The sequence below is a fragment of the Pelodiscus sinensis genome, chromosome 5 (genome assembly GCF_049634645.1).
Source record: "Pelodiscus sinensis isolate JC-2024 chromosome 5, ASM4963464v1, whole genome shotgun sequence".
NCBI classification, from domain to species: domain Eukaryota; kingdom Metazoa; phylum Chordata; order Testudines; family Trionychidae; genus Pelodiscus; species Pelodiscus sinensis.
In genome coordinates, this window is record NC_134715.1 from 51,972,501 (window position 1) to 52,238,507 (window position 266,007).

The following is a 266,007-nucleotide window of genomic DNA, read 5'->3' on the forward strand; positions in this document are numbered from 1 at the left end:
TTTCCCTTTTATGATCTTTCCAAAGACTTCAGAGAAACGTGTCCTGCTTTGCTGAGCAGTTTGCGCTTCCAGCACACCACCACATGCTTCGTCTGAGGCCCTTTCCTGAGATGTTTTCTCTCTCTCTCTCTCTCTGTGTCCTTATCCTCTGAGTACATCTTAGCTACACTCTGCAAACAGACAAATCTACACACAAACCCACCTAGCATGCATGTTACACTTAGGGCTCAAAGCCAGACCCAAAGGGTTATTCATCATTTGGAACAATCCACAGGAAATGTTGACACTGCTGTTAACCTTTCTTCTGCTATTCACTAGGGTTTGTTTTGTCAACAGCCAGCCACTGTTTTGGAGGGAGGGATGTTGCCACAAAAAAGGGGCAAATACAGAATAAATCAAAGCATCTCTTTCTCTGGTGTTAATGGAATAGCTAGATCCAGGCCCCTGTAGCTAGGGTCAGGCACCACAAAGCCCTTATCTACCTGCCCCACCCTGCTATCCAGTGTGCTAAGGTCCTGCCATTAGCTCAGCACAGAGAGGCTTGCTTGACAAGTCTCCCGCCAAATGCAAATGACATCAAGGTCACCACTGGAGCCATCCAATTTTGTGGCATGGCCACACTGGATGGAGTAGGAGGACAGGGTCTAGCAGTTAGGAATGGTATCAGAGGCATCAGTTTCCATTCTTGGTCCTGCTACTCCCTTGCTGTGTGACCTCAGACAATTTTTCTAAAGTCTTTGGGGTTCAATTTTCTCCTGCATAGCAAGCCAATCACTTTGTAGATGGAGGAAAAGAAAATGCTTTGAGAACAGCACATGGAAGATATTCCAGAGGACTCATTCTCAAGGTGGGTGAATTGATGTTAGCCAGCTACTAAAAGCCACATTTTCAAAGAAGTTGGCCTAGAAGCCATGCACAAAGGTGTAACCACAGTTGTGCAGAAACTCATTGCCAGGGAGCACAAGTGAGGTAAAGGAACAAGCTGAAAATTTGCATGTGCATATACTTGACTAGTGTGCCTATGTATCTGACATGAATGTGCAACTGTGACATCTGCAATCATTTTTGCATGGGCATTTTTTAATCTTTGCCATTAACTTGTGGAAAGCCTTTTTTATTGATGTTTTCTGTGGGAAGTCCCATTTGGTTATCTTTGCCTTTGGCATGGGATTTTCTTTTTAAGGGGAACGATAAGGGAACAAGTAGGCAACATGTAACAACAGGGACAAAGTGCCTTGCATTTTTATTTATATAAAAGTGTCTTTATTTTTATCTAATAAAGACATCAAAAGACTTTAAGTGTCAAAATTGAGAAATCTGAGAAAATCAAAAACAAGCCAGATGGTGGTTGAAGGTCTAGTAAAAGGTCTGGTTTAGCAACAATTAAAACATTTTATAGCAGCAGCGCTTTCAATGCTGTCACAATTAATACCAATTCTTTTCATGGTGCTAAAGAGCAATTCACTTTCCTGCTTTATTTTGGTGAGTGAAATGGAATGTAAAGTGGCAAATAAGACTTGCACTGGAGTCTTTACTCAGCTAAAGTTAACTCTAGTAAAAAACAAGGAGCCTTTAAAAAGGCTTACAGATTTCTCTGGGCATAAGCTTTTTTGGGTAACGATCTCTTTGCCCACAAACAGGGGAACTGACAGCTTCTCTGGGCCCCTGGTCAAGGTGTGTGTATGGGGTCCAGCTTCTGTGCTCATAGAAGGGGCAGGGTCTCTGGTGGAAGGGGTGTGGCACCCACAGCCCTCAGGATGGCAGTGTGCGCTGTGTGGTGATCCAGCAGTGATTTAAAGGGCCCCAGGCTCTGGGCTCCACCACTGCAGCAGTAGCCCCCTTATCGCCCCCTCCCATCAGTGGGCCTGCCCATAAAAGCTTATGCTCAAATAAATCTCTTAGGTTACGGCTACACTGTAGCCTTCTTCTGGAAAAGCTTATGCAAATGAGGCAAAGCATGGACTATCACTGCACTTCATTTGCATAATTAATTAGCAGCCACATTTTGCCCAAGAGGCTTTTGTGCAAAAAGGAGCTGTGTAGATGGCTCCTTTTAACGTAAACCCCCCCTCTTGCGCAAGAGCCGTTCTTCCTCATTTTTTCAGGAAAAATGGCTCTTGCTCAAGAGGGGGGTTTTGTGCAAAACCAGCTGCTAATTAATTATGCAAATAAAGCGTGACGATATTCCATGCTGTGCTTCATTTGCATAAGCTTTTCCAGAAGAAGGCTACAGTATAACCATAGCTTTAAGGTGCCACAGGATTCCTCGTTTTTGAAAATACAGGCTAACATGGCTACCCCTCTGATCTTTATCCTTAGTGAGTTTCTTAGGCCTGGTCTATCCTAGAAAGCTAGGTCAGTATAATTATTGCCCGGGCATGTGAAAATCCACACCCCAGAGTGATATAGTTATGCCGACCTGACCTGTGTCCATGTGTAGGCAGCACTAGATTGACAGGAAAATGCCCTACCTACTTGGAGAAAGGGCTTACCTAAGGCAAGTGGAGAACACCTTTCATCATCACATGTGCACACTGAAATGCTAAAGTGGTGTACCTGCAGTGGTGTAGACAAGCCCTTACTTATAGTGATTAGAACAACATATCTAGTCAAACGGGGCATGAAATTAAACTAATCAAGAAATTCAAAGGTTTAATGTAGCAATATAGCATGGGCTGCCTTTTTAATGGAGGCAAGTTTCACCCCAAATTAAGAGGAGACTTCTTTGGGGAATGGAGAAGACATTATAGGGATCATCCTTTTTATGGCATTTAAATTAGGTATCTCAGTCTTAATTCCAAAATTAACTTTATTTTTGGATTGTTCTTTAGCTTTTCATCTCTAAGAAAATAGATGATCCCTTCCTGTTTACTGTTTTTGAATAGGTATTTAAAAATATTGTAGTAGATATGGTTGGTGCCTTCACTCTTTGAATCTTTCAAGTTTCTTACATTGAAATGCCTTCTGTTAAGCAAAATAAGAGCCTTTATGGTTATTCCTCAACAAGAATGGAAGTCTTCATGAACAGGAGGCCAGACAAACACAAAAGGAATTTTGTGATGGTGCTTACTATTAGTTTCTCAATATTTGACAAATATACATCCTTCGCTATTTAACTTTGAATATCCTTGAATAGTTTCAGGAAGACCAGCCAACCTTTTAAATTTAACAAAAATATGTATTGGATCATTCTATTATTTTTTCCTCCAAGATTTTAGAAGTGAATTTGGTAGATTAAACCCCCCAGCAATTAAAAGTCCTCTATTTATCAGCCTAACAAGTATGGCATGGGGAGAACCAGATCACCAAATTGACCTGAAAGGATTACATTATGAAGACAGCTGGAAAGTTCACACTCTCTTGCTCATGGGATTCAAGGTTTTTCAGTCAAGACAGCCAACAAGGGCAAGTGGCACTTTTGTGGTATGGACACTTTCTCTCTAGGAACTGATATCACCATTTCATTTCACATGGATCATCATCGATTCATCGATAAGACTTGACACTAAGACTAGGTCTACATTAGGGTATACGTTTGAATTAAGATATGGAACTCCAGCTACGTTAATTGCATAGCTGGATTTGAAGTATCTTACATTGAATTTTGGCACCGTCCACACCACTTTTCCTTCTACTTCTCTTACTCCTCGTAGAAGCAGGTCTACTGGCATTGATGGGAGTGCCATCTCAGTTCAAATTAATGTGTCTTCACTAGACATGCTCATTCAAACAACGAAAGATGAACTGCAGCAGCTTTGATCTTCTCTGTAGTGCAAATATGGCCTTAGGTACTAGGCTACCTTTGAACAAATGACCTAGATGTGAAAGATACCTTAGCTCATTACCAATCTGTCGAGCGATCCAGTCCTCCTTTGAACTAGCTGCCTTCAATCCAGATATTGAACAAGAAACAATTGGAGAATAAGAGCCATGACAATATAGAAATTCAGTAATTATCACAAGAACTTTTTTCAATAGCAGAAAACTTAGCCCCATTATCTATTACCCACCATTATCTATTAACTCTTATTTTTCAAAATTAACTTTTTCAACACCCTTTAATGAATCTAGACAATTGAAGATGCTCTGATACCACAGTGGTGAGCCTGGTACAAGCACCTACAAGCATAGACTCCTAATATGGCAATTAGAAGTTACTGGCAAGATTTTACTACACTACAAGGTTTTTGTGCAAAAATGGCTGTTTTTGCGCAAAAACTGGCAGAGCATCCACACCTCAAGCACATTTTTGCCCAAGCAAATTGACAGAACAGAGGGCTTTTGCCGGTAGAGTTATTCCTCTCCCCACGAGGAATAACTCCTTTTTGTGCTACATCTCTTGCGCCAAAAGGCAGATGTGGACGCTCCAGAAGGTTTTTTGTGCAAGAAACCCCTATTGGGAAAAACACAGGTGCTCTGATGGCCATTCTGTGAATAGCCATCAGAGCTGTCTTGCGCAAGAGCGTCCATGCACTGTGGATGTTCTCTAGCGCAAAAGAACATCTCTTCTGCGATGAGGTCTGGAAGCACTTTTGCACAAGAAGTTTTTGCGCAAGAACTCTTCCGCAAAAGGCTTCTTGCACAAAAACCCTGCAGTGTAGACAAAGCCAAACAGTTGGTTATAAGCAGCAATTTATAAGTCACAATTAAACAACTGATATTCTACACAATACTCATGGATGTATTATTTTGATTGTTACTGTATTCTCTCAAAAATTGTCTCATTTTGAACACTTTGGTCCAGACACTATCATATTATGGCATATAGAACTATATTACTTTTTTTTTTTTTTTGCAAAACCCATCATTTACAGGACAGACATGTGTTTTATTTAAGGAAAACATGTCCAAATTTCAATAGCTGTGCATTTTGAAGCCCCATTTTACTTGTATTGCAGACTGCAGTCATAGAAGGTCAGTAACTTATAAAAGAAGCAGTACTGAAGAGGAAAGAAAAAAATGCGTCACAGATAAACAACATTCTACTTAGCTATGACACTCTTATAAGCATTTTGGATACATTTACAGCAATGGGCTATTGAAAATACATCTTGTATTGTTTCAAATGCACATTTTAAATTTTTCTTGTTTTTACTGTGTTTTTGTACTGATTTTTCTTTAAGAGTCAAAAGTCTCTCTCTTCTACTTCCCCTTTCTCACTTCCTTCCTGGGTCTTTCATATCATCTGCCTAAGGTGCTAATTAGCCTCTTAGTTCTGCTCAGCCCATCCCTATCCATCTTTTAGCCATAGTTCTTCTTAAAGAGGTCTGCTCTAGAGTTAATTAATTAGAGTTGCAGTGACCAGAGTGCTAACTCTGCTGCTGTTGCCCAGCACTCTGACATACTTACCCTATTTAATGCTATTTAGGATCCAGAAGCTGTAGTATGAATATAGACACTAAACACAACAAATTTTGTATGGTGCAACAGATATTTCCTTTCTGTAATGAACATTTTGCTGCTTCTCTCAGGAGTGTCTTATATGCAGGAGAAGCCACTTTGTTAAAACAACAAATAAAGTGCTTGTCTTCATCATGTTAACATTCTGAGTTTGCTCATTTAAATCATAACGACAATGAGAGTTTTACTTAAGTGGAATGTCACTCAGATCTACTGAATAACAGGACACATGGTGAAATCCTGATCGAATTTCCTTTCTCACATAATCAACAAACTTAACCTGGCCTGTTTATAATGACCTCTATAATCATTCAATAGCAATGAATACACCTTATTCTATGTAAATGGACAAATGTTTACTGCCCATTTACCCACACATATACTCCTATTTGGGGCTACAAGCAAATTTTCTCTGCCACATATGCTAAATAGCACTCAGGGATAACTGGACTTCTTTTCTACCCTTGAAACAGATCATCCTTTGAACTTCAAGAACAGTTGACCCAGTTTGCAAAGTGGGTATATTTTCCACCTGTGACAAATTTAATCTTTGCTCAATACTGTTCATGTTATGTAAAGGAAAACAGAACTAATTTACTTCCAACTGGCATTCTGAAAGATCTAAAGGAAATAAACATCTCAAAGCATGAATAAAATCAGCAACATGATAATTAACCTAATGTACTCTCAAAACCAGTACTCTGCTGTGACAAATACACTGCGTACTGCTTTCTTTGAACCAGCTAAAGAGACTAAGCCCTTGATTCTGCAAAGCACTAAAGTGCATGCTTCAGCACTTTGCTGGGTCAGGGCCTGAATATGAGCAAGTAGAATGGATCAGAAATTGAGAAGTACTTTATTTTAACATATTAATCACTGGTTAAGCTGGGAGATATTTAATATCCTTGTATGTTTGGTTTTGGTGTGGAGGAACTCATGTTCCGGGACATAAAAAGTCATATTGCCATATGGCCTTGGCAACTTTCTATAAGCAAAAAGAACTTCTGATGTCCTTTAAGTCAGATTTGTGCAATTCCAGCAGGATCACATTATCATGACAGCCCTGTATATTGTGTTGCCAGGTTGCATAACACAGAAAACATCCTGATACTGAAAACACTGGGCAAAAAAATTGCAAATTAGTCACATAAAGCTATGTTTTAATACTGCTGTGTGGAACTGTAGCTGGCCAGAGTAAGTCTCAGGTCCGACACTGGGCTCTCAAGGTACAAAATACGCCAAACAGGTATCTATCAAACACAAGTAGTTTATTTCCTGACAGCTAACAACTGTGCCCCATAAATGGAAGAACAACATAACAAAGAAGCGGCATATCTTATATCCCTTCCTGCAAACCTGAGACCCCGGGTAGACTGCGGACGAAGTGGGAGGTTGTCTCAGCTTCTGATGCGCCGGTACCCAAAGCCCATCAGTGAAGTCCGATTTGCTAGGCTCCGAGGCAGCCTTAAATACAGTTTTCCTGCCTTGTTTGGCAGTTTGGACATTTCCAGGGGTTACTCATTAGTGCTGATGTAGGGCTTAGCTGTTAGTTATCGACCTGGTTCTGATCTGGATCTTCTTGTTCTTTGGCCCTGTTTATGTGATCAGTACGTTAGGGTAAACAGAATTATTTATGCGTTCTTGCTCTTTACCCTTATCTTTACTTGTTCTTGCTATACTGGCAACAATGCTTATTTTAAGTGGCGTATGTTCCCAAAGACTTGCTTCTGGCTCATCAGATATAGGGAAAAGGGAAAGGGGGGAAAGAATGCAGGCCTCACCACCCCTAAGCTAACATGTACAAAGTTCTTCCACAATTGACCACTACAGGAACCCATGATATGTTGGATTGTGTGTGATATTGGGGCATTTTTGCTAAATAGTGTTAGGGCTAATTCATTACTGAACAATATATTACATGATTTGTATCTTGATCATTTAGCAGTACAAACGTAAATGTTGTATAAATAATACTACTCCCTGTTGTGGAGGCAATCAGTTTACTTCCAGAGAAGAAAATTCTGAGGGAGCCTCATATGAATGAAATTAGGTTAACAAAGTATTAGGTGTTAGTTGAACACTGATTGTGTACTTCTGAAGTACAGACCTACTAACCAAGCTAGAGCTGAAGAGTAAGGTCCAGGCTTTTAAAGAGCACAGTCTGGTAGGGGGCATTTGGCTGGTCTCACTGTATGCAGAAATTAATGTCATTTGTGGCTCAAACATTTTCATTTTTTCAGAGAACATTATGTAACTTTGGGGAACAAACTAATCTTATGCCAAAATTTGAATAGAATTCATGCATCACAATAATATTTATTTCAGATTCATATGACACCTACAATCAGTATGTATGTATGTAAGGTTAACAAATGAAGGAAGGCTACAGCAGTGGATAGTAAAAATTCCTCGTGATTTTTATAGCCTGACAAAAATTAGAGAGACACACATCACTTTGGTAGGTACTGAAGGCTGTATCAATACAATCCCAATCTTGTTTCAATAGTTTCAGACATCGGAAACCTGTGGAAAAATGGGAGTTCTTTGGTAAGCAGGTGAATGTTTCTCATGGAGATATCACCTACCTTTGGCTAACCGAGATGTCAGGAAGTCACAGATTTGGCATCATGCTCAGAGATCTTCCTGTATTATGCATGTGATTACACATGACACCCTTTAAGGCCGGTCACATGATATATGATGTTTCTCAGTTTCTTTAGAATCTAAGCTTAATTAAAAGAAATGAGTAAGAGAGGACAGCCTGAGCAAACGAATGAGCAAAAGGGAATGGATGAGAGGAAAAGACAAAGGGAGGAACAGAGAGCATGAATGGGAATGATGACAGACAAAGCGAATTAATGGAAAAGGAGAAAGAGAGCAGAGGAGGTGAGTCAGTAGTTTTAGACTTGCTCTGTCTTTCAAAGACATTTCAGTACTCTCCATGGCATGACTGGGCATCTCTAGAGGTTGTGGGTGACTAAAATAACACTCCATTTGCACAGGACAAATAACAGCTTCCTGAACACATTAAATCAAAAAGGTAAACAGACAGTGATGCTGCAGACTGAAGAGTGGGGCATTATTTGAACTAAATACTGTGTGATATCAGAAAGAGTTAAACAAGTAGAATGACATACTTCTGAAAACTTTCCCCAGAAAATGATTGGTGAAAAAACAGTCAAGATCATTGAGATTACTTCCAAAGAAATATGTGGCTGTCACTCAGGGATATGAAAAAGCAGGTAGAATTAAATAAGGTAGAATTAGATAAGAACATAAGAATGGCCATAGTGGGTCAGACCAAAGGTCCAGCTAGACCAGTCTCCTGTCTTCTGACAGTGGTCAATACCAGATGCCCCACAGAGAGGGACCACAACAGGTAATTATCACATGTTTTCTCTCCTGTCATCCATTTCTGGACAAACAGGCTAAGTACACCATTCCTACCCATCCTGGCAAATACCCATTGATGGACCTAACCTTCATGAATCTATCTAGCTCTTTTTTTAACCCTGTTAAAGTCCTAGTCTTCACAACATCCTCCAGCAAGGAGTTCCACAGGTTGATTGTGGGCTGACTGAAGAAAAACTTCCTTTTGTTTGCTTTAAACCTGCTGCCTATTAATTTCATTTGGTGACCCCAAATGAAGTTTAAAGTTATCCTATAAAATATGAACTATGCAAGAGACTTCATCACCAGGCACAATAATTCATTCTGCATATTTATTTTTCATACAAATGGAAAACAATGCATGTATAGAAATATAAAATTGTACTGGATACAAATAGTAGAAACTAGTTGTGTAAAGATATATGCAGCGTTGGTAAGTTTCACTATTTTACTGCAAAACTCAACTTTTGAGGCTGTTCTGAAAGCTGTAGCTCTGAAGTCAAGAAGTTACAAGAAAATCTCAGTTGACATTTTAAAAGTAAGTTTTTAGTTCTTATGGTTGCGGGGAAGAGGGGGGGAGAAGCTTTAAAATGTCAGGCTTAGAAACTAGAAGGGGAAAGAACAAAGACCCAGTATCTATTAAAATAATCTCATGGGATTTTAGAAAAACTCTTAATTTTTTGGACCTTGGATGATTTTTTTTAACATTTGAGATAGCATTACTGTATATGCCAAGTGAGTTAAAGGCACTTTCAAGGTTTTGTCCACCATAAGTTTCTGTCATGCTATTATAGCAGTAGAAAAGGTTTTAATGCAGTCAGGTTAAGAGAGCTGATGATTTCCCCAGGATGATGGAAATCTCATATGTCACAGATTGCTCTATGCCACCTCTGCAGGATGCAGTGAGATGGCTCTGACGATCTCCAGATGCTGTGTTTTGGCCCTAAGTCTGCTCTGAACCATGATTGGGACAGGCCTGCTATGGAAATAACCCTGTGAGTAGGCAACTGGAAGTATCTTTTTTATAACTCTTATGGTCAGTAGCACCCAGAGTTCACTATGTCCACCTGAGGATGTAGGTTTAGGATTTATATACTCATTCACTTGCTGAAGATCACTATTTAGTCTCAACATCTTTTTCTTTTTAATTAAAAATAGCTAACTTCATTCTCACTCTTGAAGATATTTCAGTCTTGAAGATATTTTACTGGTGTTTTGGGAAACGCAATACTGACTTGGAGCATCTGATGATTAGACTAAGCACAGCAGATTTCAAAGAAAGTTGTATTGTCTTGCTGCTAGAATCTATACCAGAGCAGTCAGTGATGTGGTACAAGCAAGTCTTGGTGAATAAGGCCAAAACACTCCTGTTCACATTTTTAAACTAACCAGTGTTAGTCACATTCACACCTGTTTTGTGTTGGCTTTTCATAAACCTTGAAGCCAGCCAATTTACTGGCACACGGAGTTCCATGTCTTTACCAGACTTGAAGTCTTATTTCAATTCAGAACATAAAAACTAAAGACATTGCTGCTACAGAGCTTAGAATCTGGAGTTGGAAACACAAGTCATAGATCACTGATCTACCCATATTATAAACATAGAGTAGAGTAGTCTATTGTAATTGTTGCTTGGAGCCTTTCATATGTCTGCAGGGGCAAAGTGAGAGAGGCCGGTGCCTTGCTATGTAGCTGGGCTGCATACTGGGGTAGACTCCTCCCCTTTGCAGGACATAGCAGACTGTGGAATAATCTCTGATTAACTGCCTAACCCATTATTCAGCAAAAGTCTGGGTCCCTGGCCATGCAGCCTTCATTCACTCTAGTGAGTGTATATGAAGTCCTCATGACTTTAGCAGACTTAGTCAAGTTATTACTCACCAATATAGATAGTTAGACCTTGCACAGCTAGTTAGGTCTCTACCAGAGGGCCTATAAACTCAGGCTTTGTTACAGTTGTGGTATGTGGTAGGGTAGTTGTGTGTCCTCCTCTAAAGAAACCCTGATACAGCTCCATGTTTTTTTAACCACAGGGTCTATCAGCCCAGATGTCCCAACTTGTTTCAGCTGTGAGCTAAAGCACAAAGAAGGAGGGCATCCTTAAGATTCTTAGGTTCCAAACTACACAAGCACTTTATTCTTTAACAATCACCATGGCCTTGAATTTGAAAGTGCATGAGAGTATCTCCTGATAGACACATGGGCTTATTCCCTGCAGCCAATCAAACTCTGAGAAGCTAAAATAATATGTTTACAATATAAAACCCTAGAAAATGGTCAAAGTGACCTCTGTCCTTAAGAGACAAAGGAAATCATACACTGTTGGGAGACATCTCTACAGGCCTTTCTGTGAACCAATCCAATTCTAAGAAACTTCATCTTTAAAAAATTGCATATAATGAAATAAGACAATACTAGGCTTTGCTGAATTAGACAGGCAGCTACACAGAGGCTGGAGAGATTCATTACAAATAGTAGGGAGAAGCTGGATGATTTAGAAGATTAATTATTTGTGTGGACTGATGCCACACAAGACAGAATTTTTCACTTCCAGGGAACTGATCCTGCAAAGCAGTGAGTGACAATTGTGAGGTATCACACACTCTCAACTCTCATTTACTTCAGGACCAGGTTTTAGATCAGTAGTTCAGATATGATGTCAGGCAGCAGTGCCTGAAAAAGATTACAATCTGACAGTTTGCCATTTCTGCGAAACAAACTGATAGCCCCACTTTTGACCCTAGTGAACAAATGCCTACAACACCAAAAACTTACTACTTAAGGAGTAGTTAGCAGTTTAGAAGATCAGGGACTTTATCCAGACACTGAACTACCCTCTCTCTTGTGGCGATAAACCCCCCTTCTGGCCAAGATTGAGACACATAGGATTAGAATCTTGTACTTTCACCATCCACAAAGTGGGAAGCAAATGGAAGAGAATTCGGGGATTAAGCAGTAGACTTTCACTTAAAGGCACACTAGTGCCCTAACCAATGGTAGCTGCATCTCCACTGAACCCTTTCCATTTGAAAGTTCATTTGGTGAGAATTCATTCTTGCCTTATATATTGTATCACTGAAACACTGTATTACAAATATAAATAAAGAAATCAATCTTCTAATTACTAAATGCCCATGAAATCTTTTACAATCACTCTTTGGAAGAACAGTGACATTAACCGAAGACTTTCCTCGAAAACATTATTATTTCATCTTCAAACACAACACAAACCTTTCTATCAATCCATCAAAAGGCCAACACATGGAAGTATAAAGATATATTCAAAACAGATGCAGAACTGTAAATATATTTTATATTCTCCTCTTATTGTTTGTGTTAGGAATCTATGGAAATGCTTAAATGGATCTCATGACTAGGGGAAGTCTTTAATGAATATCAGTTGTGGCAGCTGATGTGTTTTGACCATGGAGTGTAATGGTATGAATCTTACCTCTCAAATAGTGTGGACAGTGAATATAATCTATGCTTTGCATTTTATTTACAAATAAGATAATGCAGTTTCTTCCACTTGCTTCCTAGTAGTAACATAAAAATGATATTAATATTAATAACCATCTAATCTATCACTGGATAATTATGTATAATTCTACCACTACATGTATAGTGGACTACATTGAGATGAATGAATTCCTTCCAGAAGAGAATGACCTTTCAATGACTCAAACAGTAATTTTAAAAATGGCTTTATAGGTAAGCGGTGAAATATTGTATACATCTTAATTTAGAGTTTACTATTTATTAACTCTCAGAACATTTTATATTTTTAAATGACAAACAGAATGATTTCAAACACAAATTTTCCTCCTAGCTATGAGCTATTGTTATTTAATGTAAGATGCCATTTGTTTGAGCCACAAAGAATCTTATTTAAAAACTTATTCAACAAAGTGGAATCATTTCCAGGTCTTACATTACATAACCAAACTTGCTTTTAAAGATAAAAATGTTGTAATCTCAAAGAAATTGTCTCCCAATAGTTTTGGTTGGTCTTATTTTTGAAACTATTTTGCATAGCTAGAAGCTATGGGCCAAACTCAGCTCTACATAAGGAAAGTAAATTTCATTGAAGTCAACTGTTTCTGAATGTTCTTGACATATTGCAGCTGCAGGTGTCTTTACGATATGCACTTTAATTATCATGGATTTTATTTCCTGATCTTGATGTTTAGGGGAGTGTGCATTAGGGGTGTTCTGGAAGGAGTTGGATCGAGGTTTAGAGTGATAACTAGAAAGAGCTGAGAATGTCTGATTTTTAAGGGTGTATCTACACAGTAGGACCTAACTCAAAATAAGCTATGCAAATTGAGCTACGTAAATTGAGTAATTTATTTCGAAATAGCTTATTTCAAAATTAGGAGTATCTACACAGCACTTATTTTGAAATAGAGCACTCGTTCTCTGACTTTTCTTACTCCTTGTACAATGAGGGTTACAGGAGTCAGAGTAAGAAGTCCTCCAGCTTGAAAGTATTTCAACATTATTTCAAAATAACTGCCTGCTGTGTAGAGGCGGACTAAGCTATTTTGAAATAATGCTAGTTATTTCAAAATAATGTTGCTGTGTAGATGTACCCTAAATGGAGAAGTCTTCAGTGAGACTGCAGCTTGTTGCCTTCCCTTTTAGGTAAGGGAATGAGAGACAGAGGCTCCATTATAATAATCTGAGCTATGATTTTATCATATATGATAATCAGGCTCACAGTTGGTCAATGCTTAAATGGGAGATCACTAAAGAAAACCTTGATGTTGAAGGAGTTGGTAATTCAGTGAGAGACCATACTTCCAAACTGTGTTGAACCAATGCTCCAGCAGAGTGACAGTGGGAGCTGTTTTTTTAGCAGTGTCTTTTTTCTATTGGCATGTCTACACCGCAAGGCAAAACTCAAATTAAACTATGCAACTTCCACTACATCAATTGCATAGCTAAAGTCAAAATAGCTTATGTTGGCTTTTTGGCACTGTCTATACCGGGGTGGCCAATCCGTTCCAGATGAAGAGCCACAATAGCAGAGGAGACAGCATGAAGGGCCAGGGCAAAGTTGTTGAGCAAAAAACCAAAACCAAACAAAAAACCCCACTCTGCTGGGGGAAAATAGGTGCTGGTACATCCGTCCCAGGGCATGGCTTTTTTTGGTTAACTTTTCCCCAGTTCTTCATGCTGTCTCCACTGCTATTGTGGCTCACAAAAAAGCACTAGGAAGGGGTGAAAGGTGCAAGCTCTGGGAGGGAATTTGGGTGCAGGAGGAAGTAGAGAAGAGGATGCTGGCTCAGGGAAGAGGCTCCAAGCTGGAGAGCGCTGGGGTCAGGTGGAGGGTCGGGGTGCTGAGCAAGCTGTAAGCTTGTGGCTGTGAGGGTGCAGGAGTTTGGGCTGGGGGTGCATGAGGAGCTCAGGGCAGGGAGGCTGGGAGTATGATGGGCTCAGGACACAGATCTGCAGTGTGTGGATAGTGCAGGAGTGTTGTGGCAGAATATTGGGGATGTGGGGGTGCAGGAGTTTGGGGATGTGAGAGGCTCAGGACATGGGGTTCCAGCATATGATAGGCTCAGGTTTCGGGTCGGGGGTGGTGGTGCAGGAGTGTTACGATGCTGCAGCCAGATGGGGGCTTAGCCCCAATGGGGGCTTGTTGGCCAGGATTCATTTTTAAATAAATAAAATATTATGTCAAACACAAAATGTTTCAGTGTTTATTTATAAGGGGGCAGGGAAGCTGTTTTGAGTCAGGGATCACTAACCCACAGAAAAGTCAGTTGGGGTCACACAAGTGAGATGCAAAAAACAACTGCTCCAAAACCTCACTAATGTGGCCCCATCTGTGTTGTTGGGGGCAGGGACAGGGTGCTGGGGCAGGGTACTCATGGGGGGGGGGGTCTGGCCAGGAGGAGGGGACAGAGACAGCTGGGGCCAGTACCTGGGGATCCCGGGTCTCAGGAAGTATACTGGTTGCTCTTCCCCTCACCTTCCCCATGCACCCCCCTTTAACCCAATTCTCCCCCTCCCCAGAGCCAGGCACACACACACACACACACACACACCCACCCACCCTCTAACACAATCCCCCTCCCCTTCCCCAGAGCCAGGCACCCTCCCATCCAATCTCCCCCTCCCCCCGAGCCAGGCACCGCCCCCCATCTATACCAATCCCCTCCCCCACCCTGCTCTAACCTAATTCTCGGGTTCCGGAGCCACTGCTGCTGCTACAGCCGCATGTCTACCTCCAGGCGCTGGGGCGTGTGCACTGAGCAGCCGGCACGCTGTGCGCACCCCCCCAAACCCTGTCCCCAGAGCCAGACACCTCTCCTCCCCGCTGCTATCACGTGCAAGCTGAGACGCTGTGTATGACCCGGCCTGCATGTGCAGGATATGATGTAGTGCGCTGGGCATGAGCGGAACAATGCGGGCCGTGAGTGTGCATGCAGCTCACAGCAGTCCAGCTGTGACAGCAGCTGACCTGAGCGGCTCCGGGTTCCGTCCCGGTTCCATCAGGAGCTGTGGGTTGGCCACCCTGGTCTACACAGTAGGAAGTTGAAGGAAAAGTGTTCTTCCTTCGGCTTCCCTTGCTTGTCATGAAATGAGGGTTACAGGAGTCAAGAATAAGAAGTCCTCCTGCTCAATATCATTTAGAAATAATGGCTTGCTGTGTAGTTGTACCCTATGAGACTTTAATCTGAGTCCTGACCATTACCTGTAGATATCATATACCTCATGGTACTGTTTACAGAAGTAGGGGTGTTCATCCCAGAAACCTGACCACATTTCACTGTTTATTTGACCTAGAAAATTGAGTCTTCATATCCCCTACTAAGAAAAAAAAAAGAAAAAAAATCTCTGAATTAGTGCTACAGAGTATGATGAGTGATTGCATTCTATCCATATAGGTGGTTGCATTTCACTAGTGGGTTAATTTATCTCTGTGTATATGAAATCTTAGAGCATCTTGAGTCATTTGAAAATCATTACATATATAACATTATGGAATAATAAAATCATTATTTTAATTCAAATTGAAATGGGTAAAAAGCACTGCTAAAAAGTTATTTTCTCATAGATTGAATGCACAATCATTTTGTTATGAACACCTATAAAAGGTGACATCTAGTAACTAGTGTAGAATCATAGCATCATAGAATCCTAGAACTGGAAGGGTCCTCAAGAGGTCATTAAGTCCAGTCGCCTGCCCTCATGGCAGGATCGAGCACTGTCTACATCCTCCCTGACAGGTGTCTGATTAACCTGCTCTTAAATATCTCCAGTGATGGAGATTCCACAACCTCCCTGGGAAATTTATGCCAGTGTTTAAACACCCTGACAGTTAGGAAGTTTTTCCTAATGTCCAACCTAAGCCTCCCTTGCTGCAATTTAAGCCCATTGCTTCTTGTCCTATCATCAGAGCCGAAGGACAACAATTTTTCTCCCTCCTTCTTGTAACACCTGTTTAGATACTTGAAAACTGCTATCATGTCCCTCTGTCTTCTCTTCTCTAAACTAAACAAGTCCAATTCTTTCAGCCTTCCCTCATAATAGGTCATGTTTTCTAGACCTTTAATTATTTTTGTTGCTCTTTTCTGGACCTTCTACAATTTCTCCACATCTTTCTTGAAATGTGGTGTCCAGGACTGGACACAATACTCAAACTGAGGTCTAATCAGCGCAGAGTAGAGTGGAAGAATGACTTCTCGTGTAGTGATGCTTATGGATGCTAATTCACAAACTTAAATGCTAAAGTTTGGGAGGTAGAAATAAAATCACATTCAGTTACAATAGCAAAGTATATCATGTTTTATAATCCTTAACATTTCTCCAAGCTACATATTAAGAAAAACAGCAGTGTCAAGTGTACTCTCAATAGTCTGTTTTTTAAAGTATGAGTCAGTACAAATTAAAATGCTTCACGTCTTAGGATAATCCTGCTAACAACAGAATCTGGTATTTGGAAATCACATTTTCCACTGCTCATCTACTTACAAAGTTGCAGTGATTGAGAGCTATAAATAACAATTTTCAGATTAAATTAAAGTAATTTTCATCTATAATCTATAAATGTATTTTGCTTTTCTGATATTTTCTATGTCTCAATAATATTTATATTGAAATGTAAGATGTGAACTCTGTGGAAACCAGTTCACTTTTGCTTTAAAGTATAACAGTATTATTATTTAGCATTTTAATGTATAATTCTGTGGGATTTGTTGCCATTTATTAAATAGATTTATGAGACTATATGCATATATTTATGTAGGAACATTCCTATACAACTTTTCAGACCTCTGAAATGTATTCTTTTCAGACCTTCAAAATATATTCAGATTTTAAAATGAACATTGCTGTAACAAACTTTATGCTTACAGTAAAGATTTCTATGTAAAGAATTAAAATCTGTGTCAGATGTATTGTACGTGTGTTGAATATATTCATCCTGATCCAAAATGTGCAAATGGAGTTAGAAATGGTGTATGTTTTGCATAGCCATAATAGAAATGAATCCTATGATCAGATGTTCTTAACCAGTTACACATATTGCAGCCCAAAAGATAACCAGTGGATAGTTATTGATATGGCTAAGGATCTCAGTTTCACAGGATTTTCATAAAAACTGGCCAAAATACATAATGGAGCCTCCTTCAGACTCCGAACCTGGAAGCCTTTGTTGTTAAAGAAAAAATAATTAAATTATTTGAACTCATAAACCTTTGTTTATTTAGATCTAGAATAACTGGTATTCTGAAGATGTGATATATGATAGACTGCATCATTTATTTCAAATAAAACTCAAAGGGCCCTCAACAAGCCAACGTTTCTGTTCTTTCTACATTTCTCAGAAGGATGGCATCAATCATTTACCCTCCTAGTTTCTATTCAGGCTCAGTGTTACAGCAGCCCTGAAAATGACCACGAAGAACTGTGGAAACCGACTGATGTTTGCCTGCTAGGGATCATGAGTGGAATCTATTGACAAGAATTCAACCAACTTGAATTAGAATAACATTCTCCCCTCAAACTTTACTGTACTAAAGACATCAGAGTTTTAGATTACTAGTTAGCTAAAATCAGTCTCAATGGATTTTAGTTTGATTACAAGAACAAGCATAGGGTGCACTTTAAAAAGGTGTCTTGTGTAACTTTGAACATACCAAACAGAGGTTTTCAATGTGACAAAACATTTTCCATGTTAACTATACCCCTTTCACTGTTACGTTGGGTTTTTGTTTTAATAGGAATGGTAAACAGCACTTCAAATGCTTTTTTTTATACAGGGCTTTCAAGAGAATTTAGTAGCTATGCTTAACCACAGCTTACAGAAACCTTGTTGTGGCTGAAGCTGGTTAGAGCCAAACTGTATTATAACCTAGATCTAAACCACACTATAGTGCACCAACCAGGTTGGATCTATTCTAACCATGTTAAACCCCAGTTAAGCCACAGCTGTTAAACACTTTTGTTAAATTCAGTTGAAGGCCTTGTGTAAAAAGAGTCAAAATCTGAGAGACTTGCAGAAAATGCTAGATTTTAATGTACATGTAGCATATATGTTTAGAGGCTGATCTTACAAGGTGCTGAGCCTCCTCAACTCCCTTGCCCGTTGACTTCAATGGGAGTTAAACCTGCTCAGCATCTCGCAGGAGATACATTGTAGGACAAATTATGTAATAGGTAAATATAGCAATTTGCCTTTATCATGCAACTGTTCCTTTTGTATTTTATTTCAACAATGCTAGGGAGTTAAGATAAAAAACTTTATGACACATACTGAACCTGATACCAGTTATACAAAGACCTACGGTTGTTGGCCCCTTGTACTGAAACTCTGTGCTCCTTTTAAAATTACACACTGAAACTCCAAAAGTTTTTCTGTGTTTTCTAACAAGGATCTTCTTGACTTTATCAAACAGGTTGAGAACTTATTGTCCGGTGAGCTGGAATTCTCTGTAATGAGAAATAGCAAATTTTATTTCCAGAAATTTCATGTAGTGCAAGTTTGGGATTTTTCTTTCTAGACTTAGCAGTTTGTTTATGGATTTGTTTCTTCCTCAAGAGGTTTACACCCCTAAAATGGAAGGAAATTAACTGATCAGCAATGAAAAATCAATTGGATGCTAACAGCAAAATAGTGGGAATTTATGTCTTTGTGGAAAGTCAGAATAAACTGTTCCCTTTAACATCATTGTGATTTTTTGGACAGCAAGCACAGCAAATATGGGCCTGTTGACTGATGCTTTACTGTTATATTAAGGAAAGGAAAAATACCAGCTTGCCAAGAATTAATAGAAAAGATATTTGCAAGAATTAAAATAAGCAATGCTTATTTTTAGCACTGCACTAACAATAGCAAGTAACAGATACTTGAGTTAGCCAAATATAAAGTATCAGCTAAAAAGACATAAGTAAATAAAATATTTGATTATGTAGCTGGAAAGTGAGGAAATATATTAAATATATGAAAAGAGGAAATAATACAAATGAAATGGTAAAAAAGTTGCACATAAAACTGTCAAGCTATAAGCAAATAACAGAACCAGACAGTATCCAAATCAGACTATAACTAGCTTCAAGGCATTCTCCAGATTGAAGTAACATGCTGAATAACAATTGCTTAATAAACTCAATCAACCTGAGTTATCTGAGGTCTTTTTAATTATTAAATAAATTCAAAACCATAACACATATTTACTATCAATTCTTATCAATTAACTATTAATTATTAGGTAACAGGCCTATGGAGTTTACAATGGGGGCAAATACTGTACCCGAGAGCTTCTTGAACTGGGGTCTGCAGACATATTTCATTGGTTTCCAAAACATTACTTGTGTCTTTAGCGAGCTCTGTTAAGAGAAATGTAAATTAATGCTTTAGACAGATGACTCAACATAGTAGCATTTAAGCAAATCTGAAGGTTTCTGTGAAAATTCTACCATACAGTATTTAATAATAAGGAATAGAAATTCAGATTGTAACAAGATAGCATGCACATCACTACATGGAAATACAGGAAATGCAGAAGTATTTCCCCCTCAAACCAAAGAGTTAATGCACCAATCTCCTTAGTAGGATAATAACAAAGTTCAGAGAAATTGAGTCCCATCTCCATGTCAGTGCAAGGTTTGGAATTGACTGAAATCAGACAGAACAGCACCTCTGACTCAATAAAATGAAACATTCAGCATATATGCTTTTAGTCACTGTCTCTTTCTATTAGCACTATATTCATATCTGTTTGGAACTAAAATGGAAATAATTAAATTTATGAAAAAAATTATACAATTGAACAAAACCAGATCTAGCCCCACTTTGCACCAACTGTATGTCCATCCCAATATTATTGAGACAATTCAGTTATTTCAGTTAAAACTTCCTCCGATAGACTGGGCTGAAGTTATCAGTTCAACTTCTTTCGGCAGCAGGCTGGAAATAAGTAAGCACAAGGGAATTCTAACTGGGTATCAGGGAGCCTAGCTTCACTGCCTTACACATCACCTCTGAATTTGACCTTGCAAGTGCTGAGTCCCATAAGCAGCAGATAAGACTGCATTGTAGCATGATGCCAATAAAGGTTGGGATACATCAAGATACAGTGTTTTATGTTGGCATAGCAGCCCCACTGATTTCACTAGAATCATGATGTTGTACAATTAGTAACAGAGTAGTGGCATGTGTGCATGTCTGTGTATGTGCAAAAGCATGTGTGTGTCTATAGCTATCTTTATCTATTTATCTGCTATAGATACATATCTACAATAGTGGTGGAGATACCAACATGATAAATGATGGAATTATGTGATAAATTGCATTTTTGTATACCTTGAGCCTTTGTCTGCACTTGTTCATTAATCTATTTCTGCCACTCTAACACTCCAAACTTTGGAGAAGCTTCAAAATACCACCAAAAACTTTAGAACAGCCTGCCACAAATATTTTTATTTCCCAACAGCTTATTCTTTTAAACTGTGAAATGAACAAGTAACATGGTCAAGGTCTTAAAGTGTATTTTGTGACCTATTAAGGCAAGAAATAGAAGCTCTATATTATTGGAAAGCCAGGGAATCCCACTGACATAAAACTACTGTTTCTATTCCTTGGTAGTTTTGAAATATTAGATATTTAAACTGTGAAATATTAGGTATGAAAAAAGCGATTTTAGAAAAAAATTAGCTTTTTCTTTTGTCCTGAAAGCCTATACAGGTCAACTGCTGAGACTTGGTCAGTCCCCCGTACAAGTGGAGGGATAAGAAATCTGGCACTATTAAACTTTTGAAATACTTTTGAAAATTGTGTTTAGAGAGTGTTTTTTCCACCTGTAAAATATGTAACATATGCGGAGACACTGATAGTGGGGGTTGGGCTGAATGTTTTACTGACTCTTCTAAGGTATAATCTTCTACACAACTTAGCCATGGCTTTCCAATTTGTGAACGAGACCCTTTCATACTTATGCCAATAAAACATTTATATTGCACCATAGCATCATGGACTCTTTCAGTCATTTTTGTGTCTGTGTATAAATATGGATAAATATAGATGGACAGACATGTATTTGTATGTACTGTATGTTCATATGTAATTTATATTCTATATATAAGGCCCTTTGTTTTCAGATTTTATTGATTTTTACCTAAAATATTCTGGGTTTTACAAAAGTTACTTGGTGTTTTGGGGTTTTTTTTGGTTATGTATTTTCACCTAAGTTTGTACCACTTAAGTACCTGAAAATACTGACTAGGGAAATATTTTTATGTTAACATTAAATTAGTTTAAATGTAAATGTGAGGCTGCCTGTGAAAGTAAGTTAATATACTGGAAGATAAACACACATGAATGTCAGTATTTGTTTGCTAGCATTTGAGTTCCATAAAAAAGAAATGCCAGAACTCCCTGGATCAGATTTTCCATTCCAGAAGGACAATGGCCTCTTGGTAACCAGATGCTTTTTTAGTCCTTCCATCCTCCAGTGTTAGCCTCACTATTTCTCAAAAAACTGTGAAGTTATTCGTTTGGACTGATTTTCATTCATTTTTAAATGTTTGTAATAACACCAATAGATTTCCAGGAAACAGTAATCAAAATTAAAAAAATCTGGAAAAAGAGGTGTCTCTGATATACGATAAGATGTTTCTAGAGTATTATAATTGCTTCTTCATTGGCAATTATAAGTATTGGGAAAATTTTCAGAGTATCTAAGCTATTCAGTTCCCTTTGTCCTCTATGGAAACTGCTAAGTGACGAACACTTCAGAATTAATTACTTAATTGAATATCTAAATTGAATAGGATCTGAGCTCTTTTGAAAATATGGCTCTCTATTTGTCTGGCACCACTAGTGTGCATGGAATTTCATAAACATAGGTGAAGTTCTGGCCCCACTGAAGTCAATGGTAAAACTCCAGTTAATTTCAGCATTGACAAGAGTTTCCCAAACTCCATAAGCTTAGAGCCTTTTAATGAAAATGATACGCATAGCATCTTTTTTTTAAACTGCATACTGTGCAGGGCAGCAAAGCTTGCTCTTTATGGTAACTAGCTAACTAAAAATGAAATGAGAATTTTTAACAGCTCTATTGTCCGATGCAGGAATTCCTCTCTCTCTCTCTCTCTCTCTCTCACTCACTCACTCACTCACTTTGTGGAGACAGGGAAGGAAAAGGAGAAAGCACTATTTAAAATGAATTTTAAGCAAATGTTTTCATTTCAGTAGACTTGTTTGTAGTTCTGCTTATAAATAGAGAAGCAAACCAAAACAAACCCCAAATCAAAAAAGCAAGCCGAAAGCAATCCACAATCTGGACTATATTGGAAAGAAAATACATGGCGGTTACCTGCATTTTGGTAGCTTTTGCTATTAGTTTACATAAAGTGCTGAAAATATTCAAGTACAATATATCAAAGAAAAAAACAATGGTGCTATTTTATTACACACACACACACACACACACTTGTACAACAAAATGTATACGTGTTGTGTGTGTGTGTGTGTATATATATATATATACACACATTTATCTATAGCTATATATGAAAACAGCAGATGTTCCAATTGTTTATACCTGAATTCTTACCACATTGCTGCATGTTATACTTACAAAACAATAAAATAAGTCACTATACTGCATTTCTATTATATATGATTTTATTTGACAAAATATATTCTGTATAATTTGACTCAGTATTAGCAAATATGGCATTTGCTGTCAGCTATATATGTATTATAGGCTGCTCATTAAGCTCTTTATAGATTTACCCATGATAGGCTGTAGTTTGTATATCATCAAATTGGTTTAACCCAAATGATGAGCTAATACCCATTAATTTTATCTAAAAATTACATGCCATTTGAAAGTTCATGAAGCTGTTCTTAGTTACATGCTGTAAAATGTTAAAGGGAAATAAAAATATTATATCAAATAATGCCACAATTAGCAAACTACATGTGTCCTTCACTTGCAAAATATTTTCCATTTGTTCAATCCAAAAAAATGACATTTAACTGAAAGCTTTCTTTTTTAAAAGCAGATTTGTCCTCCTCTTTTAGCTATGTATTCTGAGTGATATACTTAAAATAGAAGCAGTTGTACTTGGGGGTTTTATGAATATAAAGATTCATGAATTTGTATAATTTGGGCATGCAAAGCATTTTTATCAGGCACATTCTATTCAGAGTAAGCAGTAAACCGTATATAAGGGTTGTGTCAAAGTTTACTCAATAGGGCCCTTGGTAGCTAATGTAACATTTCTCTAACAAATCAAAGGTATTGTTCCATGTGCACATGAATATACAGTAGCCATTACCTTAAATTTAAAACTCACTTTGAATAGCAAATACACTGTAAGGATATGAAGGCCATATTGTATCAGTGGAGTCTGCTGAGATTTTCCTCCTATGGCTTTGCCTTGTTGAAATATATGTTTCAGTTGAAAGCTAAAGGGATTACTTTTGAATAGTCATCACAAAGGTTGATTATATTCGTATATCATTTAGCTGGACCCTGCAGGCTATTATTCCATTAGCTATGCTAGCCCTGCACTGTCAAAAAGTTGATCATACAATATAAAAATGCTGTACATTCTCTTAAGCTATGTGAAGTGATTGAGAACAAGAGAGCAGTCTGATAAGAGCAGTGTACCCCTTATGCTGAAGATAAAAGGCATTTAAAATAAATTACTGCAAAATGGAGGATAACTTGTCATGTTTGAAATAAATACGAGTCTGTTTATTATTTTAAACTGGTGCAATGTAACTTTTACTAGGTTAATCATACCAGTGAAACAATATGTAGTTATGAAACTGTTTTAAGTGTATTGTTTTTAATCTTACAAAAACATATAGTTGATTAGAGGAGTTGTACTGTAAATAATTTGGTATTGATCTAAGTATTTGTACAAAATTGTGTTTTCAGAGAAAAATGTTTGCTGATTAGGGTGTCTCTCTCTCTCTCATATATACATAGACACACTTTCATTGCTTAATACAAAAGGAGATTTTTATGTGCAGAGTTTTCATTTTGTGGATACTTTAATTTTATTGTACACTATACCTGAACATCACATGAGACTGAAAGCATCTTACTGTTCTGACAGACAGCATAATCATGGAGTCTCTCTAGGTTGTAACACAGGCAAATGTTACCATTGGGGAAACAATACAAATGAGCCAGGTTAGTGAATCACAGTATTTATTAATTAAGCATAGGTGTTTTTAAGAACCACATATGAGAAAGATGAATTCTGAACATCAGAGATATTATGTAGTGGGATAAGGAGATGGGAAATTACCCACTTTTATTTAGAATTAGTTTGTGGCTGAGTCTTTACTTTAATACTGTCAACTGTAGACCTGCCTGTGCATATTCCAGGCTTGGTGAGCAGACACAAAAAGAGAAACATCGGAGTCAGCTCCGTTAACTTAGCCTTCAGATCCTCCTAGGCCAATTTGTTACAAATAGAAATAAATAAAATAAATACATAAATACAAGACTCTTAGGGCTGCTGGCCTAGTTAGGAGGGAGTCACCTTTTCTTTCATTAGACAAAGTTGTTTAATTTAGCTTGTAAAAGGGCTTTATTTGGTTCTCTTTTGAGCTTATATATTATATAGGGCAATGAATGAGTCTTTATGAGCACAGATGGGAGCTCTAAACGAATTACAGCAGGTATACTGTACAGGTAGGTTTATTTGATTAAAGGCTTAATGGTTGGGGCAAGTTTATGAATTGGAAACAGGATTTATTTTATGTTCTGTTATATGGAGAGACATTTGGGACCATGAAAACAGTAAGGAAAGCACAATTTTTTTATTAGGAGGGAAGACCTAATGGGCTACAAATTTGTCCCTCTTTGATAACTTCCATTCCTCACTTATGCACAGCCCACAGTCACCAGACACAGTTCTGTCTTCCAGACATCAGACTTTTGTGCAACCTTGAACTTGTTTCAGATTCGATAGCTTCCAATCCTATAATCATAATGAAAACTACACATTTGTGTAGCATATAATAACATAACACCAATTGAATACTCAATTCTGAATGGGCTCTCCCTGAACATAGGTTGGATTGTTGGTTATAGATGGACAAAGAAAGGAAAGTATCAGGTAAGAACAAAACACTACCGTCTCCTTTAGGTATGTGGAAATTACACAGGATAGTAAATATAAATGAATGTTAGTGATATAAACAACCATTGGTGCTCAAAAACACTGAAAACTATCTGGTTCCTCTCCAGGGAAACTGGTTCTCCCACAAAAAAGTAACCAGTATACCTGCTGTTTTCCTAGCTTCCTCACACTTCACCCAAATTATTCTCCTAAAATTTGAATACAGCATCTTATCTGTGGTTAGTCCACTTCACTCCCTCCTCAAGTTTGGGAGAATTTTTCAGATGTGGTAATTTGAAAATTTCCTATTATTTCATTATTTCAACATTTTCAAGCAGCCTAAACAGCTTGAAAGTCAGCTAAACCAGTTGGTTGGGGTCTCTCCATTATGTAAGGACATTGTGTATCACTTTGACACACCCCTCTCCTAAAGGCAGAAGGAGAGCAAGAGAGCATGGCTGGTAGGGATGTAAAGGGTTAACCGGTTACCTGGTAAACATTCATCTTACTGGCATGCAGGTTAACCAGTTAACTGGTTAAACATATAATTTAACTGGTTAACATTTTAACCAGGATTCTACATCTCTAATGGCTGGAATGCGCTTAATCTCCCCAGATGGCAAAACAGTCCCTTGGGGTTGTTTCTACCTAGCACAACTTAGTAAGGTGTTCAAAAAGGTGGCATAAGCCACTTTTGCTCCATCCCTGAGCACAGCTTGATCACAGCTGAAGATTTAGCCCAAATCAGAAAGATGCTTTAAAATAACATTTTTAAAAATAACTTTACTCAAGGAAGTCTTAATTCTGAAGAGATTTTTCTTCAAATTTTGAAGATACTTAATTTTTTTCATATTAATATAGGTTGCACTTATCTGGTGCTGGACTCTCTGGGGGGAGAGCTGGTTTGGTGGCTGGGGGGCAGAAAGCCCATCCGGAGTCAGTAGCGGAGTCAGGTAGTGTGATGGTATGCTGTCACTGGGGCTGGCAGCTAGGAGGGGTGCTCAGCCAGGAGTCTGGGCCTCCTTTGGTCCAGCACAGGGCCATCTGGAACCCATCAGGTCCAAAGGATGCTGAGCCAAGGAGGTCCAGATGGTACAAAAGTATAGATGGCATATACAGATTTTTTACAAATGCATTAATTATGTGTACATATTTTATGAAATGTGAATAAAATATATCCATTCCATGAAGAGCCAGAGAAGCAGCAAGAACCAACCATCTCACAGGCTGTATTTTGCCCACATCTTCTTTAGTCATTACTAAATCTTTTAACATTTGCTGTTGCTGAAATGTAATTTATTACAACCTTGATTTTCAAATGTAGTGACAGATCATCCTGATTCAACATAAATGTCCTTTATTTTAGCTTTTTTTTGTTTTTTGTTTTTGTTTTTTTTTGTTTCTTTTGGTAAGTCTCATTGTGAGTTTCCTATTCTGGAAAAATTATGCTATCATTGTTTTCTAAAATGTGGCCCTGCAGTTTCCTAGCATCAAAAGGCCTGCCTATTCTTCTACCAATATAAGTACTTCTGCCTTTTTGAGAAGTACACTTCTTCCTTTCAATATCTCCAGTGACTACTTTGCCTAGTGGCTTCCAAACATTTTGCCATCTAGGTATTTGAAGAACACTATCAATTAATGTTTTGCTTGGGAATTTGTCTTCTGAGATCTTAATCAAAGTTATCTTTTGGGTTTAGAAATGGAAGCCATGGCTGAATTTTCCCACCAGACAGTGAGCTTAGACCCAATGCTCTTAATTACACCTGGCATTGCAGCATCTACTTTTAAAAAGACAGGTAGGTCCTTAGTTTAGCATACTGGTACAACAGATAATTTGGGGATTTGTCTATTTAGGCTTTGGGATTTAATGGGGTTGTTCTTACATATCATGGTTGAGGTACTTTGGTGGAACTGTGTGAGAAAACTTACATTGTTACAGCCCATCTTTTCTCTTTCTGTGGATAAAAGAGAGCACTCCAGTCAATTCAGACCTTTTTATGAGAAGCACATTCACATAAAAAAGATTACACTGAAAAATGGAAATGGATGTTCTGTTTATTAGCAGTCAGCATGTGACTTGTCAGCTACTTTAGGATGTTACAGAAATTTTTATTTTGCAGATTGATGTTACAGCTACTTTAGGATGTAAGAGAGAGTTTTAAGAACATTTAAGCAAATTATAAAATTGAAAAATAAATGCTTTGTTAAAAATGTCCTCAGCTGGAGTGATATAGCCAGCCCTGCTTCCTGCCGGCCGGTCACCTCTCCCCCTCGATCTCCCCGAGCCAGCCCCACTGCCCCCAGCTTCCCCCACCAGCCCTGCTTCCTGCTGGCTGGTCCTTCCCTCAATCTCCCCCGGCCAGCCCTGCTGCCCCTGACTCCCCCCCCCTCCAATCTCCCCCGGCCAGCCCTGCTGTCCCCAACCACCCCCGCCAGCCCTGCTTCTTGCCGGCTGGTTCCCCCCCTCCCCCATCTGAGATCAAGTGTATCCGGAATTTTTTTTGAAGCCACCTGGTAACCCTAGTAGAGCTCTGTGGATTGCTTTAGTGCAAGGCCAAACCAATATACTCAGTAATATCAACAGCAGTATCTCTTACTTGCATCTTAAGCAATCACATAAACTCAGTATGCAAAAAGGGAGCAAGGTGGGTCACAAGCAGCCTGACTATCAATACAGAAGTGAGCTAGCAAGCTTGAAAAGGTTTATTTGCCTGACTCCAAATCTCTCTGGTGAACTGCTTGCTGGGTCTCTATTTAATTCTTAATCATTGCTTCTCTATTTAATTTCTGACTGCTTTGGAGACCAGTTGTAATGTAGCAGCTAAAAAAATATCCACATGTACTCATGGGCCTCCCTGAAGACCACTAACTTGACATGTAGGCCATGACAGCTGAGCTTGGACTAGTAAGAAACCTAATCCAGGGTTTCCATCATGTCAGCTGTTGCCTTTATTTCATTACACTTCAGCTCAGCCTCTAATGGATTCAGCTTCATAAAGTCAGAAAAAGAGGAAAAGAAAGCAATTTATTCATGTTTCACTAGAGCTCACTGAAGACATGAAATTTCTCTAAAAATGCAAATCATTTTGTGCCACACAAGTGAGACTGGGCAGCTAAAGCTCTTAGAGGAAGGCTCTTTCCCAGGGCTAATGTTTTTATACCCAGTGATTGAATAAATCGATTCCTTTATTATAACATCTCCTTCACGCTCCCCTTTTCCTCTAGAAGAATGTAATCAAGGGTACTAAAGCACTATTTTTTACCATTAAGACAATTGATTATGCTTGTTAATTTTGTTTTTAATTCCAGACATATCAAAATAAACACCATAAACACATGTAGCAGAAATCAATATAGATCCATTCAGCTCAGGTTAATAAAAGGAAGGATTTAGTAAGAATCCAAGATATAAAATGCTAATGTACAAACTAAGCCTTTACTTATGTAACATGCCTTTATCCATGGTCAGTATAAAAACTATTTCAGAAGCGCAGAAATGGTATACTCGTGCTGCATCAAAAACGCCCCTCTATGACCCCTTTACTGAGATAGCCGAGGTATTTAATGTGAACATATGTTTTTAAAAGATTTCTTGTCTTATGTCCAGTCATTCTTGTTAATTCCTGGGACAACATACTGCAGATGGTTTTATTTATGTTATATGAAGCAAAAATTACATTTAACAAGTGTGAGGCTGGTCATAAAAAATAAATAAAACTACACTCTTAAAAGCCAGGAAATCACCAAGTGAGGCTATCAATCATCCTTACAGAACAAGGTGAGGAAATGTGAAATAAAACATACACATCTACACACAGACATTCCTAAAATGCCACTCAGAATAGCTCTTGGCCATTACTTCACATACTCTATGGATATCCTTCAGCAACATAATCTTTCTTGCCTAAGGGGAAGTTTCACTTTTGACGAGGTGCATTTTTTTTGCCATCCACCTCTATTGTCATAATAATAAAATGAGATCTTTTGAAGGTATTTTTAAGTTTCTGTTTATGGAGGAGTGGGAAGCAAAGGCAATTTCAATTTGTTGTTTCAATTTAATCTCAGAGGCTACGTCTACACTGTACATTTATTTCGGAATAAGCTATAATAGCAGCCCATCTACACTGCAGGGAAGCTTCAAAATTAGTCTAAGACAGGCTTCCCTAATGTAGATGTGCTATTTCAATTTACAGTCCCAGGAGACACTGGGGAGGAATAACTTAGAATGGCCCTGGTGAGGGTCTATTTTGAAATAGCAGAAGTGGAGCATCTACACAGCTCCTGTTTCAAAATAACTATTTTGGAATATTCAGTGGGTAGCCAAGTTAGTCTGTACAGAAAAAACAACACATGGTCTGGTAGCACTTCAAAGACTAACAAAACATGTAGATGGTATCATGAATATTCGTGGGCACAGCCCACTTCTTCAGATGACCGGAGTTTTGAGTTTAGGATGTGCAGACCCAAAATAAATGGGGGGGAGGGGGAGAGATTAGGAGGAAAAAAAGAAGGGGGATAGGACACAGGGAGCTAGAGGGAATCAGTAAGTATCTGAAGATTGGGTAGTTAAAACAAATCAGATAAGAATCAAAGTCAATAGATAGTATCCTTGCTGACATAGGAGTCTACACAAAGAGTTATTTGTATCTTCAATGAGTGTTAAGTTGATAGTTACCCAACCACCCTTCATCACGATTGAGACCATTAGCATGTGAACTGAATTTGCGGATGAACTCTTAATTCCAATGTTTCTCTGTGTATCTTGCTAATAGAACTGGTTTCTGACAAGACAGCCACTTGAAGATCTTTTAAACAGTGATTTGGAAGATTAAAGTCTTATCCAATAGTTTTCTGTATGTTTCCTTTACGTATATCTGATTTGTGTCCATTGATTCCTTCCCTCAGAGACTGTCCAGTTTGTCCAATATATATAGCAGTGGGGCATTGCTGGCATTTGATGGCATAGATTAAATTACTGGATGTGCAGTCAAATGACCTTTTGATTTGGTAGCTTATGTTGCTGACTCCAGTGATGAATTTGCTAGTATAGATATGTGGGCAGAGTTGGCATCATATTTGGTTACAGAGCTGGTTCCTGGATGCTTATGATGTGGTTGTGTGGCATGGTTACCGGAAATAATTCGTTTCAGGTTGAGGGGCTGTCTATAAGAGAGAATAGGCTTTTCTCCCAAAGCCTCTGAGAGTGAGGGATCATTTTCCAAGATGGGTGGTAGATTGTGTACAATGCGCTAGAGGAGTCTGAGTTGTGGACAATAGGTAATAACAAGTGGAGTTCTGTTATTTTCTCTTTTGGGTCTGTCTTGAAGTAGCTCATGTCTGGGTACTTTTTTGGCTCTGTCAATTTGTTTTTTCACTTCTCCAGAGGGGTATTTCAGTTAGGAATGCTCCATAAAGATTCTGTAAGTGATTGTCTCTGTTTGTGGGGTCGGAGCAAATCTGGTGGTATCTTAGGGCTTGGCTGTATACAACAAGACTGAGAAATGTGTCTGGGATGGAAGCTGGAGGCATGAAGGTAAGTGTAGTGGTTGGTGGGTTTCTGGTATAGGGTGGTGAAAATTTGTCCATTATTTAACTGTACTGTAGTGTCCAGGAAATGGATTTCTCATGTGGACTGGTCCAGGCTGAGGTTGATGGTGGGGTGGAAGTTGTTGAAATCCTTGTGAAATTCTTCAAGAGTCTCCTTCCCGTGGGTTCATATGATGAAGATGTGATCGATGTATCGTAAGTAAAGTAGGGGTATTAGGGGGTGAGAGCTGAGGAAATGTTGTTCAAGGTCAGCCATAAAAATGTTGGCATATTTTGATGCCATGAGAGTGTCCATGGCTGTGCTGCTGACTTGGAGATAGAAATTGTCTCTGAATTGGAAGTAGTTGTGGGTGAGGATAAAGTTGCAGAGCTCTGTAATCAGAGCTGTGCAGTGTTGTTATCGGGGATCATGTTCCTGATGGCCTGTAATCCATCTTCATGTGGAATGTTGGTGTAGAGGGCTTCTACATCCATGGTGGCCAGGATGGTATTTTCAGAAAGATTACTGATGTTTTGAAGTTTCCTCAGGAAGTCAGTGGTGTCGCAGAGGTAGCTAGGAGTGCTGGTGGAATAGGGTCTGAGGAGGGAGTTGATATAGCCAGATAATCCTGTGGTGAGTGTGCCAATGCTTGAGATGATGGGCCGTCCAGGATTACCAGGTTTGTGTATTTAGGGTAGCAGATAGAAAGTTCCTGGTCGGGGATTGGCAGGGGTAGGGAGGTTGTTAGTGTAAATTTGTTCCTGAGCAGCATCAGGGAGCTTCATGAGTATTTTTTTTCATGGTTTTCTGGTATTCCTTAGTTGGGTCACAGGAGAGAGGCCTGTAGAATCTGATACTGGTGAGTCGTCTGTTTGCCTCCTGTTCATAATCTGTTCTGTTCATGATCACTACAGTGCCTCCTTTGTCGGCCTCTTTGATTATGATGTTAGGATTGGTTTTGAGGCTGTTGATAGCATTGCGTTCTGCGTGGCTGAGGTTTTATATTATACGTTGTTGTTTGCTGATAATGTCAGCTCAAGTGCATTTGCGGAAGCAGTCAATGTAGAAATCAAGACTTTCGTTACATCCGTTGGTGAGGGTCCACATAGAAGCCTTCTTCTTGTGGGATTGGCGGGGGGAAGCAGTGAGGTCAGTATGTTGTATATCGGTGTGTTGGAAATATTCTTTCAGGCGGAGGCGGCGAAAACAGGATTCCAGATCCCCACAGAACTGAATCATATTTGTGGGTATGGTGGGGCAGAAGGAAAGTCTGCGGGGCAGGACAGATTCTTCTGCTGGGCTGAGAGAGTGATTAGATAGGTTGATGATGTTGGGTGAGTCGAAAGTATCTGTAATGAGAGATCCTGAGGCATATAGCAGTTTGGATAGTTTTTTGCCATTTTTCCTCTGAAGGGAGATGAAGGGATATAGTCATTATTCTTCACAGAATGAGGTTTACAGACATCTGAATTAGCCTCCTGTTATTTTGAAATTATTTTGAAATAATGCTATTGCTGTGTAGATGCTCACATTATTATTTCGGAATAACAACCATTATTCTGAAATAACTTTGCTATGTAGACACACCCAGAGAGACAGGGACTGAATTAGGGGATTGAAGTTGTACTCCATTTAGTCACACAACTAGTAGATACTGAATTTTAGGGTCAAATTTTGCTCCTAGTTAAATCTGTGCTTATCTGGGTTAATTCCATTAATGCTAATGGAGTTCAAATTGACAAGGGTGTAATAGTAGATTTTGTCCTATAATTATTATGAGAGGCTTCATTATTAAGAGTACTAACTGAAAATACTAGATAACATAAAATCATACTATCCCATTTGTAGTAAGTTTGAAGAAAATATTTTTGAATCAATTTAAGTAAGTCTAATCAACAGGAATCTGGGTCAAGACATTTCTAAATTCATTTTCGGTGACAGGAAGACGACAAGTTAGTGCTTCACTCTTTCTTAATTAGAATATGGCTAGGATGCAAACCATTAAGGTTATGGCAAATTCAAACCAGATTATATTGTCAAAAATGTAAAACAGAAAGCAATCTTTTATGACAATAGCTGTTTTGTCCTTGCTATTATAGGTTAGACCTCCCTGGTCCAGCTCCTTCGGGACCTGATCAGCCCCAAAGGAGAGAATTTGCTGAACCGGGGTGGTCAGCCCCTCTGCTGATGGACTCCGATAGGTTCAACCTGTATTATAATAGTTTTTCAGTTAGGGCTCTTTCTTTCATCACCCAGCATCTTTCATTCTACTTGATCCTGCAGTGAAGGATTTGTAACTAAGTATTAAAGATGAAAAGTGCAAATAGAAAAAGTGCAAGTGCTGTTTTATTACTAAATGACATTTTAAACAATACTGCTATCAATGAAATGTCAGATGGGGATAGCAGATAGAAACTTGAGAGACTAATGTTGTTTAAATAATAAATATTTGTGATAATTAACAAAAGTGGCAAAAGAAAGTATTAGACTATTAACAATGTAAAGAAAGATATACTTGATAATCTTCTGTACTGTAAGAGCTTTTCTTTAAAATTTATCATTGATTCAAGCAACAAATAAAATGCAATAAAATACAATAGCTGTAGTAAAACTACGTTTGTTTTAAGATGTAATTTTTCAGAAAAAAAGATATTGAAAGAAGAGCTTAAACATATCAAGTACACAGAAAATATATGCTAGGAGAATAAATTCCCTTAGTATCTTTTCTAGTAAGAGTACTAACTTAGGCTATGTCTACACTACAAAATTAATTCGAACTAACGAACGTTAGTTCGAATTAACTTTGATAGGCACTACACTAGCGCTCCGCTAGTTCGAACTTAATTTGAACTAGCGGAGCGCTTAGTTCGAACTAGGTAAACCTCATTCTACGAGGACTAAGCCTAGTTTGAACTTACTAGTTCGAATTAAAGGGTGTGTAGCCCCTTAATTCAAACTAGTGGGAGGCTAGCCCTCCCCAGCTTTCCCTGGTGGCCACTCTGGCCAACACCAGGGAAACTCTATTGCCCCCCTCCCGGCCCCGGAGCCCTTAAAGGGGCACGGGCTGGCTACGGTGCCCGTGCCAGGTGCAAGCCTGCCAGCACCCAGCTAGCAGACCCTGCACCTGGCACGGCTCGAGCCAGCCATCCGATGCCCCCCAGCCCTCCCCCTCTTCCCGGGACAAGGCTGGCGGCTCCAGGGAGCTTGCCCGGGACCGCAAGAGGCGGGCACCCGCCTGGTCTAGTGCGGACATCGTGGACCTCGTCCACGACCTCCGCACTAGGCACAGGAAAGTGGCCATCTAGGGCAGGCTAGCTGCCAGCCTGGCCACCCTGGAGCAGGTTTGCATGGAAATCAAGGTGGTCCACTGAGACCCCCGACCCTGAGCCCTGCCGACAGCGGCCAACCCTAGGGACCCTGGAGGGGATGGACCGATGACAGTGACCAAGCCATTTGTCTCGTGCCATCCCTCTCCAGCCTTACACAAACTTTGGGCAGGGACACCACTGCTACCCCCTGGCTAATACCACTCCATGGACCCAACCTCCATGACTTTATCTCACTTCTCTTTAAACTCTGTTCTAGTTCTAGCCTTCACAGCCTCCTGCAGCAAGGAGTTCCACAGGTTGACTCTTTGCTTTGTGAAGAACAACTTTCTGTTACCAGTTTGAAGCCTGCTACCCATTCCTTTCCTTTGGTGTCCTCTAGTCCTTCTATTATAGGAACTAATGAAGAACTTTTCTTGATGCACTCTCTCCATCCCACTCATGCTTTTATAGACCTCTATCCTATCCCCCCTCAGTCTCCTCTTTTCTAAACTGAAAAGTCCCAAACTGAAAAGTCCCAGTCTCTTTAGCCTCTCTTCATATGGGACCTCTTCCAAACCTCTGATCATTTTAGTTGCCTTCCCCTCTCCCACCCTCTCTCTTCCCCTCTCCCACCTCCTTTTCCCAGTCTCCCCGAGTTTTGTTCAATAAAGAGAGATTCTATTTTTGACCACACGTTTTCTTTATTTTGTACATCAGGAAGGGGGGCTAGGGAAGGGTAAGTGGAAGGAGGTGAGGGAGGAATGGGGTACGAGCCCCTGATGGGGAGGACTGGACTGGCTCTGTGGGCTTCTGGGGGTGGAAGTTCTCCTGCAGCCCCCCCAATTTCCCCCTCTCCCCAGATGGCAGCCTGCGGCAAGTGCAGCCGGTCTGATGGCCGAGTGCTGTGATGTGCCCAGTGTGGGCACTCAGGGCACTCCAAGACAGGACTGCTTTGCAAGCGGGGCACCCCTGAGAACTGTCTGTCCGGGGTGGGGGTAGGGTCCCTTTAAGCACAGCCCTTGGCAGCAGCTCCACGCTCTAAGTCCTCATCTGATGCCCTGCCGGCACTGCTTCCGGCCATCCTTAACCCCGGTTCAGGGTCCACTTAATGTGGACATGCTAGTTCAAATTAGCAAAACGCTAATTCGAACTAGTTTTTTAGTCTGGATGCGTTAGTTCGAATTAGCTTAGTTCGAATTAGCGCTGTAGTGTAGACATACCCTCCCTTTGTAGCTGGACTTCACAAGAGATGTAAGTCCAAAAGACCTGAGTATATTTACACCCTATATGCCTTAGTCAGTGCTGTTACAAGCTATGAACCAAAGCCAGGAAAAACTGTCACACACATATAAGGAAAATTTACTCACAGAGATCATCACCAAATGTTCACATGTAACTAAAGTTATTTACATCTCATAGTTATGGAAAATTTCTCACCAATAATTTCCTTTCTGCTCAGCATCTCTTACATTTGCTGACAGGTGAGTTACTCCAAAGGTGTGAAAATATTTGTATAACAATATTAACAAATACACCTGAGGTAATGAACTAATTATGCATGGTAGACAAAATTGCTATACAGTATCTGACTTTTGGCTTATGAGCCATCTAGCGTAGGTGGAATTGTGAGAAGCTACTGCTAAAAAAGAGAAAATTTCTGTTGTATCCAGTGTATTCTAGAATTCTGGCCTTCTGGGAAGTAGTGAGCAGTAAATAGATGTAGGGAGAGTTATGCAAGAAGTCAATAGGAGAAAAAGAAAGATTTGATGAACAGGCACAATGCCGACACTGAAGTCTGAAGTTTGAAGGAATGACATGTCAAGGCTTGCAACATCAGCAGCAGGTCCAATTTGGGGAAGATGTAACTAACTACTCTAAGGGCATGTCTATATAGTAGAGCAAAACTCAAAATAAGCTATGCAATTTGAACCATGCTAATTGCGTAGCGTAAGTTGAAATAGCTTATTTCAACTTTTGATGCTGTCTACACAGCAGTTATTTAGTCATATAATGAAGGTTACAGGAGTCAGAGTAAGAAGTCCTCCAGCTCAACCTTATTTCGACATTACGTCAAAATAACTGCTTGCAGTGTAGATGCAGACTATGTTATTTCGGAATCATAGCAGTTACTCTGAAATACCGCTGCAGTGTAGACATAGCTTAATAGTCTGAGCACTGGCCTGGCTAGCTGGACTGCTCTAAGAAAGTTGAGGATTTTCTATCAGGGAGCCTGTGGAGCCTGCAAACAGAAAACTACTAAGCTATGGAGATGGGCTGAAGACCTTTTTCGATGCCTTCTTGGAGAAAATTCAAATTTTCTGGATTTCTGGGATTGAGATGTGATGATGGCACCAGCTGCTGAGTCTGAATCAGAGAGTGACAAGGAGTCCTGTGGCACCTTATAGACTAACGGATGTATTGGAGCAGAATCAGAGAGAGAGGAATACACGTATCAACATTATCATAGAGACAAAAGCAAAGTCTTGATGACTTTGGAGTATAGGTTCAGCATACTAGTGTCTCCCTCGCAACAGCTGGGCTGTTCACTGAAGCCACTTTGGCCTGGATGGAGAAAAGAACCTTGCAAGAGAAGGTCCAGTTACCACAGAAGCTGAAGCAGAGACTGCAATTACAGCTCTATCAGATCTGAAAACCATGGTCTCTTTGACCAAGGAGGAGTTACTGTTACCTTTGCCTGCTTCTACTTCACTTTTTGGATCACCTTCTCTATGAGTGGGGAGGGTAAGCGTAATGGAGGTCCTACAGTCATCTGCATGATAAGACATATGTCCCTAGGGATCTGGAATCTGTCTCCCAGGTAAAATATTTGGTATCTTTGCATTCATATGATTTATGAACAGGGAGGGAGTCTGAATTTTGCACAACTAGATGATCTTCTCAGTCAAGTGCCACTTAGGGTTGCCAGGTGTCCGGTTTTCCCCTGGACAGTCCGGTTATCGGATCTTCTGTCCAGTGTTTTTCTTGGACGGAAGGCCAGCAGGGACATTTTTCCCCTGCCACAACTGGCGAGGGGAGAGGGGAGCATGGGAATTTAAAAGCGCAGCGACCTTTTTTTTTTTTCCTTCTGCTCAACGAGTTTGGTCTTCTGGTTTTTTTCCCCCCCACCATGTTCGAGATTTTTTGTGAAAGTATCTGGCAACCGTAGTGCCACTTGGAGTTGTTGAGGAAATGGGGAATGCCACAAAGTCTTTCCAATACAACTTAATCCCCCACACTTGCTCTCTTCAGTCAGTGGAACCACTCCTGTGAGGATGTGTAGCACCAACAGTAGGAAGGTAGCATGGCTATCAGCCACCACAGCAATTACTGTTCTGACTATAAGGCAACCTAATATAGGTCAACTTATCTTTGTGGTGTTGACAAAGACTTAAAAGAAGGTAATGAATCTCCCTGAGTGTTAGGTTGACTATGTTCAGTTTTATGAGTCCTCTTTCTCAGGATATACAGAATGATTTCTTCTTCTTGGAGAAGAGTCAGGCTCACAGTGATGTGATCCCAGCATCAGGTGCTGCTTCAAGCATAAGTCTCTAGCCATCTGCATCCTCATTTTGAAGGACTTGCACCTAGAACACTGTCTTTTAATATGCTCTGACCCAAGCACAACAAACAAGTATGGGGATTGCTATTGGAGATAGCTATCCCACATGAAGGATAGCGCTTGAAACCTAGTGAAGGTATTATTACAGGTAAAAACAAATTATACAGTTAACTAATCTAATAGTAAGGGTACTGCCACTAAGTATAACTATTAACTATATACAAAAAATGAAGAAAAAACACTCCAAGTTACAAGAAAAGCCTAAGATAACTACCTCACAGAATGCTCTGACTCCAGCCCAGGGAGGTGAGAATGAGCAGAAGGGGAGATACTTCTCTTAATAGCTTAATGGCTTGAGAACTTAATAGTTTGAGAACCAATATCCAGATGATGACAGACTTTGTTTTGCATCAGATTGTACTTTATGGGATAGTTAGAGTTAGGAGACTAGATAAAGAATGGACGAGGTGTATCAAGGAAGCATTTCTGGCTCATTAACTTCTTCATCTACACTACAGGTTGGATCTCCCTGGTCAAGCACCCTTGGGACCCAATCAGTCCCAGATGAGGGATTATGCTGGACTAGGGGTGGTCATTTTTGGCTCCCCCAACCGCCAGCCCCCTCCAGCCCTGGCCCAACTGCTGCCCTCCCAGCTGGCTCTCCATTCTCACTGGCTTCACTACCCTGTCATCCCCTGCTGTCCTACCCAGGCAGGCCCGCCACCTCTGCTTGTTGGGCTCTCACTGCCACACCAGGCAGCCCTGCTGTCTCTGTGGGCTGGATTCCCACTGCAGAACCTGACTCCTATTACTAGATGTTGGAGAGGGTTGTATTGAAAAGCGTGAATGTTTAATTTTGCTAAATTCAAAGATGTAACTCATAAATCTTTAGGAGAGGTGCCTGAGTCAAGTGAGAATAAAAACTAAGTGCCAGGGTATCTCCACTCTTCCCCTATGCATGTAAAGGGAATCTTTCCAGACAGACCTTGCCTTTCCCCCATAGAAAAGTCAGCTGCTTCCACAGCACTTTCTCCTCAACACTGGGCCCCATGGAGGTGACACCATGGATACAAGAGTTTCAGAGGGGTAGCTGTGTTAGTCTGTAATAGAAAAAACTTAAAACAATGAATAGTCCTGCAGCACCTTGGTATCATGAGCTTTCATGAGCACAACCCACTTCTTCAGATGAATGGAGTTTAAGGAGTTCAAGTTCCAAATAAATAACAGAGAAAGAGGGAGTGGAAAGGGAAAGGAAAATGTCTGCACAGGGAAGGAGGATAGAGATTGGATAGGCCAGAGAGGAAGGGGGGATAGAAGAAAACGGTCATCTTCCCAGCCATTCACAGACTCCACAGAAAAAATAATACAGCCTGTTATTTCCCTCTGATTCCAATATCCACCCCAACACCATTCTGAGGGCAGCTACCATGGTTCCATTGAGCCACACTGTTGGAAATGTGGGAGCTGGTGTGGCAGTATGGACAGCCATGGGACCTGTCAAGTTTGAGGACAGCCTTGCACATTGTTCTCCATGGAAAGGAGATGCAAGCCCACTCTGGTTTCAGTGGAACAGACAGATCAGTAGATTTCCTTCCCAATCTCTCTCACAGATTCTACCACAGACGGGGACAGTGTAGGCCTGATTAAGAGCCCAGAAAATGGAATATAAACTAAAAAGGAAATATAAACTAGCTATAAAATAATTATTTATGTGAACCTAATTACCATGTAGGTCCGAAGCTTACATCACCTGGGTTTTATTTCTCAAATATTTTCTGTATCAAATGTAACTTCATTATTCTAAAAACATTTTTTCCAGTCATGATATGAACTACTCCATGGTTCAGGAACAAAGTACAGACTTGTTGCTCAACATGTGTAACAGTGCCCTTTGATTTTTTTTTTTTTTGCATTTGTAATAATGCTGTGACTACTGGTGTTCACAAATATTTTATTTATAAAAACTATTCTCCCTCAGGGCTGGTGCACATGATCTACAAGCTGAAGGCTAGCTTGTAAACGCCACTCTCTCTAAGAGATGGCTTCTGTTTTTAACATCAATGGTTGGTCTGGGAGTTTCAACACAGTAACTAGCAGTTTGCTCCCAATCTCAGTACATAAAGCAGAGGATCTCTCTTCAAATAGCTGTCCCATACCCTGTCCTTTGGGGAAAATGACAACATTGTGCTAGATCAATGTCCAGCCCTTCTATGACTGTTCTATCATGCTCTACCTGTTGCATGAAACAAATCTGACATTGCACATTAGCATAACGAAGAAAAACAATAAAGTTTTAGGAATGAAATTTAAAATGAGCAATCATTACACTAAAAAAACAGGTGGAATACTGTTATTTCCCTATAATTCTTGAAAGAAAGCCAGCTAAGCAATATTGCCTTGAAAATATAAAGATTAATTTGATGTTTTTATATAAACAAACTGAGAGACCAAAGAGACAATAATACAAACTTTTTAGTAGCATTTAAGACAGATGTGATTGCACCAGACTTCATACAACCGAAAGCCTGATGAGTTCTTATGCAGATTTTTAATTTGAGCCCATCTCTAGAGTTCGTGCTTCATTGTTACAATGGTATAAAATGTCATATTTTTCTGTAAATTATTTTTTCAAGGCATAACCACTTAGGGCTACTTGTTACTCATGCTGTTTAGTTAAACACACAAACTATAAAAGAACCTACATAGTATGGAGAACTCTCAGTTGCTCTGCCACCCTCCCTCCCCCTGCCAAAGACAGTGTATGGCAAAGATCACATAGATCTCTACCCAGAATGTGAAGTTAGGAGGCAGAATTTTCCTTTTCCAAGCTAAATGATTCACACCAAAGATGAACAAGTACAGGTTGAAACTCTCTTAACCGGGACTCTGGTCTGGCAACAGGCGTTGTCCGGCAGGACCATGGATGTTCCAGGACCAGGGAGTCCCACTGGAGGGCAAGTGCCTGGGAGCCCTGCAGGTTGGCAGGGCAGCAGGGCTTCCTGGCAGCTCTGTGGGAACCCCTCACACAACTGTGAGAGCCTGGCACAGACTCTGGGAGCCTCTACAACATCTAGCATATTATACTTACAGAAACCTATGTTTCGATGCACATGGAAAGCAAGTCTGAAGATCATATATTTCTCTATTTTGAGAAAGAGAGAGAGATGGGCTGGAAATATGCAGAAAGGTGTTCAAAAGAAGTGTACAGTAATATACCGTACAGCACATCAGATATGAGTTCTGACTGAAACATCAATGGGAATGACAGGCAGCCTTAGCTCTTCATAAACCGCATATTTCAGTGAGCTGTGCTGTGTACTGCTAATGTACAGAGCGTGAATAAGCTGAATTGTCCCACCTCAAGAACCATGTTGAGTATGCAGTAGAGGTAAGTATTACTACCAGATCAGCACATCATTCACTAGTCCCTGGAAGGGCTTCCTTTTTAAAGTACTGTTCAATTTCCCACAGTCCCAGACCCAAAGATGCCATAAACACAACACATCCCATGCTGGTCTTGCCATCTCTGATACAAAATGGCAGTTGCTTGTCATGGCCAGCAAAACAAACAAAAAACCCAGACACCCCCAAATAGTAAAATACAGCTGAAACCTGTATGTGATCACCAAACAAGAGCAATATGGGTAGCAGTATCTTGTGTTGAAAGTTTTGAGTTAAGTTTCCTCATTCTTTGAGGATAGCTTACCATGCCAGGGGTGGCCCTCATAAATGTACCCTCTTGAGCAGAGATTTGGCCATTTTGAAACTTCCAACTTTAAAATTGAAATTAGACATATATATTTCTATTTAGACATCTAAATAAAAGTGGCCTTCCTTTTAAAGGTTCTGAGTACCTGTAGCTCTCATGAATGTCAGTAGAAACTGGGGTGCCTCTGAATATTAGGCCATTTACATTTAGGTACCTATCATAGCCACTGAAATATGAACATGTTGATCTGTATTTATGACTAAAGTGCTAGTATTTTGATGCAACCCTTGCATCGTCAAGTATATATTTATATTAAATTAAAATTTTCTAGAACCAATATATTCAAGTAAGCTTTCCACTCAGATTTTGTTCACCACGTGCCTAATCGGTGTTGAAATAAGAATTGCACAGAACATCCATGGATGATATTATATGAGGGGTGTGTGTGTGGGAGGCAAAGCTGCCTTATATTCCTTGGGGTAGGATCTGGGAGTTGCAAGAGACTTTATTTGTATGTTAGCCCTAAACAGGCTTGGTTTTATTTTATTTTTTTTATAGATTTGTGTCTGTTGTTCCTCTTTCACCTAATCTATTTTTGGTATAGTGTAGTATACATAATTTAAATAACCAGGGAATGTCTCTGGGCTCAAAACTACTTGCTGGCTTATATTAGCTAATTAATGGTGATTTATCTGAGTTACTAATTTGAGTTCAGTCAATTGCCTTTAGGATTTTTGTGAACGTTCTAAGAATTTTGACTATAATTATGTTTAGTTGATGGGCAGTCTACTTAAAATACTTCTTTTTTTAAAAAAAGATTTGCCTGCCAGCTGATTTTTGTTTCTTTTTACTATGCCACACAAGTGACCTTGGTTGTTTTCTAGTTCAGATCATGTATTCAGGTAGTCTGTTTACTCTGCTACTCAATTTTATCTTTGTCTACCTCTCATTTTCTCTCTTCTATTAGGGTTTATTTGCCTAGCTTCAAAACAATGACTGATTGAAAAATTGTACTGATCTTGAACCCACAGAGCTTAATCATTTTCACAAAAACTAATATAGCAGATTCATTTTAGCCAAACTTCTCTGTCATGCTGGCCTGATTCCCAGAACCTGAAAGAGTGAATTTAATGGTGGTACAATGTCTTGGGTAGGAATATAATAGAAACCTCTCAGCAGTATATCTATTGGATCAGTGTAATTTCTTTTTTCTCTATTGGTCTCAATGTCTCTTAAGGCAATCTACTCTGCAGACAGCAAGGAAGTTAGCCTTCTCTTTCACTGTGATCCCAATGCTACTTATACTAAACAAAGAATCAACTCCCTAGATAAAGTATACTGTTAAATACATAATCCTTGAGGAAAGTTTACTCTATTAACAAGTGTATTCTTTTGCTGCTCATTTAAGAGAATACTGTAGATTTTAGTTTGTTGCTCAGAAAATACATTTAAATTTGATTAATTATCGTTGCTTTTTACTTTTGTGTCCAAGAAAATATCTCTAAAAATAAGACAGGAGTCTCTAAAAATCAGGCCACATTCATTAAATCATTCAATCAGGCCTACATATGGATTTAAGTGTCTAACTGCAGACACCCATATTCAGAAGGTTTTCTATGAGTTCTGGTTTTGGTAAAGGATCTATCTATAGTGTGCCTGTCAGTCTGTGAGTTCATCTGTCTGTTTGTTCAAAAACTCCTACTAAACTGCAAGAGCTAGGACCACCAAATTTGGGTTGGCAGCTTCCTTTTATCCTAACTTAAAGCAAGGTCAGGGTTTGGTTCTGCCAGGAAAATGGGACTGTTTTTCGTAACATGGAAAGGGAGGGGGTTAATCAAAGGACAGCAGTTCTGCAAAGTGACCACTGGGGGCAACTGGGAATGGGGGTCCACATGGCCCCCGCAGCCCTAGCTCACTGGGAAGAGCTGCCACCAGACCAGTGCTACCCATCCCAGAATGTTTGGCCCTGGTAAGCTTCCCCAACCTTACAGTCCCCCTGCCCTGAATCCTACATTTCCCACCTCCTGCCCTGATCCCCCCCACCTACTGTCCACAGCTCCTTTACACTGAATCCTGTGCTCTGAGCCCCCAGCCCTTGCCCTAATTCCAGCACACACTATCTCCTGCCCTTGGCCCCCCAAACTCCTGCCTTGACTTCTGCACCCCCCAGCCCCTGCCCAGAGCCCCAGACACCAAACCTTATGCCGAGCCTCAGCCCCTGCCCTTTCTCCTGCATCCCCATTTTCCTATCCAGAGCCCCCTCCACCTACAAGCCTCTGCCCTCACTCCAGGACCCTTACCCTACCCCCTGAGCTCCCTTCCACCTTTGAGACCCCTTGTCTTGAGCTCCCAATACCCCTCCCTGACATAGTCATTTAAATACATTATGTTCACATTTTCCTTTTAATCCCATCCCAACAAAAAAAAAATCCCCCATCCCCCATTACTATGGTTAAGGAGACGAGCAACACCCGGTAAATCTGCAGTAAATAAATAAATACTAATCCCGTGTGGCAGCTCCATCTTTAGATATCAAGGTATTTTATAAAGAAACGTGTTGTTATCTTAATCTAACAGATAGAAAAACAGAGGCACAGAGAGGAGAGGTGACTTGCCCAAAATCACACAGCAAGTTAGTGGCAGAAGCAAGACCTGAAATTACATAATAATCTTAACTTGCTTAAAAATGTTTTATCCCTTACGGTAGTAGCAAAAAGTTTTATCCCTCATGGTGGCAGCAAAAAGTTGAAAACGTAACCTAAAGATACCCAAAACGATAAGATTAGAAAATGTGATGGCAAATAAGAATCCAAATTAATTTTATTTTCAAAATATCATGATTTTTAAGATGGACAATATCATGACTTTTGGGACCTGACTCAAGATTTTTGAATGTTTGTGTTTGAAAATACTGGAGCTCCTTCTTCATAGTCCTCTCTGTCACTCTCAGGATACGTCTTAATTGACCAAACAATTGGTTTTTTGTTTTGTTTTCTTTTTGTTTAAACAGCAAGATGACTAACATGGATTTGTTAGCTTACTATAAAATCCTAGGTACTGGGGCAGAAGTTGTTTTTGGTGAGGTCAGCAGCAATGAATCTTCCCACTCACAGATGAACCAGCAAAACTACACCATGAAAAATACTACAGAGCCTTGTCTTCACTAGGGTTCTTACAGCGAGAAAGTTAACACATGCATTCGTTCATTATCTGACTAAAAACTTACATTTTTGGCAGTAAGGACAAAGCCTTTGTCTCTCTTCATTCCTCTAGAGTCTTTGATCTCCTAATCCCCTCTGCCCTTCATGTTCTGGTCTCTCGGATCTCTGCTCATCATTGCTATACACCACTGTATAATCTCCAGTCATAACTCTAAAACAACTAGAACCTCATTCTCCATTTTTGGCAAAATGTCTATTCAGTTGTGAAACGCAATTTTAGGAAATCTGATGGTCTCATTATAGATCAGTGCATAAGTGAGGTTCAGCAAGTTCAACAGGCGTATTTAATTACAACCATACAAATCCAACACATACTTTAGAGTAATCTCTGTGGATCTCAGACTTATAAAATTTTATAACTCATAAAAGCTCTGAAATAGAAAATGAAAAGTCCTCTTATTCACCTCATCCTAAGTTTAAGTATTCTATGATTTAGATTGATTGATCAAAGGCAGCAAGCAACTGAGTTTTGCTTAGGACATTTATGGTAAGAAATACAATGTGCAGTTATTGTACTGATAACTTCCTGATGTGTTTACTTACCTGACAAGTAAAAAACCTAACCCTTTCAGTAGCTAATTGACAGAAAAGAAGCAGCAGAAACTAAAAGACTGTGAGATACTGTATACAACATGTCATTTTCTTTTAGTCATCATCACCAGTACTAGAGAACTGAACATGGAAATCATATACAATGACCTCCAAGACTGCTGCACAAACACTATACATGCAGAAATACAATTTTTCAATGTGCATCTTTATTCAAGCATGGAAGATGAATGTTTACATGTACAGTTCCTATTTAAATTTGTTCTAGAACATTACACTAACTATTGAGGTTAAATGGCATATAGCTAGTGAGAAGAGACACTTAACACATAGTTGCCTGGGATTAATTTAACTACATCTCCACCACAATTGGCAAAATGAGGGAACCTGGATTCAGAATAGAGAAAAGGAATGGAGCCAAACTGCCCATCTACAGAATTTAATAAAGCCATACACTAAGACTGGTAATTTTGAACACAGGATGCACCTTAGAAATTAACTATCTGGCATTAGAACTTATTAATCACTATATTTCAAGAGACCTTTTTTATGAGAAAACACACTTCAATTCATAGAGACTGTCTTGTGCAAGGTACTTATTAAAAACAGCATATCCCTGTAGCCCAGAGGGCTGACAGCTTCCTCCAAAGCTGTAATGCTGCTCTAAGCTAACCTCCAGGGGCTAGTCAAGAGTGATACAGCCTTCATCCTCTCCCATGAAGGCTGAATGTATCATACCCACAACACTCTCAACCACAGCTATCCTGAGAAATGTTATTTCTGAGATGGCAATTGAACATAAGTTCTGAGCCTAGCTGCAGTTTGCTAACCATAAAAAAATTCACCCATCATTTTAAAAAACGGCATCATTTTTATGACAGAATGAACCCATTGATTCAATGAATACGAGAACCCTTTTTTCCTCATGTTCAGACACAGGTATCATTTGCTTCCATTACATCATTTGTACTTGACTTTTTATCTCCAGACGATAAAAATATTACAAAGAAATAAGACAGCTAGACCCTGAGTCTTGTGAGTGAGTACAGGAATGCTTGGAGACAGCATTGAAGACAAAAATGTACTGAACAAATTCAGTTCAAACAGGCTGCTAATATCCTGAGGTACCACTAGAGCTTTTTTGTTGTTGTTGTCTGTTGAAGTGGCATAAAAGCTGTAGAGATTTTTCCCCCCAAAGACGATCTTTCTCTAGTTTACTAGATACACTGTTTTACTTTGCATGAACATCCTCTTTGACATTAAGTTCAGGCTTTAGGCAAGCATCACTTATCTCTCTTTATAACAATTCTCATATTTGACTCTGTCATATTGATTATGTCAGATTCTAACCAACTACCAACATTGTACAGGACAAAACATACAAAGAATTGAAATGATTTCAGGAAGTGTTTGGGAAATATTGAATTCTATATTTTTAAATCTTAAAGTACAACTAGTATATTCTTATTTCATGTTTCAACTAGCGTGAATTTCAGAATGTTCAAATACTTGCTAACTATAAAGGCAAATAAACATGGAAAATATTTAAATAATTTCTGTTTTAATTGAAATAATAAGAAAACAAATGTTTTTAAATTTACATTTTTTTTTGCAATTGCTTCATTTCTTGTACACAATCCTTCCCTATTGTGTGGAGACAGAAAAACAATGTAAAATGATAGGATTTGTACAAGACGTATTTTACTTTTAAAATACTGATATCTAATTTCAGAATAAAAATGCATAGAACTCTGTGGCAAACTGGAAAAGTATGGTATAGCAATATACAAAAATCTGGGTTTTTTTAAACTGAAAAAGCCCTTCTCAATTTTGAACGGTCTTATTTTAAAAAAATCACTATGCAAATTATATGATATAAAATAATTTAACATAGGGTTTAATGAAGGAATCTCATTGTGTATAAAAATGAAGACTCAGAAGCCAATGAAAATGTGTATTTCAGTTACAGTATGCGATCTTCCGGTAGGTGCCTAGTATCAGAAGCTCCTGGGAATCGTATACAATATTATACTGGTAGATTTTACTTTCATGTTATGAACTAGTTTAGAAATAATCATCATGCAGAGCATTAAAACATATGGGAAAAAATACAAAGACAAGGCTAACTTGCAGCAATAGTACAGCAGGGAAGTTTCTTGAAGTTAACAAAGGACCACACTGGAATATAAGAAAAACTAATTTTCATCTCTAAACTACCGTTAATCTCAACTGACCTGACCTTTAAACAGGGTCAGTGTGCCATTTATCCATTGTTTAGTCATTGAAATGACTTGTACTAGAGCTCTTTCCTGGATTCGGTCCAATAGTCAGATTTGATACCATTATCAGAATACTAAGTATGCTCTGCCTACTCTATAGTTGGGGGACTTGAATAATTCCTGACGGCACACCCTTTGAACATGTGCAGGACTCTATAATGGGAGGGACAGATGGACGGACGGACACACACACACACACACACACACACACACACACACACACCCTCAAGTGCTCATATAAGCAATGAGAAACCATTCATCTGAGAATTCCTGAGCAATATGCTGAATCACTGTATTTCCCGGGAGTTCATACATACTTGGGACACTACTAGTTGCCTTCAGACCCAGGCAGAGACCAAGGGTTTTGCAGTTACAGTGTCCTACTCTGTCCTCCCTTTGGACAGGTTTTGCACCACTGAAGCCTGCAGACCAGGTTCCAATGATAGGCAATGAATCAAATCATTACATTCATCTTTTGGGTTTTTTTTTGTATATTTGTAATTGAAAATATCTGTATTTACAAAAAAAGAGTGCTACTAAGGCTGCGTCTATCTTATAGTGGCACAGCTGTAACAATGCACCTGAGCCTGCTGTAAGATCTCTCGTGTAACTGCCCTATGCCACTGACATAATTAAACCACTGCTCAGAAGTGGTGGCAGATACATCCATGGGAGAAGCTCTCTCACTGACGAAGTGCTGTGCACACTACCCCAATGCTGGAGAAACTCATGTGACTCAGGGTGTGTGTATGTGTTTTCATAGCCTGAGTGACTTAAGTTTTTCCAACGGAAGTGGCCGTGTAGATACAACTTAGTTGGTCAAAAGGGTGAAGTTCATAAAACTATGATGTAGAAAGCCAGCATTAGGCTCTCATTATTTAAGCCCTGAGTGAGACTGTGCTAGAAGGGATTGGGGAGTAGCAGCATAAAGGGATTTCTGCATTCCTTGCACACTGTGAAGGAGAGCTCTGTGGAAAAGGGTGGAAAAGGGAAGGACTGAGGGCTGGACCTGGAGAGAGGTGAAAGGATCTGCAATAATGTATATTCAGTGCATGTAGCATGGAGAGGCTGGTTTGCTATTCCAGCCATAAACTGGAGCAGCAACCATTTGGGGGAGGGGAAGGCTGCACAACAGCCTTGTACACTGCTTGCAGGTGGCAACAGTGACTTTCACACTTCTAATCTCTGTAGTTATCACTCACACGAAACCTGATTACATGGGCTGTATGTAAGCTAAATACATTTCATCCATGTTGAAAAAATGTGTAAAGTATACTGTAAATACAGTCTGTCAGTGTCAGTCATTGGGGGAATTGCAACCATTTCCCCCCATATAGTTGAATACTTTCCTTCCTACTTGCATCAACTATTTATTATTACATCTATCCTTTACACAGAGATTTTCCTCAGTAAATTTCAGTGCACTATAGAAAGGAGGTAAGAATTGTAACTCTCATTTTACAGCTGAGGAAACTGAGGCATAGACAAGTGAAGTGACTTGCTGAAGGGCACCCAGAAAGTGTGGCCAAGCCAGAAATAAGCTCAGTCCAGACCCAGTTCTCGATCTACCATGTAATACTCTTTTCTTAGTGGCACCTCAAGTCCAAGTTTTCCAGATTAAAGTGTGCACAGAATGCTGTTGCCTGCCTTTTCACTTGTATAGAAAAACAAAACTGTATTCACCTCCCAGGTAACTTGACCATTCCTTCTTACATATTAGGATGCAATTTAAAATGGTATTTTGGGTTCAATTATTGTATCAACTGCATGCTCAATTCCCTTTGACTTACATGATGGAATAAGTGGGTCATGGTATTATAAACTATCATGTATTTACTAGCCTATTATGTTATGTCTGTGTATCGGTCTGTCTATTTCTCTTACTGTTCTCACAAGACTTTTTTCCTCCATTTATATAACCTCAACACTATTGGTGTGAAAGCCATCTGTAGTCAGAGAGTTGTTGTTAACGGTGCTAAATCCTGCTGGAAAGGGATAACAAGTGGAGTTCCGCAAGGGTCTGTTTTGGGACCCGTACTGTTCAATATCTTCATCAATGACGTAGATATTCGGATAGAGAGTACGCTTATTAAGTTTGCAGATGATACCAAACTGGGTGGGGTTGCAACTTCTTTGGAGGATAGGGACATAATTCAAAATGACCTTAGCAAGTTAGAGAAATGGTCAGAGGTAAACAGGATGAGGTTTAATAAAGAGAAATGCAAAGTGCTCCACTTAGGAAGGAACAATCAGTTCCATACATACAAGATGGGAAGCGACTGTCTAGGAAGGAGCATGGCAGAAAGGGATCTAGGGGTCATCGTGGACCACAAGTTGAATATGAGTCAACAGTGTGATGCTGTTGCAAAAAAAGCAAATATGATTCTAGGTTGTATCAACAGGTGTGTTGTAAGCAAAACTCGTGAAATCACTCTGCCGCTCTACTCTGCACTAGTTAGGCCTCAGCTGGAGTACTGTGTCCAGTTCTGGGCGCCACATTTCAAGAAAGATGTGGAGAAATTGGAAAGGGTACAGAGAAGAGCGACAAGAATGATTAAAGGTTTAGAGAACATGACCTATAAAGCCAGGCTTCATGAACTGGGCTTGTTTAGTTAGGAAAAAAGAAGATTAAGGGGGGACATGATAGCGGTTTTCAAATATCTAAAAGGGTGTCACAAGGAGGAAGGAGAAAATTTGTTCCTCTTGGTTTCTAAGGACAGGACAAGGAGTAATGGGCTTAAAGTGCAGCAGGGGAGGTTTAGATTGGACATTAGGAAAAAATTCCTAACTGTCAGGGTGGTCAAATATTGGAATAAATTGCCAAGGGAGGTGGTGGAATCTCCCTCTCTGGAGATATTTAAGAACAGGTTAGACAGACATCTGTCAGGGATGGTGTAGACGGAGCTTGGTCCTGCCTTGAGGGCGGGGGGCTGGACTCGATGACCTCTCGAGGTCCCTTCCAGTCCTATTATTCTATGATTCTATGAAAAATACTTCCTGTGTCTCACCTTTCACTTATTTGACAACATAACTGTTTCCTAGGTCTATGTGTGCTAATGTCTCCATTTACTCTGATTATTATTTATCCCTGAAAAATCAGTTCATACTTGACTTAATGTGGAAAATGTTATAAAATAAAGTCTTATTGTATATTGGTAATTCAGAATAGATCTACTGTTTTTGGCTGTGCCTACATGTGCATTTCCCCCTCTACAATATCCTGTTGTTGTAGCTCTTCCAGAAGAAGCATTGGTGGAAGTCCTAGTGCAGGTAGATGTTAATGACCCCATTGTTTTAATCTAAGCATTATCTAATATTGGTAAGATCTGACCTAGGTGACATAAAGGTAAAAACACTTCCAGCTGCCAACACATTGTCTAAAACTAGTCATTTTACCATTTCTACGGCTGGAAGAACCCATCCAGTGGAAAACTTTAGGTTAGTATGGACAAAGTCACAATGACACCAAAATAAAATATATCTGGCGTAACAATCCTTATTTGGCAAGATTTTACAAATGCACTGTTTGTATCTTCTTCACCAAGATGAAGTATAGTAATTAAATCCCAGAAACTATTTTTTCTGCTCCAACGTATGTATGAAGAAAAACAGTAAGGAAGGAGGAAGCAGAAAGAAAGGTTTGAACGTCATAAAACTGATTTAACACATTGATTGTTGAAAGCACCCAGTGAGTTTGAAAGATTAATTACTTACAGAATAAGGGTCCAATCCTTTGACCTTGATTTCGGAGGAATTATTCAGATTATGGGAATTTACAGTTAGGAATGAGCAAGGTTACAGATGAGCCTGTTTAAATTTATTGGATAACACTTTTATGCTAATACAAATAGGATAGAAAAGTTTTTGTGCACAATTAAGATGTAACATGAAATGATGAAGAAAGTCTTCAAAAGTATTATTTGTGTCATTGTTTATATCAAGCCAGAACAAATACTTTACAAACTAAACAGTCTGTAATGGTTCCAAGAGAGAAAAGAGGGAGAGAGAAAAAAAAGAAAGCAGATTATATTTTAAAATCAAGAAAAAGACAGCTGCTGACAAAAAAAGGTGTTTGCTTTGTACTGAACACACATTCTATGCAAGTAAAATTCTCAATGTATTATTACAAACTGAAAATCTGACCTGATTTCATAAACCCAGTAAAAGCAAAACAAAGGAAAGGATGATGTTTGTGGGCTTTTTTCTCCAGCACAAGCTGAGCTCTGAAACTGTGATGGAAATATTAGAGCTGTTGTGCCTGAAAAAACGCAGTGATCATTTCATTCTTCCTGTCTTTTAATGCTCCAGGGTTTTGGAGACGAATAGGAGCAATAAGTTCACTTTGCAGAATTAATGCTGTAATTCTTTATCATAAGAGTAGAGCATTACCTCAATCTGATTTTTCTACAAAATGGTTCAAAGTCTATTTTTAATGATGGCCCTAATTTGTTAACACCTTTTAAATTATTAATCCCTTTTATATTCAAGTAGTTATTGCATGTCATAACAATGTATCTATGCAGGGAAATTTAATAGTATTTTCTGCATGTCAAGAAAAGGCTTGTTCGGCAAAATGCTATTAAAACTGATAATGAGCTAAATATTTGCCATAGCAAACACTAAAATTACTATATCAATCAACATTGGGTTCTTATTCAATAAATAAAATGTAACTTATTAACTTTGCCTAATTTTAGGCAGGAAAATGCTGATTTTCAGGCACATCTTGTCTTTTACTTTATATCTTTATAATCTAAGTAACTATATTTTGCTACCCAATTTAACTATTGTTTGTAACCAGATTCAGTAACAAGCTCCCTAGTCCTCTTTGAATGCACCTATATTATTAGATCCTGACCTTGATTTCTGCTGCACTGAATTTAGACTACATTTTAAAAAACACACATACATTAAAGCAAAGTGATGGGAAATTTTCTTGAAGGTTCACTTCACTCTCTCTCTCTCTCTCTCTCTCTCTCTCTCTCTCTCTCACACACACACACACACACACGGAATGGAATTTATAAAAGCATGATGTAAAATAAAACCTTGTATTGCAAAGTTCTAACTCTTCACATTTCCAGCTTCTCTATGGATTTTTGTACATGGCAGGATACTTGTATTGATAATGATAGTCTATGAAGACAATTTGCAAAATGTGAAAACTGTGCGCTAGCATCTCAATTTGACTTCTGATTTTCAGACACAGGCACAGGGATGAAGGCGTTTCCCTTTTCTAAGCATCCAGAGGAATGCATAAATCTGAATGCTGATTTAACACTTAACACAGTCTCCAGGAACCAGTCAGGCAACCTCCATTTCTGAATAGTGCAAATAAGCTGTTGTGCTTTACTGCATAAGATAAGAGGCTTGTCTTAACAGAATCTGCTGCTCTGATGTGTTCGTGCATATGTGGCTGCATCAGTTGCTTTTGTCACAGAAAATTATAGTATGATTAAGAGGGATCAAGTTGCACCCTCTAGAGGTTAAATTCAGTTGTGGAAGAAGTGGGCACAATTCCGAATCACATCAATCTCACCTCAGCCTGCTTACACCTGTGTTAAATTTGGCCTTAGAACTCCACTTACTAAAAGAAATGACCATAAATGTTCAGTAGCAGGGCACTAAATAGGTCCCTGCATGGGGGTCCTAATGGGAAATGTTACAAAAGGAACATGGGTATGAAAACACCCTGTATATCATTATTGTGTTGGAGTAAATAAATAATGGGATTTTATTTTGCACTGTTCAAAATAAGGGCCACATTCTCCTTCCCCTGGAATCTAAAGGGAAGGTCATATTGCTTTCAATGAAACTGGGTGGAACCGTAAACACAGTTATTCTAGGGAAAACAATGGATCCAAATGACACGTGCCTCCAGTGATGAGAAAAAAAGCTTGTGTATATTCAATAATATTGTGCACAGGTGAACTTTTTAAAAAACAGTTTATCCTTAAAAACTATTTGATGTAATGCTGTAGAGATAATTTAAAATGTGTTCGCAGACTTAAATGTCAGTGAAACAAGATAAGGCTGCCTATAAAGGTTCTTGGTGTTGCATTTATTAATAGGTTTAAACTTTCTTGTTGGCATAGTTCCTCACATTTTAATGAATGTTCTACCTACTTCTCCATGCCATTTCAGATGCTAGTACCCTACACTGCTGTGCAATAAAGCATTCAGATAGTAGAATACTGATATTTTTAAAATTAGGTAGAAGAGCTGTATTAAGCTATTTCCCATTTAATTACATGAAAAGGGGACTAAAGAATGACATAACTCCTTATAGAATAATCCTGCTGAGTGTCTCATTATTACAGTTTTCAAGAAAAAATGGCCATTTAATGGAGACAAATATTTCTGTTGAACAAGATTTTATTCTTCATGGCAATTATTTTTATTAGTAGCATGGATTCTGAAATGGAACCACCTTCCCCTTTCAAAAAACATGTGACTGCACTGGATACACAGGTAATGGCCAGGACTGTTTTATAGTTTATTTAGATTAACGGCATTGGCCCAATTTTTTAGTTACTAGGATTTCATATACAATTGCTGTTGTTCTCTACAAAATATGTGGGCCAAGAGGGGAGCAACTCTCTTTTTATTTCATTCTGGTAATTGTGCTTAGGAATAATTATTTTTCATTCATCTTACAAAGCAAGGTTCCATACAGCATACATTATAGCTTCACTACAAGGCAGCAGACGGTATGTTAGTGTTATAATTAGACTCCTCCCCTAAAGTCCACCAGAATCCCAAGAGTTATAGATGAATATGGGAAAGCAAGTATAAGAAAACTTGAATGGAGCCAGATAGAATAGGAGAAAAGGAAAAATTACAAAATAAACAAATACCAATGAATAATTTTCCCTTGTTGCATTCCCATTTCTTCCACTTCTAGTATAAGATTCCATATAACAAAAGGAAAGGGAAGCAGAGATGGAAGTAACATTGAATATAAGAAGATATGTTTCCTTCAGTGCAGCTTGGAGAACTCGAATGCCCAAAATCAACCTTGTAATAGGATATTAGTCTAGACAGCAACAAGGGATAAAAAAAATGAAGTTTCAAGCACTATGTAGCTGATAGAGCCAATCCAAAAATCTGAACAGATTTGTGGATTTTTTTTTACAATTTTTTGTGCAGCTGGTCAAAAGTTATTGGGTCAAAAAGCCTGAACTTTTTCTCTGTAGTTGGTCAACACCTTTGTCACCAAAATTGTGTAGTTTCTTTTTCTTTTAAAAGTAATTTGCAATGAAAATTTTCATCTAAAATATTAATTGATTGTTTAAAAACCAGCTTGACTAGCAGTCCTACATGAACCAACTGTTAATATATCAGGTTGGTATTATAACATCTCTGAATAGCCATAGAAGGGTGTATGGGGTGTACTTTTTCACCTCTTTGTAGTGCATTGGAGGACACAGTCTTTCAAGCTATCAGATATCCACCACTGTACTCTTAACCTTTTGTTTTATCCATGGAGACTGACAGATTTTAAGATGAAAAATCTCAGTCTAGCCTAAATAAAATGAAATAGTCTTCTTAATATCTAGACTATGATGTTCATTATACAGGACACAGAAGTGATAAGGCCAGGAAAAAAGTATTTATTTTCTTTACCTAAATCTGATTGCTTGTGCTGCAATCACTCATCAAACAGAGAACTCAGTGCTGACACCCAGCTCTACACCCTCAGGGTATGTCTACACTACCACCCTAGTTCCAACTAGGGTGGTAATGTAGGCAACTGGAGTTGCAAATGAAGCCCAGGATTTGAATTTCCCGGGCTTCATTTGCATAAAGCCGGGCGCCGCCATTTTTAAATGTCCGCTAGTGCGGACTCCGTGCCGTGTGTACGAGGAGTAATGGTAGTTCGGACTAGGAAGCCTAGTCCGAACTACCTAGTCCGTGCCGTGTGTAGCCGCGCAGCACGGAGTCTACACTAGCGGACATTTAAAAATGGCGGCGCCCGGCTTTATGCAAATGAAGCTCGGGAAATTCAAATCCCGGGCTTCAGTTGCAACTCCTGTTGCCTACACTACCACCCTAGTTCGAACTAGGGTGGTAGTGTAGACATACCCTCAGAGACAATTGGTTGAGAATTTTAATAGCTTTAGAAGCACTGATGACCCAAGTGCTGCTGCAGATACTTCAAGAGAACTAATCCAAAATGCGGGCAAAATACGAATAATTGACAAAAAACACATAATTTTGAACACAATAGACAAAAACAATAACAAAAGGTTGCTGCCTCTCAATTGGTGGATAGCAACATAACGAGACATAAAAATAATCACTTAAGGAGAAAAAAAAATATCCTCTTTCTCAAGAAAGGATCCATCCTTTAATTGACCTGAGATTAATGACTGGTTCTCTGAGACTGGCAGTAATCAGAATATTGTGATTTTTGGTCTAGGGGACCATCTATTAAAATGGAAAACTTGCCTAGGTGGCAAGAAGGACTGGAGTACCCAAGGGGACTGTGACTCTAAAGTTAGGTTGTTAAAGTTCCTGAGGAGTTTACACGTGATGCTTCGTTGGTGACATTTCATATAGAATTCATCATCAGTTTGAGACTTGTATCTTGCTTCTCACTAATCTGCCCTGAGGTTGATATACTCTTGAGCCACTCCAGACAGCTTGACATCATGATACATAATTTAATTCAGGACAGCTAGGACATTCATACAATTGATCATTTTGGTAGGAAATAACAGTGATTCTGCCAAATTCATATTCTGTTAGGCCAACAGCCTCTTTATTTAAATCTCTCCTGAAACCTCACTTATTCCTTGAATATTCAAAAATTAGTATACATTCACTTTAATGCCTTTATTTTTATAAGCATTTAGAAATAAAAGTTAACCCACTCTGATGCTAAACTCAGTAGTGTGTAACAGTATAGCTATAAAGTGAAGTTACTCACCTTGGTGCAGTAACTGTCGTTCTTCAAAATGGTCCCCGTGGGTACTCCACAGTAGATGCTGGGCTTGCCCCGGTGCCGCAGATCAGAGACTCTTCAGTAGCAGTACTCGGCCGGACCACACATACATGGCAGTGTCTTGCGGCGTTCGCGCTCTTTTCTGTGCTCGCGCGGTCCGGCCCCCTCCAGTTTCTCGAGGCTGCCTCAGACTCTGCAAACAGGAGAAAGGAAGAGAGACACCAAAGCGGGGAGGAGGGAGGGCAGTGGAGCACACACGGGGACCATCTCGAAGAACGACAGTTACTGCACTGAGGAGAGTAACTTCACTTTCTTCTTCGAGTGGCGTCCCCGTGGGTGCCCCACAGTAGGTGACTGAGCAACAGTACCCTCATGAGCCGGAACGTGGGATACGGAGTCCCTGTTTGTCCACTGATGAGAGCATCACTGATGCCACTGCAGCGTCTGAGAACCATTTTTGTTGGATTGTGTAGCGTTTAACAAAGGTATCGTGTGAAGGCCAAGTGGCTGCCCAGCAAATGTCTTTCAGAGAAATGCCCTTGAGGAAGGCTGTTGACACTGCCATTGCTTGTGTAGAATGTGTTCGGGGTTGTGTTGGAAGTGGTAAACCCTTGATGGCATAAGACTGTGTTATGCACATGGTTATGAGTTTAGAAATATGCTGAAATGATAAAGGTTGCCCCTTAGTTTTGTTGGCTAGAGAGATGATTAGGTGGTTGGTTTTCCTAAAACATCTTGTGTGATCTATATAAAAGGCAAGGGTTCTACGAATGTCCAGTATATGGAGAGTCATTTCACGTGGTGAGGAGTGAGGCTGAGGGTAAAAGGACAGCAGGATAATAGGTTCGTTGATGTGAAAGGATGAACAAACTTTTGGTATAAATGCTGGATGAGGCCTTAGGACTACCCCATTTTTACTGAAGATTGTGTACGGCGGTGTTGCCATTAGTGCTGATAGCTCACTGATTCTGTGTGCTGATGTAATTGCGAGAAGGAAGGCTAGTTTCATGATTAAGGCGTGCAAAGGTATGGTTGCTATTGGTTCAAATGGCGATGTGGTTAAGGCACTCAGAACAACGTCCAAATTCCATACTGAGGAAACAGGTTTATGAGGGGGACTTATGTTCAAAAGGCCTTTCATGAATCTCTTGGTAGTTGGGTAGGCGAAAAGGGAGGTGCCCTTGATAGACTGTCTAAAGGCCGAAATCGCCGCTAAATGAACTCTGAGAGAAGCTGATGCTAGGCCTGTGATGTTTTAGATGTAGCAGGTAGTTGAGGACACGGAGGCAAAGGTCACCATTTTGAAATGTTGTTTCCGTAAGAACTTGTTCAAGTTCCGGAGATCTAATATTGGTCGCCATCCGTCAGACTTCTTCTGAGTGAGAAAATAACGGGAATAGAATTCCCTTCCTATGAATTCTTCCGGGACTGATTCTATTGCACCAGTGGAGAGGAGGTGGTTGACTTCAGTGCGTAGCAGGGTCTCGTGAGATGGGTCCCTGAAGAGGGATGGGGTGGGAGAGGAGGAGGAGGGGATGGTGACGCAGGGTATGGAGTATCATGATTGGATTATTTCTAACAGCCATTTGTCAGTGGTGATTGAGGCCCATTGGTGGTAAAAGGGTCTCAGTCGGTGGTGATATTGGTGACTGTGGTGACTTTTGCCGATATTTGCGTTTGCGTACCCTCAACCGAGGTGTCAAACCTGCTGTTTGGTATTCTGAGTGCGATTCCTCTGGTTTCGACTCCTCTGTGGTCTTTGTCTATTGCGTTGATGGCCCTTTGTTGGTTCTGCCATTGGTGTCGGATGTAAGGGTAGTCATAGCGTCACTGGTATGGAGGATAACGTCAACGCTGTATGGAGGGGTATACATACCCAACGTGCAAAGTGTTGTGCGAGAGTCCTTGGATGAGTGTAGCACGGTATCAGTCTTTTCAGAAAACAGCTTGTCTCTGTCGAAGGGCAAATCCTCGACTTTAGTTTGGAGATCTTTGGGAACTGCGGCTGATTGAAGCTAAGAATCTCATCTCACCACAAGCGCTGTGGCGGTGGATCTCACTGCCGTGTCTGTCATGTCCATTGCTATTTGTAGGGCAGTTCTGGCTGATGTATAGCCTTCCTGGATGACTGATCGAAGTACGAGTCGCTTTGCTTCTGGTAAATGGTCTAGCAAGGGTGTTTGTTTTGTGAAGTTATTGAAGATATGGTTAGAAAGGTATCCGGAGCATGAGATATGGTTAGATATGGCTATCCAGAGCATGAGCGTCGCGGATGTATACAGCTTCCTACTAAGTCATTTCATGTCTTTATCGGTGGTATTTCTATATTGTGGAGCTTTTGATATTTGGTGTGCAGAATCCACCACTAAGGAATTTGATTGGGGATGGGTAAAAAGGAACTCCATCCCCTTAAGTGGCACAAAATATTTCCTATCTGCCTTTTTGCTAGTCGGTGGTGCAGAGGCTGGAGTCTGCCATATCTCGTCAGCAATCTCAAGTATAGCCTCATCAAGTGGTATGGCTATTTTTGCTCTGTGTTGAGGCTGAAGGTTTTTGAGGAGGAAATGTTGCTTTTCCTTTATTTCATCTAGGTGAATTTCCTGGCTTATGACTACTCTCTTGAAGAGCCCCTGGAATTGATGAAGGTCGTCAGGTGGGGACCTGTCTCCTGAGATTACAGCCTCATCCAGGGATGAAGAGGAGCAGTCCATGGGGAAAACTTCCTGCGGTCGGTCTTCCATGGTGGAAAGTGGCGTGTCATCAGGTTCCGATGGTTGACGTTGAGGAGATGTGGGTTGGCCCATTGGAGTGGGAGGGGCCAGAGTTGGGGCCTGTCTGGTTGATATGCAGTCTCAGCATGACCTTCCACAAGTCCTAGACCTGTAATAGTATGAGTGTCGACTGGGTGAGTATCGATGATAGTGTTCAATGCGATAGTAAAGTCTTTCAAGTGGCAATCATCGATCAGAATAAGTGTATTCGGGGTTGTTCCCAATGAGATGAACAGACTGAGTGGGGTGAATGACAGTGAGCATATGAGGCTCTAGATGAGGTTAGAGACACAGAATAGCGACTGTGGTGATGATGATGCTGATGACTCGTGGCAGCTGCTAAGAATGGTGAAGGGAGCCTTTGCCTTGGAGAGTGTGGGGATAGGTGCCGGCGTGCATCATGTAGTGTGGGGGACTGCGGTACCGGAGGAGACGGTGATAGTGAAAAAATCAACAACCAGGAGTATGAACGGCTTTGGTGCCGATGAGGACCTGGTGCAGTGCCAACCGCATTGGTGCTGCCCACGTGCAGAGGGGCTGTGTCGCTGAGCTCGATGCCGTATTGCGCACTGCAGCCGTGGTTGGCACCGATGGTGTGGTTGGGGCTGCCGGTGCCGATGATGCTCTCAGCGTGGATTTCCTCGGTGCCGAGGACATGGCTGGTGCCAACATAGATCTTGGTGCTGGTGTCATTTTCAATGGTTTCTTTGTTTACGGCATCACTGGAGCCTTCGGGCGCGATTTTGAAGTGACGGACGTCCTGGGCTTATCTCCCAAACTGACTCTTCTCTGTGAGGTAACGGGAAGAGATCTTGTAGGTGATGCCCTGTGCCTCAAAGACGTTGTTGTGGTAGGGGAAGAAGCCCTACACTTCTGAAGCTGCCCTGAGGAGGCTGCATGTCCAGTGGTTTCTGATTGAAGCGCTTTGTCAAACAAAACCATGCGGAGCCTCATCTCTCTGTCCCATCTGGCCGTCACAGTCAGTTTTATGCAATGTGGGGGTATTTTTGAGGGACATGGGTCTCTCCCAGACAGTGAATGCAGGAGGAATGGCCATCTGAGGCAGGCATTGCCTCTCGGCAAGTGTCGCATTTTTTACAACCCAAGGGGGATGGCATTTCATCAAAATATTAAACTGTTTTGTTTTGTTTTTAAGACGAAGAAGCTAACTAGTTAGGCTTTATAAACTACGTACACTACTAACTATAGGAAACTTGAGGGAAGATATAAAAACGGGATTAAAACTTGGTTATCAATAGGGGAAAAAACCTTTATTTTTTTTATTAGGGGGATAATGAGAGGGATATTCAGGAGCGAGGGAGAAGAAACCAGGGACACCACTGGACAAATTGGAGAAATGGTCTGAGGTAAACAGGAAGAAGTTTAATAAAGACAAATGTAAAGTGCTCCACTTAGGAAGGAACAATCAGTTTCACACAGACAGAATGGGAAGCGACTGTCTAGGAAGGAGTACGGCAGAAAGGGATCTAGGGGTTATAGTGGACCACAAGATGAATATGAGTCAGCAGTGTGATGCTGTTGCAAAAAAGCTAACATGATTCTGGGATGCATTAACAGGTTTGTTGCGAGCAAGACACAAGAAGTCATTCTTCCGCTCTACTCTGCACTGGTTAGGCCTCAGTTGGAGTATTGTGTCCAGTTCTGGACACCGCATTTCAAGAAAGATGTGGAGAAATTGGAGAGGGTCCAGAGAAGAGCAACGAGAATGATTAAAGGTCTAGAGAAGGCTGAAAGAATTGGGTTTGTTTAGTTTAGAAAAGAGAAGACTGAGGGGGGACATGATAGCCGTTTTCTGGTATGTAAAAGGGTGTCATAAGGAGGAGGGAGAAAACTTGTTCATCTTGCCCTCTGAGGATAGAACAAGAAGCAATGGGCTTAAACTGCAGCAAGGGAGGTTTAGGTTGGACATTAGGAAAAAGTTCCTAACTGTCAGGGTAGTCAAACACTGGAATAAATTGCCCAGGGAGGTTGTGGAATCCCCATCCCTGGAGATATTTAAGAGTAGGTTAGACAAATGTCTATCAGGGATGGTCTAGACAGTATTTGGTCCTGCCATGGGAGCAGGGGACTGGGCTTGATGACCTCTTGAGGTCCCTTCCAGTCCTACTATTCTATGATTCTATGATTCCTACCCCCTGGCTAATAGCCTTTTATGGACCTAACCTCCATGAAATTATCTAGCTTCTCTTTAAACTCTGTTATAGTTCTAGCCTTCACATCCTCCTCTGGCAAGTAGTTCCACAGGTTGACTATGCGTTGTGTGAAGAACTTTTGCTTATTAGTTTTAAACCTGCTACCCATTAATTTAATTTGGTGTCCTCTAGCCCTTATATTATGGGGGGAAGAAGTAAGAGGAAGAAGGTTGAGGGGACCAGTTCACTCTGTCTGCAGCCTGAGAAAGTTGAGAGGAACTGGCAGGGGCCGGACCATGTGAGCACAGAAAAAAGCACGAATGTCAAGAGACGCTGCCACGCACGTGCGGTCCGGCCGAGTACTGCTACTGAAGTGTCTCTGATTTGCGGCGCCGGGGCGAGCCAAGCACCTACTGTGGAGCACCCACGGGAACTCTACTTGAAGAAGAACCCTCAGTCTTTCTCTTTGATGTCCCTAATGTTACCCTCCTTTCTACATTTAGATTATAAGATCTTAGGCTCGCGTTTTGCTTTTACTTCTGTGTGGTGCCTGCCACACATTTGGGTACAATAAAATAGTAAACAACATTGCACATTGGTTAGTTCTTCTTAGAAAGGCCAGCTTATACAGATATTTTTACAGCATATCTCAAAATTCCTTTATTCATGTTTGTATTGTTCATTCTAGGCCAGCACATTTCAGGGTGACTGCTAAACAGTTGAGATGATTTGCCAAGGTGATTCGGGGTATCGCCAAATTAACCCCATAGGCTTTGGCACTCAGAATTGGTAAAGTTGCCAGTTGTTCATCCTAGTTCCCTTAGCCTGCCTTAGATTCTCCTACTGGAAGACTGCACTGGCATCTAGTCAAAGTAAGACTGAATTCATAAGCCTGTATTAAAATGAACCATTCAAAATCTGAATGCTACTTAATAAGAAGAGCATTTCTAGGTAAGAAACTTTAATTTGGCTTTGACTGTCCTATGCAAACATTACTTTATGATGTTAAGATCTCAGCTCTAATTCTCTCTCTCTCCGCCTCTCAGGTTACTATATTGACAGTCTAAATAGCTTGGATTTTTGCATCTGCTGTGATTTAGCTCATTTTAGTTTTCTTCATCATATAATTATATTTCCTAATTTTCACAGTTATACTGAAGACAGCAGCAAAATAGCAGTAATTTTGTCAAGACTATCATTAATGTTCATCAAAGCAAACCTCAGAACATAACAGTAGGAGGTGGCTGGATAAATGGTTGCAGTTGCGTGAAACATTTACACTTTGCTAGAAGGATGCAACTTTTTCTTTATAATGCAGACCTTGCTAACCTGTTTTATTTTTGTCACCTCAAAGCTAGACTATAGTAGTGTGCTCTTCAAGAGGCTGCCTATTCAGACTACCCAATAGTTGAAGCAAAATGAGGCTTCCTATTTTCTGGCCAGTGCATAATCTATCTAATCTATCTCCTCCTCCCTCACTCCCTCCCTTCTTCCCTCCATCCACAACAATATTCCTAGAGCTGAACGGTTGATTGAGCTTACAGGTGGAGTTCAAAGGTCTGGTTTTAATACAGTAAAGCCTAGAATGGTTTGGGCCACAGTTACCTGAGATATCATCTTTTTCCCCACATCATATTGCCACAGTTGGCTATCAGCAGAGCCACATGAGCTGGACTTTCCTTGCTATAAATGAGAGGGCTGCTGGCAGGGTGCTGCTCTCTCTGTAGAGTCTCTTTGCTCTAGAATTTGCTTCCCTCCTTGAGTCAGCTGAATGTAGATTTGTTAACCTTCTGCCTTACTGCAAAACCCATCTGTTTTCACAGGCACTTATGGTGGTTTGTGGGCTTTGTAAAATAGGGGCACTGGTGCTTGAAAAATGATTTAGGAGGAGACAGATTATATGAGCTAGTAAGATGTTTTTAGTAATTGTGAGAGTGTCTATTCATTAGGAAGCAAGTTTCCAATTACAAATGCTTCAAATACTATAATGAAAAATTTAGATTTCCTAAATGTATTTTAAATTTTGGGTGATGACTTGAGCTCTGGATTAGTTCCAAGGAAATAAAATAAGTATCAGTGACAAATGTTTAGTCTTTCTTTTACTAGTAAGATCAAATGGTGAATTTACATTAAATTCAAATTATTACAAACTTATTTGCTAGTATTAACTTGAAACTTAATAGACTTGACATATTTAACATGACTAATTAGGGCGAGGTTGATAACATACTGGGCAACTATGTTTTGGGGGAAAGGAAAAATTGGATAACATAATCATAAACTAACAGCTGGATCCCACACTACAGTCACTCAATCTTTTTATCAGATTCCACTCACTTATCTTCAGGTCCTTATTCATTTTTTTACTGTTACAATGACAGAGGTTTGGCTGAATTAAGAATCTGAGGATTTGGCCTTATATACATCAAATAAGGCAGGCATATTTAGGGATACAGGGCAGCAACTAAACAGATAAGAGATTCATATAGCAAGTTGCACAACACGGCTGTGTCTAGACTGGCCACTTGAATTTCTGCAAGAACACTGATTTCCTACTGTCTGAAATCAGTGCTTCTTGCGGAAATGCTATGCTGCTCCCATTCGGGCAAAAGTCCTTTTGTGCAAAGCTTTTGCGCAAAAGGGCCAGTGTAGACAGCTCAGATATGTTTTGCGCAAAAGCGCATCTACATTGGCACGGACTCTTTTCCGCAAAAAGTGCTTTTGTGGAAAAGCTTCCGTGCCAATCTAGACGCTCTTTTCCACAAATGCTTTTAACGGAAAACTTTTCCGTTAAAAGCATTTGCGGAAAATCATGCCAGTCTAGACATAGCCCACAAGTATCCTTTCATGTACAAAAATCCATAGAGAAGCTAGAAATAGTATGGTCAAGAAAACAAGAAAACTCCTCTTACAAATGCTATAATATTATTTATGTCCAGGAAGAAGAGACAGGATCATAGTTTTTAAAGTCTCTTACAGAGAACCACACATGAGTAGCCTTGTGCAGTCTGCATCTGCCTCAAAAGGCGGATGGGCAAAATTAACCCATTTGAAACTGTGATTCCTAGGAGCCCAGATATTCCTAAACTGATAATCAGAGTACTGTGAACTCAAAGGGTACTTTTAGGAAGTGGAGGAGGCTGGAGTATGGAAAAGAAATATTTTTCCCGTGACCCTTTTTGCTCTAGGATTCCCTTCCAGCACTATTCCAAAATACATATACTTTAGCCAAGGAGGGTTATCTACAGAGCCTGTCAAATGAGTTGCTTAAGAATGACATAAGACGAACTTGTAGTGTGTGGTATGCATGATTCCATAATGTTCCTAGCTTCAGTTGTTTTTAGAACGCAAGGGACAAGCTTGAAACCTACATGCAGATCCTGTGTGTGGCAGTCAGCTCAAATGGTAAACTTTAAAGTATAATTCCCAAAAATATGAGTAGGAAATAATTCTGCTTAAATTGAGAAAAATAATATTCTGACTAAGCACTTCCTATAAATAAACTACCATTAATGCTGTATATTTTGAAGGTATAACTTTGGATCAGTGTTCAAAAGACCCAATGAAAGTCTCAATACTTGACTACAATAAAATAGGTATTTTACTGAAGTAGAAAAAATAATAGGAAAATAAGACTTGCTTCATTTTTTGATGTAAAGGTTAAAATAGATTAATCACTGACTCTTTCCATTTGTCAATTTCTGACAGCTGTCAATACAAGGATTTGATTTATTTATCCAAGCATCACAAATACTACATTAGTATCTTCAGAGAAAGATCTTGACTGTGAAATCTGCAGTTTCACTGCCCCAACTCAATTACTGCATTCTTGAACTGCAATGTATTCATTTGTGGGCACTGAGGCAGCCAGTGGGAGGGTATTGATTGGAGTATAATGTCATGTGTAGCAGTGAGAGTAAGATGAAAAGTGTTTTCTGCTTAATGGGTTGGTATTAAGTAGGTGGGAATGGTTTCTAATTAGCCAACAATTGCTATGTTTCCCAGTTTCCCCCCTTTCCCTCCTCTGGTTGGTCACCAGCTGCCAATCTCTCTCTCTCTCTTTTTGTGTAGCATTCATTGCTCACCGCAGTGAAAGCCTTTGTTTAAAAAAGAGGGCTCCCAGGGTCTCAGCTGCTGGGGTACAGCTTGCTGCCTGCCATGAGTAGCAACTGTCAGTTTATTTTATCTCAACCTTTTCATCATTCTGCTGAAACTGGTCGAGTGAAACCACCTGAGAGACCTGAGGATTCAGTACCTACAAGTCATTAGCCAGGACTGCTCAGTCTCTCCCCACACAGCAAGTCAACTGAATACTGCCTAAAATATAGTCCACTTTAACCCCATGTATTCCTATGGACATGTAAGAACTCTGTGTGCATCTTTCTGCTTCAGAAGCTTTGTTGACAAAAGATCATTCCTTTAATGTACTAGTAATAAGATTAGCAAGTAATGTATTTTCCAGTGTTTCTCAATATCAGTGCTCAAAGTAAGCTCCTCTGAAGTGTAAAATGTAACACTGAAAAAACATATTTATCCAAAACTCTTTTATCTGAAACTCCCTGATATCTGAATCTAAGTTATGTCCCCCTAGCATGAATCTCATACTCAGTAACTCCCACCAAGTAGTCAATCCCCTACTCATTTGAATGGTTTTGAGAATATATCTTGGATAGAAGGAGTTGGACAGTACATACATTATACAGACACTGGGTCAAATTCTGTTCTATTACATCCATGCAATCCAATTGAAATCAACTGAATTTATTTTATATATTTGTACTTCCCTTTATTGTACAGGTGTTTTATATATTTGTACTTCCCTTTATTGTACAAGTATATACTGTTTACGTACACGCATGATTATAGCTATATATGCAATACATTCCCAATAAACGTATCTATATTGTGGTTGTGAGGGAGAAAAATGCTTTTATGTATTTATTTTACCACAAAAAGTGAATCTACATGAGTCAAACCTCAAAATAACCAAATTGAAAACTCTTTTCTGTAATCATAACTGACCTACTGCTGTCATAATAATTTTTACTAGCACGGGGAAGTTTCACTTGCTCCCTTATATACACAGTGCTTTCCTGCCAATTCTATGCTTGGAAAAGGGCAAGAAAACAGTTAAAATCTAGTGTTTCAATCTGTTGATTGACCTGGGCTCCAGGAGATGTTTCATATTACCATATTTATTTGTTTTGAATGTAATACAGAATGTATATATTTTCCTATTTATTTCACACTATCTATGAGAATATATTAAATGAACTAAATATCCAAACAAAACAAGCTGACAGGATATCAATATGCAATATCTAACTAAACCTAGTTAAGAAAATATGCATGTGCTGTGATCTCAAATGTGAAGCCACAAAGCCAGAACTGGTAGAAGTCACTATTAGAGATTATCTGCTCCATATATAGAGCAACCTTCATAATGCTGTTGAGCAGGCTGAATACAGAGCTAGAGCTGTTGATTCCACAACATACATCTTGAAGTTGAAATTTCCCACATATAATGAAAGAAAAATAGAGAGATGCAGCATTAGGGATGGGTAGGAGTGGAAGAGATCAGAAGCAGCACAAAGTAACATTCAGTCATCTCTTTTCTCCACTTCTATGGAGTCCTGACATAAAATTTTGCTGATTGTTTTGATTTTTCTTAATATTGGAATATGATGAGGTATTTTTAAAACTTGGCCTGGGTGCTGTTCCTGTGCAGTTTTGTGTGTGCAAATAACTGTGGGGACAAATACTGTCATTTAGATTTTTCAAACGTAATTGGTAGATGCAGAGTTAGACCTTGTCTACACTAGAAAATTAAACTTGTTTGACTGCGTTGCTTAGGGATGTGAATTTTTCACATCTGTGAATGGTGTAAATAAGCCAACCTAAAAAGACTGCTAGATTGATAGAAGAATTCTTCTGGTGACCTAGGCTTTGTCTACACTTATTGGAAGACTGGTGGGGATCAATCACCTGAGGGTCAATTTAGTGGGTCTAATAAAGACATTCTAAATTGACCATGGACTACACTCTCATAGACTCCAGTACTCCACTGGATTGAGAAGCATAAAAGGAATCAATGGGAGAGTTTATCCCATCAACCCCCCCGCAGTGGAGACACCATGGTAATTCAATCTAAGGTACATCGACTACAGGTACACTATTCATGTAGCTGGATTTTCATACCTCATTTCAACATTGACTCCAGTATAGACCTGGGTTCTAGTTATGGCAATATAGTAGTAGAGTTGTTATACTGTAGCTTTTCAAATATAGACAGCCCTCACGTGTCTAAAGGGAAACACTGGTGCCCCTAGGAATTGAAGATGAAAAACTGCATATGAAGAATTGCATGCTCAGCCATGAAGGTCCAGTGTCTTTATGTACAGTGTTTTGACCTAAGTAACGCTGAGTACTTGCATTTTCCTTTTTCTTCAGGGAGAGTTGCAGGTGCTCAATACCACTGAAGATTAGGTCCTACTTTACTTAGAACCTCTTTGAATAATTTCAGTAATTATTGTAGTTTGGGAATTACACAAGATAACAAAATTCATATGATAATAATTTCATTACATATTGTTACAAATGGGGAGGAATAAAAAGTATACTGTTCAGACTATTACGACGCATCTTTCTAGATTAAATCATCCCCTTCCCCACACTCTACTGTGTGATTATTTAATAACCTCTTTGTTGTAGTTTAAATGTGCCCAGCAGATATGACATATTTCTGAAACTTTCCTTGTAAAAAAGGTGTAACCATACATTCTGAATTCTCTCCTTAATTGCAATTTATCTCCCTTTCCATTTTCTATATAAAACACTAGAGTTCACATTTTCCACATTTAATATTTTATACTTTTCAATTAAATACTTTGTCTTTTTCACACTTTTATTCTTAGATTCCTTTGTCTTTCTTTACATTTGCTCTATCTACAATTTTTTCCTCATATGGGGCTCTTCTTCAGTCCATACAATACAATGAAATTTCTCACCTGATTCAGTCCTGTAGGACATGACTGAGAACTCTGTCTTGCAAATTTTTCCTCACATGTAATCTTTACCTACATGACAAGTTTCTAATTCAGTGGGAGTAAAATTGAGAAGAAATGGGTCCTCTGTAAATAAACTATACTAAGATTATTTTCTTTGACCTCTTCTTCTTTCAAATCACACCATCAAAATCACATACTTAATAGAAAATAAATAATAATAATAATAATAATAATACCCTTACTACAGAATAGGGAAGACAGAAAGCAATACATTAATTATAATAAAAGATGCAACGATTTATAAATTAATAGTTTTAGAGCTGTACTCTGCTCTTACTTATACAAAGCACACCTTTCATATTTTGTAGTTTCAGTCAAACAGATGCCAGAAAACAAAGGCACTGATCCTGTAGGTGATAGCCTGCAGGCAGACTGCTGCACTAATATGAAGCCCCACTGACTTTCAATAGGGCTCCATGAAAACACAATATAGTCTGTCTGCACTCTACTATCTATTGTAGGAGAGGAACCTAAATGTTCAAAACAATGAAATTCTGTTACACAAGAACAACAACAGTTAATTGATACTATGGTTACATTCCGCTTAAGCGTTAAAAATGGGGGATGTTTTGTATCAAAGATAACACTACATGCTTAAAAAAGTGAATGGGAATAAAGATGAGCCTGGGGGCACAATCATCTACTTAAGCATGCATTTGGATTTTCAACATAATTAGTCATCTAATTGCATACCGAAACTTAGTCAATCCATTTGTGCAGCTAATTAAAGATTTATTTAAATACTACTTTAATGTTTTATTTGCAACTTTAATAAAATAAAATTACGGGAATTTTGTATGATTTTAAAACTAATTTGAATTTTTCTTATGTACCCTGCATTTTACATTTTTACAAAATTTCGAAGATACAGGTAACAGTGCCAAAAATCATAACACAAAATACACACAGAAAAATGACAGTGCTGCACTTGATTCTTAAAGAACTTAGCTACATTACTACCAGCACAAATGAATGTGCAATCAGATGTATAAATTGGAGGTAATTAGCCGTTTGTATGTACAATTACTAGATTTAATTTCACAACTGTAATGAACTGCAAACACACAGTGAGGCCTTGATTCAGCAAGGTATTCAGGAATATATCTAAACAAGCCCTTGAATAGTCCTATGGACTTGAGTGAGACTACTTGGGAGCTTACAGTAAGAACTTGTCTAGATAGGGATTTCACAGGAAAACTTCAAAATAAAGTCCTTGTGACCTAATCAGAGAAACAGTTCCCTGTTTCTACTTTTTCCAGAGTACAGAACCCAGAAGGAGAAAGGGGGCCAAGAGAGTGGAGATGAAAAAAAGCAGGAGAGGGTGAAGAGGCTCCTCCAACGCTGGGGAGAGTACGGAAAGAAGAACAAAAAAGAATCCCTACAGAGGTGGGTGGGTGAACAGAGAGATGGAAGCAACTGCAAGGAAGAAGTGGAGAATGGGAGAAGGGGTGAGGAAGAACAATGAATAGGGAGAGAGGAAGAGAGAGAAGATTCTTAAGAAGCAAGGAAGATAAAAGGTGGGAGAGGGTTATAAAAGGGGAGGACCGGAGAAAGGGAGGGAGACAAGAAAAAGGATGAAAGCTCAGTCAGGTGGGGGAGAACGCAAGAGAGATTAGATAATGAAGAATTGTCAGTGGCAGGAGTGAAATCCTATTTCAAGGGATGGTGGTGTTAGGGAGAAAACAGAGAAATTCACAAAATGCTCAGTATGCTCTTGGTAAATTAACACAGAGAGAGAATGAGGTTTCATAAATGGAGTCACCTTTTACAAGAAGTCTTCAATTATCTTTAAAAAGCATACTTATCTTTCTTAAAGAGGCTCATTCTGTAGCTGGACTTGGACAAAGTATATGAACTTGTTATTTCCAACCTATGGACACTTAACAGAAATGGTATTTGACACTTAGAAAATATACGTACAAAACCAGATATAAACAGGAATGTAAGTTCTGTATCTAAACTAGTTATTATACTGCACAGAAACTTTGGGTAAAGAACACAGAAAGGCTTTTTTTTCCATGGAGACACTGGCGGACACCACTTTGAAAGTGGGTTTATCTTTCAAAGGCTTATGTAGACACTGCCCTCGATAAGCCTAGGGATGTGTCTACATTGGCATGATTTTGCGCAAAAGCATTTGCTTTTGCGCAAAAACATGCTGCCTGTCTACACTGTCTGGGAATTCTTTCGCAAGAACACTGACCTTCTAATGTGTGAAATCGGTGCTTCTTGCGCAAGAACTATGATGCTCCCACTCAGGAATAAGCCCTCTTGCGCAATTGTTCTTGCGCAAGAGGCCAGTGTAGACAGGCAACATGAATTTCTTGCGCAAGAAAGCCTGATGGCTAAAATGGCCATCAGAGCCTTCTTGCACAAGAGAGTGTCTACACTGGCAAGGATGCTTTTGCGCAAAAGCACATCTCTTGCGCAAAAGCACATGACAGTGTAGACGCTCTCTTATGCAAATACTTTAACACAAAAACTCTTGCGTTAAAAGTATTAGCACAAAATCTTGCCAATGTAGACGTAGCCTAAAGGTATAAGGAGACCTGGAAGGAGTCTCTGAAATAACACGGGAAGCTCTTTTTCTGTGATGCGGGACAGTAGGCGTATAAGAAAGAAGAGAATTTGGGAGAGAAAGAATAAGGCATTATTGACTATTGCAAAGGAGTGTTTCCATATTAAACTAAAGGGACCTCAAAAGGACTTAGTCTTTGGAACCAAATATGTGGACAGTTTTTGGTTCACATATGCAGGGAACTAGTTTTTGATGGAAGTGCTGACAATAATAAAATATGAAAAAGTTCTGATGCACTGTAGTTTGAACATCTCTTCCAACAGCATTGCCACAAGAAAGAGCAGATCTTCCTTGTTCAGAAAACCATTTTCTACTTACCCAGAAAGCTTCTCTGAGAACACATGGTTGGAGATCACTGATGTTCAGCACACTGCCTCTCTAAATAAATTTATTGTGAGATTTGAGTGAGAAGTTGCTCTAAAGTATGCAGGAAAACATGCATATCTGCTCTTTGGTCAGGAAGGGTTTTATATGGATAAGAAGAACACTCACAGTGACATTAGGTAGGATAAAAATAAATTGTTATAAAAGTATATAAAACAATCATGTTTCAACACATGAACCAACTATAACTTACAAAGATTAAAAGGAAACTTCCTCAATGGGTAGTTATTCCATAATTGCACATTACAAGGTTCTTTGTATCTTCCTCTAATTGGTATGGTAATTCCTACGTTTATTAATGCTTATAGCAGTCAAAGAGAGCATTTCACAATGTATTTGCTATAGAGGAGCAGTATACCGAATATCAATGATTCCCAGCTGTGCTCTCTCAGATAAGCTTTCTAGAATAGCAGAAAACAGTTCCCTGCACCAGTCATCCCGCTCTTTCATGTGGTAGAGTTGTTGGAAGTCATGTTCAAACAATATCATCAGAGTCTGTATCCTCCTCTGCTGCTTAGTTGGCACTTCTGTCCTCTCTGACTATGCTTGCATTTAACCAGCATCTCATCCTCCACTCTCTCCCCATACCTGCTTCTTTCTGTTGTCTCTCCAGTCATAATTCTACCATCTAAACTACATCTATTTCTGTACAATTTTATTAAAAAGAAGGAACATGATCTTCTCCACAGGATTCAAGCAAACCCATGCAAGTTTATTTTGATTAAGGCTCCCTCATATGCCTTGTTACTTTTCCCTTTGTCAAAGCAGGCTGTATTTCACTTAGTTTGTAGTATATGTGTTTAATATTTTTATATTGGATCACATCTGTGTATACAAATATTAATTAACAGGTTGAGATTTTTGAATTGAAAAGCAAGGTCTGCTAAAATGCAGCAAGTATCAGTGTACTAATACACATGATGAGCAGGAAAAAGATTCTTTGCCCCTTCTCCTCCTTCACCCTAGTCACTCCCTAATATTCATTTCCTTTCACTGAAAGCACAGTGAATTGCATGTGGGGTTGCAAGGAAGTGCTTGACCAAATACTGAATTTAAAGCAATTCAGTTTATTCTGAAACAAGGGGCGAGTATCTATCGATGTAGGTGACTTAGTAACAAGAATAGCAGCACTGGTATTTTCTTGCAATTACATGTTGTTTTGGAAGGAGAAGGGCAAAAGACTTTAAAGGATTGAAGATATTAAAGAAAAATCTAAATGTATCAGGAGTCGAGTGGTCACCGCATACAGGTGATGGAATTTCTTAAAAGTCTAAATAATTTTTAGAAAGGTCTAAAAAATTTGGTGGTAATCCTTGCAATAATGCTTCATATCTGCAATAGCCATGACACCAATTGGCACACCTTTTGCAGTGGTTTTCTGGAAAGTGGGGTTCATGCTACAACAATATTTTTGAAATGAAAGAGAAGAGGTAAGCAGCTGCCTTCCTAACAGACACTAGTAATTCGTAAGGTGATGAATTGGAATCACTCTGCCTTCAAGCCTTTTAATTCTTCCTACTGATTTTTCTGAACTGATATATTTTGACATTCATAACTATGCTATTTTTTGTCCAGAAGTAAGCAGTCAACTGGATTTTCCAAATCTACAAGTCCCTTAGAAATGTATAGAAGCTGTCCTTTGACTTCCAATGGGAGAAACTGAAGTATTTGAATTCCTGTTAGGAACATGTGGAATAATAATCCAGTCTTTGGTGGCTCTGGCATAGGGACATCATGAGAGTTCAGTATTTGGTCAGGTACTTTCTTGTAACCCAACAGCACAAGCCACCGTATGAATGTATCATTTCACTATCAATGAGATTTTTTTCAGAAAGCTGAACACAAAGTTGTACCCATCTCTAACGTCCTTTCTAATTCCCTTTATTTCTGACCACAGTTGAGCTACATTAATAAAAATCTTGTACCGTCTCAATTTCTAGAATACCTTGTTCTAATATAAAATCATAATGCATGGAACCATTGATTTCAATGGCCATCTCATTAGGCCCTATATTGCATTATAAACAAACTATCCAAAATACACAGTACTGAAGATCTCTGTCTTTCTCTCCAGGATTGTCCAGAGTATTCAAAAAATCCATACTGTTTTGTAGCTTATAATCACTATGCACTTTTCTTAGTTCTGACTTCAGATTTATCATTGTATATTTCTTAATAATGAATAGAGAAGAAACCATTTAATAGACCGTTTTTGTCTGTTCAAGTCAATCCAGTTGACAATTCATCTAGTTATGTACTTTTAATGACATTTACTTTATTGCATGCTACTTCACGCAGTTTAGTACTCTGTCAAAAGTTCTGTGTTAAAAGAATATATGAAGGTTAGGCATTCAGATCAGACATTGTCAAGTTAAGTCTGCATGTGCAACCTTAAATATGCTTCCTGTACATATTGCTTACAATATAATTTTGAAATAAGAAACTAATTCTCAAATGTACATGCAAGACACTCAGCAAATAAGGCAATGCTCATGCAGTCTCTCAACCAAATCACTATGTACCATACAAGAGGTGTATTTTAAAATGAACACCTTCAAAAAGGTATCGTAAATAAAATAGGACTTTTATGTATTGGACTTCTGGAATGGCTCATTATCTACTTTCACGATGCACAGAGATTGATTTTTCCTCATTCACTAAAACTCTTCAGTATATTTTTACCTACATAGATAACTTATGTGGAAAAGCAATGTACTTTTCCTCCTCTCTGAGTTAAATGATCACTATTAACAGAGATAAATATTTACCATGCATATGCAATGTGCGATTTATAAGGCACATTACTTAGGCAAATCAAAACCAATTTTCACAAAACACTCATATTTCTGATGGTGTGTTCTGGGGCATAATGGTTTTATTAGCACTCATTTGAGAGGATGACCATAATTTACTAATGGAAGGAAAGATGAAATTTGAAATGTTAGACGTATTCCTAGAAGAAATGAATTAGTATACTTTAGAGAAGGCTAGATGGCTAAAGATGCAAATTCTGTTCAGTTTATCACATGGTTATATAAATTAGTCCATTGTTGTCTAAATAAAGGAATTTACTACATTAATAATATCATCACATAACAGTACATAAACTACATGATGGCATGGTGGACTATTTACATACAGGTTTCATCACAGCTCATTTGGGATGAACATTGACCTTCATATTTTACTTGTGGCTTTGCCATTCATAAGTAATGAAGTCATTCAAAATGAATTTCAAAGCCATGAATTACTTATGTTGACAACCCCAAATGAAGTCCAATGAAATTCTTATACCACATTATATCAGCTATTTTAAATAAATATTTTAGAGAAAAACTGTCTTACAGGTTGGAACTCCCTAGTCTTGCACCCTTGGGACCTGAGCCATCCCAGACTAGGGAATTTGCCAGACCAGGGGAGGTCAGTGCTCCCCTGTTGGCTGCTGTGCTCCCGGGCTGCTCTCCCTTGGGCTCCCTGCCCTGCTGTTGGCCCTGCTAATGCGGATCTGGCATGGGCTCCCCCTCCTGCTTCCCGAACACTGCCCCAAGGTCTCTTGGAGTTGTCAGTCAGGACAGCCTGGCTGCTGCTGGCCACACTGTCACATGGTGTTCCTGGGCTGGAGTTACCCAGCCGCCGCCAGCCCCACTTCCTCCATGGCAGGATCGCCCGGCCACACTGTGTCGCAAGTAGGGCTGGCCCTGCTGCTAACTGGGAACTCCTTCAGTTTCCCCAGCTAGGGCCACCCACCTCTGCCAGCTCTACTTCAGCTGCTCGTTCCATGGCCAGGGCTGCCCAATCTAGCCTCGCTGCCATTAAGGGTATCCTGGGGTTCCAAGCCAGGACTGCCTGGCTGCCGCTGGTCCTGCCGCTGGTGTGGGGGAGGGGGAGAGAAAGAGGGGCATTCCAGCTGGGCTGCCTGCCACCAGAAGCCCTGCTGCAGCTAGGGTTCCCCCAGCCAGGATTCCTCAGTCACCTAGCCCAGCTGACACCAAGGGTTCCTTCCTTGGCCGGGGTGGGAGCTTCCCCGGTTGCTGCCTGGTCCAGCCACTGCTGGCCCAGCTAAGGCTCTCCAGCCCCACATTCTCTCACTGGTTCCCACTTCCACCTCTGCGGCTCTTTGGTCCAGCAACATCCGTGGCCCTGCTGGACCACGGATGTTGCCAGATCAGAGAATCCCAGATTTTGAAGGTTCACCAGTAGAGCTGTTTCAAAGTATTATTAATAAGTTTGTTACTTTCTGTGTTCCTCATTTATTAAAAATAAAAAGTTACTATACTGGGATTTCAAGCATAAAGGCAGTTCAGTTTAGCAAAGTTATAGGTGACTGAAAAGAAATGTCTTTGGGGGTAGCTGTGTTAGTCTGTATCTTTAAAAACAACAAGTAGTCCTGTGGCACCTGAGCCCTTGTCTACGCCAAGGAGTTATTTCGAAATAACAAAGTGGAGCGTCCACACTACCAGGCCTGCTATTTCAAAATAAGGGGCTGGTTATTTTGAAATAACAACTCCTGCTTTCCATGAGGAATAACGCTTATTTCAGAATAGTTATTTCAAAATAATATTAGTGCGGCTGCTCCTCTGCTGCTATTTCGAAATAATTACTCCAGAGTCATTCAAAGTAATTATTCCCCAGTGCTTCCTGAGGCTCTAAGTTGAAGTAGTGCATCCACAATAAGGGAGCCTACCTCAGACTAATTTTGAGGCTTCCATGTAGTGTGGAAATGCTATTTCGAAACAGTTATTTCATGAGTTATTATTTCGAATTAATTTTCTAGTGTAGACATGAGAGATTAATATATAGGATTATGAGCTCTCATAGGTAGGTTTTACCCATGAAAGTTTCACTCACAATCCTATTTGTTAGTCTCTAAAGTGCTACAGGACTACTCATTCTTTGAAAAGAAATGGTTACTCAACTTTTTCTGTAACTATTGTTCTTTGAGAACATCAACCAAAAAGCCACTTTCATAGAAAGCTGTAATAGAAAACGCATTTCCAGTGACTCAAAGGAGGCTCCACCAACTTTGCTAGAACAAAATTTAAGTTGCCCTGTGACACCAGGCTATATATCTGTGGACAGAATCTGTCCAAACCCCTCAGAAAGCTGATGGATAGAGAACTGGAGTAAAGAGAAAGATCGTCCACTAAAGGGTGGAAAACTTAGATAGCTGCTAGATGGACTCTGTGGAACTAGTCATTAACCCTTGTTTCAGAAACAAAAGAGTCTGGCATATATAGGAAACGTCTTTCTGTCTGGATCAAATGGAAATATTTTTCATTTAGCAAGGTATGTAGTCCTAGTTGAAGGCTTTCACTATTTAGAATTTTAGATGAACATTCAGTAAACCCTTAAAACCGCCTCTTTCTAAGAGAGTCACCCCTGAAGCATTCAGTCTGGAGGTTGGGATGAAGGAAGCAGCTATGATCCTGGTAGATCACATCTATGTCTCAAAGAAGTGGGCAGGAATGGAATTTGAGGGAAGTCATATGGCAGTCATATCTTTCTTTATCCTGATAGCGGGAAGGGATATGTCAATGAACCTAGACTGTTGACCACTTGCGAACACAAATGATAATATTTTTATTTTTTCCTGTTGCAAATAGATCCACTTGAAGAGTCCTGTCAGCTGGAAAATGGACTGGTCACATCTGGACGAAGACACCACTTACGGTGAATGATCCGCTTAGGTGACCTGACAATGCAATCCAAATCTCTAGAATGTAAGCAGCTTTTAGAACTGGCAACACCAAAATTTCAAAGGAGAATCTCCCCTTCACATAATTCCACTGACTGAGACCACTTGTTTGTTTACATAGAACAGGGCAGCTATGTTGTTTGTGAGCACCAACAGAATCTACTCATACATATATTCAAAGAAAGCCATGCAAGTCAAATTAATGGCTTGAAACTCCCTCACATTTTTATTGAGCTTTAAATGTTGGCTAGACAAAAGACTTTGTGTCTGTAAAGGTACATTAGCTCTCTAATGTAGAGCTGACACTTCTATAATAGGATAGATATCTGTTGAGGAGGAGCAAAGGGAACATCCATGAAAACATTTGAAGGTTCTATCCATCAATACAGGGAGGACAAGACCTGAGTAGGCACTTGAACCACCATGTCCATAAGATGATGTCTTGCTGAATTATAGTCTTCTGAAGTACAGCCTGCATGCTGTACCACGTAAGTGCATTCCATAATGTGCCTTGGAAGTATGACACAATTTCACACGTTATTGACAGGGTGTGCCTTTAGATCTGGAGCAATGGCTTGCATTGTTTGAAATCTCAACCCTGGCATGAAAGTTTTGGCCTTTGTAGAATCCAGAACTGTCTCAATAAATTCTATTTTCTGAACAGGAGTCAGGGGAGATTTCTCCATAGTAATTAAGAACCTCAGTGTATTGGAGGTAGACTGTATAGTGGTCACACTGCACATTACCAGAGACCTGTACTGATCTCTTACTAGCCAGTAATCTAGGAAATTACATGGACTCCTGACTATTGGAGGAATGCTGCTACCTCAAACACAAAAGACTCTATCAGCAGACATGTAAGTCTGGCTCCCCTGCCTTTCTTTGAGTGGGGTTTGAAACCACATTTGTCATTCACATGCTCCTTCCCCAGATACTTCAGGCTGCTGGGATTCTGATTACTCATTGGCATAGATTTGTTAAATAAGTGACAGGACCTCAAACTGAGAGAATAAGACCCAAGTTTGGTACCAGTACCCAAATGAGAACCAGTGAATCCAAGATGCTAACTACTAATCTAAACTTGATTTTATATCCAAAATTATGAACAAAACCCCCAAACAAGCCTTAAACTAACAGAACAGATATTATTTATGCTTAAGAGAATAGGACTGGAAAATGCAAGGACAGCAACTCCAACAACCATCACAGAACTCAAGTGGTGGCTTCATTCTTTTTAACTTTGCACAGTGACATAAGCTAGTGAGGTACAAGCAGCATGAGTGACCTCGTGGATATTGTTGATGGAAAAGCTCCAACAACTTTTCATGAATTGTGTGCACAACTACAGTGGAACAGATAAGTACAGTTACTTGAAAAAAAAGTCTGAGGGAAAGTTTTGGGCAGTTTTACTCATAGCACAGGTACCAGGGTTCACCTATAATTAATTCTGTTCAAAAGTACTTATTGAAATTACGACTTTCAAAACATTCTAAAAAGTAGCACTACAAATCTACTCGTTTCCCATTTGTTAGAAAGGATCAGAAATGCTCAGATGTTAATCTCATAAGTCCAAAATGGTAAGAATTAAAGAAATAGACAAGAACACGAAGTTACGACCATTTCATGACTTCAGAGGACCTATGCTTACTCCAACAGAGGATCTGGCCTATATGCTTCACAGTAGATTGCATCTTTCAATTTTTAAAAATTCTAGAAAGTTAAAATCTGATTATTAAAACTAAGCAGAGTGTAATGATTATGTTATTGATCTTCAAGGAAGTTGCTACAGCTTTTTTCAGAAATCATAATATAAACCCAAGTTATTTCTTTAAAGCTGGAAATGGAAAATAGCACCATTGAAACAGATTAGTAGAATGGGAAGCACTCTTATCATTTGCTTAGTTTACTGTGAAAGATATAAAAATGAGTGAGGATAGCTGGAGAGTCAATGGTTTATATTACCTAGAGACTAACATGATCTATGTGACATCTACTTAGACCACTGCTGCTTTTTGAACTAATGGTATGCTTAGAGGTCTCTGAAGTGAGCATAACTGCATGGCTTTTACAGCTTGTCTATTTCACGTATTTGATGTCTGTTTTAAAATCACATTTATCCTTTCTACAAGACAAGATGGAAAAGGCAAATCAGGAAATTCCATACTAGTCAGATCTTCTCAGGGTTGCAGCATAAGCAGTTTATTTGAAAGGCTATATTGCTATCTGTAGATATCTTTGGTTAGTGTTATACCAGCAGCTTTCCTTTCTCATAAACAAAAAAAGGGCAAATGGCCATGGATTCAATCAGTTCTCTAACTGTTCTCTAACTGTGTCCCAGAGAGAGCTGTGATATTGAAGTCTGAATATGAAAATGTAAGCATATATTATTTATTCATTTTCTGCTAAGAATTCAATTGGATTCCTTCACGTTTGCTGAGGCATCATTTTTTGTCCAACTCATACAAAGTTTTCATTATTTCAGAGTACAGCCTTTAATTGTAATTATTGTTCTTTTGGAGTCTGGAGTCTTTTGTTCAAGTCTGGAGATTACTTCTTAGAAGATCTGAGAAATATTGTATCCTTAGTCATCCTCATTTCTATCATGATACAAGATAATGGTAGTTGTAGCACCTTGCTCACTGAAGTTATTGCAGTAGAAAGAAGACTATATGTTTAATTGGAATCAATCAGCTGGTAATGGAGGAGATTATTGTCATTTGGTGGGCAATCACCGGGCTAATACATTGCTGAATAATGGGAAGATATAGGATTGGGAGGAAAAGAAAGTAAAAGGGCAACTCAGAAGGTAAACTGGGTGGAGGAGCGGAGAGTTCCTGTCAAAGTAGGATGCAAAATCATACAGGGTGTGGTGGATGCAGCAGTCATGTGTTAACCAAGGTGTTCCATAGAAGGTTAACTGCAGTGGCAACAGAATGAGGAGATAACAATCCACTGTGTACACGGGAAAAATAATATTTATGTCCTGGCAATCATTCCATTGGAAAGGGAAGGTAAATTTTACATGGCAGATAGTGGACGTGGTAAATTTGTTGTCATATGCAGTGATGAACAGGAACTGAGTGGACTCAAAACAACAGGGTCTGTGTAAGGAAATGTCAATGGTAGGCCCTCCAGGTAATCTTGCAGATGTACTATAATGATTCTAGACAACAAGCTCAGAGGGAAAACACACTGGAGGGCTTGAGAGACAGAGAGAGGGGGAAGTGGATCCATGTGATGGGGTAAATCACACACTTGACATGAGAGAAATTAATTAGACCAGGGAGGCCCAATCAGCAAATTAAGCAGCAAACAAAAGAGATGTAAGCTATGCAGAGAGCCTTGATTAGAAAGTACCTCATCTGTGAGGAAGCATGCAGGGTTTTTTACAAAAGCTGGAAGTTAGCAATAGTGTAGAATGGCTGCAAGAGTGATGGGGCCAGGGAGGCAGGCTTGTGGAATGTCTGATGCTGCTTCAGCAGAAAGACTTTGAAGGACTCTGCCCTGGAAGAGGAAACCACTTCGTCACCTAGTCAGAAGGCTGAATCATGAAGAGAAAGTTGCAGGCCCTGGAGTGAGAGAGAAACTGCAGGGTGAGAAAGTGACAAATGCAGGAAGGGATATTGCCGTGGTAGAGCTAATCCCAAGAACAGCCAGAAGGAGGCACTGTCAATTGGGGAGTATTGTGCCCTACCACCATCCAAGAGAAAGATCTAGCACAGGAGGGCTGTTACCGACAATTAGTGGCAATTGGCATAGTAATAGAAGGATACAAAACTGGGAGGAACAGTAAGTAAAGAGAGATCTCAGATGGAGAAGAGACAGATGTATGAAAGATTCCTCTGGCTGTATACCTGTACCATGTTCTACCATATCTAAGGATTAAGGTATTGTGGAGTAATACACAGAAGGATTAAGGACTGTGGTGTAAGAAAAAACAGACTGTGTGTCCGTGAATTGCAGACTACTAAAACAGACTAAGCGCAGTGCTTCTCACAAGTTAGTGTGAGCAGTAACTCTCCAGAGTTATATCTTGAGCTTTAACATGGGATCAGAAGTTGATCGGTGTGTCTTTTTGCTGCCATCCTATATCAAATAACTTCTTATACATGCCTTTGTTAAAGGTTGGGTTCTGGATCATATTAAATAATTTTCTTAGTGTTTAGGTCAGAAATTAAGCCTAGATAAGCAAAGAATATTGACACACTAATGAAGGAAATATGTATCTGTTCTTAGACATTCTTATTGTCCACAACAACTTTGATTTTACTCATTAACTTTGAAGAAAGTTCATCATCTTGTTAGGTTCTTGAAATGACCAATCAAGAAAATGAATATTGGTTGAAAGGTATAGAGGACAGGGAAGGGCAACCTGGAAATTCTTGAGATTAAATGTTATATTCCGTGAACAACCCAACTATTAAGTTCACTGAAGAATACAAAAGCTACTAATTTTAGCTATAGTTATGCATACAGAGAAGTTGGAAATAGAAACTACTGTTGCTTTTAAAGGGGTTGTTACATTCCTACTTCCTTGTATTGTATTTCTATGTGGATAAGGAAGGCCACTAAATGATAGCTTAATTCTCTTATTCTCAATTGCCTGAAAATAGTCTTGCAGATCTGTGTGCAACAGTAACTAAAAGATACTATCTTATCAGCACAGAAGAAAATTCCAAAATAACAGAGTGACAACTGAAATTTCATCATAGGATGCACAGATATTATTATTAGATGATGGGATGATTATCAATGCTTGAAACAGAAAGCTAGTGAGTATTAATACTGAATTCATGCCAAAACTATACTTTGCCAGACAAAGATATTCAAAAATGTAATGCCAGCACCATATATTAATTTGGCATCCAAAATGCAGAGAATGCTACAGATTGTGCTGACAGTATGACATGATGTTTTCTTGGATGTAGTCTGGGTATCATGAGAATAAGCTTGGAGACACTAATGAGAAAAAGAATACTGCCCTGGAAGAGCTGCTAAATATGCAATAGTCACAGGATGCCTGGAGCTTGCTGGAACTATAGTGGTAATTTTGACATTAAAGCAGCCACGTTAAATTGGCCAGAGAAGCTTTAAGGCAAGGGATTCAAGAAGGCAGAAGTTGTTTCTCTTACCACACTTGTAAAGGAGTTTTCAAATCATATTCTGTTTGTCTGCCTGAAAGCATGTTATTAGTGGGTGCTTGAGAAGTGGCAATGAAAGGCTCACACAAAACAAACTTGTATTATTTAAAGATATCATTGGGAAATCCTCAAAGAAGATAAAAAATGGTGTTTGACATGTACATGATCATAGTGGATACAGAGATACAGAGTCTCTAATTCACTTGGATAGCAGAGTCAATTACCCCTTGACCATTTTCTCAAATGGATGTCAGAGTATTGTAAAAGGAGCCACTAACATAGATATGTGCCTCTGGAAGATTCTTCTACACTGCAGTATTCCTCCAGAGATCACTTACACCAGCTCTATGCTCATATTTTGTTGGTTGTATATGCAAAGTGTCTGCTTTGCACTTCAGTGTCTGTTCCCTGACATGCTATTAGCACCAAGTTTACATTTAGGAAGGAAGAGGGTCTCAAGCCAGAACACAGATCTGAAGTTCAGAGCCCCTCAAAACCAAGTTATGGTTCAATAAACACAATGTACAGGTTCCCATACTATAAAATGATTGGCTGTCACTTTTAGTTGACTCTTAAAAGAAACTAAAACAAGACCTGACATTTTTAGGTAAATAGTTTCAAACTGAGTTGTTGGGGAAGACAAGGTATTCATGTTGCTATTGTGAATGATAATTATGGAATTCTTCCTCTACCTTTCTTGTAGTTGACTTCCTGCATTCCATTGGAAACTGTCCCATTTTGTCACATCATCAAAAAGACAGATTAAGAGGTGCCAAGATACTTACTCTCAGAAGGAATAAGTTTGGATCTCCCTGGGGAATCTGACCCTACCTGTAAGATTGAAGGAAATGTAGCCGTGTTAGTCTGGGGTAGCTGAAGCAAAATGCAGGACATTTGTCCTGCATTTTGTAAGATTGAAGGCCTGGTGACAGAGAAAACAAGCAAGCAAGCTGGTTCTAATGGCATGGTCAGGATATTGGAAGACCAGAATTGTACAAACTCTCACTGATGTTAAGCAAATACTTTTTTTCTGCTTTTCTCTAGACGTGTGGAAATATATGCAGTTGAGGGAAGGAAAATAACTGGTCATGATTTATGTCTAGAGGAAACATAAAATCAGTGAGTCTGGATGCCTACCAGCTGCTACCAATCCCAAGGACATTTGAAGTTATAGAATCTATATGAAAATGCATAATTGTTTCCCACAGTGTATTGTCTTGTAGCTAAGCAGATCCACACTGGAGCTCTACCTGATTCCTGTCTTCAAAAAGCACTTGAGCTGAATGCAAAGTTTTTAGACTGTCTGCAGGAAGCTAGCTTTCCCATGTCACTTGAAAGTTAACGAAGTTATGAAGGATGCTCCAATCCCACAGGACTCTCTTCATAATACAATTTGTCAGAATCCTACCCCAAATGATTGAAATAATACACTACTCTGGAGATATACATCTGAGTTTATTCTGTCTTATCTGAATATACCGAGTTGTTAATCAATTACCAAGTACATAAACATAGCTCTTAATGCCAGGCACACTGCACTAAGTTACTGATACAAACTCTGGGTTTCTCTCTCTTTACACAAACTATTAATATAAATATATCCTACAAAATTCTCCAGTCATCCTAAGTGCTTATCATCATTTCTGGAGAGGTTTAGGGAAAAAAATCCTGAAGAATGTTTGAAGACACTATCTGTCAGATGAGGGAGTCTTGCACTTTATGATGATCAACTGCTGAGTTCTGGTTTGCAATTTGCACTTAAGACTGTAAGTTTCTCATTACCTGCATGTGTAATGGATTCTCATGAATGCAAGAAGCCATGCAACCTCAACAAAATTACTCTATCCTTCCCTCCACTAGCCCTGCATGATTGTAAATATATATAAGTAATATTTCTTTGAATGTTTAATATTTCTTTTGTACTTGAAGGGCAGTAACCACTGAAGCATACCCATGCTGTCCAACCAGTTCTGAACTAGCCACTCTCAACTGGCCAAATAGCCACATTGTTCAAGCCAACTAGCCACACTCAACCAGTCAAATACCTACATGTGGCTAGTGTGTTGGACGCCATGGCTCTACACCAGTCCCTGTGAGTGTTAATTTCTATGTCTGGGCAAAGATGGATTTTATTGATTCCTAAACAGGGAAAAGACTGTGTGTAGTGAACAAAATGTGGAAGAATGCCTCTCAGGCTGAAAACACTACCCTAGTCCTGTGAACTCATGAAAGAGGCTACCAGTGTCATCATACAAAAATTGAATCGTGAAACAAACCTGTTCAGTACAGAACAAACACCCTTCTGGAATCAGAAATGTTCTAATATAATCAGTGCCCTGAGCATTCTGCAATTCCATAGAATTTGCAGCAAAATCTACTACTTGCTCTCTCCTGGCCATATAATTGTGCTATAAGATCTAAGCTTTCACTCTAAAGCCCCCCTGCATCTAGCTCACATAGTTGAATATATAATTTTGATCCAAGTGTAAATAGATAGTTTCCTCTTTGGATCTGTAGACATCCTTAAGATAGCTCAGAAGTATGAACTGCCTTAGTCAACTCAATGAAATGTGGAACCCATACGTAATAATTGTTAACGCTTTCACTGAGCAGGAATATCCAATTGTCTCACAACAATTCTCAGTTGCCTCTTATGTTGTCCCGGGTATCATCACCTAACTGTCTCCAAAACCTTTAGCAAAAATACAAAAACAAACAAAAAAAGACCCCTAACCAACTATTTTATAGGAAATTTTCAGTAGAAACTACATTTAGTTGTCCTAATTCTATTAAAGGGAAAAAAAGAGGGCAAACAAGAGAATACAGGCACATCTTTTGCCTATGGGAGTAAAAAAGAAATCGAGGCATTTTCTGTTAAAAATAGCACTTTTGCAGATCCAAACATTTAATGCAAAGGAGTATTATGCACTTTGCCACAACTGTCATTCCTTCCTAGATTGTTTTAAGTGCAAATTCTCTCAGGCATGTGAATTTGCCAAACAAATTCTTTCCTAAAAATATGTAGTAGGTTTATCCTCAGTACAATATAGTAAGATTACATGAATGCTTTAAAGAAATAATAAGGAACAGCTAATACTGTATTAACATTTTTCTTTTTATTAAAGAAGACAGGAGGAAATAAGAAAAACCAAAGAAAATTTAAAAGTGAAGGAAAGATCTGCTCCTTTCACTCACGTTTATGCTATCTGATAAAAGAAATTATACTAGGGAAATGTCAAAAAGCTTTTTTTTTTTTTTTAGTTTCTTTAGTCTAGTGATATCTGTGCCATGGGCACACATGCCAAAAATGTGCTTGAATGCCCAGGATTATGTCCATCATGCTACTGAGAAAGTATTTCTTACTCTCAATAGGAAAGTTTATATTAACCTTGTTCTTGTAAATACAGGCTACAGGAGAAGATTAAGTTTCAGTTCATCATCATTTGATTAAACTGACACATCACTTGTTTTCCTGTTATTGTGATGATTTGAAAAACAACATTCTGCATGTTAGAGTACATCTAAACCATATTCCTTTATCGAAATTAGACGTAAATTAGACATATTGAAATTGTAAATGAAGCCGGGATTTGAATTTCCCATGCTTCATTTACATAATGGTGGCCACGGCTTTTTTTCGAAAAGGGTTACAGGATCTTTCAAAACGGGGCATTTCTGTTGAAAAATCCCCGTCTTGACCGCATTTTTTTTTAAAACGGCTTTTCGAAAAAAAGCCGCTGCCACCATTATGTAAATGAAGCGTGAAAAATTAAAATCCCGGCTTCATTTACAATTTTTTGATATGTCTAATTTACATCCCTTTATTTAAAAAGGGATGTAGTTTAGATGTACCTTTAGAGTTAGCATTTGAAATAGATTTACACTATTTGTTTCTTTTCTATGTATACTTCAAACCTCTTTTAATTATTATTATTTTTTAAAATAAGTGCACAATGAAGTGAATCGAACCTCCATATGGAAGCAGGGTAATCCAACAAGATTTAAGCTCAGCAAATAATTGTATAAAATTCTACAAGAAAAATGACTTAACCATTAAGGACAATGCAGCACTAATGCGTTTCATAACCAATGTCTTACCAACTGTAAAAGGGTCATTGCACATGTCACTTCTGTTCTCCTTCCATGCCAGCAGGTACTCAATGTTGACGTGATCTGCAGATTCTGTACGACTGTTAACTGCCACCATCATGTTATGAGCTTTTGCAATGCCGTAATAAACCTTTGTTTCATCCACCAAGGGCAACTCAGTCAGAGTGTTTGCTGCCTCAAAAGCCTGACTGAAATATTCACAAGCTTTGTAATAGTTCCCCTAATAAGAAAGAGAAAAGTGAAAATGTTTTTACATTTTTTAACTAGAACATCTTTAAACTAGTGCTCAGTACTTCCCCCCTTCATAATCCTAAAGAAACCATATCTGTTCTTCCATCCCCAGAATGATTCACTCTGCGATCTTGGAAAACTCACACCTCTCTTCCTCAGTTTCTTAATCTGTAAAATGCAGAAAATATTACTTACTAGTTTCTCTGGGGAACTGTATTAGTCCCTACGCATATAGGATTTTGAACATGTAAACTTCTATATAAATGGTGAGTACAGTTTCTAATTATAGCTGAGCTACTCAGTAACAGTAACCAGAAATTCAATACATTCATCATCTTAGGGAGAAGCAAGATAAAATCTAGCATGGTGACCCTAAAAATTAGAAACAAGGAATTTTTTAAAAAACAAGGAAGTTAGTCAAAACTTCTAAAGTCAAAAGTATAGAAATTAAATGTTTTAGAAATAAGGCATTAATAATAGTATGTAAGAATGCATGCACTTCACCAAATAAAACAAAAACAAAGGGAAACAGGAGGGCAAGATGTAAAATCCTATCGGTAAACTGCAAGGTTAAAGGGGTTATTCAAGCCATAGATTTCCTCTGGAAAATGGAAATCTAGCATTAGTGAAGCCAATATAAAGGAGCATAAACTACAACAGGCAAAATGTAAGAAGAAATTAGAAACGCTAAGGTGGAATTTGAAGAGAAAATAGCTAAAAGGAATAAAAACATAAGAAGTAATTCTTTAAATACATCAGAAGCAGAAATACTGTGAGGGAATCCATGGATCTGTACCACAGGAGAGTAAAGAGAGCAATTAAATAAATAAAGATCTTGTTGAGAAGGTAAATGATTTCTCTGCATGTGTCTTCACCACAAAGTGGGTTGGGGAGATACTACACTGGAGTTATTCTTTTCTGGTAATAAAGATGAACTACACTTTGAGATGGAGGTGTCTAAAGAAGAAATGCCGGAGTAAGCTGACAATTTAAAAGGTAATAAATCACCAGCCCACAAGGTATATACCACAGAGTTAGTTCAGGAACCTGAAACTGAAGTGGCTGAGTTGCCAACAAATATATGGAATCTCTCATAAAAATAAGATACTATGGCTACATCTACATTGGCAAGATTTTGCGCAAATACTCTTTAATGCAAGAGTTTTTGCGTTAGAGTATTTGTGCAAGAGAGTGTCTACACTGGCATGTGCTTTTGCACAAGAGGTGTGCTTTTGTGCAAAAGCATCCTTGCCAGTGTAGACGCTCTCTTGCGCAAGAAAGCTCCGATGGCCATTTTAACCATCAGGCTTTCTTGTGCAAGAAATTCATGTTGCCTGTCCACACTGGCCTCTTGCACAAGAACAGTTGCACAAGAGGACTTAATCCTGAGCGGGAGCATCATAGTTCTTGTGCAAGAAGCACCGATTTCTTACATTAGAAAGTCAGTGTTCTTGCGCAAGAACGCGAGGCCAGTGTAGACAGGCAGCAAGTTTTTGCACAAAAGCGGCTGCTTTTGCGCAAAATCTTGCCAATGTAGACACAGCCTATAAAAGTGGGTAGCAAATGGTGCACCTATAGTTTCAAAACCTCGGGTGCCACAATTTTGTATTACCATCAGTGTTTAATGTGTCTGTTTAGTTATCAGGAAAAGGGAGTGAGTAATAAGGTGGCAAATATACAAAGGATATAAAGTTATTTAGGTTAGTCAAGAACTTGGAAGACTGCGAGGAACTTCAGAAGGATCTACCCAAAGTATGCAGATGGGCAGCATGATTGCAAATGCAATTCAATGTTGAAAAATAAAGTAATGCACATTGGAGTATATAATTTAAATTACTTGTAACACTTCTTGGGTTATAAATTAAGTGTAAAAGCTCAGGAAAAAGACACAGGTATCCAAATGGACATCGTAGTGAAGACATCTGCTCAATATGCAGTAACCTTAAAAACTTAAATATAATATACTAACAGATTGACCCAATATTGCTCAGATCTTTAACTCAATTTTTTTTTGGAAAATAAAAGAAAAATGTTCAAGCTTCACTGAAATGATTGCATTTTTCAAAAACACAGTGTTATTTTTATGAAGTAAATTTCAGTAACTTATTTTAATGGGAATTCCATCAAATGTATTTTTTTTTATCCCTACCCCATTTTTATTATTTGGTATATTTTAACAAAAAAGGCAATAGTCAATTTAGTTTCTAATAACACTGTCTTCTAATTTTAAAACTTACATTGATTTAGCTATGCCAAAACAGAGCACTACTCTATGGGTACGTCTAGACAACATGCCTCTGGTGCCAGAGGCATATAGATTAGGCTACCAGGCATAGGAAAATGAAGCGGTGATTTAAATAATCGCCGCTTCATTTAAATTTACAGGGATGCCGCGCTGAGCCGATCAGTTGTTTGTTGGCTCAGCGCGGTAGTCCTGGGATGAGGCATACCTGGGTGGTCGACAAATGCCTTTGATGTCGACACCTGCGCGTCCAGACTACCGCGCTGAGCCGACAAACAACTGATCGGCTCAGCGCGGCAGCCCTGTAAATTTAAATGAAGCGGCGATTATTTAAATCGCCGCTTCATTTTCCTATGCCTGGTAGCCTAATCTACATGCCTCTGGCGCCAGAGGCATGTAGTCTAGACTTACCCTATATTTCTCCATTATCTCTTTTTTGTAAGGCTGATTGAGAAGCAATTCTATAGCAGGTTCATCCTATTTTTCTGGCTCATATTGTTTCACTCTCTTTCAACATTCACTCAGTTATGTCGATTTTGAGGACTGTACTTGCTTTGGAGATTCCATCTGTTTTCTGTTTGGTTTTATGAGAAGCAATCCCACTCTAGGCACATCCCATTTTCCTAGCATAACCAAACCCTTACCTTGCTTTAAATTATGTTAAGAGGAAGCTGTATACCCACTGTGGTGGTCCTAGCTCTTACCATTTAGGGGGCATTCTTGATCAGATACACAAACTCTTTCAAATGTATAGTAGATTAATAAAAAACAAACAAAATGTTAGGATGCATAAATAATGAGATGGACAAGAATATTGAAAATATTTTAATGCCATTATATAAATAAAAGGTAATGGCTTCATTTGGATTACTATATTTATTTCTATTTACTCCATTGCAAGCAAGCAAGGAAGCAAGCAAGCAAACAAACAAAAAAAACAAACAAAAAACCCCCAGAAGTAATAAATAAGGTTCAAAGATATATCACAAGAATGACTAGGACAATGGAAAAACTAACTTGTGAAAAGAGAGTGAAAAAACTGAACTGCCTACATTACACAGGAGATAAGTTAGGACATGATAAAAGTACACTTAGCAACAAATGGTACAGAAAAATATATTGAGAAGATTCTCTCTCATAATACTAAAAACCAAGGAGGTATTTGATACAACTGAAAGGCATCAAATTCAAAATTAATTAAAAGACACTTTTTTCACATAGTACACAGGTAGCCTGTGAAACTCACTGCCATAGGATACCATGGAGTCCAAAAGTTTAAGATTAAAAAAAGATGGACATTAATATAAATAACAAGAAATTCCCAAGTTATTATAATAAATATTTTAAAAATAGACAAATGTTTTGGAAGGGACATAAATGATCAAGTGTCAGGGTATAAGCCAAATTTTAAATGGTGGAGTGAGAATGAAACCTTCCCTGGGGGCAAATTATCATGTAACTGCCTATTATAGGCTTTTTGTGTCTTCCTCTAAAGCAGCTGAAACTGACCACTCACAGAGAACACTTATTAGACGGACAACTGGTCTGACCCAGTATGACAATTCCGATGTTTCTATTATTAGCAGTCATAGTGGATCAGTTTTCATTCCTCAAACCTCTGTGGAATTCTGCAGCCCTTGTTGGCTACATCCTTTCTGGCAAAAAAGTCTTTTCAGAGATGTCAGCTGCTTGACCTCTTTACTTTTAATGTGACTAAGTCTCTTATGAAGATTTCAAGACCCCTGTACAACTGTGGAGCCTGTTCTTCCTGGTGGGAAGAAGCCATGGGCTAGGATATTATTTTATTTTATGCATTGTAGCCAGACAGACCAACCCCCCCATATCATCCATCTTATTTGCCTCTCTGAAGCATACAGGGCAGAGAAGGAGCAGTAAAATCAGCATAGTCTATGCTGGCTCATCTGATCCTGAGAAGCTGAAAACATAGATATGAGGAGAGAGAGAACGATTAAGGCAATCAGCATAGCCATTAAGCTTTAATCTGCTTTGATGCAAGATCAGGATATGCGAGTGTGCCCGGCTGGCACCCATGTTGATACGAACACAAAGTCCCTGGGAGAGGAATCCCCCAATGAGAAAAGAATGCCCAGTACTTCCAATTTAGTTATCTCTCTTACAAGAGTAAATTAAGTTCACAACACCCTTGTAAGAACTAGTCTCACAAAAAACAGACCAGCCCCATTTGGCATGACAGATAAGAAAGAGAAATACGTGACCCCATGAGTATAAAGGTGGTACAGCAGCACACTCTTTTGAGTGTCATTCTACCCTCTACCTGCTGGTCGGGTTAGGTGTTTGACCTCCCGAGGTTCTATGGGGACGCCCACCTCGTATTTTCGTCTTTCCTAGGAATTGAGGGACCGGCCCTGGCCTGACATTCTGGAGTCGAGCGGCACAGAAGGGGGTAAAAATTGTACCTGGATGTGGTCCTCTGTCTTAAGTGTACACATAGAAAGAGTAAGCTGTTACTTGGTACCATTATTTCTATTTTTCTATCTTTATCTTCTTTATAACCATTTTTAAGATCTATATTTTGTTAGTAGTTAAGAAATAGAGCAATAGCCATTGTAACCATATGATTTATAAGCTTCCTCAATAAACCTGTAACTGTTTAAGTTTTAACCTGACTCCTTCAGTTGCTGTAACAGAGCCAGGCACAATTTAAAAAGAACTTCAGCCGGTCATTAGGGACAGATATAGGGAGAGCTTGGGCGTTTGGATTTGTGTCACACCCAGGTGGCAGAATCCACTGGGGCACCTTTCAGTCTTTCCCCAAGGCTGCCCGCTGCGAAGGAATTACAAATTCTAGCAGCTAAAATCTAAAGTGTAATAAGCTCTCCCTATAAACTCTGGGGCATCTGTCAGCCTGTTGGCTGCCCTCTGCGACGGGACCCCGGTCCTAGCAGTAAAGTCACAGACAAACTATTTTTCGGGGCGCCCTCCAGACTCCTAGGCTGCCCACTGCAATGAGACTTTGTGTCTCAGCAGTTGAAGACTTGGGTGTAACATACATGCACACACTGCCCTGACTGTCGGCCGACATGCATACAAAAATTCATGAGCATGGTCAGCATTATAAAAAAGGAAAAGTGTATTTTTGATGTTAAATATGCAGCTTAATGAGATGTGATTTAAAAACCACAATCACTAGAAAAAATCTTTCAGTGATAGAAATAGCAACCAGACTTGCATAATAGAGAAAACAGTTCTTTTTATTTACACAATCCCAAACTATTTTCCTGTGGATAGTCCTTTTCCTCAATTTTTGTTGCAACTAACCAGAATTTAGAATAATCTAAAACAGCTTGTTCAGTCTTGCAAAATTAATCAGTCTTATATCTGTGCTAAGAGCTAACACTAACACAAGGCTACATGTTATTCGATGTAGTCCAATAAAATAGAATCTTGTTTCCTATCAAGTAGAAAAATAATTTGCTATTTATGTTCAAGTAGTATGATTTCCAAAACTAAATAGTAATGACAATAACGGTAACACGAAAAGTAGCATATCACTTAAAATTGACCAGATGAAGTAAAGAACTCTGCAGAGCAGAAGCACGATTTTTCTTTAGTATTTTTAATTTCAATAGGTATATGCTGCTGGAGACACATACACTGAGTTTTAGAAAGACAGTTTGAAGAGACATGTCATTTAGTATCTGAGTGTAATAACTCTCACTATACACATTTTTAGTTTTGAATAAATATTGTCATATTTTTAAAATAATATGTTTTACAAAAATCTCCAATATTTAAAAGTCATATTCTTTCTCTGCATTTTTTTCTTTTTATGGTATCATGGTTCAGTGCTCAGACTGCAACAAATTCTGATATCACAAACAGGACTTAAGGAGAACATGTTGGAGAAGGCTAGTTCTTAGAGAAAATCACTTTGTATGCAGTTGGTAATCAGCAATGATAGCAGAGTAACAGTATAAAATGTAAATTACAGTTAACCAGAGTCTGAGTTCACTTGCCTGAATTGTGTAGAAGAAATATTTAACTATATTGTTGACACAAACCTATTTTATTGTGACTTCCATATCCATTAAACTACAATAAACATAACTTTTAAATATATTTCTTGTATAACTTGCAAATTCTTTGGCTTTCAAGGTCATTTTTATAAAGGCAGAGTCTTCTACATTTGCTTTAAGGAACAAATCTTTAAGTGAGAATATCATAATAGTAAAGTCCCAGGTTAATTCAAAGATTACACCATAGACTTTGTTTCACCACTTAAGCAATTCCACAGGACAGTAACCTTCGCATTGGGAATTCAGTACAAAATAAAACATAAAAGTAAGGATGCATTTGGGGTTACAGTTTCTAAAGTGAGCATGCAACCTATACAATAAATTAAGAGAACGTTAATCTGGTTGCCAAATCGAGCACTTGAAAGTTAGGAAATGCAAAATGTATGGTTGCTTCATAGCCATAAAGCTCCTCCATTTTTTTCAGTAATATGGTAACCTCAGCTCAAAAATGCTCATAATAATTCAAAATTTCACTTCCAATATTTATATAGAATTTACTCATGGTGAAAGTGTCTTTGTATCTTTCCAATTTTCCAACTAGCCGGGCTGAACAAAGATGAGTACAATTTTCTATTATTACTCATTATTTCAACTTGATTCCATGTATCATTTAAACTTAAAAATATTTTAAAAACGGCTGGTATCAAATACTCCCTCCCCCTCACCCCGAATGCTGTTTTGTGTTTTATCTGTCCCTGCAGGGGCAGATGTATTACCAGAGGTTTTATCACATGGAAAGAAAGTTAGTACTTTCATTTGGAGTTTCAGCAGAGAAGGAAAGTTTTGCATATCAGGTCTAGTTCAAAAATGCTGTCCGGGAAATATATTAAATCAGCATATTTCATAGGTACCTCACTCTTAGATTGTCTAGCACACTCTATTTCTGGGGTGCACAGACTGAATCAAGGCCATCAAGTACAATGTGTATGTGTGTGCATGTGAGCTGTGTGTGTGGGAAAAGATTTTGCACTATTGACTTGTTCTCCTGAGAAGACTTTTTGCTACTGGAAGACACTTCCTGAATTATGCTGGCAGAGCCCACATAGCAAATCAGGCTGAAACATTTAAATCTTCAGTGTAGTATATTATAATTTTTATTTGTCCATTTGTTTTCAAAGTATAGTAGTTATTCTGCATAGTAGCATGGTAATATATGTTTGTGATTTAATAGTTAATTTGTATAGACATGCCCAAGCTACATATTTGGATCCAGACTATTGACAGAATTGAAAGATAGGAGTTGTTTGGATTTGGAGTTTTGGTTTGACTCATTACAGAATTATACACTTAGGCTGTGTCCAGACTCAGGGTTTTTTTCAAAAAAGTAGCCTTTTTTTAAAAAAAAACTTCACCTGCGTCTAGACTGCAGCCGCGTTCTTTCAAAATTAAATCGAAAGAACGCGGCTTTTCTTTCGACGGCGGTAAACCTAATTCCACGAGGAAGAACGCCTTTTTTCGAAAGTGCTCTTTCGAAAAAAGGCGTTCTTGAAAGCAAACAGGGCTTTTTAGAAAGAGAGCATCCAGACTCACTTGCTGCTTTCTTTTGAAAAAGCAGCTTGCTTTTTCGAAAGTTCTGCATGCAGTCTAGACGCTCTCTTTCGAAAGAGGCTTTTTCAAAAATATCTTTCGAAAAATCCTCTTTTGAAAGAGGCTTGCAGTCTAGACATAGCCTTATTGGAAAATGTGGATCTGGGTTTAGGAACACATATTAACCTTATCCCCAAAGTGTTCAAGTTAGGCAGTCCAGTTAACATCCATTCCTAGGCTATGTCTAGACTATACTGATCTATTGGACTACATTGATCTATTGCAATTTACATACTTTTTCCGATTTTTTTTTTCCCAGAAGAGGCTTTTCCAAAATTTGGCTCCTTTACACTGGACCAAATTTCAGAAAAGCCTCCACTTTCAGATGAACCCTTCTTCTGCATAGAAGGAGGAAGACAGTGCTTCCAAAAGAGCGCGTCTGCTCTTCCGCAAAAAAAAAAAAAAAAAAAAAAAAACGGAAGAGCAGACGTGTTTCCTGGACACGGCGGAGTTTTTACAGGATGCTATCCCAGAAAAATTCCATAGCATAGACATAGTGCTAGTAACTTGGCAATATAGGAAAAATTCCTATATCAATCAATACCTTCATCAGATTCTGATGGGACATTCTCTCATATAAGAACACAGATTTTGACCCTGAATTACAATCAACTCTATAGGGTCATCACTGTAACTAATACTTACTCTTTCATTGTAAATATCTCCAAGGAATATGCATGCATCCACGAGACTCTGGTTTAGATGAGCACTCTTGGAAACTGTCACAAACTTTTCCAAGTACTCAATAGCCTCAGTCACTTTTCCCTGGCTAAAACAAATGACAAAGGTTGCAATTAATTTTTTATCAAGGTTGTTTCTTCATACATTGTAACAGACTATAGTTGAGAATCTGTCATTGGTTCCCATTACATTATTTTGAAGTAGTCTAGAAACTGTATTTGCTAATTTGGTTTGTGGTGAAATTTGGAACATGGTTCTGTCCTCATTTGAACATCTGCTGTCTCCATGGAAGCTTGCAGGGCAGTGATAGACTGAGGTTTCTGAGCTACAAGTGACTCTTTACTGTTTCTCCTGCAGCACTTGATATTAAAACACTGTGTGATTTAATTATTAACCAATCAAAGTTATTAACCAATCAGAATGTTTTTTTTACAATGTAGCTGACAAGATAATTATATGTGGTCATTTTGCTGTGAGAATTAGAAAGAGAGAGAAAGAAATTGAATGAAATAATACATTCATATTACTATGTCTCTTTGGGGTAATATTGACCACTAATTTGGCTCCTGAACCACTGAGGTCTAAGTATCCCTTCAGTAGGGTATATAACTGCAAGAGGCAGCATTCGATCCTCTGTACACAAAAAGAAAACAATCTTTTAAATCAATTTCCAATATATAGCTGAATTATATTTAGTACCAAGAATGAAAAAAAATTGCTAATTCTTTATTTTCAATGCTTTTTGGAGTTTCCAGTACTCTAAAATAATGTTTTATTTACTCAGCATCTCGTCAGACATTTTTTGTAGCTATGTCAGACCTTATCTAGGAATGAAACTGAAAGTCCGTGCCAAGGCAGGAGACTAAGCATATTCATTTGTCAGTAAGAATTTTGTTTTTGTATTTTTCTGCCCCCATGACTCAGGGATGCCACTTTTTGCTTTAGAATCCTTTTTCTTCTTGAATAGCAGCAGCAGCAGCAATATAATGAGACTGTACATCACAGAACTAATAGCCTCCTTCAGGATGTAGTGATGTTGTGTGCCTGCACAGGTAAAGGGCTGCTGCAGTCAAACAGGCTAAGCTATAAACTGTGGATTGAAGGTGTTACCGTCAGTTCCCATTGAAACTCAGGATACTTGAAGTTACTTCCAATATAGAAAGAAAATGGGCTAATGAATTTGACAATAATATTTGCACATATGATTTTTAATAAAGCTGGCCATGTTAACAATATAATGTCTCTGCCCTCTAGGCCAGATGCTCAAGTCTGCCTGAGAGTGAAGCACTACACACTTTTTCTCTTTAAAGCTGAGTGTCACTGCAGCTGACCTCAATATAAGCCAAGAACCTGAGTCTCTAATGTATAGTGCAGCATGTTATATGTCAAGTCACTGAGCCAGCCAAAATACATCTAGTCCTATTTCAGTAACTCACAAATTTAGGTTTCTGTGATGAAGAATAGTGATGTATCTTCATACCATATTAAAACACTTTTAAATTATATTCTTGCAACAAATGACTGACTGAGGCTTATTTAAACTAACACTTTTAATATAAACCATATTAGGAATGTGTTTCCAGAATTTCATGGTGTTATGTCTGCTAGGATCACTTAATTGGATTATGCAAACAGAGTAATCAGAACAATGAAGTTCCTGCCACTGAACAGGAAAAACAGTGAAGCCTTGATGCAAATCTAAATATTGTTTGACCACATCTAGATATATGGAGTTAGTTGCACTATTGCAGTAGGCTGCCAAAGCATTCTAAATTTCAACAGGGTGATTAAAATGTTCAGTGTTATGTTACAGTAAAACACATGCTTTTAAATGTGTAAAATTCTATTTATCAAAATCATTAACTGAACATATTTAAACAACACTAGAATATGAAATATACTGATTTATAAACATTTGCTCAATGTCAAAAGGTTTCTAAATTTTAGAATCAGAAACATATTTGGAAACCTATCTTTCTTCCAAAGGGGAGAAAATCAAACATTTCCACACAGTAGTGTGGCACATGATTTATATAAGTTAAAGGACAAGGTTAAAGTGTTAGACAAATATTAATTCCAGTTTTTCTATTTTTCTATATGCAGTGCACAGGTGCAACTTGAACAGCGTATTATATGGTATAATCATTAAATTCATTCAACCAGACCTTAGAGAGTTAAAAACATATATTCTGAGGAGAAGAACTCCTCGGTCCAAAGGATGAGAATGAAACTGTGCAGAATATTTGTGTATCAAGGTGATTCCAGTTTCCAACTGGGAAAACAGGACTGTTAACACCCACATCCCCTGACAACTGTCCAATTATGTATATCACACTTGGCCTACTGTTTGCAGTAGAAGTAATCAATAAAGGATGTGGTTGAGTGAACATAGATTTTGGTTGAACCAATGCATGAAAACTTAATCATTTACTCAGAGTGGAGAAATCAAATAGAGCAGAGATGAAACAGCCACTAAGGGGTTTGTTGATTGTGCCACCAAGTTTGTGGGCTAGGGACTGAAAGTAATAAGGCAAATGGAATCAGTGACAGGAGAAAATGTAAAAAGGTTTTCTTAATCTCATGAATTAATAGAAATGTTTTGATGTATTTTTGGTTATTTTTGGATATTTCATATAAAAACATATGTTCTATTTGTAAAAAATATAAAAATTACTAGGGCATATAATTTCTCTCAGGCAAAAGGAAATTAATATGATTTATAACAAAAAGGTAATTCTCATAGTCAAAACTTTACTTATGTCAACTGCCAAAGAGCTTTGCTACTAGACAGCTGAATAATCTTAAAAAAATATATGGAAAACTATAGGTTGAGGTATTTAAAACTAGTCCAAACAAAACACTAAATTATATTCTGTCAGAAAAAAAACCTGCACTGGAAAGTAAGATGCTTGATAATATTATAACTAAATCTTATCCATCTCAACCATCTGTAATTTTATGGTTCTTTTAAAACATGCATAGCTTTCAAAGCTTCTAAATAACTATATACATTCTGCTTCCTATGATATTAGCGTCTAATACTTATGAGATAGACAGCTTTTTTACAACATTGGCATTCAAGACATAGGGTGTTATAATTGTTTCAGAAAATGGTATTATATATCTATAGTAACTCTTGTTCTCTCATTTCAGGTAAAGAGCCAAATGAAATTTTCTCTGCAAGTGTTATACATTATGGAGGCTTGAACCTTTTGTGATATTGTTCAAGAAAGTCTTGCAAAGGTAGCTGAATCTGATATACAAATCTAGTGTCCACAATAAGTCACTCTTCACTACAGTGGATACTGCCAGAGATTATCTTGAAAGTGATGCCTTTATACCCGACTGCTCCTTAAATAACACTAGGCCTAGAAACCTCTGATTAGGGTTCAGTATCATTTTTAGGATCTTCAAGACTCCATATAAAACTGCAAAATATATGGGACAATAGGCAGGTTCTCAAAGGCTTTTTTCCCATGGATCAGAGAGCAATCAGTGCAGACTCTAACATACACTTAGTCATGATGACCAGAGAAGCTCATTCAATTCTGTTGTGTTAACAGGCAATCAGTGGAATGAGACATTCAAAATGAGGTGAGGCTGACTATTCCACATCAGCAACCTGAGTCTGAATGTTAGACTCAGGGTATGTCTACACTACAACATTATTTTGAAATATCTTATTTCAAAATAGTCAATTCAAAATAAGTTATTTCAAAATAACGTGTCTACACACAAAATGCATTTCAAAATAGCGTTTTGCTATTTCAAAATAGCGCATCCACACTGAATGGATGCTGGATCGCATTTAAGACCAGCCAGAACCAGGTCTGGCAGGGCATCAGGTCAGGAGTTACTTTGTGTGGCTGCTGCCTGAGGCTATCTGAGGCCTGTGCTTAAAGGGACCCCCCCTGGACATCCAGTTCTCAGCTTTCCTTGCTTGCTTGCCTACCTTGATGAGGGACAGCAAAGCATTTTGTCTCTGCTTGCTCTGGTTGCCCTCACTCGGGACACCACAATTCTCTGCAACATGGAGCCAGAGCTGCCCCTGGGCACTCTGGTGCTTCTCTTGGATGCGTTGCTGCGAACCTGGCTGCACTTTCTGCAGGCTGCCATCCGGGGGCTGTCCGTATCCAGGAGGCCCTGCAGAAGAGCTTCCACCCTGAGGAGCACTAAGAAACTCCCTGGTTGCCCCACTGGGGAGCTTGTGCCTCATTCCTCCCTCGTAGCCTTCCACTTACCCCTCCCTAACCCCCCTTTCTGATGTCAAATAAAATACACATATTTTCATGAACACAAACTCTCTTTATTTAACGAAACTGGGGGGGGGGGAGTAATGAAACTCTGGTGAGACTGGGAAAAGGAGGCAGGAGAGGGGAGGAGAGAGGGTGGAAGAGGGGAGGGGGAAACTTGGGAGGAGGGAACTGGAAGGGGGTCACACTGGACCAACTTGATTTTTATGCGAACCTGCTCCTGGTTTTGCATGTGGCCTTTGGTGGCCAGGCTAGCAGCTATCATGCCATAGACGGCTGTGTTCTTCCATCTAGTGAGGAGATCATGGATGTTGGGGGCATCCCCCCCAAACCTGAATAAGGTCCATAATCTCCACCCTGGACCAGGAAGGCGCCCTTCTTCTCTGGGCCCTGGAAGGCTCCTGGGAGCTGGCAGACTGCTCCTGGGGAGCAGTGGAGGGCTGGCTTCTAGTGGCTTGTGGCTCATGTTTTGGGGCCACTGGGTCAGGGGCAGTGACAGCTGGCTCTGGGCTGGCAGGCTTGGAGCTGGCACAGGCACTTAAAGGGCTCCGGGAAGGGGGGAAGGCGAGGAGTGGTCTTGGTTGAGGCTGGAGTGGCCACCAGGGCACCCTGAAAGGCTGGAGGCCCCCTATTTCTATATAAGTGTCTACACAGCACTTATTTCTGAATAGCTATTTCAAATTTGGCGTTATTCCTCGTGGAATGAAGTTTACCAAATTCGAAATAAGCGCTCTGCTATTTCGAATTAATTTCAAAATAGCAGTTTGGCTGTGTAGATGCTAGTAAAGTTATTTTGAAATAACGGCTGTTATTTTGAAATAACTTTGCTGTGTAGACATACCCTCATAGAATTATAGAGGGTACCTCTACACTGTGCAGCTATTTTGGATACTGTTGTTGGTTGTCTCTCGGGAGCTGAGGAAGACATGTTTTGCATTTCATTTGTGGAGACGCATGTGGCTCCAGAGCCCAAAAGTCGAAGCACAGATGTGGCTACAAAAAGGGCACGGGACGCCGGTTGTCAGGACAGGAGAGAACACAGCTCTATGTCATCTTTCACTTGCAGCTGTGAGGCATTGGCGGCAGTCGTCCTCAAACTTTGTCACTGCTTTTCTCGTAAGGGAACGCCGATTAGTCCTGTCTGCAGCAGCTAGTTCAAACTGTCGAGGTTGAAGGCCTGTCCACTGCAAGTTGATCAGGTTATCCTTATACCTCTTCCTTGGGCCTCCCTGGATCTTCGCTGTAATCTCTTCGTCAAGGGATCCATCACTTGATATTGGGCTGCCCAGGAAATGTTGAATTTCTCAGATGGCACACCATCCGAGAGTACCTCTTGTTAGCCGACGGTTAGGGCAATGTGTGTGTGTATTACCGAGAAAAGGTTTAAGAAAGAGGCTACAAAGAAACGAGGTGTTATTTTTAAAGCAAGTTTTCCTTTACATTACAACAATCGCTTAATTCCTTCCACACTTCCATGGAGTTTACTTTTTACCTTTACTTTTTACCTCAAATCACTTGCTTCATTCTTTTAAAGAAAACATTTTTTATTTCTAGTAACTTTCCAATGTCTGTATTACTTTCCTTATTTCTTTAACTATGCCCATAGGGCTTCAAACCTTTTTGCCTTTTTATTTTACATGCTTTTTCCTTCTTATGATCCGTCCTGATTTTTGCTAAATGACTTTTTTCAATGACACAGGTTTGTTTAGTATCAATTTGATAAGGAGGGTGGGCTTTCCCAATTAGCCTTACACCTCTCCTGATTTCTTTTAGTAGGTAAATCTGACTGTTTATTATTGCAGTCAGCTATTACTAATTTTAAACTTTTCAGTATAGGGTTTTCATAACATCTATGCTGCAGTAGAGTCTGTGGTGTAAATAGAGTGCTTATCTTTGGACAGTTATTTTCTTTTGGGCTACTCCCAGTGGAAACTCCTTTCCCTCCAATATGGGCTTAATGATTGGAAGAGGAGTGTGAAGTGTTATGGCTTGAGCTTGGGTTAGCTCCTCTGTTTCCCTTAGTGCTGTGTAGGCTGCCAAAAGCACTTTTTTATAAGGCATGTAATTTGACTGTGACCCCTGCCATAACTTGGAGCCAAATTGTATGGGACGGCAGGGTACACCTTTTCCTTCATGCCATAAGGCATAGGACATCCCTGTGTTTCCCACAGTGAGGTACAAATGAAATGGGGCATTAGGGTGAATTGGACCCATAAACTGATAAGTGTGTATATCTCGTTTATCAGCTGTTTCTCAGAGCTTCCTCGTGGGTGGGGGCTCATTCCCAGCAAGCATGCTTCCTGAGCAAATTATACAGGGAGTAGGTACGAATTAAGATTCCGTTTTTCCAGATTTTGAATTAGTTTACAGACTGGAGACATAGCTTTGGTTGGAATGCTGTTCTGTTTTATCTTGGTTACAGTGGAAGGTGGGAGAGTGGGGGCTTGAGCTAGCAAAGTTTCTTAAAGCCAGCTCCAAAAGCTCATTTTTCTCCATTAATTACTTTCTCCTTCCCCTCTCTAGCCTCAGGAGGAGCCATTCCTGTAGGTGCTCCATGTCCTAATTTAGGGTTTTTCCCCGGGTATCTAGGTTCTGGCATTGCTCCCAGAATTCATATCTCTCTCTCTGTACCCTTATCAGCTCTGTTTCTAAGTTCCAGTAGCTAGTAGCTGCTTGCCACACCCTTTAACAGCCAGATGCAAGCGCCTTTCCCTAACATCTCTTTATCCCATTTAGGGTTGCCCCATCCCTCTTGGGCAAACTCTTTCCCCATACAGCTAAACTCCATGTCAATCATGACTGGCTTCATGCTGCTGTATCTGAACCAATAACACAATCCTGCCGACTACGCCAATTTTGTTAGCCGACGGTTAGGGCAGTGTGTGTGTGTGTGTGTGTTACCGAGAAAAGGTTTAACATTCGTGCCTTTACTGCTACGACTGGGATCCCGTCGTGGAGGGCAGCCAACAGGCTGACAGATGCCGCAGAGTTTATAGGGAGAGCTTATTACACTTTAGATTTTAGCTGCTAGGATACAGGATTTTTTTGCAGCGGGCAGTTTAGGGAAGACTGAGAGATGCCCCAACGGATCTGTTACCTGGAAGTGACACAATTTAAATGTCCAAGCGTTTTCTATACCTGTTCCTTATGACCGTCTGAAGTTTTTTTAAATTGTGCTTGGTTTTGTTACAGCAACTGAAGGAGTTAGGTTAAAACTTAAACAGTTACAGGTTTATTAAATAAGCTTATAAATTATATGGTTACAATGGCTATTGCTTTATTTTTTAACTGCTAGCAAATATAAATTTAAAAAATGGTTACAAAGAAAATAAAGATAGAAAATAGAAATAATGGTCCCAAGTAACAGCTTAATCTTTAAAAAGCTTTAAGTTTATGTGTACACTTAAAACAAAGAACCACATCCAGGTACAATTTTTACCCCCTTCTGTGCCTCTCGACTCCAGCGGGTTAAGCCAGGGCCGGTCCCTCAATTCCTAGGAAAAACAAATACAAGGTGGGCATTCCCGTGAAACCTTGGGAGGTCAAACACCTAACCCAACCAGCAGGTAGATGGTAGATTAACACTTAAAGTAAATGTGCTGCTGGACCCATTTTTATACCCATAGGGGCCCGTATTTTTTTTTATTTAAGATGCCAAATTGTACTGGTCTGTCTTTGTAATGCCAGTTTTTACAAGCAAGTTTTAACTTAATTTACACTTGTAAAAGAAATAACTAAATTGTAAGTACTGAACATTTTTTTTTTACTGGGCAAAAAATTCCTCCCCCCTCGGACGGCTGTGTGTTTGTATCAATATGGGTTTTAGTCAAGGTCACTCCTTGGCAGCCTCTTGGTTAGCAATTGGCATATCTCTTTTTACAGCCATTCAGGGTTACACAGCAGCCTGAGCCTTCTGTTCAAGGCTTTTACTGCTCTGTGTGCCCTGCATGCTCCAGGCAAGCAAAAATGGATGTTACAGGGGGGTTCCTGTCTGGCTACACCTCTCCTGTCATGTCGTTGTGAGCAGCTTGATGAGTGAGATGAACTTCTTTGGGCAACCCAGCTTCCTGAGGATGATCTACAATGCGTCTCTGTTAACTGTGTCGAATGCCTTCGTCAGATCAATGAAGACAGAGTCGAGGTTCATATTCTGCTCAAGGCACTTCTCTTGCACTTGTCTCATTACAAAGATCATATCGACAGTACTGTGATTAGGGCAGAAACCACATTGTGACTCATTTCTGAAACTGTTGAAATCAGCCTGTTCAGGATGATGTGGGTGAAGATTTTCCCAGCAACGGAAAGCAGCAAGAGACCTCTGTAGTTCCCACAATCGGCTCTTGCGCCCTTATTCTTGTACAGAGCAACTATCACGGAGGTCAGATGGTATTTCTTCCTCTTCCCAAATACTGGTCAAGACATTATGAATAACCTTAAGTGACTCCTCATTAAATGCCTTGTACAGTTCTGCGGGAATTCCATCCTTGCAGGATGCCTTGCCGCAACTCATCTGCCCGATGGCCTTTCTAACTTCGTCAATAAATGGAGGATCTCCCAGGTCTTCAAGGGTTGGCTTCTGAGGAATTTGTTCCAGTGCTGACTGATGAACTGATGATGGATGATTCAGGAGCTGACTGAAATACTCTTTCCATTGGTTATTAATGCCAGCCTTATCCCTAATCAATGTGGTTCCATCTGCAGACAACAAGGGGGAAAAGCCAGACTTGGAAGGACCAAAGACTGACTTGATGGAGCTGAAGAACTCCCTTGAGTTACTTAAGTCAGCATAGTGTTGCACCTCTTCAGCTTTCTTCTCCCACCACTGATCATGCATTTTGCGGATTTCTCGCTGAGCCTGGGCCTGGAGAAACTTAAACCTGTCTTTCTTAGAGATGGAGCCTGGGTCATTCTGCCACTCCATAAATGCCTTGTTCTTCTTGGCAAGCAGGTCCTCAATAGCACTGTTATTCTCATCAAACCAGTCTTGATGATTGCATTTCTTGGGACCCAGCACTGACTTCGCTGTCTCCATCACTATTTCTCTAAACTGGCTCCACTTCTGAATTGGACCTCCAATCAATGGTCTGTTGGCAGTCAACTTTTCATCAAGGCTTGACTGGAACTTGCACAGATGAGAAGGCTGCTGGTGTCTGGCAATGTTAAAGGCCGTTCGAATGAGCTTTGGGCGCTTTGGGTGATGCTGTGCAATGTGTATTTTGAAAATAGTGCGGACAAGCCTATGGCCAGTCCAGCACTCTGCTACCTCACATGGCTCTGGTGATAAGGACATCCCAAATATTTTGCTGACGAACAATGACATAATCTATCATGTGCCATTGTTTCGATCTAGGGTGCATCCAGGTAGTCTTGTATTTGTTTGCCATCCTGAACACTGTGTTTGTAATGAGGAGGTCATATTCTGCACATTTGCTCAACAGCAATAAGCCATTGCTGTTCATTTTACCAATACCATTGTTTGCTTAACACTCCCTCCAATCGACTGTGGTCACAGCCAACTTGGGTGTTGAAGTCTCCCAACAAGATCAACTTGTCGTTAGCCGGCACTGAGCACAGAATGGAACTGAGATCGATGTAGAACTGTTCAGTTGTCTCCTCTGTGCTTTTCATGGTGGGAGCATATGCACTGATGACTATTGCATGCCACTTGTGACTAAAGGGTAGGCGTAGCTTCATTAGCCTCTCGCTAATACCGACAGGCAGGTCCAAAAGTTGTTTCATCAGACTAGTCTTAACGGCCAGGCCGACTCCATGAATCCTATCCTCATTCTGCGCTTTCCCTTTCCAGAAGAAGGTATAACCACTATACCTCAGTGAGAAATCCTTCTTCAGAAAGCCTGGTTTCACTCAAGGCAGCGATATCAATACCATAGCATGAAAGCTCTTCAGTGATTAGGCTGTTCTCCGATGAGGTCTTACTGTGTCCTCGCAGTCCATGAGCGTAAGGATGTTCCATGCTCCCATTACCAACTTCTTTTTTTTGCACAACATAACCTGTGTGTGAAAAATATTATTATAGTGGGAAGCCTTTGCACAGAGACAATCCTACTCTCTCTGCTTCAGAAGTCGGAATCCAGTGGCACGAAAAAAATTGTTACTTCTGGAGACTACCTAGGCTGCATTGGATGGCCATGTCACCTTAAATGCTCTGACATGCTCCACTGGAGGTATCCCATAATAGCTACCCCACGTCTTAACATGTTGCCCGTTATTTCGAAATATTTTTTTAAATAATGGGAGCGCTATTTCAGCATCCCTGTAACCCTTGTTCCACAAGGGTAAAGGAATATCTCGAAATAGTGCATTATTTCAAAATTTGGCACTGTGTAGATGCATTAAATGTCAAAATAAGCTATTTTGAAATAGATTTGAATAAGATATGCAATTTGTTTAGCACAAATTGCATATCTTATTTTGAGTTTAGGGTGCTGTGTAGATGCACCTAGAGTTAGAAGGGACTGCAAGACTTACGAAGTCCAACTTATGTCAAGATGCAGGATGTCTTTTGTCTAAATCATTCAAGATGGACCTAGCCTCTTTTTAAATACCTCAATAAAGAAGGTTTCATGATCTCCCTAGGCAATCTGTTCCATTATCCTATTATTATTACAGTTATGACATCTTTTTTGAAATTGAATCTAAATCTGTTTTGCTGTAGTGTGAACCCATTGTCTTTTCTCCGTCTTCTTTTATAATGTCCTTTCAATATCTTAGTACCACTACTATGTCTCCCCATCATCTTTTCTTTTCCAAACTAAACACACCCATTCCTTTAGTCTTTGCTCATATGGCTCGCATTCCAACCTTTTGATCATCTTTGTTGATGGCCTCTGGATCCTTTCTAGTTTCTTTATATCTTTTCTAATCAACAGTGACCAAAGTTGGATACAGTACTCCAGCTCTGGCTTAAACAGTCCCAAGCAGAATGGCATTATCACTTTCCCAGAACTTGCCTGCTCTGCCTTCGATAATGCAATGTAATATTGCATTTGCTTTCTTTGCAACAGCATTGCATTGCTGATACATATTGAGATTGTGATTTGCCACAGCTCACAATCTTTCTGAGCAGTGCTGCTGACATATCAGATTTCCCCCATTCTGTATTTGTGCATATGATTTTTTGACCCTAAGTGTAGCACATTACATTTGTTGTCTACAGACCAGTTCTTCAATTTATCAATATCCCTCTAAATCTTAGCTTTATCCTCCAAAATACTGGCAATCCCCACTAGTGTTGTGTCATCTGAAAACTTAATAAGTATCTCTCTATTCCTACATCCAGGCCGTAAATAAAGATGTTAAACAACTCCAGAATTAAAACAGATTCTTATGGAACCCTGCTTGAAACCTTCCTCCAGTCTGGCATCATTCCATTTGTTTGAGGTTGTTTAACCAATTATGTATCCACTTAATGGTAGTGCTATTGAGCCTGAATTACTCCTACTTATAAGAATATCATGTATGACTGTGTGAAAAGCCTTGCAGAAGTTATGTCCACTGCATTTTCCCTATCCACCAAATCAGTTACCCTGTCAGAAGGAAAAAAACTGGTTTAGCATGATTTGTTCTTGGTAAATTCATGCTAGCTGCTAGTGATTATCTCTTCATCCTCTAGGTATGTGCAAACTGAATGTTTACACATTGCTCTACCAGCTTCCCAATTACTGAAATCATGTCAGTTGGTTTATATTTCCTTGGATCCTCCTTTTTGCCCTTTTAAAAGATGGACACTACATTAGACCTTCTCCAGTCTTCTAGGAACTTTCTTGCCATCCATGAGTTTGTAAGTATTGCCAGTGGCTCTGAGATTTCTTTAGCTAATTCCTTCAGTACCCCGCAGTGAACAGTATGCAGCCCCATTGATTTGAATTAATTCAAGTTGATCAGAAGGTATCTGATTCTTTACTAATTCCATATTTACTGCATCCCTTCCCCTAATTTCACTAGGGCTACGTCTACACTGGCCCCTTTTCCGGAAGGGGCATGTAAATTTCACGAGTCGTCGTAGGGAAATCCGCGGGGGATTTAAATATCCCCCGCGGCATTTAAATAAAAATGTCCGCCGCTTTTTTCCGGCTTTTAAAAAAGAGCGTCTAGACTGGCCCCTCAAAGTAAGAATAAGAGCCTCCGGAAAAGGGCACTTTTTCCGGAGGATCGGGGCCAGTCTAGACGCTCTTTTCCGGCTTTTTTAAAAGCCGGAAAAAAGCGGCGGACATTTTTATTTAAATGCCGCGGGGGATATTTAAATCCCCCGCGGATTTCCCTACGACGACTCGTGAAATTTACATGCCCCTTCCGGAAAAGGGGCCAGTGTAGACGTAGCCTAGTTGTTTTTTGTGTAATGACTGAAGTAAGGCAGGCATTGAGTAGCTCTGCCTTCCTATCATCTTTCATTACCAGTTCACCTTCTTCACTGGACCCAGACTGTTCTTGATCTTTCTTTTTTATCTGACATGTTTGAATACCTTCTTGTCATCTCTAATATTTCTTGCCAGTTGCAACTTCTTTGCCTTGGCTTTCCTGATTTTGGCCCCACACACTTGTGCTATTCCTATGTATACTACGTGACTTCCTTGCTGACAGGCTCTTCCATTTCCTGTATGTAGCCCTTTTGATTTTTAGATCATTAAAAGCTCTGTGTACAGTCACATTTGGACTCCGGTGGCTCTTATCTTTCCACTGCATTGCAACAGCTTGATATTGAGCCATTCATAATACATCTTTTAAGGATTGCCAGCCCCCTTCAATTTCTTTTCATAATTGGTCTTTCCATGGGACCTTGCCTAATATGTCTCTGAGCTGGCTGAAATCTGACTTTGTGAGAGCTGTGAATTATGATGGGAAGTTATTCAAACCTTCACTGACTTATCCAGTATTCTTCCAATGGGATCATTCTGACACAGTTCAGAACAATAAAGCATCCAAAGTTCTGTGTGACACTGAACAGGGACCTACAACATGCAACACACACCCTTTTTATATTGGGGAAAGTGCTCCTTTACACCTGTCTTTCTCCTTATTTCCCCTGATCCTTATAATACTAAGGAAGATTCAACAAAACAGATCCAAAGTGATCTTAGTCATGATCATCTAGCCTGGGCAAAACTGAGCTTTTGGCTCCCGCTTACTCTTCAGCCAGTTCTGATATCTTGTCTGAGCAGAATAGAATAATGCTCTCAAATCTCAAGTTATTTCTACTAATAGTATTACTGCTAGATTTCAGTTATTTTAGAATTTCTTTAGTTTCTGATGAAATTAAAGCTGTTCTTAGCTGCCACCAACATCTACTTAGCTGTTATATATGCCTACCATATCACTGTGAAAGTGATCATGAAATTTAACCATCCCCTCTTGGAATATACATTAAAGGCATGTTACAAACTTTTACCTTCCTGGGATCCTGCTGATCCTTGGTACTTGTGGCGCTACCCAAACTCACAGAAGGGTCCTTTAAGTTCATGGGAGTGGTATGTACCACCTCTTCCCAAAGCTACCATTCTTCCTAGCCATTATATCAGTCAGAATGGCTTGGAATTATAGGCCCCAATGACCTTATATTTATTACATTTCACAAAGACAATGTGATATGTAGACTATGACCAAAATTTCTGCCAAAAACAGTATCAGAATTTCACTTCAGTTTATATCAGTTTCTGCATTTTCCCCAGAATCCCCATAGGCATGATGGAGAAAGGAGGATTACTGCTCTGTGTATGTGCCATAGTGCTACTGACTCATGGACAATAAAGTAAGGTGACCTGGAACCTGATACTAACCTATACCTTGGACAACTGAACTGTTCCACAGAAGAGTAGAGGGAATCAAACAAAGGTTTTCCACCTACAGAAAATCTACATAAGGTTGAGGAGGAAAACAATGATTGTCTTCAGCTTCCTTCACCTCCATCTCCCAGCCCCAAAGCGATACTTGAAAATGACTGGAAATAAAAGGATTGCAACAGGATGGATGTGGGAGTGATGAGAACTGGTAGATCCAAGCTAAGAGTTACCTGGCCTGGGAAGGACCCTACCTGAAATAATTACTAGGGTGAAAAATTATTGTGACTAGTTTTAGTGAAACTAGCTTAGACTGAGTGCTCTGTATTATTTTCTTAGTAATCAGCTTTTTCTGTTTGCTATCTCTTTGACCACTTAAATTTGTTAACTATGAAAAAGTATATTTTATTTCTGGTTTTAATATAACCAAGTTTATGTAATTTCTAATTGGAGCGGAAAAAGGCTGCATGTACCTTCTTTCACACTTAGGAAGGAGGCAAACTTCATAGAAATTTGGGTTTGTATCCAGATGTGATAAATTCCTTAAGCTGGGTCCTCCCAGAACTGAGCTCAGTATCTGTATCTGCAGCTGGTTATCAGAGGGGTAGCCGTGTTAGTCTGAATCTGCAAAAGCGACGAGGAGTCCTGTGGCACCTTATAGACTAACTGAAGTGTAGGAGCATAAGCTTTCGTGGGCAAAGACCCACTTCATCAGATGCATGTAGTGGAAATTTCCAGAGGCAGGAATAAATATGCAGGCCAGGATCAGGCTGGAGATGACGAGGTGGATCCAATCAAGGAGGATGAGGCCCACTTCTAGCAGCTGATCTGGAGGTGTGAATTCCAAGAGAGCAGAAGCTGCTTTTGTAGTTAGCAAGCCATTCACAGTCTTTGTTTAATCCAGAGTTGATTGTGTCAAACTTAAAGATGAACTGTAGCTCAGCAGTTTCTCTTTGAAGTCTGGTCCTGAAGTTTTTTTTGCTGCAGGATGGCTACTTTTAGATCTGCAATTGTGTGTCCAGGAAGATTGAAGTGTTCCCCTACAGGTTTTTGTATGTTGCCATTCCTAATATCAGATTTGTGTCCATTGATTCTTTTACGTAGGGACTGTCCTGTTTGGCCGATGTATATAGCAGTGGGGCATTGTTGGCACATGATGGCATATATAACGTTGGTGGATGTGCAGGAGAATGTACCAGTGACAGTATGGCTGATCTGGTTAGGTCCTGTGATGGTGTTGCTGGTGTATATATGTGGGCAGAGTTGGCACCGAGGTTTGTTGCAAGGATTGGTTCCTGAGTTCGAGTTATTATGGTGCGGTGTGTAGTTGCTGGTGAGAATATGCTTCAGGTTGGCGGGTTGTCTGTGGGCAAGGACCGGCCTACCTCCCAAGGCCTGTGAAAGCGAGGGATCATTGTCCAGGATGGGTTGAAGATCACTAATGATGCGTTGGAGAGGTTTTAGCTGGGGACTGTAGGTGATGGCCAGTGGTGTTCTGTTGGTTTCTTTCTTGGGCTTGTCCCGTAGCAGGAGGCTTCTGGGTACACGTCTGGCTCTGTCAATCTGTCTCCTCACTTCCTCGTGTGGGTATCGCAGTTTACAGAATGCTTGTTGAAGATCTTGTAGGTGTAGGTCTCTGTCTGAGGGGTTGGAGCATATGCGGTTGTACCTCAGTGCTTGGCTGTAAACAATGGATCGTGTGGTGTGTCCGGGATGGAAACTGGAGGCATGCAGGTAAGTATAGCGGTTGGTAGGTTTTCGGTATAGGGTGGTATTGATATGACCGTCACTTATTTGTATCGTGGTGTCCAGGAAATGGACCTCCCGTGTAGATTGGTCCATGCTGAGGTTGATGGTGGGGTGGAAGCTGTTGAAATCATGGTGAAATTCTTCCAGTGTCTCCTTCCCATGGGTCCAGATGATGAAGATGTCATCGATGTAGCGTAGGTAGAGAAGGGGTGTAAGTGGACGAGAGCTGAGGAAGCGTTGTTCCAGGTCAGCCATAAAAATGTTGGCGTATTGTGGGACCATGTGGGTGCCCATAGCAGTGCCACTGGTCTGGAGGTATATGTTGTCACCAAATCTGAAATAGTTGTGTGTGAGGATAAATTCACAGAGTTCAGCCACCAGTTGTGCTGTGGCATCATCAGGAATACTGTTCCTGACAGCTTGTACTCCATCTGCATGTGGGATGTTTGTGTAGAGAGCCTCTACATCCATGGTGGCTAGGATGGTGTTTTCTGGAAGATCACCTATGCATTGTAGTTTTCTCAGGAAATCCGTAGTGTCACGAAGGTAACTGGGAGTGCTGGTGGCGTAGGGTCTGAGCAGAGAGTCCACATAGCCAGACAGTCCTTCAGTAAGAGTGCCAATGCCCGAGATGATGGGGCGTCCGGGATTTCCAGGTTTGTGGATCTTGGGTAATAGATAGAACAACCCTGGTCGGGGCTCTAAAGGTGTGTCGATTTGTTCCTGTGTTTGTTTAGGGAGTGTCCTGAGCAGATGGTGCAGTTTCTTAGTATATTCCTTAGTGGGATCTGAGGAAAGTGGCCTGTAGAATTTGGTATTGGAGAGTTGTCTGGCAGCCTCCTTTAGGTAGTCAGGCCTGTTCATGATGACAACAGCACCTCCTTTGTCAGCCTCTTTGATTATAATGTCAGAGTTGTTCCGGAGGCTGTGGATGGCATTGCGTTCTGCACGACTGAGGTTACCAGGCAAGCGATGCTGTTTTTCCACAATTTCTGCCTGTGCACGTCGGCGGAAGCATTCTATGTAGAGGTCCAGACTGCCATTTCAGCCCTCAGGAGGAGTCCATGTGGAGTGAAAAATCCATTGCTATCTACATACTGCACAGACTACAGTGAGCGATTATGCCATATACTATCCAAAAAACTGAGGAACCACCTGATCAGCATCCTGTACAGCAAACAGGAAAACATCAAAAAAGAGCTCTCCAATCTGGAGTCTCTCATAAAACACCAACCTTCTGCACAAGTGGACTTTACTATAACAAGACAGGAGATCTACATTACACACTTCACTTCTCTACAGAGGAAAAAGGACTGTAAGCTGTCTAAAATCCTACCTGCCACATGGGGCCACAACAATGGTACCCCTAACTCACCCAGCAATATCGTCAATCTCTCCAACTACACACTCAGCTCGGCAGAAGAATCTGTTCTATCTCGGGGACTCTCTTTTTGCCCCGCCATCCCCACTAACATGATTCAGTTCTGCGGTGATCTGGAAGCCTACTTTCGCCGTCTCCGTCTCAAGGAATACTTCCAACACGACACTGAACAGTGCACTGACACACAGATACCTTCCCACCAACAGCACAAGAAGTAGCCCTGCCTGTTGTGCTTTGTTCAAGGAGGCTTAAGAGCTAGCTTAGTGAAAGCAGGTAAAGGGGATCCAGGCTGGAAGAGAAGGCAGGCTCAGTAGTATCTTCAGCACCTCAGTTGACATCCTAGGAATCCCAACCCATCACACATATATCCTGCAATACCTATGCATTCCAGAATGAATCAAGGACAATCCATAAATTTTAATTCTGACTTTCCTTGCTTTTATTGATCATATGTTAATTGCATTATATTATTTTGTATCACTTAATTTTGTAAAAGCTCTAATTTCAAATTAATCCATCTGGCAGAAGTTTGGACTGAAACAACAGAGAAAAATTATATTTGAAACAAACTATTTATCCATAAGTGCTCACAACACAAATGTCTTGATAAAGTGAGGTAGAATAATAAATGGAAACTTCTCTTAAAACTTCTAGAAAGGTTACACTGAGGCACACTTACTGGAGCATACTACACTTTTCTAGGTTTTCTGCTTTTTTAAATTGTAAAATATGAGTGGATTTACAGGTAAGGAAAAGCTTTGCTCATTCAGCTGTTGGGCCCTGACCAGCGTTCCCTCTAAGATTTTCCATCCATGAGCGGAGTGAGTTTTGTCTTGTACGCCAATACTGAGGTCATGTGCGCTTCTTTGGATGTGCACCACTGTGGCACCCAGCTTATTAACAAATATCATATATATGTATATTTAAAGGATATGGAAGAAAGAATATTAAAACAAGGGATAATTAACAAGGTGCATGATTTTAAATGTTTATTTAATATGAAGTCAAATAAAAAGAAAATTCATATTGCAAAATTTTCAGTAGCCAACTGCCTGTTTATAGCCCTCTCCTAGGCCCTCCCTTGGCTGGGCTTGGGCCTCAATTAAATCTGGTTCTCCTTTCAGAGAACTATGTTAATTGGCCTTTCTGACTAACATTTTTGAGCAAGACAAAACTCACTCCATTCATGGATGGAAAATCTTTGAGGGAACACTGGTCGTACACAACATTCTTATAAGCAAATTAGGGAAATTTCTAGAATCTAGATCTAGAAGACCCAGAGGGACCCTGATAACCATCTCCAAATACATTAAAAGATTCAATGACCTTGTAATATCCCTTCGAGCCCTACAGTTCTAAGATATTTGAACATTTAAAGCAACAGGTTTATTGAAGAAAATGTTCACATAGAGATGCTAGATTAAATATAATTTAAATGAAATACTTGGTGTTTTACTTTTGAGGTTTAGCTATAATAGCCATCCAAGAATTATTTTAATAAAGAGTGATAATATCCTGTCATTTTAAGAGTATTAAAATTGACCCAAATAGATATCTGGCTCAACCTTCAAATGATAAATCATCGTCCCATGCCCCTCAGTGCACCCTCTGCCCCTTCCCATCCTGCCCCCACATCGCTGTGCCCCCAACACACTCACCACAAGGCAACAACGCTGGGACTCACAGCTCCCCGGGAGCAGCGCTAGGGCAAGGAGAGGGGTGTGTGTGTGTGTGTGCGCACGCGCGCGCCCTGCCTGGCTCAACCCTTTTCCTGCAGGCTATAGCTCTGGAGCTGGGGCACATAGAGCCCGAGGCTGTCAAGGGATGGCTTCAGCCCAAAGGAAGCAATGTGGTGCAGCCCAGGCCACGGCTCTGTGGAGCAGGCTCAGCCCCATGCCTTCCAGAAGCAGGAAGCCTGTAGCCTATGTGTGTAGGGGCTAACCTTTTAGCTTCCGGGACTGCATGCCCAGACTGCAGCCCCAGGGATGCATGAGCCTCTCCTGCCCCACCCCCTAGCATCTCTGGCCCCCAGAGCAGCCTTGCTCCACCATACGGCCCAGTCAGTCAGGCCGCATGGCTGCCACAGAGTAGGAACCAGGGCCGTGGTGATGTTGCCCAAGCAGGGAAAGCCTCACCGCTGCCGAGCCGGAATGCAACACTCACCTTCTAGTAGGTAAGTGAGTGCTGCTGAGCAGTTCTACAGAGGACGTGGGAGGGAGCAGAATTTTTTGAGCATGGCTGCCCAGACGCACACCTTAGAGGGAACACTGGCCCTGACCAGCTCAGGGGAAGGACTGGTTCCAGGGAGAAGTCCCTTCGATAGAGCAGTGCTGGGCAGACTCAGGGGAGCTGGAGAGGAGCCCCAGCCTGATATATGCCAGGTTGTAGACCTTCGTACAAAGGCCAAGAAGGTGAAAGGGTCATGGGGAAGTGGCCCAGAACACATTGAAGGCAGTTAAGGGCAGTGAAAGAGGACAGAACAAGGCTGCTGCTAGAGGGTCCCTGGGCCAGGACCCAGAGTGGAGGGTGGATCCAAGTCACCCTTTTCCCCAACTGCATGCACCTAGCCACCACAAAGTGAGGCCTGCCTGTACAGACTGTGTCTTGCCTGATGCAAGGGGCTAGATTTTGGGGCTGCAGATGGCCACAGTGGCAGGTGGCAGCCTGAGGACTGTTGCTACCCCTGGAAGGGGCCACAATGGAGTGGTGGGCATTGTTAGAGGGCAGTGTTTAAAAGAGAACACCTCAGTCCAGGGAGCAAAGTCTGGTTACAGACAGTGGAGTGGAGTGGTGATGGGCAAGATACCCGCCAACAAGGCAGTGTTCTCCAACTAACTGATCTAATTCCCAATGTGACCAGCAGGAGGCACCACAGTGGTGAGTCAACCCCACTACAATGCTCTTTAAAAAAACTGTGCTGTTTAAAATAACTTACAATGAAAGGGTCACTTACTGGAAAAAGGGCATTGCTTAAAATTTAAGCAGTCAGTAATGGGAAGCGACAGACTTCTAACAATTTAAATCTGTCACAGTTGAATGAATCTGCACTGACAGCAAGACAAGGAAGTGCTAACCTACCTTACCAGGACCTTGGCTATAGCTTGATATGCTCTACCGAGACCAACAACATCACAAAGTTCTGTGGAGATTTCTTTGTAGGCGTTCAAATTCTGAGAGGCAGCAAAAAACAAATATATTCAGTACAATATAATACAATATAACTATATAACATCAAACATTCTGCTTTTGATTTAGAATCAATCTGTCCATACAAGGAACTAAGATGTTTTCATTTTTATTATCTACAGAGTGCTACATTTTATCACTATTTCATTTTTTATATGGAACATTTACAAATAAACGTAAGGATGTTCAATTTACTTAAAACACTATTTTGACATTACAGAAAACCAAACAAATATTATGTGATTTATGAAATAATTTGCTTATCTCTAATTGAACAGATTTTAGGAGCTGTGCATATTTTTTAGGAAATCTATGAGTCAATATTTTAAAACAGAATTCTTTGCATTCAAATGTGAAATATTTTGATATGATACACTGAAACGCACATTTTTTTAATTTAAAACACTGAGAATTCAGCTTTGGGTATAGTTTTGAGGGATACAGGAAATTGAATAAATTGTAGGTTGTACATTGAAACTAGGGTTAATCAAAAAAGATTATTGTAGATCATTTTATTACATGCACTACTAATTATTCTGGCACACAAGCAATTTGTTAATACTTGTTTGGAATGCACTCCATTAACGTGACCTCTTCTATAATCAAAGGATTACAGCTGCCACCAAGAAACATATGATCTTAATTTAATTTAACACTGACATCATCTGTATTGCATAATTTTCCTTTTCATCCATTTTTTTCCAATGGGGATGAGGAGAGAAGGCATATAAAATGAAATCCCATTCTTTCCTCCCTCCCTTTTTGTTCCTTGACCCAACCTATTACACACATGAGGACACAGGAAATCTCCAAAGACTGACTATGGAAATCCTTTTTGCACATTTCCAAGAAAGGATTAGTGAATGCCATTTCCCAGACAGAAGGGGGATGGGAGGTGTAAAGGGAAGTATGACAGCACCTTATCTATCCCATGATGCCTGTCTAGGGCAGTTTATGTTATGAGAAAAGAAAGGACACTTTATATTAAAAGCACATTTCTGTTCATCTGGTAAAGTAGAGGGTTCAAAGAAGATCATCATCTCTGTGTCAAGCATCAATGAGCATGGTTTTCAGCACTCCTATTGCTGCTTCCAGCATTCACATTTTTGTTGTCTACTGTGCATGTCTTGTTCAGGCGTGGTAGGATAGTTGATCCAACCCTCAGTGGAGTCTCATTCTATTTTTAAGTAATCTAAAGTAGGTATGTACTGAAAAGGCACATTTGCAATGCGTATTCTGCACTATTTACTCTTCAATACCTCATAAATAGAGCTCCGTTCTTCATACTCAGCAGTATTACTTCCTGTGTTTTGAAGGGCATTGTGAATTGAAGAACTGAGACAAATGAGATGTCAAATAGAGAACATAAGACAGTGGTCATAAGACCTCATCGCACCAGTTTGGAACTCTCTCTTGTGTGCATGCTAAAATTAAAGTCTTTAATGGTGCAGAATTAAAGAAATTTGGGGCCCTGTGCACTGTGGCAAATGGGGATCCTCTCACCTTTCCTTCTCTTTGCAGAATAGAAGGACTTGGTGGGCTGCTGAGTGTAAACCCATTCCAAGCTCATCCCTCAAAAGCTCCTTTTCTGGGGGGCTGTCCTGGGTCCTTGCTCCAGCCTACTGGCTTTCAACATAATTTGCAAGCAAGGCCTTCCCCCATTATTCCACACTCTGCTTATTCCTAGCCATGGACTGTGATTTTGCAATGGGGGAGAGAGGTCCCCCACCCCCAGTGGTCCTGGAGCCCTGTGGTATGGAGGCCCTGTGCAAATGTATTGAATATACATTGGTTAATCCAAGCCTGGTGTTTGTGGCCTCAGTAAATTTTCCTAGGATTCCATCTTGAGGCACAGACATGGATGATATTAAAATCTTTTTACAGCACCAGTATCCAAGATTTAAAGAAAGAGTTTGCAATTAACTCGAGATGACCAATTCCTTGAACAGTATTTGTGCACATATCAGATATTCTGCCATATCCATATGGAGATGTTTCCAAAAGTATTCCATACTGGGCTGATATTGCTCCTAGTTTAGATAGGGCTTCTAAAGACCAAAAACTGCAAGAGAAATTTGCTTAGGTATGAGGAGTCTGCCACTTTCATTCTAACCAAGGAGTCCAACAGAAAAATAGGTAGAATTGGCCAGGGAAGAGGTTTGGCTAGAATGTCTGGGGCAATGAGCTAAATGAGTATCTTGCTGCTGCAGCTACGTGCCAGGATAGCTCTCAAAAGAAAGTAAAGCTGCTCCCTCTAGATAGAAATCCTTAGAGAAGGCAGGGGTGGTTATACCACTTGTACGCCCCAAAGAATGGTTTTCCCAACTGGGTTGCTGGAGCCATAGTACAAGGAGATGCAGTGGGTGTCTACTAGCACTCAGAATTCTCAAATGCCCCCATTTGAGGGACTTTACTTATTTAGGCCTCAAAGTTACCTACACTCCACACAAATCTGATCTGCTGTCACTTATATTGTTTAAAACTATTTAAATCTCTTTGAAATAAAGACTCATGAAACCAAGGTTACAAAACATGAACAGGAGAACAAACAAGATATACTGTATGGGTCCACCTCAGACAGTTTCCCCAACTTCAGCCACGTCAGACCTACTAATTAATGAAGAGCATTCTCAAAGGAAAGGAGATGTAGAATTGTTCTTTTGTGCTCTGTTTGCCCAGTATTCACCTAATATGAATGGAACCGGAAAGTCTCCGCTACTGTAAAGGTTTAACCCACAGTTGGGTGAAGGAAAAGGAAAACAATAGACAATACTGTGTACCTAAAGAGACAGATCAAGATATAGGCACTACAGGCCTGTGACAGAACCTCAGGCCCAGGGTCATTCAAGTACATAAAAATGGTAACTTTTAGAAAAAAAACATGTGACTCTAGTCTAACCAATGCAGTAGTGTTTGCCAGAGTCTGCAGTAAGCCTGAAACAACCAGCTTATGCATCTCACAATGGACTGTTAACTCCAAGACTTACTTTTCGGGGCTATGGAGCTCCCGCCAAGCCAACACCAACTGTTAATGGAGTGTCTGTAACAAGAAAATCACTACAGCAGTCCTGACCCATCCACCTACCCAGATTCACTATGACTGCTGGGGTTAATACTGAGGAATTCCTGTTGACTCTTTTAGAAAAGATGAAGGTTGACCCATGCCACATAGGAGTCCATGTCATTGTGTGTTTACAGTGCAGAATGCCTTAATCCAGCCCTTGAAAACTTCTAAAAGGAGACAGTATTTCAGTTAGGTTATAGTAGCTTAATAAAGCAAGTAGGATGGGAGGAAATTAATAAAGTGAGGGGGGTAGGGGAGAATGTAGCTGGTTAGAGCCTGGTAGGATCTCACCAGTGAGGGGATCAGCCATTGAGTGTGGTGAGTATTGGAGTTTTATAGCTGGGAGAAGACAATAATAAGTCAAGCAGGGCATGAGGTGGTGGGGAGAGCAAGGGGGGCAGGAAAGGTTGAGCTTGGAAAGATAGTGGACTAGCCTGAGGAAGGGTCAAATCCTAGCAAAGGAGCTGGTGTAGGTATTTGGAAGAGGGGACAGTGTTTGCATCATCTTAGATGTGTACATCTAGAGAAATTCACACGCTTTCCTCATCAAATTGCTCTGTCACTTGACCATAGGAATCAGGTCAAGGAAGTAGTTCCCCTGGTAGCTACATTCTTTCTTCCTGGCCAATCTGATATTCAGCGGCTATGAAATCACAGCAGTCATGGAGAAGATAAGGCATTAGGGTTTACAGAGCATACAATAACCATAAATTTATGCATATTCGCTGTAATGCTGAAATACCCACAGAGTTTAGTAAAATATTACAAGTAAGAAGTACAAAGAAATGGATTTAACTTTATTTTTATTTGACAGCATGAAATAACAAAGCATTTTATAATAAAATACTATGCATTGCATACTACTCACTGACTTCTGGTAATTTCCTTTGTAAGGAAAATGTGAACACATTCTGGTTTCTCACATTTTGTGTGTGTGTGTGTGTGTGTGTATACAAACACACACACACACACACACAGACACACAAACTGGACTAGACAGGATAATCTGTACTATTAATGTACTTTGCAGAGGTTTATTTAATACCTGCATGAGTCTGATGAATTTTCTGCTGACAAATCAAAAGAGCAGAACTTACATAGTGTTTATGAGGCTTGGAGTTATTGGAAGGGTATAAAGCGAGTTTAAAAAAATTGCTTTGTACAAGAGATTCTGAGAAAGGCAGAATAATTGAAATGCATGAACTTGATGTTGCTAGGTCTCTTATATAATCTTTTCAAATAAAGGTTGATACGTTTGTACTTTTGGAATCTGGTAGAATGTTCTATGTGCAGTTGAAATGATTAAATTAATGTACAGGTCTTGACATGAGAAGTTATAGCTATTTCACTTTGTTTTGTACCATCAAAAAGAAATTTGAAATAAAATTAACGGAAGAAAAATTCTAAATGAAAATTGAAAAATTTTAGTTCATTTTTCCATAAATCTCTTGTTAGCTTGTGCTGACCAAGTACATTGATGGCTTTATCGCAACCTTCTGCAACTACATGACTCAAAACATTAAGTATTTTATTTGAGCAAGAAAAGCAGCCTCGACACACAAATACACTTCCTTTCTCAACTCATACCTCCCATTTGCCTCCTGTAAAATAGTAGACAAATCCCATACTGGATCAGGGCAAAGAGTTAGTAATCTGTCTAGGATTACCAGATGGTTTCAACAAAAATACCAGACATACTTGACATTGCATCACAATCTACATTACAGCTTATTGAGAAAATACTGGACATTTATATTTTCTCAATTTGTTTCCTGAACAGAAAGCTCAAATACTGGACTGTCCGGTTCAAAACCAGACACCTGGCAACCCTAAATCTGTCCTGCACAACAGGGCTAACGTCAGCTGAGACCCAGAGATATTGAGTCTGAAACAAAAAGGCCATGGTATGAGTAGCTCTGATCTAAGTATCTTTGGAGCAGCCAAGCCTGGAGAAAAAGCTTGGAGTTGACTTTAGGTTGCCTTCTTATTAATATATTTTTTGGAAAGTCAAATTGCAACACAGAGCCTTTGGACTATATCTTACAACATACGAAGAAAGTTTCCTACTCAAAACTATGTTTTCCATAAACTTGGATTTATCTTTAAACTGATCTTCCTTCCTCATATCAGTTTGTTCCCCAACACTGCCTGACCATACTATTCTGTGAATCCCACCTTTGTTGAAATTTTCGTCTTCTCTTGGTTTCACAGCTGAAATTCTTTCTGACCTTTACAAATCCTATTTCTCAACTTAAGAATACTGCATAGACTGCTGAAAGACACCTTTATTCAAATGAAAAAAAATTTAACCGCAGAGAGCTCAATTCAGTCCAAAAACCATACATTTGAGAGAGAAGGAGGCACATCAAAGTTCATTTGAATTACCTTTTTGTCTGTTTTTAATTCTGAAACAACACAAAAGCTTGTAATTTATAAACAATTTTTGCTTGATATTAAAGCCCCAAAATATAGCAAAACTGTAAACTGTCCAAACACACACATACCTTTCTGCTTCTGAGAATAAACCAAAATAATTTTATTCATTATTGTATTACTAAAATATGCACTCCTAAACTTACAAGTTGTAAGTACATGTAAGTTAAATTATTTTAGCTCATTAGCATCAATGACAACTGTGGGGCTAAAGCTCCATACAAGCCATTGAACATTTAAGAGTTTATATTTCAGAAAACTTATAGGAAGGTCTCCCCCCATCCCAATAACACTCTCTAATTATAGGCACCGTGGCTAGATTTGTTGCTTAGTTTCCCCAGTTTTACCGAAATTAGTAGAATCCTAAGAATGTAAAACAAACACATTGGAACATGGGAGAATCTCTGTCATAAAACCACAATAGGTATATTTTGATAGTTCTTACACAAGGAGGTAGATAATGTAAGAATTTGATACCAGAAAGGCCAAGGTACAAAACAAGATTAAGCTAGCATGATCTTAGACTCAAGAGGAAGACCAAGGAAAGGGAAGGCCCATTATTCCAGGGGTGGGGGAGGGAGAGAATAACAACAGAAATTGTGGAAATGTGAGATTTGCTAAATAACTTTTTTTTAGTTTTCACCAGAAAATTTAGTAGTGATTGGATATCTAATATAGTGAACATCAGTGAATATGAAGTATCACAGGACCTTATCATACAAACTGGGGAAATACAGCCTAAATGGAGCAACTAGAAGGTGGGTGCATAACTGGTTTGAAAACTGTTCCCGAAGACCAGCCATCCGTGGTACACAGTCAAGCTGGAAGAGAAGATGTAGTGGGATCCCACAGGGATTGGTCCTTCATCCAGTTCTTTTCAATATCTTCATCAATGATTTGGATAATGGCATAGAGGGTACGCTGATAAAGACTGCAGACAATAACAAGCTGGGAGGGGTTGCAAGCTCTTTGGAGGGTGATCTGGAGAAACAGTCTAAAGTAAATAAGATGAGATTCAGTAAGGATAAAATGCAAAGAACTCCACTTAGGAAAGACCAATCAATTTCTCAGGTACAAAATAGGAAATGTCTGCCTAGGAAGGAGTAATGCAGAAAGGGATTTGGGATATATTGGCAGGAGTGTTGTGAGCAAGACATAAGAAGGGATTTTTCCATTCTACTCTCTGTTTATATGGCTTCAACTAGAATATTGTGTCGGGGCACCACATTTCAGAAAGTTGTTGACAAACTGGAGAAAGTCCACAGGAGAGCAACAAAAATGATGAAAGAGCTACAGAACATGACTTCTGAGGAAAGATTTAAAAAACTGGGTTTGTTTTGTCCGGAGAAGAGAAGACCGAGGAGGGACATGATAACAGTTTTCATGTAAATAAAAGACTGTTGTTATGGGAGAAGAGAGAAAAATTGTCCTTGTTGACCTCTGAGAATAAGACAAGAAGTTTAAATTGCAAAAAGAGAAGGTTAGGTTGGACATTAGGAAAAAACTTCCTAATGGGCAGAGTAGTTAAGCATTGGAATAAATTACCTCAGAAGTTTAATCCCCATCACTGAAGTTTTTAAAAGCAGGTTAGACAAACATCTGTCTGGGATGGTCTAGAACTGTGGCCACCAACAGGTCAATCGCGATCAACTGGTTCATCGTAAGGGCCTCAACCAGTTGATCAAGAGGTATCCGGCCCCCTCCCATTTTCCCCCCATCCCCAAGAAGCCCCACTACTTATCTCCAGCGAAAAGGGAGGTAGTGCTGGCTTCCCGCGGGCAGTTCTGCTACGTGTGCTGCGGGAGGGGCATTGGCCCCGGAGGAGGAGCACAGCGACTTCCCTGCACCAGCGCAGGAGGGGTGAGTTGATCCCGGGGCAGGTGCGCGCACAGTTTCCAGCCCCAGGGCAGGCGTGCGCAGGGTTTCTCTGTGCCCCGGGGGGCGGCATGCGCGGGGTTTCCCAGTGCCCTGGGGAGGGGTTTGGCCCCAGGGCAGGCACGCGCAGGGTCTCCCTGCGCCGCGGGGGGGTGGGATCGTGCCTGGAGGAGGCACACGCCGGCTTCCCTGGGGGGGGGGGGAGAATCCTGAGAGGAGGCAGATGCAGGGGAGACTCTGCCTCCACTGGCACCCTGTAGCCAGACACAAAAACCCCATCTTGTTTTTCCACGAGCCCCATCTTGTTCCCCCCCCCCCCCCCCCGAGAGCAAGAGAAAGGCAGTCAGCCTTTGATGCCCTGGGAACACAGGTTTGCTGCCTGTCCCTGACTCTACCATAAACAGAAACCAGACAGTAAATGGGCTAGCTGACGACCCGGGGCCTCCCGTTGCCCTGATGGCTAGTACCAGTAATTGACACGCCTGCACTGTCCCAGGAGAGGAATCTTCGCCCATCACATACCAGAGGTGCCCATTGTCTGCATTTTCCCAGGTGTAAATTATGCTTTGCACCCTTCGTGGGAAACTTGGCATTCAAAGCCATTTTTCCTAATTGGCCACTTGAGCCCAGGAAGAAGCCTACATGACCCAAGGGGTATAAAAAGAGGTTCAGCCGCCCACCCCATTTGAGCTCCAATCATCTATACCTGCTGGCAGGTATTGATTGTCTCCCGAGGTCTGTGGGACGCCCAACCTCGCCCTACTTCTTCCCGAGGGATTGAGAGAAAGACGCTGGCCACGCCAAGTCTGGAACGCAGGGGTGAGAATATATACCTGCTATGTGTCTATTTTGCATGCATTTAATAAGAGCTCAGAGAACCAAAAGGGTTTCATGGTACCTGTAAGTGACTTCTTAGTGTAATTTCTGTCCTGTCCTTTGTAGTGGCTGTGTTATCTGTAACACAGCAATAGCATTTAACAACTAAGTTTACCTTGTAACAATAAAATAGTAACTGTTTAAGCTTTAACCTGACTCCTTCAGTTGCTGTAACAGAACCAAGCACAATTTAAAAGAACTTCAGCCGGTCATAAGGGACTCACTGCCCTGACCGTCGGCTGACAGAATTGGCGTAGTCGGCAGGATTGTGCTACTGGTTCACATACAGCAACATGAAGCCTGTCATGATAGACATGGATTTTAGTGTTATAGAGAAAGGGTTTGCCCAGGAAGGTTGGGGCAACCCAAAATGGGATAGAGAAATGTTAGGAAAGGATTGGGGAAATCCTGAGGAGTTGTGGGTACAGTTCTGTAAGTATAGAACTGCCTGCAAGCTAAAGAATGGGACAAAGCCTGAGTCTGTGGAAAGGAGCCACTTTTCATTTAGCAAGGAAAACAGGATCAGGCCCAGACAAGCAGGCAGAAATGAAAAACAGGATCAGGCCCAGACAAGCAGGCAGGTAACAGATAAGATTGAAAGCCTTGTGGTAGAACTGAGGAAAAGGCAGTAAGTACTGGAAATCTAAATCCTTAAGCATACTTACAAGAGTAATATCTAAAACAAGGCCAGGTTTTTTTATTTTAGAGATAAGAAAGTGTTTTAAGAAAAGGAAAACACAGAGAATTTAAACTCTGCAGAGAATGGAGAGAATTGAGCAGTTGTGCAAATGCTAAAATGGTGTAGATAGAAATTTGTGGTTTCTTTGCAGCCATTCTGAAGGAAAAATGGGCCCTTTTTCCAAAGGAATGTCTGTAAATAATCCAGGCAAATTTGACTCAAATCTGAACATTTGATTAGAGAGACTGCTAAAAGAACTCTAAAGGGAGGGGGTTCTATTGGAACTGAACTACCCCATTGAATAAAAAGGGAATGTAATTGTTGTATAGCTATGTAAATAAATATAGTGTAAATAAATGAAGTTTTAAGGTCCAGTAATCTTGTTTGTTTGTAGGTTTAAAACAAATTGGTTTGGTTTACTTTTAGTCCAAGTTGTTTAATGAAAGTACAGGAAAACTGTAAGCATAAAGAAAGAGTTACACTCTATGCAAAGTTTAATGTGGCTAAGTAGTGTTGTAAACAAAGATTGCACATTTTCCTGTAAACTATAGAATGAGTAAAAACTGCAAACAAACTAAAATGCTGTGAAAGCTCCAGGAGCCACAACAGGTTGTGATTTCCTTTGTGGTGTAAATACCCTAGCTGGCAGCACAAAGAAGCTTTGCAGGTAATAGCTAAGTTTGATTAGCAAACTACCTAATATCAGAAAGTTCAAATTGTAGCCCTCCAGAAAGAAAGAAAGAAATAGGAGGTTGGGTATACTAAGAAAAGTTTAAATGTAAGCAGTCTTTTAAGAAAGCAGAGAGAAGACTGAGAAATTGGCATTTGTAAAAGATGTTACCCCTTTTAAACAAAATCTTGCAAAGGTTTGGGCATAGCCCTTGGTCTGATCAAGTGTTAATTGCTATCCATACAATTTCAGACCTAGAAGACAAATTGACTAACTTTGTGGATATGTAAACCCTCAACTTCAAAGGAGAGGGAAACAGCTGCAGCTTTTGTCTTCTATGGAAAACCCTGTAATGAGGTGTTCTTCAAAATTGTCTGAATATAAGAATACAAATATGAAACTGGAAAAATGTAAAAGCCTCTGCTGCAAAAGTGGAGAGGTAGAAATGCATGTCCCTCAGTACCCAGACAGAGCTAGATTCCCTTAAGGATGGGTGCTGAGAGTTAAAGCAACTCTCAGATTTATTTATTTTTTTTGTTTTTCTTCCCTCAGGAATATGTTTAAGAAAAGAACCAGGAGGTATGAGGCTTAGTAAACAAGCTCACCCTCCTTACCAAATTAATAGTAGACAAACATGTGTCATTGTAAAAAGTCATTTAGCAGGAATTAGGATGGACCATAAGAAGGGGAAGGCAAAAAGTTTGGAGCCCTATAGGCATAGTTGAAGGAATAAGGCAGACATTGGAAAGTTACTAGGAATGAGACATTTTCTTTGAAAGGACAAAGCAAGTGATTTGAGGGAATGTGAAGATAAAAGGTGGACTCCATGGGAGAATGGAAGGAATTAAGCAATGGTAGTAATATGTGAAGGGAAATCTTGTTTTAAAAATGACACCTTGTTTCTTTGCAGCCTCTTCCTTAAGCACTGTGCAAACGATCTATGCAAAGAAACAATCAAATGTAAACATTTTGTCTTTGCACACCTTTGTTAAATCTGCAAAGGAAAATTATGGATTCTACTGAAAATTAATTGGTTAACTGCATAAAGAATGAGCTCTATATATTGTAACTCTATTTTGTGGGTTTCAAATTAACTAGTTTTATTTTGTTTTGGATAATGTCCTCTTGCTTAAAATTGCAAACAGACAAGGCACAAATTGGTTAGTGCTTCTGTTGGGCATTCAACTTTTAAGGTTAAATTTAACTTTCTAGAAACCAAATTATTAGTTTAAAAATTCAAGCTTTGAAACTTAACTGTCTCTTTCAAGGCTGAGTTAATAACACTTTTGGCTTGCTTTTAAATTCAACATTATATGTAAATACAGGCTGCCTGGTTATTTCAAAGGAAAGTGGACAGGGAAGGCTGTTGCTGTTTCAGCAGACACATCCACTGCACCCCTGTCCACAAACATAGAAGGAACAGCTCAGCTTGCAGAGCTGGCAGCAATCAATTAGCTTGTGAGGCAGGGGCCAGTACCATCTACACTAACTCCTATGCTGTATGGGCTGGAGCCACCCAGTGGATAACTAATTGGAAGAATAATAACTGGGAAATAGGAAAGCCTGTTTGGAGATTGGAATATTGGAAATGGATATACCAGCATGCAACCCCACATGCCTTAAGCATAAGTCATGTGTCCAAAAGAATAATACTCTAGCTGCACAGCTAAATAACCTAGCAAATGCAGCAGTACAAATTTTTGCTGCCCAGGTGGATTGGGAACACCTGTACATTTGGCTACATGAAACCTTGGGACACACAGAGAGCTGGTGCGGCAGGCACATGCCAGGGGGTGGCCTATCACCCACAAACAAGCCAGAGCTCTGGTACAAGCTTGCACCCTATGTGCTGAACTCAGAAAACATATAACAGAAAGGCAATGATTTGCCAGGCTAAAAGATAGAAAAATACTATGGGCAACCTGGCAAGTAGAGTATATTGGTCCACCGCCCAGCAGTAAGCAAGGGTGGGAGTATGTTTTAACTGGAGTAAAAATTGTTTCAGGAATTGGTTTTGCTTACTCAACCCCAGTGGCAACAGGGTTGTTTACAGTCATGGGACTAAACCACTTAATAGCCCTGGTCCCAACACCCCAGTTTGGGAACACAAACCCATGTACTGCACTCCTATAAGGGAAAAGGAGTCTGGACAACTGCAGATGCTGGGCTAACACCAATAACCATTACTGAGGCTTGGATTGTATCCAAGACCGGCAAACCTTATGTTTTCTTACAGGAAACTGAGGCAATAGCCCTAAACAGTGCTCCAGTGGGACGGATCCCTCCCAATGCTGGTGTGGATCTGGGAAACCACCATGAACTTTTTGTATATATATACCGCTTGCTGTTGTAGTGCTTGCAACCACTGTTGTTAGTTACAGACTATTAAAATGAGACATGGTACTCCAACTCGCCATGGTCTTCTTCCTCATCCCAACTGCTACTGCTGTACCAGAACACCTTACTTGACTCCTCTACTGGACTGGGAATCGAGTTTGTCCCTCTCAGCCCAAATGACTGGTGAAACAAAGTGACATCTTCCGATGGGGACCGGTATGGTTCGATGACAGCGACTACCGCAATCCTCTAAATAACTCTGGGGGGAGGTCAAGGGGTGAGGCAAGGGAAGTGGCAACAAACGGTATGGGATAAGACATGCTGTAACTAAAAATGTAAAGCCTCATGGCTAGATTGTCTAGCCCAATACCTAGGACTTTCGTTAACTCCCTTCCTTCACTCTATTGTAAATACTATATTAACCATTTTACTTGTTGTAATTGCTTGCTGCATGCTTCTATGTATTGTTAGGCATTTTGTGTACACTGCTACCTCCTCTGCACAAATCTGGTATATGGCATTGGGAAGCGATCCTAATCAATCCCTTGATCCAAATTATCTGATCAGACCCTGCTGATAGGGCGATTTTAGCTTCCTCCAAGGAGGGCAAAGGGTGCTGGCATCACCGCCATCTTGCGTTCTGGGACATAGTGAGGCGTGTCAAGGGGGTGGAATGTAGCCAGACACAAAAACCCCATCTTGTTTTTCCACGAGCCCCATCTTGTTCCCCCCCCCCCCCCCCCGAGAGCAAGAGAAAGGCAGTCAGCCTTTGATGCCCTGGGAACACAGGTTTGCTGCCTGTCCCTGACTCTACCATAAACAGAAACCAGACAGTAAATGGGCTAGCTGACGACCCGGGGCCTCCCGTTGCCCTGATGGCTAGTACCAGTAATTGACACGCCTGCACTGTCCCAGGAGAGGAATCTTCGCCCATCACATACCAGAGGTGCCCATTGTCTGCATTTTCCCAGGTGTAAATTATGCTTTGCACCCTTCGTGGGAAACTTGGCATTCAAAGCCATTTTTCCTAATTGGCCACTTGAGCCCAGGAAGAAGCCTACATGACCCAAGGGGTATAAAAAGAGGTTCAGCCGCCCACCCCATTTGAGCTCCAATCATCTATACCTGCTGGCAGGTATTGATTGTCTCCCGAGGTCTGTGGGACGCCCAACCTCGCCCTACTTCTTCCCGAGGGATTGAGAGAAAGACGCTGGCCACGCCAAGTCTGGAACGCAGGGGTGAGAATATATACCTGCTATGTGTCTATTTTGCATGCATTTAATAAGAGCTCAGAGAACCAAAAGGGTTTCATGGTACCTGTAAGTGACTTCTTAGTGTAATTTCTGTCCTGTCCTTTGTAGTGGCTGTGTTATCTGTAACACAGCAATAGCATTTAACAACTAAGTTTACCTTGTAACAATAAAATAGTAACTGTTTAAGCTTTAACCTGACTCCTTCAGTTGCTGTAACAGAACCAAGCACAATTTAAAAGAACTTCAGCCGGTCATAAGGGACTCACTGCCCTGACCGTCGGCTGACACACCCCGCTCCCTGTCCCCACTCCCCTGCCCCGTTCCCATTCCCCACTGTCCAGTTCCCTCTCCCCAGCCACAGAACTCTGTCCCCACTCCCGTCTCCAGCCACAGAACTCCGTCCCCCCTGGCACCCTGCCCCCAGCTGCAGAAACCTGTCCCCGCTGGCACTCTGTCCCCTGCTGTAGCACCCTGTTCCCTCTCCCCTGCCCCCAGCCACAGAACTCTGTCCCCACTGGCACTCTGTCCCCTGCCAAAGCACCCACTAGCATCTTTCCCCAGTACTATGTCCCCTGTTCCCACAAACACAGTAGGGGCCACATTAGCAAAGCTGGGGCAGCGGGGTTGGAGAAGGGTTTTTTTGCATCTCACTTGTGTGGCCCCAACTGACTTTTCTTGGGTCAGTGACCCCTGACTCAAAACTACCCCTTCCCTTCTCAGAAATAAAGACAATGCAGAAACGTTTTGTTTGACATAGTATTTTATTTAAAAATGAAGCCTGCTCAACAAACCCCAAATTGGGCCCATCTGGCCACAGCACCATAACACTCACCTTTCCCCCCAGACCTTACATCTGAGCCTATCATACACTGTAACTCCCTGTCCTGAGCCCCTCAAATACCCCAACCCAAATTCCTGAACCCTCACATCCAGAAGCCTGTGGCTTGCTTAGTACCTTAACCCTACATCTGACCCCAACACTGCCCGGCCTGGAGCCCCCTCCCCGAGCCAATGTCCCCTTATCCAGATTTCCTCCCAGAGCTTGCACCTCTCACCCCTTCCCACACCCAAATCCCTCATTCTCGCCCCAGAGCCTACACATCCTGTCTCAACCCAGCGAGGTTACAGCTGGTTATCGCTAGACTGCAGGAGTTTTTCAGGATTCCAGAGATATCCCAGAAAAACACTTCTGTATCCAGGGATGCGTTTGTTCTTCCGCTTTTTTAGTGGAAGAGCAAACATGATCTTTTGGTCACCTCTATATTCCTCTTTCCACGAGGAATAAGGGGGCTTCCAAAAGAAGGGGTTTTTCTGACATTTGGTCTAGTATAGACAGGACAAATGTTGGAAAAACCTCTTCCTACAGAAGAATTGGGAAAAAAAGCAGAAGTATAAGGGTTGGGGATAGCAAGTGATGGAGAGGAGGAGAATAGAGAGGGTGGGTCTTCAAGGAAGGGGCGGGGTAGTAGATCTTGGCTTGTTCTGTCATTTAAAAAGTGATCTTGGATGTAAAAAGGTTGGAGACCACTGGTCTAGAAGATAACATTTAGTACTGCCTTGAATGTGGAGGACTTGACTTGAAGACCTTTTGAAAACCCTTCCAGTCCTATGATTCTATGATATGAACTTATGGTGATAAAGGACACAAAAGTGAAGTTTTGAGGAGAGAAGTTTTGTTAGAAAATGACTATCCACGTTAACGAAGATTGTAGTTATCAATATTTTAGCATTTTGCTCTGGCAAAAAAGTGACAGGATGATACTAATTTATATCACTAACTTAAAAAAACACTAAATATTGTTCTGCTGCTAACCAGCACTTTAAATTGTTGTCAAATTTTATTGGAAATACATTTATTTTAACTTCTGACAATCTAACCCTGTTTAGCCATTTCACAGTCGGTGAGCTGTAAAGATGTTTCTGCTTCATTTACAGTTCTTGCGCATGATTCAGACAATCAACCGCAACATTAGTCAAAGAAATCACTAGCTAATGATTTCTGACAAGCAGTGTAATAAACAGGCTAAGGCCCAGACTGGGCAGCATCATCTGAGGTTTTTTTACTGGAGCCAACAATAGGTGCCGGTAGACAGATGATGCAATGTGCACTTAATGCTTCTTCTTATGCTCTTCTAGAAAAAGCACATAATTCTAACATGTCAGTAAATAGAATATTTTTCTAGACATATTATGCAGTTAAAAAAAAAGAAACAGGTGCTATATGGACATTTTAATCTGCAGTTCAGTAAGAGCACCACAAAAGACGTAAAAGACATTTATATTTTGTTCATTTTTTGTAAGGCAGCTTACACTACAGGCAGTCCCCGGGTTACATGGATCCGACTTACATCGGATCCCTACTTACAAACGGGGTGAGGCAACCCCGCACTAGCTGCTTCCCCCCAGCAGACCAGGGAGACACGAAGCTAGCACCTCCCCCAGCAGACAAGGGAGATGCGGAGCGGCTTTTCTCAGCAGACACCTCAGCTTGAGAATAAAGGACTGAGGGAAGTGAGGTGTGGGAGAATAAAACTGAGCTCTGGAGAAATGTTTGGCTAGAGTTTCCCCTACAATATGTACCAGTTCCGACTTACATACAAATTCAACTTAAGAACAAACCTACAGTCCCTATCTTGTACGTAACCCGGGGACTGCCTGTACTACTATATTTCAAAACACTGGCACAGATCACAGGAAGGAAATTTTACGCAAAGATTCCATCCTGGAGTTTCCTTTAATTTCTTCTGTTTTGGGGTGGCATATGAATCCCCTTCCCCCACAGAAGAAAAGGGAGATGGTCCCTGAACCTTTTGGAAATGACAAGATCTTCCAAAGGCAGTGTCACCAAAACAGAAGACCCATTGGCTTTGAGGCTTCCTACTGCAACTGGTCCTACAACCTGATTAAAGTGAAGGTTCCATGCAAGAGAAGATCTCTACAGGAAAGTTATTGCAATCCAAAGCTTCATCAACTTTTCTTCAGATTCCCAGAGGGCTGGGAATGCTATATATCTTTCTGACCCTGGTTCACACTGGTCATATGTATGAGATGGCCTCTACATGTGGATCAACAGGACATAAAATAAAAGGAGCTTGCTCAGTAGAGTGAGAAGTTATTTAGTAAGTTTAGTTCTAATATTTCATTTTTAATATTATTTTTCTGTTTTCTAGAGCCAAACCTTGTGATCCTTACTCTATTTTTACCCACTCTTTCCTCATGTAATTTTTTGGGGGTGTGTATTAATTTCACCTATACATTTTTACACTGATGGTTCTCGTGTCTACATTCCTATAGACCTACCTGAGTAAGGGCTAAGCAAAATGTGACTATGGATTTCATGATGTGGACCCTGCTGAATAATTACATGGACTAAATTGCAAAGTGGGAGAAGTCAGATGGCACTCAGAGGATATTATTTTAATATACTCACAATTGTACCCACAGTCCCCAATAAGGATCAAGGCCTAATTTCTCTAGAAATTGTACAAATTAGTATGAAAATACAGTTGCTGCCCCAAAAAACTTGAAATCTAACATCCAAATCCTAAAAGCATTTTCGACTGTGAATAGGCACATTGAAACCATGTGTTTCGAGCTACCAATATGCATATGTTCTTGCAGGTTTAATACCTTGGAAAGAAGAATATTCCACAAATCTCTTGTTGACACACACAATATATATTACATAATGTATATTTGTAAATGTATTTCATTACATGCATATTTTGGCAGAATGGATTCAAATTGATAGGATGTAATCACAATTAATTTAGTATCAAAGCTTATTTCAAGGATTAATATAAAACTTCCACTGACTTCAATGGAGCCAGGATTTTACCTCATATACTTAATAAGAAAACATTTATTAGGTGATTAAATAAAGGTCAATTCACTTCCCCTTTAATACTTTGTTGATATTCCTCTTCATGCTTCTTTCTTCTTCAGAACTACTATTCCTTTCATGATTTTCTATACTGTACTGTCAACAGCACTAACACTAACTCTTAATTCTGACATTTTATTTTTACAATGGATGTATCGGTTCAGAATCAAGGCAGTCATTTTATAATCTCTCTTCTGTACCTTTTATAAGGTTTGACTCAATACAAAAATATTCCAAACAGATTGCTTAATGCAGACACTTATATACGTCTCAAAAACCCTAGACATTCTAGTGTAGTACTTTTGTACTATTTGAAATCTTCACTGCATGATCCATTAGTTAGGAAAGGTTGTTGTAACCCTAATTTAGAACCTGAATTTAATATTTTCAAAACCACCCAGTTTGGACATATTTCTTCAAAATAAAACATTGAATAACAGTCTGGAGGGAAGAAGCTTCATCTGTTATCCTTTAACACTTATATAAGAAGGGGGAAAACAATTTATGTATCCTTTCCATCCTGACAGATGTGACAATGGCTACAAACACTATGCCTGCCAAGAGCTTTTATCAAGTATGTTATAACAACTAGTAATAAGTGTAAATAATAAATGGCTACAATCTTATGGGAAACAGTGGCAATACTAAACAATTTTTGGTGCTTGCTGACTGGGGGCCTGCTAGTCTTGGAATTCCCTGGCTTCCCAGTAGACTTTTGGCCTGACAATAAACAACAGTTTAATACTTTATCTAATCCCAGCCAGGAGGTGAGTTCAAAGCAAGCTTTTGCAGATGTTCACATCCAATAATTTATCCATAATTGATGAAACAGGGAGGTCAGATGTAATGGTTGCTACTATTCCAGCAACAAATAAATGGTTATTGACAAAACAAGCCAGTGTGGCACTGAGTGCTGAGCAGTGACAAGCATGAAACAGAGCTGAGACAGAAATAGTGATAAAAATACAGCCCTTCATCTTGAGAATTCCTGAATATGATGTGTGGCGTAAGGACCACGTTGACACATAAGCAGATGGAGGTGACTTGTAAAGGAAAAATGAGATTCCTCAAGTACATACAAGACAAAGTCAAACAGAGGCAGAAAAGGAAACAGTGAGAGACGGGTGGACAAGACTGGGGACTTGGGTAAGTACAAATGCACGAACTGTTCAGAAATGCCTTTGTAGAGCAACACTGTGATCCAGATGTCTGAATTGCTTTTATCACACTGCTGTGTCAACACTAATATACCTGGCTGTCAAATTGCAGTCGCCTCCGAAGACCCTAATTTCATAGTATATGCATGTGCATGCTTCAAGTGCCCATATCTTCTTATCACTGAGCTTCTAGCAATAATCTGTTAATGTTGACTTAAATCTTTATTTCTATTCATAAATATGTGGTATTGTATAGACAGAAAAAAATCTGGTGATAAGCTAGGAAAACATTTTTAAAAATTTGAATGTAATTTACAGAATCAAATTTCTCTACGCAGATAATGAAAGTTAAAGGCAAAGTTCTAATTCAATAGAAAGCTTGTTTTTTTATAAGTCTTAACCTATGTAAGAAATGTAGCAAATGGTTTAATAGACTATATTTTTATTGACTGAATAAAACTAGAGTCATTTACATGCAAATAAACAGTTTAAATCAATCCTCTGCATTCATTTCAATACTAAAAGATGGTATTTTTTGTGTAAAATTCTCCTGTGAAAAACAGTAGAATTAAATGGTGGCCATTATTGCTATATGTAGTCATAAAAAGATTTCAGACAAATACTTTAAATATTAATATTACTAAAATCACTTAAAGCACTAAGGAATGTTAAATCTATTTATTTAGATACACAATTTACTTCACACTTTGCTACCAATTCTTTTGATCAGCTCTAAAATAATATAAAAGCTGAAAGTAAAACAGCAAAACAGACTGCAGCTAGCAAAGCCACATCCTTTAGGTTTTATAATATACACGAGCATATTGCAAAATTCAAGTTATTCATCTGCTTGTCAAAGGAAAAATGTTTAAATTCTTTAGGTTTAGACAGTAGACCTTCCCTCCCTTTTACATAGCTGTTAGGGTTCCTATGCAGCAGAGTCCTTAAGCAAATATTTAATTTTAAATATGCAAATAATCCTATCAAAGTCAATGGGACTACTCACATGCTAAAATATAAGATCAAGCCTAAATAAATGAATTGCTTGATTGGAGCCTGATTTATAACAATTTTAAGAAACTAATTATTATAACAGTTTTATCACAATAAATTACAATATTCTTTTAAAATATCTGCTATTTTGATGTTAACTATATGTGCTACAGAAATGTTTGAAACCAAACTAAAAGGCCTCCTCAGAATTTAATATATTTGCATTTCAGTAAGAAATTGAAATTTGCCTTATTGTATTGAGATTCCATGTAATATTTTGAAGTTTTCACATATAAGGTCATTTTCAGTTAAACAAAGGTGGTTGCAACAAAAACATACATGGAGTTTTTGGGCTATCTAGTAAAAAATCCAGGTTTTGTGGTATCTAATCACCTGAGAAATGTTTGTACAGTTTTTTACAAAAACATTTCCAGATCTTTCACAGCCTTACACATCAGAGGTCTTACTTTTCTGCTTTCTAATAAAAAAATTAAGCACTGAACAACTCATTGTATACTAACTGTTACATAGCTTTGTCTTTAATTTTACTTTTTTATCCTGAGATAGTATGTCTGGTAATTAAAGGGTGGTAATTTTTAAGTAATTGCACCACAGAACAATTTCACCATAACTGGCAGAAAGTTTGCCTTTAACGTATCTACTTTGATGCATGGAAGGAAACAATGGATGTTTCAAAAGCCTCAAATGGGACAAAAAGCTTACCTGTGGCTTTAAACTGCTACAAAACCTGTATAAGGGGGAATGGTGTAAGGGGCACTCACAATTTGGATCCTAGCTCTCACCTTGCTAATGTGATCTGCACCAGCTTTATACAATGATCACATCTGCTGTACTGGCTGACACATAGGCTTCGTCAACACTGAGTTTTTTCAGCAGAAAATATGCTAAGAAGGGACTCATTAGCATGAGTAACGACACCATTAGCTTATTTTCAGCCATTTCTTTTTGCGCAAGGGGTTTTTGCGCAAAAAGAAGCAGTGGGGACAGGGGTTTTTTTTGTGCAAAACCCCCGTTTTGCACAAGATCCTTATTCCTGTCCTTCACTACAAACAAAAGGAAAGTTCCTAACTTGGGTTAGCTAGACTGTGTTAGGTAACTTGGGTTGAAACAGCAGTGAAGACATGGCAGTGGAATAAGAGGACTCCATAAACTTCCTCACTCCCTTGCATGTCAGAGTAGCCAGTGATAAGGTGTGCCTTCAATGATCAAACACTGCAGACAGTTTGAGATTACAGCTATGTGGGCCTTCTGCAAGGAAACTGGAAAATAAATAAAACTCTGTTAGTTTCATGTTTGAACATAAAATCTAAGCCACCTACATGTTGTGCAAATTATTTAGATTGCAAAGAACCTTTCACTGATTCTGAGGAATAATTCATATTTGTATTATTTATTACTAGAAGATTTACCCAGCATTACTTGTGCCCTTAACTCAAATAAGTTTTGTTTTTCTTCATTTAAACCATTTTCCTGGGGTGAGGCTGAGGATGAGAGGTTCAGTATGCAGGCTGCCCCACGGAGAGAGGTCAACCCCAGCGCTTTCTCACTGCAGCAGCTTGAGTCCAGGTGAGAAGCACTTCTTCATGGCTGCTGCAGCTCCAGAGGGAGCAGCTGGTGGAGGGGTGCATGTCTCCAGGATAGGAGTCAGACAGACACACAGACACAAACGAACTTTCTGAAATATACAGTAGATAGCTGTCCCTTTCTCTACTGCTGTCCCCTGCTGGCCCAATGGGGTACTAGCTCTCCTGATCCTCCTCTCAGGTTGCTCATTGCCCCCCTGTGGTCATTTTGCAGTATAACTTCCTCCTGTCAGACTCCTCCCTTTCCATTTTATGAGAAACAATGGAATTCCATGTACATTCCATTATCCTGACACAAACAAGCTCTGACCTTGCTTTAAGGTATAAGAGAAAGCTGACTGTTTAGAAGGAGTTCTTGAATAAATGGACTCTCAGACAGCTTGCTAGAGACAGACAGATGCACATTTCTAAAATACATAGTAAGATTTCCATTTTGGTAGCATGAAGGAACCCTCCCATGGCCCTTTGCTGCCTTTCATAACCATTAACTCTTTATGTGTGTGTTTTGCTATTTCATAATAAAACTTGACAATCAAAAACCTTGCTGATATAACTATGTGATGTCTAGGTTATCACATGCAATGCATAAAGATTAATGAAACTTGATCATTTCAATTTGAGCTTTGCCTTTGGATTTCTAAGTATGGAAATTTAATGCAAAATTGTAGAGATGTGATACTCACAAATAACAAAGCCAGCAAGTTTCACTTACAGTAATAATAATACAGAGAAATACTCAAAGTTAGTTTTTTTAGACTTCCTGACATTTGTTCATTTTACCACTTCCACAATTACCTGTGACATAATTTCTCCTACAACAAACACTAATGGTCATATAAACATGTTTATGCTGAAAGGTTTTGTTTATTTTAAATTCATCTATCAAGGTAAGTGTCCAAAACTACAGTTCAACACCTTTTAACCTCTTTGGGAAGAGAGAGGTAGGAATATGAGGGCTTAAGTAATAAAAATTGAGAATTAAAACAGACATGTTTTAAACAGAGACTTCTACTCTTGAGAAACAACCCTGAGACAAAATTGACTATTAACTGTAAGAAGAGATGTTTAAAATGCTATTATATTCTCCTGTATCCAAGCTTTTCAATAGCATGATAATTTTCTGATATTATAACTTGCTTTCAGTATATTCTTTTTCATATTTCCAATAGCATATATGTTATGCTAATTCTAATGTTCTTTAACAGCATCACTTTTAATGTGGTTTTTCCTCAGTGTATATTTGGGACGTGTTAGCCAAAAGAAATCCAGTCCATTAGTGATGGAGCTATTCTAATACCATTAGCTGAGAAAATAGGAAAGCATTTTAACCACAGTCCACAAAGGAAAATCAGTGTTTTGCTCCAAAACAAAAGGTGGGAGGCAGTATTACTAAGATGCTACCTGTATGGGTGTTATACAGGTGAGTACTGAAGGGAAAACACATCATGGCATTTTAGAAAAAGGGCACTCTTCAGCTCCACTCCATGCAACCTCAGTCCTTGATTCCCATCCCTTTTCAGGGATCCCTCTAACGAAATACTTCTAAGAGATGAAGTGCTTCTCTGAAAGAAATTACTCACATTGTGTACTAACGATGGTTCTTTGAGATGTGTGTCCCTTTGGGTGCTCTACTCAGGTGTCAGTGCCTCTGTTCCTTTTCTACTGAGGAGATCCCTTAATGGACTCCAAAGTAAAGGGAAGGAAGGGAGGGTAGTGGAACACCCAGAGGTACCCACATCTCGAAGAACCATCATTACTACACAAGATGAGTAACTTCCTCTTCTCCTTTGAGTGGTGTTCCTGTGGGTGCTCCACTCAGGTGACTACAGAGCAGTATCCGCATTACGTGGTGGTGGGCTTTGGAGTCACATCTGAGAGGTGGCAAGGTCAGCAAGGCCCACAGAGATAGATGGAATTGGGCCCTGTTGTAATGCATAGTACTGCGCAAAGGTATCATGGGAGGACCAGGTAGCCAACCTGCAGATGTAAACAAGGGGCACATTATGAAGAAAAGTAGTTGATGTCGCCATTGCCCATGTTGAATGAGCAGTGAAACCTCTGGGGAAGGCACTTATTGCAGAGCTTATAACAGGTGTGGATACAATCATCTCTTCCCTGAAGTTTTAGGACTGGTTCAAGACACACAGCCTGAGAGATTCATAACTGAACATTTCACTCAGGGTAACAGAGAGAAGATTTTCTGTGGGAAATGATCACTATCAATATAGGTACCCTCATTTCCTTTGGTGAAGGAGTCTGAAATCTCCAGCAAATGCCTGGTAATGGTGGCACACCTGAGAAATATGTAAACTTCGAAACCTTATTTATATTTGGACAACTGGCTCATCAGCCCCTGATTTACACTTGGAAATTTTTCTGCCTTTTATGTACTGTACTCCCTGAGGTTACATCAATCAGAAGTGCTACTTCATGCACATGCAAAGGTTCCCCTCCTCACAGATGGACACATTACAGAGGAGCAACACTACTGTTTTCCCTTAAAGAATTACAAATATTAAAAACAATATTAAAAAACTTCAGAGTTTAGGTATGATCACAAATTAGCCAGCATTTCTAGGATATATGGTCTTCCGCATACATGTGACTGACTACTTGCCATATTGAAGGCAAGGCTCCAAAATCCTGATTAAGTATCTATTACAGAACTGGAAGATTTCAGAGGGGTAGCCGAGTTAGTCTGTACGGGATAAACTTAAAAAACAACAAATAGTCTGGTAGCACTTTAAAGACTAACAAAACATGTAGGCTACGTCTACACTGGCACCCTTTTCCGGAAATGCTTAAAACGGAACAGTTTTCCGTTATAAGTATTTCCAGAAAAGCGCATCTACATTGGCGGCGCGCTTTTCCGGGAAAGCAGAAGCCCGGAACCATTTTGAAGAGGGTAAAAGGCCACCAGACCTTTCCAGGGGCGGGGCCGGAGCTCCGTTCAGACACATGCTTAAAGGGGTCTCGCCGGACAGCCGTTGGTCTCCTGCTCCCGTGCCTTGGGACCTCTGCCAGGGATTGACACCCTTAGCAGGTTTGGTGGTTGCCCTCTGACTTTTGGGGACACCACCCTTTGACCCCCAACTGCTTTTTCCTGCGTTTTGTTTCTTCTGTCCTGCCCTGTCTACCATGGAGCCATGGGTGGCCATGTGCCTGCTCGGGCCCCTGTTGGAGTTGTGCAAGTGCATGCAGCTCGTGCTGCAGGCCGGTGGCCTGCTGTTCCAGGACCAGGAGGCAGCGATCGCATTGGAATCCCTCACCAGGGAGGCCATGGTGGCCCTGTGGCATCAGCACCCGACCGTGGAGAGGCCAGTCTGGAGTTTGGACACCAGCACCGACTGGTGGGACCGGGTGGTCCTCAGACTATGGGACGACCAGCAATGGCTCCAGAATTTCTGCATGAGAAAGCGGACCTTTCTGCAGTTATGCACCTGGCTCACCCCCACACTATAGAGAGCCACCACCTGGCTGCGGGCACCCATCCCCGTGAACAAGAGGGTCGCGATCGCGCTGTGGAAGCTGGCCACACCGGATAGCTACCGCTCGGTGGCACAGCAATTCGAGTTGGGAACATCAACCGTCGGTGTGATCGTAGTGGAGGTAAGTCCCAGGGGGAGTGGGGTGGAGGGAGGGTGCTGCACTCCATGCCCAGGGACAGCCAAGACTCCAGGCTGGGTTGCCCAGGGGTTTGGGCCGTCCCTCCCTTGCACAGGCCCGCTGGTGGAGGGGGGCCCTGGTGTGTGTATGCGTGAGTGCATGCGTGCGTGAGGACAGAGGGAATCAAGGGGGGGGGGCCCAAGGGAACTCACACTCACCCCTGCCGTATGTGATGTGTTCCCTTGTGTTTCTCTGCACCCTTCTGCAGGTCGTCCATGCCATCAACGATGTCCTGCTCCCCAGAGTCATCCGCCTGCGCGACGCGGATGATACCATGGCCGGCTTCGCTGCCCTCGGGTTCCCCAACTGCTGGGGAGCCCTGGACGCAACCCACATCTCCGTCCGGGCCCCGGAGCATCGAGCAGCCCATTTCATGAACCGGAAGGGGTACTGCTCCATCGTTCTGCAGGCCCTCATGGACCACCGGGGCCGCTTTCTGGACATCTACGGGGGCTGGTCCGGCCGGGCACACAACGCCCGCATCCTCCGCAACTCCAGACTCTTTTGCAGGTTGGAGGCGGGCACCTACTTCCCCCGGTGGGACTTAACTGTCGGGGATGTGCCTATGCCCATCTGCGTGGTCAGGGACGCGGCCTACCCCCTGCTGCCCTGGCTAATGCGGCCCTACACGGGGCAGCCGGACCAGAACTGGGCCCGGTTCAACGACCGCCTCAACCGGGCCCGAAATCCGGTGGAGCTCGCCTTCGGACTTAAAAGCTCGCTTCCGTTGTTTGCTCACCCGTCTCGAGATGGGTGAGCGGAATGCAACGGAGGTACTGACCGCGTGCTGCGTGCTCCACAACATTGTGGAACGCAGTGGGGAGGCCTTCCTCCCTGCATGGATGGCAGCCAAGGCACAGACATTCGACAGCTGCCATCCGCCAGGCACGCCAGGATGCGGTGCGCATCAGAGAGGCCCTGGTGGACATGTTTGCCCAAGCCCTGTAGTAGGGTCACCTGGGTCTCCCCAGACTACTCCCTCCCATCCTCTACCCTTCCCCACCCCCTCCCCTTATCTCCCCCCAATTGTAAAGCGTCAGTTCAAAGCACATCGGCCGTCATTGTGACTGTTCGTCGGGTGCGTCAGGCGTAGTTAGGGTTTTTCTTTTTAGTTTAGGCTAGGGTTTAGGCCACCATCGCCTGTCCTGAAGAACAGCCAAGAGGATTCGGGGTTCGTGCGGAAGGCTCAACTCAGCATACCAGATTCCAGTCATCTTCGAGGGATCTCCTGTCTGTTCCTCTCCCGAGGCCCGGAAGGACCAAAGGATTGAGGTTGCCAGCAACACTACCCAATCGTCCTCCCTGCGCCTAGACTATGTTTAATAATCTTTAGTGTGCGTCTTTTAACCGTTCTTGCTTGTTTGTTAGCTATGTTAAATATAGTTTGTGGTTTAAATTTTACTGAAAAGTCTCAGTATTTATTTAAGTGCCACAAACCAATGACCACTTAAAAAGGGACCCCCCCCCCCGGTGATAAAATAAAGAATTTGGTGTCCACAGTTTGTAACCCTTTTAAATTTAGGTGGCTAATTGGCATCTCAAATCATTTCTTACAGTTACTAGAGTAACACAATAACCAACACAAGAATCAACTGAAACACAGAACTTTTTATTTACAAGGGGGAGGGGGGAGACCTTCAACTGGGATGGGGAGGGGGAGGTGCGACTGGTACGGGTGGGCCCTGCGAGCGCTCCTTCGGGGGCGCACCTGCACATGCGGGGCAGGCCGCATCAGGGCAGGCAGCACGGGGAGGTGGGCAGGAGCTGGGGGCATAGGAGCAGGTGCCATTACGGGGGCAGGAGCTGGGGGCATAGGAGCAGGGGCCATTATGGAGGCAGGAGCTGGGATAGGAGCAGGGGCCATTTCAGGGGAAGGAGGGGGCATGGGCTGTGCTACGGGAGGGATGGCAGGGGCATGGGGTACAGCCATGCCATAGTGCCTGGCGTGAACAAAGTGTGCCGTGAGGATGACCATGGAGTTGGCCATCCTTCAGCACTGCTCCAGGATGGCACCCCAGGCCTCCTGCCGCCACTGCAGGTTCCCCTGCACGCGCTGGTAAATGGAGGCCTGGATAGCCTCCACCGCAATGACATGGCGGCGAAGCAGCTGGTCCCGGTGTCGGAGCCTGCGCCTCTGGGGTTGGCCAGCTGGGGGTGCCGCTGCTGCCAGACTGGGGAGGGGGGGGCGGGTCTTGTGCTCGGTCCCGCTGCAGGGAAGAGAAGAAAGGACAGGTCAGTCAGGCAGGCCGTCCACTGTCCCCACACCTCATGCCCTCCACCCCTGAGCCCAGGTGCCCCACAGTTGTGTGGCTTGGGCCCAATTGGTTCCCTCCCTGCCCCCCATGTTCTATGTTTGCAAGGAGGACCGCCCCTGGAGTAGGGTTCTCCCTCCAGTATTGTAAGCACCGGTCTGTGTCCTGGCCCCGTGGAGGGCGGGAGGGTGCTTGTGTTGCATTCACCGATGGAACTCCCTGCCGGTGGAGACTGTGAAAAGCTTTGGGCTAATCACTGGTGTTTGACAGGGAGTGAGATGCATCCCCACAAAGTGCCTGGGAGCACATCTGGCAGAGGTGGTCTGGGCTCTCAGATCCCATTGCGTGGGATATCTCCTGGATGGAACCAGAAGAGTGACCTGGGGGGAGGGGGTGTCCCATCCTTGCAGCAAAACTCAGGGGCCCTTCTCCCTCCCACTATCTCTCCCACAAGCCCGGTAGCCCAGGGACATGTGTGACCACAGTGGGACTCCCCTCAGGGAGCCAGCCAAGGCACCGGGAGCAGGCGAGGGGCTCGGTGGGGGCCATGGTCACAGGACTGTGACGCTGCGGTGTACCCAAGAGCAGCTGGCTGTGCCTCACAGCCAGGCATGGGACAGTGTGCCGTTCTCCGTGATGCACCCTTGGCGGAGGTGCGGGCTCTGGGCTGAGTCCCTGGGGCCCTGGCCAGTTCCAGCCGGCATCCAGCCTTCCCCCGGTCCCGCCGCATGTGTGTGAGCAGCACGGTCCCAGGCATGCCCTGCAGCTGCCTGCCGCGGCCACGTGCCGCTCGGTCACCAGGCTGCATGTGCTGCTTGCTGCCTAATGCTACACAGTATGCAGCTCACGAGGCCTGAGTGACATGCTCTCCCCCTCCTCCATCCGGGCACCTGGCTCTGCCCCCCCGCCCTTGTAGTGCAAACTCTCACCAGTGGATTCTTCCCCGGCCTCGGAGAAGCTGCTGGAGGGGGCCTGCTGGGTGGTGGCAATGCTGGCCTCCTCTCCTGATGCGCCGCCGCTGTCTTCTCCCTCCCCTGCCTCACTGGTTCGGACGACAGGGGAGCGCTGGCAGCTGTCCACGGGCACGTCCGGGGGTTATGGGGCTGGCTGCCTGAGGATGGCATGGAGCCGGTCGTAGTGGGGGCAGGCGTCTGGTCCTGCCCCCCTGCCCTCGCTGGCCCGGACGTACCCCAGCCGGAGCTCCTTCACCTTCGCCCAGACTTGTTCACACTTCCGGGCGGGGTGTCCTTGTTAGGCCATGTGGGAGAAAATGTCCACATTCCGGCGCCGGGACTGGATGTCGTGGATACCCTCCTCCTCCTGCCAGAGGTCCAGGAGGGTCTCCAGCTTCCTGGGGGTCCAGGATGGAGACCACCTTTTGTGGCCCCTGGGGGCCTCCTCCGCTGGGGGTGCAGGGGGCACACCAGCTGGAGCTGCCATTGCTGCTGAGAGATTGTGGCTGGGCAGCACAGGGGCGCCGTGGCAGAGCTCAGGCTGCAGGGTCTGAGGCACGCTCCTGCCACGTGCGCCCAGCAGCCTGCGTGCTCTTTAAGAGCTCGGGTTACCAGGAAGTCCAGGGCTCCTACGGGGTCTCCTCGTGTCCAAAGTGCTTTTTTCCGTTTCTTCTGCTTTTTCGGAAAATCTGTCTACACTGGCCCTTTTCCGGAAGAGTTTTTCCGGAAAAAGGACTTTTGCCCGAACGGGAGTGGCAAAGCTTTTCCGGAAAAGCGGCTGATTTCGTACAGTAGATCGTCATTGCTTTTCCGGAAAAGCAAGCAGCCAGTGTAGACAGCTGGCAAGTTATTCCGGAAAAGCGGCTGTTTTTCCGGAATAAGTGGCCAGTGTAGACACAGCCGTAGATGGTATCATGAGCTTAGGGGTTGTCGGGATAGACTACAACCACTGCTGAGACTAGGTCAGCAAGTTCAAAAATCATTCATGCAAGGTGGATAATAGCTTATAGTTTCCTTTGGAAGTCCTAAGCATCTCAGTGTGTAGTGACAGGAATGGATACCTGAAACCTAGATTTAGGAAAACATCTAGACAAAACTTAACTTGAAATCCAAACTTCTCACCAATATACTCAAGATTCAAGCAATATGACTGACAGCAAAACGTTTTCTGCCTTGCTGTATGGGATCAGTGATATAGAAGTAGTAGACAAGACTGGGGCTATTTATTATCTTGAATGTCTAGGGAAAGCAGTTCATTCTCTTAAAGGTAAAATCCCTTTGAAAACAGTGACTAGCTAATCAGGTGTATCTTGAGATCTTGTGAAACTTCCACGTAGCAGTTTAAAAATCTTGCAGATAACATAGTGATGGGCATGACAAACATGATTAGAAAGATTAATTGTATAGCAATATGCATATTAATTTCAGAGCCACCTGCCTCATATTATGTATCCATTTATATTCTAATAGGCTATGTGAGCTGAAGTGAAATTTTCATTTGCTTCTGATATACAAGTTAGTGCATCATAGTACGTTGGAAATCCTGTTTGAGTACTTTAATGGAGCCATTTTACATGTTATAAGAACTCAGGGTCATAGAGTTTAAGCTGTAGTCTATAGGGCATGCCCACTCACTTCCCTATATATCTTTTTTCTTATAGGTTTCTGAGTATTTTTGGCTATAACTCAAGGGACCTACAGGATATACCAGCTAAGGCAAATTGTCGGCACAGTGTGACAGTGTAGACAGTGATCTGCCGACCCCAGAACCCTTCGTCAGCAGATCCTTTATGCCTTGTGAAACGAGGCTTACAGGATCTGACGACGAAGGGTTCTGGGGTCGGCAGATCCCCGTCTAGAGTGCCACACTGTGCCGACAATCAGCTGATCGGTACAGCGTGGTGGCCATTTTGATTTAAATGAAGCAGCGATTATTTAAATCACCACTTCATTTCCCTTTTTCGTCCTGCCTAATCTACATGGCTCTGTCGATGGAGTTTAGACGTACCCCATATGTTTTGGACTTTTCACCTATGTTGGTAGCAAAGAGCTAAAGCATAAAGTCCTTATATAGATACAACCTTTAACATAAATAAAGGACATGTTGGAGCAAGTTGGTATGGGGGCTACCTATATTCATATTCTCTTTTTTAAACAGATACACCATAAAAATGGGAAATAACCAAAATAACTGATTAAGCCATAAATAAAATATGTGGAATGGACTAATGTCATTCATATATATGTATATGCCATCAATATGTATAAACATAACAACCCATGGAATAAGTGAACTCTAACATTTCTGAAAACGAGGTTTGAATACAGGAGAGGGCACAAGTGTTCAAGCTCTATAAGGAGGGAGATGAACCATGCCAAAAAGGCTTCTTTGTTCTTAGTTCTTTTCTTTTCTTATCCTTTTGTTTATTAGTCTATTAGACTGTTAGTTCTTAGACGTAAGTTTTAATCAGTTAAGTAAAACTCTAAGTTAGCTTCCTTAATCATCGATACCTCTTAGCTATTTAGTGTCTTCTGAGCTCCTCACCTCCCATTCAAGAGTTGAGGAACCTAGACCTGAACTCTTTTGAAATGCCAAAGGGGAGGCTGGTCCTTTGTCTTTTACAAGCAGGTTATCAAGGAAGGATGTGAGTATATTAATCATGTATCTCTAGAACAAAATTATTGCTTTTGTAACTCTGATTATTTTAACATTTGATTACTGTTCCATTTACCTCAAAAGTCTTTAAGGATATATGTGTCTCAGGGTCAGTGTCCTTGTCATACATCCCAAGGGTCCTTGCAAACTCTGGGTAGCCTGATTCTGGGACAAGAACATTATCATCTTCTCAACAAATCAACTGACAAGCCAATAACCATAATATTAACCCCCTAAAATCAAGCAACAAAGGCCAGAGAAACCATAGATCATCTAGTCTGAACTCCTATATGACAAAGGCCACCAACAACATCTAGCACCCATACACTACCCACTCACCAAAATAAGTCCAAAATATTATAGCCCACAGGAGAATAATTATGTGACTAGACATAGAACAGAAAGTACTGAAGTGAACCAGTGCTTGAAGAAATGATTACATGAGAGATATTCAGCTACTCCTGACAGAATACCTACACCCACATATTTCAGAAAAAAGCAAAACACCCCCTTCCCTCCCAGTGCACTGCCAATCTGACCTGAGAGAAAATTCTTTCTGTATCCCACATATGGTGAGCAATCATACCCTGAGCATGTGAGATCAAGAAGCAGCCAGGCAAGCACCTGAGAGACAGAATGCTCAGTGACATCTCAGAGCCCTGGTTCACCCTGCCCCATGTTCCCTTTTCCAACCATGTCCATCCCTGATGCTCAAGAGGAAGTATGTTGGATATATAAGGTTTGAAAAAAATACTTGGTTAGCAATACAAATTTGAAGAGAAGCATCTATAGCAAGTCCTACTGCCAAGTTAGTTTAGACAGCAACAAGTTAACCTTTTCATAACTTTTTATATTTCAGATTTTTATTTCAGTAATTAGACACATTTATAAACTGGAGCTTGACATGCAAAAATACCACAAAGATGTTAAATGGAGTTAAGTCTCAATCTTGCAAAGACTTATCCATGTATTTAACTCTACATAGTTGAATAATCTCACTGAACTCCAGCCCAGTCTACATTACAGAATTAGGTCAAGGTAAGACAGTTTATGTCAATCTAGCTCTGTGAAAGTGTGTCTACACTGCACCAGAACTTGAAATAAGATATGCAAATTGAGCGATGCAAATTATGTATCTTATTTCGATGCTATTTCGAAATAGCTTATTTTGCCATTTGGCACTGTATACACAGCGCCAAATTTCAAAATAAAGCCCTATTCTGAAACGTCCCTTAATCCTTGTACAATGAGGTTTACAGGGACGTCGGAATAGCAAGACTGAGATAATGGGCTTGCTGTTAAGACACTGGATAGCTATTTCAGGATACTCTGCTACCTCAAAATAGCGTTGCAGAGTAGATGTACCTTCGATGCTAAAATATTGCTCTGACCTATGTAATTCTCCCACTACACGCTCTCAATAACTCCTCCTCGGCCAGAGGCCTATCACTCATATCAATGTACTTAGGCTGATGTAGTGTCAGTATAAACACTGTTTTGCTTAAATAGACGGTTTCTGCTTTTCAGAAGCCGTCTCACAATGCCCCACACCAACCGTTAAACTGCTGCTAGAGTTTCTGGTAAGTATATGCAACACCTACACAAGGAGCAGAATGCACACATGCAAAAGCAATTTAATTACTACAGTGGTTGCACAGTAAGGTAGCTTAGGTCAACTTAATTTTTTAGTGTAGAATTGCCCTCCGTCTTTGCAAAACTGAGATTACACATATCATATAAATGATTTATCAACAATTAGTCAGGCTATATCCTACATGTTTAGCAATAAAAATTCTATTCACCAAAAAATATTCTATTCTCTAGACAAAGAGGCTATATTTTGATAGACTGTAGCTTAATAATTTCAACCTTTTAATTACTGTGTCAGATAATGAATATTTTTAACATATGCTTCACCACTTTGTTAGAAGAGATAATGAAAGAGAAACAAGTTTATATGCATAGTGTTGTGTGCGCATGTTGGGGGAGGGAATGACACACTAAACAGCAAAAGGAATCAAGTGGCAACAATTTGAGGAAATGGTATCCGTAACAGCTGCTCCTTTTAGATTCCCCTAGAAGAAGACTGCCTGAGGTGGGCCACAGCACAAAAGGATAAAGAAGATGAAAACTCTGATGCAAAGCAGGAAAATAACTGCTGAGACCCCCGAGTCTACACTCAAATAGTCCCAAGCTGAGTGGCAAGACCTCTTTAGCATGCTACAGAAGCTGGTGATGAACTACACATTACCATGAGGCAAACTGGCTCCTAGCAGTATTGTTTGTATGTTATGCGTAATGATAACCAGTAGTCCTCTGGGAACAGAATGCAATGATTTCATCTCTGTAAGCATCTGAGCTCCCCTTGGATACAGAGACCATTAAATTGAGAACAGAAGGGTAATTTTTAGGCAATGATTTCTAATTGGAGAGTAAAAGAAATCTTGTGCTCAATGACACTGAAACCATTGATATTTTACTGTTGTATATATTGATTACAGGACAGGATGAAAAGAATGCATGAAATAAAATACTATTTCTATTTCTTTTCTCATTTTGCATAATGCTGTACTTTTTAAAGTGACAACTAACCTATTTTTCTAATTGCAAATCTTGTCAGTTTATGTAAAGAAAGTTGATTTAACAATTTAATACAACTTTCACAAGTTAAACTATTTAATATGTTTATTTTAATTAGCACACAAGTGATGAAAATATTAATAACCCACAACACAAATGAGGATACTTGATCCACCCTACTAAATCTCATTCACATTCTGTACTGTAGAGGGAATGTTCCATATTTAACAAAAAAGACAATTTTTTTTCACTGTCAGTTATTTTTATCTGTTGATTTAAAATTATTATAAAACACAAACTAATATGTAAAGCTGAGCATTTTAACCAAAAGAACAAAGGTTCCAACATCCTCCAAAAAAGCAATTATTTGACCTGTGATCAAAAAGACACAGTTCAGTAAATGATCACCTGGTTTCTAATCTTCCTTTTTTAAGAAAAAAATTGCAAGAAATAGCAATGAGGAAACTGTCTGACAATATAATTCTCAGATAATCTTGGGCTGCTTTCAAGTATGGTTTCAGACTTTGAATGGAATGAAGCAGGTGCTTGTCTTGTTGGCCATGGAACTTCTCCTAGTCATTAACAAATCAAGTGTCCATGTAGAATTCTTTATCTCCATTACTTCTCTTTCCACAGATGTCATGCCTACAGGTCTCTGTGTTCTCAGACACCTGCTAATACAGCAGCAGGAAAGAAAGAAAACTTGGAGTGTTTGTTGTAAAAAATTTTTGAACGTGAAGAGAGATTTCAGCACAAAGAATTCTGATTAATCTATTATGCTGTAATGCTGGAAAAGATCCCATTTTCTCCTTTGTCATTTCAACCACTAAATCTCACTCTGTAAAACATTCTGGACTGTATAAATTGGTTTCAATCTAGAGCACCTTCATTCAACTTCAAAACCCAGAACCTATGACTGTGAGGATTTATCAGCCTATTCCCATTTATCATTAGTAGCAACAGGGATGGCTTCTCTGAAGACTAGAAACCACATGTCTATAACAGGAAAAATACCCATACCTCTTTTCCACAGTTCAGTTAATTGCATGGAAGAACATCCACGAAACATTGAGGAATCATGAAAAAGATAACAGAAAGTTTCTGTAATATCAAATTATCAATTTCTCCACTGAAGAGGGAAATTCACCAACAACTATAAGCACACAGTAAACCAACTGATACTGAAAAAATAATCACTCAACTCAACCAACTTCAACTATTGTCCAGTTTCCAATGTTCACATTTTGGGTAAGTTAATAAAATAAACCAATGGAGCCCTCTCCATGAAACATGTTTACTGCTAGAACACTGTATCCCTCCAAAATGAATTTAAGGCTTGGGTATGCACAGAGAGGGAATCGGTTGCTTTGATGAATGCCCTTCTGATTGTCCATGGACAAGGGTAAAATACATCTTTACTCACACTACTGGATCTCCCCCTGACATTGTTTAGAGCTGATCATGGAATGCTCCTTATTTCCATAGAGATACAGCAGTGTTTGGCAGACGCATACTGGATTGTCACTGATCTTTCCTCTAAAATTTATCCCAGAGACAGAGATGGTCCTGTCTTTCCAGAGTTCTTATATGTATTACACTTTCCAATCCTATTCATCATCTGTGAATAGGGGGATAATATCAAATGCAGAACATGGCTTCAGGTGTCAACAATACACCAGCAATGCCATGTCAATACCTCCTTTACATCAAGGACAAATAGCGCCCTTCCCACTCTCCCAATGTTTTGAAAAGATCAACACCTCCATCCTCCTGGGCTTCACTTATTTTTATTCCAGGTGCTGATGACATGGAGAGGAAAGCACATGTATCCAGGGAAAACATTTCCAGTAGATATTTTGTACAGTCTATTGTATTAAAATCATAAAATAAATATTAAATAGCAGTAACACTTTTCTTCACTAAAAACAGCAGATCAAAATCTACCTTTATTTAACTTCACTTAATAGTAAAGCCAAAGTAGTTGCTTCCAGAAAAATTAGAAATATTCAGTAAACTCACTATTATTGCAGTCTGTTCTTGTCCAGCAGAATGATAGGCTAGTCCTAAGCAATAGGCAGCTTCTCCTTCCATCTTCTTGTCACTTCCTAAAGAGGAAGAGTTTGTTTATAATTACTCTTATATTTCTAAATAAATTACACAACTACTGACAGCTCTTGTAAATAAGGTACATGAAATTTTTAATATATTAAATTTTTACCTATAGTTTATCATTAATTTCTTTACAAATATTAATGTTTTCCATATTTATCTAGAGCACTTCTAATTAAGAAAAGCCACAAACATTGGAAGAGAAAATATCTTCATGAGACAGAGGAGGCAGTTTGTCATGCAATAAGGTTCTCTAGTATGAATTGTTTTACAGCACTGCCACCAGCTCAAGAAAATCATGAAACATCTTTACATTTAGAAGTTCGGTAAAGTATCACCATACATGCCAACAGAAACTTGGTGCAAAAGAAAGTAGTCAGGAGCTAGTTACAGCTCCCTGATTTTCAGTAGGTTTCCTTTGGTTAGAGCAGCTAAAAACTGCTATAACCTATATTTGCTGGCAATGGTTCCAGGAAAGGATACATAAGTGGTGAACAACTGAAATAAAGAATATTCTGGATTTGCCTCTTCTTCAGCCTTCCTTAACCCCAGGACTAGAGATAGCAAAAGAGTTGGTTCAGTTAATTTGATCCTATCAAGAGCTTCCACAAGGTAAAGGAATTCTCAGCTGGCCAAAATGGCTGCTTTCTTGGCTTTTTGTACTGCACCAGCAAAAGAAAACCTAGTCCATATATTTAATATTCCACTGTATATAGATAATTTATAATAATTTATTTATATATTTTTCCAAATTCACCCAGAATTTTGTGATAGATATAACATTGCTTAGTAAAGCAAACAATTTGTAATCAATATCCAAAATATAAAAGTTTCTTTCGTCACCCAATACTAACCATTCAACACACACAAAAACAAGGAAATAAGCTTTGAAATGAATCCTGAAGGTCAAAAAAATTCACAAATCCTGCCCCAGTATAAATATCTGCACATGAAAACGGAAGGTTATTTATCTAACATTTATGTTCTCCTGATATATTGTTTCTACAGATCCATACTTATGGAAGTTTGGTCTGACTCAGTCTGGCTGTTCAGAATAATGGTGAGTAAAGATGTGAATTACCCAGCCCCCACAAGTTTGAAAGACACACGTCTCAGGCAGGCTGTAGTAGCTGTCTGCGACATACATGTAGTAAGAGTTCTGAGGCCCTGGCAGTGAATAATTTTTTTTTTCAATTTGCTCGCAATTCTGAAATTTGAAAAAAAAAGTTGGTTTGGGTCAACACATAAAAGAAATTTTTCAGTTTTCAGCAAATTGATACAGTATATTGAAAAATTCTTAGATTATGAGCATTTTTAAAATTTTCTAAATTAAACAAAATTAAGAGAAATTTAAAAATAAAAAGTTGGTTTGTTTTTTTACCTGGAACAAGTGGGTGAAATTAATATAAATTTGTAAAATGATTAGGTATTGCCAAATCCACCTATTTTTCCTCAAAAGTTTTGTTCACATTTTTTGTGCAACTCTAATTGAGACATCTACATAGCAGTCTGAATGCAGAGTCAGATTCACTCTGATAATCTCTTAACAATTCTCTAAATATGTAAACAAATAAGAAGAAGCATGACACAAGAAAGAATTCATTTTGTGGCAGAGTATATGCCGTATATGCCACAGTTAATGTTTGAAATGGTTTTGGAACTCAACACTATTGAGTCACATGCTTCCAGAAGTGGAGTTCCAAAGAAGAAATTTCAAAAGGGAACTATTAGCTGTGTTGAAAAAGAAGTAGGAGAGATTACCTAAGGGCCAAATCCAAAGAAAGAAAGAACCACCCAATCAGCATTCAGACAAATGCACTCAAGAAGGACATGTTCAAAAGGACTGATAGGGAATGAACGGAAACCCCAGAACCAGGATGTAATAAATTAAGGGAAAAATTTGCTTTTTCCTCAAAAAGTTACAGCATAAAAGTGCAATATAGATTTTAAGCTGGAATTTTTAAGTCTTAAAATGTATTTATGCTGTTAAAAAGTTGAATTATTAGAGTTTTAGAAAAAATATGACTAAAGAAACAAACAGAAATAATTCAAGGAACAGCACAGTTAATGCTGAATTCTATACATTTTATACTGTTCAGTATATTTCACAGAATAAACTATTTCATTTCTCTTAACAAATTTTAATTTATAAGACTAAAATGCACATGGAGAATATTTTTGTCTCTCTTTCTGGGTGTAGCATGATTTAAGCGGATCCATTTACTCTTTGGGAACTATCTGATCAATACTTGTATATACTTTCTTAATATTTAGATTAAAATGTATCTGCTAATACATTTCAAATTACTAGTGTGTATTAATCATAATTCTTATGCAAATAATTCCCATTAAAGATGCTACAAAGTTAGCATAGCAATGTGTTACTTCCCATAACTGCTAATTGAATAAAGGTCTTCTAATTCTGGGAAACACATAAATGTTTTTTTTTCTTCAGAGCAAAGAAAACTGTAGATGTTGGAATCTAATGGTATCTTCCAACAAGTAAGCATTATTAACATAACCCATAAACCAGAAAAATAATCTGTTATTTCTTAAAATCAATTGACGTTTCATTCTCCTATTTCTACTCCCTCTTATATATAATAATGTCCCTTTAATAAGCAGATTCTTTATAACTGTTCAGCATCTCACACCATGTATTCAAATGCCACCTTCAGTCTTTCCATATGCTTTTAAATCCTTACTACAGGTAGTCAAAACACTGAAATCTCAGAGGGGTAGCCATGTTAGTCTGTATCTGTAAAAATCTTATGCCCAAAAAATTCTTTAGTCTTTAAACTGCCACAGGTCTCCTCATTTTTCTTTCAAAACACTAAGAACATCGTAAGTTAGCCAAAATTCATAGTATTTCCTGAACTTAAAGTTTTAAAACTATTTTCAGAAAGGCTGCAATAGGAAAACAAATTGTTTTGTTTCCATAATTATTTATCAGTCATGTAAATTGAAACAGTAGCGATCTGTCTGATAACATTCCTCAGGAAATGAAAAATCAACAGCGGCTAACCTACAAAAATCTCAACTTCTGTAAATGACCTTACTTCTGATTATGGGTTCAATGTTTTACAACAGTATACTCCCAGAAGACTGCATTTTTGGAGATAAAGCTTTCAAGAAACTAATGGATTCCTTGCTGTCAGCAAGAAGGCACTTCTGTTTTACAGTGAGATTTGGAAGTATATTGATGGCATTTGTCTTTGAATTTCATAGGAAATAATCATTCATACGCTTGACGATTTTTACCTTACTCCTGGGAAAATCAAAGTCTGCACGTTAAAGAAAGAAACGTGAGAGTGTTATTTTCCACCCACCTTTTTTTGCCATTTCAAAAGCTTTTATTAGAGTTTTGATGGCCTGTTGGTGTTCTTTATTTTCTAGCATTTTGTCTGCTAGTAATGTATAAATTCTCCAGAGATGCTCACAGGCCAGTGAGTTGTAAGTATGGCCTGTCTCATCCTTCCACATCCGCCCCAGTGTCAATTGATGGAATGCTTCATAATGCTCTGCAGCTTTCATGAACTGACCTGAAAAATACAACTCATTCATAAATATAAGCAGTATATTTAACAAAATATTCCAAAACGCTTTACATACCATCATTTTTTATAAAATAAGTTGTTTCTAACTTAACTTCACAAAGGTTCCAATAATCATCAACCTATAACTTACTAAAAATATGGGTAATGCAGAAAATATTCCATATCTTACAGGTATCAGTAAGTCATTCTTATCTTCAATCCACAGCTTGTTGCCCAAATTTCCAGTTACTTACAAATGAAGGTAGTTTTTACTAGATTACTTGAATAGATCCATGATGTTTGGAAAAAAAGTCAGAATCTTCCAAAAAGCAGAAATGATACTGTGTGGGTATATTTTAAAGTGTATGTAAAGGACCACTATCCAGAAACTACAGGCATTCCCAGGTTACATACAAGATAGGGACTGTAGGTTTGTTCTTAAGTTGAATTTGTATGTAAGTCGGAACTGGTACATATTGTACCCCAGGTGTCCCCGATTCAGCCGCTGCTGAAACTGACCAGCGGCTGACTACAGGAAGACCGAGGCAGAGCTGCTTTGCCCTGGGCTTCCTGGAATCAGCCGCTGATCAGTCTCAGCAGCAGCTGACTTGGAGACACCTGGGGTAGAGCAGCTGGGGTGCTGCCAGGTTGGTCCCCACAGCGCCGAGGTGCGGTGCTGCGGGGACCAACCCGGCAGTGCCCCAGCTGCGCTGTCCCAGGCGTCCAGATTCAGCCGCTGTTGAAACTGACCAGCAGCGGCTGAATCGGACATGCCTGGGGCAGAGCAGCTGGAGTGCTGCTGGGTTGGTCTGGTAGCGCCGACCCTTGGCGCGGCGGGACCAACCCGGCAGCCCCCCAGCTGCTCTACCCCAGGCGTCCTGATTCAGCCGCTGCTGAAACTGACCAGCGGCGAGAAAAGCGGCGAGAAAAGCAGCTAGTGCGCCCCCCCCCCCCAGCAGACCAGGGAGACGCAGGCGGTGGGACCTCCGAGACGCGCCGTGGTCCCGCCGCCTGCGTCCTCCGTGGCTTTGCTCCGCATCTCCCTGGTCTGCTGGGGGGACTCCCCCAGCAGACTAGGGAGACGCAGAGCAGCTTTGCTCGCTGTGGAGGACGCAGGCGGCGGGACCGCGGCGTGTCTAGGCAGTCCCGCCGCCCGTGTCCCCTGCGGCGAGAAAAGCCCCGTTCGTCAGTAGGGATCCGACATATGTCGGATCCACGTAACTCGGGGACTGCCTGTATGCTTAAAGATTCTTAAGTAAGAAAGATTTAGAGCATAGAGTTTTTCAAATATACTCTAAGATCTTCCTTTATTGAAACACTAATAAGGTAAACACAAGTTTAAAGATAAAATCTAATCTATTTAAAAAATCTGAGTGGATTTGGTCTCTTACTGGACTTACCGCCATATAAACACTCAGCCTTGTAGACTTACAATGAATTTAGTCCTCTCAAGATAGTAATTCAAAGTTTCCTTAATTTCTAATTTACAGAGACTAGCTTCCTCTGGGTAAAGAGTGGGCCACAGAAAATTGCTAGAAGACAGGTAAGACTGATTCAGAGGAGCTTTAAGGTAATTTTAGTTTGAACAAAGTATCTTATACTTGTGAATGCTGTGTAACAAGGGTCAGTCATCAGGGATTGTGCCTTACTGCCTTCTGAAGTGACTGCCATGATAACATTGACTTCAAAGATAAATGGTAAGAGGACAATCTTCAAGGAATTTAAATATGGAATTTCAATAGCTTTGTTAAAGCCATTTTAAGTCCCATGTAAGAATTGACTCATACACAGATAGGAAGCTATGTACTAATTATTTCAAAAATTTCAATTGTTGGATGTATGAAGACTCAAAAATCAGAAGATGCTAAGTTTGACTGTGATTATAGTCAGTCCAGGGAATCTGATGATCAACTGTTAGCCTAATATAATAGGTATTGTGACAGAGAGAGGAAGACTTATAAAAAAAAAAAACCCTTAACAATCTTTACCTTCCATTTCAAAGCAAGAGTTTTCCTAGAGGAAATTTTACATTCTCTATCATGACCTGTTGACCTACTCAGGGACAGTCCAAGTCAAAGGTACCTCACACCAAGCTGCTAGGTTCAGAAATTTGGATCTGGAATGAGAAGCTATCCTTTGTTCTAAAACAGATGATTATGAGGAGGAATGAATGGCTGCAATTCTGAGTGGGTTATAGTTTTAGGCACTTGGCTACTCCCTGGCACAGCTCATTTCCCGCTTTCCACCCGCACCTCCAAGTCCATGAACAAATGGCTTGGACTTTTCAAAGGACCTGAGTCTTTTCAGATAAGAGTGCAAAGCTTTTCTGCCATACAATTTATGTAGTCTAATTTCACCAAATATTTTAAATGGGAAAAGACTGACAGACATATGGTTTCATTCATTTGAAACTGAACCCTCCTCCCCAACCTCAAGGAGAAACAATTTCTAGGGACAGGCAGGGGTGACATCCAGGGATGTGGCTGTTGAAGGGAATGTAATGTACTTGTTCCTCCTCAGACTCTGAGATGTTATCTCTTAGTAAACAGATTCACGCAAACTTCCAGATTCAGCAAACCTTTCTATACCCTATTTAGGATGCTTGGACTCAGGTGAAGCCAAAGAATTTGCAGGGCCCTAGGTAGCATGTTGTGGTTGGCTGCACTGCGTGGCGGGGTGGCTCCCAGCCAGGGCAGCGAGAGAGCGAGCAGCCGAGCCGGGGTGGACGGGCACTGGGCGGCGTGGAGCCTTAGGCAACCGCCTTGCTTGCCTTGCCCTAAGGCTGGGCCTGCTTGGAATGATCAAATAAGGTGGTTTAGGATGTATGGGGCTATAGGATAGGTGGTTTTGTTCTCCCATGCACCCTCCTATTTGAGGGATTCCTTTGAGAGCGTTCTTGAGAAAGTGGAAATTGAAGTAATATATTCCACAGATCCAATTGCCCTGTGAACTAGCCATAAGGGTCTTATCCTAACATCCTTATTGCCAAAACTTCTACATCAATCACCATAATATAGAGGCAAACTATGCTTTATGTTATTTTTCAGATGGAATTGCATCGAAGTGTGTCCCATTACAGACAGACACACACAAAAGCCAAGACTGAAATCATAACACCACAATCTGGTTACAGAAGAAAAAGACCAAAGATTCTAAACAGAAAATAAAAAGAAATATCAGGTTAGTCTGGGAATATCCTAAGCAAAGAAAAGGTGAAAAGTTTTAACTTAACAGGCTTCGGATTTGTCTGTTTGAGAATTACTTTTTTTGCAATACCATCACAGATGCAATCAGCAGACATGTTCAAGACGAAGTCTTATTAAATGGGAAGCTACTGCTAGTAGTACATTTCATTTTTTGCATTGACTCCTAACTGCAAAATAACTGCTCACCTTCAACTGCAGGGCCTATCCATTCTCTGAAGCATTTCAGTATAGATAGTCAAAAGCTTGGGGAGAATAAAATCTTCAAGGTTATGGAGGTCGGCTTATTCACTCTGCCTGGTTAGTTAGTTCAGTTTGAATTGGTAGATTTAGTTAGTTTTGTTTATTATTTATTATTATTATTCAGTGTTGTTGCACAAGTAGCTAGAGCACTTGAATAGATGTTTTTGTAGTAACTCAAAAATAAATAGATACAATTATATAAAGTATTAGGAGGAAACAAAGCTGGTTATATAGCATCTCTGAATTAAAAGTTAGGATTTCTTTTTATGTCAGTTCAATTACAAGAAGGCAAAATGATTTTTACTGTAAAAGAGAGGGATATAGACAAAAGAAGAAGAGGGACAGACAGCGGGAAGAATCCTTAAGAATATTTTGTGGAAGGAAAGGACCCTTATATCCACCTTAGATTGCCGCAAAGAAAAATGATTGCTTCCAGAAAATCTATACCACACATTTTCAAAATGCTACATAGGAAATAATTTAAAATTACTTAATTTCCATTGGTATTGTTAACAAAAATAGCTGCATGTCTAATTTCCCCAAGCAATGTGCTCAGAAGTTATCCCCATGTGTCAACCTTGAATTTTGAGAAATGCTGATAATTTCTCTCATTTAATTAAATGAGTCAGAACACAAGTGTATATATAGCAGTATTACAAAAATGTTATAATTTAATGGGGGCCCCAGGACAAGGCATCAAAAAACTATCAGTAATCAATTCATCTTAATAATGGGGATGAAGTGGTATAACTACATATCTTTTACAGTAGAAGACCCATTCCAAACCATTATATTCATGCAAAACATCATTCACCCACTAAACAAATTAAGTATTATAAATCATTACTATTTAATTCTAACTAAATAAATAAAGTTTGTTATAGCTTTTCAATGGAAAGAAAGTTAACTGTCTGAATAAAACTATTTGAAGAGTATGAGTTTACTGAAAGCCCACAAAAAAGAGAATCTATCAATTCATTTAAAGAACAAAAGTCAACATGATGTAAACTAGAAAGCATGGTGGACAAACATTTTATATTTCTGAATATCAGCCAAGACTACAACTCCTAGTCCTAAAAACATTCCAAAAGAATATCTATATCTATAATCTAATATCACAGCAGATATCTTAGACAAATATTAACCAAAGAAGGATGAATACTATCACTACCATTTTCCTTTTTTTTAAGTAGAAAGATTGACTAGATATTAACACAAATGGGTTTAAATGTGAAGCTGCCATAAAAGCAGGCACATAAATGTAATTCTCCCAACCGCTATTTTGATGCACATTTTTGATTCCATGAATATTTTATGAAATGGCCAGACTAAAGCCATATAACATTCCTGCATTACTGATGCTTGCGCCCGTAAGCTACAAACATTAGAGGCATGATTGAGTGCATTAAAATGAACTCATTCAGCAGTGCATTGATTACTTGAAGGAGAAAAAAAAAGGCAGAGTGACTCCCACTTAAGAAAACAGCACAGAAATCTGAAGTTTTCAATGCAGAAATTAAAGATAGCAAATCTGAATAATGTGATATTTAATAAATAAATATAAAGCATGAATCTGTCTAGAGGTCTGCACATACAGATATGACATTAATTAGATGTAATGTTAATTAGGTCCAAAGATTGCTTTTTCAGTATTGTTCAGGTAATTTAGTATGTCACAATAAGATGCACTGACTGATCTGTTCTAGCTTCATGCCTCAGCAATATTGAGAGTACCTAATTATTTCCTTTTCTATCAGCTTGTAAATTTACCAGTGAAAATAATGCAGCATAAAGAACTGTATGAAAAAATTGGCAGGTCTATAATGCACATTTCTTCAGCAATACTAGTACAAGGGAAAAGCACATTTAGTTCTAAATTGTAAACATTTGTTAGGACTTTAGCAAAATATTCCACTTTAGTTTAAAACAACCTTAAGGAACAATAAAGCTTTATGTATATTATATTGTGTTTTAATCTAAAATCAGTGGGCATCTTTTGTAATAAGTTATTATACTGTACAATGTACACATCAAATCTGCTAGAAGCAATATTTAATGGCAGCAAAAAAAGAAAGAAAAATGTTATTGCCACTTTTAAAAGATATTGGCATCCATTTCAATTTAACTGCTTGAACTATTGATATTATTTTTTAGCTTCATATATTCAGTTATGATAATTATGGTATTCATACTGAAATAGTTACGGATTTGTCACAGTTTCCGGTATAAGCTGCTATATATGGAGGCTTTATAAATCTTCAGTGGAGATTTGCTGGAAGATGAAATAAACAGCATACAAAATGATAAAACAAGGCCCTAATTCAGCAAATAGATAGGCTAGACTAGACTCCTGAGGCAAAGTGGATTGTATTGAAGTCAGTGGGACTCCTTACAGGCTTCATAATCTCTAGAGTACAGAAAGAAAAAGGACTTCCTATGGTTAAAGGACATTAATCTCAAGACAGAACCCAAAGGCTTTGTGAGAGCAGAAGCAGCAGCCTGAAGGCCTGAGAGGTGGCTATGCAGGGAAGACTGGGAAGCAAACAGTCTGAAAGCTAGTTCTGGGGGGCTAAGACTCTCACAAACAGGAGAGCAGTAATAGCCATGGTAGGGGGATGCAGGGCAACAGCCTGCAAGAACGAGAATGTGAATGGATTACAAGACTCGTATACCTCTTCACAGAACTATCCTTCGGTGGTGGTTTACGAGTTATTGGTTTATACTGTAATTAAAAGTATTTGCTCTGATACTATTTGCATCTTCTTATATCTGACATCCCCTATTAAAGGAATTATCTGACTGTCACAGAAAAAAGCGTCTGTTTATGAGAATCCACCAACAGTTTAGGAATGCTACCAGTCCTGGGCTATAAGGGATGTCCACTATTTAAATAAAGTAACCTATCACATACTAAATCAGTATGAAATGCATTTCAACCAAGAAGTGCAGCTGGTTGGCAATCTGACTTGGCACACATGGTAACAATACTGCATACCATTCAAATTTGGCCTGAATGCCCCTCCATTATGGCTTAAAAATTGAATAAAATTGGTTTTTAGATTTAAGACAATCTTAGCAACAACAGTAAAGGCCAAGGAAAAAATTATTCAGCTGACACTAAGGCCACTCCTCCTGGCCATCAGTCTCATTGAGAAGGCATCTTTAGAAGTAGTGTCTCCTCTGTCAAATAGTAGGAGTAAATTGCCTCTAGAAATGTTTATATACTATGGTAAGACCAGCAGGTTCTGCTGCAATAATCTGAGTTCTTGTAAAGCTTAGAAGCAAAAAAATTTGTTTCTGAGCAGGCAGCTTTGAATGAAGCTTTGTCTCAGTGCTACTCATTAAGCAGTAAATAATTAAAATACCCTGGAAAAGACAGGTAAAAATACAAGCAGTCGTGTCAGTAACAGACACGAAAGAAAGAAAAAAAGAGGGAAAGTGAATTTAAAAAAAAGCAATGAAATAATTCATATGCAGTTTTAATAAAGTTTCATGTGTGGGCTTGTTTAAAGATATATCAGACTTTAGGGATGTAACCTAATTACATTTTTATTCTAAATTCTACTCAAAGACCTTGGACTTTGAATCTTTAACAGAGTTTAATTTACTTGCGACAATACTTTAAAAAGATCTCTTCAGTAAATGTTATAGTCTTAAAAACAAACACATGAACAACAGAGCAATATTTAATGCAAAAAATGTTAACTATTAACTTACAGAAAAAGTAAAGGTTATATATTTTAATTCATTTTAATTATAGCAAGCTTTTTAAAAATGTAATTTATTTTGTGTAAGTTAAAAAAGTTTCTAATAAATTACTTTCTATAGTTCAATTTAATTTTTAAAATATAAAATATAAAATAAAACTGAAGAAGTTTTTAAACTGATCTCAGGAACTTCATCTGCAATTAAAAGTTATACCCGAAATTTCTGAAGCGTCAAAAATAAGAATATATGTCTGGGCCATAAAACTTTATGGAACATATATTATGATGATTAGAGTTTGCACTAATGCATTATCATGGCTGACTTAAAGAGATCTTCACAACAATATATGAATAGGATTAACTTGTGTCCTCCCTCTAAAAATTCTATTACAAGTTGAACCTCTCTAGTCTTGCACCCTCAGGAAATTAGCAGCACTGAACTAGAATTTGCCAAACGATGGAGGTCAATATTGTTTAGCAGCATTACCAACACTTTCACAGCTTATTGGGTAATCAGAAGACATTTAGGGGTTAGAGCTAAATAATAGCACAGAACACTGAGAGCCAGGACTAGTGGCTGTAAAAATTTTTTATGAAACATGGGAAACTTGGACACACCCATAATAAGTGGACATCTGGCTAACTAAAATCATGCCAGACCACAGGTGTCCTGCACTCCTTAGTCTGGCAACTAGAGAGGTTCAACCTCTATAACTAACGTGAAAATCAGATCCATTTATCTTTACTTAAGATTAGAAATGCAAAGGATAAATTTACTTTATTGTATTAAAGAAGTATAAATATACAGGGAAAAGAACAGTATAATAAGAGTTTAAAAAACAAACACACTCAACAGTCCATTGGAAGTATCTGCTAGAACACGATACAAAACATTTATAGTGCCTGCTAGGTTTTTTCATGTTTCAAGAATACAACATTAATAAGATGTATTATATTTTTCTATCAATTCAATTTGCAATTTTCTCCTTCTAGCTGTATGTTCAAGAGGTACTCTCAGATTTTATTAGATTGTATTAATTTGAATTGAAAATACAAAATCTCTGTAACATCAATTCAATCTGGTAACTGTCAGTTCAATATCAATAACAATATATTATTTCTATGTATGATGTCCTTTATCTGGAACCTACATCCTGCATTTGGATGGGGATAGACTCAATTATCTAATAAGCCTTTTCAATCTGTCTCGTCTTCAGATCTGTCAATCTGGATTTATAGGTGCTTCCCTCTGGCCAGTAACTGGCAGGGAAAATCAGCAGCATCTCAAGACTTTTTCTCCTACCTACAGTATTACTTCTTAAACCACTTATGCCACCCTTTCCAGTCAAGTGCTTTCTTAGCTGACACATTAACTGCTCATGAATGAAAACAATAAAACAGCCATTGTATCAAATAATGAAGATGTAAAATAATTTAGAAACAATAATTTTTTTGATTACATATCATCCATGTTTGGCAGGGTTCCAAATAATGAGCTCTGATGAGAAAAACTCAATTTTATAGGAAAGAAAAGTCATTTTATGCCTTTCAGATCTGCTGATATAAACAAGGAATTTAAAATAACAGTCCCCATATGAACCTAAAGACAGGAGTTAAAGTGATATTTCTTGACTGACTCCCTAAGGTAACTGGAACTGGACAGGGCCACTACATGAAGCCTATAGTACATGGAAAGGCATGAAATGGTCTTCAGATCTCACCTATTAATAGTGCCCCTCTCTTTTGCTCACAAGGTATCTTGGACAAAGGATTTGAACTACTACTCAGAAAGTTTCCTTCCCACTTGTAATCTAGGGAAATGCACATCGTAAATCACCCAGTTATGTAATATGTGGAAACTCTTTCCCCCCCTTTTTTTCCCTAACTAACCTCCAAGCCAAGATAATAGTCTCTGGTTCTCAGTGGATATTAATCTTTTAAAATAAAGATTAAAAGATTAAAATACATGCACCTGGAAAATTTACCCAAAATACAACTACTGCTACATTATACAATACATAGAATAATGATAAAGAAATATTCAAATACTCATTTTATCATACTCAAATTATGAACTATAAGAATATTTAGGAACTAAACATACTGCCAGTGACCTAAACCAGTGTACTTCTTAAAGACTTACATATTAAAATACTTTATATTATTTTCTAGTTACAACAGCCAAGATTATAAAAGCCTAAATAACACTACACTCACCATCATTTCAAATATTACAAGTGCAAAAGTTGCAAAAAGTTAGCATTTGAATATTAGATGAGGTTATCTGTTTTTACTCCTTTATTTAGCAAAGGAGGTACTCCTGATAACTAAAGTTGATTGAAAAATTCCCGATGGAGTACTTTCTCATGAGAGAATATTGATCTGATGAAACAGAAGTATTCCCTACAAACCTAAAAATTCCATCAAAATTTATGACAGGAAACTAAAATAAAACATTTAATTTCAATAAAGTTGAAATCAATTATTCATTTTTATTTTACCATTGCAATTTGCAAGTTTTATAATATTTCATAATATACAAGCCAACTTGTATATTAGAAATTATAATAAACAATAGTAAAAATGATAAAATCAAAATTAAATTAAAAATATCCAAAAATTTCAACTTTTCATTCCAAGTCAGATTGAAACTAAATTTAAAAATCTCAGAATTTCTTGTGAAATGAAAATTCCATTTTTCAATAGGCTCTACTGATATTTGTGGGAAAATGTAAAAGTTAATATTTTTTTAATAACTCTTCATTATTTTAAGACTGAAGACAAAATCATTTACCTTCTCAAAATGGAAGACAAACTCCAGAAACTATTTCCCATGCTTTCTGGTCCTTTTAGACTTCAGAGCTTAAAATGAAGGGACATTAGAAGTGTTGCTGTTTCCATTTTTTTCTTAATAGCAAGGCATCCCTTATAAGTCAATCCAAATCACTACACTGTACATTTCATTGTACATGAAATTTTTGAAAAGGGGAATTTTTGCATTCTAAAAAAAGGGAAACTAAAGCATGTCATCACACAGAGATGTACACAGACTAAAGGTCAACAAGACTACCTGGAAAGTAAGCTACTACTCATAATGAGAGTTGCAGAATCTGACCCTAAGCTACATTGCAGCAACATCACCAACAGCTGGAATTCTCTGAATGTTATCTGTTATTTGTATAATGGTGGCACCTATAAACCCTGGCCATTGACCAGGACTCCACTGGGCTAAGTGCAAAAGAGATGGTTCCTGTCACAAAAAGCATATTCTTTTCACAACTACTGAAATCAATGCAACACATTTACCTGGAACCATTAATTGCCATTCTTCAAATTGCTCATCTGATCAAAATATGGAACTCCCAATTAGAAATGGAGATGGAAGGAGAGGACAGCATTTTGCAATCAGATTATGAACAAGTTTTAAAAGGCTCTAGCATATATGGGGCTACCAGGTTGCCACCTGTCACATTGCTGATCTGAGTAGAATGATAAAGAAAGGAGAAGCTGATTTAAAGAACACTATCACAGAGAATAGGTGTGTCTTCCTTCCTCTCAGGGAGATGGAACTGGAAAGGAAATGAGTGGTTATTGATCAGCTGTTTGACTAAATTTGTTAAGATTTTGAGATCTGTTTTTGGAAATAAAAATGAGCTCTGAAAAATCGGATTATTTCTCCAATTATACTTGTTTCTTTCTCAACTGACAAGTTGCTGCATTCACTGGTCTGCAGGTAAAATCTAGCACAAGACCTCAGCACCAAATCATTTCTTTGTTACTTTGTGCTCCCCTAGTCTGTTAGTTTTATCCATCAGCTTTAGGACAGTGTTCATCTTTTTGTACAGTATCTCACTAAAGGTTTTAAGCATTATTGCACTACAAATAAAAAATAGGGCAAATTTGCTATATTTTTCCTGGTGCACTCAAGGGTGAAGTTCACCCTGAATTAATCTAGACCATTGAATTAAAAATGCCTCAATGTGCATGAACAGTAGGACAAATATCATGTGTAACTTTAACTTTAACTCATTATTATCAATAATTCACTTTGCAACATTAACATTTGTCTAATGTATTTTTTATCTGAACTCGTATTGTTTCTGCCTGCAGACATAGCAGATTTGGAGATCATGTTTAGACATATGCATATAACCTCCATTTAGATACTTGAGACAATTCTATGAATTTCTTTAACAAAGTCTCACAATATAAATACAATTACAATTTTTATTGACAAGCTATTCATGAAAAATTCAAACTCCAAATTAATCATTTCTTCTTGACTAATTAAATAAGATTAATTTGGGAACAAGATGGAAGAATTTGATTTTAATATGTTACAGAACAATAGGAGTATCCATCTAGTAATAAGATACTTAAATATCAAAGGCTTGATGCAAAGCCCACAGTCAATGGGAATCTTTCCACTGGCTTCACTACGCCTTGGATCAAGCCACTAAACCAGTTTTAACCTATGACAGGGTAGGATAGATGCAACATACAAGTCCTACATAAGATCATAAAAATGAGTGGACAAAGGTCCATCTAGCCCAGGATTCATTCTTCTGACAGTGGCCAACGCCAGATGTCCCATAGGGAATTAATAGAACAAGTAATCATCAAGTGGCTCTAGTTTAAGGGCATAAAAGTTCTGTATGTTTATGAAAAAAATCCTAAGTCTATAATTCAAGGTCCAGTATCATGGCAAGTTTAACGTATGTTTGTTGTAAGGAGCCTGCATTCTGACACTCCAGTCCAGTAGACTGGAAATTTTGCAACTACTTTAGATAAAAAGGTTCTTATTGAACTAAATATGAAAATGAACACAACGGCAAAAGCATCTCCTCTGTTGTTAAATTTAATATAAAATCTCATTTGCTTTATGGTTTGCCTACATTTTTAGGGTGGAGTTTTCAAAAGTGCACAGAATAGGTCTAATGCTGGTCTCACTGAACTCAATGGAAATTTTAACACAGTCTTCAACATTGGCAGAATCAGGACAATACTGAATGTTTTTAAAAGTCATCCTAATTTAATGCAGAATTTTGAGACTGAAGTTTAAAAGTTGTCAATGGGAACCTGGATAGAGAATAATTGGTACTCTGAGCAACTGGAAACATGGTTTTATATTACAAGCATATAAGTGGGATGTGATAATAATCAGCTGCGAAATACTTAACAGGTAAATAGCTTCAGGGGGTAGCGGAGTTAGTCTGGATAACTCGGATAAACAGGATAAACTTAAACAACAACAAATAGTCTGGTATCATTTTAAAGACTAACAAAACATGTGATACTGGCATAATTAGATTTTTTTATTGTATACTGTACCCTACCTTTGTGTTCTATCAGAATATAAATTAAAATAATTATTCAAAGTTCACCTCCCATTGAGATAAATGGCATAATTCACAAATTTCAGAGCTTCTGTTTCAGATTTTCTATGGATTCTGACACACACACAGAATGCTTGGTGTATATTTGGAAGGTTCTCTTCATTGGACACAACTATAGTCCGTATCCAAGGATAAAAGGTATCAGTTATATTTAGGGCATAGAAATGAAATATAAATATAAATTAAATGTTGTAACAAAGGATTATAGATCTCAGGCCTGTAAGATATTTAGCATTGTCAAATTAGGCCATAGGACTTAGGATAATAAATGTTCCAAGCTTGTGTCTATTGTTGTGATATGCTGATGTTTTGATAATAATTGCTGAGTTTGGACAATAATGTCTATGAGAGATCAGCAGACTCCCCAAGATGATGTTGGTAGCTAGGGTGAAATATTAGAGACTTCCTGTTAGCATGGTGACAAGGTAATATAAATGTTAATGAGTAGAAGGGAAACTAATGAGTTAGCCTATAAAAACCAGGAACCCCAAAAAGTAATGGGATGTGGAATTTCGAATAAGGAAAAAGGGATAAAACCTTAATAAATATGCATAAGCCACAGTGGATATCAATATAACATATTATGAAAGCGGTATCCCACCCTGTATGCCTTGGTCAAGGGGAGATTCCAGAATGACAATGGAGAGGAAAAAAACTAGCACTTTGGGTCTTTCTATGAGACCTTGGTGTAATGTAAATATTATATAATCTACATTGGTCTCTCTCCTCTACCAGACGACAATGTAATGTCTGGTTGGTTAATTAAAGTAATTATTATAGAAAAAGCATTATGTAGTCTCTTGCACTGTGGAGTTCTCTCTTCTATTGGCAGCCTTTGTATTGCAATTGATATTGGGGGCTCAATTCTCACAGGTTAAAGCAGATGTGAACCTTCACCTTGGGATGGGTAATTGGTTAATGCAACGCAAAGCTATACATAAAGTTATAAATGCTTACACTTCCTGTGGAAGAAGACCTACAAGCACTGGCTGAAGAGCCAACAGGGCCAGCTGGGCTACTGAGGAACATTTTTTGATGCAGACAAATCTGAGTAACTCTGAGTCTCAATGCACCATATCACAATGCTACTTACTCCTATTAATATGGGTGGTGTCTACTATGCAGCACAGGCTGGGTGAGGTTCCAGAATCCCGAAGAATCATAGAAACATAGAGTCTAGCCTCCAGCAGTGAGGACCAAGTAAACCTAGACCATTCCTGACAGATATTTGTTGAACCTGTTCTTAAAATCCTCCAGGATGAGGATTTTACCACATCTGACCCTCAGAAATCTGTTCTAGAGATTAACTACTCTGATAGGGGAAAAAAATCTAATACGGTAACCTAAATCCCTCTTGTTGTAGATTAAGTCCATGACTTCTTATTCTAGTTTCAGTGGACAAGGATAAAATTGATTACAGTACTCTTTATGACAGCCATTAACATATTTGAAGACAAATTATCAGGTCTTCCCCTTAGTCTTCATTTTTCAAGCTTAAACATGCCCATTTTATACAAATCTTTCTTCTTGGGTCAGCTTTTCTAAACTTTTTATCATTTGCATCGTTCTTCTCTGGATCCCTTTCAATTTCTCTACATCTTTCCTACATGTGGCACTCAGAACTGGGCACATTACTCCAGGTAATATCTTACTAGTGCTGAGTAGAGCAAGACCGTTACGTCTTGTCTCTTACATAATACACTCCAGAGTATTAGCTTTTTTCACAACTGTATGACAAATTCAATCCACTATAGCCCCCAGATTATTTTCAGCAGTGCTAGCCTTCTGAACCTATCCTGTTATTGCCCATTTTATAGCTATGCATTTGATTTTGCCTTCCTAAGTGAAGTTCTTTGCACTTTATTAAATTTCATCTTGCTGATTTCACACTACTTCTCCAATCTGTCAAGGTCATTTTGAATTCTAACATTGTCTTCCAAAGTATCTGTAACTCCTTCCTGTTTGTTGCCATCCAAAAAACTCTAAGGATAATCTGCATTCTATTATCTAAATCACTAATGAAAATTTTGAATAGCACCTGACCCATGATTGACTCTTCTTAAATATTCCTTCCTAGTTTTATAGTGAATTACTTATAACTGTGGTCTTTCAATCAGTTGTGTACCTTACCATATAGTAATATTATTTCGACCAAATCTCCCTAGTTTGATTATAAAAAGGACACACAGGATTGTGAGAGACTATAAGCAGACCAGTCATCTTAACTTCTGTAACAGGAAAAATAATCAAGCAAATAATTCAGGAATCCACTTGCAAACATATAGAAGATTGTAAAATGATAAGACTGAAGAGCGACATGACAATAATTTTCAAGTAACTAAAAGTTTATTAGGAGGAGGGAGAAAAAGTATTCTCTTTAACCTCTAAGCAAAGAGCTTAAATTGTAGCAAGGGAGGTTTAAGTTGGACACAAGGAAAAGCTTCTTGTCAGGATGGTTAAACACTGGAATAAATTTCCTAGGAAGGCTGTAGAATTTCCATCATTGGGGATTTTAAAAAATAGGTTAGATAAACACCTGTCAGGGATGGTCTAGATGGTGTTTGGTCCTACCAGGAGTGCAGGGGACTAGACTTGATGACCTCTAGAGGTTCCTTCTAGAGCTATGATTTGCCTTGAGAGTGCCAACAGCCTTACTAAAATAAAGATTCACATCTATTCCTTATAATCCCATTATTTTTAGGTGCTTACAAACAGTATCTTTTTAGGGGTCAAAGTTAGGCTGACTGGTTTATAATTCCCTTTCCCTGGATTCTCGTTGTTCTCCTTTTAAAAGACAGGTACTATGTTTGCCCTTCCTCAGTCTTCTGAGATCTCATCGCTCTTTCTAGAGTTCTCAAAGAAAACTGCTACTGGATAGGAGAAGGGTTAAACATAATAACCTATCTTAAAAAAGGATGATTCAGAGAGCTGTACCCTAATTTTGATCCTAGATACCAGGAACAACATTATTAAACAATGCATTTCTGAAAACATACAGGAAAATAAGTTGATTCATAATAGCCAACATAGGTTTGTCAACAACAGATTAAAACAACTGAAATTCTTTCATTAACAAAGTAACCCACCTTGCAGATGGTGGAAAGAGGTAGACACAATGTATCTGAATTTTAGTAAAGCTTTTGACAGAGTCCCACATGCCACTGTGTTGATTAAACTAATGAAATATGGTCTAGATTAAATTATATAATTAGTATACAATTGGTTAAAAAAAGAGTCACATTATCAATGTTTCGCTGTCAGACTGGGATGATGTATTCAATGAGGCCTTGAAAACATCTGTCTTGGGTCTGGTACTATTCAATAGCTTCATTCAGGCTGGGATGATGGAATGGAGAGGTTGAAAGAACTGAGCATGTTTAACCTAGAGAGGAGAAGGCTGATGGCAGACACAATACCAGCCTTCAAATATACAAATGATCATCATGAAGAAGAGGGTGATCAATTATTCTTCACGTTCAGGATAAGAAATAACTGGCTTAGTTTGCAGCAAGGAAAATTTATCTAGCCTATCAGGAAATCTTTCATACTCGAAGGATAGCTAAGCACTAGAACAGATTACCTCAGAAGTTTTAAAGAACTGGTTAGATAAACATCTGTCAGGAACAGTCTAAATATTTAGACTTAATTCTGCTTCAATGTGAGAGGAGTAGACTTGATAACCATTTGAGGTCCCTACCAAACCTACATTTTATAAAGAAATGCTTCCCCTGTTCATATGTCTTGTTTTCAGCTTGAAAGAGAACCTTCAAACTACAGTTGGCATGTCAAGGGGAGGGGGGGGGGAAGACAAATTTCTCTCTAATGATGATGAACTATTCTATTTGTTGATTTGCTGATAAAAAAATGTAAATGATGACAACTTCACAAACCCACAGATATTTTAGCATCAAATAATCTATTATGAGATCATGTGAATAGCAATTAGGTACAACAGAATTTTACTGTGTGAAAATGGAAATACATTTTGATACAATAATATAAACTGTTACTTACCTTGTTCCTCATTGACAAGGCCCATATTTGCATGTGCTTCCGCCTCTTTTTTCCCACCATCAACTTTGATCAGTATAGCAGTATTAAAGCATTGTTCATAAAAGTAATTCCTTAACCATTTGTCCACAGGGTTGTTGAAGCAGTAGGCCAAATGAAGTTGGTTATTGTATACCTCCTCATAATACTCTTAAAATGTTAAAAAAAAATACAACTCGGTCAAAACAATGGAATATTATTAACTTTCACAATGATAGGCCTGTTTGGTAAAATCAGATTTCTTGTCATATAGTAACAGTGACTGCATAATAAATACATCAGTTAAAGGGATGTTTACTGTGCTCCATTTGTCTACATAGAGTTAAACTCTCAAATAAATAATTGATTAAACAAATATAAACTAAGGACATGAGATAAACCTCCAAGTAAAAGCATCTCTGAAAAATGAATTGTGACAGGAATATTAATAAATGAATATTATTTTCTGTATACCAGACCAGAATATATTTTATCAAATTATGTAAAATCAGCACCTGTTACAGAAATGGACCTGGGAGAAAGCATAATCCAGTGTCATCACAACATACTGTTATGCAGATGTCTGAGTTTAGAGCAGCACAACTCCTCTAAAGGAGAATGGAGAACTTTATATGATTCCTAAACAACTTCCACTGGATTGAGACACACAGGGGGTGCTGCCCTCAGAGCAGCTCTGGAAAGGAAATAAAACTCAAATGCCAAATCTCCTTGTATAAGAGGAGAAAGCAGTCTGTTTCTGCTCTTTACCAACAGAAGATTACTTCCTACTGGCATGTTGAGAGAACCAGCCAAGGCCTCCATCCCCTCTCTACTCATCTGTGAGAGTAAGCATGAAGTAGCAGCCTCACAGAGTACGCGCTCTCCACGTATACAAACATGTCTTAATCTTGCCCTAAAATTTACAAAGATACTGAAAATGTAGTTCATTGTGCAGCTTCTCAGCAACATAAGCAGCACATTGTATACCTTATGAAGCTTTTTAAACTCATTAGCTGCAAGTCCAAAATCCAAGGATTTAAAAATATTTTCAAATATACTGTTTATTGCTGTAATTTCCATTTTATATGAAACAGCAGAGGTTTCCCATCAAAAGATTCAAAAATCAGAGAAGTTAATCCCAATGATCTGCTGAACGAGATTAATAATCCGGTGCTTACACATCACACTGAATAACTTTGACAATAATTATCACATTGTCTCCTCTTACGGGGTGAGGGAGTTAAAGCACCTATTCTGTCATGAGCTCATGGGTCTACAGATGTAATTAGCAGAACATATAACCCTTTTGTCAAATTTATTGCTGACATAAGGCAACGAATTCATCTCCACTTAAGACAGAGATGATTTTGGACAACTAATTAAAATGCTATTATAATTTTAATTGATATATTGTTTATGTTGCTGGTGATTGAGTGGAAGCACATGATTTTAGGTTCTTAGAGGATTTTTATATATTTGGGAAAATTGAGGGGTTAAAACAGACATATCTCACAATAGGGGATCAAGGTGGGTAAGGTAATATATTTTATTGTCCTAAATTCCATTGGTGAGAGACAAACTTTCAAGCCACGCAGCTGAGAGCTCTGAAGTTTCAGGGGGTAGCCGACTTAAGTCTGTACAGGATTAATTTAAAAAACAACAAAAGGTCTGGTAGCACTTTATAGACTAACAAAACATGTAGATGGTATCATGAGCTTTCATGGGCCCAGCCCACTTCTTCAGATGAGCTCTGTGTGACTCGAAAGTTTGCCTCTCTCACCAACAGAAGTTGACCCAATAAAAGATATTACCTCCCACCTTGTCTCTCTAATATCCTGAGATGAACATATATAAAACTGCCTTGCATATCTCACAGCAGGTCAGATAGTGTTTGGTAAGAGAAACTGTTGGTTAGCCGAAGGTGTGAAAACAGCTGCTTTGCATTTTGGAGTTCTGAGAGTTGTAAATTTTGCTGTTGTTTTTACAGTTGATTACCTTTCCTGTTCAAAGCAATGACAGGATCTACATAGAGGAGTAGGAACAGATACCCTGACTTTGCACCCACTTATCTCTTTCTCAACAAGGAAAAGCTTAAAAAACAACAAATAGTCTAGTAGCATCTTGTTGTTTTTTAAGTTTTTCCTGTTACAGACTAACTCAGCTACCCCCTGAATCTTTTCAACAAGGAAAAAAACTGGGCAGAATCTTGGCCCCCCGTAAATCAATGGAAAAAAAATCCCATTGATTTGAAAAGGGCCAGGTTTTCACTTCTGGAGTTCAAATCTTTCCCTACTGCTTAGAAACCAGGCTATCACATCAAAACATTTTTAAAATTCTACATTGAAGACTTCATAATAGCTGATCTAACAGGGTCACTCCAGACGTAATGTTTTTTTTTTTCCTAAAGAGGATGTGGAGGAGGTGTAAAAAAGTCAAACCTCTGTAAAGAACAAATATATGGATTGTAACTGGTAACTTTCATGTCAGTCACTTCAACTGTCTGAACAAAAAGTTACCAATGATTACTCTGAAGAGTATTCTGTACAAAATTTATATATGTAGCTCTTTGCTTCAGATCTAGTTTTTTTCTATACCATCCCCTTTTTTATATCTTTTATTTCAAAATGAAAACTTGAATATTTTCTAAAACAACTTGCAGACCTCTGGTACCTTAGGCTGTGTCTAGACTGCAGGGTTTTTTCGAAAAAAGTAGCCTTTTTTCGAAAAAACTTCACCTACGTCTAGACTACAGCCGCGTTCTTTCGAAATTAAATCGAAAGAATGTGGCTTTTCTTTTGACTGCGGTACTTCTCATTTCATGAGGAATAATGCCTTTTTTCGGAAGTGCTCTTTCGAAAAAAGGCGCTATGTAATGCAAACTGCTTTTTCAAAAGAGAGCATCCAAACTGCCTGGGTGCTCTCTTTCGAAAAAGCGGCTTGTTTTTTCGAAAGTACTGGTTGCAGTCTAGACGCTCTTTTTCGAAAAAGGCTTTTTTGAAAGTATCTTTCGAAAAAGCCTCTTTCAAAAGAGGCTTGCAGTCTAGACGTAGCCTTACAGACTAACAAATAAGTACTCCAAGTGCCTTGTACTATTTGGTAACAGGTTTAATTTCTTTATTACCTCAAGTTAACCTTCATGAAGCAATGCAGCACATTTTGATTTTGTTCGTGTGTGCTATTCCCTGTTCAGACTTTTCCAAGAATCACATACCGCGCCATCTTTCTTACCATCCTTAACACCTTTAACTTTAATTTTTCTTTTATTTTTGATCTGATCCTGGCCAATCTCAGTAATGTGAGCTCATTTTCCCCTCTTTAATGTTTTCTAAAGCCACTCTGAAGTCTCTTTTCTCCCACTCTTCCTGCCCATTTATTTTTCTTTTGTCCAGGGTTAAAGACAAGGTGGGGTGAGGGTGAAATGGGGCAGCTGCCCCAGCATCCCTGGCTATCAATGTTGCCACTGCTGAGATCAAATCCTGGGCCTATTAAATCACTGACAGAGCCTCCAGAGATGCATGCCCTGCAGTTCCAGTGGTGCTGAAGGGCTGGCTGGGAGGGACTAACCCTAACCCCTGCCCCTTCCACCCAAGGCCCCACCCCTTCTGGGGATCCAGAGCCAGGTCCTCCCAGGGCCCAAAGATGCCTCTCATCAGTCCTGCTTTTGACAACTAAACCTACTTTCCTTGTTGTTAAACAATTCTGTCCTCTTGTTAATTCAGCTTTTGCCTTCTCCATTCCTGTTTGCTTTCTCAGAGTTTATCATAACTATTCACAGTTCTCACCCCCATTCTTACATTACACATTTTCTATCCTTTTTAAGACTCCATTATCCATTTCCCTGAAAATACACAGAATTTTCATTAGAGGACTCTTCTGTCTTTTCCTTAGGCCAAAAAAATTCTGTGACTCTGAATGATCTTTTCAACACTTGTAACTCACTGTTACTCTATTTTACTTGTCTGACAGATTCACTTGTGTTTTAATTATCACAAATAAGCTTCCTGTGTCCTTTGTTGTGTTGTTATTCCCAATTACTGTATTTTGTTTCTTCAATGAAAATATTACTCTATTTTTTGCTTCAATAATGTGATGCAAATTCAGTTTAAGGAGTCAGCATTCTTCTGAAATAAAGAACTATTAACCTTCATGTAACTGATAAATATTTTAGTAATTTCAGCCGTAAATGGTCAAGTTGTAATAATTTATTTAATTGGCACACTAGAGAAAACTGTGATAAAAAGCAATGTAAAGCAGCCATTATTTTTTCTGCCCAATGACCATACATTGCATAATATAAAAGTCTTACTGCAATCTCTTCTGTAGTAGGAGATACTGATCTATGTACTAAATTATGCAATGTTGCATTACTGCTCCAAGACACAGACATTCAAATTTCACAATGCAAGAATGAACTTAATGCTTGCCACTGGCAAAAGCCAATATTTTGACTAGCTGAACAGCAAACAAAGCATGATGATGAGTGATTAGCATAAATAGTAAAGGTAAATTTACTAATGCTTTCTACATGATAAGCACACCAATGTCAACAGATAAAAACCATATCTATCTATCTAGATATCAATAACAGAAATTTAGGACTGCAAAGGAACTCTTGAGGTCCATACCACCCGTGCTGAGATAGGATCTAGTATACCTGTATGATCTCTGAGATGCCTTTCTCTAACCTGTTCTTAAAAACCTCCAATGATGCAGATTCTAAAACCTCTTTTGGTAATCTATACCAATATTTAATTATCTGTATCATTAGAAAGTTTTTCCTAATATCTAACCTAAATCCCCCTTATTTCAGTTTAATCCATTATTTCTTTCCCTACTTTCAGTGGACAAAGGAGAACAATGGATCATCTTCCTTTTTATAAAATCCCTTAACATAGTTGAAGGGCATTTCAGCCTCATTGTTCCTGAGTTGCAGTCCCAGCCTTCTTGGGCGGTCCAGGAGCCTGGTTGCCATTCTATGTTCTCAGCTGTCTCAGACAGCCAGGGAGCCACGCTGCTATGCCACAGCCACAGCATTCCCTGGCAGCTTGGGAGTGTAGGAATTTTTGGGAAGGCAATACCTTCCCTTGCCTACATTTCCCGCCACCCACACTCTTTGCTATTTTGGCCCCAGTAACTAAGCATCCAAAATAAAGAAGTTTAAGTGATATGTTAACTCCTTGGCCAAATGACCCCAGGCACTGTGGATGTCTCCACGCTGATACATGTTAAAAGCACTTTGGAAGACAGGATCCAAATTCAAAATGATCTTGACAAATTTATCTGAATTAACAACAATAAAGACAAGTGCAAAACCACTATATTTAGGAAGAAAAAAATTAAATTCACAATTAAAAGTTGGGGAATAACTGGCTAGGTGGTAATTTTACTGAAAAGAATCAAGGGTGATAGGGGAGTGGCAAATTGCAAGTGAGTAAACAATATGATGCAGTGGTGAAAACAGAGAATATCATTCTGGGGTGATTAACAAGAGCATCCAGTTCTAGGTGTTATGCCTCAACAAAAATGTGGACAACTGGAAGATTGTGCCGATGAGAGCAACAAATATAATAAAGGGCTTAGAAAAGTCTCAGTCACCAGTAATCCCTATCATGGAGACTATGTTACATGGGGGAGAAGAAAGAAAAAAAAAAAGAGCAGTATGGCCATTTGTTAGACCCTGACTACATGGCAATATAACCTAGTGGCCAAAGTCAATGAATAGCCTTTTCGCTGAGGGCAGCATGACCTAATGCAGGGGTGGGCAATAATTTTTGCAGGGGGGCCACTTAATGAATTTTGGTAGGTAGTCACAGGCCAGCTTCGGGGCTGGGCCTGGAGTGGAAGAGGCAGCTCCCTCCAGAGTTGTCTGGGACCAGAGGCTCTGAAGTAAAGAGCTGGTAGTTCTCAAGCAACTGCATGCGGTTGCTGCAGTAATTTAAAGGGCTCACAGCTCCGGCCCCTGCTGGGGTACCGCTGTGACCGGCAGCCATGAGCCATTTAAATATGATCCTGCTGCCTGAACCACTGCCTGGAAATTCAGTGGCCTGGGCAGCAGATATAAATGGAATCCAGCCAGATGTAGACTGCGGACCAGATCAAAGTGTTAGGTGGGCCGGATCCAGCCCCTAGGCCACATCTTGCCCAGCCCTGACCTAATGGCTAGAGTCAATAAGTGCCCCTCTCATTCAGGGCATTGTTTTTCTAATGGTTAGAGTCCATAAATGACCCTTTCGCTAAGGGCAGTGTGTCCTAGTAGCTAGTGTCAATCCGTGGCCCTTTCCCTCAGGACAGTATGGCCTAATGACTAGAATCAAGAAGCAGCCCTCTTATTCAGGGCAGCATGGTCCAATGGCCAGAGTCAGGTGAGTCCATCCTAATGGCTAGAGTCAATGGAGTAACCTGTCTCTTTTGGATTGTGTGGCCTATTAGCCCATTGGGAAAGTAAGGGCCACTTAGGAGCCCTAATAATGATGGTGCTCACCACTGAATCAGTGGGGATGCTCCCAAAACACCTGTTCATTGAGCTGGGTCACCTGTTGACTGATTCTGTTTTATTAGATGTGCATAGGATTAAAGATATTCTGAACAGAGACCAGCAAGCTAACATTAATGGGGAAAATGAATTTCTTTCCCCAGGGCTATGGAATGTTAACTAATCAAGAGAGTCTTTTCATGGAATGTTGATATTTCCAATTCCAGAGCCTCTGTCTTATGTCCTAGCAACTCCTGGAACTGCCTTAAATAGTTGTGATACATGAGATGGAGGGCACAAATCTCTGGAAAAAGTTGAAGTAGCAACATTGTGATAACAGCCTTCCAATTTGCTCCTAACATTAGCAAAAGGTTCATTTCTCCACAAGCATAATAGCAACAGAGGTTACTTGGGACAAGTTTTAGGCTCTTACTCTATTTTTATACAGTCCTTACTTAGGCAACTGCACACAGGTAAAACTATTTAAAGCCAATGTAAGGACCACACCCCAAAAAATGCTTAGGAACTTCAGGCTCTTGCTGTGGAATTTTAACTGTATTTTAAACAAAACATCTATATTGCTAAATTTTAAGCTTAAATAGAACATTTTTAAAATTTTGAGCTCAATTGTAAATAGAGAGAGTGAAAGTTTTTAAAATCTCACAATAATCTACAGTTGTCAAAAGGGAGACAGAAAGATTTAACTAATTCACACAAAAAGATTACCTGATATAATTCAAATATTGTGTTAAGATCATTGGACAATGAGAGACCAAAAATAAGTGAAGCAAAACTGATATGTCAGGAACAGAGTTTAACTGTCAGAAAAAAAATAATAAGAGGGTGAGCTATTCCAGCCAGCCAGTGTTTGGGGTCCTTAACAAAATAGAATTTTGGGGGACAGTGGTAGGGTTGTTAAATGGTTAACTGGTAAGCAAGAGGCTTGTTGGTATGCTTACCAGTAAATCAGCCCTTGGCAGCCAGCCACACTGTGCTAGAACAACCTCAACCACAGAGGGGCTGGCAGTTAGGCGATGGGACCACACTGCTTCAATGGGACTAGGCAACGGGTCTGACAGCAGGCCCTGAGTTAAAACACTTAACCATTTTAACATCCTTAGAAAGTGGCCTAATAGAGAGAATTTCACTATCATGGCTGTTACTCAAGCCATCTCTTGGGACCCCATGCCTTTGTCATCCTGGTTCCGAGAGATATCTTCACCAGATTGGACTAGAGATGTAAAAGAGCAGTTGAATAGTCGACTACTCAAATTTCCCTCCCACTTGCTGCCTCTGTATCAGAGGCATCAAGTGGGGTGTGGGGAGCAGGAAACGATGCTGGGTGGGCGGGTTAAAAGCTGGTTCCCTCCAGCATCATTTCTGTGATGTGGGTGGGAAATGGAGGAGAGGCAGAGGCACAGCATGGGACCTGGCATGAGCTAGGACTGAAGCAGTCTCAGCTTGCACGGGGTCTAGACTGCTGCAACTCTGCTTTTTAAATGTAGTAAGAGCTGCCCAACTCTTACTACATTTAAAAGGCAGAGGTGCAGCAGTCTAGACCCCGTACAAGCAGGACTGAAGCAGTCCCGGCTTATGCCAAGTCCCGGACCTACTCCCATTACAGCTCTGCAGTTTAAATATAGTAGGATCCAGGCTGACTGCAAACCTGGCTCTTACTACATTTAAACTGCAGAGCTGCAGCAGCCCCTTATCAACTAATCACGTACTTGATACGAATTGTATCAAGTACACAATTAGTCATTTACTCGATAAATAACATCCTTAGATTGGACCACAGGGAGGGATCCAGATGACATTGCCACTTCTGTTGGCTTCAGCTGAATCCCAAACACCACCTGAGATGTGTGCATATACCCCTCCTCTCACTATGGGTACATCTATGCTGCAAGCTAACGCGGAATTAATATACGCAACTTCAGCTATGTTAATTGCGTAGCTGAAGTCAAAGTACCTTAACTCGGCTTCAGGTGCTGTTTATACAGCAGGAAATCAAAGGAAGAACACTCTTCCTTCGACTTCCCTTACTCCTCATGCAATGAGAGTTACAGAAGTCAAATAAGAAGGCAGTCATTTCAAAATAATTTTGAAATAACGGGCTTGCTGTCTAGACATGCACTCTGTTATTTCAAAATAATGTGAGTCATTTTGAAATAACGCTGCAGTGTAGACATGGCCCGAGTGTCCTTTTATTTATTTCTTCTTTCCTATCCCTCTTCTCTTTCCTTCTGTCCAGGGGAGCCAACAACCATGCCAGTCCCTGGAAGGCGCGGGGCCTTGGGCGGAAGGACCAGGGTCAGGAACATCCAGCCCACAGTGCCACCAGAGCACAGCATATCGCTCTTCTCCCCCCCGCCCCCAGCCTTTAGAGCTGCTGAGCATTCCGTGTGGCATTGTGGCATCAATTTAAGGGACCATGGCTCCAGCTGCCATTGCAGCCAGGAACATCTGGGCCCTTTAGAATCACTAGGCCCAAGGGCAACTGCCTCCTCCTCCACCACCACACCTCCCCAGTGGTGGGCCTGCTTCTGTCTAATAAGAGTTGAGCTTAGCCCATCAAGACTATATACTTTGCAACACTGCTGAGGGCCTATGACCAGGAAGCAGCAACTAAAAGCAATGCCCTAAATAGCTAATTCTGTTACAAGTTTTAAACAAGATCATTTTTCCTTATAGAACTTTCTCCAGCTAAAGGGAAAGGGTACTATGAATGTTGTTAAAATTACATTCTTACTTAATACTTTATATTTCAAATGCAGCCTGTAACTATTGTTTAATGCCTTTGCCATGATATTAAGCAGGTCTCTGCACACCACACCCTCCACTTAACACAGTTTAATAATGGTCAATGTCAGGGTAATTGACACTTTGAGCCCTTTTATTTCATATAAATACAACAGTAGCAAAACTGTTTTTGCTGATCAGAGAGGGTTTGTTACAAATCTACCTTCCCTTCCATTCCTCAAACAGGCGGAATAGAATACTGACAAATGAAAAAGGTAATGCTGCAAATACCATTACAAATAATACCAAAGTAAAAAACCCTGAAACATACTGCACAATACACAATATGCATAGACAAACCAGGTACTACCAAAAAGACAAAAAAGGGAAAAGGAAAAGGTGATATGAACTATCAATTGGGCAAAGAGCCTGAGAGAGAGAGAGAGAGCACCCTTAAATGCTCTTTCTTACAAAATTTCAAGACAGTAATATAACGTGAAATTATGCAAATAACTTCAGGTAGCTGCCCTACAAATCTCAAGAGATGGAACTGACCTGAGGCAGACTATTGTTACTGCCACAGCTTTGATTGAATGAACTTTAATGTGACCTCCAATGACTATCCTGCCAGTGAATAACAATGAGAAGTGCACAAAGACAACCACTTCTGTATTAACTGTCTTGGACAGAAGCTGATCAAATACGTCTGTGTCACAAGAAAGCACACCCAACAGATATGGGCTTCCAAAAGCCTTATTTGCTTCTAGAGTAAACGTCTTAGATTTTGAAATCTAGGAAATTACTGAGCTTATTCTGAGAATAACTTTTACAAACCTATTAAGAAAAAATATTAGAAATTAGGTAACTACTACATACGATCTCTCATTGTGTGGCTCGGTCATTATACCCCTCCATTTTTGTAAAATGTATTCCTGTCATCAGAAAATAAAATATATATTAAATGTTATATTGTTTATACTAGAGTATTATCATTTCTTATCTAAAAACACTTCTCAAATAGGTCATTATAGTACTGGTCAAGTACCTATATAACATATGAATGGAACTGCAAGTTTGAAAGAGTCAGATATGCAATTATGAAACCACTCTTTCAATAAAGATATATCTCTATTTTACGCTTTTTGCGCAAGAGCCAGTAAAGAAAACACTTGGATAAGGGTTCAAATGGTGGGTCCCATAAGGCCTACAAGAATTACACTAAGTTGTTAGGATGGGAGAGACTCCTGCATAGGGTTATAGACATTAACCATATCTTTTAGAAACTGTGAAAAAGTGGAATTAGTGAACACTGTATGTTTGAACAGGAGGGTAGCAAGTTGAAAGAGCTGTTAAATGTACTGTGACAGACTTGCTAGAAGCTTGATAATTCGAGCTGAAAGAAGAAAGCCAGAATCTTGGGGAAAGAGTTTTGCCATGGGTCTGAGATTTCAACCAATTGAAAGTTTTGAATAAAAGTTTTTCCTTTGGAAAAGACTGATTTGACAAAAAAGCAAAATATTTCACAGAAACATGTATATTTTAATTACTTTCTTGAAAGAAAATTTGAAGGAAGTATTTCAAAAGAGTGAACTTTTTGGAACAGAATGTTTACATTTTTCATTGCAAATGACTTTTTGTTTCAATATTTTTAATCTGAATTTTTAAAACATTAAAATAGGAACAAAACGTTTTAGTTAACCTGGAACTAATATTTTTCTGGAATAATGTTTTGTGGGAATTTTTAAAAATATTATTACATTTTGGAATGGAAACAATTTGAAATACTGGATTATCCTACTAAGCCCTAACTAAGACTTTGTTGTGAAGCCAAGAAAAAAAACCCTCATCTTCTCATGTGCTTCCAAGTAGTCAGGTCAAAAGAGAATGAGATCTAGGTAAAGAATTTGTCTTTGATTCTGGCAAACCGCGGTAAAAGATCAGCAGCTTGTGTGGACAAATGTAATAGAGCTGTGCACTAATAATGTCTGGTCCAGCAAAAAGTTATACCGTAAAGTTGTGAGTACAGTATGCACTTTTTTTCCCATTTTTTTAACGTCAAAGTCGGGGTGTGCATTATCCATAGGAGTTTTTTTTCCAAAGTTTTCATTTGGCGGTTCCGCAGCACTTAATTAATCGCTGGACACCAGAGGTTAAGTTGATTTTTATTAGCATCGACAAGCAACTATATACAGTTTCAAAAAGGTAAGTTAAACAATGAAATCAACACTGCAGCGCAAACAAGCAAATACTGTATGTTAATTGATCTTCTACTCAGCTTCGAAGCTCTCGAATTTGCATTTGTTAGAATCTTCCTCGAACAGATGAGGAATATTTTCCGGGGTATAGCCCTCGACATCTTCATCCGGGTCATACAAATCATTGTCATCTTCGCATACCGGTAATTCGCCCTCAGACAATTCATCATCACTCAGATCCATCCTCAGGGCATCATCCTCGCTGCCATCCATAGCATTAGAGATGCTGCATTTCAGAAACCCCTTCCGTATGATAGCAGGATCAAGTTCAACCTAGACTTTTCATGGCCTGTGGTAGCAATGGAGTCGGTCTTGGCACCTTTCACTTCAAGCATTCTGTTGTAGGGATTATCGAAATTTAATGGTGTCTGATCTGCATTAATGAAAGGTCGTAGCAGTGCTGCTTGTGTAGTTTTATGATAAACTTTTGGAACTGTAGTAGCTTGGTGTCTGAGTCCATGGGTAGCTTCTGTGTGATTGTTGTTCGGCGTCGGACTGATAGGCTATGGCGATTCATGAACCAATTGCCCCAGCCATGTGAAGCTTTAAACTTAGTTGTGTTAGCGCACTTTTTGGCAATGGTCAAAGCCTTCATTCTAACCTCCACAATGCTAACACCACCGCCTTGCTGTCTATGCTCAGCAACCCATTCAACCAGGTTGGCCTCAAACTCAGGATATGCAGCGCTTATACCTCGCTCAGCCATCTTCACCCGAGGCAGCGCTTGCAGGCGCTCTTTCTGACGTCTGCAAATCCGAATGTTAGACTATGCTAGGCAATCAAATTCACGGCTGGCAGCTCTGTTCCCATGAGCCTCAGCATAGCTAACAACTTTAAGTTTTTCAGCAGTCGTATAAGATCGCCGACAACTCATGGCATTCCAAAGAGAGCATGGAAACGCTGCGCACTGTATACTCGTGCGCTCACGCGTGATTACCTGGCAATACAAAAAGACAAGACAAAACAAAATACGGCAAGACAGAATACGGCAAAGTCAGGGTGCGCATTATAGATAAGAGCTCAGTTTATGCCAGAATTCTCATGTTTAAAAGATAGGTGCACATTATACATAAGTGCGCATTATAGTCGGGATTTTACGGTAAGTATCACGGAAGCCACATCTTCTTTGATTTTTCTTATGACTTTTGGTACCATGGGGATGGGAGAAAAGTCACAGAGAAGATCTTGATACCAAGGTGTGAGAAAAGCATCCTAGAGGGATCCTAGCCTGGTAACTATTCTGGAACTGAAAAGGGTGTATTTGTTCTCATCGGTGGCAAATGGGTCAGTCACAGGGGATTCTCATCTGAGAATGGAATATTTAAAAACCACTTATGTTTGGCATATACCTGCCGGCTGAGGTAATCCAGCAGATAGTTATTTGGTCCTGGTAGGTTAAAGTCCATGGAAGTGATCTCATTAAAGTGGTACAATTTTTGTTGCCTCCTGCCTGCTTATAGAATGTTACAGTGGTGGTGTTTGCCAGTATCTGCACTATGATTCTTTTCAGCAACAGCAGGAAGGCTCTGCAGACCAGTCAAATTGTCTGGCATTCTACCACAATGATATGAAACAAGGAGGTTTTCCAATACCACATGCCATTTTCCAATACCACATGCCATTGAGTTTTTCCAATACCATTGGATTTGTAGAGGCTTTATATTGGATCTCCAAACTTCTGTGGGGACATCCATAATCAGTTTCACCACAGGTGATGAAGTGCAAAATTATAAACTTTTGCAGCCTATCTGTAGGCTTGCCCATCTATCTAGGAAAGATATTTCTGTGAGGCGAGTATCTTGTACAATCATTTGGTTCTCTGGTAATCCTTGAGACTGTAATGAGGACAACTTTTACCATGTAGCTGTAGTCATGGAATGGGCAACTGTATCAGAAGCATCCAGGCCGGTTGAAGCAAAATTGCACTGTAAGTTGTCACTCTGAAATAATGGATCTCTGCTCTGTCCTTGCTTCCTGTGAGAACTTGTCAAAGGCTGATACTTTATCTTAAGTCAGGTGTAGGAGTTAATACTGTACGTGTGAAGTATAGGGGTGGTGAGGCCCGCACTCCCCCTGCTTCCCCTATATCTGATGAGCCAGAAGCAAGTCTCTAGGAACAAATGCCATTTAAGATAAACAGTGGTGCCATTGTAGCAAGAACAAGTTATAAATAAGAGTAGGGGAAAAGAACTAGAACACATAACAGTTTTGGTTAACCAGATGTACTAGTCATGCAAACAAGGTCAAAGGACAAGCAGTATGACTAAGCCATCCTGTAACAAGCAATGAGTAACCCCCAGAAACTTCCAAACTGGAAAGCAGGGTAGAGACACTGTATTTAAAGCTGCACCACAGCACAGCAATTTGAACCTCACCGATGGACTCTGGTACCGGTGCCTTGGAAGCCTAGATGACCTACCGCTCGTCCACAGCTGAAATGGGGTTCCCAGCTTGCAGAAGTGATGTAAGACACCGCTTTTCCTATCATGTTGTTCTTTTAGTTAAGGAGCACAGCTGAAACTGTTAGGAAATGAACCATGTTTGACAGACACTTGTGCAGCGTGTTTTTGTAGTTAGAGAACCCAGTGTCGGACCCGAGACTTAATCTTGCTGGCAATATTTTGGCGCAGCGAGCAGGCTTCTCTTGGTACAAACTCACTAAACATGTGGAAGAAGGGGAAACAGAAGGGTGAGGGAGAGAATAGGGTAGAGCACCAAATTCCAGGCTGGCCGTGCACATCAGCCTGGCGTTTGGTTGCTCAAATCTGGTATGATGTAAGCCTGTCGTGCAGTTTGAGGGGGAGCTAGATGAAGGGGTCAGTCCTGCTGGTATCCAAAAGGTGCTGGAGGCGTTGGAAGTAAATAAGACGGATAAAGGGTGCATCAGGCCGGATGGCGATTCCTAAGTGCACTCCGCAGTGTATGTGAAGAGAAGAAGGGGTTACAGCAGGAAGTGGCACAGCTTAAAGAGGAATTGGACAGGGTTAAAGCCTTGTCTGGAATACAGTGAGCCTCTTTAGAGCATGCCCAGAAGCAGATGGCAGAAATGGGTCAGAATTTGCAAGTTATGACGGTCCGCTACGCCAATCAGAAGTATAAGCATAACCAGGACTGCCAGACTTCGAAGGCGAAGGTCTGTGTGTTCCGGTCCAATGATTGGGACCCCACCACATGGGATGGGGACTTTTGGGATTCATCAAATGATGATGACCTACCTCAGTCGGATCCTCGGGATCCTCAGAAGGGGTCGGACTATATAACTCTGCCTCCTTACAATCCTTTAACCTCACTGTAGCCAGACAGGAACCCCCCTTGTAATATCCATTTTTGCTTGCCTGGAGCATACAGGGCGCACACAGCAAAAGGCCCAGGCTGTGTGACTGTGAATGGCTGTAAACAGAGATATGCCAATTGCTGACCAAGAGGCTGCCAAGGAGTGTCTTTGACTTAACCCATATTGATACGAACACACAGCCGTCCGCGGGGGGGAGGAATCTCTCGCCCAGTAAAAAAAAATGTCTAGTACTCACAATTTAGTTATCTCTCTTGCAAGTGTAAATTAATTTGAAACTTGCTTGTAAGAACTGGCGCCACAAAACGGACCAGTACAATTCGGCATCTTAAATAAGAAAGAGGATACAGGCCCCCAGGGGTATATAGATGGGTCCAGCAGCGCATTTTCTCTGAGTGTCAATCTACCATCTATCTGCTGGTTGGGTTTGGTGTTTGATCTCCTGAGGTTCCAGAGGGGACGCTCACCTCGTATTCGTCTTTCCTAGGAATTGAGAGACTGGCCCTGGCCTGACACGCTGGAGTCGAGAGGCACAGAAAGGGGTAAAAATTGTACCTGGAGGTGGTCCTTTGTTTAAGTATATATATACATAGTGTTAGAGCTCTTTAAAGATTAAGCTGTCACTTGGTACCATTATTTCTATTTTCTATCTTTACCTTTTTCCTGTAACCATTTTTAAGATCTATATATATATATATATATATTTGCTAGCGTTTAAGAAATAGAGCAATAGCCATTGTAACCATATGATTTATAAGCTTCTTTAATAAACCTGTAACTGTTTAAGCTTTAACCTGACTCCTTCAGTTGCTGTAATAGAACCAAGCACAATTTAAAAGAACTTCAGCCGGTCATAAAGGGACAGACATAGGGAGAGCTTGGGCGTTTGGATCTGTGTCACTCCCCGGTGACAAGATCCGTTGGGGCACCTTTTCAGCCTTTCCTAGGCTGCCCGCTGTGAAGGAACCCCTGTGTTCTAGCAGCTAAAATCTAAGGTGTAATAAGCTCTTCCTATATAACGGGGTGTCTGCTGGCCTGCTGGCCACCCTCTGCGACAGGACCCCGGTCCTAGCAGTAAAGACACGGACGTTAAACCTTTTCTCGGAAACATACACACACACACTGCCCTGACCGTCAGCTGACACTCACAAGTGTGTCCCCTAACCGAAAATGTGGCCACCACTGTCACCCAGCGCCCTCAGATTCACCAGAAGGTGAGAAAATATACCCAGACCGAGCAAACCGATTTAGCCGGTCAAATGAGACAGCAGCCGAGGGAAGAACTAGATACCTAGCTGGTTCATCTGTGGGATTCAGGAGCACGATATTACCATGAATGGAGTAGAGTTGCAAAAGATAGGAGCTCTGATATCAAACCCTCTTATTAACCAGTGCATTCGTACCCTACCACCAGGTGGGAACAACCCTAACCTAATGTAATGCATTGTATCCAGACCATACCACCTGGCCTGACAAGACTAGTCCATGGAAAACACCTCATGAGGCTGGAAAAAGGCTCTGGGAAGAAGCCATGAAGATTGGCATGTATGTGGCCAACTTTACTGGCCCAGACTCCTTTCCGTTTTTCCCAAGGGATGAACCATCCCATTATGGTCACAGCTCCACCACATTACAAGGGTCCCTCACTAGCCATCCTGAATCCTGCCCTCACCTCTCCTGTGAGAGGGGTGGTTTTGTTACTAATCACCCTCACTGAAATGGGGGATGACATGGGGCGATTGCGTCCTGTGACGGGGTGAAGGGACCCCACACAGCCGAGAGTGAAACCCGGGAGGATGGGGCGAGCAGCTGGCTGGCTCTCCCTGCGGCAGCGGGGAAAGCAGTGGCGGCCGACTCATGCTGGGGCAGTTATGGCACCTGCGCAGTAGGCACGGGCCTGGAGGACACTGGTGCATGCGCCCTGGGGGGGCAGGCCGCAGAGCACCGGGGTGAGGACGCTCAGGGCAGGCCCAGAGGACACCAGCACATGTGCGCAGGGGGGCAAACCACTGAGCACTGGGGAAAGGGCACTCGGGGCGGACCTGGAGGACATCAGCATATGCAGCCTGGGGGCAGGCCATAAAGGGGTTGGGATGCCCATAAGAGGGGAAAGTCCGGTGCAAGAGGGGAAGGCGACGGGCATGGAGACAGGTGAGGGACCACCAGACAGGAGGAGCAAGACCCGAGCGAGGACCTGAGGAGGGGGTGAGGAAGTGGCCCAGGGCGGGCAGAAGGAGCACTGACTGCGGGCTGGCGAGTTTTGGCAGTTAGCCCTGTCAGCTAGGTGGGGAAGGTGACTGTCCCCCACCTTAGGGCCTTGGGCTGGGATCTGGAGAGAGGGTGGACCCAGGTCTCCCTCACACCCTTTCTGGATGTTGTGTGCTGTGGGGATCAAAAGTAACCCTGCCCTGGGATCATGGCTTAAACTGGGGGCAAGGACAGTGGAGAGAAGGGGACTCCTTTCGTGGACTCCTTCACACCTCATCACCCAACTGAGCAAGGAAGATGCCCCCCACCACCAGGCAGTAAGGGAAGGTGGGGCTGTAGAGCTATGTTCCTGGCTCTACTCACCACCAGGGTCTCCAAAACCAAAATTGACAGAAAGCCTACCTATTACCTGTGGGTCCGCCAACTAGGGTTGAATAAAAGAGGACCTCCCAAACTGGCTTCTACTCCCCCAGAGGATGGGAGCACTCCCGCTGGATCCTGGCCACCACCACCTGTGCCAGTTCCTCCTCCCTCGTCTCCACAGCAGTAGCAGGCTCCCCAAGCCCAGGGGTACCAGGCACAGGGACTCAGCCGGGCTCCCCCACATCCGGGTCATCAAAGGAGAAACACAGGGAGACCTGAGGCCATATGTTCCCTTGACCATGTATCATGCAGGACAGACGCCACATAAAGTGACTGCTCTGGTAGATACTGAGGCAGAAGTGACTGTGATACACGAGACTTCTAACCTATGGAGGGGACAGCCCGTTGTAATCAAAGGTTTAGGAAGCCCTGACCTCCCTGCAGTTAAATCTACCCTGAGATTAGGAATTGGAGACCTTGCCCCCTCAGTCTGTCCTGTTGTAATTGCAAATACTAGGAGTGAGTACATCCTAGGAATGGATGTGTTACAGAGTCTGCAACTCTCCCTGCTGGGAGGATGCTTTGCATTCAGGGTTCGGGCACTGACCATGGGAAATGCCAAATGGGAACCATTGGGCATACTCTCACCCCCTAGTCCGGTGCATACCAAGCAATACCGCGTACCTGGGGGAACAGCAGTGATTACTGCCACCATTAAGGATCTGGAACGAGCGGGCGTGATTCGCCCTGCTGTGTCACCTTTCAATAGTCCCATTTGGCCCATTAAGAAAACAGATGGCGACTGATTACCGGAATCTGAACCGAGTGGTGCCCCCACTCATGGACGCTATGCCGGACGTAGTCACCCTGTTGGAACAAGCTGTCCAGTTTGGGGGAAGCTGGAAAGTGGTAATAGACCTCACCAACACTTTCTTCTCCATTCCTTTAGCCCCCGAATAGCAAGATCAGTTTGCTTTTATCTGGGATGGCCGACAATATACATTCACCCGGCTACCGCAGGAGAATTTGCATTCTCCCCCTCTGTGTCATGAGCTAATTGCCCAGGATTTAGATCAAATCCCTCCCTCACTGGCGTACAGTGCTTGCAGTACACTAATGATGTTTTAATCCAGAGCCATACTAGAGAGGAGGTAGCAGAAGCTATAGACGCTATCCTGAACCATTTTAAAGAACATGGATGGGCTGTCAATCCAGACAAGATCCAGAGTCCCAGCAAAAGTGTTAAATTCCTGGGTATTATCTGGGCAGGAAACCAGCGTGTGATCCCAGAAACTGCAAAGAATAAGATTTTAAGCACAGCCCACCCCTCCTTGAAGAAGGAAACACAGCACTTTACAGGCTTACTGGGGTATTGGCAGGGCTTCATCCCGCACCTACAAGCTATTTTAAGACCCCTGTACCAGGTCAGCAGGAAGAAGGCTACCTTTAAATGGGACAATGAGCAGGAGGAGCCTTTTCAGCAAGCAAAGACAGCAAGAGCAACTACCCTTGCCCTGCAACCATGGGAACCAGGTCCTGTAGAATTGCAAGTCTTGGCCCAGGGAAATCAAGCTGCCTGGAGCCTGTGGCAGATGCAGCAAGGGCATCGAGTGCCCTTAGGTTTTTGGAGTAAGACTCTGATGGGGGCCAATGCTAACTATACTCCCTTTAAGAAACAGGTGCTGGCTTGCTATCTGGCATTACTGGACACTGAGCATGCCACTCATAACTGGCAGGTGTTGTTGCGCCCTGAGCTCCCTGTCATGAGCTGGGTGTGAGATACAGCAGCCCCTCTGTCAGCGAGAGCCATGGCCAGCACTCTGTTGAAGTGGAGATGGTACATCCAGGAGAGAGCTAAGCCTGGACCCTCAAGGGTTTCCAATTTGCATGAGTTAGTAGCACAGCTCCCATAGGGAGATAAGGCTGATCAGCCCAACCCACAGCAGCCGCCTCTGCTGCAGGGCATAGCAGTGTGGGGCTCCCCTTATAGTACCCTGACTCCCGATCAGCAACAGTTTGCTTGGTTCATGGATGGGTCTGCCCGATATGTAGGGGGTGCCCGGAAGTGGTGAGCCATTGCCCTCCAGCAAACCTGGAACATTCAAATGATAAAAGAAGGCACCAGTCAGCTAGCAGAATTGGTGGTCATACACCTTGCATGGAAGCAGGCAATAAAGCTGGGGGACGAAACATGCCTCCTTTACATAGATTCCTGGGCAGTGGCTAATGGTCTAGCAGTTTGGTCAGGACACTGGGCTCAGAACAATTGGCAAATCCATGGATGCTGGTCTGGGGTGCCACTATTTGGCAGGAATTGTGGGACCTCCGCCATCCCATAAAGGTACAGATGTCCCACGTAGATGCCCACACACAAAAGCCAGGAGAGGATGTAAAATTAAATGCAGCTGTAAATATCTTAGCAGCCGCGCGCTCAGTAACAACTGTGCCCGATTGAACTGAACTGTCTCTCCTGGCTACCAGGGCACATCAACAATTAGGACATGCAGGGGTGGACCACACCCACCAGTCGGCAAGCAGACATGGTATTCCTTGTACTAAGGATCAGGCTCGCACTGCAATCAAGCAATGTAATGTTTATTAGCAAGTAAAATGACAGCTGCCTGAGCTGCCTCCAAGCCACATTCCACGGGAGGATACACCTGGGCACACCTGACAGATGGATTATATTGGCCCGCTATCTAAATCAGAGGTCAAAGGCTGATACTTTGTCTTAGGTCAGGTCATCCTACTGAATAACTACCTGGAGTTGAAGAGATGCGAAGGAATAGACCTTTCTGTCTGTAAGGTCAAGAATCTTGGGAGCTTTGTCACTAGAAATGGTTTTATATGGTCCTGTCTTCCTGGATTTCTCCTATGCTGTATATCCCACTAGAGAGACAAGAGTTACATACGAGTACAGTATTCAAGTTTTTTTTTAAACAAATTAGTGCCTTTTATCTGCTCATTTTGATGATGAAGGTATACAGGCTGGAATCTGTGGATCTTGGAGAGAGTTATCTTTGTTTTTAAATCCTGACCCAATGCTTCCTTCTCAAAGTGTTTTCTCCCCATTCTCTTGGAAAGTATATTTCCCTGAGTGGTCTAGTAAGAGACAAATGGTGAACAAAATTCTTGTTGTTTGTGGGAAGAATAAAAGAGAACAGCTCTCAGAGAATCTATAAGGGACCCAAAATGGTTAATAAAAATAGGATTGGAGACTAACACAGTAAGACTGAGAGGTACAGAGGCTCAAGGATATCAGTATGTCTTAGGGGCGTTTAGTAGTACTGGTCTGGAAATCTCAGAGAGCCCTTTAAATAGATTAGTGGTAATCCAACAATTGGTCTACTTGGGGAATCCCTGGAAAGAGAAGGTCACCTTGGCACTAAGTGGTAGTCAAAGGAAAGGAAAGACTAATGGGTTGCCAACTAGGCATAAATTTGCAACTATGCTAAAGTTACTATTTTGTTCTAAATTGAGTCAATGAAAGGGCATTATAAAACAGCATGCAGATACCACCGAGTTACATCTCATTGTCATGAGTAATAATAGAGAAATAAGATGCTATCAGGGAAACTAGAACTTTCACTTACTGTTGATTAGCCTCTGTTAACTTTTCTTTCTGATGTTGTTTCCCTGGAACAGTAGAAATTATGGAGGGACAAATCTTTTTAGCAAAAATACTCACGGTCCACAGTATCTTACAACTAAATCTTTTCTGAAGTCCAGGTATCAACACATGCTTTTTTATGAATATTACTTTGGTGCACAATCATCTTCTGATTTCACCCCAAATATCATAAGCAACATAGCAAAAGGCAAAGGTTTACACAAACTGCTATGATACACAGAAAGGTTGCTCTGGCATTTATCTATCCTGTTTATTTATTATAAACTTACATTATAAAATCATAACACAGAGACATAGACCCAGATTTTTTTATTTTATTTCTGTCAACATACCTAGCAAAAAGATAAAGTAGCCCCACAGTACTTAGGCTGAGGTCATTATAACAATTGTAAACATACCTACTTACAGATGAGCAGAATCTGAAATATCAGCATCAACAATATCCAAGCCTGCACTTTCTCTACACATATCACCTGTAGATATGGTTCTGCCAATAGATATAGAAACTGCCATATTCTGCCAGTTTCTGCTTCTGGTTCTTCTTTTCATCCAGGGCAAAATAAATCCTGGTCAACTATTTCTTCTATAAACTGCAAGGGATAATATCTCTCTTTTAACTCAATTTTTAAATATGTGGGAGGTACTTAAATACTGTGAAGGGAGACAGATTCGATTACTAGAAAGACTCCTCTTGCATGATACTGCTGTTTGGTGGCTGATTTGGAGGAAGTTTGGCATTCTTGTAAGATCTGAATACCCACCATAATTTGTTAGAAAATGAAAACAATGAATATTCACTAAATATGAATAATGGTAAATGGTCTATAAAAATGTAACACTAGCAAAACATGCACTAATGCATCCCATTTTTGTATCATTGAATACATTTATATGGACAAATATCCAAACAATGTAGCTAAATGACTATTAATACTATATTTTAAAATACAAACCTACATAAATGTAAAACTAATTCCCCCATCCCTCTTTTAAATCTTGGTTAATTTTTAAATTTAGAAGATAATGTTATGCTTAGCTATGGTCCTTAAACAGTGAAACATCATATTAATTGTACAGGCTAATATTTTGTTACATTGTCTGCATTTCTCACCTGCTGTAAGACACACAGCCCATGTACTCTCCAGGGTCCCTTCATGGAGTTTGAATTTATTAATAAACAAATGAACCCTAAGTCAACATAAAGCCTAGTCTAAGTCCTTATTCTTAGGCTTCATGCTCATAATTCCTGTATCAGGATAGCTAAGATGGAAAGATTATTTTTTCATTTTGTATTTCTTCAAACTGGGAGGTAGCTTTATGAAGTGAAGATGACTTTATCCTCACTCCAGGACAATCCATTAACTCTTCTCTGTCTTAGGATCAGGAAGATTTCTTGACTCATCCAGTCTAGTCTACTGCTATTACAAGAACCACAATATACAATTCCATTCATAAGCTTATCAAACTTCATCTTATTACTACTTAGGGGCTGTGTCTACATTGGCATCCCTTTCCGGAAAAGGGATGCTAATGAGACACTTTGGAATAGCAAAATCCGCGGAGGATTTAAATATCCCCCGTGGTATTTGCATTAACATGGCTGCCGCTTTTTTCCGGCTTGGGGATAAGCCGGAGAAAAGCGCCAGTCTAGACGTGATTCAACGGAAAATAAACCCTTTTCTGGAGGATCTTTTATTCCTACTTTCAAGGGTTTATTTTCCGGAGAATCACGTCTAGACTGGCGCTTTTCTCCGGCTTATCCCCAAGCCGGAAAAAAGCGGCAGCCATGTTAATGCAAATACCGCGGGGGATATTTAAATCCCCCGCGGATTTTGCTATTCCAAAGTGTCTCATTAGCATCCCTTTTCCGGAAAGGGATGCCAATGTAGACACAGCCAGGATGTTTGTTCCACTACCTGACTAGAAGGCTGTTCCAGAATCTTAGCACAGTGTGGAGTTTGTTGACTATAATGACAATGAATTCAAGATAAATACAATGCTTTACAATTTTCAGTTTTTAAATAAAAAATATTGAACTATGGGAGAGCATAATATTAAAAATAAGTCAAAAGATTCTTTGATTTGCTCCTTAACAAAAAGTTTGCCATGTCTAAGAAGTTGAAACAAAGAGTGTTCCCTGCCAAAACTTTAGAAACCTTATTTTAAGTTTTCCTACCATAAAAGGTCAAAAATATTAACGGACACTAACAGAGTGTAATAGAAATCCTACAAAACGGGTTCTTGTAGCTATTATCTGTTTCAAAGCCCATTATTATTCTGAAGAATAAGAAAGAAAACTATTCGAAAGAATACTATAAATAGAATCTCTCTACATATAAACATTTTTTCCTGCAGGACGACAGAATGACATCATCATGCCGCCCAGCCTCCACCTCCACCCTCAGCCACTTGCTGGGGCCAGCTGCTCCATTTGTGCTGCTCCAGCTGCGCCACTGGTGAGGAGCTGCTGGGGCTGGCATGTCCAGCAGTGGGGAGTGTGTGTGTGTGTGCATGTGTGTATGGAGCTGGGGCCAGGGTGGCCTTGGGGCTGGGCCCTCCCTGGTGGCAAGGAGACAGGGGGAAGAGCTGGGGCTGAGTCGGCTTTGGGGATTTGGCAAGAGTAGCGAGCAGGCGGTGCATCACACTAGTAGCTTAGGAAATTTATTTTTAGGCATTAGTGAAAACATACTAATTTAGAGTTTTATCTTTACAAATTCCTTTTAATTCACAAATAGTATGCAATATTAGTATATCATGTTGTACTTGACATATATACAATCCATTTTTAATTTTTCCATTACAATTTCAACTACAATTAGCAGCATCTGTGTTTAAAAATATCAGGTTTATAAAAATTTGATAAGCATAAAGAATGTTTTCAAAATTACATTTCTCTAGTAAAGATAAAAAATAGTGTTAAAATCAAAAGATGAAAAAAAATAAAGAAACTATGAACTAGGTTATAACTAAGATGTTATCAAGGCTGTAAATATATCTCAAGATTTCTAGTGACATAATGCACTCTAGATGCTCCTTCCCAGTTTATTTCACAGACCCTCTTACTCTATCTGTAGCATCAAAATTCAGAGTTACCGATCATTTAGTCTATAAATACATCTTAGATGACTAAAGCTGAAATGTGTTAAGATGCAGTAATGTTTCAAATTCATACATGAAACAATTTAGAATCTTCCCTCAGGCACTCACTACTGCAGCTCCTGCTGTTCTGTTACCCACAATTCTCCCATTTACCTGCTCGTTGGGCTGCTTCAGCCCTGGTCAGGAAATGGTGAAGCTGATCCAGCTTATCAGGCTGCTCCTCCAGGGACTTATGCAGCCATATGGCTGACCCAGGGCCTGAAGCCTCCCTCAAGGCATTCCACTTCTGTATCAGAGTGAAGAGCTCAGAGAAGGACTTGTGATAACCCTGTCGCAGCATGTCTATGCAGATGTTCTTCTTGTATGAATTCCTGTAACTGGGAATAAGAAATGCTGATTTTAATCCTTTAAATCTGTATTATGTTCTCTACACTCCCTCCACATAATTAAAGACACTACAATGATTTTTCAAATGTAGACTTCAGCAGCCAACAAAAGGAGAGGTGACATATGATCCATTTAATCATAGAATTTTCTAAAACTAGCTCTTATATTACAGAATACAGCAAAGTAAGAATTTGTAAGTACTTCTACTGAAACAGCATTATAAATATTCTAGTGTTCTTCAACTGAAATCAGTCAGGATGGTCAGCAGAGTTAATCTATATATAAATAAAAGGAGGTGTTGGCATTATCTCCCTGAACCATCCTAAGTTCTTAGTTTGCTTAAAAACAGTGATGGGGAAGGGGGGGAGGGGAGGAGAAATAAGCATATACTGCATGTCTAAACAATGTACACGATAAATAGTTTTGCTGGAGGAAATGGTGGATTGGTATTTGTTAGAAACAGAGTAATTACGTATTATTTTGCCTGTGTTCAGTGTCTGATTTCACCTGGGATTAGTTTAGTAATACAGAAGTTTTATAGTTTCTAATTTTAAAAGCAAATGATGTCCACAGAGATACAATGAAGACTTTATATTAAAGTTATTCCACTGATAAACTTAGGTAAGATATCCATATTATAAAGATGCACAATTAAATATTTTCAAGAGACAATATATCTCGAGACATTATTTTTGGACATAACCCAAATACTTCTTTCAAGTGTTATGAAACATGATAGGGCCCAAAATGAAAAATCCTTGAAGCCAATGAGATTGCTTGCATCACTGAGGACATCTCCCAGAAGTAATGATTTGCAGGACTGGGCTCCTAGGCTATGTCTAAACTGCAGGAGAATTTCGAGATATTGGAGGTATCCAAAAATAGCTATTCTGCATCTTTTGAGTTCACCCATTATTTCAACATATAACGTTCACTGTTCCCATGCCCCTGTAAACCTCAGTCCATGAGGAGTAAGGGACATTTTGGAATAACGAGTTATTTCAAAATAAGTGCTGTACATACAGTGCCAAATTTTGAAATAAGCCATTTCAAAATAACATCAAAATAAAATACACAATTTGAGCTATGCAAATTGTGTATCTTATTTCAACCTTCGGTGCAGTGTATATACGCCCCTTGTGTTGAATAAAAATTACCTCTCTATCCCACTAAAATGACAAACCTCCAGATGACTATTTTGTTTTATATTGTACCACTGATGTTCCCAAACAATTTTACCCATTAAAATATTGCCTTTTTACTACCAAAATTTCAGACCCTATAAAAGAAAAGAAATTTTTTTGAAAACTGATGTTTACTGTATATTCATCAAGTCAGGATGAGGTCCACGTTAACCAATTTAAAAATAAGAATATTCTAACCTATAAACAACTCTTCTTTCTTGGTATTTCCCTATTCAGGATCAGCAACTTTTATAACCTTCTTCTTCGCTGGAAGGCCTGAAGATACCCAGTCCATGCACTAAGTCTTTGGTCTCTCCATTGGTTGCCTTCCTCTAACAATCATTGCAACAGTAATCCTACAACATAGCTCATACCAAGCAAGGCTAATCTTTCTCAGCCTACAGTACTTACAACCTTGTTTCACTTTCCATCAAGGAATGTCCAGCCATTAACCCACCTCAGCATCTTCATTTCCACAGTGGAAAGCATACTGATTCTTTTGCAGCTGGCCAAGTCTCTGTTACATACATTACTATTGTAGTTATTTTCCAGTTCTATACTAACATGTCCAAAGGGTACTCCAACTATGGGTACCCTCACATCACCTAATAACATTGTTAAACTATCCAGCCACATAGTTAGCCAGGCAGAAGAGTCTGTTTTATCTCTGGGACTTTCTTTCTGCCCCCCTCCATATATTACAGTTCTGCAGTGACCTGAAAGCCTATTTTTACCACCTCTGACTGAGGGACTATTTCCAGTACACCACTGAACATTGCACTGACCTAGAGGATCCTACCCTACCAACACTACAAGAAGAAGATTTCTACATGGACTCTTCCAATGGTCGAAATGACAGTTTGGACTTCTACACTGATTGCTTCTGCAAATGTGCACAGGCTGACATTGTGAACAAACAACATCATGTGACACACAACCTTGGCCATGCAGAACCCTAGGCTATCCATAGCCTCAAAAACAACTCTGACATTATAATCAAAAAGGCTGATAAAGGAGGTGCTGTAGTCATCATGAATAGATCAAATTATGAAAAGGAGTCTGCCAGACAACTCACTGACACCATCTTCTACAGGCCTCTTTCCTCTGATACCACTGAGGAATGCCAAAAGAAACTATACGATCTGCTCCTGAAACTGCCTGCTACAGCTCGGGACCAAATCTATACAAATACATCCCCTGTCTGGACTGATCCCCACTCTAAGTGCAGAAGGTGGGGGCCTGCAAAGACCTGAAATACCTTGCCTCTAAGCTCTGCTTATAAATCCACCCCCAAAGTCACAGATACGCTGGCTCCGAGAAATAACAAAAAGCTGCAACCACCAACTGAAATAAAAGAAAAAAACAAACCTTTTTTCTTGAACCCAGGAAGGAAGCACTTGGACTTCTTCCACAGGGGTAATCCCAAGCTCCTTTGCCACAAGAGAGTTTGAAAACAAAGAGAAAACAACTGCAGTCTCTGGTAACTGACCTCTTAGTCTGAGGCATGCAAATACACACACATAGACAGACCGACCTCTTGTTACTTTCCAGGACACAAGAATCAAATCATCACCTTAAACAAGTGATTTTAATTACAAAACAAAAGATATACTTAATAAAGAATACTTGGTTGCTAGATGTTACAGAGCAACTAGGAAAGAACAAATCAAAACACAAAGAACCATAGTCCTTTGGTCAGTAGCTTAAATGGTGAATAGGGGAGGGAAGGCATGGATTCACACAGAAGTTTAGAACAAACAACCCAAAATAAAGAAAAATACCCTGATCCTGACTAGATACACATTTCTTCCCTTTGTTTACTCACAATCCCTTCCTAATTCAGTCCACTCCCATGCCCTGAATTCCTTGGAGGTATGGTAGTCCTGCCTGGGTTTAAATCATCCTGTGTCTCTCAACTCCTAGATTAATGCTCTGACAGAGCAATTGGTAGCAGATATATATTTACAATTTAAATTTCAGTGCTGTATCCCATTGGTTCTTCTGGATTCCTGCCAACAACACCCCTAGCTACTTGAATTTCACCCGTTAGGAGGCCAGCACTCCTATTCATCACATCCCCAAATCCCCAACCAGGAGTATTTTATCTGCTACCCAAGATTCATAAACATCAGCACGCTTACAGAAGGATTATCTGGTTGACTCTTTCCTCAGACCCTATGATACCAGCTTTCCAAGCTACCTTCAAGACACCACTGATTTCCTGAGGAAACTATGGAGCATCAACAATGAAACACCATCTGGCCACCATGGATGTAGAAGCTCTTTACACCAACTTTCCTCACAACAATGGACTACAAGCTATCAGGAACACTATCCCCAATGATGTCACAGCACACCTGGTGGCTGTGCTATGTGATTTTTTTTCATCACCCACAATTATGGCACTATGACATTGCTGTGGGTATCCCCATGGCCATATGCCAATATTTTTATGGTTGACCTCGAACACTGTTTCCTCTGCTCTCCTCCCCTTCTACCACTTATGCTACAATGATGACATCTTCACCATATGGACCCACAAGGAGGAGACCCTTGAAGAATTTCACAGGGATTTCAACAATTTCTAACACTATCAATCTCAGCCTGGATCAGGCCACACAAGCGATCCACTTCCTTGACACTACAGTACAAATAAATGATGGTCACATAAACACCACCCTATATCGGAAACTTACTGACTACTAGTCTTACCTACATACCTCTAGCTTCCATCCAGGACACATCACACAATTGACTGTCTACAGCCAAGTCTTAAGGTACTAGATTTGCTCCAGTCCCACAGATAAACACCTACAAGATCTTTATCAGGCATTCTTAAAACAAATACCCACCTGGGGAAAGTGAGGAAACAGATTGATAGAGACTGACAAGTATTCAGAAACCAACTCTCTCAAGACAGGCCCAACAGGGAAAATAATACAACACCACTGATCATCACCAACAACCCCCAGCTTAAACCCTTCCTGTGCATCACTGATAATCTACAACCTGTCCTGGAAAATGATCCCTCACTCTCACAGGCCCTGAGAGCCAGGCCAATTATTGCCTACAGATAACCCCCTAACCTGAAGCAAATTCTTTCTAGCAGCCACACACCACACCTCAGGTGCATGCACGCAAGAACCTTACCCTGCAACAAACCCCGTCCACATATATATACTAGCAACACTATAACAGGTCCTAACCACACAAGCCACAACATCAGAGGCTCATGTATATTAGCCAAACTGGACAGTCTCTGTGACTAAGGATTAATGGATGCAAATCAGACATTAGAAATAGTAACACACATAAACCTGTACAGGAACCTTTTAACTTACCTGGTCACTCAACATGGATTTAAAAGAAGCCATTCTTCCGCAAAGGAATTTCACCACCCAATTACAGAAAGAAACTGTATATGAACAACTGCAATTCATCTACAAGTTTGACACTGTTACCCTGGGCTTGAATAAAGACATTAACTAGTTAACACATTACATCAAAAGCTATGAATTGGACACATCCAACCCACTTAATTGGCTTTATTACCAAAGGTCCCACAATTGTCAGATACTTGTTTTGCTAGGCTAACATGGCTATCCCTCTGAAACTTTGTAATTGTCAGTGGAGCACCCAAGTTTTAAAGTAAGCTATGTTAATTAACTGTGCTGATTATATTAACACAATACAAATAAAAGGCATTAATAAAAGGATCTGTTCTTCCACTGATGCATACTGATCCTGAATAAGTACTTCACCTGTGGAGAGTAATTGGGAGGAAAGGCAATCCCACTCACTTCAATGGAAATAACAGCAATGGTAAATTAATATATAGTAAACTTCCGATAATCCGGCACCTTTAGGACCCAGGGGATGCCAGATTATCAGATATGCCAGACTATCTGAAGGGAGGACTATGAGGGGTCTGGGGTAGGGGAGATGGGGGGGAGGGGGAGACGACGCTGCGGGACCAACCCGGCAGTAACCCGGCTGCTCTGCCCCGGGCGTCCCCAAGTCAGCCGCTGCTGAAACTGACCAGGGGCTGACTCGGGGAAGCACGGGGCAGAGCAGCTGGGGTGCTCTTCCCAGGGCTTCCCAGAGTTAGCCACTGGTCAGTTTCAGCAGCGGCTGACTTGGGGAAGTCTGGGGCAGAGCAGCTGGGGTGCTTCCAGGTTGGTCTCACAGCGCCGAGGGGACCAACCCAGCAGCACCCCAGCTGCTCTGCCGTAGACTTCCCAGAGTCAGCCGCTGCTGAAAATGACCAGCGGCTGACTCAGAGAAGCCCGGGGCAGAACAGCTCCAACTGTCAGGCTGGCTGGAGCACTTCCGGGTTCCAGGAGGTGCCAGACCACTGGATGCCGGACAACTGGAGTTTTACTGTACTTGAGCACAGTGAAGGCAGGGGGTGGGAAGGGAGAGAAGTGAATGCTAAAAGTAATTTAGGAAACAGAGATAGTCATCATTTTAGCAAATATATGAACTATATTTGTAACTAGTCAAAGTCAAATTAAGATAATTTGCAGACCTCATCATAACTATGTGAACATTATACCAAAATATATACAATAGCATAAATTTGCCCAAGCCAGGTATGTTAATGTCATTAGACAAATGCATTTTACTTACCGTATTTTCCGGCGTATAAGACGACTTTTGATGTTAAAAAACATCCCCCCAAAATCGGGGGTCGTCTTATACGCTGGGTATGCGGCTTTGCAAAGCCTTGGGGGAAGCCGGCGGCGACGCATCCCAGGCACGCCTGAGCTGCCCCGCCGCCGGAGCCCCTCCGCGGCTTTGCAAAGCCTTGGGGGAAGCCGGCGGTGGGGCAGCTCAGGCGCGCCTGGGATGCCTCGCCGCCGGCTTCCCTCGAGGCTTTGCAAAGCCGCGGAGGGGCTCCGGCGGCAGGGCAGCCCAGGCGCGCCGGGGCTGTCCCACTGCAGGGGCGTCCTCAGAGGCTTTGCTCCCGGTGTCCCTGGTCTGCTGGAGAAGGTCCCCAGCAGACCAGAGGCACCGGGAGCAAAGCCGAAGCGGCGACGGGGTGCCGCGCTTCTGAGGCTTTGCTCTGGCAAAGCCTCAGAGGCGCGGGACCCCGCCGCTGCTGCGGCTTTGCTCCCGGTGCCTCTGGTCTGCTGGGGACCATCTCCATTAGACCAGGGACACCGGGAGCAAAGGAGGCGGAGGGGCGCTGGGGTATAAGACGAAACCCTATCTTTTAACTAAAAAATTAGGGGGTCGTCTTATACGCCCAGTCGCCTTATACGCCGGAAAATACGGTAAGCTGAAAGCCCATTTTCTCAAATGAGCAGTATCATACACATGCAGGATGATGTTAGTGGTGTAGCTACAATTTGTGTCACCAATTTTCTAGCAAAAGGCTATACAAAATTAACTAAAAGAAACTACTCAAAGAAACTAAACAGCTTGAGTGACATCCTAGTATTTAGTATAGTAATTCTCAAGGGATGATAATTGTATAACTGTATACTGTCTCAATAAAAAGCCTACCTACAATAACAACATTTCAACTACAGTATAATAAAAAAACCCGTAGTTTATATGACAAAGTTACTCTTAAAAGGTACAGAGAGGTAACCTTGTTAGTCTGTAACTTTAAAAACAACAAGTAGTCCTGGGAAAAAATCCACTTCTTCAGATGAGCTTGTGAGGAGAAAAAAGCTTAAAAGACAGACAGTTCTGCATTGGAGCAGTTTAATACTTTTGACCCTTTAATTAGTGTAAAGTATTTATAAACCACAAGTGACTGATCATGCAGGAATTATAATGGTCTTATATTCACATTGCAGGGATAAATTTGATGAATGTAATCATAGGATAATGAGAGAATTAATACTGAAATTGTTTCCATCATCAACATAATTCCTGTTGAAAATTCCAGTGTTCTTTCTCCCAAACACAGTAAAGCATGTTATTTTTAACACAGATGTAGTGGAGATAAAGGGAGGCAATATTCTGATTATATTTTAAGATGAATTAAAGATTACTTATAACATAATTGTTTATAATAATACCCTAGCATGTGTTTCATAATAACATTATAGTGGACAGGAATAAACAAAGATATTAAATCAAATTGATCATGTTTTCAATAACTGACCATTAGTTATCATTTACATAAGATATCTTGCACATAGTTCAATGATTTTTTTAAAACTACTTCTGAACTTTTACCTGACGATTCTCTTTTTAAGAAACAAATTCATGTTAACCTTAGTGAATCTTGCTGCATAGTAAATTGTTATTAGTTAACTGTAAGATTTATTTGTCTACATTCCATTCATTCTGGTTTTAGGCCTTCTGTCAATATTTAAGCTACTTCAAGATTCACAGAGAATCAAGTAGGAAAAAAAAGAACTTACATTCTAACTGTAAAAACAATTTTCCAATAGGTTGAATGGTCTCTGGGGGCATCTACTGGAAATTTGGCAAAACTGCAGTCAGCTCATGTTAATCAATTTATTTCTAATGCAGCAACATATTTACCACTGAAGAGCAAAAGAAAAGTACAAATGTTGGGTCAAATACACTGTAGGGATAAACTGAAAAAACTCAGTGGAACTGCACTTCACATACTGATAATGAATACAACTACTGTTTGAATGTCACACAAACAGAATGACATCCAAAACGTGCCCACAATACATGCACTGTTTGATAAGCAATTATATTATGTGGTCTTAGCAAAGGATAAGCTTGCATTAATCTTTATCAGATAATTCATAAACTATGTTTAATTGCTAAGACCGTAATATGAATAATCACAGGGTTTTGCTTTCCTGGCAAATGATCAGCATAGAAAATGTGTGAAGAAAACCCAAATACGATTTCAGAAAGCAGTTTTACAATTTTTTTTTTACTAAATTTAGAATATAAACAAGCATTTAAAAAGTTATTTTCCTAGCAATTCTTATATTTGCTTTTATTTTTAGACAATGCAGTTTATTTTGATTTTGTTGGTTTTGTTTCTCAATGTATTGAGTTCAATAGATTAAGGTCAGAATTCTTAACACAAATCTATACAATTCCAAGTCTATCATTTATCTGTCCATATATGCTTTGATATCTCATTAATGGGAGCCTGATGATGTCAATGGATTATCTATTTAGGTAGGATAAGGAGAATATTGGGATTGAAATCTACTGGGTAGAGCTGACTGGGAATTTTGCTCTTAGCTTGCCCTAGAAGTTACTGAAATACAATATTTCATGGTTTGATTTTCAAAGTATTCAGCATTTGCAGAAGCAACCAGTAATTTCTGAAAATTAGGAGATTACATTGTAGTAGCTATTTATTTTGCATTACATACAATATAAAGGTTATTTTAATGCTTCTTATGTTATCACATAACAAAAAACAACCATGGATATGTAATTTAAAAGGCACTATTACTGTTGAAACACAAAGATATTTTAGTAAGATTTCAGATTTCCATGTAAAGTTAAAAGGATTATAACTTCTATATTATATAGATATTTATATCTTTTTCTCTACATAAAAAAAATAATTAAAAATGCCTAAAGAAATGATTTTATAATGCTCACACAATACAGAATGTCTGGTTGGAATCTACGAGTCTTTTCCAATCTGCCTGAACCAGTATAAAAGTAACTCAAATGAGATTCATAAATTGGACCAATGGTACAAACTCAAGGAATTTGTAGCAAATGGCCTCAATCATGGTATTTTTATTGTTAATCTATTTCTATTCTACTTTTAAAAGAAATTTAATAATGCTCTGAATTCAATTAACCAGATTTTTTGCCTTAGCTCTCATGTGTCCTTGCAACAGATAGTTCGTAAATATTTCACATTTGGTAAACCTATTTTTTATTTAACTTTGGCATTTTAAGAGGCTAAAAAAATTACACTTGTATTAAAATATTCATATTAAAATATATATCTTGGAAGAGCTGCTATTAATGGTCCTGATTCCCCTATGGCTCACACCTTGTGTAATCAATTACACCCCAGCAAAGAGGGTGAAAAATACTACCATTCTCATTTGATAACATTTCCATGTGAAGCCTCATATGCCTAAATGTTTGGTATTTAATTAAAAAAAAAACACACAAGAAAATGTCATCTGGGAATATTTTTAAACAGTCCTCTGTAGTTAGTAAAACACAAATTTATATGCAATGATAATATAGTTTACAAAAGAGGCATAATTATTATAATGTAACACTGCACAGTGTATTACTTATGCTGACTTCACCATACACGCACAAAAAGACGAAATAAAGTATTTTATCATAACTGAAAATTATAAATTGGAAAAAAATGTTTTTTGATCTTGTTCAGAGTTTACTTTAAGAATATTTACTCTTTATACTTTGATGTTGACAATTTCTGTTTTAATGGTTATAAAGCTCTAAGTTTTTGATTCTCAAACCTATTATCAGTAATTATTCCCACTCCATAATTTCCTGCACGTATAGAAATTTAAATAGATAAAATGATTAAAAATAATCATTGCTATTATCCATTACAATTATTTTTAAAAAAATCTTATTTTTTCTAAGTTTAATTAAACTATATTCCTCACACCTAATCAGGGTTTCTTTAGCATACGAGTCAACATCTGACAATAAAATTATACAGATTAGTACCCAAAATCCTGAAAAAAAAAAATCAAGATTTTTGCTTGTTAAAAATAAATTGTTAAAAAAATCCATTAAAAGTTTCTATATTTAGATATGCTTTGAAATTTAGGAAGCATAGGCTTTTGTCTATATGTTAAGCATATACACATACTTATAAATAATGAACATGAGAAAACAGAACTGCACCATTAATATTTACCCATTTTTTATTACTGCTTATGATACATAATTCATTTGGAAAATCCATAAAACCCCAAATTCGGCACATTTAAAATCTCCAGGATTCCACTCTAAAGATTGAAAAGGGAAAATACTTATAAGTCAATTATAGGCAGATCCTAAGAATGAAGAATAAAAGTACTTTTTATAGTGCATTGTTGAAGATACAAACACTTACCTAAATACTTAACCAAAAAGTAGAATTATTTCAGTGATTTAGTCTGACCACCAATACATATGTAGCACTGAAGTATTTCAGTGATTCAACAAATATCTCAGACTGAAATGCTTAAAGCCATGTCAGTCTGAGATAAGACCATGCTCTCGCAAATCACAGAACCATTCAGCTAGGCCTCAAACTAGCAATGTACTTAGACCGTTACCTAACTTCAAGCATATGTGTAATCTTACTGATTTAAGTGGGACTATTCACATGCTTAAAGCTAAGCACATCATAAGTGCTTTACTGGATTGAGGTTTACATGGCCAGTGTACCCCATTTATTATCACTTGATGATGGAACTAACCCAGTGTTATTTAACTAATATGAGAGGGCCTTTCCCCTTTCACCCTAGTTCCTCCTGGCTACTTAAATTATTTCCCTATCATTACTTACTTTAAAATTGCAGAGTATATTATTTCTAATTAAATAACAGACTAGAAGTACAGGAGATCCCATTAAGTAGAAATAGATAAGTAACTTTCAAGACATATTTTTAGTTATCAAGGTTGACAATTAAGTAATTTGTTTTGTTACAATTCAAATATAAAAGTTGAAGTAATCTAATATAAAAACATGAATTCCCTCATGCAAAACCACCAAGATTTTGTAAAATAAACACTGTTGTTTTAAACAGGAAGAGAAAAATGTTTACCCATGAAACTGTACACATAATTAAAGAGAAGATATTTACATAAAATTATTTCTGAAAATTGTTCAAGTAATGGTTTAACTTTTTTCTGCATTTGTATTAAATAAAAAGACTTTTTTGGAGCAAATTATTCAGGACTTCTGCTTAACAGAGCTGAAAATGAAAATAAATATACAATCATTTGGGAACAATTTTCAGTTTGATAATACAACATTAATCTTCCATTGTCTCACACTCTGCGTCTTTGTTGGCAAACAACACTTTTAGCTCTATCATGCAATCAGGTGTGAATTCATAAAATGTCAGCGCAGTCTTTAATGTATATAAATATACATTATATACGTATCTCTCTCTATATATCTGCATTTCTTCCTTTTGTTTAAAGCTACATTACCACTTTAATGTTACACGAAGAAAAGAGTTAATCAATTATAAAGATCAAAGGATGATACTGAAAAAATGTTTTCAACTCCAGTAGTAATTAAAAATAATCTGTAATACAGATAACTGGAAATATACATTTAAAAATGTATTTTGATATATTCTGTCCATATATAAAGCTCTAAAAGCAGAATAATTAAAGATAAAAGTGATAAGCATAGGAAAATATTATTTTTGCACCTCAATACATACCTATGATCTTTAGTGAATATTTCAGGCTCTGTGAGAGAAAACATTATTTTCTGCTACTGATCTTTGTTGATTTTTAAATAGCAATTAGGAATTCACTGTATCTTACTTTCTTTTTTAAAACAATACTTTTTTCTCATTTTCCTGGAATTCAGTGAGGTTCATTAATCAAAATTAATTACAACTTGAAGTGTTGCATCCAAATTTTGTTATAGATGATTGCTTACCAAAATTAAAGATTTCTTAATATCTCTGTGTTAATAAATATTGTGTCTAATGGACTGAGCTAGGACCTTCCAGGTTCTAATCTTCGCTACATCTTTGACTTGCTATGTGATTTGTGACAAGTCATTTCACCTCTCTGTACATTTCTTTCACTATGTGTAAAACTGTATACAACCTGTATACAATCATGCTAATATTTTCTCAGTGTTTCCTTGTACTCCCCTACCTGCCTATATCTGTCTGTTATCTTTTGTCTTAGACTGTAAGCTTTTTCAGAAAGATAACATAATAATATGTATGAAACAGGGATAATGGTAGTGTTACTTATCTATCTCTTCAGGGGGCTGCTGTGGATTAGTTAACTTTTGTAAAATGCTCTGAAAATGGAAAGCACTGTAAGAGTGCTGCATATTTATTATCACACAGTTACTATTCAATTCCTATCCCAACAATATATTATATTTGCTTCTGATCATGCCACTCAAGAAGGGACAATTCCTGTCCCAAGGTGCTCACAGTCTAAGGACCCATAGACAAGACAGAATTAAATGAGGGGGAAAAAGAGGATTCTTATACAAATCAAAATCACTATGAGACTAATTAGAAAGTCATGATTGTCTCAAGGCAAATTCAATTGTCTTTTTATACTTCATTCTCTTTTTGTACATTATGGATCTATAATTCATTTTTGTAAACTGCATCAAAAATAGAACTCAATTGTGTATATCTTATATGTTTTCTTCAGCACAAAATATTGGTGTACTACTGAGAAATAAAAGCTCTAGAAAACCGTAAGACCAAACTTAGTAAAAACAACAAGTCACATAAAAAAAGAAAAACTTCAGCTCACTGTGTTCTTTTTTTATTAAAGTGTGTCAGGTATTTTATCTTTGCAAGAGTCTGATGAGTTTTTGCAAGTAAAATTCTGTTTCCTCTACACTCGCTAATAGTCATGAGAATCTGTAGTTTGCACCTTCCCATTAAAAATGTATTGTATTTTTTGAAATTATTCACCCCGCCTTTTATCCAGATCATGTCTTTGAAAGGAGGAAGTAGATAATAAATGGAATAATTCATGATTTCCCATTAAATATGAAACTTTCTTTTGCAGAGTTTAGAAAATGAAGTTCTACATAATGTACAGAAGTTGATTAGAACTTTTTTTAACCTTTTCAAGAAATACCTTTCACATTACACAACTGCACAGAGAAGTTTCTGCTGGAAAGGTAAACCATCTCTCTCACTCCCCCACGTCTGTTCTATTCTTTAGATCATTGCCTAATTATGTTAAATCACATGTATGCCCAACCTGAAATTCAGAGATCGCATTCATCTGACCAAAAGGAATGTGTCTCTAAGTATCAAATTCTCTTTTTTGAAAGTTACTTAATAAACACTGAATCGTGATCCTGACAAGTAAGATTATGAGGAATTATTCAGACAGAAAAATACATATTTAAATAACATTAACACTGACAGCAATAGCAAGGAAATTTAAAATGTATCGATAAAATTAATGTATAAAGTGTGCTATTTCCCTCTCCAAAAACACCACATCAGGGTGTTTAGGATAAAGAGCCTTAAAGTTGAACTCCTTTCGTTATGAAACTATATCACTTCTCCTCACAAATTTCCATATTCTGTAAAAAGATTTTCAAAATATACAAATAAAGAAAAAAGCCATTTAAAATATAAATGAATTTACACATAGGCTATCAATTCTCAAATTGAAATAAAACACAAAAGTGGTTCATAAGGAGGGTGGCACAATTGGTCACGTCCAATTGTTGACAGCTGCAAAAAAATTGCAATCGCTTTGCAGGTAGGGGGCTGGCAGAAGAAAGGAGGGGGAGTTTATACTTGCTCCATTCTACTGCTATGCCTCACTTCCATCCTACACTGGAGCTTCTCTCTCCCTGGATCAGAAGGAAGAGAGGCAGTTTGGATCAGTACTTCCCCACTCCTGAAAGTGAGCACTGTATAGTCAAGCAACAGAGGGCACAAGAAAGAGAGAAACCTATAGCACCCATGAGCCTACCTCGTATCTCAGCAGTCCCACTGCCACGCAACAGGAGCAGTCTCATTCACTATATCCCAGCAGCTCGACTCCATCCATATAAAATATTCCACTTTAAACCCCCTGCTCATTCCAGCAGCCCCAGTATCCCCCAGAAGCCCCAACCTAAGAGCACCAGCTTTCACCTACAGGTTTTTAGATCCACCCAACTTACAGACTGGTACAAAAACATTCTGTAACATAATATGTAAAATCCTAAATTAATAATTCTGTGCATGTTCAAAGCATAAAGTTCCTGTGAGTGCCTTTAATTAGAGGGAAAAAAGATGACAATATATTAAATTTGTTGACATGAAATCCAAAGTTAACTTTTGGAGCAAAAGTAGAAGGCAAACAAAACCCCACAGATTCAGGAACAGATGGAATAGGTCAACCATAAAAAGAAGTCAATTATTGAGTCAACTAGTAAAGGTGATGCCAACTCCAGTGTAATTTTTGTTTTCATTAAAAACAAAAGTAACAATACAGTACTGGGTGTCCCCACTATAAGTTGTCCCAGTATACATCCGTTCCACAATAAAGTCATTGATGCTAGTAGGAACTGATGTGTTATAAGTCCTCCCATTCCCCGCTCTTAAGTTGCGCAGCCCTCCTGCCCCAACCCCCCAATTTATGCAAATGGAAATCAGCTGCAGGAAAAAAATCCCCGCTTTAAGTTGTTTCGCTATAAATCCAAGGTTTTTGGAATGTATCTTGGACTTACAGTGAGGATGGCCTGTATTTATTTTGCCCTTTGAAAAAGTTCTAACAATAACATTTGAAGAAAATATGAAAAACATGTCTGAAAACTAGCTTCAGTGTTCACTTTTTTTGTAATTCACTCAGCTTGGATGATGAAATTCAAGAAAGTCAATTTCACTTTTTTAAACCATCCTGATGTACAGTAAGAAAAGCAAATATAGTAGGTGACCAGATTGGCTTACCGGGGAAATCCTTGGTGAGCTTAAACACAAAAAGGAAGCTTACAAGAAGTGGAAACTTGGACAGATGACTAGGAAGGAGAAAAATATACTGCTTGAGAATGCAGGGGAATTATCAAGAAGGCAAAAGCACAACTGTAATTACAGCTAGCATGGGATGTAAAAGGTAACAAGAAAGGTTTCTAGAGGCATGTTAACAGTAAGAGGGTGATCAGAGAGAGTGTGGCACCCTTACTGGATGAGGGATATAACCTAGTGACAGATGATGTGGGAAAAGCTGAAGTACTCAGTGCTTTCTTTGCCTCTCTTTTCACAGACAAGGTCAGCTAGTTCCAAGACTACTGCACTAGGTAACACAGTATGGGAAGGAGGTGGGCATCCCTTGGTGGAGAAAAAACAGGTTAAGAACCATTTAGAAAAGCTAGACATATACAAATCCATGGGTCTGGATTGAATGCATCTGAAAGTTCTGAGGGAATTGGCAAATATCATTGCAGAGCCTTTGGCCATTATCTTTGAAAACTCATGGATATCAGGAGAGATCCCAGATGATTGGAAAAAGGCAAATGTAGTGCCCATCTTTTAAAAAGGGAAGAAGGACTGTCCAGGGTACTACAGACCAATCAGCCTTACCTCAGTACCTGGAAAAATCATGGAGGGGTTCCTCAAGGAATCAATTCTGATGCACTTAGAAAAGGGGAAAGTCATCAGGAATAGTCAACATGGATTCACCAAGGGCAAGTCATGCCTGACCAATCTGATTAGCTTCTATGATGAGGTAACTGGGTCTGTGGATATGGGAAAGTCGGTGAATGTGATATACTTTGACTTTACCAAAGCTTTTGATATGGTCTCTCACAATATTCTTGCCAGCAAGTTAAGGAAGTATGGATTGGATAAATGGACTGTAAGATGGATAGAAAGCTGGCTAGATTGTCGGGCCCAATGGATAGTGATCAACGGCCTGTTTCTAGAGGAGTACCCCAAGAATCAGTTCTAGGGACAGTTTTGTTCAACATCTTTACTAATGACCTGGATGAGGGGATGGATTGCACCCTCAGCAAGTTTGTGGATAACACTAAGCTGGGGGAAGAGGCAGACACTAAGATAGAGGGAGAGGGCAGAGATAGGGTCCAGAGTGACCTAGAAAGATTAGAGGATTGGGCCAAAAGAAATCTGATGAGGTTCAACAAGGACAAGTGTAGAGTCCTGAACTTGGGACGGAAGAATCCCAAACATTGTTACAGGCTGGGGACCAAATGGCTAAGTAGCAGTTCTGCAGTAAAGATGGATTACAGTAGATGAGAAGCTGGATATGAGTCAACAGTGTGCCCTTGTGGCCAAGAAGGCAAATGGAATATTAGGTTGCATTAGGAGGAGCATTGCCAGTGGATCTAGAGAAGTGATTATTCCCCTTTATTCGGCTCTGGTGAGGCCACATTTGGAGTATTGTGTCCAGTTCTAGGCCCTCTACTATAGAAAGGATGTGGATACATTGGAGAGGGCCCAAATGGAGGGCAACCAAAATGATTAGGTGGCCGGAGCACATGGCCTATGAGGAGAGACTGAGGGATTTGGGCTTATTTAGTCTGCAGAAGAGAAGAGTGAAGATTTGATAGCAGCCTTCAACTTCCTGAAGGGGGTTCCAAAGAGGATGGAAAGAGGCTGTTCTCAGTAGTGACAGATGGCAGAACAAGGAGCAGTGGTCTCAAGTTACAGTGCGGGAGGTCTAGGTTGGATATTAGGAAAAACTATTTAACGAGGAGGGTGGTGAAGTACTGGAATGAGTTATCTAGGGAGGTGGCGGAATCTCCATCCCTAGAGGTTTTTAAGTCTCGGCTTAACAAAGCTCTGGCTGAGTTGATTTAGTTGGGATTGGTCCTGCTTTGGGCAGGGAGCTGGACTCGATCACCTCCTGAGGTCTCTTCCAGCCCTATAATTCTATGATTCTAATATAAAATAGTCCTTCACTGATAGTTTCATAGTGTTTTGATGATGGATTTCTAATAGCAGAACTCTTGTTCACAAAAATGTTTTCTTTCTTGTTTTAAATCTAACTATATTTTAGCAGACTTACCTAACTGCTTCGAAAAAGTTTCATGTTATATCACTTAAAATTTTGACTAAATCTAATCTGATAATTTTTTTAATTATTTGTAAAATGTTAACACCAGAGAATGGGTGGCAAGTGGATAACATCTCATCCATTTATTTCAGTGAGGGGCAATCTAGGTTAGTGAGTGGGGCGTAGGTGGCCTTCCATCTAAGTGAGCCACAAGATTGTTGTAACCAAGATAGTCTTCTGGTGTAGGGTAATTTTGCTAACTGCACTGGTTACCTAGAATTTTCAGGGCATGCTGATTGAACTATAGAAGCCCTTTGATTGTACAGGGAGGACATGGCAATCACAGTGTTATGTACAATCAGCACACACCTCACATTACATGCCCTTGCTTTAAAAGCATGTCACTTTTGTAATACCTGTAGGGAAAAAACTACATGGATGAAAACCAGAAGAATCTGGCAACCTGCACAATTCTGCCCCGTCCTTGCTCAACTTTTCTCCCTCCACCTGTCCCTCCAGGTGGTTTTCTGTGAGGATGCAAATAAAATCCAGTTCACAGATTGCAGATTGGATGATGAGTTGAGCCTGGTGGATGCATATGCATAATTTTGTATTCGCGCAGGGCTCTAGTTACTCTACCCCAGTACTAAAGGACAGGCAATACATTTTCTACTCCATGGTAAATTTCCTTGATTTTTACTATCTTATAGTCTCAACACTCTTTCAGCACTCACGGTTTATGTGTAAAAAAACCTTCAGATCCTAAATCCTATGGCTGAAGGTTAAGCCCATCAGGTTACAACTCTACAATACAGATGCATTAAGAGCTTTCCCAAAGTTGAACTGACTTCATCTGTGGTCACAGAGGTCATGTCTACATTGCATTCCTCCTTGGAGAGAGGAATGCAAAAGCAGACAAGCAAAATTGCAAATGAAGCGCAGATTTGAATTTCCCTCACTTCATTTGCATAATCATGGACCACCATTTTTCCAAAAAAACCCTATTTTGAGATAAAAAACACCGTGTAAACACGGTTATTTTGAAAAAAACCCATTCTTTCGAAATAACCATTAAACCTCTTTTTTAAGGGTTAAACGTTATTTCAAAAGAAGGGGTTTCTTTCAAAATAACCGCATCTACATGGCATTTTTTATCTCAAAATAGGGTATTTTGAAATAGCAGCTGGACATGATTATGCAAATGAAGTGTGGGAAATTCAAATCCACGCTTCCTTTGCAATTTCGCTTGTCTGCATTTGCATTCCTCTCTCCAAGGAGGAATGCCATGTAGACATACCCAGAGAAGACAGTTATTCCCTTGGTTAGGTTACATGCTGGTTACAAGCAAAGAGGTAAACCTCACATCGCCACCACTAAGCAGCAAAGACAGTATGCAGCCACTGTTGCAGTTTCAAAGTGAGGCTTCTATGGCTAGTATCCTCCCCTTCCATGTGGCTATGGTAATAATGGGTGATTACATGTTTCTTCCTTTGTAGACTCCCTGTATTCTGATCCTCTTCACCCTGCACACTAGTTCCATTTCATTTGGGCCATCTGCAGCCAAAGAGTTGTCCAAGGAGAAATGCCTTATTTAAATAGGCCTAGATTGTAGCTGAGCCAGAGCCCAAAATAAGGATAAGCCCCAAGGATTTAGAAAGAGACAATCGGGTCCCTGGTTCCACTCTCTCCCCATTAGGGAAGTAATCCAAGCCGGTCCTTACACTTGACGCAGACTCTGTCACCATCTGTGCCATCTAGCACAAAAATGCAGAAGAACAGGTTCTGCCCACTCTCTGTCCCTGTCCATTCACATTGCTCCCATCAGTAGCAGGGAGTAACAGCACCACAGAAGGAGCTCTCCATCTCACTCTGTGACCTATGATGCAGATGTTTCACACAGAGAAGAAATGGAAACACCCTAACATCCACCTACTCCTTTATAATATATACAGAGAGAGTCATAATCTGCCCCATAATTTGGATCCATTTGTAGTCCATGATCTTCCAACAGACTCCCAACTTTAAAGAAAAGAACAAGTTTATTTTAACATAAACTGCTTTCCCAACACATCATTCCCAAAAACATTAGGATCTTTTCTACTAACACCTTAGAGAGCTTGAGCAATTTTTGAATCTGCCACAGCTATGGCAGACAGAAGCACTCAAGTTGAAGCCAAAACAGTACAAAAGAGAGGGAATGCTGGCAGGTCATTTACTGGGAATCTTGAACTTATTATACCCTCGGTCAGAAAGAGTCTGAATTTTGGAACATTCAGGGCATGCTTCAAAAGACACGTATATGTCAGGGTGTGAAGACAGAGCTGAGAGTTCCTGAAAAAAAAAAAAAAGGATAAAAGAACTACTTTTGTATGTGGCTGTCTGACCATGCTCCTGTAGGACTGAGGAACTGTTTTAACATCAGTGGGGTTATGCTGCAATATTAATAGTTAATTAACTTTGTCTAGGCATCCTTTTATTATTTAAATATTGAAAGAAATAAATCCCATTTTAAAGACAATAATTCCAGACTTTTAGAATCCCTTCATTAATTCTAATGGAGCCAAAACTCAGATCTGTTAAAACACTGCAGAAAAGTAATCAGCGTGTAGGGTTTTTTTTGTAATTTTTAAATGTAGCTATACCAGCAGCAAGAAATATTTTTTTCCTAGTGTTCTTTCATTCCTTAGCTTTTAAAAGAATTAATGGTATATGAAAAGGCTGCATCTTAAAATCAGCATTTGGAGGTGAGGATTGACTAGATATTAATGGAGTATTACAAGAACCTTTGTTTTTTTGTATACAAAACTTCAGACCCAAATGAGATATTTTCACAGAATTTTTTTCTTAAAGATGATATTAAATGTAATTACTGACACAATCTTAGCTATCGTGTTTGAAATGTGACAATCTCAGTAAATATGAGAATTAATAAAACCATGGGATTAAATCCTTTGACAGACTCAGTGAAACAGCATTATTTAATATTCATTTTAATTTTTAAGTTCCACTCAGGAAGGTGTAAAGCTTGGGGAACTTTAGATTTCATTGAATATGATAACTAGAAACAAAAGAATCAATAAACTTACTGTATGTTAAAATGCCTCAAAAAGACCATACTTACGCAGCAGCCTCTTGCTTTGACAACCCTTTGATATTCATCGCCAAATAATGATCTATGGCATCTTTGTCTTTGATCATATGAATCCTAAATTTAAATGAAAAAAAATTAAAAGAAACACCGTGCTAACGTAGACGTCTGCAGCATGTATAATGCATTATCATTGCCACGCAGAGACAAATAAATACTGAAATATTGACAAAGTAATGTATCAGACACATTTTATAAATACATACAAGTATCACATTAACTTTTTGGTCTGTAGCTATTCAAATCTTCATTTTCCCAGGGAATCAGAGTTGGTTTCAGTATTTAAGAACCCTATTATTCAATGGTTCCACATACATTATAAAAAGTCTAAACCAGTGTTTAACACCGTCCATACTCAACTTTTCTCTTCTCAAATGGATCCATTACACTTTTGCCTTGATAGCATGGACTAAACAAAGCATCAGATCTGTTTTGTACTAGATTTTTTTAAAACAAAATTTACTAATACAGATTTTGTGTAGTATAATTTAAGCTCAGAGACAATTTTACCAACGTGAAAATCTCAAGAGCATATCATAATAGGAGACATTAAAGGCCAGGTCCAAAGCCAAACAAAGTCACAATAAAGACTCACATTGACTTTAATGTGCTCTGATCTCAAGCTAAGGTTGGAAATTGGACTAACAGACCATTCAATTTTAGACATTTCAGCTTTTTATCTTTTGCATCCATGCCAATACATAACAGAGGCTCTGGAGCTGTACTGACCATAAAAGGAATTAGGACTTTTTATGTATACTGAGAGCATCATGTCAAAGGATGTCATTTTTATAGCAGTAATGTGAATTAACTTTCATTCAATAAAAAACTATGAGAAAAGAACATTAAGATTGTATGATTAAGTACTGTAGCATGTATATTCTGCCTCTTTGTGGGTATGTATTACACGGCAGTCTTTACTTATCCCTCTCCCGCTGACAAAATATTTTTTCCATAATTGTATGGACATTTGGATAACATTTTGCAGTGTTGCCTATTCTATGAATGCCAGAAAAAGTCTATTAAAATAATACAATGAACTGTATTTACAAAATATACAACTGAAGTAGAAAAAAAGAAAAGAAAAAAAATGTGCTGGTACATAGCATATTATCAGGCTAATGTATTTCTATCTCATTCATCAATCACACCTAAGAAAGGCCATGCTGCTGGATGGAAAGAAAATGTACCTAGAACATGCTACTGATTAGAAAGAAATTGTATCATAATAATTAAATTAAAATAAAATCTAAATCAAAATTTGAAGACTAAATCTAAGAGTCTAAACCAATGAAGATATTATGGACCATTTGCATGACACAAATAGTGTGCATTACTGTAAAAGATGTATTATATGACACTACATATTTAGGTAGGGTGTGTGTGTGTGTGTGTGTGTGTGTGTGTGTGTGTGTGTGTGTGTGTGTGTGTGTGTGTGAAAGAGAGAGAGAGAGAGAGAGAGAGAGAGAGAGAGAGAAAAAGAACGAACGAACGCATGTGTATTTGAGAAATAGTACAGAATTACATAAATAAAAAAGAAAGTTCTTTGGGTAGAAGTCCCCAAAATGCCCTAACTAATGTAGGAGGTCTGCAAAAGGAACCCTCATGCAATTCTTAGGACATTCTAAATATAAAGTAAAAAGTAAAAAAATCTAGAGGTAATGTTCCAGCATCACAATTATCTAACCAAAATTTAATTTGAATTGCCATTTAAATATAACTATATCTTACCTCTGCTTGTTGGAAATCTTTTTTTAAAAACACTACACTGTGTAGAACAGCAAAGACAAATCACAAAGCTTAAAGTGGCACTTGTCATGTAGCCCAGGTTAAAACTTATTCTAATCTGATGGGGGAATGTACCCCAGAGTTTAAAAACAAATTAAGCATAACCAATGTTTGAACAAACACACACACTTCTCACAAACCAGCTATTGTTTAGAAGACACCTATAATGTTTTGTGCTGTATTAAGGATGTCTATCTTGCTAGGCTCTATCATAAAGAATTCCAGCTACAAGAAAAAAAATTCTTTCAGACTCGTACCAATATCATCAGTGATGTTTGTGCATAAACAAGAAAGAAAAGATAAGAGTCAATTCAATTACTACCAACAGGAAAAGGACAAAGCTCCAATCAGGGTGTTTCAGAACTGAGAGCAACAAAAATATTAACGTGAAAAATATATCTGACTATATCTTATAAATCTGTTTCAAGGTGTTATGAATATTTAATTAGAATTTTCATTTTTCCAATTTTTCAAAAATCAGACTAACACCTGAAAAACCAACCTTGGAATATTTTGGTAGTTATAGTAACAGACTTATTTCAAAGGTTATCTATAGGAAAGATATAGTTATCCAAGTCAGAATTACTGAATATGTTAGTATGATTTTGAAGAACCCTTGCAGGAGAGACACATGAGTTGATATACGCCAGGAACATGTGCATAGTGAAAGGAGAAACTTTCAAGAGAAAATAGCAAGACAGGAAGCTTGATTAGGGAAGCCTGAGGGCAGTGAGAGATTCAGGGATGCCTAGACTACACAGAGTAAATGAGCCAGCCTCATTTCTCTCCCCCAAAACTCTAGCAAGACTTGACCTAGGATGGATTGCACTGAGAGGTTCTCTCAATGCCTTGACCAAACGTTTCAAAGGCAGTTCTTAAGTGAACTACTGAAGTACTTAAACTTTTAACTATTTCACCCACCTGTTTGCCTGGATCAGATCTGGCTGAACCTGGATAGCAAAAGATTACTGGACGGTTTGAGATAGGTTAAGAAGTTGGTTGCCTGAGGTAAAAGGGAGCATGACTGGAACCAGAGAACAGAAAGTTCAATAGGGATGCAGGGAGGAAAGAGAATATTTGGGGGTGAAATTTCAGGAACAGAAAGCACTGGAGACAACCTATTTGCAATGGGGTCCCAATGCTAGTGGCCATACTAGGTGTATGTACTCCAGTGTCAGTCAAACTGTGGTGACATCTTTCAAAGCTTGCACAGAGACAACTCCGAAGTTGTTGCTATCTTAGACTGAAGAACGTCTGATACTGCTATGGCAAAAATACCCTAAAGAGCCACTATTCCTATCTTCTGACACAGACATAACAGGGAGTTGCCTGCCTCAGAAGGAATTTTAAGGGGGCCAAACCATCCCAGCAAAGGGGCCTGCCTCAGAAGGAATTTTAAGGGGGCCAAACCATCCCAGCAAAGGGGCCTATGCATTGATATGGGGCCCACATCAATTTTATTCTACTAACAAATGCCCCTATAACTTCAACAGAGAAGTCTCTTTATGGGGAGCTCCACTGTCACTATCCCAACAGAGCACTCGGGTGTGACAAGAGACTTCCTATCCCTGCCCACCACACCTATGCCATACAGAATTCTGTTTGTTTAGAGGATGTTGGCAAAGATTGCTCCATACAAGAGTTCTCTGCTATATCAGGAAGAAGTCATGTCACATTTGGTCTTCAGGCTACCTGGAGCCTCCCTGCTCCTCAGCCCATTACCAACCCTATTTCACTTTCTAAATGTTACAGTCAAATCCAGGAAAAAGAAAAACCTCAGCCTTCATGCATTTCTCAATGCAGAGAGATTCCTTTTTAGGACTAAAACAAATTGATTTGGGGCAAGTTAAGAGGGTTGCTTACCATTTACTGTAACCCACATTACTGATTTATTTGGAATGGGCAGCAGCAATTATTGGGATCTCAGTGCTCAACCAGTGAGACACTAAACTAAGGTCTTCCACCTCAAGCAGTGGGGAGCAACTAAAGGCACACCAGATAGCTGAGTCAAGAATGGGGTGTGAGTTGAAGCACTGGTGTATTTCAGCTTGCTGAGCGGGATTAGCCCTTGAACTGTATTAGGTATTTTTTTTCCATGACAATTTGTATATATTATAATTTAAGACATACAATGATGGTTCCCATGCAAAGTCAAAATGATAAAATCTTATTTTTTTAATCCAAAAGAATACATTTTCAAGGAGGAAAATAAAGACTTAACACTGAAACACCTAGTAAGATGAAAGAACCGTTTCAAAAATTTAGGAGAAGGCATGTATCATGAATAGAGCTCTTTCAAAATCTGTCATAATGCCAAAGAAAAATGGTGATACTAATCTCTTCTGCCATTATATACTTCACTGATTGTTTGAAAGCTTTTCTTAAGTCTTTATGCAGTATCTTCAAATTTCATTGAACTTACCAATTTTACTGGAACTGCAAGCAACCAAGTGATTTGGTGATGATGCAAATTCAAATATGGACTTTTTTAATACATTATATTTTAGATGAGAAGAAGATCATTTCGATTTTATTGTTCTGTCTTGAAAAGACAAGTGAGTTTGCACTTTCTATTGCCTTTTATTCATCATATGGATGTAACTTTGCTAAAAGATTATTTTCTTGTCTTAAACTTTTGCTTTTTAAAAAAATACCTACAACACAAACCATAATTTTTCTTCTTAAGCTATCCAATTGCAGCTATTTAAAGAAAAAAGGTTAGCTTTCTAAAAGTCAGTATGAGACACACATACCTTGCAAGTTTTATTGAAGGGCAAACCATCTGCTCTGTGAAGCTGGGATGTGCCTTTGGACGCTGTATCGGCACAGGAGGCAAAGTACTCATTTTGAACTAAAAAAATATACACACAATAATTAATACACATTTTTTCATTCCTGTGACTCATGACTAATGTTCCCTTACCCTTCTTCAGTCTTTCCCCATCTACTGTTTTTCCCTTTCTGTTACACAATATGAAAAATGAGGTCCCTATGTTGCAAAAAACTTGTGTATGTGATTAACGTGCACATATTTTTGCAGGATGGAGCCTTGGAATTACTGAATTGAGACAGAATGCCTAGGACTGAATCTGATTTTGTTTACATTGATTTTATAGCTATATAACTGAACTGTGGCACTTCTGATTTAGATAGTTATAACTGAAAACAGAATCAGGATTTTTAAGGCTCTATGATGGCTTCTCTGTTTTTGTTCTTATTTTTTAAATAGATAAAGTACAAAAACAGAAATGATAAAACACGTGATATGTAATAATGATGCAAGAGCAAGCATTGTATTATCCCACAAAATGAATAATAATAGAAACAACCACTTAACTTTATAAGTAATGTTATATGAACACAGGATTTTACTTATGGAGAACAAAACCAAAAAGCCCCCATTGCTATACAGTCTAGTTTGTCTTTTTGAAGTACATAAATGTTACATTTTTGTCACATAGAGCAACTGTGTTCTTTCCTCTCAAGTACGCAGCCTATACTTCCCACCATTAAAGCTTCAGCTGCCAGATCCTTCATTTTGCACATCCGTGATCTGAAGATGTTAGCAGCAGGAGCACCCTTACTTTTAAATTTGGTTTAAAGTAAGTATTGCAAGACCTGCTGGCAAGCCTCAAGACACAAACTTTTAATGGGGGTAGGAAATACGATTTTAAAGGGGAAAAGAAAGTTAGCTATTTGTTAGATTTATAGAATGGCAATCTATTCTGTGTTACATGTCAGAAGTATAATGAAGGTATAGGAGGACAAGGAAAGGTAATATAGTAGGGAACTTCATTAAAAAGTCCCTGAGGGGGGTGGGGGGGTTAGTAAGGACTAAATATTATTGATAGCCTTTACAGTTGTATTTCACAGCCCAAATAAAAACTAATTATTATACAACTATCCAGATTTACAGTATACAGTGAGACTTTTCATCTAAATATTTCAAATCATGTCATTAAAAAATATCAATACAAATAAGAGCATATGGTAATTCATCTCAGTCAAAGATTACACTTAACAAAAACTAGATTTGTATTTGTGTTTGTAATAAAAGATTTTTTTTTTATGAAAGGGAGTTCCATTTGGGAGTGGTTTATAGTGAGAGATGGCCAGTCACTAATTAGCCTTCCCATCATTGAAACAAAAATATCCATGAACAGAAATGGAGCAAGACTTTAGAATAAATCCTTCTAGAAGTCTTATCCCTTGCTCTATTTCTAATGATTATCTGCAGTTGTATTTTACAGCCCAAGTTAGTTTAGAGCAAGAGGCAAGATATGTTTTAGTTTAGTGTTTACTTTTTGTTTTTTGTTTGTCTTCTTAAGTGTATGCAATTTTGGTGATTTATTTTATTTCCAAAACATAAGGACAAACTTTATTTATAAATTTTATATATAATTTATAACTATACAAAACAGGAAGGTACTGGTTATACATTTCAGTTAAGCAATTTATGATATTACCTTAAACTCATTTTGATAACGAGTGACAAACTCTCTACGTTTTACTTATTCTGCATGAATCAAACCCGTTCACCCTGCCCTATATCCGCCACTAACTGCTATTGTTCTGATCTACAAACTTGGAAATCAACTGTAATTCATGTGATCTATTTTAACCTCTTAATAACTTTCTTCCTTTTTATATATTAATAAATCTTTAGATTTTTATTTACTAGAAGATTTGCTACCAGCATGGATCTTGGAGAAGAAATGAAATATTTTTGACCTGTGTATATGTCTGGCTTTTTTGAAACTAGAAGAACCTAATAATATGTGATTCTAAGTTTTAATAATAATTTACCATAGAAGTCTGGTTTGTATAGGCTGTACATGAGGAGCTAGAGAGCCTGCAAAGGACTAGTGACTTCATTATAACTAATACAGTATTGCGGGTATTTGTTACTGGATTAGTATATTCTGTCATAAAATGTTACCATCACTTCAGGGCTTACGCCAATTGCTATTAGATACTGTGGAGAGAGCTCTTTGTGTTCCGGAGGAGGGCAAATTATCCCACATTGCATAGTATGGTGTTCTTATTCCCACCTCTGAAGCTTCTGGTGCTGGCCACTACAAGAGACTAGGTAGATCTACAATCTGATCCATACAGCCCTGTGTGGATACAAAATTTGTATCTGCATCCAATCCATGATCCCCAAACTTGGTCAGTGGATATCTGCAGTTTTGCAGGGCTCTAGTTATAAAATTTGGATCCTCTTCGATCTGCAAACACAGCAGATATCATCCATAGATGCCTGCAGATTTGCAGGGCTCTACTGATCCATCATGGCAATTCCTATGTTCCTATGATTAAGCATTTTGCTGCCACAAAAGCATTCTAGAAATCAATAAAGTCAATGTTACAGGGCTTTGCACTGAAGAGTGGCAGAGGAATAGAGAATATAACTGAACACTTACTGTACAGAAGGCACTTGTTCATTCCTAAAATGGCTAAAAATAAGGAGAACAAATTTATAGATTCTACAACGTTCAAATAAAGTTATTAAATATATTTACTTAATGACTAATTTACAGAATGTTCCATAATGCCATTTTGTTTCATCTATCTCCTGTCAAAAGCATGTTCCAAAGCCACACACCATTATATCCAATCAGCATTTGCAGTAACGAGATAAAGACATTTAGTTGTCTTCAAATACTGTATTGACTTTAAGCTCTCAAAGCAAAAGCTATGACACTTTCATCTGCAATAAATGCTTTTAGCACTGTACAAAAGACCGATTATGCATCCTGATTCATGCAGGCAAACTCTTAAGTTCATGATGAGCCTCTCAAAAATTAATAGAACTCCACTAGGGCAGAGATCCTCCCACATGATCCATTTCCATGACTGTGTGTCACATATATACATATCCATATAACTATTCATCTATTATATGACAGCCTGTATAAAACTGATACTTATTTATAAATAATATTAAAGAGTAACGAAACATAGCTTGACAAAAGAGCATAAACATGTCATGCTTCCATTCATTCTCAGGAAACAACATCCCTGAGCATTATCAGCCATGATTATACTATGGACTTTTAGGGGGAAATTCCCACCTACATAACTTTCAGCTGCTCAAAATACTGGATGTCACCAGTGTTTCCTACACTGGGGTCCAAGAGTGACAGCATCAATAGCAATGTTTTCTGAAAATTCCATAGTGAAGAGAAGGCCTTCCTGAGAGCTTAACTAACCACCCTTCAGGAGACAGGAAGAGAAAGACCAGCAGCAATATGAAGAAAGCTATGTAGGTAAGAAAAGAGTGAAACTAGAAAGAGGAGGGAAAAGGCTGAAGTGGCTTCAAGAGATGGGACCAAAGAGCTGAAGATGAGCGGATAAAAACACAGATAAAGTAATTCACTGTCTGGTGCATTTAAATGTATAACATGTCACACAGTGGAGGTTTGAGGAGTCTTGCCATTTGCAATATTTTAGATGTGTGTGAATTAACTATCTAGTGAACTTTAAGAAGGATAAAGGAAGCCTCATGTATTTGCCAATTACAAATTTGTCTGGGAACACACTATTCTTTATATAAGCTGACTGCAAACTTTTAAAAAATGTTTGCTTATTTAATTTTGAATCAAACCTCCAGTTTCCAAGTAACTGTAGACCTAAGTGAAGCTAGGGGAAGTATTTTGAACAGATAAAAGCAGACCCAGCAGTGCTCCAGCTTCTTTCTTCACGGCTTTTTCCATCCGTTTTTCCAACACAGAGAACCAGCTCCATCCCGCTGTATTTATAATAGCAACAGGGCAAACAGTAGTTTGAAAAGACCCTCCGGCTCCAGAGCGCCCTGACACCCCGGCACCACCTAGCGTGCAGCACAAATTACTCCGCAGCTTTTGTCCCTCTGCGGGGTGCGCGCTGGAGATGCCCCCCGGGGTTACTCCCAGAGGAGCGCTGTGTGAGAGCCGGGGCGGAGGCAATGTGCAGCCAACCTCCTCTGAGCAGCAAGAGCCCCCGCCCAAAGGGCTGGGTGCAGGGACGACTGGGGCCTGCAAGGGGAGGGGGTGCAGAGAGGGGCACCCACAGGGGCCGAGGGTCCCCCTTTAGCAATTAAAAGTTTGGGGGGAATGGGGGTCAGTGCACCCCCCGGCTGCTCCCACGAGTCCCCTACGGCTGGGTGTCTCCCCGCCGCCCCGCAGGGAGCAAACCAAACACCCCCGCCCCGCCGCTAGCACCGAGCCGGCAGGGGAGCGGCCTCACCCCCGCGGCGGGCTGAGCGGGCCGGGGAGCGGGCGATACTCACGGGCTCACCCGCCGGCCGCAGCTGCGCGAGTCCCAGGACGCCCCGAGCCGTCACCATGGGAACTGGGGCGGTGCCGCGGGCGGGGGAGCCGACGGAGCGAGAGCGGCCGAGGGGGCGGCCACGGCGAGAGGCGAAGCGAGCAAGCGCGGGAGGCTGGAGCGGGGCGGGGGGCGGCGCGCGGGGGCTGAAAGGGAGCCCGCCGCGAGTGCTTGTTGCAGCAGGTGGGTGCTGCTGGGGAGACGCTCCAGGGCAGGGCCTAGGCGAGGACGGACCGTGCTGCCAAAGGAGACCGGAGCCTGCGAGCCTTCAACCGTGAAATAACACTTGGTGCGGGCAGAGCTGCGACTGCATCCAGCCTCCGGGCAGCCGTTCCCCGCTTTGCCTGCGGGGGGGCTGGACCGGTACGCCAGGTCCTGCCGCGCTACAAGTGGAGTTGGTCAGGTTTTTTAAGCAGGATGGTTATAACTCAGTGGCCTCAGAACATGGTGAGCTTGGCTCCTGTGCACAGGGCTCCTGTGCTTCTGCGCGTAGGGCTCGAGCAGTAAACGTTGAGCTCGCCAAACTTTTCGAAAGACCATGCGCCATATCGTAATGCCCCATGTCCCTGGTTTGCTTTTGGGAATGAGCAGGAAGCCTTACTCAAGTCCAGGTACACCGTGTTAACGCCCCTCCCCCTTATTTCAAAGGTAAAGATCAATGTTTACTTTAAAACTTCCTTCAAACATCTATCTAACATTTTCACAGTTAAATTAGTGAGGAGTGTCAAAATAATTTAAATGACAGTAGATCTTGAAATTCAAAAAAGGTAAAGTTTTATAACTTTTAAAACACAAATTGTCAATATCACATGTCAAAATATACAAAATAAATCACCTTAAATCACACTCTAATAACTTACCAAGCAACTTTTCCTTACCTTGCTGGTCAGTACATTTCAATTATCATGAATCAGAGAATACTAGAACCTGGAGATTCAAGCCATCACCAAGTCCAGTCCCTTGCCCTTATGGCAAGACCAAGCACTGTCTACATCAGGGTGAGGAACCTTTTTTGGGGAGGAGCATGGAGCCTTGAGGGCTGCATCTAGGCAAGCCAGCCCCTCTGCCCCCCCTTTAGGTTCCCCATCCCTGATCTAGATCATCCCTGATAGATGTCTATCCAACCTGCTCTTAAATAACTCCAGTGATGGAGATTCCACAACCTCCCTAGGCAATTTAACCACCCTGACAATTAAGACATTTTTCCTAGTGTCCAACCTAAACCTCCCTTGCTGTAATTTAAACCCATTGCTGCTTTCCTCATAGGCCATGTTTTCTAGCTCTTTAATCATTTTTGTTGCTCTTCTCTAATTTTTCCACATCTTTCTTGAAATGTGGTGCCCAGAACTGAACACAAAACTTCAACTGAGGCCTAATCAGTGCAGAATATAGCAGAAGAATGACTTCTCATGACTAGCTCACAACACTCCTGTTAATGCATCCCAGAATCATGTTTATCTTTTTTGCAAGTGTCACACTGTTGACAAATATTTTTCCTTAATTTGTGTGTGTATGGTGAAATTAAGATTTACTGATATTCAGGGCTCACCGAACCACGGCGAGCCCCGCTCACCAGCTGCACTGTCCGGCAATCTGCACATGCACAGCTCACCCGAACCCGGCTCTTCCAGGTTACAATCTACTCGCCACAGGCTTATTTGTCAAGCCCTGCTGATATTTACTGACAAATCTAATCCTTGCAAGTTTAATTATACACATACTAGCAACTCCTCATTGGCCCTCAGAAAGTTGCCATTATCTGTCAGTTGCCAACAAGTGGAAGGCAGGTTTGCATGACTGCACTCATGAAAGGAAGCTCTGCAACCCTGATGTGGGAAAGGCAGCAATGGGGAAAGGAGCCGAAAACTGGATGTTGTGGCTTTCTAAGGAGAATGGGGGCACTAGAGCAGTGTTTCTTAAACTTTTTAAGACTTAGGAACACCAAACCATTTTTTTATAGAGAACACCAATGATTGTTTTTGTCGAGCAAAAAAAACCAAAAAACAGCCCCTAGGGAAAATTTGTTGAGCAAAAAAAAAAAAAGAAGAAAAATAAAACCACCGGGCCTGGGAGACCTGGGGGTCGAAATGCATCACAACCTCGCCAGGAAGACTTCCCTAATGAGAGTCTGGTATGTAGACCACAAACAAGTAAGGATAATAATGAACAAATGATAAATAAGGTCATGTGTCTGGCCAGGAAGGAGGGTAGAGGAGGGGACTTGGGGCAGAGTGTCTGACTAGGAGGAAGGGTGCAGGAGGGGACTTGGGGCAGGGCGTCTGGCCAGGAGGAAGGGTAGAGTGTTATGCTTAAACGAAGCACATGAGATCTTTTATAGGAGAAAAGGCAGTACACCGTATTTATTGAGAATACAACAGTTGCATATGCTTTTCAGTCATTCACACATAAACACCATACATACACAGTACCGCCAGACGATGTTATAGTTACCAGTCCTGATTCTGTATCAATCTAGTGGCCAGTTAGATCGATCAGAGCATGGCCTTTTGTCAGTCGCGATCCGATGCTCATCTGGAGTTGGTGGCAAGACGAACCCAAAGTTCCATAGCAAAGCACCCTGCTTTTATAATCCTTTTTTCTGTTGAAGTCTATGGATTCCCGTGCCAGCCTGTAACCGGCATGTTATCTGGTTGATGTCCCAAAACATCTCCAAGAGGCTCATCCTGTCCTGGATTGTTAATCAGTTGTTTTTAGGGATGTCTCACCTTTAGAGTTGTAAATCTGTCAATTTGATCAATTCTTGACGGTGGGTATGCACTGATGGTTTCTCTAATGCCAATATGTCTCTTTGCAGTCTGTCTTAAGGGCTACGTCTACACTGGCACCCTTTTCCGGAAATGCTTAAAACAGAACAGTTTTCCGTTATAAGTATTTCTGGAAAAAGCGCGTCTACAGTGGCAGGATGCTTTTCCGGAACAGCACTTTTTCCGTAAAAGCTTCCGTGGCCAATGTAGACGCGCTTTTCCGCAAAAAAGCCCCGATTGTCATTTTCGCGATCGGGGCTTTTTTGCGGAAAAGACTACTGTGCTGTCTACACTGGCCCTTGAAGGCAAGTTCTGCAGCTTCTCTTTCCAGCTGTTTTTTGAAATTATTATTAATACTATTACACTATTAAAAGCAATTTGTAATAATTTTAGATCCATTAATGAGTATCCAGGTAGGTTAAAATGTTCCCTAACAGGTTTCTGTGTGTTGCCATTTTGAATATCTGATTTGTGTCCATTAATCCTTTGTCATAGAGACTGTCCAGTTTGGCCAATATACATGGCAGAGGGGCATTGCTGGCACTTGGTAGCATATATCACATTAGTAGATGTTCAGTTGTATGAGCCTCTCATGTGGTAGCTTATGTGATGATGTCACTTGTATAGATGTGTGGACAGATTTGCCTCTGGAGTTTATTGCAGGGGTGACTTCGTGGGTGAGTATGATGGAGGTGTGCTGCATGGTTGCTGGAAAGAGTTTGTGTCAAGTTCAGAGGTTGTCTGTAGGCAATGATTGTCCTGTTCCTCAATGCCTGTGAGAGTGAGGGCTCATTTTCCAGGATAGGTTGTACATTGTTAATGATGCACTGGAAGGGTTTAAGTTGGGGAATATAGATGTTGACTAGTGGTGTTCGGTTATTTTATTTGTTGGTTTTATTTTGAAGAAGCTTATGCCTGGGTACTTGTCTGGCTCTGTCAATCTGTTTTTTTCCACTTCCCCAGGTGGGTATTTAAGTTTTAAGAATGCCTGAAAGAAATCCTGTAGATGTTTGTCTTTGTCTGTGGGATTGGAGCAAATCTGGTTGTATCTTGGGGCCTGTCAGTAAACAATTGATTGGGAAATGTGTCTTGGATGGAAGCTAGAGCCATGTAGGAAAGTGTAATGGTCAGGAGGTTTCCAGTATAAAGTGGTGGAATTGTGGCCATCATTTAATTGTATTGTAGCATCAAGGAAGTGGATCTCTTGTGTGGACTGGTCCAGGCTAAAGTTGATGGTAGGATGAAAGTAATTGAAATGGATTGTGACTCAGCATATCCCAGTGCTTTCTTCTGTGGGCACAGGGTCCAAGCAGGGTACAGTTTGGATATAGCACAGAGAGGTACAGTGCAGCTCCAGTGTCGGGTGTATCCCAACACTTCCTTCCCTGGCTGTAGACTCACAAACCTGTCTACAACCAGGTCCTTTCTTAACAAAAAGTGTTCTTAATAAACTGTATTCTTGTTGCCAATAGCTGAACACTATTAATATTAAAATCAAGGAAGCAGGATTGGTTGCCAGCAAAATATTACTAATAACTAGAAGTTACTATCTGGGTTTCTATTGAACAGAATCTACTGTCACAATGAAAGCTTCTTAGATTGTGAGGCAAATATTGCAAGTGCTTGCAATAATTGAATTATAAAATACAGAAATTACAGTTGAAGAGATGTAACTTAATTTATGGAGTGTCTGAGAAGGAAAAATTGAAATCAGATAGAATAATGTATTTGTCCATTTCACTAAAACTAAAGAACTAATTGGGAAAGCCATATTTAGTTCTAGCACAAGCTACTATGGAGTAAGAGATGTGAAATAAAAACAAGAAGCTGGAAATAAAGAGCAAATGTAGTAATTAATTCATGGTTAAGAATAAATCAATAGGGAAAGGTCTCAATAATACACTCGTTTAGCTAGGCCTAAAAGCAACACAAAAAACAAAACAACCCCCAAAACAAAAACAAACAAACAAAACCCCAAATTTATATGGACCACTACTTAATTCCATGTCAAGAGAACCAGAGGCAAACTGAAACAGGCAGCACTGTGAACAACACAATCCAACAATCAAGATATGCAGACAGTTCTGCTCAAGGGACTTTGTCATAATGGAATTTTCCCTGTTAATCTTTTGAAATCTCAGCCTAATGCCACTACAGAAAAGAATTTAAGACTATTTCATCCTATTAAGCTCTGGGAAATCACAATCTAAAAATGACATGAAAAAGATGATGATCTTTGCTATGACACTTCCCTATTGTCAATTGTTTATTTTTAATGTATATAACACTGAAGGATCTGGAGGCCCAAGTGAGGATCAGGGCCTCAGTGTGCTAGGTGTTCAACACATAGGGCATGTCTACACTACAGGGCAAAAGTCGAATTAAGATTCATAACTTCAGCTACATCAATTGAGTAGCTGAAGTCAAAATACTATAATTCAGCTTTTGGCGCTATCTACACAGCAGAAAGCCAAAGGAGGATCACTGTTATCCCAGAAAACCTTACAGCTAAAAGGGATGGTATATATATTGTATGAATAGCAATCATATATAATTTTGGAATAGAAAACTGTTAGAAATGTCCCTTTTCATAAGAGACACGATACATACTGCTTGAAATGTATGTGAAATTAAATCTCTATTTTTAAATGAACCTTTTCTTTCAAAACTGAACTAGTGCAAGCACCTGTGTCATCAGTCTTTTTTTGGGGGTGTTTATCTGTGTGTGTGTGTGGGGGGGTTAACTCAAAGTTTTTGCCAAGGATTCTGATGGCACTTGGATAGAGAAGGGTCTTGCTGCTCTAGTTGAAACTGTTGGCATAACAGTACTTATGCCATCAGCAGAGGATCAGGTGCAGTGTAGTTCTGCCCCACTCCCTCTTGATGCCAACATATGTTAGGTGGCAGGGCAGACACATATAAAAAGCCAATGTGTACTGTCTGTCAGCGTTATACCAACAGAGATTCTTCCTTCAAAGGTGAATCTAAGCCAGGGCTGGGCAAGGTGCAGCTTTGGGCCCAGATCCAGCCCTCCTAACACTTTGATCTGGCCCCTGGACTGCATTTAGCCACTTTCTGTTTATATCCTGGTGCCTGTGCCACTAAATTTCCTGGTGGTGGCTCAGGCAGCAGGATCCTATTTAAATGGCTCCCAGTGACAGTGCTACCTTGGCAGGGGCAAGACCGCAAGCCCTTTAAATAGCTGCAGCAACCCCAGACAGCTGCCAGGCAATGTGGTATTGGTGGGGCTGAGAGCTGCGAGCTCTTTGCTGTGTTTTTAATTAAAAGCCTCTGGTCCCAGACAGCCCTAGGGGGAAGCTAGTCCCCAGCTCTACCGCTTCTGCCCCAGGACCCACCCCTTCCCGAGTATGGGGCTGGTCCACAACCACATACCAAAGTTCATTAACTATGTTCATTAAGTTCCTGCCAAAATTATTGCCCACCCCACAGAACTGTATTTTGCACTTCTTATACACAGATAGCCTCCTGTAGTAGAAAATACTATCAGCTATCCACAATAAAGATCAAGAACACATATTCCTGCGCATCCAGAAATATAATTTATGCAATCATGTGCCGAAAGTGTCCATCCGCTATGTACATTGGACAAACGTCTCAGACACTTCGCCAAAGGATCAATGCCCACAAAACAGATATCAGACAGGATCACAAAGAAAAAACAGTTTCTTGCCATTTCAAGCAGAAAGGACATTGTCTCAACGACTTGATTACCTGCATCCTGCTTCAAAGACCTTTTAAGACTTCACTTCAAAGAGAATCCTCTGAACTGTCATTCATGCTTAAATTCGACACTTTACATTCAAATTTGAATAAAGACGCTAATTATCTTACCCATTACAAAGATAGCTTCCCCAATTATCACCTCTAATATCATTAGCTCACAGACATTTACCTCCCCCTCTTTTACCCCCCCCCCATCCTCCTTCTGTTCTGAAATTTGATTTGTCCTTTTCATATGTGTTCATTTTTTTAATTGTATCCTTTGGTATATATGGTTGTGACAATTTTCTTCCACTATTTGATCTGAGGAAGTGGGTCTGGCCCACAAAAGCTCATCACCTATTAAACCATCTTGTTAGTCTTTAAAGTGCTACACAGTCCTGGTTTTTGTTTCAGCTGCACCAGACTAACACGGCTACATTTCCACCACTGGTTTAGGTAACTATTTCTTTTTCTTCTAACAAAGTTGATAGGTAAGACTTTTAGCTTGTCAATGCTGACAATGCTCTTTCAGGCAGACACCAAAGTTGTTTGTAAAAGAGATGAACTATTACCTGTACAGCATGTCAGAGGAGAACTTGATTGAAAAAACAAGAGCTTGAGGCCTTCACACCTGCTCAGTTAAAAAGAAAATTTGTGAGAACTGGAAAAGATTCAAACAGCAGCCTGACATTTATTGGCAACATTCTGAAAAAAAAGAATCTAGCAAAGCACTGAACAAGCAGTGTTAGGGTCTCCTGCATTAAATATTTATAAGTCATTTTACTTGGAAGAATAGTAAGAAAAAATCTTATGGAGATATTTTAGAAGTTCAAAGGATCTCTCAATCCAAACAATATGTAACTTACAGGAGGCATGTCTTTAACACAAAGAATCAAAGCCGGTCTGTATCTATAAAGTAATATGGAGAGACAGTAGCCTTTCCGTAGTGAAAGATGAAACCAGCTTCCATTAAAAAGCTGTATTTTAGCACCCTTATAACTTGCTGAGAAAGTTGTCATGAAAACTGTTGGATTCACTCTGAAGAAAAAGAGTTCATTTTTGCAAAATTTTAACAAAAAATATTTCAAAGTTATTAAATTTTTTGGGTTCTGTCCTGCTCTCATGCCTTTCAATGGAAACAATAGCAACCGGCCTGTAAATGCATCTGAATGAAAGAGGTTCTTTTTGCTTGTGTTTTACCACAGTTGATAGAAGTAGTTTTTATCTTACAAAACTTTACACTTTATAGCGCTTGTAAAAATATACAAGGCCAAATTTTCAAATTCATTTGCATGAGCAAAATGTGTGTCCAGCTATTTGCTTGCTTAAATATTTAATCTGGACATGAAAAATGTATAGTATTTTAGTATTTATGTGCAGTCATTTACACACATCTGTTAACATATGCCCTCGTATTTTGTAAGCAGAAAATATGGCTGTTAATGTGTCTTGTCTGCAAATGAAATAGGGCTGAGAAGTGATCAGAGCCTTATATTTGAATCCTCTCTGCCTAGTACTTCTAATTTAATAGAAAAGTAAGCAGAAGCACACTTTATCATTGTTAGTTATGATTGTTTTAAAACTTAGAGAAGAGGAAAGCTTTTAGGCTTTAAAGTGGTTAACAACTAGCATCTATAATGATACCTTCTTATAGATATTTAAAAATATTGCAGCCCCATCATAGATGTTCTGTCAGTTGCTAGTCACAGCTGCCAGTCATCACCAGTGACTGCATAGCTGTAAGTATATTACTGTGTGCTTTGCCTTGAAACAAGGGATTTGTCCCTCCAAGGCAATTACCAAAACACTCAGCCATTACTTTATTCAGAACCCTCTCACTGACTACCACTAGAATGTTGTCTAAATTACAGGTGAATTACTGCAATGATGAAAGGCAAATCATGCCCAGAATGGCTTTGGCAGCAGTAATGCTTCTTGACACTAAATAAATAAAGAAAAGGGAAAAAGTCACTGCCCATAAACATTTAAAGGGTTTTTATTTCAGTTTTTTTACCTGAATTCCAAACTCATCATATAAGCTTTCCTTTACAACTAACACACACACACTCTGACACACACCCCTTTCCTCCATCTCTTTCCCCAACCACTTTTATGATTAAGTTTATTATTTGGAAATTAAAATATCTAAAGACAATAAAGAACTGTCCTCTGAGCTGACACCACTTGCTTCAGATGGAAGTTCACAGGTTTCCACATCATTTATTTTTCCAGCCAAAATTTGGCATCAGACGCATAAATAGGCTCCTCCCTCTGCACCATGTTCAAAACTCTTTTAGCATTTTGGTAACTCGCATGGTACTTGGAGAAAGGAACACAGTTTGCAGCAAGAAAATTATGTTTGCAGAAGGCATTAGAAAGCCAGTCTACGTGCACATGGTTTGAATACTGTACTAGCTTCAGTTGCAGTATGTCTGTAAATAGTTTGGTTAATAAAGAGACAGTTTAGTTTTAAAAGCTTGGAGTGCACTCATATTTTTACCCAGCAGGCAGTACATGAAACAAGTACATTACTCAAAGTCACCAGATATTTGCTGCTATCCCTTTGTTTCCATTAGAAAAGTGCATGAGTTTGTGGGTAAAACTGCTGTAAGGGATTCAGTCCTGCAAGATACGAAGCAGCATCAACACCCATGATTTCATTAAAAATAATGAGGAGTTCTGTGGCAATCCTGTTGTTTTTGTTGAAACAGACTAACATGGCTACCCCTCTGAAAAAATGACTTCATTGGGAGTTCAGAGTGCTGAACAACATGCTAATATAGTCCAAAGGCCAGACGCAGCATGAAGGTAACACCTCAAGCAGCAAGTGAAACGAAAACTGTATTTCACAAATTGAAGGACTTCTCAAAAAGGTAATAATTAGCCATTTTTCCAGGTTAGGTGACCTCAGTTTTATAGTCTATCTCAGGAAGGGTTTCGTCAGAAAAGGTTGTGAACGTTTGATGTACCCAAATGATTATTGCTTTTTTAACAGCAGTGAAGTGTAACTTGAATTTTAAAGTTCTTTCCACAATAATTTGAAAGACAAATGTGGTGCTAACATTAACCTTGTCGGTTCACATCTGATTTTTCTCTTCACTGCAATTTTTTGTGAATACTTATCTGGATTTGTATAAGCATCATCTTGCTGATTAAAGATTTCTATTCTTCTAAGGTGGCATTTGCATTCTGTTTAACCAACCAACATGTCTACATCATGATTCTCCTTTTTTAAAACTGTTTGAATGATGAGGTGGAGACAGCAGGTGAGGATTAAAACTTATGTAGAACCAGTGCCATGATCTCTAGTCTTGCTGTTTATTAAATACGTATTATACTTAAAAATACCTGATCAGTGTCAAGTCCCACTGCTGAAAGATGATCCAAATATATGTGAGAGAACTCAAGTTTCCAAAACCTTTAGTTCAGCTTTTCACTCCTTGTCAAAGTTTCATCTCACCATATCAACAGTTGTTTAGATGGAAGTCTTCCAGATCAGTACAGGCATGTCTACACAGCAGGGCTAAACTCGAAATAAGATATATAACTTGAGCTACGCCAAGGGCTCATTTACATTGGCCCCTTTTCCGGAAGGGGCATGTTAATTTCAGCGATCGTAATAGGGAAATCCGCGAGGGATTTAAATATCCCCCATGGCATTTAAATAAAAATTTAAAGTAGGAATAAGATCCTCCAGAAAAGGGCGCTTTTTCCAGAGGATCGGGGCCAGTGTAGACGCTCTTTTCCGGCTTTTCTAAAAGCCGGAAAAAAGCAGCGGACATTTTTATTTAAATGCCGCGGGGGATATTTAAATCCCCCGCGGATTTCCCTATTACGATCGCTGAAATTAACATGCCCCTTCCGGAAAAGGGGCCAATGTAGACGTAGCCCAATTGTGTAGCTTAAATTGAAATAGATTATTTTGACTTTTGGTGCTGTCCACTCAGCAGTTATTTCGAGATAGAGTACTCTTCCCCTAACTTCCCTTACTCCTCATACAGTGAGGGTTACAGAAGTTGGAGTAAGCAATCCTCCAGCTCAATATTATGTCAAAATAACTGCTTGTGTGTAGATGTGGACTATGTAGTTTCAGAATAAAGTCAGTTATTCCAAAATAATGCTGCTGTGTAGACACAGCCTTTTACAGAAAAAGGATTAAGCAATGGGCTTAAATTGCAGCGAGGGAGTATAAAAGTTGTGACGTTTTTAGGTAGTTTAGATTATTTTGAATGTGTTTATGGCTCCTGCTGCACTTCATTTGGTTGGACTCATGATAACGAAAGCATCTGGCTTTACAAGTGATGGGCTATAAAAATAGTCCAAAGAATGTTTTGAAAACTCTCTAAAATATTAGATGAGATGTTGAAAATAGGAGGTTCGGTTTAGGCTTCCATCAATATTTAGACACCTAAATAAATGATCTGATTTTCTGTTCTAATTGAAAAAAAGAACAGGTCATTCATTTAGGTACCTAAATATGGATTTGGGAGCCTAACTATGGGATTTTCAAAACTTGGTGACTATCTAGGATCCTTTCAGTTCTCCATTGGGAACTGGGAATCTCTCCATTTGATATCAAGCTTTTATTTCTAGCTCTGCAGGGTTGAAAGATACCAGTATTTAACTCTGACATTTTTCTGTCTACAAGACCAGACCTCAGTGCAGAACTGAAAGGGGTTCGTCCTGAGTCTTAGGCAGGGATAATATTTGAGAAAAGGAGGAAGAAACATTTCTCTGGGAGGATAATTTTAAGAAAATAAGAGGTGCTTGAAGCTGTCCAGGGAATTAAAATAAGTCAAGTAGAAATAGATTAGAGTGCCATGAGTAAGTAAAGCAGTCAAAGGTGCATAATAAATATATAAATCACATAACTTTGCAATGTCTCACAACACTCCACAATTTATCTTGTTGATAGCACCTCTTTATATATGTGATGTGTGTTTATGCTCATTTATGGGTGAATTTGTATATATTACATATGAATTTAGACATATGCATTATACAGATGTTGATTTACTAAAACATTTCTAATGTGATCACCTTATTTGCTTCAGCAACATATAACATTAAAAGTTTACCAGGAAAGATTTACTTATAAAAGTTTATTGCTCAGCATCGATGCAGCTGGTCAATACTTAATCCGTGTCATTGCTATTTCAATATCCATATGATGTCCAGGTTAACAATTAATCATGAGGAAAAGACTAAAACTGTTTAGAAATCAGAAGTCTACAGCAGTGCAGTTTGGTAAAGGATACAAAAGAACACTGAATTTGTATAGTCAGATGTCTTTCCCCTGAAGAGTGAGTGTTATTTTTCTTTCATGAGCACGAAAGACCTGGAGCTCCTGACTGCCTCAGGCAAGTAAGTTTGAAGGTCTCTTTCGTGAGTGAATGAAAGGTAATAATCAAAATCTAGGTCGAACTGCTGTTTATTCTATGGAGAGGGTTTTTTTTTTTGAGGAAATGTTTCAAAATTTAAGTAAAAATTCATATTCTGATTCAAACCATGTTCATCTGATACTAGTCATCACAAACTGAGCTAAACTCTGCTAAGTTGCAGCACTGGAACTCTGTAGTACAGGGTTAACCTCTCTCATCTGGCACTCTCTGATCTGGCAACATCCATGATCTGGCATAATTTTAATTAGTCAGATGTCCACTTATCATTGGTGTATCCAAGATTCACATAAAGTTTGATTACTGCCACCAGTCCTGACCTCAGTGTTCTGTGCTATTATTTAGCTCTAATTTACCCCAAACGTCTTCTAAGAGCTCACCAAGCAGTGGACGTGTAAATATCATCTAGCAGCATTACCAACCTCTTGACATTCAGCAAATTCTCTGGTTTGGTAATGGTCAGGTCCCAAGGATGCAAGACTAGAGAGGTACAACCTTTAGCTCCTTTGTAGGGCTGTCAATTGATGTGCGTTAACGCCTATGATTAACGCAGGGAAGGATTAATGTGTTAATTTTTGTAACGCATTAATCACATGGATTAATGCTGCAGTGCCCCTTTGAAGCACCGCTCCAGGGAGTGCACAGCTGATCACCAGCTCATGTTGTGCTGCCCCTTTGAAGCATCATTCCGGCGCTTCAAAGGGGCAGCATTGCACAGAGCCTGGAGTCAGCTGGAGACTCCAGCTGAACCCGGGCTCCCTCGGTATTGCCCCTTGGGAATGCTGGGGTGTCCTTTCCAAGAAACAGCTGCACTGAGCCTGGGGTCAGCTGAGGACTTCAGCTGACCCCAGGCTTCCGCAGCGCTGCTCCTTTGAAATGCTGCGGCAGCGTTTCAAAGGGGCAGGGTATGCAATTAATCGCAATTAATTTTTTAATCGCTTGACAGCCTTACTCTTTTAATTTCATTTGAGGAGAACAACTTGTATATTAGCACAGAAATTTTCTCATTGTAGCTGCTGTCAGAAAGCTACTACTGTATTTTCCCTATTCAAAATTCCAGGACAAAATTCAGCTTCGGTTTAACAATTTCTGAGTAGATAAGTGAATTTGGCCCTCCAAGTTGAATCAGTGTAAATATTTCAGACTTCGTCTATTTTGGATGGTCTTCATACTTCACTAAATTGAAACACGTCTGTGAAGGCTGTTGGCTTCTTGGTGAAGGAGTTTTTCACATTCCTAACAAAAAAATAAGTCACTCCTTAGAGGTGAGATATTCACTAGGACTCATTTATTTCACAATCTGATATTGATTTGTCACAGATTACCTCTACTTTAAACTATACTTGTAACTATAAATTATACTGAAGCTGAACAAATTATTTATATTACTTAATACATGAATAACCAACATTCTGGATGTTTTCTAAAGAATTAAAAACAAACAAGTCTTTAATTATTGATACCAATGAAAAAAAATGAATGTAGCTACAATCCTTTGTGTTCCAGCAAATGTATTGCACAGCACTGCATTTCAGATTGATTTTTTTAAACATGGTCTTGTACAGAAACCCAAGACCTTAAAGTCAAAACAAACACTATAAAACATGTTAAATAAATGATGACAGATGAGGTCTCTCATACAGTTCTCTTTGTTGCAATGCATTAAGCCATGGGAAAATAATAATTTTACATCACAGAAATTAATAGCTAGGAAGAGGTCCAATGGAGATTACTAATATTTATATTAAGGATACATATTTTTTAGTGCTTTAGAGCTAAGAAGCTGTGCATGTAGCTGGCCTAGTTCACAATATTTTCTTTTTACTGTTAACCTCTTCTACATTCTGCTTTCCTTCCTAGTTTTTGTGACTCTCACTGCTTTGGGGCAGCAATTTGGTCTTATTTGTACCTCACCATGCACAGTGGGAACCCAGTCCTGAGTGAGACCTTCGGCACTACCGCAAAGCTAATAATAACATTGCCCTTTGTGTACGGTGCAGAAAGCCTAAATCCTGAGTGTTGTAAATTGTTTCCATTAGAAGGACAAATTGGAGGAGCCAATGTATCTTCGATGCAATCCTGTCCAAATACAAAGAAAGTACGTCTTATTTTCCTGAACACAGGAGGAATCTGAACAACAGGAGATAATTTCTTTGCTCACAGCTCTAAACCTCATTCATCCAGTGCTCAGCCCAAAAGGCCGTCTCTAAGGTTTTCCTCGGGACCAGGCTCACAATGTGTGTTCAGGTTGTGTCTGGTGCTTCCCTTGCTATCTCTGCTTCTCTAGTGTTTTTCTCCTCCCTCTCATGGAAACATACATTCCGCTCTACCAAAGAATATCCAGCAAGAATCCTCTTCCCGCATAGTTCTCATTCCCGAGCAGACACACATGAGCCTTTGTTTTGGCCATTGACATAAGTCTGTGTTTGAGGCCCTTATTGTTTCTCACATCCCAAACGAAGAGCAGCTGTTATACTACCAATTTCAGTGAGGTTTAAGCCAACCTACAACAATAATTTATAACTACAGGGAAGAGGTGTCTTGTGAACTTTAAGCTAATTGAAATGTTCTTTTGAGCCAATTTCTAGAATATAATCAGTAACAGGCCAGGACTGTCCCAGTTGGCATGAACTCTGTAGATGCCTAGAGATTTAATGTATGTAGTATAGTAATCTTGAGGAACAGGTTTTAGTAGTCAGTTATTTAAATTTTAAATGTTTACCTGCTGATCACTTGCAGCAGAACACCTGCAGCAAAAATCTCATGCAGCTAAACAGAACTTAGCAGAACAGTTGGTAGGAATATAATAGTCAGTCATCATCCCACATCATCTTAAAAGACATTTAATGCCTTGTGCCACTAGCCCATTCCCCCTTTTTTTTCTATTTTGCATTCAGTTACAATGGCTCTGAGGCATGAGTCAGAGTCATTGCCAGATGTAGCATCTTGCTTCAGCCCAATTTCAGCAGGAAGTGTCTTCTCTTCTGAATAGGTCAGTAATGATATACAGGCAGTCCCCGGGTTACGTACAAGATAGGGACTGTAGGTTTGTTCTTAAGTTGAATCTGTATGTAAGTCGGAACTGGCGTCCAGATTCAGCCGCTGCTGAAACTGACCAGTGGCTGACTACAGGAAGCCCGAGGCAGAGTTGCTCTGCCCCGGGCTTCCTGGAATCAGCCTCTGATCAGTTTCAACAGGCGGAATCTGGACGCCAGTTCCGACTTACATACAGATTCAACTTAAGAACCCCAGGCATCCCCAAGTCAGCTGCTGCTGAAACTGATCAGCGGCTGATTCCAGGAAGCCCGGGGCAGAGCAACTCTGTCTCAGGCTTCCTGTAGTCAGCGCTGGTCAGTTTCAGCAGTGGCTGACATGGGGACGCCTGGGGCAGAGCAGCTGGGGTGCTGCTGGGTTGCTCCAGTAGCGCTGAGGAGCGGCGCTACTGGACCAACCCGGCAGCACCCCAGCTGCTCTGCCCCAGGCGTCCTGATTCAGCCGCTGCTGAAACTGACCAGCAGCAGCTGAATCAGGACACCTGGGGCAGAGCAGCTGGGGGTGCTGCCGGGTTGGTCCAGTAGCGCCCAGAGCGGCGCTGCGGGACCAACCGGCAGTGCCCCAGCTGCTCTACTACAGGCATCTGGAGAAAAGCCTGGTCTGCTGGGGGGGGGGCATACTAGCTGCCCCCCCTCCCCCCAGCAGACCAGGAAGACGCGGGCGGCGGACCGAGACGCACCGCGGTCCCACCGCCTGGGTCCTCCGCGGCTTTGCTCCCCATGTCCCTGGTCTGCTGGAGACCAGCAGACCAGGGAGACAGGGAGCAAAGCCAGGGAGCACGCGGGCAGCGGACAGGCCAGACGCGCCGCGGCTGTCCCGCTGCCGGCGTCCTCAGAGGCTTTTCTCCCCGTCTCAGTAGACCAGGGAGATGGGCAGCAAACGCCGTTCGTAACTGCGGATCCGACATGAGTCGGATCCGTGTAACTCGGGGACTGACTGTATAAGCTCCTTCCCCCAATAAGGCTAAGAGGTTCTAAGGAGCTGTTTTTTTCAGTACTTTGGAACCTTTCAAGATGAAAAGTGCTGGGCAAATACATTATAAAAATTTATTGTATTCATTTTTAAAACAATGTATTGTGATAAAAGTGCAGTTAGATTTTGTTTTAGTTATCTGAGAGTTATTTTGATCAAGCACCTGGTATAGTGGACTTGTTCTTAGCTATCCATAAACAAAGTACCGAAATTCTCATGTAGACACTTTCAACATTCCTTGTAAGTGACATGAATATAAGCTTCTTTTATTAATTGTAGCTGATTAGCCACAAGGCAAACATTTAATTAAATCTTGAGAGACAATAAAATTGCACATAAATTATCCATTTAAAAGCACATAGGTCTTTACATTTCATGAAATATAGTTTAACAAGTAACCACACATCTTAAACTCAATCTGTGTCTGAAAAGGTTTGAATTCTGGAAATTCTCCAGCGGATTGTTGTTGTTTTCTTAGTCATTTATTTCTTGATGCTTTTTGACTTTTATTTACTTAGTGACTTGTTCATGCTGCTTTCCTGATTAGTAGACTGTCAATCAAGAGACAAATTAACAACTGACTCAAAAATCTTCTCATATTGTTATGTTTAAAAAAAAATCGTAATATTCAGAAAGTCATTTTAAGTGTTTGGGTTTTTTTTTTAAAGCATAAACACAATAGCATGTAGCTAAATGTTAAAGGCTTTGTTTCATTTTTTTTATTTGTTTCTCCACTAACTACTTTCTGTTCTATAGCTCTTTGCTACAGGAAGATTTGTTTATTATCACATATGTTTACCTAACTACTGGCATCCACGTGGACTGGTGTAAACATATACCACTATGTATACAGTCTTCAAATGTGAGTACAGTATACCAAAGTTATTCTCCTATTGCCCTCCTCCACTTTTTGTTTCAATTGCTTAAGGGATGCTTTCCTCTTCACACTGGACATATGTTTTCATGTTCATGTGAATTGAAAACAAATGTTAGCAGGAACACTGCTTTTCTAATTGCAAATTATCATCTAATTTTCAGAGTGTCGAGCAATTATAACAGTGCACGTAAGGGTCATTGAGGGAAAAATTAAATTTACCCATTTCATTTGTAGAAGAAGAAATTTATTTTAACTAAGTTTACTCACCTTTTTTAAAAATTATACCATGGGAATGAATGCAGGGTACATGAACTGGTTCATTAAGTAAATTAAGAGGTGGAAACAGTCTTGAAATACTCATGCTAGTGCATGAGCTCTGTGGGCATGTGGCTTTATATTTTGTCTAGTCATCACACTTTTGAGTAACATAAAATGAGACACAGTTATCACACAAAGAATTGAAAAAATTAACTTCAGTGTTAGAAGAATGGTGCTGCTGGTGCAGAAAGTCTCAACACAGTCACTTGGATCAGGAATCTTAAGAAAAAATTCTACAAATATGATAGAACTTGGAATAGTCTTCTGTTTCAGATCACTTACCTTAGAAAACAAAAATAAACAGGGCATGAGGTTTATTTGCTGTTGTACATATGTTTATTTCCTCTCTAAACAAAAATTGTGCAGGCACTATGAGAAAGTGTTTGTGCCTACAGCATGGTGCAGATATGGTCTAAAATTTTAAAAAAAAGTTTTAAAAAAAGGCAAAATCATGGAACTACTAAGGCAGATGCAAAATTTCACTGTTAAATCACATCTCTTTTGTTGTATTCCATCCCTATGTTTATTGGTACAATCTCTGTCTATCATATAAAATGTTTTTGTCAGAAACATTTCAATTTTCTCCAGCCAACTGTAGTTGAAATACTGTTTAGCCTTTTTAAAAAACAGATTCATTAGCCGCAGGAATCAGTGAGGAGGAATTTGTCTGATCTCCATAGGATTAGACACTCCCATTGCTACAGATACTTAACATTATGAAAAATTTTCTATTTTATTCCCAGAGCTGAGTGAATAACTGATTTTTCAGTTCATTGTCAGTTGTGAAATATTAAATAAAAATTTGGTGCCAGTCCAACTGAAACTGACATTTTTCAGAATTTTCAGCTAATTGAAGATGTGTGAAAAATGTAATTTGGATTCAGATAATATTTTGTTTGACTTTACACAAAATGTTTCATTCCAGATACTATTAATAAAAGCAAAAGAATTGAAATTAGAGGAAGAGATGGTGCCTTTATAGTCTTTAGTCCAGTAGCAATCACCAAGAATCCTTCTCTAGAGCAACACAGGTGTCTCCCCCTACCCCAGTCAGGGGGTAGCCTAACCATGAGCTGTTGGCAATGTTCCCTCTAATCTTTTCCATCCATGTATGGAATTATTTTGACGTGCACTGAAGCACGTATGAATTTTCACCACCAGTAGAAACAAAAAACCAAGCTGTGGCTGCTCTGATAACCAGTTGGGCAGCATTTGAATCCCTCCTGAGTGGCTGTCCAAGCACCCAGCTTACAGGAAACATTGCTGTTGGGTATTCTGCCACGAGTCTCTCTCAATCTCTCTTTTAACTGTTGAAGTTCTTCCATTATGACTACAGGTTACACCTCCCTGGTCTGGCACCCTAAGGACCTGACCAGTCCTGGATGAGGGATTTTGCTGGATCAGGGGAGGTCATAGCTGGCTCCTCTACTGCCAGCTCCCCCCCAGTCCTGGATCAGCTGCTAGCCTCCTGCCTGGCTCCCCCTTGCCACCAGCCTCACTGCCATGCTGGTTGGCCCACTTCCTTCCCTGCTATGCTGGGTAGCCCAGCTCCTTGCACACCAGGCTCCTGGCCCTGTCTTGCTGTGGACCACTGAGCTCCTGGCCCCACCAGGCAGCCTGCTGGGTTGTGCCTAGCTGCGCAGTTGCAGTGTGCTGGTGGGGAGCCAATCCACCAGCCCTCCACCGGGACTCTTTGGTCCTGGAACACCCGTGGTCCTGCCTAACGATGGATGTTGCCAAACCAGGGAGTCCTGGGTTACACAGGTTCACTCTGTATATATTTAAACCATGACTGGAGCATGGACTGGAAGTCTAAGAACCCCTGCTGCCACCCCTCCCCATGCAAGTGAATGCCTTAGCCACTAGGCTATAGAGCCATTCCCAATGACTATTCAAATATTTTATACAAAGTGGAACAGCTTCAGCAGGACAGATTGAGACAACTCCTTCCAATAGCCTGGTCAGGAGACACTAACTAGGAAGAAGAGACCCAGGTTTCAGTCTGTTCCTGAACAAGGGTTTGCTTTTTTGGAATGACATCTTTCTGCCACACATAGCTGATCTGTAATTGTATGTATGTTGCTGCACAGTGGGGCTAGATTACAAAAATGTCTGAATGAAGATTTCAGAAAGAACTCTGTGTCTGGAGGCATTGAGCCAGTCTAGTGCCTTTATATAGATGGGCCTAGGATACTCCAGCTTTTGGAACAAGCCCCATGACTCATTCCTTAACAAGTGTTTGAAGACTATATATATATATTCCAAAAACAGTAAAACTAAGAACCAAATACAAATCAATTATCAAATAAAAATAAGCAGACAAAAGCTGAAATACAACAGATTTGCAGAAGTGCCTCTGAAGTTAAATGTAGGTTACTCCATTCATGTACAAAGGTATTTAGATGGCAAATGGAAACTAGCTACTACTGTGAAGCACATCACATTCATATATAATTGAAGCACCCGAGAGTAAAATGCTCAGGCACAATAGATGACAACTGATAAAACAAGAGTAGTACTATAAAACAGGATACAAAACTCAGGGGATTATAGAGAATATCTAACACAGGCTGAAAAATGTAAAAACTGCATCTCAAATTACCAGATAATAATAATAATAATAATAATAATAAAGTGAACTGCCAAAGCCAAAGTACAGAGCAGAAGTACTACTAGAATACAGAGCATCACATGCAATTGTGCTATGGAAGTTAGTCATATAATAGTAGTATTGACCTGATTTTTTTTATTTATTACTGTACAAAGAGAGGCAGCACATAATGCCCATTTTTTACCAGCGCTGCAGCGTGCTGGCCCTCTCTCCCAATCCTGACTCAAAGCCAGGTTAGGATGGCAATGATGAGGGGAAGAGCTGCTGTTTGTTGCATTATCTTCCTTTAACCCTGTGAGGTGAAAGATAATGTTGATTCAATCAGCATGATGTTTTCCTGGTTGCTCATCTATTCAGTGCAATCTCTTTCAGAAAACGGGGGTTAAAGAGAAGGACACCATGGGAGCATGTCTCCTGAGAGAGCCATGCTGTTGTGGGTATAGAGCTTGGCTCTGAAAGCTGGAACAGGGTTTTGCACAAGTGGCCTATGTTCAAAGACCCACACTTTTAGAGGGCCAACCCCTTTCCCAGAGCGAATCAGGAGCCTGAGTCAGATAATATTGACAAGGAGCGAGAACTCCTGTGGGTTTTTTGGGTGAAGATACTGCAGAGAGTAAATGTTCATGGCTTTGTTTCTTGCCTGTACAACCAAACTCCTTAATACTGAAATTGCATAGCCCAAATGTGCAGTTTGTACATGGGGAGTTCAGGTTCCTCAAAATCAGAAAGATGGGAGATGTGGTCTCCCTGGCTCAGCTGTTATCTTCAAAATAATATTGAGTTTTCAGCTCATTACATCCCTGCGCCACAAAAAAGGAGAGGATTATATCAATGTGTGTGTTTTCCTGACACAGATCTGTTAGTACAAGAAGCCTTTATAACTAGTTTGCCCTTGTTATTTATGTCCTAACAATTCCTGTTTTTATTAGTTCTGTGATTCCAGGCTGCCAGAGATGCATTTTCACATAGTGGTCAAGTATCATCAAATGTTGGAGCAATGTTATTCAGACAGATTTGGCTCACTATTGAGTATCATTCTTTGTCTCAAAAGAACTGAACTGTAATTATCTCTCAGTAAGTTGGATCATTTTAGAGAGAACTTTGGGCTAATCGCTAGAGTCTGGTGCCCCAGAAATGGTAAAGATTTGAAGCCTTATTGAACTTTATTGAAATTAAATGAACTAAAGGAAAATATCTGCTCCTGCAGAACAAAGCAAGACCCTTTGAATTTGGTTTTGAATTTAAGGGGAATTATTTGAGAGGAATCCCTGGCCAGATCCACAGAGCAGGCTATAGGGGCTTTGCCCATGGAGTCTCTATCTCAACCACTGGTAGCTGAAAGAAAGTACCCTGGATAGCAATACTGCGTTTTCCCTAAGTTGCACCCAAGAACCAGTCTCGTGGCCCCAGGATTAATGCCTTTTTTCAGGCACTAAGTGCTGAACATTTCGTACAGCATGGGTTGGTAAATGCCTGTGTATATGATGATCCCCACTGCAGGATAACAGCAGGAAATGAACCAAGGAAGAAGTGCTTCCTGGAACATTTATGATTAGAACTTGAAAGGGCTTTGCAGACCTTTTGCTTTATTTATAAGTGAAGATGGTCCAATCAGACCTGCCAATCTAGCATAATCATACTTATTATTTTGAAACCCAGTATTTTTTTTTAAAGAGGAAGAGTAAGTAATATGGTGTTGCTACAAATTCACTCAATCGCAAGTTAGAAGAGAAAACAAATGAATAAAGAAGGCCGACGAACTGAAAGTTCACTATTTCTTTACATTTTTACATTACTTTTTTTTAATTGACAGACACCAGCTCAACTCACATAAATAGGAAGGGAGAGCCTGATTCTTCCACTTTCTTATAATTTAAATGGAACCTACATGTGGTGTACAGTAGTGGTGTATGCTAAATAGATCCTTAATTTACTTATGTTCAGAAAGTCAGTAACAGGTATGCAGACTATATTTACCCACACAAATCAGCTAATTGCAAAAGGTACTACAGTAATAATGATACAAAACACTATGGCCCATTCTTCTGTTCTCATCTCCTGGTTTATAGACCAGGAGTGAGTTAATCTATGACAGTCCTGAAATGTCTTCACTAGAGAGGAGTTCTTCATGATACTCTGACCAGCTTCACTGTATGAAAGGATACAGTCCTATTTCTTCTCTACCACAACTTTACCACTTCTCGCAAAACTGACTTTACATCTAGATTCCAAGATCTTCCTTTTTTTGTGACACTTCTTGGCCACACACACACACCTTATGCCCCTCACTATAGTCATTTAGACTTAACTTCTTTTGCTCCTCTCCTAGAGATATGTGTGGTGTCTTAACTTATACTTTCTTTTCTATACAAACCATTCCATTGGATTTATGAGGTGGTGAGAGGTATTGACCACCTGCAGGTTCTAAAGAATATCAGCAGTTTTTGTTTCCAGGCTTTGTGCTCTGGTTCAGTTATTCAAATTGCTTTATGCTAAGTCCAGTTTCATCTATCCAACTTCCTGTGCTGTGTAGCTGGTAAGATTTCACTATGCCACGTAATGCTCATCATGTGCAAAGTAAGCGGGGCAGTCCTATGATATGAAATAGGACCAATTGTCAGCTACTATGCATTGTGGCAGCCCACGTGTACATGTTTTTCCCCAGAGAGACTATGTCTAACATTACTTTTCCTAGAATAGTTATTTCATGCCATAATGAAGAGCAGTCAGTCATGACTAGTAATGCTGTAGGCAAATCAAACAAGTCTATAATCAGTATTTCCTAAATCCGTGTAGCCAACATTATAGGCAGTGCTGATTCAAGTTTTTCAGATTGACATGCATGAATATTGTGTCTGATTGTGAGATCTACTCATCCCAAATACTTATCAATTTCAGTCAGTGACCTACAATTATGTAATTGTTATAATCTTTTTTTAGTGTATTGCACTGTTACATTTCTAGGGCTCTGCTCTTTGTAGCATTATCTACAGTTTTGTGAGGAAGAATTAATGCAGCATGTTACTGCAGGAGAAGAGGTGTCTGTGGGCACATTTCTACTTCAACAATCCTAGCACTGACAGGTAGTGGCTGCTCTAAATTATACTGACTACTGTGTCCTAGAGACAGCTCTGTCAGATGAGGGTCAACCCTCACACCTGCAGAATCCACCCTACAGCGCCTGTGGTGTGGTGCAAAGGGGATGGGAGTCATAGTACATACTCTGTTTTGGATTTTGTTTTCTTGCTTTGTGGTTTTCCCTTAATTTAAAGCAAGTTTAGGCTGAAAATATAAAAAGCCTTAAGTTACCCAGTTAAATTATACTCGGTTATATTAGTTGATTGTTTTATGTTTTTATTCAGAATGGAACATTTTATTTGTTTTGTGGACACAATTTTAACTCTCAATGACAGATATTTGGGAATGCAGCTGTTAGAAAACCTGAAAAAATTTATCAAATACATTATTTGGCATTGTTTTTACGATAGGTAACGTGAAGCTGACAATATCCTGAATTAACTTTATTGAATCAAGTTTTCCTCATTGAATTAGGATTGATATATTTGGGTCATACTGCACTGAAAAGGCAGACCTTTGTGTACTGTTCTGAGATTATATGGAATTTCTTTAGATGGAAGATAAGTTTAACGCAATCTCTACAAGGTCTGAGGAAGTTCAAAGATCTTTTTGGAACAATTCAAGTAAAATGGATTTCCTAGGAAGTATTCTTCCTCTAAGTCACACTTTCGAAACTATACTATGAGGAGAGAGAGACTCAATTTAGTGCTCCACTTAGTAAGGAACAATCAGTTTCACACAAAGAATGGGAAGTACGGCAGAAAGGGATCTAGGGGTTATAGTGGACCACAAGCTGAATATGAGTCAGCAGTGTGATGCTGTTGCAAAAAAAGCAAACATGATTCTGGGATGCATTAACAGGTGTGTTGTGAGCAAGACACGAGAAGTCATTCTTCCGCTCTACTCCTTGCTGGTTAAGCCTCAGTTGGAGTATTGTGTCCAGTTCGGGGCACCACATTTCAAGAAAGATGTGGAGAAATTGGAGAGGGTCCAGAGAAGGGCAACAAGAATAATTAAAGTTCTGGAGAACATGACCTATGAGGAAAGGCTGAAAGAATTGGGTTTGTTTAGTTTAGAAAAGAGAAGACTGAGGGGGGACATGAAAGCCATTTTCAGGTATCTAAAAGGGTGACATAAGGAGGAGGGAGAAAACTTGTTCATCTTGGCCTCTGAGGATAGAACAAGCAGCAATGGCTTAAAGTGCAGCAAGGGAGGTTTAGGTTGGACATTAGGAAAAAGTTCCTAACTGTCAGGGTAGTTAAACACTGGAATAAATTGCCCAGGGAGGTTGTGGAATCCCCATCTCTGGAGATATTTAAGAGTAGGTTAGATAAATGTCTATCAGGGATGGTCTAGACAGAATTTGGTCCTGCCATGGGGGCAGGGGATTGGACTCGATAACCTCTTGAGGTCCCTTCCAGTCCTAGTATTCTATGATTTTATGTTAATTACTACTTCTGTGAACTTTCGCTCAAAGACCCTGATCTGCATAAACTTGTCATGATTGTGCTTTTTCTGACTTGAAGCTGTGATGAATTGGTAATCACAAGAACTCCCCTAGGATCCTTGGTTGAAGGATTTTCCTGTCAGAATTCATGTTAGGGACAGGTTGATCTCTGCTAAGTTTATTAGTGTGCATGGTAATTTTATTTTTATTATTTTTTTAATCTTTATCTTATTATTTTAGTATGTTTTCTCGGGTATGCTTTATAACGTAAGAATAAATGTGCTTGCTTGAAAAGAGCTGTGTGGCAACCTTTGTATCAATCACTATGTTATCAGTCTCTGAAGAGAAAGCAAGCAGATCTGTTTAGAAAGACCATCTTTTCTGGGAAAGGCATGGTGAAGCCAGGGAACTGTGCAGCATGGGAATACTCCAGTCAGAAAGGAGGGAGATGCTGGTCTCCCCAAAGAAAAGTAATGGTTGGGGTGCTAGAAGCCGATAGCAGATGCCATGGCTGAACCAGTAAGTATATTAAATGTTGCAAAGTTTGGTCATATGTAATTTAATTAAAAATCCATTATATAAATACACATTTTCTAATGATATCATTGATGAAACAATGCAAATCGCTGCAGGCACATGTCCACGCAAACCTTGTCATTTATTTTGCTTTTCTATACTTATGTATAATTCATATTGCATTTTTGTAGAAAGTGTTTGTTTCTATAATTGTAACCAGCACTTAAATTAATTACACAATAACCTCTGGAATCTATAGACCAACTGTTGAGTTTGTTAATATTTTAAAATCTTCTCTTTTCCATTTCCCCCCCTGTACCTTTGATATGTTGTTTCTTATCCTCCTTGTTTGAATTCTCTGTGGAATATTCTCAGAATAATCTTGCAGTTTTCTTTTATGACTGAAACTTTGCATTTTAACACTGGTCTGGAGATAGTTTCTTCCTTGTGAAATATCAGTTTTAATAACAAGAAAGGGAAAATGCCATAAATCTGCACTAACCACATAAACCTGAAGTCTCTGAGAGACTGATTAACACTGAGACTCTACACAGGTTTTTCAATAATTAGAGGATGTGCTCGCATGGAGCCATGACTTCTCTGGCCTTGATGCCATTTCCCTGGGCAGGCTGTAATAATTACAGCCTACAGTACATTTCCTACATTCACTGCCTCCAGCGATTGAAGTTTTTTTTTTTTTTTAAATAAAGATCTCTTAATTTCACACAATCTTGTAATCAGTTTGGATTAGCAACATGTTTTAATTTCTCTTTTCTTTTATGTGTTCCAGATCAACGGATAGTTGCTTATTTTCTGTTCCTGTTTTTCCACACAGAGTTGAAAAGATCACAATCATATCTTGGATTACATTAACATGGCCAATGAGAGTTTTAGCTTATCAACAGGGCAGCTTGCACCAGAAAGTTTCCCCCCTACTGGTGAGTTCATGTGACAAACCTCATTCAGAGCTCATAAGCTCTTTTTGCTGTATTAGCACACTAGAGAATGTACCCAGCATTGGTCAGATCCTTAATTAATTTTTTGTTTTTCTCTGGGGTGGGGTTGGATGAGGAGTTCAATATGCAGGCTGCCCCGGGGTGAGACAACTACCCCAGCCTTTTCTCACTAAAGCACTTGGATCCAGGTGAGGAGCACTTCTCCATAGCTGCTGTAGCTATAGTGGGCGTAGCAGGGAGAAGGGTTCAGTTTCGTCTTTCCTCTGCACTTCCCAGCAAGAGTGAGGATTGCAGCAAACTGTGCACTTTCCCCTCACTCCTCGATGAAGGGAAATATCTAGCAATGTTCCTGTGTGAATGGGGAGGAGGGAGCTTCAGCCACCCTCCCATCCCACCCCACCCTCCCTAAAGGACTCCTGGGGGTAGGGGACCTCTCAACTACCTGGTGATTCTGTCTCTTTTCTGTTTTTTTTTTTTATGAGAAGCAATCCCATTCCAGGCACATCCCATTTTTATGGCACAACCATTTTCCTGGCACATCCAAACACTTACCTTGCTTTAAATTCTGATCAGAGGAAGCTGTATACTGCATTTGGGGCTCCTAATTCTCACGGTTCAAATATATAGTAGATTTATTTACTGGTTTCAGATTCCTTTTTCTTGAATATTTCATAAATAGCAAATCAGTTATAGAGAGCCCTTACCCATGTCATCTGGCCATTTTAGCAAGAGTTTATTATATTAGCACAAACTGCATGTGTCAAAAGAGCAAGTCAAATAACCTTAGCATAAAGAAAACAAATACATGTTTTAATTGCTCTTTAATTGTACAAGATGTATAAGGCTGCTACCAAAACAAATGAAAATAAAGGACTGGTCTGTATAAAATTTGGGATCCACTGTAGCATGCTAGAGACATCAGATCCAATCAAAATAAAGAGAATTGTCTTACGAGATTCTCTCTGAATTATGGCAATCATCACAGAACTTTTCCATAGATCTTAGTGCAAGGAATGGACTGTTGCAGTTGGAGAAGTACCAGACAGTAAGGAGTGGAGTATACGTGTACAGATTAGAGAACTACTTAGTGATTATTTAGGGAAAAGGAATTATATATAAAGTGAGGGCGGCTGTTTGGAGATAAAGGTGCAAATAATAAACCAGCAGCTGAAGGAGAGACTATCTAGTGAACATTTGTTCAGGTTGCATGGGCAATGAAAAGAAATAGGAAAGACTTGAAAGACAAGAAGTAAGGGACTATGGATGAAAGAACTGGAAGATGACAGGTCAAATGTGAGAAAAGAGATATAATTAAGAGTGAAGGGGGAGAGAAATAGGTGAGAGGTGGTCAAAGGCACATGGAATGGGGGGAAATGAGAAGAAAGACTGTGAAGTTAAGTGTTTTACTGAGAAAAAAGAATGAGAATAAAGGGAAGTACTTGTTATTTTCCAGAGAACAAATGTCAGCCTTCACAAATTACTGTAACTGGAATTTTGGAAGATCCAGGAGAGGCCAAGGACTAAATGGGCATAGGAACTAATTTAACTTTTCCCTGTCTCTCTAGGATAGGGTTGAAGTACACCAGGCAGCGTGAGGAGGCTTGCCTGATTGTTGTCCACTGAATGAAGAAGACTACTTCAGTCCATCACCATTCAAAGACACTAACATTTCACTCAGCTCATTAAGAAGGGGAATAGATTTCTTGCTGGCCTGTTTGGACTGCTGAATACAGATGAATAATATTGATCTATTTGGGTATTAGAACAACCATCCCAGACCAGAAGGACCGGCTGCCATTTCCATGTCATTTTTCAAAAAAAGATGGAGGAAAGGTATAGCTCACAAAAAGAAAAGAGATATTCTTAAACCCTTTTGGGGTGAGGAGAAACCAGTAGTGGATGAAGAAGAGCCCTTCAGCTCAGCATTACTGAAGCAGGGCACTACTTTTGCTTCCTCCATAGGTCCGAATAGGAAAGGCAGACCCCATAGAGAATGGGTAGATGATATAGTAGATTCTGTAAACTAGCTCAGCACCAAACTAAGCCACTCCGCAATGGTCAGGGAAAGATGGAAGGAAATAGTGAGGGAGGCATTGGACACCAATGGGCATTGAGCCCCTGGTTGTTGTTGATGATGATAGAGAGATTAGAAAATGTGAGCAGCCAGTGCAAGGAGAAGAGAAAGGACCGTGAAATAGTCATGCTTAGTACTGGCCTTTTCCATCCAACGTTGCTGGGATTGCAGTTGATGCTATGAAAGAATTCATGGCCGAGGACAAGAGATGAAGACTGCAAAGGCACCAGGAGTAGCAAGCCTCAGACAGAAGAGGAAGGGAACAATGAAATTCATGTTTAGGAGTCCAAATAGGAGAATTCTGGGGAGAAGTATCACATGGATTGCCCTGCTTTATTATTCACTGATTATTCACAATGCCTTACAGGATTTGATGTGTCTTTACAAGTATTTGAGATTTATGAAGACAAGTCCATTTTTTCTTTTGAATTCTTATTCATGATAGAAAAATAATAGACCTTTAGAATTTGTATTGCAAGCTCCATAGTCACCTATAAATATGCCAACCAAAATAATCACTGAGGTTTGTGATGCTTTTACTCATACAAGTAAGCCTTATTGAAATCAATAAGTGCTCACATGAGTAAGGATTGAGTCTTTAGGGCTGCATCTACACTGCAGAGTTTTTGTGCAAATCTTGTGGAGCGTCCAAACTACAAGCATGTTTTTGCGCAAGAAAAAGTACATTAGATCGTCAGAAGACAGGGATATTTGCACAAGAGTTATTCCTCTTTCTACGAGGAATAAGCCTTTTTGCTCAAGAGCTCTTGTGCAAAAAGGTGTGTGGACGGACAACAAAACATAAGTGTTCTGATGGCCATTCTTTGCATAAGATTGTCCATGGTAGTGCGGACGCTCTATTGCGCAAAAGCACATGGCAGTATGGACGCGCTCTTGCGCAAGAACTTTTTGCGGAAGATCTCTTGCAAAGTTCTTGCGCAAGAAGCTTGCAGTGTTCACGTAACCTAGGATATATCTTACACGTTTCTAGTCTCCTCTTACTAATGGTTAAACCTCCAAAGATTACAGTATAAACAGAAAATATTTTGTCCACCTATTAAGTAGTAATGTTCATCTGAGTAGTACATCAGAGTTAGAGCAGAAGATAGGAACAAATTTGAACTTTTTTAGTCTGGGATCCCTCACTCCTGCCATCACAAATAATGAGATTCCTCAGCAATAGGTTTTTCATTGCATTAATTTAATACTTATTTTCAAATATACAGTTTACAGATAGTGACAGGAAATACTGCTCACCATGCGAGCATTCAGATACATGAAGCTAGACCTTCAGTGGGCAAAAACGATTGTATTTCCATTTAATAGGCTGATTTATGCTACATGACCTGCCTACAGTTGCTTACTCCTATTTTTATCATGTGACCAGAGGAAAATCAGAAGGTTTTGTAGATTTGGTTCCTTAGTAAAGTAAGTCAGAAAATAAAATTGTTTCACAGTTCATGCCTGGTAAAGAATCCTTCTAGGAATAACTAATGATGTTTTCTTTTCAAACTATTTGCAGCACATTTCCTTTAATAGTTTTGTAGTTACACATCTACTTAATAATAATTAATTTCTTAAATAATGCCTGTTGCACACTGATTAGTCCCTGTATATCATTGTACAGCTATATATAATCTGTGCCACTCATTACCACAATATATTATTGCATCCAAGAGCTTAATGGAGCTTAAAAAGGAAGCAGATATTTATATATAGATAACACCCACTGTTAAATGAGGTAATTAGGATTTTGCTGTAGATTTTTAAAAGTTTATAGATGTTATAACAATGCTTCAATGCAGAAGGCAATCAGAAAGAGACAGGAGTCAGGAAGAAACACTACAATGGCCAGTGCGATGGGGTAAGGTCACAGAAGACCCCTTGGGGGAGTTTCCCAGATTGCTGACATGACCATTGCCACTCACCTTCCCACTCTCTGAGGCTTCTCACCACTCAGTCCTGCTGGGCCAGGTCTCCCCCAACCAAGGCCACGAGCTGAGATCACTGCCCCCGAGAAGCAGTATAGACGCCAAACCTCTTCAGGTTAAAGAGAGTGCAGTTTTTGGCCCAGCTTCGTGGGATACCGCTTTCCCAAATGGGATCAAAACCTGCCAATGAATTAGTTAGGTAAGCCCCTTTTAACAATGAAAGGGGGAATGTACACACTGGTTGCTCCCCCAGGTAATAATTATTTACACTGGGCTTAATAGTAAGTAAAAGTGAGTTTATTAAGTACAAGCAGCAGAATTGAAGTGGTAATAAGTGAGAACAGGCAGAGCAACATTGATAACAAATCAAAAATAATAAAAAACGCTTAGCTAATCCCAACACTAAAATCCTCAGCACAAACTTATTATAAACTCACCCTAAAACTGTCTTTGTTCCAGCTGCCTTCCAAACCGGGATCATCTCCCTGGTCTCTCTGGTTCACCTTCCTTGAGTGTGTCCAGCCAGCCAAAGACCAAAAGACTCCTACCTTCCTATTCTTTTTAAAAAATTCCCTTATTTCATGGGGAGTCACCTGGCCGCTCCCTACCAACCACTGCTAAGACTTAAGTACAAAAGGCTATTTGCATATGATTGCACAGACACAAAGGGTATGTCTACACTACCCCGCTAGTTCGAACTAGCGGGGTAATGTAGGCATACCGCACTTGCAAATGAAGCCCGGGATTTGAATTTCCCGGGCTTCATTTGCATAAGCGGGGCGCTGCCATTTTTAAAACCCCGCTCGTTCGAACCCCGTGCAGCACGGCTACACGGGGCACGAACTAGGAAGCCTAGTTCGAACTACCTAGTTCGTGCCCCGTGTAGCCGTGCTGCACGGGGCTTGAACGAGCGGGGTTTTAAAAATGGCGGCGCTCCGCTTATGCAAATGAAGCCCGGGAAATTCAAATCCCGGGCTTCATTTGCAAGTGCGGTATGCCTACATTACCCTCCTAGTTCGAACTAGGAGGGTAGTGTAGACATACACTAAGGCCTCTCAGCAATAGAATTACCCTTGATGGCTTTCCATTTACACATTTAATGTCAAAGTATTTCCTGTAATCCATGTCTAATTTTACATACAAGAGTGATACATTCACCAAAATAAGATAGACAGAACCAGTGAATTATGACATGAAGATTGATATGGTTACATGAAATAATTTGCTCAAAGTACCTTGAGTTAGTCATATTTAGGTCCATAATTCCATTTCATAAAGCATGGCGGGGGGGCGGGGTGTCCATCACAGCCAGATTGTTCCATAATTCTCCAATATAAGGTTCTTTCCCTTGTACTGGTCACTGTCAGAGACAAGCTACTTGACTAAAAACCACTCTGACTGGACTTTGTATGGCAGTTATTATAGATATGCTCGTTACAACCTTAGAATAATCTTAAAGAAACGAGATAAAGTTAATATGTATTACTAAAATGGCTATCATTCAATTTTATTTGGTATAGCAAACTATCCCAAATGTTTTACCACTGTAGAGTTAGTTTTCAAGAGGACTGGATAATCTAAAATGGCATAGAATCCACAGATGTTAAGAATAATGTGGAAAGAAAGAAGTATTAGCAGCAGGGTTGTTAGCACAAGAGCCAACCTGCTTCCTGTAGTATTCAATATCCCTTTCCCCTGTTGACCCAGATTCTCCTTGCTTGTGGTAATTCTCTACACCAGCTGAGCCACTTGTTTTGCAGTCCTATGTAATCCTCTTGTCGGTAGTTGATCAGTTTCCGCTGGGAGATGATTGGACATAGGTGAGGCTGGGCTCAATTCCCTTTAAGGGCTAGCCACCCTGTGACACCCTTGTGTTTATTCTTTCATTATTAGTAGCTATTTTCCTTTTGGTGCCTCTCTTCTAAACTGTAATTCCACTAGCTCCTCTTTCTAGTGGGAGTAATCCTCTTGACTGTAACAACCACCCATTCTCACAATAGTGTTAGAGAATGTAACCATTTTTCAAGCCTACAGTGATCCTGCTTTTTTTCTCTGTAAATATCTTCAGGCTCCCACTTATCAAGAGACCCATCTCTTCCTCTTGACTGCTCCTTTTATCACTCTTAATTTTGTGTATTTATGCCTTCTTTTATATTGCACTGTGTATCTGACATATATTTCTAAAACAGATCAACCCCATCCTTACTTGTTTTCTTTTAAAAAACAAATAAACACCCCAATAAATAAAAAAGCTCCTTAAAATCTTATGTATTCTGCATAGTATTCTTGCTTCAGTGGCTGCACACTATTCTTTGACTACTCATCACCTGCTTGTTATGCTTGCATGTACTATACCCACTTACGATTTTACTTTAACAGCTCCTCCAGGCTCAGACCCTATTCTCTTGATGGGACCGACAACTGTAAATTCCTGCTTACATTTAGCAGTGGGTAAATAAATGTATTCATAATTTGTATATTTGTATTATTTTTAATGCACCCAAAGATTCAAGTCAATTTCAGTCTGGTCCTTGGTCTAACCATAGCAAAAAAAGAAACCATCAATGCAGGGTTGTCAAGTGACTTTTGGAGAGAGAGTGAATGAAGGAAAAGAAGGAGGCAAGAGGGATTTTCTATTTTATTTACAAGTGTAAATTCTTATGCGTATACTTTTCCACTAAGACAAAACATGAAATACTATATTTGAAGACAAGTGGTCTAAACTAGTCTGTTTCTGTGACATTATTGTCTTCTTCTTTATTTGAAATGCTTGGGATTTTTTTCTTCCTTTGCTTTGTCCTCAGCTGAGGGTCTTCCAGATATTTTGATTCAGTCCCAGTAGAATGGCATCTTTTTCCTTGACCCCTTTTTGTTGCCTATTGTTTGGCTTTTCCCTTTGTAGGCTGACGGCCTATCTCCTCAGCCCATGAAGGAAGGTTCAGACCTTAGGGCTTCAGCTTTTTTTTTCCTTGTAAAACTAGAACAGCATATCAATTGTCCCTTCCCCCTAACCTTGCCTAAGAGTCCTACCTTACTTCAGGGTGTCAACTTCATGTTGCACAGACATGCTTGCTTTATAACTTCCACCCTAGCTTCCAGAAGTGAAGTAACTCCTGCTGTGTTGCTACCAGTCAGCTCTTTCCTAAATTTCCATTTTTGTGGATTCTTAGTCATTCAGGACTATCTGCCTACCACCCATCCATCTATACTGTATTGAAGCAAAGGAGTGAATGTGGTTATGCATGAATGACTTCAACACAAGACTGCAGACTACAATGCAAGAGATCTATGATGACTCAAAGTATAAGTTGCCAGGAGCCATCTCCTCCCCCCCCCCCCCCACCTTTGATTCACCTGTTTTGTGCATTATGTCCAGGAACAAAGCTCCCATCCCTATTACAACTGGTACCTTTGTTTTCGTCTCATTGGAGAAGTCAATGTTTGCCTCATCCTCAGAAGTGGGCATTGCAGAACATGGGCATTGGGGGCTTTTTTGCTAAGCATAATGGAGAACCCTTATACTTTGCTGCCCACTCTATCTCTTGTATCATCGGGGTTTTCAGTTCCCAGTGTTGTCAATTTAGTACTTTTCAGATATAAACAGTTTACTTTAAAAACACTCCAATCTTATCTTGAGAATTTTTTTGTGCCAATAAATTAGCAGATGAGAGAATTATCAGGTAACACCTTATATGGACTTTCATAAGTCCCTCACAATTACGCTAGTTTAAGTGAAATGACATAAATGGCTATCATTCTATTAGGGATTGGACGGACCTAAAAAAGATAAAATAAATAGTAGGACTACATGGTCCCTGTTCATCTTGGCAAAAGGTCAACAGAGTGTTCATCCAGAGCTCTGGACTAGATCTCATTATTTGAACTGCTCATACACATTGCTAGAGTCTAAATTAACTGTAACTACTCAGGAAAAAGTACCTGCAACATCATTAAGAATCTCAGTAAAGACAGAGGAAGGCTAGTTCCACAGTTAAAGGACTGAGCATACCGAGGTTCTCTTCCCTACTCTGTCACAGGCTTCCAGACAGAATGGAATCCGAATGCAGCAGCGGTATCTCAATAGCAATGGAATACTCAAAGGATAGGACAGAAAATAGTATGGAAAATATCAGCATGCCATATCTCATTTGGGATACAATATTCAGTTTTGATGACTATCTCAAAAAGGATACTTGAGAAATGCAGGGGATTCAGAGACAGGCAAACATAAGGATAATCATATCTCTGTTGCTTCTTATAGTTTCCATATCTGTTGTTTCTAAGCACCTCCCAGGTATTTAAAATAGAAATAACAATCTGTCTCTCCCTTTACAGTAAGTTGGAGAAATGGCCTCATTACTTTTTAGCTGTATTTTTGCTTGCTAATGGGTGTGTTGTGTGTCTATGTAGTGCTAATAACTCATCATTTTATAATCCACTTTATTAAAGCTCACTTCCTAGAGTCACTTGGATACATTAGACTCTCAGTGGTCATTGACAAAAGTCTGTAACCTTTATGGCTGTGGAAAAAAACCGGATGAGTGTAACTTAAGGGTTGAAAAAATAGAAGGCAAATACAAAGAGCCAACTTAAAAAAAATCCAGTAAGCAGTGCTGCTCAGTGCTTGGGCTCTGCATTTTCCACAGGAAGAGGAGCCATTCTCTCTCCTCCAGTACCATAAGGAAGAGGTCTCATGAAATGAATTGGGGGACATTCCAGGGCTCTGGTAGACTCCTCCTAGTCTTCTAAGAGGAGTGCTGATTAGCACAATTCTCCCTCCAGAAGAGCAACAAAAATAATTAAAAGTCTAAGAAACAGGAGCTATGAGGGAAGACTGAAAGAACTGGGCTTGTTTAATTTAGAAAAGAGAAGACTGAGGGGACATGATAGCAATTTTCAAATCTTGTGGGGGAGCCTCCTTGCCCTCTCTGCCCACCCCCTATACACGCTCACACTCCCCTGCCCAGAGCACCTCTACACCTCCAACCTCCTGCCCTGAGCCCCTCCTTAAGGATCTGAGCAATGCTGGGTAAATGTGCTAGTGAGAAATTAAAAAAAAAAAAAGAGCGCTTTCAGAATGCACATTAATGTAGTGTTGTCTCTGGCTGATATTTCCTATAGAACTTCTGTATAGGTGTCATTTAAGAAAATGTAATTTTTTTAACAACAACCAAATTATTCTATAGTTTCTTCCCATCCTATTAAATATTTTGTACTACTATCTTTACTTCAAATTGTGCTATAGAATGAGACCCAATACAGACCACATTTGACAGTATACTGCCTGAACTTTGATTGCAAAGTCAGTGCAAAAGGTCATCTAATACTATGCAATTCTGTTTGAGCCTGGAGCTTTGAAAGGAGGACCAGCCGTGAAACATAAGTTCCTTCCCATGCTCCATCATCTCACAGATGCAGTTTAAATAAAACATTGGGGAACTGAAACACAAGTGGAAAGATCTTTGGAGACGGTAAGGAAGAAACCATGTAAACAAAGAATTGTAGCTTTGGCACCTAGTAGAGCACATAGCTGCCATTCCTTCTGAACACAGGTAAACAGTTTGTACAGGTTGGACCTCCCTTGTCCAGCACCCTCGGGACCTGACCCGTCCTGAATAAAGGAATTTGCTAAATCAGGCGAGTCCCTGCCACCAGCCTCGCAGGACACTCCTCCTCCCTGCAGCTGGCTCCGCTCTGGCTCCATGGCCACTGGGCTCTAGCCTGCAGGGCTTGGACTTGGCTCCAGCCCAGAGGACTGAGACAAGGGTTGGGTCTCCTTGCTAGTAGAGAGCCGACAAATGCAGTTGTTTTACCCCTATAAGGGGGGGAACCTGCCACCCTTGGGGAGAGGGTACGCAGGCGCACCCACTACACTGCATCTCAGCCCAGGGCCCTAACAGTGGCACTGCGGGCTGCCACTTGGTTGGCAGGGATCCTGGCCGCAATACACCGCCCAGTTGACCTCCATTTCCTCTACCAAGCTTAGGATGGCTACCCCTAGGCTGCTTCCCAGTTCCCCCTGGGGTCCTACCTGGCTCCACCTTGGTTCTGCAGGGTCTGCCAGGGACGAAGATGTTGGCAGCGTGTCCATAGGCTCAGGCAAGGATCCAGGTGGTCCAGCCTATTCTTCAGGGCCTGGCAAATCCTCAGGCCCAAGCAGTGGTCTCAGTGGCCCCGCCCAGTTGTCGGGGCCTGGCAGTATCCATAGCAGCCTGATCCAGGTCTTCGGGAGCCCAGCAGTGGCCCTGGCAGCCCAACTCAGTTTTCCCTCTGAGGGCAACATGGTGGGGCCTTCCTCCTCTGGAGTTTGGGAAGGGTCTCTGGCCAAGTTGCTGTGGCAAGAGGGTTTGAGAATATTGTACAAAAAATCTGGTCAAGAACATTCCATGAAAAGTGAGGGAAAACCATGGTTGAAGGAAAAGCAATCAGAATTCCAATGAGTACCCATGAACACTGTTTCTAAAATTACTTTCTGTGAATGGATCAACAGTTCTGAATTCCACACAATTCTACAGTGCCTACATCCCCAGGGCATCCAGCTAACTTTTCTAGCACTAACACACACCGAAAATGCTCTACTTTTCACTTTCATTTTCTTTAGCCCAAATGCTATCTCCAGTTACAACCATGCAATACCACTACCTCAATAGGTTTATGTTAATGAGGACAGAATTTGTGTTCTCTTACATTTAATAAGTCTGCTTCCTTTCCTCTTCCTACAAACAAAGTTGTATAAGGAGGAAATAGGATAAAATACTTAGAAAGATATGAGATTTGATGAAACATCTGGATGAATTTCAAAAGGCCTGAAGTGTTCAAAAACATTTTTCAGATCATTTTTGAACATTTTTTTACCTTATCAAAGGTGCCATTTAGTCTGTATCTGCAAAAAGAATGAGAAGTCATCTGGCATTTTAAAAAGCTAACAGATTTATTTGGGCACTAGCAGATCTGAAAAAGTGGGTTTTTGCCCATGAAAACTTATGCCCAAATAAATCTATTAGTCTTTAAGATGCCACAGGACTCATTATTTTTACCTTAAAAACTTGTGATTAATCATGTGTGCTGTTCCCTTGAATCGCTGCAGTGATGTTTCAAAGGTGCAGCACTGCAGGAGCCTGGGATCAGCTGGAGTCCTCTGCTGACTCCGGGCTCTGCTTGCACTGTCCTTTTGAAATGCAGTGGCGGTGTTTCAAGGGGTAGCGCTGTATGGAGCCTGGGATCAGCTGGAGTCTCCAGCTGACCCCAGTTCCGTGCAGCACTTCTCCTTTGAAAGGCCACCCCGGCATTTCAAAGGGGCACCACCACGAGAGCCCAGGATCAGCTGGAGTCCCCAGCTGACCCCAGCTCCATGCAGCACTGTCCCTTGGAAATGCCGCTGCCACAGCATTTTAAAGGGGCAGTGGCAGCACTGCGGGAGCCTGAGATCAGCTGGAGTCCCCAGCTGATCCCAGGCTGCATTGCGCTGCCCCATTGAAATGCCAGGGAGGCACTGCAAAGGGGCAGTGCCGCACAGGTGACTGCAGGTGCTGACCCTTTGAAACACAGCAGCGGCATTTCAAAGGGGCAGCGCTACCCAGAGCCCAGGTTCAGCGGGGGACTCCAGCTGATACCAGGCTCCTACTGCACTTCCTCTCTGAAACAGGCCAGTGCCACGGAAACGCCTGCAATTAACATGTTTAAAAAATTAACGTGTTAATTGTTCTCTGGGTTAATCACAGGCATTAACGCGCATTAATTGACAGTTCTAATATTTTGCTAGCAAAATAGAACCTTTTATACCTTGTTATGATGAAAAATACATTAAAACTTTCAACTTTCTTGGACTAGAAGGAATATCTAGTGTAAGTTCTCTTTCTTGAAGGATCTTCTGACTCTCTCTGCATCCAGGGGTCCCTGTCTCCTTTTTCTGTCTACAGAGCCTAATTACATTCACTCAAAGTCTAAGCAATCTTCTTTGTCTTCTTCATTCCTACCTATCTTCCAAGTCCAACACATGAGCTTTTCTACCTATTGATATTTAATTTCACTAATATTAGTGCTGCTTATGCTACCGCTGAGCTCTGCATAGCTTGAAAGCTTGTCTCTTTCATCAACAAAAGTTGGACCAATAAAAGATAATATTCACCATCTTTTCAAAGCAGAGTTGAGTACCACAGTAGTTTTCAAACATCAGTGCTGGGTAGTTCTAGGGGTATGGCCTGTGAGTTCATGAACTGCACAGATCCATTGGCCAAAACTCATATAGTCTTCATACAGCTGGGTACGAGTACCAATAGAGAAATGCCCCACACACTCCACGTGCAGATTGGACGGAAAATTATGTCCCCTCAAATCCTCACATTGGTCTTCCTTGCAACATCAGTTCATTTGGATTCTGGTGGACAAGCAGAATTTCACCAATAGATCTGATCCAAGATGTTTCAAATCCATAATGCAGAAGTATTAGTTCCTCACAAATAGATTATTTCCATTCCTATATGACATTCTACAAATCTAGAATTCTTTTCCTGTCTGCTTTTTTCTTCACAGTCAAATGGTCTGCATACATGTTTCTCTTTGTCTCTCATGCCTTAGTCCTACAGAGTGTAAAAGTGTAGATTATTTTAAAGTGGTATGCCTAATGAATGAGTGCATTCCTGTGTGTATAGTATGGAGTGAAGTGTCCTGTGTAATGCCAATCATTCCTTTTGACTTTACTGCCACAGTCAGGTTAACATTTCACATTAATGAGTCTTTTTACCCCCTCAGCTGAGGAGTAATTTAAGAGATGCCATTTTAATCCAAAGAGTGTCACAGGCAGATAAATTAGTCAACATTGTACAATTTGTTCATGTTTTTGGTTGATTTATAGATTATCGCCACACCTAAGCAACAAGAGAAATTACATTCTTGCTTTAAATTTTGGTGGCACAGTTCTTTCAGTAATAGTGAATATTTATTTTAGAAATGTTGTGTGCTTAGCATGTGTACATGTTATTTTTCATAGGCCACTTACATAGGCATGTGTATGAGTGACATAATTTGAAGTATTTATGAAAAAATGTCATAACTAGTCAAATGCCTAATGAAAGCTATATTAACTGTCTTATATGCAGTCCTGTTTTTATATTTGATTAACTCTTCCAATAATGTCATATATCATGTTGGAGCCAAGCATGCTACCAAATAAGAGATTTTTTTTTAAATGTTTTATGGAAAGGGTTGAGGAATATGTCAAAATAGCCATTTGATTTTGTTACTGCTCTTTCCTGCCCTACCTTAATTCTGTATTAATATTCTGCAAATCTTTTTCAGAGGGAGTTGCAGAGTGCACTGAATTTCATGTGATATTTAAAACCCATTAATATTATTATTTGCACTAAATCCTAATAAAATTTAGGTTGTTAATTAGAAGACTAATGAAACAATCAATAAGCTCTTTCAAGATGATTGGGCTGTATTTTGTTCTAAAACATTATTTAATTGCCCCTCTCCCCTTCAGATTAAAATTTTGTCAGAGCACAAACATTTGGAAATTCCACAAAAATGCAGTTTAATGCATCCAGTTAAATTACCTGAGAGAAAAGAGTGAATACAGTTTTTTAAGTCTTTCCCCTCAGGCCATTAACTAAGAAACTGGTTACTAACTGCTGGGAACAGCCAATTTAGAAGGGATTTCTATTACCAGCATTCAGTGGTTTATTGCTATATTTTGTTAAAGATATTAGGAAGATATTCTTTTCCCTTGTGGTTAACAGCCATTTTGTCTTCCAGTCTAAATGTATTGGGTGTGCATTGCTGGCTTTGTCATCTGTTTATCATCTGTTATATTTCTTGTTACTCTGTAATATGCTTTTCATTTAGAGTCAAGTTGCAAATCAACAGAGTAAAAATATAATACATCATTAGTAAATATGAATCACGTAGAAAATAGTAGACAAATACTGTAAGCTAGATGTTCCAGTTGCCAGTGAGCACTGGTTGGCAGAGTCACATATATTATTTCTCCTTTCCTGATTAACTATTTGCTGGAGAAGGCTTGAGAAAAATAGAAAATAAAGCAAAGTTACAGCTTTGATTTTATACACATAATATGATTTTGTGTACCAGGAAGAGTTTTTGATCTGTGTGTTTACAGCAAACTTTAAATGGTACCACCTGCTTATGATCATCAGAATTAACAAAGATGAGGTTACCTTATTCTTAATGGGAAATATAGAATCCTAGAAAGTTTAAGACTGATATTAAAGAAAAGTTCTGTGGAGTTTCGAGCATATTTATTTTATTCTTTTTCAGCAAAATTCTATTTAAAATATTATTTTGACACCTTAGTAGCATAAGTGGTATCATTGAGTTTGAATACAGATTACAAATATGCTATTGGCATGGGAAACATGTTTTTCATTTCTATTCTATCATTCCCCCATCTTTTAATTTTTTTCAAAAAATAGATCAGAACATATCATTAGCCATGCTTCTTAGTGAACCTGACTTTTCTCAAGAAATTTACATCTTTCTCTCATTTTCTGTTAAGGTTTCTTACCCTGTTTTCTCACCTAAAGAATTATAATGAGGTAGAGTGAATGAGATCTATGGGGAAAGCAGTGGACCTAGAGACTAAAGGTAAAAGGATGATTGATGGTATAAAATTACCATAAAAGTACAATCAGGATCAGATTTTAAAATGAATTTTTAAGCAGCCTAAGAGATACTCTTTGATTTGCAGTCTGGAGGAATGGATAATGTCTCATTCAGTGGATAAAGTTTCTCACTGTGTGACTTGAGCTTTTTCTGATCTTTCTGACTGGGAGTAAAATGGAACCAAAGCTTAAAGTGGTTTTTAATGCTGAAAATATCAAACACAATGTTCTTAGTGTCAAAACTTGAGCATAGCAGGTGAGGAAAGAAAAATAAATATAAGAAAATTATAATGTTGATATTATTGTTCCTAATAAAGATGCTGTCCTCTCTTCCGGCTCCCTCTTGATCTATATAATAGGTATCTTAAACTATAATTGAGGAAAGGGTCTGGTCTTCATGTTGACATGCAAGAAAAAATAAACCTTTGAATAAAAATTAGGATTTCAGTATGTGTGAATTTGTATGAGAAAAGGCATTATAAATGTCCATGTCAGATACTTAAATGTTATTTGCTATATATTTTTAAACAAAACATTAAATCAGATATAGTGCTGTGTGCTCTATTACAATAAACTATCAATTTCTACACTCCTTCTACATTCAGTAGCTCTGTGAAAGTATCCAAAAGTGCAAACTACTTTATGAAGCTATTGCATGCAGTGTGTTCATATATTAGTCTATTTACACACTTACGTAAATCTGTATCAAATATTACAGTAATATATATAATTTTTATTTTGAAATTCTTAATTTGGTACATCTTTGGTTTTTTAGCACTTTTTAAACTTGGAAATATTTTATGTTGTTGAGCTTTACTGATATAGTAGTCTGTTAAAAGGAGTTCTATGCTATGAAATCATGGCTTTTCTTTTGACTATTTTATACAATTTGACTAGAGATTTTAAACAAAGGTAATTGATTTTAAATGGTAATTTATTTTTTTAAAATACTATTTACAATTCATTTAATTTATTTCTAATAGCAAGGAAAAATAAGTATACCATTTCCATTATACCTTGAAAGGATTCAAATTATTATTTGGAGTTTTGTTATTCAAGATTTATCTCATAATATTAAAATCACAATCAATGCTTTAAATTAACTTAACATTACAAAAATCTTTAACATTTCCAACAGTTGCTTCTTTTGACAGTTTTTCCCCCTCTACTGACAGTTCCCATAATGACTTTAATCATACAGTCTGGAAATGGAGCAGGTTACTGAAAAGCAACAAACTCACTGGTCAATGTCGGTGACACTTTTCTGGGAGCAGGACTTTTTGAGCATCAAGGAACTAATTCTAACAGCCTGCTGGAAAAGTGTTAAGTGCATTAACTCCTTGTCAATCACATTTTTAGCATGCTGGCCAAATTATTATTATTTGGCTCAAGATATTCTACTGAATCTTATTTGTATGGTATTCTTATCTGTGTACCTTATATGACTAATG

The 266,007-nt window shown here is 39.9% G+C and overlaps 1 protein-coding gene across 4 annotated transcripts; it reads right to left on the reverse strand.

Moving 5' to 3' along the window:
• Positions 1 to 14,992: 14,992 nt before the first annotated feature.
• On the reverse strand, positions 14,993 to 224,621 carry TTC29 (tetratricopeptide repeat domain 29). 4 transcript variants are annotated; one of them, XM_075929999.1, is made up of 13 exons: positions 224,184 to 224,621; positions 222,329 to 222,361; positions 219,659 to 219,756; positions 215,091 to 215,174; positions 194,919 to 195,142; positions 170,689 to 170,874; positions 153,919 to 154,131; positions 150,500 to 150,585; positions 115,442 to 115,533; positions 95,151 to 95,274; positions 86,376 to 86,607; positions 19,554 to 19,629; positions 14,993 to 18,732 (listed from the first exon to the last, which is right to left on the reverse strand). In XM_075929999.1, exons 3-13 carry the CDS (start codon positions 219,748 to 219,750, stop codon positions 18,708 to 18,710), a joined length of 1,434 nt encoding a protein of 477 aa, XP_075786114.1. In that variant the 5' UTR covers positions 219,751 to 219,756; positions 222,329 to 222,361; positions 224,184 to 224,621; the 3' UTR covers positions 14,993 to 18,707. The 4 variants fall into 4 exon arrangements, with proteins under 4 accessions (XP_075786114.1, XP_075786113.1, XP_006133904.1 ...); XM_075929998.1 differs by having other exon boundaries at positions 224,176 to 224,620; XM_006133842.4 differs by lacking the exon at positions 224,184 to 224,621 and adding an exon at positions 223,582 to 224,155.
• Between the last annotated feature and the right edge of the window lie 41,386 nt (positions 224,622 to 266,007).

Excerpts from the sequence above, each read along its gene's own strand:
- TTC29 (XM_075929999.1), bottom strand. The coding sequence starts at position 219,750 with ATGAGTACTTTGCCTCCTGTGCCGATACAGCGTCCAAAGGCACATCCC. Across the intron at positions 150,586-153,918 it reads TTTTGAAATGGCAAAAAAAG|GAAGTGACAAGAAGATGGAA; the intron begins GTGGGTGGAAAA and ends CTTCCTCTTTAG. Across the intron at positions 18,733-19,553 it reads CCAGTTCAAGAAGCTCTCGG|AGAATTCCAGCTCACCGGAC; the intron begins GTACAGTATTTG and ends TTCTCATTACAG.